The 281,484-nt window shown below is 48.1% G+C and overlaps 12 protein-coding genes, 1 long non-coding RNA gene and 2 other non-coding genes across 34 annotated transcripts in view; 12 read left to right on the forward strand and 3 right to left on the reverse strand.

Annotated features, from left to right (window-relative positions):
* The first annotated feature begins 1,218 nt into the window (after positions 1-1,218).
* LOC147198633 (tomoregulin-2-like) lies at positions 1,219-66,328 on the forward strand. Of its 3 annotated transcripts, XM_086123865.1 has the most exons (11): positions 1,219-1,464; positions 1,524-1,894; positions 10,636-10,745; positions 28,570-28,699; positions 32,168-32,194; positions 49,496-49,592; positions 58,445-58,593; positions 60,158-60,205; positions 60,417-60,525; positions 64,883-65,041; positions 65,880-66,328. In XM_086123865.1, exons 2-11 carry the CDS (start codon positions 1,705-1,707, stop codon positions 65,974-65,976), a joined length of 1,116 nt encoding a protein of 371 aa, XP_085979991.1. In that variant the 5' UTR covers positions 1,219-1,464; positions 1,524-1,704; the 3' UTR covers positions 65,977-66,328. The 3 variants fall into 3 exon arrangements, with proteins under 3 accessions (XP_085979991.1, XP_085979990.1, XP_085979992.1); XM_086123864.1 differs by having other exon boundaries at positions 1,219-1,894; XM_086123866.1 differs by having other exon boundaries at positions 1,219-1,894; positions 49,502-49,592.
* A 769-nt stretch (positions 66,329-67,097) lies between these two features.
* On the forward strand, positions 67,098-67,179 carry trnas-aga (transfer RNA serine (anticodon AGA)). Its single transcript has one exon. It is a non-coding gene; the product is annotated as a tRNA-Ser (tRNA).
* A 3,032-nt stretch (positions 67,180-70,211) lies between these two features.
* LOC147198635 (caveolae-associated protein 2-like) lies at positions 70,212-83,977 on the forward strand. The gene is made up of 2 exons (XM_086123457.1): positions 70,212-70,907; positions 80,476-83,977. The coding sequence occupies exons 1-2, from the start codon at positions 70,332-70,334 to the stop codon at positions 81,301-81,303; spliced, it is 1,404 nt and encodes a 467-aa protein (XP_085979583.1). The 5' UTR covers positions 70,212-70,331; the 3' UTR covers positions 81,304-83,977.
* Positions 83,978-86,387: 2,410 nt separating this feature from the next.
* Positions 86,388-86,469, forward strand: trnas-cga (transfer RNA serine (anticodon CGA)). The gene has a single exon. It is a non-coding gene; the product is annotated as a tRNA-Ser (tRNA).
* A 483-nt stretch (positions 86,470-86,952) lies between these two features.
* LOC147198637 (SOSS complex subunit B2-like) lies at positions 86,953-90,812 on the forward strand. The gene is made up of 6 exons (XM_086123216.1): positions 86,953-87,809; positions 88,723-88,861; positions 88,935-89,006; positions 89,498-89,582; positions 90,101-90,170; positions 90,233-90,812. Exons 1-6 carry the CDS (start codon positions 87,716-87,718, stop codon positions 90,430-90,432), a joined length of 660 nt encoding a protein of 219 aa, XP_085979342.1. The 5' UTR covers positions 86,953-87,715; the 3' UTR covers positions 90,433-90,812.
* Positions 90,813-92,307: 1,495 nt separating this feature from the next.
* On the forward strand, positions 92,308-95,031 carry cxcr1 (chemokine (C-X-C motif) receptor 1). The gene is made up of 2 exons (XM_086123215.1): positions 92,308-92,401; positions 93,677-95,031. Exons 1-2 carry the CDS (start codon positions 92,392-92,394, stop codon positions 94,744-94,746), a joined length of 1,080 nt encoding a protein of 359 aa, XP_085979341.1. The 5' UTR covers positions 92,308-92,391; the 3' UTR covers positions 94,747-95,031.
* A 1,559-nt stretch (positions 95,032-96,590) lies between these two features.
* Positions 96,591-125,389, forward strand: spegb (striated muscle enriched protein kinase b). 2 transcript variants are annotated; one of them, XM_086123213.1, is made up of 41 exons: positions 96,591-97,400; positions 104,067-104,153; positions 104,260-104,317; positions 104,410-105,875; positions 105,962-106,105; positions 106,667-106,849; positions 107,321-107,487; positions 107,673-107,761; positions 107,845-108,020; positions 108,513-108,773; positions 108,940-109,098; positions 109,444-109,636; positions 109,723-109,952; positions 110,032-110,151; positions 110,305-110,409; positions 110,515-110,721; positions 110,786-110,909; positions 111,363-111,535; positions 111,826-111,938; positions 112,032-112,200; positions 112,278-112,374; positions 113,427-113,627; positions 113,768-113,825; positions 113,906-113,983; positions 114,499-114,671; positions 114,751-114,777; positions 114,846-114,998; positions 115,090-115,132; positions 115,234-115,302; positions 115,380-118,029; positions 118,211-118,360; positions 118,449-118,565; positions 118,678-118,845; positions 118,968-119,090; positions 119,548-119,712; positions 120,306-121,185; positions 121,377-121,616; positions 121,766-121,989; positions 122,232-122,307; positions 122,917-123,066; positions 123,523-125,389. In XM_086123213.1, the coding sequence occupies exons 1-41, from the start codon at positions 96,989-96,991 to the stop codon at positions 123,767-123,769; spliced, it is 10,725 nt and encodes a 3,574-aa protein (XP_085979339.1). In that variant the 5' UTR covers positions 96,591-96,988; the 3' UTR covers positions 123,770-125,389. The 2 variants fall into 2 exon arrangements, with proteins under 2 accessions (XP_085979339.1, XP_085979338.1); XM_086123212.1 differs by lacking the exons at positions 96,591-97,400; positions 104,067-104,153; positions 104,260-104,317 and having other exon boundaries at positions 104,424-105,875; positions 109,447-109,636.
* Positions 125,390-128,707: 3,318 nt separating this feature from the next.
* Positions 128,708-151,292, reverse strand: obsl1b (obscurin like cytoskeletal adaptor 1b). The gene is made up of 35 exons (XM_086123293.1): positions 150,278-151,292; positions 148,941-149,210; positions 148,484-148,744; positions 148,085-148,396; positions 147,737-148,003; positions 147,352-147,627; positions 146,975-147,250; positions 146,492-146,767; positions 145,979-146,254; positions 145,428-145,709; positions 144,885-145,304; positions 144,706-144,780; positions 142,306-142,593; positions 141,211-141,492; positions 140,274-140,552; positions 139,876-140,151; positions 139,463-139,738; positions 138,808-139,068; positions 138,173-138,448; positions 137,824-138,096; positions 137,277-137,552; positions 136,920-137,195; positions 136,570-136,845; positions 136,230-136,505; positions 135,866-136,135; positions 135,516-135,782; positions 135,175-135,444; positions 134,489-134,755; positions 132,661-132,927; positions 132,187-132,299; positions 131,639-131,792; positions 130,165-130,326; positions 129,901-130,005; positions 129,558-129,824; positions 128,708-128,985 (listed from the first exon to the last, which is right to left on the reverse strand). Exons 1-35 carry the CDS (start codon positions 151,290-151,292, stop codon positions 128,708-128,710), a joined length of 9,741 nt encoding a protein of 3,246 aa, XP_085979419.1.
* On the forward strand, positions 143,007-151,347 carry LOC147198641 (uncharacterized). 8 transcript variants are annotated; one of them, XR_015102207.1, is made up of 6 exons: positions 143,007-143,204; positions 145,588-146,188; positions 146,545-146,773; positions 147,022-150,732; positions 150,862-150,958; positions 151,215-151,337. It is a non-coding gene; the product is annotated as an uncharacterized LOC147198641 (long non-coding RNA). The 8 variants fall into 8 exon arrangements; XR_015102205.1 differs by having other exon boundaries at positions 147,022-150,940; positions 151,215-151,347; XR_015102204.1 differs by having other exon boundaries at positions 147,022-150,958.
* Positions 151,348-156,963: 5,616 nt separating this feature from the next.
* col18a1a (collagen type XVIII alpha 1 chain a) lies at positions 156,964-198,728 on the forward strand. 3 transcript variants are annotated; one of them, XM_086123899.1, is made up of 42 exons: positions 156,964-157,102; positions 157,201-157,274; positions 180,394-180,935; positions 182,393-182,485; positions 184,033-184,104; positions 186,010-186,088; positions 186,542-186,669; positions 187,079-187,105; positions 187,217-187,423; positions 187,841-187,867; positions 187,963-188,025; positions 188,120-188,197; positions 188,282-188,332; positions 189,081-189,203; positions 189,287-189,349; positions 189,508-189,552; positions 189,647-189,778; positions 190,268-190,339; positions 190,584-190,610; positions 190,714-190,812; positions 191,123-191,158; positions 191,310-191,399; positions 191,491-191,523; positions 191,659-191,694; positions 192,008-192,067; positions 192,133-192,210; positions 192,295-192,330; positions 192,463-192,516; positions 192,598-192,663; positions 192,877-192,942; positions 193,028-193,058; positions 193,910-193,954; positions 194,049-194,083; positions 194,220-194,348; positions 194,426-194,585; positions 194,989-195,053; positions 195,145-195,273; positions 195,989-196,021; positions 196,102-196,413; positions 196,507-196,704; positions 197,353-197,468; positions 197,552-198,728. In XM_086123899.1, the coding sequence occupies exons 1-42, from the start codon at positions 157,098-157,100 to the stop codon at positions 197,763-197,765; spliced, it is 4,029 nt and encodes a 1,342-aa protein (XP_085980025.1). In that variant the 5' UTR covers positions 156,964-157,097; the 3' UTR covers positions 197,766-198,728. The 3 variants fall into 3 exon arrangements, with proteins under 3 accessions (XP_085980025.1, XP_085980026.1, XP_085980024.1); XM_086123900.1 differs by lacking the exons at positions 156,964-157,102; positions 157,201-157,274 and adding an exon at positions 171,947-172,053; XM_086123898.1 differs by lacking the exons at positions 156,964-157,102; positions 157,201-157,274 and adding an exon at positions 175,975-176,451.
* Positions 198,729-202,928: 4,200 nt separating this feature from the next.
* pcbp3 (poly(rC) binding protein 3) lies at positions 202,929-223,342 on the forward strand. 5 transcript variants are annotated; one of them, XM_086123727.1, is made up of 14 exons: positions 202,945-203,342; positions 213,071-213,215; positions 213,506-213,673; positions 215,315-215,338; positions 215,414-215,446; positions 216,593-216,709; positions 216,789-216,920; positions 217,178-217,306; positions 217,716-217,790; positions 218,460-218,501; positions 219,673-219,748; positions 220,918-220,970; positions 221,432-221,601; positions 222,229-223,342. In XM_086123727.1, the coding sequence occupies exons 3-14, from the start codon at positions 213,599-213,601 to the stop codon at positions 222,263-222,265; spliced, it is 963 nt and encodes a 320-aa protein (XP_085979853.1). In that variant the 5' UTR covers positions 202,945-203,342; positions 213,071-213,215; positions 213,506-213,598; the 3' UTR covers positions 222,266-223,342. The 5 variants fall into 5 exon arrangements, 4 of the variants coding, with proteins under 4 accessions (XP_085979851.1, XP_085979850.1, XP_085979853.1 ...); XM_086123726.1 differs by having other exon boundaries at positions 202,947-203,342; positions 219,670-219,748; XM_086123725.1 differs by having other exon boundaries at positions 202,941-203,342; positions 215,315-215,446.
* Positions 223,343-228,361: 5,019 nt separating this feature from the next.
* lrrc3 (leucine rich repeat containing 3) lies at positions 228,362-230,761 on the forward strand. The gene has a single exon (XM_086123828.1). It carries the CDS (start codon positions 228,729-228,731, stop codon positions 229,533-229,535), a length of 807 nt encoding a protein of 268 aa, XP_085979954.1. The 5' UTR covers positions 228,362-228,728; the 3' UTR covers positions 229,536-230,761.
* Positions 230,762-232,309: 1,548 nt separating this feature from the next.
* On the forward strand, positions 232,310-238,561 carry LOC147198645 (protein FAM171B-like). Of its 2 annotated transcripts, XM_086124384.1 has the most exons (8): positions 232,310-232,836; positions 234,991-235,224; positions 235,288-235,380; positions 235,460-235,618; positions 235,767-235,937; positions 236,143-236,259; positions 236,352-236,475; positions 236,805-238,561. In XM_086124384.1, exons 1-8 carry the CDS (start codon positions 232,668-232,670, stop codon positions 237,625-237,627), a joined length of 1,890 nt encoding a protein of 629 aa, XP_085980510.1. In that variant the 5' UTR covers positions 232,310-232,667; the 3' UTR covers positions 237,628-238,561. The 2 variants fall into 2 exon arrangements, with proteins under 2 accessions (XP_085980510.1, XP_085980509.1); XM_086124383.1 differs by having other exon boundaries at positions 234,991-235,380.
* Positions 238,562-252,332: 13,771 nt separating this feature from the next.
* LOC147198646 (calcitonin gene-related peptide type 1 receptor) lies at positions 252,333-268,347 on the reverse strand. 2 transcript variants are annotated; one of them, XM_086123479.1, is made up of 13 exons: positions 268,151-268,347; positions 261,401-261,500; positions 260,368-260,524; positions 260,148-260,258; positions 259,933-260,045; positions 259,281-259,372; positions 259,058-259,184; positions 257,874-258,027; positions 257,724-257,784; positions 257,012-257,078; positions 256,578-256,796; positions 255,592-255,633; positions 252,333-255,284 (listed from the first exon to the last, which is right to left on the reverse strand). In XM_086123479.1, exons 2-13 carry the CDS (start codon positions 261,473-261,475, stop codon positions 255,063-255,065), a joined length of 1,440 nt encoding a protein of 479 aa, XP_085979605.1. In that variant the 5' UTR covers positions 261,476-261,500; positions 268,151-268,347; the 3' UTR covers positions 252,333-255,062. The 2 variants fall into 2 exon arrangements, with proteins under 2 accessions (XP_085979605.1, XP_085979604.1); XM_086123478.1 differs by lacking the exon at positions 268,151-268,347 and adding an exon at positions 263,242-265,099.
* Positions 268,348-269,488: 1,141 nt separating this feature from the next.
* tfpia (tissue factor pathway inhibitor a) overlaps positions 269,489-281,484 on the reverse strand; it is a 12,471-nt gene continuing 475 nt past the window's right edge. Inside the window, exons 2-7 of one of the 2 annotated variants that reach the window (XM_086122936.1) lie at positions 275,059-275,262; positions 272,635-272,811; positions 272,270-272,332; positions 271,943-272,005; positions 271,043-271,222; positions 269,489-269,802 (exon numbers count right to left, since the gene is read on the reverse strand). In XM_086122936.1, the coding sequence (XP_085979062.1) occupies positions 269,735-269,802; positions 271,043-271,222; positions 271,943-272,005; positions 272,270-272,332; positions 272,635-272,811; positions 275,059-275,262 (755 nt within the window). In that variant the 3' untranslated portion in view covers positions 269,489-269,734. Of the gene's footprint in view, positions 269,803-271,033; positions 271,223-271,942; positions 272,006-272,269; positions 272,333-272,634; positions 272,812-275,058; positions 275,263-281,484 lie in introns of both variants that reach the window. The other variant, XM_086122935.1, reaches the window with a different exon arrangement.

Raw genomic sequence — 281,484 nt, forward strand, 5'->3', positions numbered from 1 at the left:
TGGAAAATGGATAGGAAACGCAGTGAAATTTGGACTCATTTCAATTGAATTGATAGTTCAAAGGCAGCGTGGAGACTGTGGAAGGTTAAAATATCCCATCCCATTTTACGCATAATATTACGTTATTTTTGGTAGTAAATTAATTTAAGCAACAAAAAAACTGAGGAGCCATTTGGGAGCCGAAAGAGCCGGCTCTTTTCAGGGAGCCGAGCCAAAGGAGCCGGCTCTCTAAAAGGAGCCGGAATTCCCATCACTAGTGACCGCGCTCGTATTGCTAACGTTCGCGAGCCATCGTGCTAATCGCTATCGCAAATGCTAACAGTAAACGACTGCAACATGCCTCAAATGCAAATTCACGGCGAACACACCCCACGAATTAATCATGCATAAATGTACAAAATGCAGACGTACGGGCCGTGTTTGGCTCAGAACACGAAGCTGTAGTCCATCTTTCGGAGCTACCCCGTACAACGCAAAACATCACGTAAGCCTTTCACAATAATAAATTGACTTTACAAAATAAAGTTGCTCTGTAACTATAGAAACATACAACTAATGTTACATGGATCTTCAGGAGCCAGAATATGACCTATAAAACAACTTGCAAACACGTGGAATGAAGAATTTTCATCGGATGTGTGCAGTCCACTTGCACAGTTAAAACACAAAACTTCCTATGTGGAGCTTGCATGTTGTCACCGTCCGTGCCTGCGTGGCTTTTCTCCGGGTACACTGGTTTTCTCCCACACTCCAAAAAAAAAACCCATGCATGGCAAGTGAATGGAACACTCGAAATTGTGAGTGCGGATGGTCGTTCGTCGATGCGTTCCCTGCGATTGGCTGTCAACCAGTTCAGGGCGTACCCCGCCTACTGCATGAAGATGCCTGGGATGGGCTCCGGAACACCCGCGACCCTCCTGAGGGGAAGCGGTTGAGAAAACGGATGAATGGATGGTCCATCCAACATGAAAACCACAAAGCCACGGAAGCTTTTTTTTCCAACTCAAACGGATGCTTTTCTCAAACCTCGCTGCTCCATCCTAATAATAAATCTGTTATATCATTTTCAGTGGCGAAATTGCTGTTGTTATCACACACTCGATCCACGTGATCATCAGAGCGAGAGAGAGCGAGAGCGAGAGCGAGAGAGAGAGAGAGAGAGAGAGAGAGAGAGAGAGAGAGAGAGAGAGAGAGAGAGAGAGAGAGAGATTGAGCCGCCAAACTCAGAGCACAGTCACCAATCTCGCAGGACAGCAGCGTGCGCATCTTGCACCCGTGGATTTCCTTCTTCTTGTTGATATTGCCGTGCTGGGATTCTTTCCACAACCGCATCACTCGTACAATTGTCGCCTCTGTTTTGTGGGATCACACTCTCGCCCATCCGTCTCCTCCCTGCCCTCCTTCCCCGCGAGCATCACCCTTCCTCGGATAACTTTTCCACCCCGAGCCGAGCCCCGTTCGCAGGTGGTTGATCTCTGGGAAGGCAAAAAAAAAAAAAAAAAAAACATTTTTTTTTTTTAAAGGGTCTCTTTGATGGGGCGCGCCGTGCGGTTTGGAAAATGCTCCGCAGTCGGCGTGTGAGCGCCCCGCGGAAGCAGCCGGGATCGGAGTCGCTGTCGTCGGCGCGCGTCTCCCGCTGCTGCCGCCGCCGGAGCGGCAGCGGCAGCGGCAGCCAGTGAGCGGCCACAGCGAGCGCAGGCGGCGATGGCCCGTCCCGCGGCGGCGACGGCGACGGCGGTCGAGCTCGGGCGGCCGCGTCGCTGGAGCGGCGCCAGTGGTGGCTGGCTGCGCATCACGCTGCTCTCCTTCCTCGCCACTTTGCCCGTGGAGCAACTGCGCGCCTTCCCGTCTTCCCTCAGCGACTGCCAGACGCCCACCGGCTGGAACTGCTCGGGTGAGGAATCGCTGCGCGCACGAACCGAGGAGTTGAATCGGAAGGGCGACGGCGATGCGCGCGTCGCTCGGCGCGGGCTTCGGGCTGCCGCCGATCGGCGCTTGGCGAGGGGAAGGCGCGATGGGAGCCGCCGCCGCGCGCTAGACGTCACGTCGCTCGCCATCCGTCGACATGTCGGGCAGTATGCCGCATCCAACTCCGCTGTGTTTTTCTTGCGGGTCAAATTGACCCGGAAAATATATTGGGGAGTTGGTGACTCCGGAGATCTTCTGAGGCAGAATCAATGAGCGTTTCTGGTGTGGTGGGGGGGAAAAAAAACACAACAAAGAAATAAAAGTGGGTCACCGTGACCCGTGAGCATGTGTGGAGTAGCCTATCCAAGAAGCAAACTTTTGTGGGCGCATGTGTGTGGAAGACGCAAATTAACAGTGGGTCAAATTGACCCATGAGCATTTTTTGGGGGGGGATGAAAGTAACCAATTCGTCACTTGGACCCATGAATATTTTTGGTCGTGCAAAACAAACAAATGAACTGGGTCACATCCACCCATGAGCGTTTTAGTGTCGCTATTAATGTAACAAATTAGCAAGCAGGCCGCATTGACCCAAGAGCCTTTTTTTTTTCTTTCTGCACAAAAGATACAAATTAACAGCGGGTCACATTGGCCCATGAGCATTGTTGGCGTCCGAGTATTCCACCGTGCTCGGACAGTCCTATTTTGCAGCTCGCATATTTCCCCAGTTGCCCGTCGGAAGCCTTAAAATAGCCCCGGGCCCATTACACGCCACGCCACTATTGATATCGCGGCTCATAAGTGGCGCACGTCAATATGAGCGGATGACTTGCAGCCTGAATCCGAGCGTTTGCTTCTCTCCCTCCCCCGCGGACTGATTGTTATCCCGGTGCACGCGGGCCTGCACAAGCAAGTGCAAAAAAAAAAAAAAAAAGCTCGTAATTGGATCTGGAAAATGTGCGGATGCTGTGAGACCAAATGGCTGACGTGTCCATTTGGGAAACTGACGGGCAGTTCATATTCGTCATGTCTCAAGTTTTCTCTCTCACGCCTTTTGTCCTCATCGCCGCACTGATTCATCTTGGTCGTGTTTTGTTTGTTTGTTTGTTAGTTTTTCCGATTGCGATGAGTGGTAACGATCGCGGTGCACATCCTGGCACGAATGCACACTCGCCGCTCTCCTCGCTTCCTTTCACACTCTGGTGTGCATTTAGACAAAAGCTTTTATCCGACACGCCTTGCGGAGGCTTAAGTGCAGACGAGGAGGAACAAAGCGTGCGTACGTCCCTTCCATCCAGTGGAATTAAAATAATTCTCTCTCTCTCTCTCTCCCCCCGCAACCCCCCCCTCCAAAAAAAAATCGCATGGATTGAGCTGCATGTTGAATGGTGCTGTGGATTTGAATTCCAATTATGGCAAAATTCAGCAAATATTGATGCCCCCCCCCCCCCTCCCCCGTCCGTTTGTTTGAGATAGCTGCTTCTTATCGGGGCTCATTTGGGCAATTTCCTGAGCTGGACTTCTGAGTTCTGAAACGAGGCCAAAATGGCCACTTCCAATCAAGATGGCTGACTTTCTGTTCCATTTTCGACATGGCTCCTTGAGACTTTTTCGTCATGGTACACATATTTGCCCAAAGTCGTCTCATTTGCCGGTATCGGGGGCTGTTTTTTTTTTTTTTTTTTGAGGGCCTTTATGACGTTTTCATTTCACGGCAAATCACTATATCGTTGTCATCAGTGAAGGAATATGTCACGGAGGCACAATTCATCACTTCACAGTCACAAGTGTGCTGCATTTTTCAGTTTCGGTTTGGCGGAGATAAAGCTTTTATTTGGACTGGGAAAAATAAATTCAAGTTGGTGACAATTTGAGGAAGTTCTCTGCCGTGCGAAGAAAAAATGAGATGTTTCGGTGGAAGTATACAAATGGACACAGTTGTAGTCGCCGGCTCCCTCTACTGCGGGGCCGACGCCGACCACAGCTGTCGTCGTGGAAACGCAGCTGCGAGCGTCGAATGAGACTCCCGCGAGGAATGAGATGATGGAGGTCGAAATGTGATTGGAGTTACATTTCCACGCAGTTTGCTTCGCACTGTTCGAGTGCTCCGGTGGAAAGCTTCATTCAAGCAAAGGCTTTGTTTACACTTGACACATTTTCTTCTCCGGAGAGATCAAGTGCCGGCTTTGCGTCGTGATTTCGTAGAAATGCAAACCTGCGATACCGGCGGGGGCACTTTGCGATCGTGTTTGCATTGTGACGGCCTTCAAGACGACATCTTATGTGGTTTGCACTTTTTAATGGCCTGTGCCCAAAGAGTTGAGTCCCCGCGAGTGTCTGCCCACCCGTCAAGTGTGAAATGACACAATCACCTGTCGTCGTTTTTTTTTTCCTACCCTCAAAAAAAATGTGTCTTTTCGTGCTCTTTCCGTAATGCGCCAATTCGTCAAAAGATGCCACAAAAGAGTGCTGAGTGGGCAAGTCCTGCGAGCAGGTATGGGTAAGGTGCCGAGTCACTCCTTATCGCTAGCAAATAGCTACGATTCCCTGCAACTATTCTAATTGTGGCTTCATTGTTGTTTATTTCATTGTGTTCAATCATGAAACTTAAATTGGTTAACAAACAGACTTTGGGGGGGGGGGGGATTCTTTTTTTTTTGCCATAAGGCAAAATGCATTTTCATCCCGTTACTCTGCTAAGTGACGGAATAATCGATAAAATGATGGATTTCGAACATATTTGATGGTGTCAGCGCTCGTTTCCAGAATGGGATAACGGGTTCCACTTGGTAGCGGAAACGAGCCCCAACATGGCTTTTTACAGTCAATTCTGTTGCTCTGATAAGTTTTCTGACCAAATCCCGCTCGAGGCAAGGGCAAAATGGCCGAGGAGTGCTTTTCGAAGGGTAGGCATTCCAACTCTAATTTGGCTTGATTCTGCTCTACCTTGGAATCAACTCCGGAGATGTTGTCGCACTCTTGCAGCGAAATGTGTCCACAAGCTGGTCATTAAGTGGAGACCGCTGCACGGCGCTGGTCATTTAGCGCGTGGATTCATTAGAGCCGTCTCGCAAAACAGCTGCCTTCTGCTGCTACTATCGCCGCTAATGAGTGTGGCGAGCACGGAGTGGAAAATGTGAAAAGCTGTCGGTTGTTTGAATGAGACGTGGGGCATGCATGTCGCCAAGATGGTCACAGATGCGAAGGCTGAGCATTATTTTCAATGGTCTTAAAGATACACGCGCAGAATATTCACAATACGTAATGACATTGATGTGAGGATACCGATTATGTTTATGATTTCTCACAGTAATGGAATGAAGGAAGGCGCTCGCTCTTGTGGTGCCCACTTCACAGCAGGATAACTTGACATCATCTCGGCTCCTTATAAACGTACTTTGACCTTCTGCACAGACTCCAGTGAGTCTTTTTCTGCTTGTGAATTGTCTTAGAGGGAATGAGGGGAGCCGGGAAGCTAGTCGGCTGTGTTCACGCCCACAACGGCGCAATCAACTATGTCTGTATCTGTACCCGTCTGCAAAAAGAAAAAGAAAACTCCACTCTCCATCCAGCCATTCTTAACTGCTCATCTGGGGTGGGGAGACGTTGCCTCTCATGGTGGGACATGCCCGGAACACCTCACCGGGGAGGCGTCTGGAAGACATTGTAATCAGATGCCCGAGCCACCTCATCTGGCTCCTCTCGACGTGGAGGAGAAGCGGCTTGACTCTGAGCCCCTCCCGGAGGATTGATAACATAAATCCTGAGAAATCTGTTGCTGCATTATTATTATTATACGGGCAAAAAAAAAAAAAAAACCAAAAACAAAAAAGGGGCGATGCAGCCGAGAGGTCAAAAACGGAATGACGCCTCGCCTCGTTGCTCGTCGGGCTTTCATGATTAATTGACTTTGCTGAATAATTCATCGGTGCAATGCCAGAAACGGTCCTTGCGAAATTCCAGGTAGGTCGGAGTAAGACGCACTTGGCTGACAGGCGCTCTCTTTTTAGACAAGTAAGTGCTTCTCTCGCCATCTTAATCGTTGCCATCTAAACATGGGCCGTTTGAATATTTGATGTTGCTCGGCTTGTTTTCTTTCATTATTCAGCTTACGGGAACGTCCTCCTGCTGCGGCGGGGCGGGAGGAGCCCGAGTGTCAATCTGCCCGCCTCATAACACAGCAACCGCGAGCTCATTCCTACACCCTCGTTGTTGTTCTTTTTTTTTGGGGGGGGGGGGCAGAAAAAAAACAACAACAACAATCATTTGGCTCTTGTTTAAGTGCTGCTTAAAAGGGACACCTGCTGTCGCACAAGCACGCCACCTACTCACCAACAATAGTCGCGTTTGTGTCACCGCTGGAGTTGCTTGTACCTGACAAATGGAAGCATAAAACTTGACAACTTTGCCAATTGGAAATGCATTTTTAAGCCGCGCGCGCAGAAGGCACTAAGTAAGCAACAAACTCGTTTGAAATGAGGGCATTTTTCACCACGGGAATTCGGGCACGATGACTTTTTGGCGAACGGAAGAGAATAAAAAATATAGAGTGACTAAAGTATTGTCGAGTAGAAGTCCCATTTTTTTCATCCACGCAGTGTGAACGGTACAACTCCAATTGAATTTCTCTGGTATGCAGATATATCTCGATATGTTATGTGAAGCGTCTGCGGTATGAACGCTCACCCGTCGACATCCGACCTCCACGTTAGCAAAAGTCCAGCACGAGCTCGGCGCAAGCGATGGGGATGCAACCGATGGTTGTTGTTTTGAGCGAACATTTGTTGTCTTTACGTTTGACTTGAACTGAATCCCAATTGAATACGAAGCATAACGTTTGTGGTGATTGTCGTCATTCCAGCATGCAGACGTTTCATTTATTCCGCGCGGCAACGGCGTGACATCATCTTTGGTGGGCGTCTCTCATGGAATAAATTTTCGGTGCATCACCACCGCCGCCACCAAATTGTGTGACGTTTGGTGAAACTGCTTTTGGGTCTTGAAGCTAACGCTAACGCGGGCCCCTCCAAGACTTCCGTACGTACGCCACGTAAAATGTAGCACACGCCGAGGATCTCAAAACGGTCGTCAATTTGTCGGAAAAGTAAGCACAGGGATTCCGAAGGACGCAGGAAGCGGTTGGTGCTCCCGTAAGGTCATCGTCGGTTCCACGCTCCGCCAGTGTAGCTCATATGTCTTTGTCTTCACATTCCTCTGTGTCCTCCCGTATTCCGCGGAAACACGAGCCGCGCCACCTGACTCCTCTTCTGTTTGTTTATCCGCCCGTTACAAATTGCTCTCAGCTTTTTGTACTGCCAAGGAAATGATGAAACGCGTCCACGTGAAACTCACATGCGAGATAAGAAAAACCTCCGGAGGGATACTTGAGCCTCGGCGGCGGTGGGTGGGCTCGCGTGTTTTCGGAAAATTCATTTGTACAAATATTTTACCCGGATTTAAAAAAAAAAGAAAAAAAAATCCAATCACTGTTCAGCCTAATTTGAAGTCAAGAAAGGATGCGGCTTTACGGGGAAGCTGCAACGAAGATGATGCTTGCAAAGATTTTGTCATCATCATTGACTCCTCACAATATTTCCTAGCCCCAGTAAGATTGATAATTATTAGTATTTTTTTTATTATTATTATTTTTTTTTTACACATCGCAGGGAAATCAGCGCGATTGCCGGAGCGCGTTGTGCGATCTTGACATTTGCGCTCTTGCGAGGCAATCGTGGCTCCCTTACTGCGTTGATGAATCACATTTGATTATGAAGTGGATGCGCTTGCCAGGCGATGTATAATCATGTAAGGGAAGGCCTGCTGCCGCGCTGTGCACAACATCAACCCCTTTGACAGGTACAAGAACTAAACGCTCCACCGCAGCATTTTGTAAGATTGATGCTTGCTTATAGCGCAACACAGCACCATAGATTTTGGAGGCCCTTCTGCAAATACACATATATACAGAGAGAGAGAGAGAGAGGTCAGTGTTGCGTAATCTTGATTTGGCCAAAGTACGTTTTACATCGGAAAAATTCTCACGGCACGCCACCAAACGAAACGACCGCAGTCTTTTTTAACTGCTCTACAAATAAAGCTCAGTTGAGTATTTGGATAAAATGTATTTCTGCTCAACAGTTATTGTTTTATGAAAGTGAGCAAGGCATCAAGTTGCGTCGTCTGGGTCTCGAAATATCGGCGTCGATCTCAGGGGCCCGCGGGACGGAGTGACGTCAGAAGCACGGTGGCGCTTTCGTCTGCTAAAAGAGAACAGATGAGTGCGGCGGGTTGGTTCAAAACGGATCGGTCGAAAGAGCGCTCATCAGGCTGTCGGCATCAAAGTGCGCAAAGGGCTGTTGCGGGCAGGCGCTGCTAGCAGGGAGCTGCTAACGCGTGCAACGTGTGCGTGCACGTCAAAATCATTTTTTTAAAGCAAGCAAGCGAGTATGAGTCTTTCTCGCCACTTTTGCCAAATATTTGGTTTTGTTTTGGGTATGACGCCGAGAGCTGGACCGTGTAACAGATGAGTGGCATTTCCAAGCAGCCGACGGCCCTTGATAGTGGACTTTTTCAGATTTCCTCCTTTGGTCCTCGATGAGCGGAGAGCTTTGTCTCATCCCAGACACTCCAAGCGCCTCTTAAGTCTGCGCTCTTGACTCAGCGACTGTATATTTGCTCAGAGAGCTCGCGCTTTATGGTCATTTACGGCCCTGGCAAATTGCAAGTTGATTTCACCGTCGGTCTACCCTGCTGCGCGTTTATGACTGCTTGGTTGTCATGAGTAGGAGTTTTTTTGTTTGTTGTTTTTTTGGAGGGGTGGTGGTGGTGTGAGCCCTGTGTGTAGTCCAAAGAGGCACAAAGGACTCTTAATATCTATTGTCCAAAGAAATCTATAAAAAGAAAACGGCAGATCACCACATTACTTACATTATGAATGTTCCCGTGAGCGGGGACCGGTCTCAAGCAGCTACAATTATCTAGCTTAGATTACCCGGTTGTATATCTTGCTCAATAATTTTCAAACTTAAAACTCAAACAATGAGTAAAAGCATCATCACGCCGTTATGAGTAACCATTAATTTGGATGATGTATTTTTTTTTCCCATTTCCATGCCGCAACCATGAGGCGTTCTAACGCGGTCACACCAAGCCGAGGCCCAGGTTCACACGCTGGCTGTCAAATTGGACTTGGAAAAAAAAAATCAATCAATCAATCATTCTCCCCTCATCGCTCTCTCGCCAACATTGAGGCACTCTAAAGATGCATTTACTTGTTGCGTAGCTAGCTAGACAACGTAGCTAGCTACACAACTGCAAGCTGCAATGATCGGGATATCCAATGAGGCAAGCGAAGGCGCTCAAGTTCTTAGTTTCGAGTGAGGAAGGGCCAACTCGTGCCGGTCCTCGAAATGCGACCCTGAGCACCGTTTCAGCTATTGTGGTCCCACTAAATAGTCATATCTATTTGCCTCGTTTGCAAATCCACATTCCGATGCAAGCGGAACGCCAGACGATAGAGACTCCGCTTTCTCAACACACTTTGTAACGCGACGTTGTCTTCGTCCAATTGAAACACGCAGACATCGCGCAGCGAGTGCAAAAAGTATTTTGACGAAAAGCACGGCACAAACAAGCGCGTCTACAGAGGCCGATGCGACATCTCAGGAGGATAGCCGCAATCCCTTTGAGGTTCTCATCAAGCGGCTATTCATCAAACAAACTCGGAGAATAAAGATAATGGCTTTGGGTTTGGAGCATAAAAGGAAAAATAATGACAACGGGGCTTTTTGGAGGAAGCCTTTTCTAACGAGATTCTGTCCAACGGGCACGATGGCCCGTCTGTCTTGTAACCGTGATTTTGTGCCGCTAACACTTGCGCTTGCTTACACAGGGAGGCTCGCCGCGTGCCATCAGTTGAGCTCGGCTAATAGCCTCCAGCGCAGGCTGCACAATTCTGACTCATGTTGCTCTTTCATTTCATTCGGGAGCCTTTGATGGAGTCTTTGGAGATTCCCCGCAAGCGCACTATTCCCATCACACCTGCCCGCGAGGGTACATTGCCGGATACGAAGAAAGCATTCAACAAGTATTCATCTGAAAACTACATTCCAGAAATTTGGCATACTCGCATTTAGATTCAAATTAGTTTTCATGTGCATTTAAATTCTGTTGCCGACCTCATTCACATTCAAAATTTGAGTAGAGCGTCCAGTTCCGATTTCAAGCCGCTTTGTTTGCTGGGTAAACGAGCCACGTGCGCACAGAGTCAAATCGCGCATCAATGATAAGGCCACCAAAATCTCAAAAGATCCACCAATTATCTTGGACGGACCGAAATGCCGACGGCTTCTCCAAAATGACCGTAACGATTCAAACAGCGTCACCGGCCCTAAAAACGTGGTCGAAATAAGTGGAACAAATGGAAGATTATCGGGTGAGAGGAGCAGCGTGAGCAGCTGAGATTTTAATTTGTTGGACGGTTTCAGGGGCGCGCAAGTTCACATTTTATTGCAGCACATTTGACGCCAAAGTTGGAAGAGGCCATGTGTTTCTTTTGTTTGTGTTTTTTTTATTCTGACGTTGTCGTGATGCATGTCCCAGATGTCACACAAAATTGACACAGTGTCATTATTTGAAACTCGCGTCGCACAGACCGCCCGAATCAGGTCTGCAGCTGAAATTGGTCGTGGCCTTACATTTGTTTCTGGTTGAATGTGATCCTCGCAGGTTTTGATGAGCGAGACACGGACCTGTTTTTGTGCGACACCAACACGTGCAAGTTTGACGCCGAGTGCCTACGAATTGGGAACATGGTGACTTGCATTTGTGACTTCAAGGTAAGATCCTGAACCGGCCCGCTTTTCTTTTCCTTTTTTTGGGTGGGTGGTTATCAGCATGTTTTGTGACTTTGTCTTTTTTTGGGGGGGGGGGGTGTTTGCATTGGATGCAACTTCAAAGGAAGTTTACTTTGACCACTGTCACATGCCTCAATGGTGAATCTAAAATTGTTTTTTTTTCCCTGCGTGGATTCGCACAACAGCTCGGCTAAAATTCTTTGTACGCAATTCTCACTCACTTGTGTCTCATGAGAGAAAAGGGGAAGCAACGCTTTGTCTCTGTGCGGCCCCGGACACAAATGAGCCGAGGCCCTGTATCGGGCCGCGGACCGGTGGTTGGAGACCCCTGCCCAAGTCGCTCAAAGTGCTGCATTTAAATGGAACCCAGTGTGATTGAAACAATCCTCTCGATGAAAACCGAAAACCCCCCCCATCCAAATAAAATCTATTTCAGTTGACCTCCGTCACTCCGTCCGCAAATCAGTCGGATCGAAAGCCATCGCCCCGGGTGGAGATAATCACCCCTCGGAAAGCCAAGCGACGGTATGAAATGAAGCCGGTTTATGGCTTCTTGTGAAGCCCCCACGTCGCCGCCACGGAGCGCCGTACTCCGCCGCAGTCGTAAACAACCTTGACACTGATGAGACCGAAGACTGAAAGGAGCTCGTTAATAACATAAATCCTAGGAACTCCGCTATTCTTGATAATGGCTCGTACTTAACTTTATGACCAGATCTATCATGGGGGGGGGGGGGGGGGGGGAGCATGGAGCTAGTCTGCCGACTACTGATTGGCACAACGCTTTCGTGTTGAGATAGGCAATGAATGCGCTCAGATAAATGAAGATCTGTGGATGCGATCCGTACGACGGATACAGTACCACGGTGGCGCGCCGACACCCGGTTGCGGTCACCTGCCTTTTATCTCACTTTTGTACTTCACTAAGATCGACATGAAGAGAGAGCTGTAGATAAAAGACGTTACGTCGCCATTCGTCTTCGGGAGCTCGTATGCCGATAACGCTATCGGGCGGACTCGGGCAATCAGGAGACCGCATGAGAACGTCATAGTTGAGAGCACGGGTTCACGTCGGTTGCTTGGGGAAGACTCAAGCCGACGACTTTGTTCTTCTATTCGAATCACGTGGGACCTTTTTTTTTTTTTTTTTTTTCTCCGAGCTTGCGTTGAAAATAATCAGCATGGCATAAAATCGTTCCAGACCTTTTTTTTTTCCCCAAGTCAACGGTTCGTTCAGAACTGTCAGATAAGATATTCAGCTACTGTCGAGATGAAACGACAACGAATATGATTGCCGTGACCAAAACGATCACGTTATCGCCGTTAGTGACAGCGGAATCATTTGGACAAGATTGAATCAAAGTTCTGCAAGGTGGACTTTTTGCAGACTTGTCAACGGCGACGACTGAAAATGAATTTCCCTGCATGGCAGGTGACAAGTATCGTCACGGGACGTCATAACAGGAACAACTTTTGCTGGACGGACTCGCAACTGGCATCCAATCGAATCCAATCCAGCTTTTGAAACAACAGTCGAGCAAACTAAAATGCTCCAGTGGAACGTGGTGACAACGCACCTCGAGGGACATCACCAATCTGAACCATGAATTGGAAAATTGAGCGGGCCGCAACACGGCGACACCCAGAATACAAAGAGGAGCCGTTGACAGAACCGTTTAGTGTGCGAGACGCTAAAGACACGATGAAGGCCCATGAAACATTATAAACCTGCCATACGAAGTGTTTAATATTTTACCCGAGAGCCGTTTCATCCCTTATATCCGCTATTAGTTTGTTTCCTATTCTGGATTCGTTCACGGATGAGAGCGCTGCGTTTCTTTCACGTGAACAAATTCAGAAGAAGAGACATCTGAGGCACCGGCTGAAGAGAAAGTGAGTTTGACGTGGCGGAATCAATGGAGGTCATTCATTGCAAAGATGAATTAGATTCACGTCACACTGAGCCCCGCCACACTTTCTACCCCGCTCGGGTCCACCGCGTAGCAGGAGCCGCCATCTTGCCCACTTTCAACTGTCCGGCTCCAGCCAAACCTTCCGCGAGTGAAATGTTTCCATGTACCCCGAATGATGCCAACATCAGTCAAATATGAATCCCATGTGTGAAGAGTTCAAACCCAAATTTAGGGGAATTTGGTCGAGCGTTTTTTTTTTTTGTTAATTTCCAGTTTAACGCTAATCCTTTTTTATTCGGGTTATTCTAAGTTATATCGAGGGCGGCACGGTGGGTGACTGCTTCACACGTCCGCCTCGCAGTGCAGAAAGTGTAGGGTTCGATTCTAGCTCGGGCCTCCCTGCGGGAGGTTGCGGGTTCTACCCGTGCCTGCGTGGCCTTTTTCTGGGTACGCCGGCAATTTCCTCCGACGTTCAAAAAAAAAAACATGCACGGCTGGTGAACGCAGCACCCGAAATTGCGATTGTGAGCGCGAATGGTCGTTCGTCGACGTATGCCCTGCGATTGGCTGGTAACCAGTTGAGTGTGTACCCCGCCTACTGCTCGAAGACAGCTGGAATAGGCGCCCCTCCTAAGGATAAACCGGATCAAGCTATGGATGGAAACTATACCGATGAAGCAATTGCAAGGCTACTCTAATGTCATTCCATCAGCAGGTGAATGAAGAAATTGTGTTTCAGGTCACAGCCAAAGGCTGAGAACAAAACAGTGGCCCAGGGTCAACTGAAATGTGTTTGTTTTGGGTACGTGAGGTCGCAATCAAGTCCATTTCAAGTGCTCGAATACTTGACAAAGGCGACGACTGTTTCGGTACGCTTCCCCAAACCGTCAGCGCATTGCCCACATTTGAATAGCAGACATCCAATGCGGAGCGGTGGCCCGTGGGCGGATTAGCGAATCCTAATTTATGTAAACCCTCTCGACTTTGCAGTCAGGGGAAGTTGAATGGGAGCTCCCTTGAACATGGCTCCGCGTGACACCCGAATACACGTTCAGCATGTTAATCCGCACGCGCTCAGCCAGTCTTCCGTCGGCACAGATCGAGAATCAGAGATGAAGCAAGATTTTGGGGCGGGCGCATGTGGTGGCCCCGTGTGTTGTTTAGCTGTGGCCGCCGTCCCCCACCCCTCTGAAGTCTCATTTTCTGAAAGCTTTGTCATATCCGGGTTGCGATGTCTGGAGGACCGAAGCTCTCTGCGCTTCAAAGAGCTCGTGTTGCTTCATGTGATGTTGATGGCCGGGAGTGGAAGGCCAGTGTGTCCTTCATCTCTCATTGAACAAAGGCTCGGGGAGGGGGGGAAACATCACTACATATAATGCTGAAAAGATCATCATAATCATAAAAAAAAGGCAATCTACGCAAAGCCCGTGGGTTTATAACACCTCATTTGAAACAATAAAACACCTCCTATTAAACAGTTTCACACGGGCCTCACTGACGGGGGTAGCAGCCTCTGATGCAGACCTCATTCCATATATTTGCATTCATTTATCAGCTGTTTTTTCTTTTTTTTTTTTTATCTGGACTGAGTGTTTGTGCAGCGGGGAATTTATTACCTGGGCCAGGCCCATAAAAATGTCTCATGATGGGACGGCGAGGAGCATGGCAAGCACTCACCTCAGATGACATTGTGCTGCGACTTGCCTCTGACGCGAGAGAGCTTTACTGTCGGCGGATCTTAGCTGCCAAGTCAAGGGCGGAGAGACCACGTGTGTGTGTGTGGGGGGGAGGGCAGTTGCTTTGTAAATTTGCCTCATTGTGACATCGCAATCAGTCGAAATTCAGACGCACTGTGAGAAAGAGGCAGGAAGCGAAAGTCTTCCTAATTTATGACAAGCCATCAAAAAAGCCGATTTGCGACAAAAATACAGCCTTGAGACACACGTCTCATTCATAATTAAAATGAGTTGCATCTCAAAATCATGCTTCCCCACTGAAATGAATGGAAATACAATTTCCAACCCCTCCTGCGCCACCCCCCAAAAATTATGTAATTTGTTCTTAAATAGTTGAAATGAATCAAAATATCCCACACTGACAAGTATAAAGAATGTAAAGAATTTTATTTTGGGGTTTTTTTTGGGGGGGGGGCACACTTTTTGCCTCAATTCAATCGGTCTACATGTGATGCTCCAGCATTTGCTTTCGAAGATCCAAGGGTCGAATCCATAGGATTTGTTCGCATGGCATTTTGCATTGATTGTTAGCCTCAGGCTAAATGGACTTCAGAACAACAGAGCGTTTGCGGTTGTTTCCAATACGTGTATGTATCATTTGTACAGACAGGGTGAAGCCTCTTTTTTTGGGGGGTGGGGGGTAGATTGCTCACTGACTGCCAAACCGCTGCCTGATTTGAGTCCACGGATTACCCCGTGGGGCTCGTCTCTCAAAATTTAGCTTCCAAGTCCAAGCCCAACTCCTCGTATCTCAAGGCACCACTGAAATCCAAATCGACAACAAAGTTAAGCTCCAAGAGCTAATCAGCAGTTTCATCCTGTTCAGTTAGAAGACGTTTCCACAAGCACTCACATAATACGTCCCTCCAACTTCATCTTTGCAACTGCAAAACTCAAAGTCAAGAATTAGGACTGTAAAACCCATTTGTGTCATCTTTGAGATCCCTGATCATTTTGGAAACACCTCCAGAAACTAATCAACTGTTGTTTTATTGGATTGAGTGGACGGCGCAGGACATGAACAAAGCAAGCGAATGCATTTGAGAGGCGTTGAGTTGACTCATAAATCATCGTGTTGTGTTTGTCTCGGTGAGATGAGCGGTCAGCACAGCACAGAACAGCACAGCCCGTCGTCTCTCATCAGTGGAGCCCTTCTGGCGGTTCGCCGTTTTCTCGATGCTTCCTCCCGCTGTTGATTGTGCAATTATCATTACTTGGGTCTTTGATTAAAGCCTTTCTCCCGTGATTAATTAATTCGAGAAATTACGCTGTGAAAATTCCACTCCGGAGCCAAACAGGCAAGTCAGAATCTCGAATCAGCAAACACATCAGTTCTACCTCCAAAGAACAAGTCGCGGTGCCGTTGTGACGGAAGATCACATGGCCCAAAGTTTTTCAGCCGTCATTGGGATGATTGAGAAAATGGAGATACGAGCGCTCGATGGGGGCGGTGGACTTCACACAAGCAGCACGTCTGTTCGCTTTCTATCGCCGCTTGCAGACGTTTTCCGGGAGCAAACTCAATCGAAGATGAAGACAATCACACGTTGCCTCCAGAAACAAAGCAGACAACGCGGCCTTTGTAGAGTCTGCTCGCTGAATGCTACCACGCAATGCAAAATTATTGTCAATTTAAGGAAACAAGTCAATCAGTCTTCGTATATGTCTATGCAAAAATGTTAATTCTTGACATTCTTTTTTAATGATGTTGTTAATGTATGTTTGGATAGAGTACAATGTTATATTTAAAAAAAACAAGTGTACCAGCAGAAAAGTGGGGTTTTCATGGACGCTTGAACGGATAAAGGGTGTTTCCATTCATTTCAATAGGGAACAGTGATTTGAGATCCAAGCAAATGAAACTTGAAACTCAAGGCACTGTATTGTACGGATGGATCCTGAACACGACCAAGAAAACTCACTCACCCCTGGAAATTTTTGGTCCCCCGAGGCCTGTGATACGGAGCATGGTGAAATTTCGTGGACATGTTGATTATGAGTCGGCCATTTTTGTTTGAAGCGGACTTTTCAGGGCGTGCACTTATTCTTTGAAGCCTCACGAGGTAATTCACCCAAATGAGTGCCCATCCGAAGCAGGCGTCCTCAACATTTGGGCAAGGTGAGATGGGCCCTCCAATGCGGGCGGAGAGTGGCGTCAAATTGGGTTGGTCATGAAAACAGGTGCGGAGGGGCCCCGTTCCTCACTGCTTGCCTTGCGGCTTTCAGTCTAATTATTCTCCAGTGATGGAGAGAGGCGACGACAAAGACGGAGAAGGTGGAGAAAATTGCGGCGAGCGTTTTTCCTGAAAAGGTACGGCAAGTGTGTCAGCTCCTCCGTGACTCCGAGCTGGCCTGTCAGACACCATTACAGAAAAGCTCGTCTCCCGTGACTCGGCCGGGGAGATTCCGCGGGGACCGGCGGCTCGGGTCCTAATCACAAGAAGACTGCCAAAGCCATCAAACGGCAGAGGCGCGTGCCAGACAACCTGCGACCGTCTGTCTCCCCCCGTTACTCCCAACCTGCGACCGTCTTTTCCTCCGCCTCGCTCGAACAAACGGCTCGTCCTCACCGCTCTCTGCCGCTCGCTTCGCCTGCTGTGACTTTGTCTTTGCCTCCATTGTGATCAGTGTTTGGAAACAAGACGCCGTCGAGTAAGAGTTTGTCACTTCGCCGGACAGCACGTGCAATTCCTCTGTCGAGGGAAAAGGGCTTGGCGCGGGCTCCACAACGGGATCCACGGAGGCAGTCTTTGTCTTTTTTGCTTGATGTTCTCAAAGTCAGAAAGAATTGGAAGAGTGAGATGAATATTGTTGCTGACCATTATATCAGAAAGAATTCCCTTTGTGGGAGGCAATTTGTTTCCCACTGGGAAGAAGGGAGAAGGCCAAGCCTCAGAAATACGACGACTACAACTTTTTTTGGTTTTGTTTTGGGGTTATTTTTGAGCGGTGGTTACAGCAACATTTTCCATTGTAGATTTCTTGCCAACAAAAAAGGAGAAGCACTGAAAGAGAGCAAATACAGGCCAAGGCAGTCTCGCGTTGCCCATAGAACCCGTAATATCCATAATCCTGTTGACAGGGAGGAACAGCTAACCATGTTCAATTGATTCTGCCCATTTTAATGGTCTATTTGTAGGCCAGTATTTCCGTGCATTCATCCATGTCCTTATTAGGGTCAGGAGTGATCTGGAGTTTATCCCAGGTGACTTTGGGGGGGTGGGGGGGTGGGGGGGGCAGGATAATCCCTGGAATCATATTTGATACTCACATTCACATCTATGGCCGAGACTATTCAATTCATGAGAAGCAACAAAGAACCAGAGCTGGTGCAGACTACGGTCTAGGACAAGTCTTTGACCAGACTAGTACCCTACTAATAGCGGACTAGAACTAGACTACATCCAGACTAATTCTATACTCAGAGGAAACTCGGACCAGAATACAATCAGACCACTACCAGGCTAGAACCAGACGAGCAACAAACTATAACCATAATGGAAGTAGATTAGTACAAAACTATAAGCGAAATAGGACCCAGCTAGGACCGGATTTGAGCCGGGCAGGACCAGACTAAGACCAGTCAAGTATTAGACCAGAACCATACGAATCCATCCATGAAAACTGTTTTTGCCTCGTACCAGACTAAAACTAGATTGGTACGAGAGTAGAACCAAAATAGTTTCAAACTAGATTCCAGAATACAATCAGGCTAGCACGAGGTACATACGCAGAAAACAAGACCTTAGCAGCAATGGTACCAGAGTAGGATAACTGGATTTGGTGATTTCACTTGACATGGAAGTCACTGAATTGTGCCTCAGCATGTTTTGGAATCTGGCATTGAGAAAGAGACACGCATGCCTACTGCCCGTTTGTGCCGTGTTGTCTTACTGAGATCGTGAGGTTTTGAAATATTGAAAGGAACTCTCCAAACGTTTCCGCCACAGGCGAGATGGTGGAGCCCCTCTGGTACTCCTTCCTTCAAGGTGATTTTCATTGTCAAGTTGACGACTGTCTGACCTTTCTCATGTGAAATGTCATCCATATTCGGATCGAAATGAAGACACTGTGTTCAACACGGAGCATATTTTTTGCGGTTGTGGTCAAAATGAATCCTGCGAGGTTGCGGTGTCCTCGCTCACAGGATAGGCCAGATGAGTAGTTTCATGAAACCCTTTCACAAATCGGCAGAGAAAAGAGTCGAGAGAAGCGCTTTGAATAAGGGTGATGGTTTGTTTTGGAAACAATATATTTTCAGCCAAATAGAAAAACAAAAGAAAAGGCAAATAAACATTTAGTAGTTTCCAGCGCACATCACACACAGATCCTCGAGCTGCTGCCTCGTAACCTCCCGCAGGCCTTTTTGATTATTTTTTATTTTTTTAAACGAATGCAGTTGCATTACAAAGTTTGTGTCCTTGAACTTTAATCGGTTTAAATGGACATTATTTAGAGGTTAATGGAGGACCTCGAAGGCTTTTACAAGGCTGAGACAGATGGGTGTTCAGTCTTAAAAAAAAAACACCTCACGCTACATCTGTGGCCACACTGGAGGTGTGCGGAAATGCGAGCATTACGATCCTCGTGAATGGAGGATTTATTGCTTGCTTCATTCGTTCTACTTCACAGAGTTACCTAATATGCGGGGGACTGAGTTAAAATTAATGACGGTAGAAAGGTGGGGGTCATCTCAACTGGGATGGAATGTCATTGGGTATTTCTTTGACGTGGCCAAAGCAGAGGAAACAATCAGTCTGGATGCAGATTCTGTTCAATAGTTGACGTGGCAGCTTCGAGGTGAAGGGGGACACACACATTGACGACAAATCTGACATGCGTTCGCGAATTTGAACTTTTGCTGGTTGGTTATTTCATGTGCTACGCTAATGTAAACACAACGGTATCACTTGGAATGGACAAGAAAGTGAACAGGATTGGACTGAAATGGAACCGGACACTCGGCGGGACCTCTAGTGTGAATTCAGCCTTTGTGGGGACCAAGGACCGCCATTGATCATTCAAAGAGAACAAAGGGTTAAATCCCAGCTCCCAAAAGCCTCCCGAGCGCCATCCTCCAATCGGAGGCCTCTCGGACACGAGGGTGTTTAAGCTTTATGCCGAGGCGGTGTCCGCGCAACTCGAGAGCACTCGTGGCGTGGAAAAGATGATTTTTTTAAATGCGTTGTTCAGAGCGAGCACACCGAGAGGCTCATCAGAAGTAAGAACGTGCCGGGGCGCTTCCGCCTGCAATCCGCCGAGGCTAGCCCCAGTTTTATGGAGAGATATTTATTATTGATAGAGGTGGATGATAGCCATGGGAGGAATTGCATAATCCGGAGCCGCCTCTAATGGCTCCAGGAAATGGATCAGGCTGTCAGTCAGGCTGCTGTGTGCAGAAGGAACATGTGTGTGTCCGCGCAAGAGTGTGTTTGGCTGAAGCGAGCGAAATGATACCGTTTTGGCAGTAACAGATGGAGCCGCTCGCTCACAGTGCTTGATATGCCACCCGGCTCCTTATTTGGTGTCAAAATATGAATGTGTTCGCGTTTGTGAAGAACGAGACGCACATTAACGGCCGCGGATGGGGAAAGAAAACTCTTCCAAAAAGGATTCGTCTTCATTCCGCTCGCTCTTTTGGCCGCCACCCCAAATGAAGTTGTGATCTGTTTTATTTTGCGTCTTTGCACGTCTAGAAAAGCTCAGTGGTCCGGTATATGGAACCAATTTATTAAGAGTGGTGGTCGTAGCCATCGACCAAAGATTAGGATGATGAGGGCGTCTTTGGGGAAACATTTTTTTTTCCCCCGTTCGGGCTGCCTGGACCCAAAAGGTTCTCGGGTGTGCAGCGGTTCCGCGTGAGTATCTAACCAACGTCCGCTGCAATTAATTTCCAAAGGAAAAATGGAGCGCACACTGAACCGAAACAAAAACTGGCATCTCTTCTTTGTCAGCTTCATTAAAAGTTGGTCTCGTCCTTGCGTGTGTTCTTCCCCATCTCCGAGATCCACTTCCAGGAAGTTCATCAAGGCGGCTCGGGGGTTGTTTGTGTCGCGCTTCGGGATCGGTGCGTTCCCATCCTTTCCAAAGAGTTTTTCTGCAACGTGGGGGGAAATGCCAAAGTTGTTGCTGAAATTCTTTCTCGATATGCCACACATGCTGATGCAGCGATAGCAGTGCAGCGAAGCATTTCATTCCCCCCCCCGTTTTATGTCAGGGTAAAGCCTGGGAAGCTGGAGCGGGAAGGTTCCCAAGAGTGTCCTTCAGCTGAATAAAATCTCTTTTCAGCAGTTCTGAGCCACTGGCTCTCGGTGTGTAGGAGGATCGCGAGCGGGCCCACATGCGCAATGAGCCTCCGGTAAAATTGCAATTTGTTTAGTTGCTCTTCGGTCCACTCGATACCTCGGATTCTCTTTTGGCATCTTTGCATCTTTTGCTCGTGTCAGGTTGGACGTTCAAGTTCATCTTAGTTCAGATGTGAGTTCCCATGGCGTGCAAACGTTGCTCAACGCCATCAGAAAGGAAATCTGGGTGGAAATGAACCAAATATATATTTTCAACGTATCGCAAATCTGTACGTTGTAAGGGTACTTTGCTGTAACCATTTCCAATAAGATGGCCGCCGACGGCCATGTATAATGCAGTACGAACATTTATTGGTGTGAAACCCTCAACATGTAAAACAGTATAAACATGTCAATTCCAAATACGTGTCGACAGCATGAAGAAAACATTCCGTCAGCAAATGAAAAGTGTCGCCCCCCCAAAGACGTTTATGATCTTTGAATCTGTTGGCCTCGAACTCGGCCACGGTACTGTTGCCATTACGGACGATCGTTGAAATTGTTGACTTTGCCAGTTTGTAATATCGGCTGCGCTTCATCCGGGAGACTCCAAATTCCAAAGTGAGAGACAATTTCAACCTTTGCAGACAGCCAGATTCGCTTCCCTTCACCAGACGTGTTTTCAGACGTGCTCAGGACTGTGCCGCGCCTCCAGAAGTGCAACAATGTACGAGCTAATCTGTAACGTTGCTCAGTGACAAGAGGGGTTTGTTCATAAGCGAGGTCGCGGCGGCAGTTAGCTTCCCACAGTTCGTTGTCACAAAGGCATTTTCAACATTTTGTGGGAAAAATGTGGTCGTTTTGATCAAGTAGTAGTATCAAGGTGTTCGTTGGAAGCTAAACCGGCAAATGGAAAATAAATGGTGTGAAATGTCAACATGATAGCGGTGACAACGTTGAAAAGAAGTTCGATTGTATTCACCTTGACAGTGAAGTTAATCGCAGACTTGCACAACCTTCCATCAAAATCCGAACGACGGAAATAACATTCGTTCAAATATGGCAACGGAAGTTCTCTCGCTGGCGTAATTATTTTTTTTGCAGAAACACGACAAAAGTCCTCCGTTGTGGCGACATGGACTGCGCCTTTTTTGTTTCATATCTTGTCATCTAAAAATTCCCGCAGTTTGAAGAAAAACGCTCGGTTCCGCGGCCAAGCGTGCCTAAATGTGCCGCTCGCTGTCGGCGAGCCTGAGGATGCATCGCCCCACTGTTGCCGGGATTCATAATTATGGATGTGGACTAATGAGCTCGGAGTCTCCAGCAGCTTCTTGTTTGAGGCGCATACCCGCAGATTAGCAAAGCATCGGAGTCATGTGAGCGTCTTGCGGGCGTGCGGCTGCTTGTTTATGAGAAGGAGTCGAAGCTGTTGTGATTTTCCTAATTTGATTGATATTTGTGCGCGGCTGTTGCAACGTTTTGCTTGTCAACGTTTCTCTTCTGCATCGGTTGGAAAAGTGCTCGGCGATCAAAATCGTTTGAATTTGGTTCGCAGTTGGCGGGCGACCAGTCCGGGGTGTAACCTGCCTCTTGCACAAAAGTCAGCTGGGAGGGACTCCAACTCATTCGCCACACTCAGGAGGATAAGCACGATACAAAAAGGGATCGATGGATAGACGGAATTTGACTCAGATTGTGAAGAACAAAAAAAAATGGTTTCTGTGCGAGCTAAATGGTGAAAAAGTATGAGATACACAAGGCCAAAATTCTCCATTTAAAATAAAAAGTACCAGTTTTTTGCAAATGCAAGCAAACGGAAGTCACTCACTAGCACCCCCTTTTTTTCCATCTGTTTTACTAAACATAGCAGGAGCACATGAAAATGGTCTCAAGGACCTTTGCTTGAAACCAAATAGGAAGGCAGCCATTTTGGTTTGAGACAACCATTTTGGGTTCATCCCATCATTTTAATGAGACAGGCAGGAATAAAATTCATTCAATTAAATTGCTCCGGAGACCAGTTGACTGATTAACATGAAATTGTGTGAATGCGTCGATCATAAACCAAAGGATCCATGTCCGAGAGCCAACAGCGGGCGAGCAGCCCACTGACGGCTGCTCGCAGTTGCTCATACCTACATGTCAGGTTTCATGTTTTGCGCCGTGAGGAGGATTTGCAACATGACCGAATTGTCTTAACGCTCGCTGATGCTTTCCGCTCGGAATCTGGCGTCCATGCGAGCGCATTGTGTGAAGAGAAACAACAGGTCCTCGGTTACGGTCTTGTCTCTAAATATAGCCCGTGTAAACGTGGGAAGGGACCGACCGGTAGAACCACAGCAGCCCCTGCAGGAGACTTGACGAAGAAATTCAACCTCATCATTTGTGCAAAAGGATATGACTGAGAAGAGTGCGCCTCAAGGATCGAACAAAGCGTGACAGCGCGGCCACACCAGGGATGGCAAAACCGTGGACGGACGTGCGCGCGTGCGCCTTTTGCAGTTTCCTAAGCCAGCAGGCGCATAAGGCCGCGCCATATGGCCCTGGCCAATAACCCCCCGCTTCCCTGTCTGGAGAGAATTATGGAAGATCAAATTCTCCTGCCCTCTGTTGATCCCAGCCCCCCCCCCCCCCCCATCCCGCATGCAAAACCGCATAAGTTTGACAAAGTTCAAAAGCAATGTGGTGTTGCGTAACTCCGCATTATGAGCGTCCTCAGCCTCTGGAGTGCGCCGTGATAGGCAGGCCTTCGTAATTGTAGCAGTAGTCATAAACATTCACGTATTTTGCGTCGTGATTATCAAGAGCAACATCTTCGCAATTATCAGTTGTCGGCGAGGCAGTTTTATTGATGAGGCACTTTTTCATGCGCAAGGTTAACGCAATGTGCTTCACGGAATTCAAAGCCAAGGTGGCGACAATTCGTCAATTCATCAACAACGAATTGAGGATTATGTTTGAATCCTTTCCGTATCTTTTATTTATTTTTTTAAACATTTAAAACTGTCCAAATGCTCAAAATTGCAGCTTCTCATACGATCTGTCTCGTCCGCCATGAAAGTGGACTGATTATCTTTGTGTTGTATCAAAATCAAACTTGTGTTTCATTGTTTGCATATTTTCTGACATGGACCAAACCAGTGACTAAATCCCAGTTTTTGTTTGGGTGTTTTCTGCAAAGTCAATTAATTGGAAATGTCATGTTTTTGATTAAAGGGATGGGAAGCAAAACACGATTTTTTTTTTTAAACATCCTAACCATTGACATAATAATGGATGGATGAATCGATGTTTGACAAAGTCCGTAGATACACATTTCGAAGCATTTAAAGCAAAAGGGTTGAAGACTTTTTTTCTTTGTTTAGATTTGCTTTGATCTGCGAGTACTGACATGAGAGCCGAGCGTCGTATGGTGGCAGTGAACTCAATTTGAATCGCTGTTATAAATGAGGGTTCAAAAATAACTCGGTTAGGCTACAAGAATGCTATGGCTGAAATCGGGTTAAGTAAAGAGCAGGACGGCTGATCTGATTGCCGTACGCTCTCATCAGTCAAAAAGAGGCGAGCCATTAAATATGCCGCCGTCGTTCTCTGTCAAGCCAAAACGGTCTCGATGGAAACGAGCGAGGTAAAAAAGGGGGCTGACGTTTTCAAAAGCGCGCTCCGCCGATTGAACATCCGCGTCGTCTGTCGCATCCGTTCAGCGGCCATCGGATCGGCCGCCAGCCCCGAGTCGACTCCAAAGCGCTTACTCGACAAGCGCTTTCTTTCTTGAAAGCATTTGGGAGAATGGCGCGTAGGCACCCTCGCCATCACAAAACTTTTACCATAAAGCCAATCAGATGACAGCGCTGAAAGAAAATCAATGTTCTGCAGCCATCAAGAAAAATGCGGCGATCAAAGACTGCGCCGCTTCTGACACAGACTATTACACCGACACCTTTGTTTCTATTTTGGCACGGTGTGCGGCTCCTACCGTGGCGCTCGTACGCAGACGAGGAGAACAAAGACCGGGACGGGAACAAAGGGCGGCCTCATGAATACCGCGATAACAAGGTCAACGGCATTTGCGAGGAATGGCAGCCAACGAAGCGAGGGCGCGCGTGCGAGGCACACTTGTCGACGGCGGAAGACAGTGAGAGATGGGCAAGCCGGCCAAGAGCCGCTCGGAAATTTGCATCGAAGTACAACAATACGAGGCCGGGTCGTGCTGGCGGCATTCGGGGGCCGCGAACGCGACTGAATCCAAAAACAAACAAAACGACCCTGGAGGATGGAAAATTCACATCCTGACCGAAATGGAGCACATTGATCTGGATTGGCACTAGAGGATATTAAAAATATATTGTCCGTTTCTCAAGATGAAGCGAGTAAATACGGTCTTCCTCAGAACGTACGTGAGAAAAAGGGGAGCCTCTGTAAATTGCAACGGCTGTGTACTCATGTCGTTCGCATTTCAAAGTCCCAATTACACCTCATTCGTGATCCGTTTGCCGATTTTGCTGACAACAAGCACCTCGATCGCGTAAACGTCATTATCACGACCCGATTTTTCCCACAAAATAGCAAAAAGGCCTTTGCGATGACGAACTGCCGCCGCGACCCTCGATTATGAATAAAATACACAGCGCGGGATTCCGCTCCGTTGCTTAGCAACGCGACCGCTCGACTCGGTACGTTGTGGTACTTCCTGCCGTCACTCACGGAGGCACGGGCGGGCTCTGAAAACAACGGGAGCGAATGTGGCTGTCTGAGAAGGCGGAAACTCTCTGTCTCCCGGACAAAGTTCAGTCGAGACGACGGGAACCGACGACAGGTGGCTTCGTCGGCGGCACCGAGTCACATTTGCCGACGGAATGTTTTCAGAGATCAAGTTGGAACGTTCCAGATGTTTGTTTTATGTCTTATAAAAACATTTGGACTTCATGTACACGTCATTTGTCATTGACATGTTTTTACATCTCCGGATGTTCATACGGTATTATACTGTACATCGTCGGTGGCGGCCATTTTATTGGAAATGGTTCCCACGAACTGCCCTTGCAACGTACGGATCGGCCATGTCCCTCGGGGTAACGCTGTAACGAGGTTCGACTCTATTTCGCAGACCGAGACCGTCTTAAAAGTCTCACGCGGGGTTGCGTTGGGCAGCTTGCCCTGGCGTTGCATCACGCCTGGCATAAGCGGCCGGCTCCGGGTTAAGAGCGGCGCGAGCCAGATGGGCGAGCGCGTGAGCCGGCGAGCCCCGCAGGAAGCTTTCCCAGCGTCTTTGTGGGCTTGCCATGTCTTTCCGTCTTATCCGCCGCGTCTCTCTTGTGCTTTTCTTCTTTTCGCTCTCTTTCTGGTTTTGTTCCCCTGCAAACTTCGGGCGTCATTCTTTTTTTTAATCGTTCATTGAGCCATCTTCTCTCTCTCACTGTCTCTCCTTTTCTTTCAGGCCTCCTGCAGCACACATTTGATCTTCTCTTTTACTTTCGTTAGCCTTCATTCTTCCGTCTGCCTTGCCTCCGACTTTGCTCCCCTTCAGCCCAATTTTGCTGGGCGTTATTTTCGCTGTACTCGTCTTCCCTACAGCCCGGCGCCTTCCTGCATCCAGTCGCTTTGATCAGAAGCAAGTGTGCTGTTTCGCTTTCCCTCCTTCCACTCCTCCCACTGCTTTGAGAGTGTTTTGTTGTGCAGTTCATCTCGTCTTTTCCTGCCACCGCGCTGCTTGAAAACAGTGTTTGCAATTGATCGTTATGATGCTCCGGGGGTTCCCAATCAATGCTTAGGTTTGCCTTTTCCCTTTGTGTCCTTTCGCTCGCGTGCGTGCAAGCGTGGTCATGCGTGTGGCGGCTAACATTAGCATAGCATTCACGCCACTCAAACCGCGAATTATTTCATTCATGAAGACGTGCGGATTCTTACCATGAGCCGTATGACTCGTTTAAGTTGCAACGATCGTATTAAGTGTCTCAGAGAGAGAACGGCTTAGCATTCTGCGTAAATTGGAGGAAGTCACAAGCAAGCCCCAAGTTACTGTGTGGGGGGTTACGTCTCCAGTGAATTTCGAGCTCGTCGTTATTTAAGTTAGGCAGGTCATAAGTCAAATCATACAATCTTACTTAGTCACAGGAGACAGCCGGGGTGCTTTTCAACAGTTTTCTGTACAAATTAGGTCAGTAAGTTATGAAATGTCAGAGCGTTTAGCACTGAGATAAGAGATTTCAGATCAGTTCCTTGGAGGTTTAACGGACCCAAAAGTGAAGAAAAGGACAATCGGGGGCCTCTTTCCTGTGGGAACGAACGCTGCAATAAGCCTTGGTGTTCCAGCCGCCTCACAGCCGGAGAGTTTGACGGACCGCGTTATTCCTCAGTGCGTTACGTTTAATCACGCCATGGCCGCTGACCGTGAAGTTGCATTTTTCTCCTAAACCGCTGATAACAATTCTAATCCGGGGAAACAGCCTGGAATATTTTTCTGCTGAATGCTCTCATTTGTTAGTCGTGCAGCGTTGCGGCATCAGATCAATATCAAATCATATTAATATCTTGCCTGTGAGAAATTTTCCAGCCACATATAAACTAGAACAACAAAACAGAGATGTAGAATAGTGCCATCGATCATATGAAAAATCTGACGTCTCCACCGAGGCAACGGCCCGTGTGGGGAATTGAAAGGAACGTTTTCGTGTACAGCGAGTCACTTAACCTGAAACCGCTCCAGTGGAGCAATGGTAGCTGAATGAGATTCTGACATAACTGCGCGGCACTGCAAGGCTTGGGTCCTGTCCACTTCCGTCCTGTCCGGTTTGCTACTCGGCGCATCCCTTCCTTAACGGTTGCAGCACTACCGGGATCACGACTCCCGTCCTGTGGCTTGCCAGACCGGTCCTGCCTCATCGTATTTAGTACGAGTTGTGTCACTTCCTTGCAAGATTTGGCACCGTCTGCCTCAACACCTCAGTCCCGTCCTCTTCCACTCTGTCCTGTCCTGTGTTTGCTGCTCCCAAAATTAGACAGGTCGAGCCCAAAGAGATCCGGAAACCCTTTGAGGCCTGGTGGAAAACGGCGTGGCAAAGAAAAGCAGACACACGAAACATGTTTTGTTTGTCGAAAAGAATAAGAACAGACTAGCTGCCAAGTGCAAGCCTGCAAAGCAACCAACGTTCTCTGTTCTGATGTGACCCTCAAGTCATGTTTTATCTTGTCTATCTATTGTATCGAAAAGCTGTCATTCAAAAAGATGACAGCGTTCAGTTTCGACACAGTTCAAAAGGGATTCGTTTTCATGTTTTGAAAAAAAAATGTTCATCTTTGTGGTTCTACTTGGCAGTGGTGGAGAATTTTAGGAACCACAGAAACATTTTTCATTGTCCTGAATCCCATATTTAAAGTTGCGTCGCAAGGTCTCCGTCGCCGACTCTTCTTTTGATGCAACATGTTTACACTTAGCGCAATGGCATTAGCGGTGATTGATTTGCAGTTGAGCATGCTAGCGTTGTGGTTTCACCTCGCAAACGAGGATAATGTCATCAGCTTGAGCAATTGAAACGTGCTTGGCCTGCTAGATTAGCCGGTTAATGACGACAATTATCCACAAAGGCCAGTTTGGTGCTGCTTTATTCGCGCACCACGCGCACAAGACACAAAAGAAATCAACCGATTCAGGCAACATCTTGGGGTCCCGCGTGCATGAACATTCATTTTGTTTGCAGTTGTTGTCCGATTGTAACGTGCGAACCGTACACAGGGTCATAGAATGGAGATCTTTGCATTCAAAATGTGTCCGTGTGGTCCTTTCTTTTCTACTCGGTGTACCTCTTGAAGTTGTTGAATTTAGATGACCTTAATATGACCCGGTATCCCGTTCCTCCCGCCCCTCTCTCTCCAGTGCAACAATGACTATGCTCCAGTTTGCGGCTCCAACAATCAAAACTACCAGAATGAGTGTTATCTGCGAAGAGACGCCTGCAAGCAGCAGTCTGAAGTACTCATTCTGTCGGAGGGCGCTTGCCCCGTGGGTGAGTACGGTCCTTTATGGCTCTTTCGATCCATGCGAGCAAGAAGTCTCTAACGCCGAGACCATCTTGAAGTGTGCCGAGACAAAATCTAAGCTAATTCAAATGGATTAGTTCTCCGTTTGAAATTGAAAGCGTCCCAAAAAGAAGAAATACGTTGTAATGACAAGAAAATGACATTTTACTGAGCAAAGTAAAAACATACAGTCGACCGATGTAGAAATAATGAAGCCGTGAGAACTCGGTGAGCGATATATCGCAGTATTATTTTAGTTTTACCTAGTCCTTAAAACAAACAAAAAAAAAAAGCGAATGACATGATGACCAAAAGGTGCGACGCTGGTGGAGAAGCCGTCCAATGCCACCTGTTGGTCCCAAATGGAACAGAACCATGACAGTAAACTAGGAAACAAAACCAAAACAGAATCATGGCAGCGAGGTCTATGGTTGCTTGCTGCTCACAAAAAAAAAAATTAAAATAAAAAAGTTGATGGTTCTGTCCGCCTTGTCTTTTGTGACTGGACCCCTGCGAATTTTAATTGAAGAACCCTGAGCCGCTGAGCTCCGGCCCACATGGAATGTAAGAGGTATAGAAAATAGATGGATGTTATTGGCAAGCCATTAATGCTCGCATCTCTCCATTTTATGTTCCAACGGTTGGCAAAGGCTCACCTTGGACAAAGTAGAAAAAAAATGAATCTGATGAAATCACCGGAAAGCATTATCCAATTAAGGCGCTTCAGGATTTTTGGATGGAGGTTTGGCCCGGGGACAAGGCTCGGGTTTCCCATTAGTGATGCAGGGCGTCCATTGTTGCCGTTTGAAAAGGCGCAAATCATCATCGGCAGGGTCGGCCGCTTTGAAAGCAATCCAACAAGTATGCGGTCTCGCCTCTTGAATAGGGCCAGCAATTTGCTGTCAATGAGTCACTCTGCTAACAAAGTCGGGAGCTGCTTGGAAGCTTCCGCCGTCGACGCGGGCGGCGGGGAGGCAGGTTCGCAGGTCTGGAGGAAACGACCATGGAAGGGGGAGGGGCAAATTGAGCTCTTAATGCAGTGTTGAACAATCGTGTTTCGATGGCTCAGCCGCCGAATAAACAGCTTTTGACTGCGGCTTGCACGCGCGCCCTCACGTCTCGGGTTACCCGTACGGACGCGCGTGGCGTTTAAATAAGGATGGCGGGGAGGAATGACCCGGCTCCAAGAAGGTTATTTCAAGTCTGATCAAAGCAGTTCCGAAAAAGTGAGCGTGAAACGGAAATGTATGACGCGATACTAACGCCCCTGATCGGATTACTCAGTGGAGTCCGACGACATCCAAGACCAACCCCGTGAGACCACAAGCTCTGACTTTTCTGCTTCCAAACAAAAACAATTCTTTGAAAAATGAACTTTGGCGACTTTTTCCGACGCGACCTTATTTCTCAGAGCTCCTCCACAGCTGTCCCGTGCCTCGGGCGTGAGTCTTTTCCTCAATTTTATTCTTTGGCTTTGAGTCGGCATGAGACTTGATTTTTAGTTTGACTGTTTTTGTGCTTTCTACTGTCTCTGGGGGTTTTTTTTGTTTGTTTGTTGTTCTATGAGTTCTTTTCGCTCCATGTACATTGCGCTTTGTATACGGCAGTGGCTGTCTTAAAGTACTCTAGAAATACAGTTGAGTTGAGTTCTGGGTCATTGGAAGATCATTTGACTGCAGACTTCATTTCCCCACATCGGTTAACAGCCCACTTTTCTTTGCATTTGAAGAAAGTGTCAAGATGCTTGAAATGTGATCGCTTGAAGACATCCGCAAGGACCCCGCACAGTTTTATCTTGTTTGCTTGCAATTATAAAACGTGCGTCACAAGCTCCTTACGTAACCCAAAGTTCAACGCAGCTCGCTCATGCGGAAAAGCCCGGCAGACGTCTTCCCTCCCCTCACGTCTTGGCCATCGAGTCGCTCGGGCCAGCTTAACGAAACGCCGAGTATGTTCAACTCACTCCGGCGGCAGCGCATTACGCCGGCTAACCGTGCGGCTTATCCGCTTCTTTTCTCGCACCTGTGCCGCGAAGGAGCCCTCCGCGTTTGCTGCGTTTCTTCTCTTCTGCCTCAATTCTGCCCGGCCTCCTTTCCCCGCTCCCTTCATCAAAAATCCCATTAGTGGCAACCGTGTCGAATGAAATGGATGTTTGTCAGCTCGACAGTGCCAATACTTGTTTACAGGCCCGACTGGGAAATATCATGAAAGCCATATCCCCGGGCGCACGCACGGCCGACATACCCGAATATACAACGTGTATGTTGAGATGCGGTCTTTGTGATTTTTGTTTGTTTTGTTTTTTGCATATGTCCAAGTAAGCCTCCGTCGTCCCTCAGTGGCTGTTCTACAGATTGGCAGTTAAATTGCAAAGAGGAGCCCGGTAGATAAAACTGCGTTTCAGGATTCGCAAGACCAATGACAGACATGCACAACCACAGCGCTCGATTGGAAGACCACACCCAGTCAATGCAGAGATTCTCTATTTGCCAGTTCAACAACATACACGCATCCTGAAAAACAGCGACCAATTATCATCACACACAACCCCTGCCCCACCCTACCAATTTGTCGGCAAAGGTGCAATTATCTGTATCGTATCTGTGATCTGATCTTAGCCTCACGAGGGTCGTCGCCAGCCAATCGCAGGGATCGCATTGATGAACAACCGTCTGCGCTCACGATTACACCCGGGGACAATTTCGAGTGTTCCATTCCCCTGCCACGCATGTTTTTGGAATGCTAAAGGAAAGCGGGGTCCTCCATACATACATCATAGAATACATGCAAGCTGCGGCACCCCCCTAAGGTGAATGAAGGGGAGAACCGAATGCATCGCAAATCAAGATGGCCGCGACAGCATCAAAACATCACCACGTACGTCACGTAGTGCAACACGGCCTTCGCATAGTTAGAGTCAAAACTATTCATATGTATTCCCGCTGCCCGTGTGATATCGCTCTGGAGCCCATTTGAAAAATCATTTCTTGCAATGCATATTTTTTACTAACTGCGGGCGGGAAGTGAAACATGCATGGAATTGATGCCGATTCCCTATTGCAACGCATATATGAAAACATGAGGGAGCAAAGCCGCTTTTTTGGGGGGGGGGGGGGCTGGGGGGGGGGCTTCTTGGTTTTTAGTAAATCCGTTTTACCAGGTCATATGTCAAATTGAATACGAGGCCGCCGTGTACGATGGAAGCAGGCGGCAGTTCCATCAGTACCGGACTACAGGCGCTTTTCACACCGAGCCAGCTGAGATGGGCTCCGGGATTAGTGCGACAGAAAATGGAGGAATGCAGAAATAATGTGTGTCTATCCTGAGAACAAATCGTGAACAACTCACTGCTCTTCTCAAGATGGTGCCACGAGCTCTAGCCTGTTTTAAACGAACGTGTTGTGATATTTTCCCTGGGTCTGTTGAGTAACTTGTGCTCTTGTCTTCACCTGCAGATGCCGGTTCGGGATCAGGAGATGACGGTAAGATTGCTCATGCATTCCTTTGTTCTTGCACTGGTGGGAATCGCGCGCGCGCATGCGCTTTGCGTTCCTCTGCACTCACTGTTCACAGAAGCTGTAGTTCATATAGGCCGGTAGCACTCATGGCCGCCAGCATTTAAAACGTTTGAATCACCTTTCTGCCTCTCCCTTCCTCCCTAAACGTGTATGGTGGAGGGTTTGGGACCCACTCCTTGGGGTCCACCAAATAATTTGCAATCAATGATTATGGCATTTTGTTTTCTCGTTTTAAGAAAATAGCCCATAGGTGCATTTTTCGAAGCATATTGTCCGATTTTGGGGGGAGGGTTGGGGGTTCATACAGGTGTCTTTCCCAGAGTAAAGGTTGTGTTCACGAAGCTTTCGTATTTGGAGTGGGACCTTGGCTAAAAAAAAAGAAATCCGCCGTGTAAGTGGTCCCTAGACTGGGTGCAATAAGCATTGGCAGGTTTTCACCTGACACTTGTTTGTATTAATTGATGTCACCTTTAGTGACCGAGGAAAGGTCATTGAGAACAAATGCTCATTTGCAACGCCGACCTGGCAGCAAAGGCAAAAAAAAACCCCGCAAGTACATGGACAACAAGCCATACAGTGCGATATGGCGGCATAACACATTGCGGGACATTTCATTTGTCACGCGGTGACTAAAATGTTCGAAACAGGCTAACCGCAGGCACAAATGACCATGTAGTGCATTCCTCAAAAACTTTCAAAAGTGGGGCAAGAAATTAAAGAGGAGATGAGGCAAAAGTGCAAACTTTCACAACAAATTGGAATGCGGGTTGTGGTACGCACGGCGAGCACAGAGCGACGGTCGAGCTTCTCCTTTCCCAATGCAAAACCTTGATTGAACTTTTGAAGCTATTGCGGTTCACTATCGAACGTCTGCTGGGTTGCTTGGATTCAAAATTCCTCATTTGTTATTGGCCACAACCGCAACAAAAAGGAAAACAGTCCAAAGGATGCCTTTGGGGGAAACGGCGAGACATTCGTCGACGGTGTCAAACAATTTGTTGATGATTAAGACCGATGAAGTCTTGGTCATTTTGGAAGGCTTCACTAATCACCTGAAAAGCCTCGCTTATTACCAACGTGTCATTCGACTAAGCCCTCCATTTGCTGGCTAATCGACTCCGAAAGAAATGAAAAAGCCGCTCCCGACGCTCAAGTTGCCCGCGCGCTCTCAATAATGGAGCCCATCTGTCTGCGCGTTTGCACACGCGCATATATTTGCGCCTGTCCATCTCTTGCTGCCCCTTGCGCGTGTTTACCATTCCTTCATTAGGTCTGCTTCCATCGGCGCCTCGTAGAGTACATATGAGGCGGAGATTGGAAAGGAGATTATTACACCCCCCCCCCCACACCCCTCCTCAGCACGCCCCAAAAAAAGATGGCGGATGAAAGAGTGGAAATGAGAGAGAGAGAGAGAGAGAGAGAGAGAGAGCGAGAGAATGTGTTGACAAGAAAGAGCGCAGGGTGAGATGTCGCGGACAAAAGAAAATGGCCTGGGGAAAATGGCAAAAATAGATAACAGAAGTGAGGAAACGGGGGGCGGCAGATGAGCGAGAGAAGCAGGAGACGGCGATAAGGAACCCAAAGTGAGGCAAGAGCAGATAACGGAAGACAAGACAACGCGGCCCGTGAACACAAATGCGTACATTTGTTATTCGGTACGGTGCTTGTTCGAGACGCGTGCGGCCCAGATGCGTGACGTTCGGCGTGCGGCGAATGAAAAGAATTCTCTCTTTTGGTCAGCGCTACCTGAGAAATGCAGTTCCTTGGGATGTAAAAAAAAATAATCCTGTAAAATGAATTCAGAGCATGTCAACGACATTATTCGGCGCTTGAAGACAACTTGCGCAGCGACTGTGCTAAAATCAAGGCCAATGACCCACTCGGGCCTTGGATTGAGTCACCCGTCATATAAGAAGACGAGCGCCTTGGTTGCATCAGCTGCCGCTATTGTGAATGACGTCAGTTAGCAAGCGACACCGACACATGAAAATTGCACGTTCCCTTCAGATAGTCCGCAGGCGTGGCCGGTTTGGAACGCCTCGTTGTCGACCGCCAAGGTGGGAAAGGGAGTGGCCGGATTAAAAAAAATGAAATTAAATCCGATTTGACAGCCAATGCGTGGACCAGAGTTCATTCCAATGAGGTTTTATTTCATTTCAACAGTTTTTTTCCGGTTTTTAGTTCGCATTTGTTATTCATTTGAAAAGGAAGTCCGTTTTAGCATCAAGTGCAAGATTTAAAAAAAAAAAAAAAAAGGCCACAGAGTCTTGTGCAAAGTCAAGTACAATACTGTGGCTCAAATGTTTGACCTTCCTTGTTGTGTGCCAACATACAAGGCCGAAATGAATGCACATACAAAAGAACACCGAAAGCATAAAATGCAAAGCGAGAGCTACTTACACCACATTTGTGGTACATCTTAAAAAGATGGAACCCGATCAACAAACTCTGACTCGGAATAAACCCGTTTAGCAATAAACTGTGACAATTTTTTTTTTCTTTTTTAGCATATTTGTTTTACAGCATCAAGTTGTGAATCCGTTTTTACTGTTGCGGGCACAAAAATAGATAATAAATGATGAGTGACAAGTGTAGGACACGTACGCTGAGTTCATCGAGTTTGCCAGTGAAATAGAACGAGAGAGAGTATTCGACACGGCCGAGCGCGAGGATGCGGGGGATGCGGTCAGATGGCAAAGGTGGAAGGGAGGAGATCAGAGCTGCTGTTGTTTTATGCGGCGGGGCGAGAAGGTGGAGAAGGTTAAAGAAAGCGCTCGTAAAAAAAAAAAAAAGAAAAAAATGCCGGCAAACACGAAAGGGCCGTCCAAGGATAAAATCAAACGCGTTTTAACGAGCAATGATAAATCTGCACACATAAAGCTTCGCTCAGCTGGGGAGCTGCCATCTTTATTGGCCGGATGCGTTATGCGCGAGGTCCAACGTGTAAGCGAAAAACACACGCGCACACACACACACGCACACGCACACACACACACACACACACATGTGCATTCATGCTTGCGCTTGTTTGTTTTTTAATCAGACATGAACAGAAGTCAGCTGTGCAGGGAAATGCCCTCAACTCATGTGTCCTGTTACACGGTCCCTTCAGTCAGCATCTGACATTTGTCCAAATTCAAATTGTACCATCGGGAGGGGGGGGGGGGGGGGGGGGAACTCACACGGGCATAGAAAGACAATTCGTTCATCCCATCCAATGAAGTTCCCTTCATGGCCTCGCAGACAGTTGGAACTTGTAAAAGTTCAACAGCAGTTCACGGAACGCAACATTGCGGCTCACTACAGAGAAGCCAAATGAGTTGTGGATAAGACAGAAAAACTCCTCCGGCGTATTGGAATCCTAATTGGCGGGCTTCGGTCCAAATGTCTGCGAAAAGCTCACGTTGTTCCGAGTCACGGCGTGGGCCAGCGCGTACCGTAACTTCCGAATGGCCCGACGGTATCGAAAGCAGCGGCGGCAATTTGCTGGTGCTCATGGGCTCGTTTGACTCGTTTTCCATCCGGAATGAAATCAACCGTGGACAAAATGAAGTCAGCCTTGGAGATGCATTTGTGGATTGACAGATGGCTGTGACTAACAACCCTTGACGGTCATGGACTAGCTGCTAAAGGGAAGGGGGTTCAAGGCCTGCCACCCGCCAACCCCCCCCCTTCTCCCGTCCACCACACAAAGTCAACACCACCCCAGTAATTCTTTGTTTCTTTCCATCCATCCATCCATCCACGCACCGCTGATTCATTCTTGGCAAGTTCCGCCTACTTGCTCACCTTTGTAACTTGTGCAAGTGAATGTTCAGCAACTCTTGGCTTCAGTCGCTCTGCTTGCTCGCTTTCACACATTTGGGATAGTTTGTTGTGTCCGCCGGAAACGTCCATCAATTGAACCGATAGGAAGAGCCGTCCAGACTTTTAAGGTGGACGCTGATCAATACTTCATGCGAAAAAAACATAACGGAGGTGGTCAAGAAAAGATCCTGGTGGCCAAAGATCCACATACAAGTCAATATCGATCGTTAACGGTGCGCCACCGTGATGTCTCTGGGCTTGACGCGATCCAGCTGTAGAATTTGACGCAACGCTCCATCCTCGGCGGACAATTTTTTTTTTTCAGCTGAGAGGTAAAACCAGAAATGTCCAAAGTCATTTTGACAGCGGGAATCCGGCCTACCCGCGTGAATTGCGTCCCTGAAACCAAGACTTGTGAAATCTCTCCGTTGAGAAAATCCTTTGGCTTGCGGCAGCGGCTTCCAAGGGACTTTGGATCCCGCCCGCCGCTCCTCGTAGGGGCCGCCGGCATTCAAGTCACCTCGTCCACGACACTTTCCAAGGCTAACTCTTATCGAAATGAAGCCATTTGTCAAGGTCAAAAGGCCGTCGTTCCGTAACTTATCATGGCCATTTTCTGCCCCGAAAGGGACTTTCATGATTCTGTTCGGAACAGGACGAGAGCAGCGTAATTGCGCTTGCTTATGACGTCTGAATGTCTGTCCCTCTTCTGTGAGTCGCATTCGCAACTAATCTCGACTAGGACAAGAAAGACGATCACAACGTCCATCGTGTGGGCCGAGTCAGCATCGTCTGCCTGTTTTTCTTAAAAGGTTGACTGGTAAAAAGATCAACAGTGGCCCTAATTGAAATACAATAGCACGATTGGGGTAATTAATCTAATGATCAGAGCCTCCGACATTATGGATCTGCAAGCACTTCATTTATTTGAATTAATTAACTGCACTCGTCAATCCAATTGAAATTGATCTAGCTTGGTCGGGGTGCACGGCGGTGCGGCCAAATGATCCGCCTGTATGTTGGCACACTTGCGCCTCATACACCGGCTCAAGATCAGCAAAAGGGTTTTTTTTGGACAACCTTTTCAATTTTCTTTTAATTGCATTTGCCCAAGTGTTGATATTATTTGACGGAGAGCCCAGATTGCCGAGGCCAGATTGTGATGCATTGTGCCAATCCAAACATTTTCATTGGGGGCTGCAGCACTTCATCCGCGACACGTGGACACGTCAACGTCAACCACTCTAAGTTGTGCAATTTCACACATGACGAGTGGGGCAGTCACTCCGGAGAGCAAACTATGAACATGTGACGTTTCCGTAAGATGTCCCCTTTTCACAATTACTGATAGTGGCGAAGAGTTCGGGACTAGACGGCGGCCTCATTTATCTCGTCTGACTTTGAAACTATTGGACCAAGAATAGATGAGGAAAGAAATATCTGGATGACCTACGGTTCCTCTGATGGTTTCATCCCTTGACGACCCCCCCGCCCCCGGCACTCTCCCTCCCCCCCCTCCACACACACTTTCCCCACGCAACGCCATTCCTGCTCCAATGGCTTCTACAATGACGAGTTGCTGCCCCAGTCGGCCTGCTATTGCCATGGCAACCGAGTTGGAGGTTTATAGAAGTGAGTAATCTAATCTTCCCACTTTGCGGCTTCACGATAAGGTTCACCACCGCCAGCCCGCCCACGTGTCTGTGTGTATTTATGCGTGTGTGTCCTATTTGGTCATTGGATGCCACGCGCACAGAACCTATCTGGGCAATACGTTCCACCCTAATAGGCAGGTGGAAAGCGAAGGGCGCATCGGCTGCCGGCCTCATTTGGAAGCCCGAGCCCGACTGAAGTTGACGTTCGGCGCCCATATCCGCAAGTTTGAAGAAGGACCTCCGCTGTACTGATGGCAGCCGTTTTGGGATGCCACGGGGAAAAGTTGCAATTTCTTTTCATTATTTCCACTGCGGGTTAGTTTGCCGGGAAGAAAGTGAGCGGTTTTCCGTTCCTCCTTTTCTGGTCGAGCCCCAGGGAACTGCGGAAGGACGTTTCCGCTGAAATCGTTAGCCATTTTATGTTTTTGGAACGAGTGGGTGTACGTTCATCCGACTGCATTTTGTAGTGTTGATATTGCGGCAACAGAGAGGAGCCGCATGCAGGATTTAACTGCGATGTTTTCACACCACGACACAGCCGCAAAACATCCATTTATCCAAAATATTGTTTTCGCTCTTCTAAGAAAACAAAATATACAACTTGTGTGATCGTATGGTATCTTTGGCTTGAGCATTCTGGTAGAAATGATTAGATTCCGAGCAATCTATGTTTGCAACTATACACAGTAAAAGAAACAACACAATCGCTCTTGTTTACCAAGTGCCTTTGAACACACCACAGTCACCAGAGTCCTAATTCAAACCTGAACGGCAGCCCCGGTAAACTGCGGGGGTCGAGCTAATAATACAGACGAATAAATAAAAAATAATGACACGAGCGACAATATAGAGCAAAATTGACGAGATATACACATTACCTGCAACACAGTTTGGCGGGAGAAATCGCAAACAATGGTGAAGCCGTATTAATTAAGTTCCGGGTAACTATTACACTGCATTCCTCGCAGCTCTGCCTGACTAACAAAATAATGTTTCTACTCTTAAAAGAAAACAAAACAACGTGTGTGATCGTACGGATCGTTAAAAAGAGCAATTTGGTAGAAGTGATCAGATTTGTAGTAATTGATTTTTGCAACGATACACAGTAAAAGAACACATTCGCTCTCGTTTACGAAGTGCCATTGAACACACCACGCGCTGCAAAGACGTTCCGCGTCGTACAAACTGCGACATTGACGAGAAATAAACTTGACCTGCAGCGCAGACGTGACGTCACTTTAACGAGAGCACGGAGAATAATGTGGGCGAAGAATAATTAAGGACAACTACTCGAGGACGCCACACAGCACCATTACAAAAACGAAATGAAATAGTAATACGGAACTATTAATTGATCCGGACTATCGACGAGATGCGACTCACCCGTCTGCGTTCCTCGTCGCTTTTGACTGCCGTCACTACGGGAAGCAGGCATCACGCTGCGTGCTGATACGTCACTTCCGCCCCATTTAAATAGTTTATGCCTCACCCCCGTTAACTCATTCAGTAGCAGCCAATTCTGGACCAAATCGGAAAAGACGTTTAAAAACGTCTTTGGGAGTGAATGAGTTAAACTTGTACACCCCCCCCCCCTGTTTTTCAGTGTGGTTTGTGCGCTTATTTTAAAAACACTATTGGAGCCTTGAAAATATGTCAGCAAGGGGAAATGAAAAGGGCTAGAAATGCCTTTCATAATTCCAATGTCATGCAATCGTTTACTTAGGCGGCCCTCCAGCGCAGAAGTGTGATCAGGTTTAACGTGAACTCCGTAGATTCCAGAGAGTTCGCATGAAACCTGATCTCTTTCGCAGAACACGCGTTTGGCAGATAAGCCTTTATTTCGGGCCGGGGATAATGTTGTAATCTCGAACCGAGAGGGAAGGGATCCGAGAGGGAGAAAGAAGCGAAGTGGGCAGATCCCTTCATCCGTACGCGGTGGCTTCCTCTCACCCATCCGCCTCGCGCTTCTCCCCGCCGCATCTCGGCGGGGACGCTTCCAATCACACAGCTCTGAAATTATTATTAACATTTCCATTGCCCTGTTGGAGCGGGCGCTCAGCGGGGGGCTTCGGGGGGGGGGGGGGGGTGAGGCTGATGAGAACGGCGGGGTCACCTTTGGGCCAGGCCTCCATCTCAGCGGCGTTAGGGATTGTTATCGCCTTATATATTTTGTCATCTTGGAAATAATGCAGCGGAAGTGGAGGCGGGAAAGATTGCTTCGCCCCACGGGAAGGACGGCCGACGAATATCGCCGGCGAGAGTTGGGACGATGTGACCTTTTGCCGTCATGGTAGGATTTGACTGGGATTTCGAGGGGGACGGAGCAACGGGAAACGCTTGGTCACTTTGGACTTTTAGACGTGCTTTCGGTGTGTGTTTTTTCTTCCCTATTCTTTTATTTTGGAAAAATATGCCTTCATTCCTTGAAAGAGATTGTTTAGGGAAAAAAACGTTTTTTGTTTTTTTTTAAATGTCACACATGACAAATTCTTCCTAGACCGCTGCAAAACGACGTCGACGCAACAAGCGGTCGTTTCGGCTTTTTTGTTGTTGTGTTCTTTCCATGACCTCGCTGCTCTCGACTCGCTCGGAATCAAGCTTGAAAACGGGCGCGTGTTTTTCCTCACTTGGAGTGCGAATGAGCTTTTCTCTCTTTGGAGACGATCCTCTTAAGGGACGTTCAACAGCCCCACGCTCCATGTGTGCTCAAACATCTGAAGGCTGTATATTTATGGTTTTCAATACTCATCGGAGTGGCTTGAATTTTTAATGTTGCCGGAGAATATGCGCGGTTGGAAAATGACAGCGTCGAGCTCTCGGTTCTCGGTGGGATTTGTAGTAGGAAGGCAGTTGAATGGAACGTAAGGTTAGCGAGTCGACAGAAGTGCGATAGTCACACTGTATGAGTAATATTTTTGCCCCCCCCCCCCACCCCCGGTGCCAATGGGAGTTTTTGCCATTTTGCTACGCATTCTGAAAACTGCAAAGTCTCCCTTTATCATCACTCACTTGCTCCTTCTCAACGACCTAACCAGGCTCCGCCCTAAAGAACGACATGCAGCTCTGTTGAAAAGCCAGCAAATCATTTGCGGCATCTGACAACCAACGTTTTAGTGCGACGCCGCTCAAGTGAAAACCGTCGTCTTGGATCGGCCCCCCGCGAGTAGAGAAAATGAATGGACCGATTTTGCCCACAGGTATTAAAAAAAAAAAAACAAAAATGAGTCTGTATGTGGCCTTGGAGTGACTGTCCAAAAGTCTTTTGGGAAATGATTGTTCACCCGAGTCGTTATTTGGTCTCTCTTTTTGTGTGCAAGTGCGATCGAGATGATGTCTTGTTTCTGCTCAGACTGCATTGAGAGCTTTCTCTGCCAGCGGGAGAGAAAAACAAAAAGCACCAACAAACGGGAGGAAAGCTGCTAATGACCCCCCCCCCCTCCGTTTCTGAGCACCGACTTTAAAAAACACAAGTTTGGTGGGTTTTACTTTGGACCAACAGACTCCATCAGCTGCTTCAAGTATCACAAGAGCGGCAGGAAATGGGAACTCGTTATTGGCTTTCCCTTTTGGCTCCGTGCTTCATTTCTCTGTTGGAAAATTGCCATTGCTCATTTTTCGCGTCCACAGCCTTGAGGAACAGAAAGATTTGTTCCAAGGAGAGTCTCCCTCTAATGAAGTGGCAGAAAGCAGTCAGAGGTTTTTATTCAGGGCCTGGTGTGGAACCTCTGAAGTTGCTCTTCTCCCCAAAACGCAAACGTGTCACGTTGAAATCTGCAACGGCCGCTAACCTCCAAGAACCGGCGTTTGCTTGGACCGCCGTGAGATTACTCCTGTGTTGTTGTTGTTTAAATGAAGCACATTAAAGAAAGAATGCAATTTATCGGATTCAAAAATGACATTCATATGAGTGCAGAAAGACGATTATTTTTAATTCACAAAATGAATTAAAAATAAATCTCAGGCAATTGCATTTGGTTGTTGTGTGTTTTGAAGACAGCTCTTTGTTAGTTTCTTGAATTATTGTTGAAGTGAGTGTAAATAGGGCGACGATTTCATTTATTACACATGACAATTTGACAGCTCGGTCCAGATTTTAGCAAGTATCATGCAAGTCGATACACATGATTTGCTTTTGGGGCCACATAAAATGATGCGGCAGGCCGGATCTGGCCCCCGAGCCTCGAGTCTGACACCTGTGCTTTAGCGTGTACGAAGCGCATGGAGTTAAAAAAGAAGAAGAAGAAAACATGTTTATCTTGCCCCCTGCAGATTTTTGCCACTGCACTGTGCCGGTTTATGTGCCAGCAGCTCCCAGCTCTGGTCCCCCCCACCCCCCGCCTTGCTTGAGCTGAAATCCCGGCGCCATTCATCCGGCATGGGGGGGGGGGGGGGCGCCTCTCCAGCTCTCAGTGGCGCGAGATTGGCCCCTCGGGCTGCTGGCGAGATGAAGTGTGGCGTGGAAAGGCTTAAAGCCGGCACCCAGCTGACAGCGGCGAAGTCGGTGGCGCGCGGCTGCGAGGACGAGGTGGGCATTTGACGCGTGGCGGCGCGAGCAGGTGACGGGCACAGAAGGTGTGAGCGCTTGCCAAATTGTGGCTTTGTCCAAGGACGCCGAGCTCATCGTGGAGGGCGCGAAGGAAAATCCGCTCCAAGACGCTGACGGAGTTTTGGTGCGGGTGACGACATTTTTGGTTGCCCGTCCGTGATTACGTGCACATGAAGAGCTCTCACGTGTGGCAGGGGCCGTCTTCAATTTTTTAAATGAGTTAAGTTGTTTTATGTGTGCGCCGGGCTTTTGGTACGGTGGGATTTGGGCGATCTGGGTGCATACTTTCCAAATCCGTTCAACATCAAAAGCGAACTCGTGTTTTGCGACCATCAAAATTGTCTGCTTGGTCTCAACAATACCCAGAGTGAAAAGTATTCTTTATTTATTTTTATTTTTTTAAGGAAATCAAAGAATGTCTGAAAAGAAAAATCAATTCCAATCACCTTTTTTTGTCAAAATGTCCTTCAAATTTGCGCTTGCCTGTGAAAATACAGTCGATTACACAATCGGTATTCAACCGGCAGGAACCTCAACGTTGGATCCTCCCGTGTTGACAAGAAATGATGTCAATCACTTGCAACATTGTGATCACCGCTGCTAACAGACAGTCAACCCTCGTGACGCCGTACGTCGAGGGACATAACGAATGTGTACGCTACGACGCTAGCTCGCCGTAACCGCTTCCAAGAAAATGGCCGCCAACTACGATGCATAACACACAATGAACATTTCTAGATGTAAAAACATGAACATGTCAATGACGCCAACACTCATCACGAGATAAAGATGCAGACTGCGATTTGTGTTTTATAAGGATGAGGCTTACAAGCCATTTTTGCTAAAGATCGGGAAGAGAAGCAGAGAGGATGTTTGCGACTCTGCGCACATCTCAGCATATGCTTCGCATCGCGATGGGGATTTCTCAGGAAATAGACCAAGACGAGCGAGTGCCAGCTCAGAGGGAGAATTAATTGGATTTCAAATACCCCCGTGGAAGATAAGAAATCCAAACACTAAAAAAAAAAAGCCTCCGATGCCGGAAGGTCTCTCAACCAGGCATCTATTTCAATCCCTCAGACGATTTGTCCGTAACCACTCGTGCTGCCTCTACTAGTCCTTTTTCCAGATTCAATGTCAACACCCAAATGGAGCCGCAGAATCAATGACATCCCGCATCCACCAAAGCTACAACCACGGGGGACATTACCCAGTCCTTAAAAATCCGGCGCCGCCATTACTCGGGGCCCCCACTTTGAAGGTGTAATCATGAAACTTTTCTTCTTTTTCTTTTTTCAACGCGTGCCTTTTCCAGCCTTCTGGCTGACTGTAGATAGGTGGCTGAATTGAAGGGCAGACGCTGAGCCATTCAGGCGAAAAAGAGAAACATAATGCGGGGACTAATCCTGGCAAAGCTGGGAAAAAGCTTTTTTTTTTTTTTTTTAGAAAGCCCTAATTCCTTGCTTTTAATCCATTCAAAAAGGCTTTGACCCAGCTCGAAGAGCGCCTTGATGGGCCGGTTAGCGGCTCCACCTGGCAGCGGCCGGGCACGGGCTACGTTACCGGAGAGACGGGCCGGAGACTTTGGGTCATCGTTGACGGGGGCTACGGGTGGGACGCGAAAAAGAAAAAGAGGTCTGTCCGTCTTCTTCTCTTTCCATTTTTCTTGACACTGAAGAGCGACTTGTTTTTTTTTCCGGTTTGAATGCCAGGCCTGCCCGCGAAATCGTCCGCAGGCTGATTCTTTTTTTTCCATTTCGATGATCGCACTTAGTTTGATCTGTAGCACGCAGCAAGTCACCGATGATATCATAATTGATGTCAGTCATTATTCTTTAGTGCCTAATTCATTTCGCCATTTGCCTCATGGGAACAACTGCCCTTGGCTCACTTTTTGGACGAGGCCGCCTTCTCCTCGTTTCGCCCGGCGGCTGACAAATGACTTTGTGAGCGGCGATGTGGTCTCACGCACGAACAAAAAGGAATAGAAACTGAATCCTGGCCTCCAGCGGCAGTCCCATCCGTCATCTTTTTCAATATCGATATCTATTAAAGTGATTGATTTTTTTTTTTTCTTCCTCTTCCCCCACTTGGGTCGTGTTCAGTTCTCTCGCCTTGTGGGGTCTGCCGCAACGGGGGCACTGACCCGTTGATGGCGTGGCTTTGATCGATGGGCTTCATTGTTTAATTGTCAGAGCGGTCCTCGCGCCCACGTGACCGAAAGATTACATCTCGGCCGAGTTTCGCAAAAGGCGTACGGGGGTGCGCCGCGATGCAAATGCGACGCCACCGTCGGCCATTGATCCCGCATCGTCAAGCGAGGCCATTATCAGCCCGTGGGCTGGTGTTTATTTCTTGCCGGATCATCTTTCACGGATCGCGTGTCAGTTTACGGGAAGATAACATCCCCGGGTCACGTTTAGCTCTTATAGACAAAAGTTCGCCTCGGTGGCTCGTGGGAGGTTCTGAGGGACGCTGATTGTGTGAGAAGTTATTCATGTGGCTTCCGCTTGAACGGCTACAATGCAAAAAATAAAATAAATAAATAAAAAACCCCAAATGAAGAAGAAATGAGATTTTCATGAATCGGACTTGGCTAAGCGGACCTCAGAAATGACAATGAGTCAATGTGCTTTGTAGGCAAATTGGAGAAATGGTCCCGTGAAATTTAATAACACCACAAAATTGCAAACTTGAAAAATATGCGTTGAACCTTCGTCTTTTCAGGCTCTGCTATTTGCAAATTCACTTAGTGGATCCGACCGCAACCGTCCAAAGTTTCGCATCATTTCACACTCAAAGCAGAGCATTACAAAGTGCAAGGTGTCACGCAAAATGCAACCGCGTCCGCTGAAACAAGGTCACATAAAAACTGAAGAGCTGATTCCAGGTAGCCTCCCACTGCTAGTTACGGTGCATTGTAATGCACTTTTAATTGTTTTATTTCACCAACTCAAGTCAAGTGTACTTGGAAACAGCCCTCGCTGCGGTACAACGTGCCGGATATAGAGCAAGAATAATTCATTCAACAAACCAACTATAAAACAGTCATAACAAAGTCAGTAGAAAGCACAAAAACAGTCGAACTACAGATCAAAACTCATGCGGTGTCAAAAGCCCCGAAAAAAAGAAAACAAAAGTTGGAAGACGAGTATGAAAGATGGCCCTCTCATTCCAAAGAGCGAGAGCGCCAACTGAAACGGCTCGGTGCTCTCGGAGCCTCCGCTTAGTACCTCCGAGGAGGAGCTCAGAGAGGTCAGGTGGGCAAGGCCATTTTGAAATGAATAAAAAAATAAGAATAATCATAGGAACTTCAAAAGAACTCTCAAGTGTTCCAGTCAAGGGATGCCAGAGTAGGAGTGATGTGCTCCCTCTTATGTGTGGCAGTCAAGAGGCGAGCGGCAGCATTCCGGACCGACTGGAGTCACCTGATGGAGGATCGATTGCCCGACTCCAAAGTCAAGCGTGCGACAATAATCTTGCCGAGATGTGACAAAGGCATGATAACGGTTAGCCGGCGAGCAGCCAACTGCTATGCTGAGCTCACAACAGCCACACTCTCATTTGGCTCCCACGTCACTCACCGGACCAGCCCTCGCCTTTTTGAAGCCCTTCACATTCATTGTCACTGACAAAGCTGGTTACTTTCGGGGCATATATGCACGGTTAAAACATTTATTTTCTGTATGTGTGCCATCATCTATTTTTTTAATGGATTTTTAAATCACAACTGTTATATATATTGAAAAAAAAAAAAAGGGGTTCTCGGATTTGGCTGGGAGTGCAATGTAATGCATTCAGCGTGAAAACAGTTGAAACTGTCAAAGAGAGTACAGTGGGGAGCACAAAATGTTCTGCTAAAAGCCAATTTTTTTTTTTTTTTTTTTCTTTCACACAAGCTGTCTCCAAGCTTTTTAATGGCTGGCACAACCGAGAGAGGCTTGACGTGGAGCCGGTAATTTGCCGGCTCGGGACGCGGCGTCGGATGCGCTTCTTTGCGTCCGAAGCGATTGTCATTTGTTGCCTTCATTCGCCGTCGTCGGGGAAAAGCTGCGACCGCCGTGCGCAGGCACCTTTTGTCTGAACGGCGCGTGATCTACGGCGAGCGCTTTTGACGCCGCCGATGGCCCAGTCGACCCGAACGTACCGCCGTGCGACCGTCGCAGCGACCGTTCGCGATTCATCACTCATCTCGCCGGCGCGTTTCCAACCAAGGTCGTCGGCGTCTTTTTTTTTGTCTGTTTCCCGGGGCTCTCGCGGCTTTCATTCATCATTTGTGCGAGAGCCCCGTGCGGCCGTCGTGCTCCATTTCTTCGCACTATGCTGTCTTTAGGCCTTGGTATGTGCTCGTTTTTATGGGTCTGGGAAATTCGAGAAAATTGCTTTGGATGTTTCAGTCAGAAAGAACGTGAATTTGGACGAGCGCGACGACCCAAGCGTTGTCTGATGTACTGAGTGAACATGTCGGATTTGGAGGCCAGTCATCCAGAAGTGTATTTGCAAGGTCACAAACACGCACAGAAGATTTTCTGATGCCTAAAATCGTCCGTTTGTTTTGTTCTAGCCACCATCGTATTTGTTGGAGTGGATTTTTCCCGAATGGTTGAAGTAAGAATCTGAAATTTGACACCTGCAGCGCCGAGAACAAGTGTAGGCTTTTACCGCCGTGACACATTTGAGTGTTTCGGCAAACAATTGCGCCGGTGTTGGCCCCTCAACGGTTTGTGCAAAACCTCCGTGTGTCCTGGGACTCGTTCCTCTACATCTGCGATCGTCACGATAAACCTGAGGTAGTTGGTGCCAGAGTCTGGCCCGACAAATCATTCAGCCCCGGTTTCAAGTACGAGAGCTCGAGCCAATTTGGCCGAATGGAAAAAGAACCGAGTGGTATTAACCTGGGCAACGGCCCGGAGCGAGCACGAGCACGAGCGCGGTGGGTGGAAAAGGGCCATGCGAGGCAGACGTGCTAACCACTCGACCACCGTGTCCAATCCGGCTTCCTTAAGGTCCACTTCATATCGTTTTTGCGAAGGCTCTCGCGCAATCAAGTCATCGCTCGTCGAACGTTTCCTCACCCCGAGTGTCTTCAGATGCGGACTTTCGTGCGGCCGGCACGACCGAACCCCGACGGCAGTCGGAGGATTAGAGACGCTCTTGAAGCACCGCAGGTCCCCCCCCCCCCCCCCCACCCTCACAACCTCTGCGTCCGATTACCATTGGCTGCTCGGCTGCCCTTTGAATGTTTATCCACCTCATCTCTTCTAATCTGGTGTCATGTCGCCCTAATCTCCTCCTCTGTTTTCTCAAGAAACCTGATCACAACTGAGGTGTCGGGAGGGGGGGGGGGGGGGGGGGGGGGGGGGTTGGTGTCGTCTTGTCCTTGCTTGTTGTTTTGAGAGGAAAACAAGGGATGGAAGGCGGGGCACGTCCAGGCGTGGATCGATACGACACGATGTAGCGCTTGTGTGCGCGCATTTTATTGCGAGGGCGCTATCAGGGCTCATCATGTCGGTCATTAGCCAGCGCGTCTGTTGATTCGGCGGATTTAGCGGATGTAAGGAACGAGGAGGACGACGCCCCATCGGGGATTTGAGCGCTCGGAAACAATGTCCGCCTCCGTCACGGGGGATAATTGTTCGGGTAGTACGGAGATGTGAGGAAGAGAGAGTGGCGGACGGCTTTGCGGGAGAACCTCGTGTTTGCACTCCCAGCGTAAGCCTCTTTGACTTTTCGTCAAACGCGATCGTATACACGGAACAAAGATATTTCAATGACGCGCATTTGTGTTTGCGCTTCCCGAAGCGCTCCGGGCTGAACTCAAGGATATTTTCAAGGCAATGGAAAAAAGTTTGTCAAAATCTATGCTGGGGGGTGGGGGGGGGGGGGCGGTACTCCTCGGCCGAGATAAAGAGGTGTGGGTTATCCAAGATGCTGATCGGACCGCGTGGTTATTGCACAAGTGTTCGTGAGGCCCGGAGATAAGCGGGCGCTTTTCATTCGGATTTTGCCCCCCGTCCCGACCAAGGACGCCGAACGCCAAACTGCCGTTATGTCTCATGTGATTAAAGACTCACCGGGTCTGGCCGAGATTTCAACACGCTCTTTATCGTGCAGCTGGCATGGAGGGGAAAAAAATAAAATAAAAACCAAAAAATGAAAGTGAACTGACTTTGACCTTTTGAATTTCAAGTCAAAGCCAACTTAATCCGATGGCGGGAAATGGGGCCGCGCGCCCACCACTCGTTCCCACCAGAAGTCTTTGTCCTTCATCCCGGCTGCGTCACAGGGGATCGCACCAAATAACGCACGTTTCCAAAGGGGAAAATGAAAGAGGCGACACGAGGGGGCGATGCGCGACAGGCGGCGGCGGCGTGGGCGTCCGCGTGTCAGGGAGATTAAATACAACGCACGAAAAAATGATGCCAAGTTCCACCTCTTCGCCGTTATTTCCGTAGCCCAGCCCCTCGTCCCGCCGCCCCCCCCCCCCAGTGCAAGTTTAAAAATAGAACGCGTCTGAGGAGGAGGAGGAGGTCTGCAAGGAATGCGCGCAGGGACCGGCGAGAGCCGCGTGCGCGTGGAGAATGCAATTTGAGATCATACAAATTGCCTTTTCTTTCAGCTCTCCACCCCCCCCACCCCCCCCCCCCCCTCCCCGGCTTCACCCACCACCCACCTCAGCCACTCGCGACTCCTCATACGCGCCGGCGGCGTCCCTGAGCCAGTGTGAGCCCGACGCCGGTAACCACGCTGTGAGAAAATCAGCAGGACGGAATAAAAGAGGCCGTCCAAAAAGATCAGCGGGGTTTAGAGAGTGATAGATGAGGAGAGGAGAGGAGAGGAGAGCGCGCCGCAAAGCCGGCTCGGAGGGAACCAAGATCTCTTTTCCGATGGCAACCCACCGGATCTGTCACGGGGGGGAGCGCGTTGTCGTTGCTTGCCGCTGATGGGCACCGCCAGAGATTTGCCGCATTGGAAGCATTTTCCACTCGTGTTTCTCAATCGCTGATTTTTTTTTTTCCATTTCATTTTCATATCAAATCAATTTTCAGAGACGCTTGATCCCGTAGAGGGTCGCGAGCGTGCCGGGCGGGGCCAGTCGGCGGGGGGGACGCCCTGAACCGCTTGCCGGCCCCATCGCGGGGCTCACCTCGATAAACAACCGTTGGCGCTCACACTCACACCTTGGGGGAGCATTTGGTGAGGCGGGCAACAGTTAAGTTTTCTTGTTTTTTTTTTTTTTTTTTGTGTCCCTTTCAGGAGCAGAGGGCTCAGCCGAAGCGGGTCAGAAGGAAACATCCACCTGTGACATTTGCCAGTTTGGGGCCGAGTGCGACGTGGACGCCGAGGATGTTTGGTAAGTTGCCAAATGGCTCCTCTTGATATTTGCTGACGCCCTGTCGGGTCAGCAAGCACGTCAGCAGATGACCGCAGGAAGCTGCGGTGATGCCAAAAAACTCTTTGCTCCCTTCCCGATTTCACACGTTCATGTTTCGGATGAGCAAACCGATTTTGACGGCTGACGAAGACAACCCGAGGAAATACAAATGCAAAAAGAGGTTGCAAAATTGTTTTCATGAAGGAGTGATTAAAATTTTTTATTTTTTTTTTTAAGGAATTGTCCCCCTTTGTTAAATCTCAACTGTCACTGTTTGAAATGCGGAGCTCAACGGTAATTAAAAAAAAAACCCAAAAAAAAATGACGCATGTTACACAATCTAAAGAAATTCAAGAATGAAAGCGAAAGTAAAATATTTGATTCTGGAAAAGGACACAAAGCCCCCCCCCCCCAAAAAAAAAAACATACAGCAATTTTATCCTCAAATGTAGACGAACTCGGACAAATGGTGAACCAAAAAAAAAAAAAAAAACGCAGGACTCATCCATGATGTCAACAAAAGAACTCGGAAGCGCATCCAAAGAACTGCAGACCTTGCTGACCTGAGCTAAGGTCTCCCCCATAGGAAAGAGGTCAAGATGGCCTCCAAGAGAGGGTTCCAAAGCTCACAAATACAATCAGTTTGAAATGTGAATGTGAAAAACGCGACTAGCAGTTGGGAAATGAAGGGATGAAATATGCAAAAAAAAAATTCAAAATTCATCATTTTGAAGCAGGTACAAATACTTTTTCAAGCCACCGTCGTTTTGGTTTTTGTTTGAGCCTCCCAGCGCGGTTCACGAGTTCATCTTTCCTTCGTATATATTTAAGAATACATTTTTTGACGACGCTTTCTATTTAGCTCCGCAAATTTGGACATCATTGGGAGTTTTGAGGTCCTCTTTGTCTTTTGCTCTCGCCGGGTGGCGATGACTCGTGCTTAGCGCGCTAGCGTGACAGTGCCTTTGAGATTGTAGATTATCCGGTTCATCATTCGAGTGAGCGACAATTGTCCGTTTTGTTTTGTTTTGCGCTTCTTTCATCTCTTCTTCCATCGTTTTGCTCACTGCGAATCCCGATGTTTACTTTTCCAAAAGAGCCGTCTCCACGCGTGGCTTATTTGAAGCAGTTTATGATATGGAATAGCCTTCATCTGCCCGTATCCCCCCCCCCCCCCCAGCCCTTGCGACTGTAATTTGAACGTCTTTGAAGGGTAAGCGGGGAGATGAGAAATGCTCATTTTTCAGCACACTCTCGCCACTGAACATCCGTTGAGGGTTGGTGCGCGCCTGACCATTTCATTTAACCTCAATTACTATTGCGGGGCGCGCAGAGAAAGCCGACTTTGCCTCATTCTGGAAATCCAATTACCATCCTTACAGGACTCGCCAATGTCAGGGCAAAATGAATTTGGCGAACACAAAGAAATGTAGTTCAATGGGGACGCGCGCGTCCATACGTTGGGACTTCTTTGTTTTTGGCACAAAGCGCCTCGGGGTGCAAAAGCCGCAACACTCCACCGGCTGAATGTTCGGCTTCAAGGCTTGCCGGAAACAGACGGTACGACGACTCCGCGTCGGCGTCCGAAGTGGGGTACGGGCAGCGATTAAAATGCAACGGGTCGAATGCGGAAGAAAATCCGCACGTGCGGGGCCGACTGCGCGTGGCGCGGCAGGCAGAAGTGCAATGAAGACTTCAAACCTTCATCACAAATACACGGATGGGGAAAAAAAAAAACGACGACGAAAGCGCGCGATCAATTGTACGGCCCGCGCTGCTCTTCTCACGACTCGCGTTATATTTTAAGGCAAGGGAGACTTGGAGAAGCTCCGAAAAGTGCTTTGCTGGGTATCTTGAATTGAAAGGTGCCCGTCAAGTTGCCACAAACGGCGGCGGCCGAGGATCCCGTTGAATGGGAGACAAGGCGCTCCCATTCCTCCGAATGCGGGACGCCGGGAAAACGTGCCCAAAACATCACCCGAAAGGAAATCTACTTGAAAGTCAACCAAAACGCAATCCGAGAAGGGCTTCCCTACGTAGCGGAGGAGATAAACTGTATGTCGCGTTGAAACAGTTGCCACCGTCACATCTCGTCTTTGGAGTCAGTCGATCCTCCGTTCAGCGTCTCCAGTTGGTCCAAAATGCCGCCGCTCGCTTCTTGACTGGCACTCGTCTAAAGAGGGAGCTCGTCACTCCTTCTTCACTGGCTCAGTTTTTTTGAAGACCCCTGGCCCCACCGGAGGGGTCAAAGCTCCTCCGGCCCCGCCCAGTGCCTCAGGTCTGCGGACCGGACACAATGAGAGGTGCCGAGAACTTAGCGGAGGGTCGGAGGGGACGGAGCCTTTTTCCGTGCCCCTCCCTCTCTTTGGGATGAACGTTCGGGGCCAGCCTCCCTCGCCGCCCGTTTTTCAAACTCGTCATTTTGATTCTTTGGCTTTGGACCCGGCATGAGACTCGATTTGTCGTTTTGACGTCCTTCTCCTGTCTTTTCCTGTGGATTCATTCAGTCTCATTGTTTGTTGTCGTGTGGATTCTTTTCGCTCCACGTCCCGTCTTCAAGTGCTTGAGAAATACTCTTGAGTTGAGTTGAGATTTTCATTCCAATCCAAATCCGCTCGGGGCGATTCGACCCGCCGCGGCGCTTCTACTCGAGTTTGGAGGTATTTTTGGACCACTTCTTCCGTCTCAAAAAGGCCACGAGAGCGTGACTCCCGATCAAATGGCCCGATGCGACGGAAAGACAATGCGCCGCGGTAAAAATAACTGGAATGCTCGGGCTCAAATGCGTCACGAGTCCGGTCGCATATACCGAGCGGACTCTCGCCAACGCAACCCGCTAAATGCGCCGTTGGTTGAGAATTCACGAGGGTCCGCCGTCAAAACAAACAACGGCGTATGGCGCGCTCGCTTAGGTGCGAAGACGACCCAAACCGATCACGCATCGCTTTCAAACACGCTGCGGACGCAAACACAAATGTGTAACTTTTTGTAATGCGGGAACGAGTACCCTTGATTTTCTCCGACGCGCCCCAAACCCATCAGCCCGATCGATGCATTGCGCCGAGAATATTTGCGCTGGATATTCAGACGGATCTTTTCGAGATTTTCATCAGGAGGCGTCCATCCGCCGTGCAAAACAACCTCATCTTGATTAAAATGACAGGTTCTTCCAATCAAGACAGCAGCTGATTCCAATCATAGCAGCTGCCAGTTAATCAATCCGGTGGAGAGCAATTGCCGCCGTGCCAAACGGTTTCATGCGACATTCCTGTTTTTCAATGGAAAGATTTGCGTACGTGCGTGCGTGTTTGCGATCACGAGCGGGCGGGGCGTTCTGGGAAAAAGTGTCCCGTTTGTCGTGACGCGCCGACCCGGCCGGAGCCCATCCGGGTCTGCTTTCTGTTTTCTAAGAGCGACTTGACTCGAATTGCGCGAGGGCTCAACATCAGAGCGAGAACGTGCGCTTTCAGACCGTGGAGGCATCGCGTCACTTCTCAAGCCTGTGATGGAAACGCAAGCCCGGTCCGGTTTTCAAAACGGCGTGCAACGGCAGAAAGTTCAGCTCGGCTCTCCGCAGCCTCTCCGATTGGGTGATGGTTACCCGCCCCCCACAAAATCGAAACTAGTGAAACTTGTGTCAAATCATCTTCAGAAGGTTTACCAGAGATCAATCTTTGCCGCGCTTGATGGCTTGTCATGACTGCAGTGAGCAGCCTGCAGGTGACCCATTTTTCTTTTTTGCCGGTGCGCCCGCAGACATTGGGGATGATTGGATTGCCTTCCCTCAGCAAAAAGACGGCTGGCACCGCGACCCGATGCCAGATAAGCAGCCGTAAATGGATGGATGGATAGCCCGGGGGCGGCGTTTCTGACAACTTCTTTGCCCTACTTCTACGGCGGCTATATTTAGCGCCGTTGGTTTTTCATCCCACTTGTGAAATGAAGCCAAATTCGGGCCCGTTTTGACGAGACAAAAGACACTGACGAATGCGACGTTGACGGTCCTCCGGTCAATTCCGATCGAGCGCAAAATCTCCAGCCCGATCAAAGGAATCCGATGACATGATGATTATTATTAGAACGTGGCAATTAAAGCCAATGCGTGTTTGTCTATTTGCGCCTTGTGATTGATTGACCGACGACCGATCCGGTGTAGGAAGGGGCCGCCGTCGCGTTCCGACGCCGTTGCGGGCGTTGTCCCATTTCCGGCTTTCGAGTTTGATAGAAATTCGGAATAGAACTCTCTTTGCAGGGTACAGTATTTTATTTTTCAACAATAGATGGAATAAGTAGCGCAGTTGTCAAAAGAAAAGATGTCCGAGCGGAAAGTAAAGTGAAGATATGAAATCCACACCAACGTAAAAGACGCTTTTTGTCGGGTTCTTTTGGCCACACTGAAAGATTTTGTCTCACCGCCTGGAAGTCGGTTTGCCCGCGACCCGGCCTCGGCACGAGCCCGCCATCCTTCCCGCCGCCGTCAGTAGATCACTCCGCCGGACGGGGGCGAGCCAAATGAGCAATTTATCCTCGAGGATCAATAGCGTATCCTCCAAAAGCCGTTTTGTGGCGCGAAACTGTAATTACGCCCAAAGGCTTTTTCCGGGAGGTGGATGTACGGTGACGCTCTGGGACGCTTGCTCTGGCGAGTTCGCGCATCCTGAAAATAGCACCGGCGGTTGTCAAAAGACGCCCTTTTGGATGTTTCAGCATACGGGGCATTCGCAAATAGAAATCCCAGGCATCTTTCAAAAAAATTGCTCGATTAAAAAAAAAAAAAAACATATATAGCGATGCTTGCGCGACGTCACAACTCGGTGGTTGCTGTTACCGTGCCAACCGGCGGCGGAGCCGAGGGGACGGCATCGTTTTTGTTTTTGTCGCCGGCGACGAGCGACATAGTGACATTTGGTGATGATTTCCGGGGACTGGTGGAGACGTTCGCCTCTTTGCGTCGGGGCGGCAACAACGGGACCGCTGTGTGTCGCCTTCCCAAATTGAGGTCTCGTGTCGGTCTTCGTTGCAATTTTAAAATGACAATGAGGTGCTTTCCGCTGTTAGTCGGGTGTCTTGATCTTATTTAGACGGATCACTCATTCCTTGGGCGGCTGGCGGGACTCTGCTCGCTATGCGCGCGAGGCGTAACAAAAGCCGCAACGATCTCGTTTTCTTTGACTTGCGCTGATCCATCATCACGAGGCGATGCCGCCATACTTTGCCAAAGCCCGCCATTTCAATCAACATCGACATGAGCCGTATCATCGAGGCCGACGCCCGAGGATATTTGTCTGCGCGTGTGCGTGTCGGACGGCCGAATGCCTTTTGCGAGAGCCGGGAGAAAATCAAAAGGCTGCGAGAACAATGACAGATTTATAATTACAGTGTCTACCATCTGCCTGGCGGAGGCCATCAGCAAAGTTAGTCCTAATAAAAGCTGACACGCAGCGGAGGCCCGCGCCGCGGGCGCTTCTCTTATTACGGAAAGGTACACAGGAAACGGCCGTTCGTTGGACAGACTTCAGACTCGCGCTGTCGATTAGAACCTTTGCGTCGGGTTCTCAAATTGGCACGGCTGTCCAATTTCTTTCATTTCTGTCCTCGCTGAGGTCGCAGCTGAGCTGCGGCCAATCCTTGCCGAGTTTTGCAAGAAGCGGGCAGGATAATGCCTCATAAGGCCGCCTGCAGAATTTATTTTGTGAATACACAACAAAGGAATAAATAAACACTTCTGAGACAGTCCAGTCTCCTACATTTTAATGACATCTGATCGTTCTGTTGGAGCTCGAGGAAATGTCAAGTGGGGCTATAGAATTTATTTTGTCATTTCCTCGTTTGATTTTTTTTTTTTGTTTTGATGCATTATTTTCAATTTTCGTAGTTTCATTGAAGTAATCGTTAATTTACATTTTTCGGAGGCGGTGAATGAATGCCTCTTGAGTCGAATGGAAGGAGCGTAGCTCCATCTAGTGGATGCATTGTAGATTGCGCCTTATAATCCAGTGCGTCCAGTATATGAAAAAAAATTAAAAATAGCCCATTCATTGAAGGTGCGCCTCATAATGCAGTGCACCCTTTAGTGCGGAAAATACGCTACTCTGAGTCAAGTCATTATTTGGAGGATGACTTTTTCCTTTTACTCGGGTGATGTTATTCTGAAGTCTTCCTGGAGTACGATTTTTGGCCACTTTCACAAGCCCTGCCCAAGACGGAAAAACTTTCAGCATATTTTCGTTCCGGGTGAAAATATTCACCGAAGCATATGATTTGAAATGCTTAGTAGATGGATAGCATTACCGGGGAGATGGCAACAATGGATTCCGAAGCACCCTGGGTCAAATTGACCCAGGAACGCGATCGTTATTATTACATTTGAGGATTCGGAGCTGTAAAGAGGCCCTGGCTGACATTTTCAATCATCAATTTGGTCACACGGGGAAGACCTTGAAGCAATTGTCTGCCATTTAGTGAGAAAGGGAAGCTTCACGTGTGGCCTCCAAGTCTCATGGAGAGAAGCGGAAGGCACGTGACACCACCCGCCCCCATCCCCTCCCTCCCTCCGCCAGAGGCTCCGAAGGGGACATTTGTATGTTTGTTGAAGAGCATTTAGCTGCATAAACGGCATTTTAATATGCCATTGCCTATGAGGGCAAAATGAATAAATGACAAGTTTAATCAGTCTGTCTCACGGGAATTTAGGACAGCTTGGAACATTACAGCCCGATAATTAAAAACATTGTAGGATGTTCTTTAACTCAGAGAAGGAAAGAAAAAAAAAAAGCTAATTATGACAAAACTGATATTTATTTTATTTTTGCTACGCACTCCTTTTATCTTATGGGTCAAAAACTAAAAATAACTTGGAGGCAATAGTAAAACGCAGTTTTTGAGAGAATGTAACTTCGTTGTTTTGTCAAGCACATACAAAGAAGATGGTTTATGCCTTTGGGGTCATTTTTTGGAGCCTGAGCTCTTTTTACCTGTCCAAAACAAGAAATATTTTGAGAGATTATTTAGATAGACAAAAAAAAAAAAGGAACTTCCTAATAGCGTGTATAAAATCTCGCTTTTGGTTTGATTTACTGTACTGAGTCAAAAGCAGTGGCGGGCCGTGCATTTCAACCTTAGGCCTTCAGTGACGTCGCATACATGAACACAATATCGGCTCGTCAGGCAGCACTTCATTTCAGGAGCATTTAAAACCATCAAGTATGCATTCACAAGTAAGAGCAGGAAACTAAATTGACAGATATTGTCAAAAATAAAAAGATTTTAAAAAATACTAAATAAAATGTCACCCAAATGACGCTGTGTGATCATAAACAAGTCTGTCCAATACATTGCGCAATGTCGCAGTTTCATATAAGACACCAAACACACAATAACAAAACATACTTTTCTTTGAAAATAAAATCAACAGATCATTTGCATTTTGAGAATCGGCTGTACAACAGCAAATAACTGAAAATGTTGAGCAGCTGAGATTGAAGGAATTTTAGTGCACGAAGCTGACTACAATGCACCATTATAAATGGCAGGTGAGCTGATTTATTTGATACATTTTTGCATCTTTGTCATTTTATTTAATTAATACTAACGAAATGAAATAACAAGAAGAAATGTAAAATAAAATTCATTTACTCACCAATGTAGTGCCTGTTCACTGAGCTGCAGATCTACGCGAGTGTCCCCAAACGTTTTTAAACGCACCGTAGCTTGTAAGTGCCCAGCCGTGCTCCGATGTTTCCTTGCTGCCTTGGTAAAACAACTTCAATCGGTAAATCCGGTGGAAGGTCCGTCTTGAAAATTGTGTGGAAAGTAGTCCTGCAAGCAGATCAACGTCTTCTCCTTCGGCCATTTTGGGTCAAAATGCAGCAAAAGCTCCCCCTAGCAGGTGCTAATCCAATCACCGAACGCGCACGTCCAGTGACGACGTAAGGCCGGGGCAGACTCGTGATCTGATTGGCTATTGCAAGTTGACTGTGCCCGTTCATTTACAGCGCACAGGGGCCTGCTCTGGTTAATCTGAAGGCTCCGAGCAAGTTTAGTTTACCTGGCAACACAAGCTATCTGAAATATGATTGGTTAAAAACTCTACCATAATAAATAAGTTATTTATCGAGTGTTATTTGAAATAACATTGAAAGCACTCGACTATGTGGAAATAATATGACGTAAAGAATACAAAGAATCCTTTTGTTGACATATTTATGAAAATAAAATAAATTAAATTTGTTATTCTCAGAAAAGTAAATGTATTAAATTTGCGGCTGTTGCCGCAGGTGGACGATGGACGGCGACGTCGTCCCCACTCGAAACTCAGCCGGCCGTCGTGGCGTGCGCACGATACACTTTCAGCCTCATCAAGATAGCGTCACGGTGTAGAGGGAAGTAAACAAACTTTTTGGCATCATGGCATGCTAATGCTGGGATATTATCGGCACCCCCAAGTTCGTACTTTCCATTCAGAGCTGTTTTCAAGAAGCAGCGAAATGCGCGCTTTTCTTATCTCTTTGTTTCCATTGTGCGCTCTTTTATCGGGCCAGCCTTCTGTGCGGCCTGTTTTTTTTTTCTTTGTACAAAGTTTCATCTATTTCGCTATTGTGCCACACTGAATATATCAAAACATCATTTGAACGGGATTACAATGGACGCCCCGATGTCCCGACCGAGTAAAAGCTTGACTGTGTGGTTTCCCTCGAGTGTAAGAAGGTGTACTTTTTGGAGGGGGGGGGGGACATTTTTAATCAACATCTGGCGATGAAACAGCCACGGCACGGGTGTTCGACATCCTGTACAATGGAGTGACACAAACAATGGTTGTGTAACTGCGGCAGGTGCGTGTGCAACATCGACTGTTCCCACATCAGCTTCAATCCAGTGTGTGCCTCGGATGGCCGTTCCTATGACAACCCCTGCCAGGTGAAGGAGGCCTCCTGTCAGAAGCAGGAACGCATCGAGGTCAAGCACCTGGGCCACTGCCAAGGTCAGACTCAAGATTCCATCAACATGGCAAAATGTCACAAATTAATTGAGCCTTTCCTTGTTCTTCGGGAGTTTGGAATTGATGGGCCCGCTGCTTTGCGGACTTTTTCATTGGATTCTGTCCTTTTTTCTTGTCAATTCTGTTGTGCAACCAGGTCGAAGCGATATGTCAGCCCATCCGCCCATATTGTTTTGTTTCGGTCATGTCAATGTTTACATGAGGTCAATTCAGGTTTTGAGTCAAAATTCCCCTTCGGGAAACATCCGGAATAACAACAGAGCAAATGTTGACTGACCAAGAGAATTGATTAGTGAAAAAATATTGAGCTGCTATTGCATATTTTTGTCATAATTAATGGTTCATATGAAATCTTTTCTGCCAAATAACAGCAAATTGATACCAAATAATTTTTGGGGTGTGCATCGTGACCACGTTATATCTGCCCGCCCCCATTTGCAGGAGCTGCCTTTACCGCCCGCTTGGCAGCTCCTGCACCTCCATCCACTCGACAACACGTTTGCGCTAATCACAGTACGGAAACGTCTGCAACGATAATCTGCCACCCCCGACATACGCTTAGCTGGCGTCGCGTGACAGCATTACCGGCCATTAATTACCTTTTAGTCTAACGTCTTCCATTTGGATTCCGTGTTTGTTTTGTTAACGTTCCAGGCATTGACACGTTTTATTAATCAGCGTGGTTAAAACCCATGAAGTGATGCTTCCCCCCCCCCCCTCCTGCTATTCCATGTGGTTGAATCTGAAAATGTGCCGATTTTTTGTTGTTTTTGCGGGGGCGGCGGGAACGATCCTGCTGGATTTTAAATTTGTCGACACTTGGGGTCACTCTGACGGTTGAAATCGGCGCTAGGCGCTGCCACGTGTGCTTTCCGGAACAATTGGGCAAGCGTCGGCGTCGCCTCCGCGGGGGACAATTGATTAGGGACGGCAGACGAGAGCTTTAAGAAGTCATTGGGGGCCGCGCGATCAGCCCCTTAAGGTGCTTTGGGACCTGAGTTAGACGGCTGCATTGCCACGCGCATAACACGCTTTGGGGCGGAATAACTCGCCGGATGACGACGCACTTGATGCGGTCTGTCGCAATCAAGGGGAAGCGAGAGGAAACGGCATCGGCCGTTGCTGTGAAAATGCAGAAAATGCTTTGCTCGTAGTGACGGTGGGAATACAAAGTCTTGGCCTTTGAAAAGAAAACAGCCGCAATATACTGAAAATGAGTGGAAAGTGGCTGCTTTGCGGTTTATTTTCCAAGGAGCAGCAGCAGCAATAAAGCTCTTATCTTCCGTCCCCTTCAGACGCTTCTCCTTTCGAACCTTTTGTAGGGCGTTTAAAAAAAAAAAAGAGAAACTTTGAGCCTCAAAGGCAGTGTCCGCATTGATATGCATTAAGTGGCAGGTGCGCTTGCTCCGTGCGCCCTTTTGCTGAGGTGAAATCACACCGAATTCCCGGGCTTCCCACTGTGGCATTTGTTCAAACGCGTATCTGCTAATGGCTCGGGCCAGAGGTTCCGGCCTGGGATCAACGGCTTGCTCTGGCCTCTTTCCAGATGGGAACAAAGGCGGAGACGGACATTTCGCGCCCACCGACATCACCGGTAAGTGTGCGCGTTTGTCGCGGGTGCCAACCAGCGCACGGTGATCTTCATTATGCAGTATGTAGATCTCCGTCATCCCTCCACGATGGATGATGGAGATCTACTCGCGCTACTCGTGGCTTCAAACGTGCACACGCGTACGCGGTGGGTTTGTGTGTTGCTTGCACGCATTATGACGAAGGCTCCACTTTCTCACTTTTTCACTTGTCAGGAAACGGACAGGCAGATGGCCTGTACACGCCGTGTCCGGATCTCTACAAGAACTATTGCGTACACGGGGAGTGTCAATTCCCCAGTATACCCGCCCAGCCCTCATGCAGGTACGCGCACGCGCGCGCGCGCACCCGCGTACTGCCGCCGTGCATTCCATTCACACGTGGTCTGTCGAGAAGAGAAAAAAAAAATTACCTTCACAATGACACTCCGCATTATGGCCTTAACGTTCCACATTCACACGTCTGAAGAGAGTACAAATGCAGAATTGTGCGTATTTACAGCATTATTTTGAATTGCTGTCATTCGTTTAAAATCGCTGCATTGTGTTTTTTTTTTTTTAATTTCTGTCGAACACACCGTCCCAAAATTTGTATCGCTCATGTTATGTTTACACGAGCTACGATGGTAAATATTGTGATGTGGCGCCGACTCGTCATCAAGAAGAAGGAGCCATTTTTTGGCAGCTGCGTCGTTGGCGCGGCTGAGCCAAAGAGAATTTAGAATCCACTCGTTCAACAGTCTTGGGTTAGCGGCCAAGTACGTTTTCACGGCTTTGTTTATATTTGTCCGGTGCTACGGCTCTGGCAGTCTCACCCGTTGCCCAAAAAAAATGAAAATAATAATAAATCAATACAATACAATACAATACACAACAGCTGTAACAAAGCGCTTAACAAAACATCAAGTAAAATAATAATCACAACACATAACCCGAGCCACTTTTCCCTCATACGCTTTGTTGTATGAAAGCGGTTTGAGAAAGAAGATGAAAGAAGAAGGGGAAAAAAAATGGAAAATGGGTGGTAAGACTCTTTGGGATGCTGCCGTCGGGGGTTTGGTCCTCCCCTGGGACTTTGCAGTGTTTGACCTCCTCTCCTGCCCTTGAAGACCCCATTTCAAAAGCCTTTTCTTTGATGCGCCTCTTTGGCGGCACTTAATTCACATCAGAAAAAAAAAACAACAACAACAACAAACAAATAAACAAACAAGAAAGAAACAGAGTTCCGATTTAGAATGGCAAAGAAGACTCGGCTCCAGCTCTCTGAATGTATTTGAGCGCAGCACTGGAAATCCTCGGATGCCTTCTTTTCTTTCTTGGGGACATCCATTTGCGGCGCGTGCACGTTCAACGCACTCGCGCATAATGCGAGTGCCGGCGGACACGCTTTAACTCGGATGATTCAGCTTGGATGGCTATTTTTTGCAATTGGCTTTTGTTTTCGCGAGCGAGCAAGTTTGCCTTACCTGGGAGGCTTTGTTTCTTGCCCGAGGAGACGCTAATGTGATGCCGCTGCATTCCTAGATCCACGTTTTGTTTGGGCGCCAAACAACAACAAAAGCCCAAATATTCTCTGAGAAATATTATGGATTTTTTTATTTTGTTTTATTTTATTTTTTTTACAATTTCAAACACTTCCGAGGCATCTTAAAAGTTTGAGCGGCCCATTTCTTCTTTTGCTGTTTTGAGGGGGCGGTCCTGTCTCCTTTAATTGAGTGACCGTACACCTGCCCTGAACACTGCTGGGCCAATAGAGAGTCGAGCTTTTGTTACCATGATGCCTGTGGGCGGAGCTATGGTGTCGAACAAGACAAGCGGCTTCAGCCGAGAACGATAAAATAGCAGTGTTCAGCCCGTTTTGGGTTTTTTTTTTTTTTGCTTTGACATGCCAACAAAAATTGGAGTTACGAATACTGTATGGTGGCAGTGAACTCAACTCACTTGCCAGCAAACAGCAGTTGGGCATCATGAACAAATCTTCCAAACAGGCTTCAAGATGTTTCCTGACATTTCCAAATGAAATTTACCTAATTTTGAAAGGTTTGATAACTTTGTGTTTTTGGAACAGATTAATGGCATTTGCATTCATTTCAATGGGGAAAGATGTCTTGAGATTAGTATAAATTACGATTGTGGTCACAGACTGAGTTTGACTGATTGCTCACGGCACCACCGTATGCACCCATCAGAAGCAAGCGCTATCTGAGCATCCAAGAAAACTCCCTGCAGCTCCGCTTACCTTTTGGCTTTGCGGTGACCGCTCCAGACGGTGTCGACTGGCCGCGGCTTGAAAATGGCAGGCCTTTACCCAGGCGAGCTGCCAAGTCATGGGCGGAGAAACTCACCGTAGGGGGCGGGGTTACGCAAATCAAACAAAGTGTGACATCATATCCAGCCGAATTCAGAATTGCTCAGCCACATTTTCGGACGGAGAATTAGAATCTCTGGTCGGCGGGTAAAACACAATTGTCTTTGTTCTCTAATGTCACACTTGATGGGTGGCTAGTCACTCCGGTGACCAAACCCTCCCCGCAAGCAGTTACAATGTAAAATTCCGATATTCCGTCGCCTTTAAGTACATTTGAGTTTTAATATAATGACCAGTCTTCAAAGGTCATGTATTTAGCGCAGTTTCTAGTGCTTGGTCCTCATTAGTGATGAAGCCCAAACTCAGCACCAACTCCAACATTTTTTGGCAGCAGCAGTGACACAGGCGCTAATGAGCCTGCGTGTGCAACTGCACATTATTCTCTCCGCGACACAAAAATAACACTTGAGCGCAGACACCGGAGACTTGCCGTCTGCATAAAAGCACAATGAGAAACGAACACGGAAGCGCAACAACAAGCACGCAGAGGGAATGTGTAATTGTACGGCTAACACTTCCATCATTTACAGCCTGATAGTGGAGCAGCCAGAGGGTCTGGGCGTCTCTCTCAACTACTATCTCCCCCCTCTTCTGCTTTCCTCCCCTGCTTGTCGAGACTGACTTTTGTGCTGTTGTTGCAAGAGCTGCGCGCTCAAAGATCTTTGCTGCCCCCTGCTGGCCGCGGGAATCAACATTTTGTATCCCAATGTGAACCCCCCCCACCCCCCCAAAGAAAATACGGCAAGGTTGAAACGTTCGCCTCACTCTGCGAGATGGAGGGTGAACTGTGACAACTGTGACTGTGTGCGTTTTGTACCAAACAAGGACCCACTGTTGTTTGCCGGGTAACAATCCCCCCCTGAGACCGCCGCAGCCAGAAGGCGGCTAAGTGGAAGACGAGATGGCGAGGCAGACAGGCAGGACGATAAAAGGTGGAGCATTTAGCTCCTCATCCGGATTGGGCTCTGTCTGTCGCGGCATATATCTCACGACCGCATTGAACGTCGTTGCAGAAAGCAAAAAAATGGCCGCCTTCGTCAGGGCTGCACACCGACCTCAGACCAGAGAAGCGTCACCACGGTTCTTGTCTGGTTACTGTTGGCTTTTTTTTGCGTCGTTTGATGTATTCACTATGTTCGCGAGAGCAGCCCCCCCCCCCCAAAAAGGGGTGGGGGGGTGCCCAGTCAGTTGATTCAATCGTGTCCAATTTATCATCGTCAATACTTTGGTTTATGACGAGGATCCAGCGACATCATACAAATGTCTCCGTAAATCGGAACACACGTAGTCACTCCTACGGCAAAATATTGTATGAGAAACACTCCCGGGCCACATCTGCCTCATAAAACAAACAATCAAAAACACAAATAACAAGCAAATTATTTCACAGATCTTGTTTTTTTTTTCTACCACAAAAAAATGTTGACTTCAGAGGAATTACGTTATTTGATCGAATGTTACAATGTACGAATCGTGCTCGCGTTAGAATCATTCACATCTGCGTCCCAATGCATCGTGCGTGTCAAACGCTTTCCCCCACCCGCAATACGCAATTGCAAGGCCAGATTTCCGCAGCGCGCTGCTATTCCCCACCGTTGCGACCTTCAACCCATGTTTTGATCTATAGTTCAATGGCGGTTGTCGCTTTCACTGATAACAAGACAAGCTCAAACTGTGAAGCGGCTCGTTTGCGCACTCTCATCGCCATGTTTTGCATTGATTATATTCCACCTAACTAGAAATTAGGATGAGTAAAGGGACAAAACCTGGGGAAAAATCCGATTTTTTTTTTAGTTTCTTTGTATAATGTGCTTGCTCGTCCTTGTCTTTGCCACGGATTGCCTTGCCCCCGTTTCCTCCAGAGAGTCCATCAAATAGAAACAAGGCCGACTCTCAGCTATTCAAATAAATGTGACTTGCTAAACTATAGAAGCGTATTGCTGACACAGCAGAAAAACAAATTCAAAATGGCGTGATAACATCATGGGGCCCTATTTTCGTGCCCAGTGCGTGTCAAGTGCAAAATGCGATGTTAACTGTGCGCGAGAAATTGGGGGTCGTACCTTTGTGGGAGTAAACACAGCCGACTTGGTTCCAGGCCGTTCAAAGCGGTTCCCGTCATTCCCTGTCGAAGGAACTGCAAGATCTCCCCTTTGCGGATGACGTACAGTTGGCCGCTACAAATCCATCCACCCCCAATCGCGTGTCTGTACTCGAAATCTATCACGTTCTAAAACGACATCCAACTTTTTTTTTGGTCTGGCAGCCATGCGCTTCTTCCGCACTAAACATTTGTTGTCGGCCTGCGTCGCAGTTGCCACTCAGGTTTCAGCGGACCCCAGTGCGACACCAAAGAGTACAACGTGCTCTACGTGGTCCCGGGCTCCGGCAAACTGCACTACGTTCTCATCGCCTCCATCATCGGAGCCCTGCAGGTGGTCATCATCTGTGTGGTGGTGCTCTGCATTACAAGGTGAGTCACGCGCTCATACCCGAAGCGCTGAGCCTGACTAACGAGCGCAGGCGGGGCACCCCGGTCTCACAAAGGGACTTTGACCCGAAAGGTCATCTTGTTTGTGTGCTTTCCTATGCAAACGCGGATGCAAGCGCGTCTGATCCCAAACGCTTCTATGAGAGTCATCTGTGTGACTGACAATTTATTGCACCTGAAGTGAGCCTAATAAGATGAGCACTTGTGAAATGTCAGCGGGACAGGGTGAAAGCAGTAAAGAGGGGAAATACATCCCACCCCCCTCAAAAAAATTAATAACACTGACTACTGCTAGGATATGATCATAACGAGCCTTGTTGCCTAGTGACTCTCAGTACGCTGCAAAGTAGAGCCACTTGTCTTTTTTCAAGTGCGCCGAACTTGTTTAAGTGAATGAATTTGCACCCTGCTTTAGCGGTAGTAGCATCCATCGCTTCCACATCCTGACTCGTCCGCCCACCGTACGCACGCCGTGACAAGTATGCACAACCTCAATTAAAGCGATCGGTCAAAACATTCGATCCTCATTCTTCTCTCCTCCCGCCACGTTCGTTTTGGCTGAGAAACATCCGTAAAAATTGTCCGTAGGTGTGATGGTGAGCGCGGATGGTTGTTTGTCCACGTGTGCCCTGCGATTGGCTGGCGACCAGTTGAGGGCGTAACCCCCCCCCCCCCCCCCCCCGCTGTACGAAGGCGCCTGGGATAGGCTGCAGCACGCCCGTGCCCCTGCCGAGGATAAAAGGGATAAAAGTTATGGATGGGTGGCGATTCCTTACTGATAAGGTTTGTTTGTTTTTTTTCTCTGTGGTTCCCCACGCAGGAAGTGCCCTCGCTCCAACAGGATCAACCGGCAGAAGCAAAACAATGTCCACTTCAGCTCCGAGAACACCATGCGCGCCTCCACTCGACTTATCTGAGCCTGCCGGACGGAATTTGGCCGTCTGCTTTACGGGAGGCTCGTCTTATTAAATGTGCCCCCCCCCCCGACCGCCCACACACACTTTTTAGAGCAACCCCCCCCCCCCCCCCCCCCCCCACACCCTCAAAATGTAGGATCTGCTTCCCCTTAGTGGCTGGGCCCTCTCTCTCACTCTCTCGGCCGGTACGTCCTCCCACAAATACCCGTTGGAGGACGAGGAGCTCCGAGAAAAGACAGAGCTGGCGCAGCGGCAGACTCACATACACGGAGAATGTGGAGGACAGCGTCACTTTAAAGGTTGTGCCAGAGAGCACCATCAGAACTTGGACGGGAAACAGCATGGAGGGGGAGGGGGCGGGGGCGGGGGGGGGGGGCGCTGAGAATACTGAATGTGCGTATGTATGTGTGAGTGTAAATTAGAAGTGTGAGTTTTGGTAGATGCGGGTTAGCCAATGTCTGTCATTTGTAGGCGAGGGGGCAAAGCAGTAAATTGGGAGTAGTGCAAAGCAGGGTAAGGGGACTTTATTTGAGGATTTTTTTTTTCCCCATTTGGGGGGGGGGGGGGTGGGGGGGATGCTACACGTGATGCCTTGCACCTTGTGTTATAGGAGACCGCGGAGGTCACAATGTTATTCTAGAGCTCTTCTCCTTCTTCTTTGGTTGTGACAATGACTTCAGCTGCAGTATCTTGGGTTCCATGAGTTATTACTACGTTGTCTTGATGGAGTCATTTTTTGTTTTTTTCTTCTGTAAATGTAAATAAATAATTTATATCATGAACCGAAGCGCCGTGGCTCTTTACTTTCATGTTGCGTCAATACAAGCTGTGCATATATTTTGATATGGACCCAAGTGACTGCATCGGGCATCTGTTGGAAGAGGGAAAACCTTCCATTTCAAACATGGCCGCCACAAGACAGCACACAGCACCAGAAACTGGCAAAGTTCAAAGTCGGGCGCCCCGATGCTAATTAAGACGAGGCTCCGGAAGTCATGCTGTCGAATCACCCCCCCCCCCCATGTCAAGCAAATTTAGCACGGTGGTCACATTTGGACTGTATTATTTTCGGGCACTCTGTTCTTAAGGCCAGAAGAGGGTGCCGTTACAACACAGCAGCAGTTGTCGTGGCCGAGTGGTTAAGGCGATGGACTAGAAATCCATTGGGGTCTCCCCGCGCAGGTTCGAATCCTGCCGACAACGTAGAAATGTTTTACTAATTTCCACTCGTCTACTTTTGTGCTCAAGAGACAATACTATGGGTGAGGTGCTGAACCCCGTTCCGCGTGATCAAGCACCGAGTAGCCGGACAATATTGAACAGGCCTTACAAGAAGTCTCAATGCATGAATGAGTGTCATCTGGCTCTTCTTTTTTTCTCTTTGTATCGGTCGCCAGCCAATAACGGCACACACCGGCAAACATTCCATTTCCCGTTCTGTCTCCCTCTGTTGGTCATTGTTTTGCTTGTGTTCCTCTGGACGGATTGTAACTGCGAAAGTAAATTCCTTTTATGTTTTCCATACTTGGCCAAAATAAATCTGATTCGGACTTACAACCACGCTGCATATGCAAAAGCTTTCATAAATAAATGAAGTGTATTATTATTATATTTTTTTTAAACATATCTCACATGGAGGAACGACACGTGTAGACAGATAATATAACAGTACTCACTCAAATGAAAACATTATATATATACTGTAGATCATGTACTAATACAGTAGAATGAAGGGTATTTTTTTTTAGACCGACAAGTGTTGTTTTGAAAATGCGTTGCAGTTTCCCTCCAAGTGGAAGGGGGGCGCTGCGGCGGACACCACAGGCTGGAATTTCCTCTGCATTTTCTGGCCTATTCCGCTCGCCGCACAACCGACAAAGCGAAAACCACCACAATGGACATGGTGACTGCTCCAACAAAAGGACCTCGATGACGAGATGTTGCATGTTTTTTTTTTTTGGGGGGGGGGGGCAGGTGGGGGGTGGGGGGCGCTCCATACTTTGAAAACTATGGTGAAGAACGATTGGCCAGTAGAGGCCACATATTGATTTTGCCATCAACAAATTGTAAGCCATCCACTTGGGGGAAAAGATTGCCCCCCTTTTACTTTGAGAATGGATGTTTTGGCACTTTGAGAGAGCGTATCGTCGCAACGCATCAAATAACAGCAATAAACAAGACGGCAAAGCGTCCCTCATTGTACTCTATTGGCTTTTATGATTGATACGACCGGAAACACGCACACACACACGCACGCACACACACACACACACACACACAGACGCGCGTGCGAGCTTGCCAAGGCCACATTTAAGTGAACATTTGTCCCGACGCATGCTGTGTTGTGAAAAGAGGTCATTTGGAGATCGCCCGCCACCCGGCGGTCCATCTTCCACCCCTGCAGGAGCTTTTTTGATATAGCGATGAAAAGATGCCGATGCCTCCTCCCGAGTGCGCACTCGACCGACGCCCCGCTCGAGCCGTTCAACAATTCAAAGCGTTCTGAGCAGAAAAAAAAAAAAAAAGATGACACCAATAAAGCGTGATCGTTCAGCATCACATCTTATGTGAAAAGGTCTTGGTTTGCTTTTCCACATGAAAAAGTGGATGATCACCTTGGAAAAGACAAAAAAAAAAAAAAGAGTCCAAAACATGACAAAAGTACTTGCTCTCTGTACTTAAGTGCGGGTGTTTGTGTCAATAAAATAAAAAAGACTGACTGAAAAGAAAGTTGACTGATTTAACTCAAAAGAAAGTTTTTCAAAAAAGTGTTTCAGATTCTGAAATCCAGCCTATTTTGACAGCGAGGCCCTGCACTTTCATGCCTTCACCTCTAGAGAGCGCACAACATAGATTGGCCTTTCCAGCGCATGACCCGTCAGCGTCTCGCCCCAGGAAGAGCAATCGTCAAGTAACCTTTGGTTAAATGGGAAGTATTCTTTCATGAAATGCGCAAGGCGTCCGTCTCTGCACTGGGAAAACATTTTGAAGGTTTGGGAAAAACCAGGACCCAATGCATGGAAACATGTCAGACAATCTGGGAGCAAAGCCTGCACGCGGTTGTTTGAAGCGCCGCGTACTCGATTGCTCAACGGAGCGGCGCGAGCGGATATTTGTGTCGGGCCAAAATTTGGGCCGCGTGTGCCGAATGGCACCGATCCACACGCCGAGACCTGAATGTACTCACCGAAGTGCCCTCCAGGGGGGGAATTTCCACAAGGACATTTGAAATACTGTGCGTCGCCCGAAAGAATAGTTCAGGTTGTTTTCAATCACCGCAGTCGCATTTCACTTTTTATTGCAACTCGGTGAAACCTTTGCAAGGGGTGGTGACAAAAAAAAAAAAAAAAAAAAGCCCAGGATAGCCTGTGTGGGCACAAATGAGCTCATTGTTGTGACAGGGATTTGCACTTTTCCATGTCAGAGTGGCCCGTGACACGCAGCTCTCAAACGAGAAGAGAGCGGAAAGCGGGGGCCACGGGAGACACACTTTGGAAACGTCAACGCGCGCACAAAGGCAGCGACGTGCAGGAAGGAAAATCATCCTGCGTTGATCCAGCATGTTGGGGGGATGAAACAGCAGCGATTCTACTTGTATGTAGTTTGTAACAGTCGGGGACATGCACGCTTCGCTCATTTTTTTTAAATCATTGTAGATGATGACGAAGCCGGCCGCCGCTGGGAGATCGCATGCTAGCTGGGCACGGCTGCCATCGCTCTTCCGGTGGCGCCAGAGCTTCAGCACCAGTTTCAACCGGAGCTCGTGCCAATTTCACTGGTGGAGGAAGAAAGAACCGGTGCTAACCTGGGCACTGGCACGAGCACGAGCGCGGTGGCAAAGGGCCTACAAACACCAGCGGACGTCACTTTCCCCGTCTGGGCAAAGCCTCCGAAATGAACGACAGTATTTGGAGACATCGTTGAGGTTACGGGAAAGACAAAGAGGACTCCTCCTCTTCAAAGGAAGCAATTTGGGACCCCGATTAGCTTCCAAACGTCGACGAGCGCGGGCTGAACTGGAGCGGTCGGTCTTGAAACACGAACAACACGACGAGCAAGCACACAAGGACGACGCTCCTCTGTCAGTAGGGCAAGGCCTGCGGGTTGCCATGGGGAGCGAGCCCCTCCCTTTGGCTGGCGGGGGAGGTGTTTTGAAAGTTCACAGCATGTTTGTGCTTGTGTTTGCGCAGAGAGAGAGAGAGAGAGAGAGGGAGGGAGGGAGGGAGAGACCGAGACCGAGACCGAGACCGAGACCGAGTGGGGCGTGGGTGCTGAGCTAAGTCACTGGCAAAGTTGACTCCCCTCACGACAGGAGCTCGTCGCGTCGCTCCACCGACCACACCACCTGCGCAACCATGGAAGAAGAGCCCCCCCGCGCCGAGGCGTCCCACCCCGAGACCAGCAGCGTGACGGGCAGCGCCCACACCGCGCCAGAGCCCGAAGCCGAAGCCGGGCCCGAGAACGCCGAACTGCTCATCCCGAGCGTCGGCGCGTCGTCCGCCCGGTCCTCCCCCACCCAGACGGGCACCCTGGCCCGGCTGGGTTTGAAGGTTGCCGCCGGCCCCTCGGCCGCCGCCCCCGGCAGCCCGGTGGACCGCGGCCAGGTGAGCGCCATCACCGTGGTGGCCCTGCTGGACAAGCTGGTCAACATGATGGAGGCGGTGCAGGACAACCAGCGGCGCATGGAGCAGAAGCAGGCCGACCTGGAGGGCGCCGTGCGGCTGGTGCAGGGCGACGTCAGCCGCCTGTCCAAGACGCACGTGGGAACCTCCAACGGCGTCTGCAAGCTGCTGGAGCGCTCGCGCAAAGTCAGCGGCCATCTGAAGGAGGTGCGCGAGCGCTTGGACAAGCAGGCGGTGCAGGTCAAGAAGCTGGAGGCCAACCACGGCCACCTGCTCAAGAGGAACCACTTCAAAGTCCTCATCTTCCAGGTGAGCGTCGACAAACTGAAAATGGACTTTCCGGACCACCGCCGAGCATTTGCCATTCCCGAATCCTTCTTCGCCGGAAACGTCTCCCGGCCCGTTGCACTCTTTCATATCTTTGGAGCGAGACTTATGATGTCTTTCCTTCTTTCCGTCTCATACCTTCGAAGCGATCTAGTTGCATCGTGGTGCTGAGGAACTGCGGTGGAGGAAGGGGAGGAGCTTCTGTTCGATAGGCCGAAGCCTTCCCCGATTTAAAAGTCGTGCCGCTTCAAGGTACCGAGTGCGCGCGGTTAGATATTTGTGGCGCAGGTGTCGGCAATCACCGGACTGAAAGGCTTCTCGGGCCTTCGCCGCCTGTCCCGTCCCGTGATTGGGCCACTTTGCATTGAAATTTGCCTGCGGCGGCAGACGCTTTTGTGTATTTGTATATTCAGAGTCTCGCTCGGCGCTGGCGCGAAACCAATTGCATGCGAGCTCCATTTAACGTTCCTCAGAGCTGTTCAAAACTTGTCGAGCAGGAACCTGCAGAACTGAACTGACTAATGACTGTGACAATCGTCCCCACCGCGCCAATGACTAAAACAACATTCGCAGCGTTTGGTTGTTGTACGCCTTAGCGGTTAAGGCCTCGCTATTTGTAGGGGTGGGGGGGGGGGGGGTGGATTTCAACTCGGTGGCCCTGCCACAAGCAGTTTCTTTGTCTTTCAAGCTCATCTTGAAACATTCCCTCAAAAATCACTCGTGCGAGACTCTCCGTAACTTCCACGAACCACCCGGGCAAAACCCCAACATGAACTTTGAATTTAGAACCACTGTCCGGTGGATTAGCGTGAACAGAAGCTCTCTGTAAAGGTACCCAGGTCTCAACGGAAGGTAGAAAAGAAAAAAGAAAACGGGTGTGTCTGGGAATGGAGCATTGCGGGATAATAGAAGAGGGCTCTCGGGCTCCGACAGGATCTGCTTTCACCCCCCGCAGCTATTCGGACGGACAGACAGACGGCTCTGCCGTTGGGGGTAACTCGAGACCGCTGCTGAACGTGACATACGCTCTCCACCTTTTACCGTCCCTAAAACTGAGCAACGGGGAAGGACAAAAATCAAGAAACGTCCGTTGCAGAACGCGCTGCACTTCGCCAAGCCAAGATTTCCGATAAAGGGGAAAATCTCAAGAGGGGGAGGAGCTCCTCAATTCGAGCAAATTTGAACTGTATACGAATAGGCGGATCCCGTGTGCTTGCCCACCCGTCAGGTGTGAAAATAACCCGAGTGCTGTACTGAAATTCCCGGACTTGATATCATACACACCCCCCCCCCCCCCCTCCCCAAACCAAAATTCAACCCCCACGACTCGGTCGCCGAGCCGCCGCGCAAAAGCTGTTGTCATGACGGTGTTCCCAGCTCCTGACTCTCAACATCTACTTGAATGAGCCACCAAGTCGTCAATGTGAAGGCCAGGGCGGTATTTGCGTTTGTCCATGTGACTGCTGCATGCGCCACATACGCAGATCCACGAATAGATCAAGTGTAAATGGGTGCTATGGGTCAATTTTGAGCGAGTGCTGTTCAACTGCAGTCCGGACGTCGAGTGGCGAGCATCTCCTGCTCTCAGGAAGTCTCCAAGAACGACGTTAAAAAAAAGTCTATTTTGTTGCCCGTCACTTTTGGTTTGAATTTTTTTTTTTTTTAAATTGGGAAATGAGGAGACGGAAGACGCGGTGGTTGTACCCTCTGTTGTCATGGTAACATACCCGGCATTTCCATGAGACTGACCGATTTCAACCAGAGCGTGACAAGGGGATATTAAACGCATGTGTTGTGTTCGTCATCGTTGTACTGATTGTGATGATCGTGCCGGGGAACCTTTTTTTTTACGAATACCCCCCTGGGAACTTTGCGAAATTAAAAACGGTGCCTTCCTTCTGGCGGATGAACTTACACTCACCCAAACATATCGTGCGCATTTAGAAATACCCGAATGAGTTCCCATGAAGAAATGCAAGTGCACACAAGCGTGTGGCCAGGAAGGGAAGTGTGGGGGGGCGGGGGTGGGGGGGGGGGGGGGGATATTGTTGACACAGCCGCAGCCACCAAGTGCTCTTAACCATCTTGGTTATCTGGTTTCCCAGGTACCGAGGCTCTGTTGTTCACGTGCAGCAGGTGCCAAGAGCGCGGCAACTCCACCGTGTTTTGCTCGCCGGCGGTCAAGGATCAATTTTATTGAATTCGGAAGGGAGCGACTCTTGCTTTTGAGTGACTCATGTTTGTCGACTTTCAATTTATGACTGAATTCCGCGGGATAGCTGGGACAAACTCAAGGTCTCATTCGACTTTGAAAACGGGCACGGACACGGGGGGGGGGGGGGGGGGTGTGTGTGCACGGTGTTGCAGAGGTCACATCAAACCGTGAAAAAAAAAAAAAGTCAATTCGCCTTGCAAAAAGACTCAATGGATGCTTTGGAAACCTCCACTTTGTCTTGTCAATTAGCGCCATGCTGCTAATAGACACTTATGGGCTGACAGTACGCTTATTAAAAGGATGTGTGTGTGTGTGTGTGTGTGTGTGTGTGTGTGTGTGTGTGTGTGTGTGTGTGTGTGTGTGTGTGTGTGTGTGGTGGCGTGTGTGAGCATGCAGTCGTGCAGGTTACCCAATCGCTATTATCATGATGCTTTGGGTCAGGCTTATGCAGTTACAGAGCTGTAAATGAGACTTGGCAAGCCTGAGGGCGAAACTTTAAGTGAACAGGGGGCGGGGTTAGGTAGGAGGGGGGTTGGGGTTGGTCTCGTTTGTTCGTCCCCTTTTTTTCGCCCCTCCCGTCTGCTGCCCAGCTTTTATCACCGATGGTTTTAGTTGGCATTTCCCCCCCCCCCCCCCCAGGTCTGATTGTTGCGTCACATGCCCCGATGGCACACCTGGTTTTGATAACGCCCGGGTATCAAATATGCGGGCCGCGGCCCAAAACCTGGCCCGACAGAGGGTGGGGTGGGCGGTTCCAAATCATATTTCTGTCAGGTTTCCGGAAAAGTTCCCGACAGAATCGTTTGTTCACTTGCCCTGAAGCGACACGCTCGCGGCGCGTCGAAAACGCCAAAGGATGGACTCCCCTCTCCGCATTGATGCCCGAGGGGGGGGGGGGGGGGGGCTCCCTCTGCCGCTCTGCAAAATGGATCCAGAACACTCGTCAGCCTGTACGCGGCTGCTGAAGTGGAAACACTGAGGGCCCCAGTGTATGTGGAAACCACCACCGGTGTGCTGTTGACTGCGCTCGGTCAAACAAAAAAAAATTATTTGACAATGCCCTCTGCTGCTTTACTGCATTCTCTTACATAATGAGGACTAATGAGGGCCTTAATTAGTGCCGCTCTTCCTTCTTTGTTTGCTTTTTATTTTTTTGCTTGTTAGTGTTGGAGGGTTGCACGCACAATACAGTGCAGTTGATACCAAAAGTCGATGCACGGCGGATCAAATGCCACAATACACAATAAGCATTTTATAGCTTTTTTTTTTCACAATGAATGTGACCTATAACCTTATATAACAAGCGGAATAAGTTTGAGAGTGGGAACGGCGATTGAAACCACCTTTTTTTTTCTTTTTTTCTTCTCCAATCAGCCAAACGTGAGAATCGGCTCGCTGCGCACGCAGGTGGTTCACAAGTCAAACATGACGAGCACATACGAGAATCAAAAACACTATCAAACTTATCCGCTTAACCGCTAACCCGGGCTGTGTCCAACCTAGGGCACAGGGGCCAATTGCGGTCCGCCATCCGTTTTCAGCAGCGCGCGACGTAATAAAAATAAAATCAAATTGAATAAGAATATTTGTCAGGGGCCGTAAGGGTAGTTCAGAAAAGGTGAAGGTGGGCAGAATGGGAAGTGGGGAGTCAGAAAAATAGGTCACATTACAACTAATAAATTTGCTTATATACTGTAGAACTTTTCTTTATATTTGAAGATAGAAATAAACCATCCATCCATTATCCCCTTCTCCTCACGAGGGTCGCGGGCGTGCCAGAGCCTATCCCAGCCGTATTCGGGCAGTAGGCGGGGGCCACCCTCAACCGGTTGCCAGCCAATCGCAGGGCACACGGAGACGAACAAACAATAACACCCGGGGAAAATTTTCTGGAGTGTTACATACACCCGCTTTGCATGTTTTTGGAATATGGGAGGAAACCGGAGTACCTGGAGAAAACCCACACAGGCATGGGGAGAACATGCAAACTTTTGCCCCGCTTTTCTTTTTTTGGTCTTAGAAAATAGATCTCTTGAAATTCAAATTCATTCCTAACCTGTGTCCTGAAAACAGGAAACCACTCAAACTCTCAGTGGTGCAGTTTTGCCGACTACTGATTCCAACTTCAGTGATGGCACCGCGCCCATTTTTGAAACGCTTCTCTCTGGGCGGCTTCGACAAGCTCGGACTCGACGGGGTGAACGAGTTGCAACTGAGTCACTGATTAATCTGCAGCGAAAAGACTTTCTTGAATTTGACACCGATGAACGCTTCGAGGCGACACGGGTTTTTGAAAGGAATCGGTTCTCGGTGGCCAGTTCTGTCTCTAGCGAGGGTCAACAAACTTGCCCGTCTCGAGGACATCCAAGTTGTAAGAACCTGAATCCCTTTGTTGGTCATTGTGTTTCGCTGAGGTGTTGTCATGTCTGGTCCATTTCGTTGCACCTGGCGGTCCAGTGACAAGAAAGCTCTTCTTATTGGGATGACAGTGGGAGCTCAGGCTAAGTGGAATTAATGCTGCAGCTTCGCAAACATGAGAATAGCGGGTATTCATCCACCCTTGCTGCCGAAGAAAGTGGAGGGAAGGGTCGGTTATTTATTAGCGGCGGTGTCATGTTACAATTCAGTCGGGGCTTGCTCACAGATAAGCAGCTCACATCGATTGACTGCTTGTTTAATGGCACAAATATATGTTTGCCATTCCATCAGTCATTGACACTGGCGTGCAAACAGGTGTGTGTTCAGCAGCCTCACCCTGGACCTCTTTTGCAGTTGGATGAGTCAACGCAAAGATGTGCCGTCAGAAAGTCCAACAATGCATGCAAAGTCTCAAATATGTCATCTTTACGACAGTCACAGTCAACACTATTCCAAGCAAATAATGAGTCAGATACTTTTGATAGACCCAAGAGCACTTTGAAACTGTCATTAATGCCTTTGCCACATCTCGGCCGGATTACTGTCATGCAATTTATTTTGGAGTCAGCCAATCCTCCATGAAGCGTCTCCAGTTGGTCCAAAATGCTGCCACTGGCTCACTTGAGAGTTCTTTGGAAGATCCTCTTATTTGTTTCCAAAATCTTGACATGGCCTCGCCCCATCTTACCCCTCGGAGCTCCTCTGCCCCTACCCGGTGCCTCGGGTCTGCGGACCAGACACCGTGAGAGGTAGCGAGAACTAAGCGGAGGCTCAGAGGGGATGGAGCCTTCTCCGTTGCCACTCCCTCACTTTGGAATGACCTCCCACGAAACATTCGGCAAGCCCCCTCGCTGCCCATCTTTCACACGTGTCATTTTTTTATTCCTTAGCTTTTGACTTGATTTTTAGTTCTACTGTCTTGATATGAAATCATTGTTTTATTGTTTGTTTTTGCATGGATTATTTTTGTTGTATACAGCGGGGCTTGCTTTCAAGTGCTCAAGAAATACACTTGGGATTGGATCCTTTCCCAGGTCACTTTGACCCAAGTCTGTACGGAATGGGGAAAAAAATGTTTCTGTCATTTTTGACACCTTTACTAAAGATTTCAATGACGATTTTGTGCATTATGATTCAGTGGCTCGTTGATGCTAAGTCATCCGAAATAAGCTTGTTAATGTCTTATGTAACTCACCTACTGACAATTATATTGTAAATCTGTGAAATAAAGCAACTACGAGAAACTACTTTTTCAGTCCATAATTCTTGCCTGACTTTAACCCGCAACAGCACAGGGGGGCTGAATCCACAAATCAGGTACGTGCTCGAAAAGCCAGAGACGTCCTGGGTAGGCTGCAAATAATGAATATAATGCACTATTTAGAAACAACACCGCAGTTATCAAAACACAGCGACATACTGCAGAGGTTGAACTGGCGAAGATGGCACTCTGAAAATGTGCCACATTAGACCAAGTTGCATATACAAAGATAAGGCAGGCTTACCTCTGAAAACAAGTATTTATCCTCCGGTCTCTGGAACTGCCGAGGCGACATACTGTGCATATTTTGCATGTTAAGCCTGTCAACACGAAAACGACGCCAGGCTCGAATGTGCCACTCACACGGTTGACATTTTTGCAGTTTTCATGAATTCTGAGTAGCGCCCCCTTGGCACTTTGAAAAAAAAAATGTAATTCCGGCACTCGTTTCACAGGTTTCCACAAAACTGGGTGGAGGCGCCAATCAAAACCGAACACGGAAAATAGTCTCAAGGACCCGTGCGCGAAAATCGTCCATTTTGCTTTGGGCGAATCAAAAGCCTCCTTGCTTGACTTTGAACAAGGGAACTCGTCCGAGTCAGAAACTCACGTGTGAACCGAGCAATGAACAAGAACCCATTCTGCACCTTTTTTTTTTTTTTCCAAAGCCGGCTGCTGATGAACATTTTGTACTTTGGGCTTTGTGAGAAGCTCCGCATGACACATCTCTGCGCCTAACCGGGCCATGACATCCAATACAGGACAAAAGGAAACATTCAAGTTCTCATTTTCATTCAGAGGGCAAAAAGAAAAAAAGAAAAGCCCGCCCAAATCAAACATGTCAGATAACTAGATGACTTCCCGGGTTTATCTTTGGACGCTGTTACGCAACAGCCACTTCACGCTGTAAACATGACGACAATTTGTGGCGCGGCCTTATCAAAAAATGTTCTCCCAACAAACAATGGTGGCATTTATATTTGCTGATTTGAACGGTACTGGCGCTATCGCTTGAGGCGGATTGAAAGAAAACAGCTCTAAGCGATTGTCCGAAACACAATAATAGGAAATGTCGGGGAATGTCTTGATTATTCTTGATTTAGTTTTTATTTTTGCATCCATCGTACAGAACATTTGCATCGCTCGGACCGTTGACGTGATGAACGCTCTCGAGGACACGCGGTATCAGATGATTCCATTTCCTTTCCCTCTCTTCCCATTTCCTTGCAACTCTCCACTGACGAGCATGTTGGGATGACCTTGAAAAGGACTTCCTGAGACTGCGAACAGGATCCACGTCCGTGACATACCGTATACGCTGATAAGGCAGATTTTCTCAATCACTTGAGCTCAGTTCCGCTTCCACAAAGGACAATGAATCGAAATGGTGAGTTAGGGAGTCACGACGAAGTGAGGGCTGCCGTCATTTGGCAAGTCCGCCCCCCCCCCCGATTCGGTGTCAAAAACGGAGCTGGTTCTTAACCTGAAAATCTGGCTTCTTTGTTACGTTTTTTTCCCCCTGTTGTGTATAGTGTGACATCAACAGGTGTGTCCCTTTTTTTCTTTTGTGGTTGCATTGTGCAATAGTCTGTCATGACTTCCTCATGCCCAACTGCCCATTTGTGCTGCATCATTCCGCCCAGATTGCACTGTTATATTTGGTCAATAAGCAACAAGCAATCATCTGAGTTCATTCATCCCTTCGACTCCGTCCTATCCTGTCCTGTCCCACCCTGATCGGTTCAATTTGAACAATACAAGAAATGAAAACTCTTACATAAGCATTTTCTCACTCGGCTTAACTTGCTATTCATGCAAACGACGCCTCCGCATCGGAAAATCTGGATCGGAAAGCTTGCCACGTATGATGTAACGAGCGCGGCCGGGGAACAACAAAGTTGTTGTCACATGAAATTATCTTTGTTGTTTGGCTTCTTTCCAAATTGATGTACATTTCTCTTCAATCGGAGTGTTTCTAAAAATGTCTGACATCGAACACGTCTGGTCATGAATGCGGAGACAAAAAGGGGCGCGCATTGACGTGTCACATCGCATCTCATTCTGAGTGGCTGATAACTATTTGTTTTGAGGCTCATTTCAAATGCTGCGCTTCCGGTGCCAGACTACCCGGCCTAACTGCACCTTACCAACCTGTGAGCAACAACAAGATCTGTTAAGGTAGCAGGGACAAGGTTAAAATAATGAGGAAGTACCTGATTACTTGTCGTTATATTCCTTCATTTTATAAAAGTAGTAGGGCGGATAGACAGTTGGGAGAAATGTTGCATTCATTGGCATGTCAGCTGTCTGTTATGGTTCTGTTCCATTTGTGACCAACAGATGGCATTGGACGGCTTCTTCTCCAGAGTCGCACCTGTTGATTATCATGTTATAATTAAATGATTTATTTGTATTTTTTCTGTTGAAAGGACTGCCACTCCGACCACTCGGCGTCAATTGTTGTTCTACTGTCATGGGTTTTTGTTTGTTTGTTTGTCTGTTACTTTGAGTTCTTTGGGTTTCCAGGACTTTGTATGATGGATGTGGTTTTTCCAGTGCGCCACTGTAAATGTTTCCGTTCATATACTTTGTTCAGGACTCCCCGGTTCTCCTGCCTCCTTGCCGTTTTTTGGGTACTCAACCATCGCCCAACCTGACACGATATTTCCACAGTGCGATGTCAGTGTAGCTAGTTGGCGGTAGTTTTGTAACATTCTGCCCATCCTTTCCTTCCGTATTTGTCCTGTTTGGCTGAGGAGTCGTCCATTATGGTCACCTTGAGGGGTTTCGAGGTTGTCTTTTTGCACCTCTGATTTTGTTTCGTTCGTCGCTGTAGTATATAGATTATGTATGGGCCAAAAGACTTCCAGAGCATCTGGTCCGGCCGGTCTTGGAGTAGGGGTTAATAACACCCCGTGGAAGGCGCGTTGCACAGTTCCTTAAGAACCTTTGGCATCCCGTCCCTTGAAGCACTCCGAGAATGTCTCGCGAGCGGCCCTGCATTCTTGGAGAGGCAGCCATTCCTACACGCGCCAACGATTATTTCTTTACGTTTTGATAACCGTCAGAAGGTTACTCGTCTCACTTTGTGGCAATTGAGATTTTGCATGCCTGATTACATTGATGGACTGACTGACAGATGGGAGAAATTGATCCAAAGCGATGACTCTCTGGGCACGACGTATTCTTCAACTGGCACGCCCTTGGTTCGTGACTCCACAGTGATTTTGATCTTGGTTTACGTCCAGATCAACTGACGCGAGACATTAAAACAGACATCCAATTGCAATGGCCTTTCTCATGTAAAGAGAGCCACTGGATACTCATGAACCACTGGGGCAAAGCTTGTTACGGATTAGCATTTGCAGAACAACAGAGTGTGAACCATGAAAGCAATGCAAACAATTTTCACCTGTCGGGGCAGCATTTCAGACACGACACTTCATACATGTCATTCGTGTGCGGATTTGCGCATGTCAGATGCCAACGCTGTTGGGTTTTTATTGTATCCGTGCATTCGCATCAACTCAATCCAACAATGATTGTCTTTGACGTGGTCGTTTTTCTGTCTGACTCTATTCAGTTATTTCATTTTTTTTTTAAAAGACTCCTGAGCGGTTTGTAATCCTCTTTGCGTTTCATTCCTTTCTGAACAGGAAGACAATGAGATACCTTCCAGTGTGTTGGTCAAAGATTCCCTCAAGACTCCACAACCAAGCCAGTATGACGCAGAGTCCACTCAGCCCGACATGTCCGTCGCCAGCTCCGTTGACGGTCTCCAGACCATCAGCCTTTCCTCAGATGAGGATGTCTCCGTTGACAGAGCGGAAGGAGAAGAGCTGGAGTGCGGGGCCGCAGGGGGGAGCTCCTATATGTTTGAGCGAAGGTCTGACAAGTTCAAGCGCTCCAGTCTGAAGAAGGTCGACAGCATCAAGAAGGCCTTCTCGCGCCAGAGCATCGAGAAGAAAATGGCACAGATCACCACCAAGATCGTGCCGCCGGAAAAGCGCGAAAAGATCATCAGGACCCTCAGTCCGACCCACCCCAAGAGCCCTTCCGCTAAAAGCTCCACATTCAAGGTGTCGCCCATGACTTTCAACGTCAAGAAAGTGAGAGATGGCGAGGCTCCTTCGCAAGACCTGGCCTCCGGGGAAGAGGCCCACGCGGAGATGGAGCCACTGGAATGCTTGGCCGGAGATATGGCATCGGACGAGAACGCCGCACGGAAGAGTCAATCGATGGCGAGCCAGTCCGCCGCGGGAGGCGTGAAAGCGGAGCTGACGATCAACGGAGACCCGCCTAGCATCCAGTGCGAAACAAACGGCAATCGTTCCGCCGGTCTCGCCGTCTCCGAGCGCGACGACGACGTCGGCGAGAATAAAGATGACGAGAAAGATGAAGAAGCAGGGGAGGCCCGCAATCATGAAGAGAAGCAGCCCCTGACAGCGGCGACAGAAACGGCTGCTGTCAAGCAAATGTCCTAATCACTGCTCCGGGTTTTCCTACGGTCACCGAGTAGGAGTCAAAAGTTTCTCGCTAGTATACAGGAGTAGAGTTGGTCCAAACATACTTCGATTGTCCAACTGCACTGTCCTCGGTAGACAGGGCTGGGTCGCCATTTTGGAAGTTTCCCAAAGAGCGCAAAACAGAGTTGATGTTAAAAAGGAAACAGTGAATTTGTGAATAGCGAAATGAAAATAGGCGGGGATTTGATTTCATAGGAGAAATAGAAGAAACTAGGATATCCGTTTGTCTCGTAACTACTGTACGTCACGATTGCAAAATCTTGTCATTTCTGTTGCGGTGAAAGTGGCTCAGTCTAGGCGTCCACCAGTAGCCCAAGTTTCCGGTCGCGTCCCACTTGGACATCACGCTCACGGAGTTCGGCGATTGGCCGTTGACTACACACGCAGATTTACAGATCAGAAATATTGAACAGGTTGAATGTTTACGATGGCCCCACCTCAGAAAAAGTTAGCCGGATAATCCTTAGACGTCCGATTATTGGACCTTTGCTGACTTTGATCAAACTTGAGCTGGGAATCTGCCCGGTTTATCGGGAAGGTAACGTTCCAAACGTCGCGCTAATCGAGGCTTCTTGAAAATGGTCCCATCAGCTGCTGCGCACAACTTGGACAGCAGCACATCGCCGAGGCAGTGGTCCAGGTATGCCCCTCTCGCTGGGCTCATCTGTCTCTCTACTGAAAAACAGCCTTTGTTCTGGCCTCTTTTGTTCCCCATCTGAAAACGAGTAAATCTTTGGCAACAAAACTGTGGAGGTAGTATGTTGCCAGGTTATGCAAGAGCAGGAACGGGGAGCCGGGGGCTTACGTTTGGAGACTCTCTATTCTCTTTTCGAGGAAATAGGTGCCCAATTTTACACTACTGGTCGAGAGAGCTAACTGGTCAGGTATCTCAGCAGTAACTTCACATCATCCCCAAAGTTGTATCACCGCTAAATATTGGTTGCGCATTTGCAACACAGACGAATGTTGTAATCACACTTCAGAAAATAGAATGTTGAAAAAAAAAAAAAACTAAAGTCCTGCAGATATGTATTGAATGATGACTTGCTCCTGGGCGGATTCAAACCTCGAGTCGCTCTTTTTTTTATATATATATTTTTAGCTTATCTTTTAAGTGACTGCCTCTCCTGCGGTGACATGCAACAGCATAGTCCTGCAAGCGTCTGCAACGTGCACAAGCTGGTATGAGTAATTGCACTCCTGAAGGAGTGGATTCCTGTGATTTGAAGAGATAAGACCAATGGTAAAACATGCCCCCCCCCTACCCCCGCTCTCTTCTTCTCTTCTGCGGGGTTCTTTGACGAAGACCGTCTTGCAAACATTTTGCATTGTCGAGGTTAAACACAAAGGCGCTCCTTTTAAATCTACTTTGCTCCCGTGAAAATTTCAAAATAAACAGATTACGGAAATTTGACTGGGTGTACAAATAGCTGCGAAATGACCCAAGTAAATATTTAGTTCGCGACCTCCTGTATTTCTGAAGATGTGTCTGTTTTTACATAGCATCTGGCTAAATTGTTGACGTGCAGGCGGGTGGGTGTGGGGGTGGAGGTCGCATTTGGCCAAACGTCTGAGGCATGACAAAGTGTGTTTCCATCAAGTGCTGCTTCTACAAGAGAAAGTACAATCAAATCTTTATGGCTGCTTGCTTTCTGGAGTTTGTGGGCTATGTTTAAATTAGCCAGCGGTGGCTTTGCGCGATGCATTTGCAGTCTGGACAGGGAGAGGTGAGCTTTCTGCTACGGGCGGGGGGGGGGGGGGGGGCGGCCTCTAAAAGAAGTGAAATTTGTTATCGGTCACTTTTTTTTTTATTTTTTAAATTTGTCTCAAGGCATTTGAAAAGTGGCTTAGGTGGCAACATTGAGCAGCCCTCCCTTTGCGGCAATGCCAGACCTTCGCCCCCGGTTGTCATGGTAATGAAATCATGAAGCAGAAGCACCCACCCAGGACAAAGCAATTTCAACCAGACTGCGTTCAGGGATGTTCAATGTGCTGTAATGATATATTTTGACCTTCAAATGTCAGAACTTTTCATTAGGACACCTAGGAACTGTTTTATTTTGTGAAAAAAAAAAGTACAGCATGTCTCCTTACACCTGTATTTCTCCGTTTGCTCATCTGGTATCGAATGGGATCAAATAAAGTTAGACTTGCAGCCACACACTGTATTATTCTCTTTTTCTATTGAATATAATCCAAGTTCAGCATGATATCTCTTCTTTTCTTCAACTAATATGTAACACTTTTCTCTGTACAATTGGTGCGGTCCAGTGGTTTGGATCTTACATAAAAGTAGGATATTCTCTGCTTCTCATCCTTGATTTAACTTTGCTGTCATTGTTTTCGTTTGAAGAAAAAAAAAAAGTGTCTGTTTTTATATATGTCGCCCTACTGTTGGTCTGAAAACCAGACTTTGTAATCTTTGTTCTTAACATATTCAGTTCTAAATAAATGTATTAAAAAAAAATTTAAAAAAAAGAAATACGGCCATGGTGTTGCTTTTCTACCTTCACTGGATAGAAGTTAAGCGAGTGGGAAACCAGCAGCGCCTTCGCTCCCGTTGCATACATCTTGTGAACGTTTTCTTTCAAACATTAGCCTTGTCTGCCACAATAAAGGAATAAAACGCAAAGGTTTTCTTTGTCATCTTTGCACACTTTTCAAGTCAAATGAAGGGCGTTGCTTTTCACGCTGCAAATACCATCAGGGATCAAACTGGCTTAAATCATCAATGCAGCACTCCTTAGCACTACAACGGGCGCTAACATGTTTGACAGAGTAGCGAACAAAACTCCTTAATATCCCTTGAAGTTGGTTATGACTCACGTCTTGACTAAATTCAGCGATTTGTATGTGAATCCTTGTGAAGGCGTCTGCATTTTCATAACGCAACCCAATGCCACCGTATAAACTCGGTGAGTAACAGCCCCAGGAAAGTTTGGGAAAATGTGCTAAAAACATTCCTGTCAGTTTCACAGCCAACAGGAAGTTGTGTGGACGTGTCTATCATAACAGGAAGCTTCGAAAGGTTTCATGAATCAATGACTGAAATTGAACAGGAAGTCGGCCATGTTGTTTGGAAGCAGCCATTCGGGTAAATCCGGGGCTTGTTTGTTTGTTTATTGAGCATATATAGTACACGCAATAACAGGTTGACAAAAGTCAAACAAAAAATTATGAAAGGAAAATTAGAAAGTAGATAAAAGAAGAAAACACACATCATCACAGTTGTATGCTCAAAGGAGTAGGAAGAAGTAAGTAACTTATCTAGTCCTACCCCTTATTTTGTAGCAATTTGAATTGATCATTTTTCAAAACAAAGAAGAAAAGAAAAATCTACATATCATCAAATACTTTTACCCTTATGTATACTATACTATTCTATTTATACACCGTTTGGTTTGTATATATATAGTTGTTGTTCTTAAATGATGAACTTCTTCTAGGGAATTCGGCCGAATCGGTCTAAATCTGAAGGCAGTGGCGGGCCGTGCATTTCAACCTTAGGCCTTCAGTGACGTCGCATACATGAACACAATATCGGCTCGTCAGGCAGCACTTCATTTCAGGAGCATTTAAAACCATCAAGTATGCATTCACAATTAAGAGCAGGAAACTAAATTGACAGATATTGTCCAAAATAAAAAGATTTTAAAAAATACTAAATAAAATGCCACCCAAATGACGCTGTGTGATCATAAACAAGTCTGTCCAATACATTGCGCAATGTCGCAGTTTCATATAAGACACCAAACACACAATAACAAAACAAACTTTTCTTTGAAAATAAAATCAACAGATCATTTGCATTTTGAGAATAGGCTGTACAACAGCAAATAACTGAAAATGTTGAGCAGCTGAGATTGAACGAATTTTAGTGCAGGAAGCTGACTACAATGCGCCATTATAAGTTGCAGGTGAGCTGATTTATGTGATACATTTTTGTATCTTTGTCATTTTATTTGGTGACCATTAATACTAACGAAATAAAATAACGAGAAGAAATGTAAAATAAAATTCATTTACTCACCAATGTAGTGCCTGTTCACTGAGCTGCAGATCTACGCGAGTGTCCCCAAACGTTTTTAAACGCACCGTTGCTTGTAAGTGCACAGCCGTGCTCTGATGTTTCCTTGCTGCCTTGGTAAAACAACTTCAATTGGTAAATCCAGTTGAAGGTCAGTCTTGAAAATTGTGTGGAAAGTAGTCCTGCAAGCAGATCAACGTCTTCTCCTTCGGCCATTTTGGGTCAAAATGCAGCAACAGCTCCCTCTACAGGTGCGAATCCAATCACCGAACGCGCACTGCCAGTGTCGACGTAAACCCTTCCAGCTGGCCCTGGTACGCAGACTCGTGATCTGATTGGCTATTGCAAAGACATTTGGGTGAGGCTAAATTATGAAAGATTTGTGCTCAGTCATCAAACGTGAGCATTATAAAAATGGCTGAGTTGAATCCGTCATGAAAAAGAGTGAGAAGGCTCCCTTCGTCGCGGTTTATCTGGTTGAGTTAAGCCATAGGTGTCAAAGTCAGGTCCTGGAGGGCCGCTGCCCTGCATGTTTTCCAAGTCTCCCTGTTGCAACACATCTGATTCAAATGAAGAGGTTCAATGTCAGGCTTCTGCAGAGCTTGCTGATGATCTGATCATTTGAATGAGGTGTGTTGCAACAGGGAGACTTGGCAAACATGGAGGGCAGCGGCCCTCCAGGACCTGAGTTTGACACCGACTTGAGCTTTGTATAAAAGGCATAGGAGGACGATTAAAACGGTGTGCGAGACATTTAGAGTTGAGGCGAGTGGATTTATTTTGCGGTGCTTGTCTCCCTCCTGCGTTCACATCACAGCAGCGCCTCTCGCACATGTTGAACAATTCACCGAAATCATCGTCTTACTCCACGGAATATTGTGTGATTATTCGTGTATATTTGCACGTTTTGTATGTGTGTGTACACGCTCAAACCCCCGAGCTGTGCTCGACTTGGTATGGGTTTCCAGGGACGCTGGCTGTTATAAAATCAGCATATGCCGCGCTTCTACATGCCGTCACGGTGGCCGAGAGGTTAAGGCGTTGGACTCGAAATCCAATGGGGTTTCCCCGCACAGGTTCGAATCCTGTTCGTGACGTGAAGTATTTTATGTTGCTTTGTGTATTCTATTTTCATGTTACGTGCGTGACTTGCTTAAGAGACAAGGTTCACATTTTCTCGTTTAACGCAAGCAAACGACTAATTTAACGACGTTTAACTTGTGCTGAAATCGTGTACTGTGATATGGTTGGTTGAAGCATTCAGTCAATGTGTCAGAAGCAACTCCATCCACTGTTTATCTTTGTGTGCGTGTGTGTGTGCGTGTATATATATATATATATATATATATGGTTTTTTTTCATGTTACTTTCCAAAGACAAATTGGTGCTTCAGATTTGTGATGGAGTGTTTGCGCTATTAAACATTTTGTAACTATGTAACCAAAGTAACAATGGATCTGTCGACTGGACACGAGTAGAAAATGCATTTAGAAACTAACACCCCCTCTGAATGAGGACAATGGAACATGCCAACCTGTATAAATATCCGACAGCGCTGTGTGACGTACGACCTCCCAAAGCATAGTGGAAGCATGGCTGTCTGTGGCCACGAAAAAACTTGCTTATCTGTCCAGCTGCGTATTTAGGACACATTTGTCGAGAAATGAAAACTTAGCGCGGCAATTTACTCGATTTACTGCCAACTTTAGCTGGCTGCTTATTTATAGAGAGACACACATCGGTTTGGAACACAACCGCTCGTTTGCTTAGACCCAGAAAAGGCAACACAAAGGAAATGCGGTCGGTTAGTATTATCATGTAAATTATACATTCCCTTTTTTTTCAGAGCGAGACTTCAAAACTCATTTAAGCTCTTAAAGGGCAAAATATTTGACTCGGGTTTTGGGATTTTCCAGCCCGGTAGTTACATTTTCAATATAGTATGGCCGTCGCATTGCTAAAAATAGTAACTAACTCTTGATTTTTACATTTATATAACTAAACCCAGCTGCCAATGACGTTTACCATGAAAAGAAACCCGACTCGAAAAATGAAAGAAAGTAGCTAACAACGAGCTAACTGTCGTTGCAGCCAAGAGGGGCTAGTTAGCATTAGCAGCAGACCTATCGCCGTTAAGTTCGAAGTTGGTTTTCTTTTCATTTCGCTCTTGTGACCAACGTCTGTGATTTAACATCGAGTCGGTAATTGTGTACATAAACGAGCGCTGTGAGTGCTTCGGCGTTTCCCATGCTAATATGCTAGCTGGGCTCCTGGTAAAGTAGCCGGTCCCGCCTGTGGCGCTTGCTCGCTCGCTTGCTTGCTTGGGTGGCATCGACACGGACAATGGCAGCGCCCTCGGCCGAGGCGGTGTTCTTGATTAAAGACGTCAAGCCCGGCTCAAAAAACCTCAATATTGTATTCATCGTTTTGGAAATAGGTAAGTGTGAAAAGTGTTGGCCCGCACGTTGGATCTTCCATGTCCTTTGCTCGGATTGCTTGTGTTCTTAAAGGGACAGGCGCGTTTTAGTCATGTCAAGTGTCGAATATTACGTCGAGGGGGTCCCGAGTCCTTATTTTACGTTTAGTTCACACGGCCGTCACGTAACTCGGATTTGTTGGGAAGGTAAGCTTACCTAAGTAGTGAAGTCAGGATTGCAGTAAATATTTGTATGAAAAACTATTCCTGGCCGTCACTGTGAAAAATCTGAAAGGGCCTTTTTTAATGCCGTGCCATAATTTTACATTAACTTCGTGTTTAAAAATATCTCAAATAAGCGAAAAATGTTAAACAATAAAACCACCTCATAAATACGCGAGTAACCAAGGATGCCTTCTTGTGCCATCGTGCACCTTTCACACCCTTGGAACTTAATTTTGGTAAACAAATATTTGTTTGAAAAAACACTTTGCGGTGATAATTACAGCAGTCAAATGAAAAACAAGAGTGGTAACTCGATGACCAAATATTCTTGCACCACTGCGCAAACTAGATAACTGCGTGATATTTGCAACATAGAAAGGGCTAAAAATTACAGTACATATCGGTATGGAAAATACTCCCATAAACAAATTGGAAAACGGTATATGTGGTAGTAACCGGGTGTGCTTTATTGTCATGAAGTGCCATTATGCTCCTGAGCAGGCTAGTTAATTGTGTTGCTTGTCACCCCGAAATTAATTTAGAGTATTTGAAAGATGAGCACTTAGAAGGTCATTAAGTAGACCGCAATGTGGAAAAACTCAAGCATGGCGTTAACTTGATCATTGTATTCTTATTCCACTGTGCCGTTCATGAATAACACCAGGAAAACCCCTCCCTCCACCCCCTCTGAATTATTTTGTTGAAACAGGACGAGTGACCAAGACCAAAGATGGTCATGAAGTGCGATCTTGCAAGGTGGCGGACAAGAGCGGCAGCATCGCCATCTCCGTTTGGGACGAGCTGGGCAGTCTCATCCAGCCTGGTGACATTATCAAACTCACCAGAGGGTAATAAGCCAGCAAGCGGCGGCTCGCCAATTTGTTCTTCGGTGGAATGTCAACGCGCGGCTTCTGTCTTTAGATATGCGTCCATATGGAAAGGCTGCCTGACACTTTACACTGGAAGAGGTGGCGATCTGCAGAAGATCGGCGAGTGAGTAACGGCAGTCATCTACAGAGTCATGTGAGGGACGCACGGAAAAGCAAAACGATCACTTTGCTTTGTGAGGAGTCGTTTTTTTTGTGCCTCGGGTAACGCCCGGAAAAAAAATGTTTTCGACATTAGTCGTATTGTAAGAAAAAAAAGAATTAAGTATTGCAAGACTCGCCATCTGTGCGTATGCACGTGCACCCGTGTGAGCATATGCGCATGCGTCCGTACGTACGTGCAGTATATCGGAGATTAGTACTAAGGTTACAAGAAAGTTGGATAATTGTGAGAACTAGTTTGGCATTGAATATGAGAATAAAGTTGTGTACTTTAAGGATACATTTTGTGCGGTAAAAATAGTAACTACGACGAGATGCGAAATTCTACGTCTTGTCTGGACTGCCGCTTGGAAATATATTCTTTGCAGCCAGTCTTTTCCAGCTTTTCTGGCTTTTGAAGGCGACGTTTCAAGAGCGTTTTCTTGTTCCTTCCAGGTTTTGCATGGTCTACTCGGAAGTGCCCAATTTCAGCGAGGCAAATCCGGAGCTGCTCGCTCAAACAAACCAGCAAAACAAGTCGGTGAGTGACGGCGAGTGACCGCAGCGGAGTTGACCTTGAATTTGCCTCGGAGCGATTACAAATGGAGTACCAGCAAATGGTGCAATTAGAAATATAAATTGAGGGGGATTATGGGGAACAAGACTCCAGTCCACAAGTGCATCCTCCGATTACCGGTGTCAAACTTGCTTTGGAGTCGCGGCGTTGCTCGGATGCCCGTTAGGGCAGTGAATCCACAAAAGTATCGGATCGTCTCATCTCATTATGACTTGTACGCAACAATTTGAGGGATTACTAGTTTTGAAATCAATCGAGTCTAAACTAACTAAAAGAGCTTGTTCAAGTGAGTGTAAAGCGGGGCGCAAAGGGGTTGCAAAATCTCAACGTTGTTGTCACCCATGACAAGTTGACATTTCGGGAGAGATTTCAGCAAGGATCATGCAAGCTGCCACGCCTAATTTTTTCTGTAATGCTTTGAATGTTTTACGCACTTTGAACTTCCGCTCTACAAATAAACTTGCCTCGCTTTTGGCCAACAGGGGAAACCTGACCAAAATCAGAGGGGAAACTCTCCTCCCAATCAGAATTCAGGGACACCATCTGCACCAGGTAAACGGAAATGAAGTACCCCGACAAAAAGAGAATGTAATGATGCCCGTCTCACCGCACAGGTAATGGCGCCATGCCACCGTTTTCCAACAACGGCGGCGGCGCGACGGGCGGCGCCCGCGACTCCGCGTTCGGGAGGCCGAACGGCCGGTCGCCCGGGAACGGGGCGGCTCAGTCTTCTGCGGCCGGACCCCCGTCTGCCACGGCCAAGTCATCGGTTAGCATTAGCAACGGCAGGGACCCGCGACGTGCCAAAAGATGAACTGGGGCAGGGACTCTTGACATGGTCCCGCCTTTTCACCTTCACTTCAACTCAATATTGACTGCTGCCACGGCCACGTGTAGAGTAGCTGCATCGCTCTTTAGCGCGGATGAGATTGTGCCCCTAATTGCTTGCGAGTCTGCGGTTGAGCTGTTTGGAACTCCTTCAGTTGACTTGAGCCCCCCCCCCCCCCTCCCCGCGAGGAACCCACTAAATATTAACAAACACCCCATCCCTGTCCAATTCGGGCAAATCATGCACCCGACTTTTTTCCACTTACAAGTTTAGACCGCTTGCCACAATAGGAGCAATATTAAAGTGGGACCACTCCAAGCTTGACGGAGAAAGTTCACCAAATAAAATTTGCAACTGTTGTCAAACATCGTTTATTTTTTTTATGTACACTTCCGACAGGGGCATTTGCTTCCCGTTGAAGGCCCACACCTCACTGTGCACTGTTTGAAGCAGTTCACTTTGAAGCAACGTATGACCTCAATGTTGCAACGTACTCATTTGTTGCACCAAGCACCTCGCATATTCGCTCTTGGCCTCGCTCCATTTCCTCTCCCACACTGTGACTCACTTTGCATTTCAATGGCAGTTTTATGCGCCCCACAGTGCGCCAAAACTGGATTTACACTGCGGCTCCAACTGCCCAATTCATATTGTGTCTGACGTCGGAAGCACATGAGTATCGAGTAAGGAAATGGGATGTCCGGCACGTGTCGACACAAATGTGACCGTCATGAGCCTCAGGCTTGCCGGTGAGCCCGGAATCATGTGCTGCCGGAACAAGAACAGTATTTCAGTTTCACTGTGTGTTGACACTGCGGGGCCCCGCATGTCAACATGATATTCCGAAATGATCATCTGAACACTTAGTTCCCCCAAATGTACCCACCCCACCCTCCAAAAATATTGTTTAGCAATCCACACGGGGGGAATTCAGGTGTTTCGGCAGGGTTTCAAATGTTTTTTTTATGAAGCCAACGCTCTTTCAAAACAAAACCGGCCGGTGAAATGGAAACATTCCAGGAACGCCTCCCGCCTGAAAGTTTCGACCAAACAGACCTTGTGTTGTGCGCCTCACCTGCATTTCCACCTGCGGCCTGTTGGTGGTCAAGATTCCCCACAGAACAGAGAGGACGATAAAAAAAACGACTCCACGCTCCGTTGCCACGCAGGACTTTTGTTGAACGCGTTTATTTTCTCTTGTTGAAGTGTGCGCGTTGTGTGAAACGTGTGAGCCAACTGAAATACTCCCAATAGGTGATTTTCTTCTTTGGAAAATTACAAAGTACGCATTACGCCATAGGTGTCAAAGTCAGGTCGTGGAGGGCCGCTGCCCTGCATGTTTTCCAAGTCTCCCTGTTGCAACACACCTGATTCGAATGAACAGGTTCAATGTCAGGCTTGCACACCTGATTCGAATGAGGGAGACTTGGCAAACATGCAGGGCAGCGGCCCTCCACGACCTGACTTTGACACTTACGCGTTACGCAGAAAATCAGTCATTTGGGGATGAAATCAGGCCAGGGAGTTGCTCCAATTGAGCCGCAGTCGTACGTCGATCACCTAAAAAGATGGGCAACGCTGCATGGTGATGTTTTGTGTCGTTTTGTTTTTTGTAGGTGATGTAAGTAAGAAGATGTAAAAAAAAAAAAAAAGGTATTGCAATCCCTTTGATTTAAATTTGTTGTAATTTGCTCAGTCAGTCTTTTTATAAATCATCAAATGTTCTGTAAAGTCCCCGTTTCTCTTTTATGTCCACAAACAGCGTGACGGCGTACATCTTATGACAAAACATTTGGCCCGCATGTCAAAAGGGGAAGTGTTTTTGGGGGCCTTTTTGTTCCTTCTTCTTCTTGGGTTGAAGAAAAGCCCAACCACCTGATTCAGTGAAATCGCAAAACGATTCAGCAAAGCACAAAGAAGCCAAGCTGAGGACCAGCCACAAGCATGAGCATGAGTAAGTAACACTTTCTTCAAACTTGAGACACATTGTTACTCGAATTACAAAATGACACGACGGTCCTTTGATTAGCGCGTGAAGTCTGAATTGATTTACGCAAATGGGTAAAAAAAAAAAAACGGTGATGGGAGGAGTGTCCAGAAAGGCCAATTTCTTGTGACACACTTGAGCGCATCGGCTGCCGCACAGGAGCCACCAGAATGACCGGCAAGTACTCAAAACCTTCAAAATGCTTTTGCGGTCCGTTACTGCCTTTGGTTGAAAATGGAAAGCAATTGAGCCACAATTCAATTGAAGGACATTTAATTCCATTGTATGCAGGGGTAGCACGGTGGCGTAGTGGATCGCGCGTTGCGGGTGTTTTATCACTGATAAGCAGAACTGGCAAACAGTCCGTAAAGTAGCCGAATACTCTCGCCTGAAATCTTGCTTTGCCAAAAGTCTGCTGAGATTAATTCAATAAAAACTGTTCGCTATCCAAACTACGGCCCGGGGGCCTTTGGGAGGTTTTTTTTTTCTCCAAATGGTCAGCTAACTTTGCTTTTGTTTCGGTTCAAAATGTGCTCACTGCTCAGTGCGGGGGTTTTGGATCTCATCTGGTGGCCACCCAGAAATCTTGACAATCCAAAACGATTGTCCTTTTCAGTCTTTCAAAAATAAATAGAAAATCGACACATTGGGCACTCTTGCTCTCGGATGAAAAAAAGTGATTGGTTATTGAGTGGCAAGCAGTCCAGGCTTGAGGTCCCTGCTTTTGCTGAAAACCAAGCCTCGAAATGGTCCCAAGTTCTCAACGTTAGCTTATTTGTCCCTACATGCAACGTGACCGATAGGAACCGAAGTCTGACTCGTGCGCAGGCCGTAAGGCACAGGCGTCAAACTCAAGGCCCGGGGGCCACATGTGGCCCGCCAGGTCATTTTATGTGGCCCGCCAAAGCAAATCATGTGTGTCAACTTGCTAAAATCTGTACCGAAAAGTCAAATTGTCACGTGTAATAAATCACGTTGAGATTGTTGCAATAATTTTGTTATCCTGTTTACACTCACTTAAGCAATAATTGAACAAACTATTAGAATTGACTTGACTGTTTTCAAAACTAGTAATCTATGAATTTGTTGTGTACAAGTAATAATTTTGTAGTTTCACTGTCCTAACGGCCCTCCGAGGGAAGCTGGAACTGCAAATTGGCCCGCGACGAAAATGAGTTTGACACCCCTGCCGTAAGGCCGCACGGATGTTTATTGAGATGGACTTCTTGTCCACCCCTCCAGATCTAAGCTCGGCGTCCTACACCATCGACTTTGGCTCGGCGTACGACGAACTCAACTTCACTTACAATGACACCGACTTCGTCCTCAACCCCGAGACGCAACCCTGCAGCCCGTTCACCATCCCGGAGGCCGCCGCCGTCTTTATCAGCGTCTTTTACGTGGTCGTCTTCCTTTTGGCCATTCCTGGGAATCTGGTGGTGGGCCTCGTGATCGGTCTGAGCAAGCAGGCGCTCCCGCCTTCGGACCTCTACCTCCTGCACCTGGCCGTGGCCGACGTGCTGCTGGCTGTCACGCTCCCGTTCTGGGCCACGTCCGTCACCAAGGGTTGGGTGTTTGGAGACCAACTGTGCAAAGTGGTCACCGTCGTCCAAGAGCTCAGCTTCTACTCCAGCATCCTCTTCCTGACGTGCATCAGCATGGACCGCTACATGGTCATCGTCCGAGCCATGGAGGCCCGCCGGTCCGACCGGCGGCTGGTCAGCTGGGGAATCTGCGCCGCGGTGTGGACCGTGGGAGCCCTCCTGTCCTTGCCGGGACTCCTGTACTCGTCGTTCTCGTCCTCCGGTCACTTGGTGTGCGCCGAGTACTACGACCCGCGCAGCGCCGACGAGTGGCGCCTGGCCACCAGGGTCCTCCGCCACTCTCTCGGTTTCATCGTCCCGCTGGCCGTCATGCTGCCCTGCTACGGCGTCACGATCCAGCGCCTCCTTCGCATCCGCGGCGGGTTCCAGAGGCAGCGGGCCATGCGGGTGATCGCGTTCGTGGTGGTGGCCTTCCTGCTGTGCTGGACGCCGTACCACTTGGCCGTGATGACGGACACCTTCTTCCGCGCCAAGATCGTGCAGTACGACTGCCCCGCCCGCTTGGCGGTGGATCGGGCCATGCTGGCCACGCACAGCCTGGGCCTGCTGCACAGCTGCGTCAACCCGGTGCTCTACGCTTTTGTGGGAGAGAAGTTCAGGAGGAGGTTGCAGCAGCTGATGAGGAAGGCGGGCGTCCTGGAGAAAGCGTCGGTGTCCAGGACCAGCAGGTCTTCGCTCTCGTCCGAGATCACGTCCGCGTTCATGTAAAGAACTCGGAAGGGACACTTGCGGAAATCAACAAACTTGTAAATATTCTACCATTGCAATTTCTGTCATCTCCTTTTTTTATTTTATTTTATTTTTTTACATTCTTTCTTGGGTTTTGAATTTTGAAGTGCTTGGATACAAATTGTTGCTTGTGCGAAAATTGAACACGTCAAGTCATTCTGATCATGACCATGAAACCAAAATATTTCTGGGTGTTCATATCATGCTGGGGTGGGAGAGACATGATTAAATTATCCATTGGTGCCTTCGCGCACGTGACATTCACTTGCAGTCTGGACGCAGAGACGTGAACACCTTCTCCAGAAAGACTCCCCCAGGAGTCCCCCCAAAACACAAGATTTGTTGCAAGTCACGTTTGCTTGGAAAAGCTCTCCCAGGTCGTCATGGTAACCAAAGCTCAACTCAACTGTATTTCTAGAGCGCTTTAAAATCACCACCGCTGTACACAAAGTGCTGTACGTGGAGCAAAAATCATTCATAGGACAAACAATAAAACAACACATTGATAACAAAGACGGCAGAAAGCCCAAAACCAGTCAAATGCATTGTACGCCGCCTATACGACCAGTCCAGTGACATCCAATTACATTTCTACACAATTTAACTTCTCTAGTGGAGCTAAGAATTCGGTTATCAAAGGTGGTGTCATGGTAAAAGAAAGACCTCGTTAAACGGCGGCTCAGTTGGAACAAATGCACGGGATGATGCAAACGTAGAAAGAGTACAACGTGCCAACCGACCTTCCGATTACGAGTTGGGAGAGAAACGTGAGAAAATGTGTTTCTCAAGTTTTGCAACACGCGAACGCATGTCAACATGATGACAAAACAGGATGTTTTGTACCACCTCAAGACAAAATGAGCTTTTTTTTTTGTTTTAAATAAGATATCCTTTATTTGTCCCACACTGGGGAAATTTACAGTCTGCAGCAGCAAATTTGGGGGGGTAGAAAGAAGAAAACCACAAAAAGAAATATAGATAAAGAGAGCTGTACACAGTTCAATATAAGTGCAATATAAATACAGATATAGATATATATATAAGCATACATGCAACTTGGTACCTTTGCATTTTAAGTTTTCATGCACTGGTCATCGATGGGGACGATTAACATCCAAGGCATTTTATTGCCCCCTAATGTTCAACTGCTTGTATTGAATCACGAGTGACGAGCCGATCCTTTATTTACAAGACAATACAAGACAACTTTATTGATATGGCGCTTTCACAACAGCAGCGGCTGTCACAAAACGCTTTACGGAACAGTTAACAGATAGGTGTCAAAGTCAGGTCCTGCAGGGCCGCTGCCCTGCATGTTTTCCAAGTCTCCCCGTTGCAACGCACCTGATTCGAATGATCAGATCATCAGCAAGCTCTGCGCAAGCCTGACATTGAACCTGTTCATTTGAATCAGGTGTGTTGCATATATGTTTGAAAGTGCTCGATAAATACAGTTAACTTGACTTATAATTACAATGAGCCTACAATAGTCATACTTTGCCATTTCATAACCTCTTAAACGCGATAGCTGTCCTGTACCAATGCACCACCCTGCGTTCTGCCAAGTTTGGCTTGTCGCACCACCTCCCATGATCGACTGACCCGGGGCTGGCTAAAAACGACAAAGGGGGTGGGACCCTTCGCCGGTGGCAGCTGCCATTGTCAGGCTTGCTGGGCCCACGTTAGTGATTTCCCCCTCCAAACAGGCGGCAGCGGAGGTGGTGGCGGCGGCAGTGGTGGCGGGGTGGGGGGGAAGGTACGCATGGGGTGCATTAGCTCATGGGAAAAGGAAGGCGGGGGGCACTGTCCAAGCCACGGGACGGTGGCTTGACGCTGAGCAGCAGAAACCAAGCGGGACTTGCAGCCTATCAAAGGAAAACGCAGAGAAGAGTCACACTCGCTGGGAATGGTGACCGAGAGCTCGAGAGCAGGGCAAGAAGAAAAAAAAGGCCACGGTCGTCACTTTCAAGAGACACGAGTCAAAGGCGTTGTTATTGCAACGTGATCCAAGGGGTCTCGCACTAAATATACCCCTGTGTCAGAGACTGGCACCCAGCTCCTTCTCCTGAATCAGCAGGTAACCTTTTGGGCTTTACTTCAGCAGCACCGAGGGCATCTGAGAGACTTGAAGGATCTGGAAATTCCAAAATGTGACATCAGGTGTCTCCAAAATTCGACAATTAAATTCGTGCCCCAGCCATAACGATCACTCGGTAACAGAATGAAAAAATATGAAGGGGACGCGTCCCCAAAGAAGGAGGTGGGTGAAGCGCCCCCGAGTGCCGTCGTGCCGCCCAAGCGCTCCAAAGTCAGCCCGGAGCGAACGCTCGCCGAGCCCCGAGGACCTTCCTTTCCCAGCCCGACTCCGCCGGTTTTCACGCGCAAGATGCGGAATGCCGCCGTCGGGACGGGCTGTGACATCCGGCTCAAGGTGACCGTTTGCGGAGACCCCCAGCCTTCGCTGTACTGGTACCACAATGACGAGCTCCTCAACATGGAAAACCAGGAGTACGGAGGCCTCTGGATTCGGGATTGCAAGCCCGGCGATGCCGGCCTCTACACCTGCATTGCGAATAACCACCTGGGAGAGGCCCGCAGCAGTGCCGTGCTGGCCGTCTTGGATCTCGGTGAAGGTGAGCCGCACGTGTCGCATTAGTTCTGACGGTCTCGCCGCGGGAAGTAATAATAATAATAATAATACATTTTATTTATAAGCGCCTTTCAAGACACCCAAGGACACTTTACAATAACAAAAAACACAAAACAATGCGGGTTGAGCAGCGGCAGCCAAAACGCGCCAGCGTTCACTCAACCCGAATGTCAGAAAAGAAACCACAGGGGAGGGAGAGAGGGAGAAAAAAACCCACGCTCGAACTACCCTCATTTTGAGGATAATTTGAGTGAGGCAAAAAAACTCCTGCACAAGCATATGACAGTTACAACAGGTCACAAGACATAAACAATGAAGATGGTGAATCAAGAGAATGTATGAGGGAGGGGGTGATGGTGGGGGACTAGCTTCCGTGCATATTTTCATCAGGGGAAGGTCGAGATAGCAGATGTTGTTTTGGTAGCAGGCTGCCCAAGAATTTAAGACAGCCTTCAGTCCGTGGCTTATGTCTCTTTAGTGGCGTCGATCAGCCAAATCCATGATTTCAGTCAAAATTTCACTGTGTGGCCGAAGCGATTAAACATGGTGGCCACCTTCGGTACTCTGGGGGATGGCCAAACGACAATGGCTGGCCACCTGGTCCATTGTGGTCATGGCTTCTCGAGACATTTGCGCGTCATGACGGACGGACCCGTCCCCGATTCCATGTTCCTCGGCAAAACTGTTGACGGCAGTTCAGATTTCCCGAGAATCCTCGGAAAGGTCAATCTTTCACACAGGCTTGAATTTTTCACAACCGACATCCACCGTCACTCGTTTTTTTTTCAAGACCCAATCTTAGCTGATTGAAGTGTTCGTCAGCGTCGAGTCTGGCCAAGGCGTTTATCATCGACCCTCTCAGCAGAGAAAAGCACGACTCATTTGAAAAGTGAATCTCTTTTACAAAGTCATGCTGAGCGCTGCAGAACATCAACAAAGTGCTGGAGCTGATACGCGCCGGGCATTTTTGTCCAGGCCAAGTCATTTGTCAAAGCAGCAGCTCTGACGCTGTCGCAAAAACGGAATTTAGTGCGACACTTCCCAAGATATTTTGCTGATCGGGCTCAGCTTGGCAGTGACATCATGACAAAAGCCAAAAGAGCAACGTTGACCGTGAAATCTTTCGTTTTTCTGTGAAGCAGCGAGAAACAGATTTCTAACATCCAAACGGATTTTGCCTTTGACAATCCCGAATGATTCAAAAACACAATTTTTCCGAATGCAAAAAAAATGATCTAATACTGCTAGCAGTGATAAATAAAACCAGGAGTGACGATTGCCTTGGATGCTGTAGAAAAAATCCAGCATATGTGAAGTTTATGCTCTTTGCAGTTGATCCAAGGCTATTGGAAAGAAAAAAAGAATATTGTTGCAAAGCAACCCAAATGTCAAATGATCATTCATAATTCACATCTCTCACAGAGTTCTTGCAATATGATCTAATTTTTTCGGCCACAACGGGATGCAGGTTTCTCGTGAAGGGAAGCCATTTTCAATTAAAAAGCAAAACTTTTCCAGCCCAATTTTGCAACACACAGATGAGGGAACAGGAATTTGGGGTGTGAGTCCGAGCTCTCCTGTTCTTGGACTGGTCATCACTCCGTTGCAGGACGCGTACATAAAAACTACCGTCATTCACACTTAGCGTGCATTGACATCTATAGACAATTTTATAAGTTTGTTTTGTAGAGTGAGAAGCGGAGTTCACTCCGGTCCGATCACCAGTCAATTGCAAGTCACATCTCAACAAACGACACCTCACGCTTACATTCACACCAACGCAGCGATTTCATCCCATTATAAGCCGGCAAGGCAAAGATCGCACGCTGCAAATGCGCGGCTCAGTCTCAGTGGTCAAGGCTCTCAACATCGTGCCATTCGTTTTCTTTTTACTCGTGAGTGATGAAACAACAATTTGAGCGAAGTCCTCGGCGAGCCCCCACCTTGGAAATAAGGTCGGACAATCGGTCTCAAAAGTTTCCTCCACTTTAACCCCCGAGTTTGAGCGAGTAGCCGGCTGATTTGCCGTGTTGGTGCTCGACAGCTGTCCCATCACTCAACCACGCTGCCTCAACATTTCTCTCTCGCTCTCTCGCACTTCCAAAACGTCTCTACCGGCTGCCCCCGCGTCCACCGACTCTCTCGTTATTTATATCGCGGAATGTGCCAGGCCTTAGATTTTCTGGATGTTCGCAGGCCGGCGTCTCTCCTGTTACACGGGAAGACATCAGCGCTAATTTTATCACCGCCCGGTCCGACTGCTTCTCCCTTCTGCCTCTCACTATATTCCGTACAGTGTTAAATTCTTCGATTTGCTGAAATTTATTCCCCACCCGATGCGATAATGTCGCCGACCCGCGCCAGTCCAACGTCAAATCGGCAAGACTTTCCTTCTATTTACGAGATCGTAAATATCATTTGTGCAGACTATTTTTCAACGCTTGAGTGGAATTCGAGGAGTCGGAAGCGTGAGGTCAGACGAATCATCGGTATACATCGCAACTGGAGCACCTTCTGATCCGAATTATAGGATATATGCAAAGACTGACTTTCACCAAGAACCCTTAAAAGACAGACATTTTCACCAGGAATGTTTCCGGCAATCAAAAAGTGACCGGGAACGGGTTAAGGTTTTTGCGCAGGCAAAAGTTGAACCCAATGCAGAGAAGGACGAGAGACGAGGCAGTGGAACAGGAGTAATCTTGGGGAAAAAAAAATAATCGACCAGGAAAAAGGGGAAAACTCAAAGTACTGGAAGAAGACGGAACAATCATCAATGAGCAGTCCAAAAGTCAAGATACAAAGAAACAGCGGATGGACTTTAGCGTTTCGTGACGCGACGACGGAAACACGACGTACAACAAAAATGACGCAACGAAACCGGGGAACTAAATCGAACCAAATTGATGAGACGGTGAGGCACACCTGGACGGGATGTTGAAGAGAGAGCGAATTAGTCGACACAAGGAACAGGGCTGATGAGACCGGGTGGAAACAAAGCCCCCGTGAGCAGACAAGACACAAACTTTTACCCATTCACGCCCGCGGACAATTTAGAGCCCTCACTTTGCGCAACAAGTGTGTTTTGCGGATGTGTGAGGGAAAAGAGTACCTGGAGACATCCCGCACTTAGCTGTCCCAACCAAGACTCGAACCCAAATTTCATGGTGTTGAGAAATTCTTGCTTGACCGAAAAATCCCTGGACGCTGGCATATATTGTGACAACTGCTCTCATTGTACTCTGAATTTTTTCTAGTGGCGGGTGGTCGGGCTCTGGTATGAAAATGTTAGCGTTGCTCTGGGCCGCGATGGCTCCTCTCCAGCGTGGTTGGACGCCAGCCTCAACACGGCCTATTCCTCTGGGGTCGTAAGTCGGACTCAACAGGTGGGGCTCCTTTTACACCGTGGAAATCACCCTGCACTGGATTGATCCACCCGTCTGTTAAATGGTCGCGCTTAGCGGTGGTGGTGGTGGTGGTGCGCAAAAGACACCTTTGGGAAGCAGTGAGCCAGTTGCTTTGGAAACAGGGAAATTCTTGATTTGGAGCAGGGCGGGATTATGTGGGATGGGAAATAATCTTCATTTCGGGATGTTTTGGTTTTTTTCACCACTATATACAGTATATTTTTTGTTTGCTATCATATTCTTCACAATTGTAAAAGAAGTTACAGATGATGTGGCCAATTGTAAAAGTTGCTCGTTCGAAGAGAGGCGGTCAAAAGTTGTGTGTCAGTATGAACATTTATATTTACAGTATATAGATCCATTGTGAGACCAAGAAAGGTTTTCTTATTCTTATTCATAGAGATGTGAAAAAACATCAACATGTAATAGTGTCCAAATCGTCGACTTGGCCAATTCGTAGTCTCGCCTGAGCTTCGTCCGGGAGACTCCAAAAGTGAGAGACGAGCTCAGCCTTCACCCACAGCGAGATTTCCTTCTGCTTCCGTTTACCGGACGTATTTTCAGGCCATGTGCGCCGTGCTTGGGGAAGTGCGCCAATCTACCAGTTGATCTGGAAGCGTTGCTAAGCAACGGAAGGGAATCCCGCGCTGTACAATTTGTTCAGAAGCGCGGTCGCGGCGGCAGTTCGCTTCCCACCGTTCGTCGTAACCAAGGCCTTTGCACTATTTTGTGGCAAGTCGTTGTCGACAATCTCGGCAAATGGAAAATGAATTACGTGGAATGTAATGGGAGTGAAAACGTAAACGGGGTACGTTGACAAGAGGTTCACCTGTGTGTGTGTGTGTGTGTGTGTGTGAGATATATAGATATGTTTATAAGTTTACACTTGTCTAGGCAACCAAGTTATCAATGCTCCATCTTATCAGTGTTCCATCAAGGCAGAGAAGCGTGGAGCAGTGTGTAGGTTTTTGCCCATGATTTGCCGCCTCTCTCTCTCTCTATCTCTATCCCTTTGATAACGCATCTTCGCCGCATCACACTAGATGAGGAAAAAGCCGCAGATGCCCGGCCAGCAAGGGGTGGGGGGACAAAAAAAAATTTAAAATCATGAGAAATATCAACCAATGCTGTCGATGGCTGGCTCCCTCCCACTGTTCTCCTGCCCGCCTGTGGATGTTTGATGCCTGGAGGTTGGAAGGCAGCGGGGGAGGATGCTCACACCGTCGCTGGCCGCTGTGCGGACAGGGGGCGACCGCGCCGGAAAATTTGCATCCAAGCAACATTCCCGCACACCGGCGGAGGCTTTTAAAGAAGGCTTTTCACCAACGGATTCTCCCAGAAGAAGGAATGCCGAGTGTCTTGGGTGGAATTTATGACATAACGAATCAAGTGCCTTCTCGCCAGCTGAGCATTTTGTCTTCAAGTTGATTTCCGCGAAGGTTGCGGGGAATTCCTTGTAGTAGTAGTAGAGGCGATGCCGGGAGTTTCCCTGAAAAAAATCCTTCAAAGTAGTGATCAGGCAAGTGATTTGGAATTCTGTTTGATTTTGTCGCCTTCATTTTCGATGTGGTACTTCTGTGCCGCTTTGACCGTGAGCATTTGTAGCTGTTGAACAGTTGAGTTCATTCCAACTCACAGTTCTGAAGTTGCAGGTTCGACTTTCCTCTCCGGCTTCCCCGTGGGGCGTTCATACGTACTCCGTGTGCTTGTGTTGATTTCCACGAGGTGCTCCGGCTTCTCTGCCGTGCTCCGAAAGCACAAACTCATCTCTTTTCGTTGCCGTTGGCGTTTGTAAATGCGTTGCCCAAAGTGGGTTGCCCGCACGATCCGTGCCAGGCGTAGTTAACAGGTCACCATGACAGTTCGAGTCTGTGGCCAGCGATAAAGTCGAGCCACTCTTGTTTGTCCAGCTTCCCATTTTGGCTGACTGGGCAGATTTCTGTTGAAACTCACTCGCCGATGCTGTTCTGATCGTTGGATTGAAGCACTTTCAGATAGGACTGGGTTCGAGTTACCGCCGTGCCTCATAGACAGTTCAGCACAACGCATCCCTGCGCATTCCTCCTCAAAATGCTCCCATTCTCACTTTGGACTTTTAACGCTCACTAATTTTCTTCAATGCCGAGAACAGATTTGAGCTCACAGTTGGAACTTAATGGCTACAATTCAATCCCAAAGTATTGGAACGGTGAGGCCGCTTCCTTCACTTTTGTCATCGCCTGTAGACAGTTGGTTTTCAAAAACTGAGCGCGAGACACCAGATCAGCATTTTCAGCTATCTTTACGTTTGGAATTGACGCACAACTCCGCAGATGGCAACAAACACAGTTTTCATTTCGAAGACCAGGTTGGATGAATAAAACATGTCGACGCTCACTTTCAGTTTTGGGTGACAGTTCGACAACTTGAAAAGCAGAGTGTGGTGATGTCAGTGACAATCTGCAGAAGACAGGAAAGACGCTATCGCCATCTCCCCGTTTTCAGCAATTGAACTAAACAAACAAAGGAGTTGATCTTGGCCAAGAAATGGAAGGTTATGGACGTGCCAGGTCCATTTCCAGACTTAAACCCAGTCAAGCATGCATTTTTTTTTGCAGGGATGAGGGAGACCAAAGAGGAGACTGAGGGAAGTAAAATTTCTTCCAATGCTTTTGCTCACATCAAGATGTGGTCTTTAATTCGATGCAAAAAGGATTAGAAGATAAATTGTATCCCAAAAGCAGATCCAAATCCATGAATGAAAGATGAAAAGATGACGTTGAGTTTGGCGTTATTGCAAAAAGGTTTCACCTTTGAAATATGAGCCCTCAGTTCAGCATCTTTGAAGGGATCGTATGAAGGATTTCCCTCAAATCTAAATAGTAAAAGGATGCGCGGCTTATCATTATGAAGCATTCGGGTTGTGTCCTGCAGACTGCGGCTTCTGGATCGTCGTATGCCAAACACCATAAACTAATTTTATTGTGCTGTTCTGAGTTGGAGAGTGTCAACGTTGGTTCTTTACCCTAGCATGCACATTGAAGCAACGTGTGTGCTGTTTTCACTGCTGGTGAAAAAGAAATACCTCCGTTTATGTAATCCCGCCTACTATGAAGCGAGACGCCGCGAGAGCAGCCAATGACTCAGCGCTTCTTTCTATTTTAAGGCCCGATTGTGTCTAAATTCCCTCTCCTCATGAGCAAATCAGAACTAAATGTGGTTTTCATGCTACTATTTCTCTGTTCATACTTATTGTATTTTAGAATCAGACAGCAGTGAGGACGAAGGGGAAGACCAATTTGAGACCAATGAAAATCGTGTGGAAAGTGAGGACCGTGCAGTGCACCCAGGTATCCATCCGCCTTGTCTTCATTTATACGTTCTCTGAAAACTTGCATGACACACAGATGAGAGGCTCCTCATATCCAATCAACGTTTGCATTTTTTGAAACGCAGTGATGGACAAGTGTGCAGATGATGAAACCAGAGCATGCGAAGATTTCACGAAAGCAAGGCAAGACTTCTCTTTGTACTTGAAGTTCATTTTTCAGAGATTTTAAATGATTTGAACGGTGATCCAAAATCCGCTGGACTCTTGTCTTTTAGGAGCCAGTCAAATGATTGTCCAAGAGGTTCTCCACGAGAAGTTCTCCCGCCCCCGTCCCCAAGACTCGTCAAACGTGCCTCCACCTCTCCAATGCCAAGTCGCTCCGGTTCGACAACACCTCTCAGCTTGCGGAAAAAAGTTGCTGCACCAGCTGAATACCAAGACACGGTGCCTGCTGAATTTGAAGAAAAGGTTAAAATGCCCAAATCCCCAAATAACACCCAAGATTCACGCCCGCAAACTCCAGTGAGCGAGTACTCCCGGAAAGACTTGACTCTGAGACCATCACCGAAGCTTACCAGAGCAAGTTCCAAAGTTTTTGAGAAGGTCCGTGACTTGGAAGAGAGAAGGCGAAGCCTGGACGAAGGTTCCGTATCAGGGAGATCCTGGGCAGGGTTCAATCGAGCGGGCTCCGTCGACTCGGATGACGGTGGTAGCCGTCTGGGTATTTCACGAGAAAGTTCCAGGGAAGATCTGAGAGAGGCTCTCAAAGAAGACGCGGCCGAGCGCAGATCAATGTTCAAACAGAGGGCTGCCTCGCTCGAGGAGAAACCTCGCTATTCTCAAAAGGTACAGGACATAGAGAACAAGTTCACGCAGGAGCTGCAACGTATCAAAAAGCTTGTCGGTAAACCCCATTTGAAGAAATCCTTTTCAACAGAACAGCTCACCTTGAAGGCGAGGCAGCGCCAGCCTTTCAGGAAAATCGAACCTATTCCCCCGCAGGTCCTTGAAAGACTTCAAGAGAGGGAACGATGTCAGTGGGCAAAAGAGCAAAAAGGACTCCATCCGGGACAGCAAACGCCAGAGCAGCGGCATTCCCTAGTTCAAAACAGCACAAGTACCGGTATCACAAGAGTAAAAGAGGCCACTGAGTCAATGCAGTTATCGGACTTGGCGGGAGTACGATCACTTTGGGACCTGAGTCGAGTCAGCCCAGTTACTGAAATAATTCAGAGGTCATCATCGCCGGCCTTATTCCAGCAACAAACGGGAGACTCACAGAGTTTGACGAATCTGGAAACGACTGCACAAAAACTTGAAATGAGGCCCCCAAGTCCGATGGTACAAAGGATTTCAAGGAGCCAAGAATCTCCGCGTAGCCCTGAACTTCCAACGCCAACGCAAGGTCACGATACGGCAGGGAGAACGAAGGCGACAGAAGTAACGTTGAGAAAAGTTGAAAACAGGCCTGATAGTCCACTCGTAAAAAAATGTGCTGTCCCTGCTCAAGATACAAGTCATCAAACAGCCCCAACACCCACGGGCAGGGTACGAGCCGATCCACCAAAGGAAAAAACCGAGGTGGCTCTCCCAAAAGAAGCTCCAACTAGAAGCATCCCTAAAATTGTTGTGGAAGGTGAAGATGTTCCCAAGGAGACAAATGAACCCCGACAAGCCAAAGGACAACAGCCGAAGACCAAAGTCAAACATCGTCGTCAACGAGCAGCGTTTCCTGAAATGGGTTGGACATATTTTCATCATTTTGCAGTCTGCATGTTGCCATAGAAGTCACACTTGAACCTTTGTTTACCTTTCGTGATACTGCAGATTCCTCAGATGATTCCTACGTGTCTGCCGAAGAGGACCCAATGGAAGCACCCGTCTTTGACTTTCCTCTTCGAGATACGATCGCCAAATGTGGCTCGGATGTGCTACTCAAATGTAACATCTCCGGCACGCCTATTCCTGAAGGTATCAGATGAAAAGCTGTCCTTGAAGAAGACATTAATTCAGTTCCCAGTTCGCAGACATTCTTTGGTCATTCAGGTCCTCCGAAGGCCACGTTTTCGGCCGCACAACGTCACTTCCGGCGCGACCTCGACCGCATGTGGTGTCCAAATTCACGTTAAGCCCGTCCAGATTAATCAAGGTTTATGCGGTCGACGGGGGTTATATGAGGAGGACTCTTTTCAGCCATTGAAGGAACCAACCTTCGTTCCAGACTTTGGAAAATACCCCCGTCGTGCCGGAAGTGACGTCGTGTGGTCAAAGGACGCAGCCTGTGAATTTGGACACAGTTAAATGACCGTGGCAGTTACTATATACGTTAACTGTTGAGAAAAATTCAGAAGGGCTCACTTAGAGACGCATTTTCAGGATAACAAAAGATTTGTTTTGTTTTCATGCTAGATTTGGTGAGCAGGCACTGATTACATACAAATAAAAAGACTATTTCCATAGTTTGTCCTCTTTGAGGAATGCACACGAAGCAATCTAACATGCTGAATAATGCCTGATGCAATTGTGTTGAAGTCACCTGGACAAAAGACAGCGTGGAGGTCACCGGCCTTTCAAATTACGCCGTCAAAGTGGAAGGCGAACGACACAGTCTACTCATAAAATCGGCGCAGATGTGCGACGCTGGAAACTACGGCGTCACGGCTGTGAACCAGGAGGGCAAAGTGACCAGCAATGCTACACTCACAATCAAAGCAGGTGTGTGCTATTTAAACCTTGAGCGCCGTCAGCTGTCGTCAGTTCTTGTGGGCCATCAAAGCCTCTTTAATCAGACATCATTTTTGGAGAATGACTGCGCATTAAGAAATGCTCTCCTCAACGAGATAACGAGACAGTGGTGATGTGCAAATACGTTTCGTCTGCCTTCCTCTGCCACTCCCGCTCTCTTCCTTCCTTCAGCCAGTTGTATGTGCAATATATTCCAGCTCAACAACCGTACTTATAGTTACCATAGCAACAAAGAGCAAAACTGAACCTATAAATTGCTCACTGGGGCTCAGTCGCTTGTCTCTGTGGATATCTGTTATTGTTTGGATTTGACGTTTCACAATCGCGTTCATGTCAAGGGGTTCTGAAAACAATCAGAATGTGTTCGTTATTATCCATCCACAAGAAAATACATCAAAGGTTTTACCCCTCATCAGATTTCACCAATGTGCAATTTGGCAGAACCCATTCAGGAACCGAAGAGTGTCTTGGGTCTTCCGATGGACATCAGCAGCCCCATCACGTCGGACGAGGAGTACCTCAGTCCCTTGGAGGAAGCCATGGATTTTAGTTCGCAACAGCCAAGAGGGACGCTCGAGACCAAGTTCAAGAAAGCTCCTGCATTTCTGGTGAGAGCGGACAGCCGACCTCAGCGGTTTAACATTTTGGAGTTGATCACATGCGGCAATTTTGTTTCACATGAGGCACGGGAATTTGCCCAGTGTGTCTGTTGCCATGCATTGCGATTCCAGAGTGACATTTGGTTGCAAATCTCAACTGCATTCCGAATTGTGTTTTGGTCCGTGTTAAACAGGAAACAATGACTGATCAATCCGTTGTTGAAGGACAGGAAGTCACCATGTTTGTCCGCATAAGTGGTCAACCAAAACCTTTGCTGTATTGGTACGTGTCGCCAATCATTGACACGGTAGTTGCAGAGTTGAAGTTGATGATTGATTTATGTCATTTCTATTTTATTCCTGCAGGTTGAGAGACAGAGTTACGGTCAAAAGTGGCCCACGCCATACTGTCCGGGAGACAGAGAATGGCACTTTTCAAATGACCATCCATTCGGCCCTGAGGTCAGACTCGGGGATTTACACCTGCAAGATTATCAATGAGTTTGGAACCAAACAGTGTGAAGGGACCCTAGACGTCAAAGGTAATAATACAAAAAACATACATCAGAGCCGCTCACCGCTCCGATCCTCTTCTGTCCTGTCCTCCTGTATTTGCTCCTTGTAACGTTGCTTTCTCACACAGTGTAGAACTGTCTTTCCAGATTGGTAAATGCAGTTCAGCGTTGCTTCTGTCCTGTCCTGTGTCCATCCTATTTGCTTTTGTGTGAAATCCTGATTTTCTCAGTGGCACTGCATAGCCACTCGTATACACTCGTGGCTCACTGCTCTTGTCCTGTCCCTAATTGCTACTCACCGCATCTTGAGCCCACAAGGTTGCAGATTGTTTCAAAACTACTGTCTGGCACACGTTTCCTCTCCTGTCCTGACCTGTCCTATTTGACCAAGGGTGGAGCACTGCCTTCCGAGTAGAAGACACTTTTTTGTTGTTGTTGTTGCTTTGTTCAATGTTGTCTTGTTCTTTCTTGAAAAGATTTAAAGAATCTGCTTTTATTTTAAATCCTATCTCTGCTTAGTACTACCCGTCGAGCCGGGCTTGGCTGTCATCCGCCCAGTGAAAGACATCACAGCCAACGCGGGCGAAACGGTGCTGTTTGAGTGCCACGTCATCGGGCCGCAAGACACAGACGTGGACTGGCTGGCCAATGGGAAACTGATCCAACCTGCATTGCTCAACTGCAAAATGCACTACGATGGAAGGAAATGTCGCCTGCTGCTTAATTCAGTGCACGAGGATGATAGCGGGACGTACACTTGCAAGCTGAGCACAGCTAAAGGTATATGTATGAAAGGAGACACTCCGGTTTCCTTCCACATTCCAATTGCCCATTGATTGGGCACTCCAAATTGTCCCTACGCGGGATTGTGAGCGCAAATGTTGTTTGTGGATGTGTGCCCTGCGATGGGTTGGCAACCAGTTGCTCTTTTATTTATATATTTCAGAGGAAATTACTTCATGTGGGAAACTAAGAGTGATTCCCTCAATTGAGCCACTCTTTACTCGCCAACTGGATGTTCTGGAAGTCATCGAGGGCCGCAATGCTCGATTTGACTGCAAAATCAGCGGGACCCCGCCCCCAAAAGTCATCTGGACTCACTTTGGTAAGTTTCCCCCAAAATGTCTTTCAACATTCCATGGGTCTTGCTGTCTGTTCTTCGAATTTCAGATTGAAGAAGGCTGATGTATAGTTGACAGTGTTTCCCAACCGAGGCACATATTTGACAGGCTATTCGAAAAATCGTTCATCACCGATGGCGCTAAAAGTATTTTTGTATCTATTCAGAGAGAATGATTTTCTCAGTTTGCTCACAAATCGACTTTGTGATTGTTAAATCTGGACCATCCATCACTGGCATACTGTGGCTAGAGCCCTGAAGATTGGTCACGGCACAGCAATGTGGTACAGAGTTTGGCAATCAGTGGTAGAACAAAACGCCCTTTCTCAGCAGATCACCCGCTCGCTGAGAGCGAGGATGTGCGTATTCTTCGGGAGAACGGCCGTCACTCCCTCATCATCTCTCACGTGACCAATGACGATGAGGGCTTCTACACTGTGACGGCCACGAACAGTCACGGCGAGGCCGAATGTTCTGCTGAGCTCTACATTCAAGAGCCACGGCCGGCAATCTCCTCGCAGATGTACGATCACGCGTCAAAACATTTCTTGGATGTTGTGGCGTCAACTTCCATTCGGGACTTGGGTATGACATTTCGCCTTCACGCAGGGCGAAACTGGAGAAGATGCCATCCATACCGGAGGAGCCCGAGGTCCCTGAGAATGAAGTTGAGCGTTTCACAATGCCCGACTTCATCAAGCCCCTTTATGATCTGGATGTCATTGAGGGGAAGGAGGCTGTTCTCAAATGTAAAGTGGCCGGATTGCCGTATCCCGCGATCGCCTGGTTCCACAATGGCAAAAGAATCGAAAGCACGGAGGACAGGAAGATGACACAGTGTAAGCGTTTCGCCCCAAAAACCCGAGACGTCAGTGTCATACCCTCTCATCTTCGCTTTGCCTTGTCAATTCCTTTCAGTTCGTGATGTCCACAGTCTGGTCATCCGCTCAGTGTGCCACGCACACGGTGGGGTCTACAAGAGTGTCATCTCCAACAAAATAGGAAAGGCCACTTGCTACGCTCATCTCTATGTCACGGGTAATCTCCTTTTGAAACATTTTTACAAATATGCCTTCAATCAGAGTCACTTTTTCAAGATTAGATATAGCTTTTTTATTATTTTATTTATTATTATTTATTTTTTTTTTACCAGATATAGCTTTATGGATCCCACTTTTGAATGCTTTTCAGATATCCTCCCTGATCCTCCTGACGGGACTCCAGTGATCGAATCGATCACTGGTAAAGTGATCACGCTTAGCTGGAAGAAGCCAAGGAGATTGGACCCTTCCATTGGTACCACAAAAACATTTTGTCACGTAGAAAGGACATCACACTCCCGCTGAGATGTCTTTTTGCTGCCGTTATCGTCCACATTAGATTTTTTTTCTTTGCACGCAGAGTCAAAGTCCTTGATGTACGCCATCCAGCAACAAGCGCTCGGCTCCATTCAGTGGACAATTATTGCATCTGGCCTGAAGGAGACCACTTATGCCATCAGCACACTGTCCAAAGGTGTGCGCTATTCTTTCAGGGTTTTGAGCATCACCTCCAAGGCATTCAGCAAGCCCTCAGCCGCCACAGACCCCGTGCAACTGTTGGACCGAGGTACAGCTTTCCTCACTTGTTGTGACTGTTGCTTTGACTCAGTACCCTGTGCTTTGGGTTCAAGGTCCCTATCTTCAAGAAGCTCCCGTGATTATTGATAAACCGGAAATTGTACATGTGATGGAAAACCAGTCAGTAACCATCACCATCACCATCAATCATGTCAATGCTGCCACCATCTGGAAAAGGTATCGTCACTTGTTGTTTTTCCCAAGATGATATGTAAAATATTTTATTTTGCCCTAAATGAGATATCGATGTTGGTGGGGTTGAACGAAGCAAGAGACTTCTCTTTGCTGAAGCGGAACCCAGAGCATGGAAAAAAACCCAGCTTAAACAATGACAGCAGAACCGTTCTCATTGTTGGAGGCAGCACTTCATATACGATTAGCGTGCAGATGAGTGCATGTGCTGCATGATCAGGCTATGGGTAACTCCAGCTCTGTTCTACTTTCCAAAATACGCATCTTTGGTTTATTGAAGAGTCACATTTGTCCACCGGTGTGAATGTGCACTACCGAAAATGGATGCATATAGAGTTGCTCCCCTTATAATGTCTGTGTAGCTTTTCAGTTTCCAGTTTACTGTACCTAGGGTACAACACAGATTATGATCTTTAATGATGTAAACTATATCGACAGGAGGGGAGCAGTCTTGGACAACAAGCGGGGCGTGTACGAAATGGCAATGCCAGATGATGATCAGCACACTCTGATGCTAACGAAAGTGAAGCACGCCGAAGTTGGAGAATTCATGTTTGTGGCATCCAACAAGCATGGAAGTGATAGCTGCACATTCAGCGTGGAGATGGCAGGTGGGCCGCACCTTCCTCACCTCTCTTGTTCATGTAGACCTCCTGGTAGTCTTGATTAGATTTCACATCAAGCAAGTAGTAGCTCATTCCTGTTTGTACCGGAAATTTGGGTTTGGTGAGTTTCGGCTTATTTCATAAGTCCCCTGCCCCTCTCCCAAGGTCCTCTAGGATAGTTCGCAGCTCCCCCAAGACCCGAAAGTAGAAACGCGCCCACGATTTTTCCAACTTGCTGAAAGTCTACACTGTACCAAGCGCCTCATAGTATTTTCCTAATGTCACTCTGTCCACAGCTCCCCCAACATTTGAGACGATAATGGAGGATATTGACGTTTGCTCTGGGGAGTCCCCTCGCCTTGCTGTGGTTGTGGAAGGCCGTCCCATTCCGGACATCCTCTGGTTCAAGGTTTGTAGCGTTCAGTCTTCAGTCCGAGATGAAGACCAGCTGACCTGAAACAGAAGTGGTCAAAGTCATGTCATTTTGCTGCGCTTGTTTCAGAGCGATATTTTGCTGTCGGAGGGGAGCCATTTCACATTTGTGTACGACGACAACGAATGTTCACTGGTGGTCCTCAACGCTTGCCCTGAGGATTCAGGAGTGTACACCTGCACCGCCAGAAACTTGGCAGGCTCAGTGTCCTGTAAAGCCGAACTCACCGTTCATGAAGGTGACCTACTTGTGCTCACATTTATTTGGCCAATCCCTGCAATGATCCACACTCATTGAGCCAATAATCTCACGTAGCTTTAAGTAAAGAGGAGCCGATGGAAGACGAGGCGAGCATTTTGAGGAAAATGCGGCAACTGACTGACCATTATGACATCCACAAGGAAATTAAAAGGTAAGGCATCATCGAAAAGCATACGTCACATATCGGCAATTGGCTGGCAACCAGTTCCGGGTGTGCCCCGCCGACTGCCCGATGACAGCTGGGATAGGCTCCAGCACGCCCGCTACCCTCGTGAGGTGAAGTTTATCAGACAACGCATGGATAAATCACATATGGGCAAGTCATAAATCGGTCTTAAATTTGGCACTGTCGTCCTTTGGCGCCGAAAAGGCCTTTAATCTGAAAGTTTCAAGTTACTGTGGCCAAAATCCAGCAGGTCCAGTCATTATGTTGGTTCAGCAAGTCATAAATTTAGGCGTACGACAGTCTTGCTTCGTCACAACACGTACTTGGGCTTCGGCCACTTTGCAGATACTGTACGAGTTAGTTGTACTTCTTCACAATGACCTTATTTAATGGTCCACAATCTGTCACTGCACTGTCTCTTCTGTTTCTTCTCGATTGAACGCGTAGCTGACATGAAGCTTGTTTTTGAACTCCAAACGTTGCATGTTTACAACTCACTTCTCATTTCCCCTATTTGATCAAAAATGTAATCTGCCAATCGAAACTTCGTAATGTCGTCAAGTCGACGCTCTCATAAGTTTTATCCAAGAAAGTCCCAAGTCCTAACATTGGCGACTTAAGTTTATACTCAAGTCAGGTCCTGTGACTTGAGTCCTCCACCACTGATAGAATCTCAGCCCGGTGGAGCCAAATTGGAACCAGCCAATTAAGGTATCGTGATTTACATTTTGGCATCTTCATAGGTGTCAAACTCAGGTCCTGGAGGGCCGCTGCCCTGCATGTTTTCCAAGTCTCCCTGTTGCAACACACCTGATTCAAATGATCAGATCATCAGCAAGCTCTGCAGAAGCCTGACATTGAACCTGTTCATTTGAATCAGGTGTGTTGCAACAGGGAGACTTGGAAAACATGCAGGGCAGCGGCCCTCCAGGACCTGAGTTTGACACCTATGCATCTTCATGCTTCCGCTGACTTTACTTCACAATAGAAGTCAATGCTGAAACATTGTTGTACTCCACCCCCGCCGCATTCCCCAGAGGTGCATTTTCCTATGTGAAGCACGTGACCCAGAAAGTAGACAAAATGGAATACGCCGCCAAGTTCATCTCCACACGAGCCAAGAGGAAGACCTCTGCTCTGCGAGAGATGAGTCTCCTCTCCAAGTTGGACCACGAGCGAATTGTCTTCTTGCACGATGCCTTTGAGAAAAAGAACGCAGTCGTCATCATCACTGAACTGTATCCATATCATGCTCCCTTTTATGTCCTTCAACGGTTGAGGGCATGCTGCCAGATGAAACGCTGATGTTCGCGTTTTGACATTGCTGTTGCCAAATGCATCTAAACTGCCAGATTATTGACCTAAATCCCATGTAAAGATGCCACGAGGAGATTCTTGACAGATTCACACGGAAATCGACGCTCACTGAATCTGATGTAAGCTTCCTGTAATGTTTCGTGACCATACAGTGAGTAACATTGAAGAAATTACAGCTGGCATCCTCGTTGTACCTTAGGTACGTTCGTGTGTTAGACAGTTGCTCGATGGAATGGATTATCTTCATCATCTTAACATCATGCACCTGGATATCAAGGTAAGCATTTATGCAAGTCCTGCCAGATTTGAATCATATTCTTTTGGCTGTTGTTTGTATTTTAAGCCTATCCGGTGTCACATGCTCACTTGTAAAATGACGGAAATGATTTGCTGAATGTGGCACGGTGGTTGACTGGTTAGCACGTCCACCTCATAGTGCAAGAGGCGCAGGCTTCGATTCCGGGTGTCCCCCGCCTACTGCCCGATGACAGCTGGGATGGGCTCCGGCACGCCCGTGACCCTCGTGAGGAGAGGCCGATTATCAAATGAATGGATGGATGGATGATTTGCTGAAGACAAAAGTGTTTTTTATACTTATCTAAGATCTTAAAATATCCTGAGGACTACTGAAATGATCACCGTTAGGTTTGCAATGGCCGTTTGTGTATTCAGGGACAGCGCAGTAAATAGTGGTGACAAGTTGAATAACAATATGATTTACTCTCCAGCAAGAGAAAGACAAAAAAGTTTCTGTTTTTAAAAGACTATTTTTTTTCCTTTCTTTTTTTTGAGCCTGACAACATCCTCATGGCAGACGCACACAGTGATCAACTGCGAATCTGTGACTTCGGCAATGCGGTGGAGGTCACCCCGGATGAGGCTCAGTATTGCAAATACGGCACACCAGAATTTGTTGCGCCAGAAATTGTCAACCAGACCCCGGTGTCAAAGGCAACTGATATCTGGTATCTTCATTCGCTATCTGAAGTGTGTTTCAATTGTCCGCAAACACTTCAGGCTGACACTTGTCTTACCTTTCCCTAGGTCAGTTGGAGTTATTGCATACCTGTGGTGAGTTATGTGACTTATAAGATTTGAAGAACGACCCCGTTCCGAAATCTAAATGTGACTGTTATCAGTCTGACAGGAGTGTCTCCATTTGCTGGTGAAAATGACCGCAGTTCCGTGCTGAACATCAGGAACTACAACGTGGCCTTCGAGGAAAGCATGTTTGCCAATCTTTCTCGAGAAGCTAAAGGTTTCATCATTAAACTGCTCGTAGCAGAGAGACTGTGAGGAACCACATTTTCAAATCCTTATGTATCATCGTCTTCGCAAAGTCGCCTGCGTTAAAATGTATATGCGATGTACTTTTGCTTTTAGGCGACCAGATACTCAAGAATGTCTCCGAAATCCCTGGTTCAAGGTACACACAAATGTCTTTAAACCTTTATTAGTCGAGTGTAACCTTATTCAGCTTTGATTATCTTTGAAATGGCCTTAAGAAAATTGAACTTTTTTGTACAGACTCTCAGTAAGGGGTCAGTTATCAATACAGACTCACTGAAGAAATTCCTATCTCGCAGAAAATGGCAGGTAATGAAGCATTCCATTTCATGTCCAAGTCCGGCATATATGAAGAAACTGTAACATTTTGTTTGTTTGTTCTGTAGCGTTCAATAATCAGCTACAAATCTAAAATGGTCATGAGGTCCATTCCCGAGTTGCTGGATGATTCCTCAAGTCATATCTCCATCGCAGTTCCCAGGCACCTTCAGGACGCTTCGCCTTTGCCTTCCTCATCCTCCGATTCAGATGAAGACGTCGATGAACTTCCTTTTATTCCAATGCCGCTCAACATGGAAGTCTCTGGTTCAAGGGTGTCACTGAATGACATCCAGACTAGTGAGAAAGACTCAGTCAAACAGAATGGAACGTGTAAACAGTTTACATCTGCTCTCCAAGAGACAGCGGAACACGATGCAGTTGAAATGAACAAAGAAAAGCTTCAATTGACGAGTAAAAGCCGGCAACACGAAAGAACAATGAAAGATGATGACATGGGTTCCTCAGATGAAGAATTACCTGCTGGGCTGCCAGAGAAAATTCTAAAGCGAAAACCTCTGCAAAGGGGGTCCAGCGTGGAGTCCGACAAACCTGAGACCATGAGACGAAAAGGGGAGCTGAGACGTGGAGGATCAGCTGACAGTGCTTTGCTACTTCGGATCAGGCCAGAAGAAGTACTCTCAGAAGGAAATCAAGAGGGCGGAAGAAAAGTTCTCAAGAAAGCCGCCTCGATGGAACTACCAAGGCGGAGCACCAGTCCTGGGACTGCAACGATGAGCCAAGAAGATTACGCTCTGAAGCTAGAGCTGATGAGGCAACGGTTGCTTCGCGGAGGATCCCTGGACAAAAAGTTGAGTGGACTGCGAGGGCCTCTATTAGAAACATTAGGAATGGGTGATGACAAAGGTGCAATCTCCTCAGATCGCCATTCTCGCACTAACCGACTGGCACCCCCTTCGCTGACGAGAGCGGCGTCGAGTGACTCACCCAGGGATGACATTTCCAAACCCAAGGTCCTGAGCAAAAGTGCTTCCTTCAGTCAAGGAGATTCCGAACCAATAGCCTCACACAGAAGGTCAGGAGCCCCCCTTGAAATTCCTTTGGCACAGGTGGAAGAGCGACGACTCAAGGAAGCTATATCCATGTCAGCTCTCACTGAGCAAACCAAGCTCGACTCCTGCCCAGCGACTCCTCGAGAGCCTTCACCAAAACTGCCGACACCAGATATTGTCCAATGGGACAGTTCCATTAAAACGCAAAGCCAGGAATCATCAAAGGAGAAAGAGACAACGTCGAATGAAACTACCAGTGGAAAGAAAGAAGCGGTGGTTACAAACAATCATTTTGATGAGAAGTCAAGCACGAGCGGCTTCACTGAGAAGGACTTGAGCATATCACAGGAAGTACTGAATCAATCAGAGGTTGTGGACCACATTACTTCTTCACCAGCTGCCGCAGTCCAAAGCTCTGAAATTGAGAGTAATTTGGAGAAAGATGTAGGGACAAAAGAACAAAAAGAAAAAGAACCGATAGGGAAAGAAGATGAGGAAGGAAAGGAAGCTGTGAATGAAGAAAATGCATCTGAAGAAACGTTACAAGAGAAAGAAATAACACCTGGTAAATCATCCGAAATCATGACTTTAAACTCAGTTACCACAAGACAGGTTCCGTCTTATTCAACATCGTCTGCCCCTGCACAGGTTCTTCTTCCTGATGGAAGGACTTCAGCATATGCTAGTATTATGCAGACAATCATGGTCCCTTCCCTTCAACCTTTCAATGGCACACCGCTCGGCCCGTCTACCCCTGTCGATGTCCTCGATTCCGCATCAGCCCCTGCAGCATCTGATGAATTTGTAACTGCGTCATCACCTTCAACTCCACGCATCGTGTCAACTACCGAGCATCCGGCCGTGTACTCTCGAGTGGCCTCACCCGAAACCATAGCAAAGGAGCCTAGTCCGTCAAAGACGACCACACATTCCTCTCCTCCATTTGTAGGAGTGGACCTAGAAGACATTTCCTCTGAAGAGGTGTTTGAGGCCCGCTTCAAAAAACGTGACTCTTCCCTCACAAGAACTTTGAAATTTTTATCCCGATCAAAGAATGGGGATAAATCACCTGTAACGTTTTCAGATTCAACTGAGTCAGGTGAGGTGGTGTACAGGCCCGGTCCGATGGGTGCCCCACTGGAATTGGCACAGAGAAAACTTGAGAAGTCCAAATCAGTCCAGGATCTTCGTGAAGCTCAAAAGGACCAAGGTTTTATGAGGAGGCTTTCCCTTCGGTTGAAAAGAAGTCCTTCAACGGAACGCAAAGAGGAAGTGACCAAAGAAGAAGATTCAGGGTCATTAAGACGTAGGTTGTCTTGGAAACTCGGAAGAAGAGGATCACAAGATTTGAAGGAAGTGGAGATGATGCGCATGGATGGTGGAGCTGATGTCACCTTTCAAAAAGAGGAGAAGGAGCCTAAAATGTGCAATGAATCTCCAGTCTTGACGATGCGGAGGAAGATCGAATCAACAGTGGCCGGTCTGTCGACCAGAATTCGCAGTTACTCTGAAGAAAGAAAAGCGGCGGAAGAGAAGGAGCCAAAGAAGACGCCAATCCTGTCCATGCTTCGTCGCGCAACATCAGAAAACCGTGGAATAAAAGTTACCAATGTTCCTCAGAACCAGCTGGTATCTCAGGCCAGTAATGGAGCCTCATCTGAGTCACTGGACTCAATGTCCAGTTCAAAGTCTGACACGTCAAAGGGTATGATGCAATGTCATCTTCATTATGAATATGTCATCTTCATTATGAAGCAAAGGGGGTTCTCGGTTGATGACAGTCCTGAATTTTGACGCTTCAACACCGTCATGCTGTTGTGACCGAGAACGTCTTGTGTCAATTCTTGTTCGTGGGCGGTAACATAAACTTTATGGTTCTTGGATAGTTATCGAAGGCGAGCGAAGATCTCGTTGGGATCGATGGGGTCTGTCCCGAGGGAGACGATCCAAGGCCGGATCACAACCAGATCTACCCACGGCCATCGCCAGAGAGACGGGTTCCCACCCACCGCACCAGTACTCCAGACTGGTATCCGGTAGGTCCAGAATGACATTATGCTTTACTTTTACCACACATATGTGCTTATCCATTTGGACTGTATATGTTCAATCCATGTCCCGCAGATTTTCCTCCGGTGTTCCATATTAAGCTAAGAGATCATGTCCTGCTTGAAGGGGATCCAGTGACACTCAGCTGCCTGCCTGCAGGAAGCCCTCAGCCTCACATCACCTGGATGAAAGGTGTGACCCAACTATGAATGCTCTCTTGTCACAAGATGGGACGGAATAGAAACCATAAATGTACAATATGCAGTTTCTGTCTGCAATGACTTTTATACGTCTTTTTCTTCAGATAAGAAACCCTTGGACATAGACGCGAGGATGAACATGATAGCCTGCCCTGACGGCAGGCAGCTTCTGATGATTATGCAGACCACCAAAAAGGATGCAGGGGTTTATGAATGTGTCGCGACAAGCCCCCTGGCTTCTGCTTCCAGTTCTTGCACAATTTCCCTTGCCCGTAAGAATATTTGTGTGCGTTGTAGCAAGTTGTTAGGACTACAAAATGAAAAGTTGAAAGTTTCGTGCATAGTTTGGTTCAGGTTTGGAGGGGAGTTGGATTCACATTGTTTATGTGAAAAGGTCTGCCCAATCGCCCCGGAACACCCGAGATCCCTCAGAAGTACAACAACACCGCTTTGGTGCTGTGGAGACCGTCCGACACTACCGCACCTTGCACATATTCTCTGGAGAGGAAAACTGAAGGTTAGTATGAAAGAGGTTCTCGTGAGCTTGTCTCAGCTTCTGTTTCTCAACAGTCCTTTTAAAAGAACCATAAATGAATAAGCTACATTGGGTAGCTTTCGCTAAGTAATGAAGATCATGACTTCTAAATCGGTGAGACGTGTCCGTGCGTACGGTAAATGTGAACATGTGAAACAGGAAGTAAAACCAAGAAAGACATTGTTCAAAGATTATCACGCAAAAAACGGCCTGACATTGACAGCTCCAAGGTGCAAGGCATCTATGTGATATGAATCAAAAGTAGTATGACCAACGGCCAAAAAGTAGTGAGAAATGACAAAGTATGTATACTGTATTCAAATAATTTGCATAAAACCCAATCACAGTGTTAGTAATTTAGCGTACAGCGCTGAATATTTCAGTCGTCACTTTTACCGCGAGGGCGTAATATAAAATGCATCTTTCTTTTGTCCCTCAGGAGAGAGCAACTGGTTGATTGTGGCCACAGGAGTGGCCGACTGTTACTACAACGTGGTTGATTTACCAGCGGGAGGCTCTTTCAGATTTAGGGTGGCTTGTGTCAACAAGGCCGGCCAAGGCCCATACAGCAACCTCTCGGAAGTTGTGCGACTGGGGCCTGCAGGTACATGCAAAATATCTTCATTTGAATCGAGTTCAACTAGTCGTCTCTGAGACATTGTGGTTAAAATGACGGAATTGGAGGAAAATATTGCCGTTGTGCGGTCTGCAATGAAACACATTGAAAAAAGTACTTATATTGTAGCACACAGTGAAGCCTCATCTCGTCGCCATCTGGATGTCGGGAAGGAGCAAATTTTTGCCAGGGCTGTTCGTGGAAGTAAAGGAGAGTTATTGCCGCATGTGTGCTTCTGGTGCATTTTTTTCCCCCCAAAATAAATTCATCTTTGTGCCATTTTTGTTAAGGATTTCGTTGTAATTTCATTTAAGTGCTTTGGGATCAGAGTTAATGGACAGCCATATTTGCTCAATTATTGATAAGGCAATTATAAAACTTTAAGGGTTGACATTCACTGACTGTATTTGTGGTTTTATGTTCCAGCAAATACTCCTCCAGTTGTTTCCCATTAATGTCACAAATCCAGTTATGGCTTTCATGACCCTGTTGACCCATTGTCGGAGTTAGGCCTTTGCGACGAAGCGAGCGTTGACTTGTTTTTTAATACCCCCGTTTTTTACATCTCTCCTACTTCTTAGAACCAGTTGACTCCAGTGCCCCAGTGGTGGTCAAGACCAGCCCGGCGCCAGGTCCATCAACCCCTGTGCTGATGATGTCATCCATGAAATTCCCACCGATGAAACTGGCTCCAAGTAAAGCCCCAATGCAGACACGGGCCCCGACGCAGACGCCCACCCCGACACAGACGCCCACCTTGGTCCAAACGCCCACCCCGACACAGACGCCCACCTTGACCCAAACGCCCACCACACCTGCATCTCTAAATTGTCCTGCACAGTCGGCAAAATCCCCATCCCCAAAAACCATCCGGCCGACGGCGCAAGTTGAAGTGAAGCGGACGCCACCCGTGAATACGGCCCCTTCTGGACCAGCGCCGGCTCAGACCAACACAACGGTACAATCTACAGTGGGCAAAGCAAAGTCCACGCTCAGCATCAGTGTGGGCAAACCACAAGCCAAGACGACAGCTCCGCCTGTCGTCCCACCCAAACCCCAGACCCCCATCAAGGCGATTAAGACCAAGGCTCCCTCTCCTGTAGCTCCACCCGCCCCTGTCATCGGGAAGCCCATTTGCTCGGTGCCGATGTATGCACCGTCTGCCAGTGCTCGGGTTACACCATCATCTCAATCCGCCATCACACCAACAGTCACCACGTCCTCCGTCTCTGCCGTTCAAGTCTCCGCGCCGGCGGTGATGATACAAAGTTTGACGCCAGTGCTGCAGGGTGGGGACAGTCGCGGTACCCCGTCGGGGCGGATCACTCCATCAGGACGGATCACTCCGTCGGGACGGGCGACACCTTCTGGAAGACGTACACCTCTCGGCAAAGCTGGAGAGGGATATCTGCGCCAGGGAGTTCCTCAAAAACCTTATACCTTTATGGATGAGAAAGCCAGGTACAAACAAGTTCTAGCCATCTATTTTCCACAATGTTTTAACGGTTAAGGGTCGCGGGGGAGCTGGAGCCTAGCTTTGGATGTGAGGCAGGGTACCACCATGCTGCCTATAAACAAGATAAGACTTATCTTTAAAGAAGATTGGTGGAAAATGACAACTCATTGCCCTGCGGCCATTCTTTGTGACACAGGGGTCGCTTCGGCGTGATCCGAGAGTGCCGGGAAAATGCCACGGGGAACCTGTTCATGGCCAAGATCGTCCCGTACGAAGCCGACACTAAGCAGGCGGTGCTGCAGGAGTACGACATCCTCAAGTCGCTTCATCACGGCCGCATCATGGCGCTGCACGAGGCTTACGTCACGCCTCGCTACCTGGTGCTTATCTCAGAGTACTGCAGCGGGAAAGAGATGCTCCAAAGCCTCGTAGACAGGTGACAACTGTAGAACTGTGCTCGACTCCGCAACAGACTGGTAATGATGGAGGACTTGTGATTATTAGGATTTGCCAGGATAAGCGGCTGCGAGCCCTGCTGGTCGTTTTAATTCCTTTTAATAACTGTCATATGTGTTACCTCTTGAGGTTCCGTTACTCAGAGGAGGACGTGGTGAGCTACATCGTGCAGATCCTCCAGGGCTTGGAATACCTCCACACCAGAAGGATTCTCCACCTGGACATTAAGCCCGAGAATGTCATGGTCACACATATGAACGTCATCAAGATCATTGACTTTGGCAGTGCTCAGAACTTCAACCCGCTTTTCCTCAGGCAGTTTAGCCCACCTGTTGGAACGCTGGAGTGCATGTGTAAGACCGCGTCCGGCAGAGTATTCATCCGATTGAACCTAAGATGCTGATTCATTTTCAGATCAATCATGTGAAATTTGTTGTTACTCGGACTTTGTTCCAACTTTATTCAGTTAGCGTTGCTAGAGAAACACTTCCCAAGTATGATAAACTACATCGTCTCAAGTGAACTACACATGAGAATTAATTTTTACGTTAATGACCAAATCCTATTACCCCCTTGCCCCCCCTTGTCCCTGCAGCTCCAGAGATGTTGAAAGGGGATGTGGTGGGCCCCCCAGCTGACATCTGGAGCGTGGGTGTGATCACTTTCATAATGTAAGTGTTGCATTCACACAGCTTCCAGCCAACACATTCTTTGAATATTGTCGCCTGCCTCTGTGTTCCATAAAGTCTGCTTAACCCTGTGAAACAAGCGCCTGCTGTGATGCTCCTTTCATTAGGCTTAGCAGAATCTGAATCATTTTAAGTGACCAGGAGCAGTAATTGTAGTACAACATTGGGTGTGCAACTATGCAGAAAGTCTTTGAGCACTTTAATGTGTCTGGTGCTGTGGAATATTGACAATTGTTCAAGTACGCCGTCGGATTTTGTCCGGACTTTTTTCAGGATGGAGTTCATGTTGGCCTCCCACTCCATTTCCTGAGAGACTGTGATTGCCAGGAACTTGAAGGGTTATTAGCTAAACCCGTGATCAAGCATGTCTGACAATGACATCAATGATCTCAGCACAATGGGAGAAACACCGTACTGTATGCAAGATCTAATGTGTATTTACCGCGGATCCTAAACGCATAACAATGTCGAACACAGTGCAGCACAGTCACGACCGTATCGGCCACATGAAGTCATCTTTGATGGATTTGTTGAAATCAATAAGGTTCTTTGACATTGCGAAATCAAAAGATCTGTCGGCATTTGTGACAGGTTGAGCGGCAGGTCGCCTTTCATGGAAAATGATCCTGAGCAGACCGAGATGAAGATCCACTCTGCAAAGTTTGATCTCGCCAAACTCTACCAAAACGTGTCCCAAAGTGCCTCGCTCTTCCTCAAAAAGATCATCTGTAGCTATCCTTGGTAAGTTGAATTTCAAGCAGCACTTGGCCTTGGACCGGTCATGGGCTGCACAAAGAGACGGAACAAAGCCTACATTACTAACCAGAAGAGTCTGAAAGATGTTTTCAGGTGCGCCCGTCTGTACCTCCAGATCAGCGAGTGGGGGAAGGACAAACATGGCCAACATGCAATTCAACAAAATGCACGAGTATACAATGAGTCAAAAAAGTTGGGTTGGAAACATTTCAACTGAGGTAGCTGCTCTCATTTGCGCGGCTCGGGCATTCCAGAGCACTGGAGCCCGAGCAGAAAACGCTCGAGAACCTGCAGACTTTTTTTTGGGCTCTCGGAATCACTAAAATACCACAAAGTGTTTGGGGGGGAACATCCGGTGCCAAAGTATTGCTTGACGTGCTAACTCCAAACCGGTTGGCGACTGCCGCGATCCAATTTTGCCCCATTTGGCTTCCTCAACAGGGCCCGTCCCTCGATCAAGGACTGCTACAGTCATTCTTGGCTTCAAGACGCCTACCTGATGCGTCTTCGTCGGCAGACTCTTACCTTTACAACCACCCGTCTCAAAGAATATTTGAGCGAGCAGCAGCACAGACGAGAGGCGGTGGCAACCCGGCATCAGGTTCTCCTTCGCTCCTACCAGAGCTCTCCGCAAAGCCCCACCAGTCCGGTCGCACCGGCTCTGCCCGCTTCCCCCGTCCCCCTCTAAAAGTAGGCCTCTGAACACGAGACGTGGACGACGCTGAGGAAGAACACGAGGGGCATCCACGGCGTCGGACGTTGAGCCTTCAAGGCCTGAGTTGCTGAACTCAGTTGGCAAAGGGACATGAAATGCCAAGCAACGCGTCGCCTGGAATCCGACTGAATTTTGTTAGGGACCTTCATCTATCGCAGGACGTTACCTCAGTGTTTGGAACTTGGCTGAAATGGTCTTGTACCTGAAATTGAGCAACACGTGAATTACACGCCATAAACATTGCTTCCTTTTCACGCGATAGCAAATCCTTCATCCCTTTATTAAAAGCCTCACGTTTGTGCTACCTACGAACAGCGATTCGAAGCTTCGGCACAGTTTTAAAGACTCGGTCTGTTTTTTTGAGCAAAGAGATGCATTTGTTGGCGTGCCACAAGGGCTACTTCGATCAATACTTGGACTAAGATTCTCAATGGGAAGGCAAGGAAAGAGTAGTTGAATCTCAGGAGATGCATTGATTTTGAAACTATCGAAAATAGAGGACAATTTGCTCCAGGAGAGGTGCCTCCTTGTGGGAGTAGAACAAAAAAAACCTCAGTGGCTACCAGCTCACATATTTGCTTGTTTTTCCTGATTATAGACCAGACTGGGTTCTCACCGCTCAAAGTTGAACAAGCCATCGCTTTGTTCCCAGACTCCGTGATTCAAGATCGAGTGACATGGAGGAAGAAAAAAAAAGTTGCTCATGAAACTTTCTCATCTGAATGAGAAACGTTCTCGTCCCGACGAAGAAACTTTCTCATTCCGAGGAGGATGCTTTCTCCTCCTGACGAGAAACAAATATCTTCTTTTAGCTGGTAAACTTCACAGTGCAGAGGTCTTGGGTTCGATCCCGGCTCCGGCCTCCGTGTGGAGTTTGCACATTCTCCCCAGGCCTGCGTGGGTTTTCTCCGGGTAATCCGGCTGGCAACCGGTTCAGGGTGTCCCCCGCCTACTGCACGAAGACGGCTGGGATAGGCTCCAGCACCCCCCGCGACCCTTGTGAGGATAAAGCGGATCAGAAAACGGATGGATGGATGGATGATGAAAATGGTTGTTAACAACGGTGAGTAACTTGTTCGCAAATCTGTGTAAGACTGCCGAGCTTTTGGGTTTGAATGTCAAGCTTCGGCGTCATTTCGCAAGATTGTCGGAGTTTCTTTTATTGGGTCTACAATAAGACCCAATAAGGCGCCAATTCAGCAAGCGAATATACTTTTCAGTTCCTCTCTTTCCGCCTTTGCAATGTCATGATTGAAGTATTTACTGTAAAACCAGACAGCAGGGTTTTCTGAAATATGATGATACCTATTTTGTATGAAATGCTCTTCTGTATTTTGTGAACAGTGCATTGCGGTGCCTCGTGATGAATGTTAGACTCCGGAAAAAACCAACAAAAAAGAGTTCCTTCCACGAATGGAATGTTTGCTACGATGACTATTCTGAGTGTGGCGGCGACTTCTCTGCGTGCGTGGTTCACATTTGTTTATTTATTGAGTGACTGTTTGTTTCAGCCTCCGCTTTTTCTTTTTTGTGACTTGCTTTGGCATGGAAAATGGCATGATAGGTGGCTATGCAAATAAAGAAATTGTGACAAATAAGATTACAATTTGATCGTAACGTGAAAAGTGACTGCGGGATAGCCCTCGGATGAGACAACCAACAAATTCAACCAGGTTTCCTCAAAACATGCTTTTGTCCACTATCCCAAGGATCAACTTTGCACAGCCAATTTCTTCAAGGGGTGGCCCAGGGACCAAGTTAAAAAAGTGAGGGCGAAATTCAAAGCGCACGAGAGGCCCCACAAGTCACCACGGATTGTATTTTCCCTGGTGGAGGCTACCGTTGCTTATAATTAGAAACAGCGCAGCGCAAAGGCATGCCTTGGCGGGAGGCCTCCCGCAGAAGAGCCACTTTCAACGTAGCAGGCTAAAATCATGCCGACGTGGCGCGAGGTCGTCGCTGCCCCTCCGGAGCGCTGTCGTCTCATTATCGATGCGACGGCCTCTTGGATCGACACCAAGATCCCAGCCGCTGCGCACGAGGTTCCCCGTGAACAATTCTGGGAAAGATTTATCACGTGACACCCAGTTCACTGCACATTTTGCTCGCCATTGCCCTTTGACTGAAAGGCATTTTGCAGTCTTGGTCCGTGTAAGTCCGACCCGACATGCAACGCGACATCAGCGGATGTGGCTTGGAAAGGACAGAATTGCTTCATGGGGCGGGTTCTCGCTTTAAAATGCTATCGACATCCACCGCTCGGGAGTTCCAAACGGTTTGTGCAGTGGGAGGCGTAAGAATGTCGTCAGTTTACTGTGTTGTTTTGTTTGTTTGTTTTTTGTCACGATCTGTGTTTTTTTGTTTTGATGATGTTGACTTTTACTTCATGTTTTCATGTGTCCCTTTTTCATGTCTTGACTCCTCGTTCGGTTTTCTTCCCCACCTGTTCCTCGTATTGACCAATCAGCGCTCTCCAGCCATTCATGTCTCGTCCAGGTGCGCTTCGTTGTCTCATCCATTTTTGTTTTCTATTTAGTGCCCTGCCCCACATAGTCTTCAGTGTTGTTTGTTTTGGTTTTGGCCTTCGTTACTTGCCGTAGTTGTTTTACTTGTTGGTTTGATTTCCAAATACTTCCTATAATTAGGACTTTCAAACTGCGGCAGCATAGCATCAGGGTAGACTACGTTGTGTTCCTAGTCCAAATTTGGGTGATGTTGAATTGATAGCAACCCGTTTTGTCATCAACCGAGCACCTTTTTGATATTGTGTTGTGTTTTTTTGACAACCCAGCACACACAGACAACGCTTGAAAAAAGCATCACGTGGTGACACGCAAGTTCGACACAATGCAGGATTTCAGCATTCCACCAGAGTTGGAGTGTTTGACATCTTCATTTTCTCTATTTGATAAATGCAAATGAAAAAGCAACTGAGTGGTTTCTTGAATGTTGGCCGGTCCCCTCCCACCTCCGTTTGCCGACCAGGGCGAGGGCCGAGAGCGGCTCGAGAGAGCGTGTGTCTCATCGTTTACCACTCGGCGGCTCGTACGGGCTATTTTGAACACACTGATGTGTGAAACCTTAGACCAGGGGTCCCTAACGGCCGGTCCGCGGACCAGTACCGGTCCGCAGGGCATTTGGTACCGGGCCGCACAGAAAGAACTTGCCTTAATTCCGTTTGATTTCGGAATACGAAAGATGTTTTATTTTGAAAAATTACCGGATTCTCCGTTACATCCGTCTCTGTCACGCTTGACACGCGTCAAACCACGCTTCTGCGTCAGTGAGCGATTAGATGATGATGACGATTAGATGGCCGAGATCGCCGCAATAGCACTGTTGCTATTTCCGACATGCTACCTGTGTGAGGCGGGGCTTCTCTGCAGCAACGGCGACTAAAACAAAATTACGAAGTAGACTGGACATAAAACACACACTTGAGGTGTCTTTGTCTCCTATTACCCCGAGATGGGACCGTCGAGTTGCAGAAAATAAAGCTCGGGGCTGTGGTGAGTCGTCATTTTCATGCACTTTGAATTTGCGTTGTATCGTATTTTGAAGGCATTAAACATTACCATCGCAATCAGAGTGTTGCGGCCAGATTAGACGCTCCTTGTGTTTATTGTTATTATATTTCGAAAACGCCACCGTTTTCATGCAGCTCATAGCATATTATTTTGTTGTATTATTTCCGCTACACCTTAAATGCCGGTCCCTGAAAATATTGTCTGACATAAACCGGTCCGTGGGGCAAAAAAGGTTGGGGACCAAGGTTTGTTCTGCAGGCGGTTGGCTTTTTCTTGTACTTTAGTTGCGAACTATTTTCGTTTGTGTTTTTTTTTCTTAAACCATGAGCATGAAAAATTATGCTTCAACTCAATCAGACCGATGTATATCATTTGTTCATTTATTGAAATCGGGACATCGAGACATGTTCACGCACACATTATTTACATGACTTTCCCCAGTGCTTTTTCAGTTCCTTAAGTTCCGAAGAAGACGAAATGACACACGAAATGCAACACAGTTTACGCAAACAGAATTGTTTGTTCTAAATCGACTTCAAAATAAAAACACCATTTGAACAAATGACGTTGTATCACTGAACAGCCGGCAGACAAGATGAAAGCAAGTCTGAAGGTCGACGGCGCCCACATCACTCACGGACCACCTGTCAAGTAGCGGCACACCAAGTTTAAGACCTCAAAATGAAACGCAATCTTTTGACTCAACAATTGAATTCATTTTAATGCCGCTAAATGCTTCGATTGAAAAAAACAAACCAACAGGTTTTTCTTTTGGTTTGTTTTGCCAATGCGGCTTGACAAGCTCTTTGCACGTTTCCAAAGCTCAGGGTCGCGTGAGCTCTTCGGCGCCTGACCTACATTGTCCACAAATCGAGCACAGCTTTTTATCAGCCGTTACAATCCGCAAAATGTGCCACTCGCTCAGCCAAAACGGTCGCCCTATTTAGAAGCCCCGCAATCGCACTTTGACCATTTCCTCGCAGGCGTCTTTTCACTGAGCGTGCACGTGACATTTCTGTGGCGTGAGCAATTAGTCTTTCTAAAACAAAACGCGTTCGGTAAATTGTTTTATTTTGAGTTGCTTGTACAATCTGAGTTACATGCGGTGAATAGGAAATAAGCCCGGCGGCCTATTGCAGAAATAAAAACAAAAACATTGAGCGCCGACCCCTCAATCATTTCATAAGTGTTCTACATTACATATAAATCAAATAATGATCATCAGTATTCTCCAAAACGGAGCTTTTCTCCTCATGACTTGGCAACTAAAGCTGGGTTCAGTAAATTGGGCAGTCGTTCTTTGGGATACCACTGCAGTGGGTCGTGTTTTATCTGCTTTGCTCTGGTATTTAAAAACAAACAACAACGAATCAGAGAAACCGTGTCACTCACTCAAGACTGTGAGCCGAGCTGAGCTTTTGGCTTGTCCGCAAGCAAAGTCGACGACTCCGCTCATGGCCGTGGACGTTTGCCGCAGGGTCAGCCTGTGGACGCTGCCCAGCTTCTCCAGGCGCACTTGAGGCCCGGGCGATACGGGTTCCCCGTTCAGGCTCCAGGTGGGCGGCTTGTGGACGGGGGCGGACACCTCGCATTCGAAGCGGGCTTCCCCGGGGGCCACCACTTCCGCGTCTCGCAGCTCTCTCACCATGGCAACAGGCTGAGCTGCGTTGGGAACACCAGTGAGGGGGCGGGGTTTTTTTCTCTCATTTCAATAGAGTTGGCACTGACATCTAGTGGTGAAAAACGGAACTGTTTCGCATCCATCCCTGAACAACTGCAGAAGCAGATACTGAATCTAAATGGTCATCAATCAATCAAAACCTTTTTTTTAACCAGAAAATATCAACCAATAGATCGTGAGGTACATTTGAAATACATCAATACGCAAGCCTCAGAAATATTCTTCTGGGCCTTTCGTGGCCGTATAGGCAGCCGAATATCCGACGAGATTTTTAGCAAAGCCACCGACGGGCATTTTAAGCAAGGGAGAACGGCGACATTACTTTCTACTTTTTATTTTTGAAATGTTCTTTCTTTTGACATGTTGGGATCATGAAACTAATCCGTCCGGGAGGAAATGCCCTGTCAGCCCAGCCCCCGCACCAAATGTTCAACTTTGCGCCTCTGCCCTAAAATGACCGTTGCCTGGTTACGATGCAATTGATGATGTTACATCCATGCTGTTAGTCAAACAGAGTCGTCGATGCGACATACCGGCGACAAACGCCTCTTACCCTCCACCGTCAGTTTTGCCGAGCACGTGTACTCCCCGACCTGCATGCTGTAGGTGCCTTCGTCGTCCAGCGCCACGTGCTGGATGATCAGTTTGCGATAGCAGCCCTCGCTGCTGATCTCGAAGCGCTCGGAGGGCAGGATGACGTTGCTGCCTTTGTACCAGCGGATGCTGCAGCGCGGGTTGGACACGGTGCAGTCCAACATCACGCGGCTCTTCTCCAGCGCCGTTTTATCCTGCAGAGGCTTCACGATGCTCAGGGGAATCTCTGGAAGATCACTTTTTTGGCTTTACTTTGGCTCTTTTGATATTGGAAAAAGAAAAAAAAATGGGAGCAATTTTACCTTTCACCTGCAACTTGGCAACTGAGTCCACGTGTCTGGCAACAAATCTGATCTCCCCGGAGTCCTCGGGTCGCACGTTGCACATGAGTAGAAAGTGTTTGGTCCCTGAAACGTCAAGAAGCTTGATTTTAAACCTGAACGCTTGTTTGAAACCAACTTGTTGGTTGGGGCTGACATTGCCATAATTCCAGATAAGTATTATTTGTTTATGTTCCGAATCCCCCCCAATGTAGCATGCGCTCCATCATCAGCAGTTCCACTGACCTTCCTGTCGGGTCTTGATGGTACTGGTGGGATGAATCATCTCTCCGTTTTTGTACCATTCTCCCGGCACATCTTCCACTGAGATCTCGCAAACGAAAACGGCGTTGTGATCTTCGTCGATGCTTAAATCCTCCAGGCCCTGGACAACCAGCAGCTCCCGTTCTGCAAACGGATATTTCCGTATCACGTCCCGTTATGCTCATGATGAACATATGATTCCTGTTTCGTCATCGACAGTCCACGTTGCATTTCGCGGACCGGAGCAGCGCACGGTGCAGCTCGCAGTAGCACCACCGCGATTTCTGTACCGTTTGTTACTGCGGAGCGGAAGTCCCAGCAGATGGCAGCGGTGAGATGGGCTGCAGTTTTGAATGCAGTTGAGCATGTTAGCTGGTCATTGGTGAGGTGTACTCAATGGAAAGCAAAGCAATTAGTAAATGGCGCAACTAGCTTTGTTTCATAAACGCGCGGCCCATGGGCCAATACCGGTTGACATGATGTCTATTTTTCCATTTAAAAATAAATAAATAATGCTACTCAAGATTTGACACGTGAATAGTGTTGCACTCGATGGGGCAAAAAGTTGGCGAGTTTCAGGAGTAGAGGAAGCGTCCTTGCTCTGCCCCTTTTGCACTTGTGTGTAAATGAATACCGGCTGCAGAAATAGTTCTGTGACTATTGAATGCGGGTCAACAGCTTGAGTTCTAAAGAGGATGCTTTGGTGGAACCCTTTTGGGATTTTTCTTTTTTTTTTTCACTCCCGCATACTGTTTGTATTTGGAAAACTGCAAACTTTCTGAAGAGTTTCCGCTTCAGTTCATGTGGTGCGATGAGTCGCTGAGGTTGTCGAGATTTTCAGATGGAATGAGACTTCAGTCTCTGTGGGTTTTATTTTCTGGTTGTAGAAAGGTTTTGATTGAGGTGGATTGATACTGCCTTACTATTTGTCCAGATGAGTTTTCCTCTTGGTTTTAAATTCTTCCCAGGCACGGCACCAGGATTTTAATTTAATTTTTTATTTTTTTGGTCAATAGGCAGTTGGGGGGAACCAAAGGGACGGGGGTAAATGAAAGAATGATAGACGGCACAAGAATGTTCAATAAAAGTACTTTGAACTGAATTTGGCCAAAGTACATTCCACAAAAACGCTTCAGCCCAATATAAAGGACCTCGGGTCATTGGCAAAATCTGTCACCAGAAGCACAAACGTCGAAGCAGGGATTGGATTGGCCTTGGGAATTTCTTCATGTTTTTAAACGGAATTAATTGAAAACAAATTGGGGCTAAACGGGGGCTACACCGATGTCCAACTCGCCCCGGTGTGGCACCGTGCCCGGTCCGGCCAATGTGACACTTTATTGAGGACCTTGAACACCAAAAGCAGCCAGCCAATGTCGTGTTTGGACGGACAGAGATTGTGCTCCCAACTTTAAACCACCAAATCCCCCACACTTGTCACCGTAGACCACCCTACCATAGACCTCCACGGTGCCGCTTGTCGCCACTTGTCCCGCATCGCAGGTGTACATGCCAGAATCACTGACGAGACATTTGCTGATCTGAAGAAATCGCTTGCTTCCGATGGCGTAAATCCGCACGTTTTTGCCCGGCTTGACCTCGCTGCCGTTCTGAGAAGGATGGACAAAACAACAACTTCAAAAGATTGGGGCAGGGGAAGGAGTTCTACTCCTATGGCAGGGATTCAACCAATCTTCCGGCTAATTGCATAAATTGGGACTCTTTCTGTAATACCGAATGACACCACAAGATGGCAAGAAAGCTATGGCAAATCGGAACTCCAGTCGCAATTTTATGAACTAGTGAGCCTCATGGTGTAAGAACGATGGCTCGCTTAAACACACGATGCGTATCATTTCATTGTTTGATATTTAAGGCCAAGGAGCTTTTTTTTCATGCAACTACTTGTCGGAATTGTGATTAGAGATGAGGTTACATCACTATTAACCTAGTTTGACAAATTTGGGTTCCTGTCAGTCAAAAGGACTTGAGAGCAATACTCGCCTTCATCCATTTCACGTCCACATTGTGCCTCGACAGTTCGCATTCGATGGAGATGACTGAGCCCTCGGGCATTCTCTGGTCCTCTAATTTTCGGAAAATTGTCACTGGAGGTTCTGGGGAGAGACAGCAAAATCATCTGATGAAATATATGTTTGGGTTTGGGTTTCGGTATATGTTTGTCCGTACATATACCGAGTGGCTGACATAGCGAGGATGTGCACCGTTTAAAGTGGGTTAATTCATCTCCGCAACTGATCAATTGCGAAAATAGTTGATAACGGTTGATTGTTGCACCTGCTAATGTGATGAAACATTGATCTGGTTTGACAGTCATAACAGGCCTCTGAGGGAAAGCCGAACTGCGAGGTGGCCTGTGACAGGAAGGAGTTTGACACCCCCGCTGCACTAAAATGGCCTCTTAGGCCAGCAGTGTAAATCCAGGCTAAAAGGGTTCCTAATCTTCAAATGGCCTACCCCTGACAACAAGCCGCGCCGATGTTTTCAGCTTCTCGGCACAGAACATGAAGGCGGCCGTGTCGTCCCCCGAGAGGTTGCAAATAGTCAAGCTGTGGACGTGTCCCTTGGCGCTCATGCGGAAGTGGCTCGTCGGCTTGAGCTGCTTTCCATTTCGCCACCAGGTGCCGGCCACATTGGGATGGGACAGTTCCACCTCCAAAGAGGCCGTTTCTCTCTCCATGGTTGTCAGGTCGCTCAGGCCCTTCTTGATGGTGACTTTTCGAGCTGGAAAGATAACACTCATTGAGACAGAGCGCTATGATTGTCATCTTGTCTACTTATATTAGGTTGAAAGTTTCTTTTTTTCAGACAATGGTCTTTTTTTTTGTTGTTGTTTTCTCATTCACTCCCAAAGACGTTTATAAACGTCTTTTCAGACTTGGTCCAGAATTGGCTGGTACTGAATGAGTTTGAAGAGATTCCATGTCAAGTATTCTGAAAAACTGGGGCCTCCAAATGCCTGAAAACTCAATTTTTTTGCAAGAATGGATCCTGGAGATGGCTGAAAATGAGGTGGATTCAACATTATACATTGAAAGTGCTCTATAAATATAGTTGAGTTGAGTTGATTAAAGGCAGAGGGGACACACAGAACTTATTATTACAAAGAACACTGACTGCAAGGAACCGCGTCCACTGTCCTTATTGCTGGCTCGGATTCTGATCTGCCTGCAGCGGTCTTGATGAGAATTCGACTGATATTTTGGTCATCCGAGTACAGGGCTTTACGCAAAAGCCGACTTCGAATCTGCCAACATTTTTCATCGATTCTAACATAGAGGACCATTCCCGCGTGGAAAAAAACGAGTGTTTATTTTGGAGACCCGATGACAACAACCTTCGTTTTGAAGGCCAGGGTGTAAATTTAGAAGCAACGAGGGGAGATCCAAATTCAGTGGCAATGCCAGCCGCCTGAGGGCCTGACTTTCCCCCTCCCGAGTGATGATAGAAAAGATCTCAAGTCAGTCAACGGGCAGACGTTCAGAGGAGAATCTTTTTTTTTTTTAAATCACCTTTACAGGGCACATGCGCTCCTGGTCATCGGCGAAACCATCGTCGGCTCGACTTTTGATATGCTCATCACGTCTTATAACCGGTGCTTGGATGTATCAAAGTACAAATACTTACCCTACATTGAGTATTTACAGTTTTCTGCTGCTTTTTAGAGCAAATGCGCTTTCCCTGGTTTTGATGAGCTTCAAACAAAAAAAAAAAGGATTGACATTGTCTCTTGCTTCTTTTTTGAAGCTGTTTCCAGGACGTCTGTTGCATTCAAATTATCGTTCTTTTTTGAGATATTTTTCAATATTTACTGGTCAGATATGTTGATTAGCGTTGTGCATTGTTTGTAACACTGAAAAAAAAAATCAACTCAGCCATGGACTCTCATTAGCATTTGCTTCATATATAATTGCGCAATTGCAGCTTACAGTCCAGTGTAGTCAATAAACAAGGTGAACAAAATCTTTTTCTTCTTTCAATTAATGAACGTGCGGTCAAAAGTGCGTAAAGTATGCCAGCGGTGGCACAGGCTTCCCGAAAAACTGTCGGTTTATCCAGCGGCCGTACTCTCCAAGCAGACTCATTCAAGGTGGCAGTCAGCTGTCAGTTGCAATACCAGCACCCCCTCCCCAACCCCTCGACGGTCCTCGCTGACTCAAATTACTCTCACTCAGTGACTGCTTCCACGACATGTGTGGACGGAGCGTGCGCAAGACCCGGCGCGGTCGACAACAGAGGTAAATAAACAACCGCGGCGGCATGGTGACAACATGCGCACACTCACGTTCCACCGTGAGCTGGCCTTGCGTGCAGTCGTGAAGGGTCTCGCAGCTGTAGCTGCCCCAGTCGGACGCGGTCACTTTGTGGATGGTCAGGCTGTGCTTGGGGCCCTGCTGGTTCAGGGTGTATTTGGCCCCGGGGTGGATCAACACCCCTTGCCTCATCCACTGAACTTCGCTGGAATCCAGGCTCACCTCCACCTCCAAGGTCGCCTCGCCGTATTCCTCAGCCGTAACCGGCGCCATCTTCTTGGTGAACCGCACCTGCTGTTCTGAAAAAATAAAAAGACCAAAAAAAGAATGCATGACTTCGCCGAACACGATCAACTCAACTCAAGTGTATTTCTAGAGCACAATTAAATACAACCACCCCTGTACACGGAGCAAAAGGAATTCATATAACATTCAAGAGCTCATTTACCTGCCAGTTGAGTAGAAACACCTTTGGATTAGTACAAACCATGGCAGGGTATACTCTCTGGACCTGGATTTGACACCTCTGACAGATTGGAGGATTTGCATTTTGGTGGTCGATATATTTCAAACAAGTGCTTGTATTTAGCGCGAGAACGCTTTGATCTTGATCAATTTCCACCGTTCACAATAGCAGTGCGTGCATGTATCAAGTGGCGTGAACAGGAGATCTGCGAATGTGGTTTTAGCTCAATTTGTTGAGGCATGGGACACTCACCTTGAACGTGGAGCTCCGCCTTCGATAGCAATCCCTCGGCATCGGCCGTCACTGTGCCGCGATCGGAAAGAGTGCAGTTGCGGAGACAGAGGATGTGGCAGAGTCCATTGCTCGAAACAACGGCGCGCTCATTCGGGGCTACCGGTTTGCCGTTCAGGAGCCACACCAAATGAGCGTCCGCTGGTGAAACCACACACCGAAATACCGCGTCTTCCCGTTCGCAAACCGTGATGTTACGGAGTTCCGCTATGAACTCCACAACACGGGGGGCTGGAAGCAGAGAAAACGGTTTTCAGATGGCATTTTTCAAAAACGGTTGAATGATTTTTACGCCGACTTACTGGTTACAGTGACCGTCGCTGAGGTTCTGTCATCTGCACTTTCGCAGGCATAATTGCCGGCGTCGTCTTCAAGAACCTCAAAGATCGTAAAACTTCGCTCTCGACCTTGCGCTCGTATCCGGTGACGTGGACTTGGTGAGATCTCGAGGCCGTCTTTCAACCACTGGACGTCTCCTTTTGACTTATTGATCTCACATCGTAACATCAGGCTGCTGCCCTTCAGGGACGCGACGTTCTCCAGCGGTCGGATGAATTTCACCTTCATTTCTGACGGGGAAGGAACGTGGTGACGGAAATATTTCAGGTGGACGCGGGGAGCTCCTTTGGATGAGGGGGTGTCAAATTCTTACCTTTGACAAAAAGACTGAAATGCATCTCATCTGTGTTTGCATCACAGACATAGTCTCCGGAATCTGACAGCTGCAGGGGATTAATGGTGAGCTTGTGGGTATTCCCCTCGCCGGAGATGTGAATGTTGTCCTTGTTCAGGAGTTGGCCATCTTTCAACCAGCGCACATTAGCTTTGTCTCGGCTCACGACAGCACACAGCGTGACGCTCTCGTTTTCATAGGCCAACATTTTATGAGTTGCCTTTTTATTCACAAACTGGACTGGGATCTCTGCGGTGGGAACAAGGAGAACTTTGGATTCATCTCAACGCCATACGTGCTCTTCCCATTTTCACGTTTTAAAACACGCAGATTCTCATCTTACCCTGCACCTCCACAACGGTCGTCAGCTTGTCATCTGCGGCATCACAAACATATTTTCCAGAGTCCGACGGCTGAAGTCGAGAGAGAACAAGCTTCCTCGTGACGTCGTGGCAGTAAATTTTAACGCGGGTGTCCGGTTCCAGGATCTCGTCATTCCAGAGCCACCGAACGGTGGCGCTTGGCCGAGACACCTCACACTCTAAAATTAGGTCTTCTCCCGCCAGTAGTATGTGATGCTCCGGGTGACCAGAATTTCCAACGATCTTGACCGGGGGCTCTAAATGAAAAGCAATCGATGCGCTCAATGTCTTTCCGGGTAAATAATGTGATCATGGAATTACCTGCGACTGTGATATGGAAGACCATCTTATCGTCCGCTGCATCGCAAGTGTACTCTCCTGAATCCGCCGGCGAAGCGTTTAGGACCACCAATGATCGGAAAACGCCCTGCTCCTCGCAGCAGTAGCGCCCGCTATCGTCAATTGGTCGATTGTTTTTGTACCAGCTGACAGAAGCGTTTGGTCTGGACAGTTCACACACTAGAATGATGTCATCAGAAACCAGGAATTGCTGTTCGGTTTTCGCAGCGGGTTTCCCAATAATTTGCACGGGCAGCTCTGAAAAGCAAACGTGAAGAGACGTTGAACAGCCAAACTTAATAACTTGATGATGACTTGAAAATAAGACCTACCTTTGACTTTAACGTGAAAATCCATCACGTCATCTTTTGCATCGCAGACATATATGCCGGCATCTTCGGAAGTCAGCGAATGAACAGTGAATTGACGCATGACACCGTCTTCCGCGACAGTGACATTTTGGGAGTCTTCCACCTCTTCTCCGTTCCTCTTCCAGAGAACCACAGCGTTCGGTCTGGACACCTCACAGTCCAGGACCAAGGATTCGCCGACTTTTTTTTCGAGTCTGTTCACGATCTTTCGGGGACGGATAAAGCGGACAGGAGGCTCTGTGGACGTATGCGATGTGGTGAGACGCAGTTGAAGGCCTGTTTAACTTTACATCTTTGTCGAGTCCGGACTTTCCTCACCGGCTATATTTACAAAGAACGTCATTGAGTCATCGGTTGTGTCGCAGACGTATTCAGCGGAATCTTTGACAGTCGTCTCAGGTATAACGAGGCGTCTGTATATGCCGTCTACCTCCAGTATAAGGTTGTGACTCTCCTCTACCTCAAGTCCATCTCTGTACCAACGGACCACCGCATTTGGCCGTGAGATCTCACAGCTCAGTACCATCCTCTCTGACACTTGCTGGCACAGTTCCATTTGGGACTGACTCGGAGATATAATCTGCACCGGAGGTTCTGTATGTTGATACAAGGAAACGCTTTGGTAAAACCATGCAAAGGAGAACAAATCATGGCATGCTGAACATTAACTTGAACCCTCTCTGACGTTCTCATTTCAAAGTCCAGATTTCACGTCATTCATTTTCCATTTGCCGATTTTGCTTACAACGAACACCTTGATTATGTCGATTTCATCATCCTACTTTGTCGCGTTGGCATTTGAGTGAAATGTCAAACGAGCCAAGCAAACAATCTAATGCACAACATGCACGTTCATGGATTGTACCTGTAATGCTGAGGTTGAAGAATATGGAATCGTCGGCTGTATCACAAACATATTCTCCGGAATCCTCGACTCTGCTCATCAGAATCTTCAGTCGCCGATAAGGGCCTTGGACATCCAGTTTGATATTCTCGCTCATTTGGAGCTTTTGGCCATCTTTGTACCAGCTCACCACTCCATTTGAACGGGAGAGCTCACAGCTGAGAATAATTTCCTCGGGTACGTGACGCTCAAGGCAGACGTCTTCTTTTGGGTATACGATCATCACCGGGGGTTCTTGGAAGAAATGATCAGAAATTTGCCGCTCTTATTTTTTAGACTGCATTCAGGCAAACTCAGACATTTTTCTCACCTCGAATGGTAACCTTGAACATGACAGCGTTGTCTCCTGCGCGGCAAGTGTACACGCCCGAGTCAGACAGCTGGGCTGACTGGATTGCAAGATGTCTCTTTGTGGCTTCGGCTCGCATTGTCATGTTGCTATTGGGCCGGATTTCAGCGCCGTCCTTGTACCAATGGACGACAGCGTCCGCCCTCGACACCTGGCACGAGAGGCCCAGCTCCGACTTCTCCACCACGCTCTTGAAAAGTTCCTCCTCCGGGACGTTGGCAAATGTGACCGGTGGGGCTAAAGGCACAAAAAGGATGTTGACATAGATTTGACGCTACTCTCGGCCTCCTATCATAACTCTCGTTCACAGCAGCCGCATGGCAGTTAAGACATGCGGAGATCAATCTTTTTTGCCGTCCACACTTTGTTTTGTTTTAAATGACCACTTCACATAAACGTTAGAAATGGAAGTTAATTACATTTGAAGCAATGTGGCAATGGCGGCATGTGAAGCGCTTCATCTTAGTTGCGGCGTGCGATGAAAAGGAATTAGAAGCGTTGTGACGGATGATTTTACTTTTGCGGGTGATTAGAGGTTGTGGCATAGAATGGAACTCCACAATCACATCTTGACGAGAAAAAGCTATGCGTATCACCTTTCACCTCTGCAAAGCAATCATTGGACTCGGGCTCATCGTCACTTTTATAACTGTACTCCCCAGAGACCGAAGACACTGCCGAGTCCAGATCAGATGTCCTCGTGAGCTCTTCCGAATCGATCTTGGCAGCGGATTTGGGAAAGCGTTTGATTCCATCCTCATACAAGACAGGGCGGCCTGTGGCGTCTGAGCCCTTGCGCTGCGTTTTGTCAATATCGCCTGCTTCAAGCGCCTGTCTGGCTTTAACTTCTGGAACAGCTGAGAATAAAATCAGGGCTACAAGAGTTGCGGCGCTTTTGCCACACTCACTTTTGTCACATACATCGGATGACAGTTAAAGCGCTGTCACCTGTAATCTGGTGAGTGAGCACGCTTGTGGTTTTGGCGAGCATGCAGTCCATTGATCTGAGATTTTGTATTGGAACCAGGGTTGATGACACTGGTTAGACCAGACCAGACCAAACCAAACAACAGATCACAAAAGTGAGAGAAAAATTGAAGGACACTGCAGGTTTTTCACTCCTGGGCATGAAGCATCTTTCAACCTACCGTTATGTATACAGTCTTACAAATAGTCTCAGTCCAAATTGTTTTAGTTGCACAAAGAAAAAAACCCCCAAAAGGTTAAAGATTTGAAAGAGACGTAAATCACCTTCAACTTCCACCTTGAATTCTACGTGGTCATCTGCAGAATCACAGCTGTACACCCCACAGTGTCTGACTTGTGCAGCTTTAATGACCAAGGCTCTCAATGTGGCTTCAGATTGGATTTCAAAATCACTTTTTGGAAGCAGCTGCCCACCATCCTTGTGCCACTGGACTCGGGCACTTGGCTCTGAGACTTCGCACTGCATCTTAACTGGGCTGCCTGCCTCTACCAGTTTGTTCTTTTCTCTGTCTGGAATTGCTGCGAATCTTACAGGAGCAGCTGGTAAGTGGAAAACATTGGGAGATTGGAAAAAAAAATTAGATGAGATGAGAAAAAAAAGACAATTAGGGGTCAATGAATTGGACACTTTTGACCTCATTATATGCTCCTCAAACTCAAACACAAGGAAATCCCACCTTGGACATCCACATGGAACGTGACAACATCTTCCGCCAGTTTACAGCCGTAGAGGCCCGAGTCCGACACTTTAGCAGAGTGAATGAGTAATTTTCTGAGGTTGCCATCTCTTTTCATGTCGAGGCCAGTTTTGCAAAAGAGGTCGGCCTCATCTTTAAACCAGGAAACCTGAACAACCGGATCCGATACCTCGCACTGGAGAATGATTGGAGAACCCGCCGCAATCGTCCGGTGTTTCTCCGATTGCGCAACAGGCATAATATGTGGCAATCGGCCTAAGAGTAAAGAACAGTGTCGGTTTTGAATACGCAAACGTTGATGTACATAAAAATACTGATGAAAATCATTTTAATACGGGTGGCAAATCAAAAGAAGATGACGAGAATAAATCGATCACCTTTTACATCCACTTTGAATGTGACGGCGTCGTCGTCTGTTGCACATTCATACGTGCCGCTGTGTGCGGTTTGGGCCAAAGGGATGACAAGAGTTCTTCTTCGACCTTCCGTTTGAATCTCCAAATTGCTCTGTTGGTGTACTTTGAGCCCATCCTTGTACCAGTCAACGGGCGAATCTTGAGACAGTTCACAGCTGAGGACAATGGCAGAGCCCTCTTGGACGATCTTGTTCCTGTCTGCCTCTTGAAGCTCTGAGAACTTCGTGGGGAATGCTACATCTTTAAGATATTACAAAAAAAAAAGTCTTAATACGGTGATACATGTGTTCAGTACCCCATCAACTTTAGTTGACTGATGAGGACAAATGATTGAAAGAATGATTGCAAGAAAGACGGCTCATAACCTCACTTCACATGATTTTAAAAAGAGTCAAGGTCAGAGTGTAGCCAAACACTGTACTTTCTTAACAAGCTATTTCATCGCAACAGTATTTTTATAGCAACACTGCCACCTAATGTATAGTCAGAGAACATAAAGTGCCTACAGACACCCATTTCACTAACGATCAATCCATGGCAGCCATAAACTCTTTGGAAATCTAAAACAAATGTAAATATTTTTTCCTTTTTCTTTTCGATTCTGTAGTAGACAATTGTCGAACCGGCTCGGAGCCGAAAACATCACAGCAAAGGAAAACTGAGAAAAGGTAGTCGTATTTGTAGGCGGAGGGGTTTTCGAAGATGTTGTTCCATGTATCTGTACATCTTGTTGGTGAAATTATACAGACTGCTTTAGAGAGGGTATATTCGAAGAGTAGCACACCAAATAAGGTAGGGAATGGATGAACAGCTTTTTGTAAGTTGGTTGGAAATATGAACAGCCGCTGTTCCAGTTAGTTGGCAGTGCAGAACGAGCTAAGACTCGTGTAGGCATCACCTTTTACTTCCGCAGTGAACTGGACGTGGACGTCGTCATCCTTTGACTCACAATGGTTTACGCCTGAATGAGCCACCTGGGTACACGGACTGACTCGACTTTGCAAATGACCCTTTGACCGGATGTCAATTCCAGTTTCCGGTCTGAACCTTGTTCCATCTTTGTACCACATGACTTGTCCATTGCCGTCCGACAACTCACAATGGAGAGCAATCGGAATGCCTTCCGTGACTGACTGTTTCTGTTCAGCCTCTCTTATAGCTGACAATGCCTGAAGTGGAACTAGAGGACGGAATGCAAAATGCAATTAGTTTTAAAAACCTAGGAGTGAAATATCTGAAAGTACAATAGTAAAAAGAAAACAAAATCCTAGTCCCGGCATCTGCATTTGCCGTCAGGAAAGTGAAACAAAAATATAACGACCATAACCATGCTCGTTCTGAAAGACTGTTTGCAATGACCTCTTCCGAGGTCCAAATTATCAGTAAAGGTACCGTGTTTGGGTTGACGTATTTGTTGTTTGGATGATTGGTTAGTTATGAAGCCGTGTTATACAAAATCTTGAAACTAATTCAATTGTAGCAATGGTTTTGAGTTGTCCATGGCGATATATGAAAGAGCTCAGAGAGTAAGTCCTGTTTTCGGGCTTTTCACCGGCACACAATTCATGTCGTATAAGCAAAGACAAAAAGACTTTATGCACTGTATCCGATTCAATTGTGTGAACGCAAGACATTAGTAAAAATTTTCGTACGTGTTGAAAAGGATATCATGAAAGATGTTTGTTAGTTGGCATGCTCATTCAAGACGGGGAGCAAGCCGATATGCTTCTTGCGACTTCGGGGCAGTCCATCCGGCAGAAGGGGACTACCTTTCGTTTTTGGTTCTCATAGGTAAGAATGTCATACGGTTTTAGGGTATGGTTTGGTGTTAAAAACGGAAGGGAAAACAAAGGCAGAAGGGCAAGGTCTCAGGGTGCAGAGGAAGGACCAGAAAAAGTCATTCAAGCACTTTGTCAGTTATTCCGCCCGTAAGTGATAATCAAGACAAATCATTGCATTTGTACAGTCTATCCTGACTGAAACTGCGTGTCACCTTGAACATCCGCTTGAAATGGCACGGCATCACCTGTTGCCTCACAGCTGCGAACCCCCGCATCGGACGGCACCGCAGAACTCACAGCCGCTTCTCTTAGGGAACCATCCACCATCGGGTCATGGCCGGCCTCTTTGTGTTGTTTTACTCCGTCATCGTGCTGAGAGATGACCTCATTTGCAGTTGATGGCTCACACGGTGGCGCTACAGGGAGCGCTATGGGTTCATCCACTTCGGCAGACTCGATCCTCTCAGTCTGACACGGTGTTGAAATTGCTGAAGGTGGAGCTGAGGGTGTTTTGAGGTACATTGAGGGGGAAAAAAAAAGGCATCACTATCAGTGATTCAAGAAAACAGTGGAGCAAATCAACACCATCTTGAATTTTTTTTTTAAAAGGCCTTTACACGGTGTACTTATGTTTGAGCTTTCGGCAAATGGCAGTCCAAATTTACATTGCCCGAATGTAGTATTACTTAAATGCAAATACCAAAATGCCAGTAATCCCTAAAAAGCATCTGATTGCGCTCATGCCAACCATTTGAATCACCTTCAACAGCCACCTTATTTGCAGTGACATTGCTGTGAGTGCCACATGTCCTTGACGAATAGCTCTCTTCTGATTGGACACTTGTCTGCTTGAAACAGGCGGAACCTGAAAACTGCAATGACGATCTTTGTCCAGAGTTCAGCGTGTCGTGCGCCAGGTCCTTTGGAGCCTCCACATTGTGGGGATGAGCGGTCAGGACAGTTGTTTCCAGCATGGACTGATATTGTTGGGTAGTCGCGACCGATTCTGTTTGACAGGCACCATTTGGTCCAACAAATAGAGCGTGGGCAGGTGAATTCTCCTTTGGCCGGACCGTTTGTTGAGAGTCATGCAGCCCCATCGATAAACAAGGTATAGTTTGAGCAGTGTCAGTCTTTGCCGAGGAGACAGTCAACATCTCCTCTGATTGGGAGATATCAGGCTGTATGGAATTACTGTGCTTGTCTGAAATGAGTAGTTTAGTCTGGATGCAATTAAGAAGATTATTGGTCAGGAAGTCTGAAATCTCTGCGTAATTGCGGGGATCCTCTACCCGAAATCTTGTGGACTGCATCGCCCTAAAAGGCTTCTCTGTGTGGGGGCCGCTTACAGAGTCAGAGCATCTGTCTAATTGGACCGACACAGTCTCTATTTGTTTCGTAAAGCACCTTGACTGGGGGGCAGAAGTCTTTTGGTGGTTATCGAGGTCTGACGGCGCAGCAGTGGGCGCCGGGCCATATCGCTCTTCGAATTCAACAGATACATCCCTCAGATTAGATTCCTCTGATTCAAGATTTGAACTCGGACGGGAATTACAAACCTCTAATGGGACAGCTGTCTGCAAGGAAGTCATAAATTGTTCAGAAACCTCAGGATCTTCTGTCTTCCGTATATGGAAAATCGATTCCTCACCTTGGGATTCTGTAAAATGTCTAGTTTGAGAGCATGGCTTAAGCTTTATGATTGACGGCTTGATTGCGTTGCAGTCGGGCAGAGATTTGACAGTCCGTTTTTTTTCCTGACCGTTTTTCTCGTTTTTGTCTTTTGTAAAAATCCCTGCAGTTACGTATTCATGAGTCGACCGGTGAGTGCTCTTGTGCGTAGAATGTGCTCCGCGTGTCAGAGAATCTTTCCTCTCGCCACTGGAGCTGCCAGACTTGTGCTTTGAGGGAATGCCATCGGCATCTGTCGAGTTGATCTTCTCTGGTTCGGAGGCAAATCTTGGGAGTTCGGCTACAAGCAGAAACGTTTTCAGTGGTAGTCTGTCTCAACGGTTCCTCTCAAAACAGAATTTCATCAACATCATTGTGGGTTAGGATGGAGTTACGTGGTCATCCATTGCAAAGACAAACAAGATGGTCGACCGACCAGGTTTGGTCTGAAATTGAGCTCTTAAAGTTGCCCTACAAAACAACCAGACACTAAATTACAAGAAATACCTTTGTCTTCTTTTTTTTTTAAGATGCACATTGCATCGCTTTCATAAGAGTTCCTTGTCATTGCAACGGGGCTAAACTTTGGAGGATCTGGTGATGTTTGATGAAACACATGGAATGAGCTGAAAGAGCCGCAAGCGGTAGGTGAAGCGCAAAGATCTCTGTTACTGTGGAAAATGGAGTGACAAACAGCACATAGGTTAGTTTTGAGCCAGGGCTCAAGTCAACTCAACACCCGCACATTGTTTTCAAGAACACCAATTCCAGAAAACAATGCACTAGAGAGGACAAGATGGCAAAAAAAAAGCAATTCTGAAGGGCAAAAAAATGGGCGGGTGCCTCAGATGATCGAGCTAAGAGTAAAACACCACCACTGTTAGTGGCATGTATCGGCTGGGTTAAAAACGGATGAGTGATGTTGAAATGTATGAAATCACCTTGGACATTCGCAGTGATTTGGGCAGATGCATCAGAAACCTCAGCAATCTCACCACTGCGGTGACACTGCCGTGCTGTTTTGACAAAGCCAAAGAGAAAACAATGAGCGTGGTCATATCTCTCGACATGAAACAAAATACAGTAGTTGAATTATAATGGGGGTGGGGGGGGGGGACACCTTTTACGTCCACATTTAACTGCGTGTCGTCAGATGTTTGGCAGTGAAAACTCGCAACAGCAGGCGTGTCAAGCGTGACTGGAAGTGGACAGACTTGTTTGTCGCTCTCAGGTTCAACAAGAGTTTCTGTTTTTGGAAGTAGACATGCTTGGATGCTGCTTTCAGGTTCAACAAGAGTTTCCATTTTTGGAAGTGAACAGGCTTGGCTGCTGCTTTCAGGTTTAACAAGAGTTTCTGTTTGAATACAGTTGAGTTGAGTTGAGTTGAGTTGAGTTTCCATTTTTGGGTAGAATGGAGTTCCGTCTTTGTACCAACAAGCTTTGGCAACGGGGTCTGAAATTTCAAATTGTTGCACAATCGGGCAGCATTCTTCAGCAGATTTGGCCCTCGCAACATCTGGACCACGTGTTTCAGCCGGCACTACGGACAGTCATTGAGGATTGAAGTATTAGAACAAGCGTTTTGAGTAAAAGACGTCGTATATTGGTTTTTGCACACAAACCAGAAACATCAGTCGAAAACACAGATTACAGATGCAATCACCTTGAGTTTTGACAACTAATGGAGCAACATCATCCGCTGTTGCACAGTAGTATGCTCCAGAGTTTGATGGATGACTTGGTCCAATGACAAGTGTCTTCTTGATGGCTTCCATGACAAACTCTTGTTCTGAAGTTGATACGGTGGCTTTCGCCTTCTGCAGTGACGCCTCGGCCTGGCGTGGGCCATGAATCCCGGTGTCTGAAATTTGATGTGGCTGTTCCAAGGAGCAGGCGTCCTCAAGTGATTGATTCTCTGCGAACTTCGGCGAGGCTGACAACGGCGCTAAAGGTCATGACTCAAATCATAATTGTGGAAAAACTGTGCATTTCCATACTCTGATTGAGAGAAGGGGTTAGAATGTTCACCTTTCCCTAAACGGTCATACGTTTGATCAAGGAGAAAGTCAAATAGACGAGCATTTGTAATGTTTGCGAACAGAGATTATTTTGATAACGATTCAAGAAACTGTTGTAAGACCATCAAAACACCATTTGACTCGAGTGACAAATAGAATGTCAGTTAGTTGCTTGAGTCAATCAATGCATAATCACCTCTCATACCCACAGTGAAGTGGACTGTCCCATCTGATGTTTGGCAGTGGTACTGGCCCTCGTGCACAGGCTCAGCAGAAGGGACAACGAGTCGCCTCAAAGTGCCGTTGCTCTGTATGTCCTGCTCTTTGTGCGGAAAGAGCTTCACGCCATCTTTATACCACTGTGCAGGCAACACGGAGTCTGCCACCTCACATTCCAGCACCAAAGGTTCGCCCATTTCAAAGGACTTGGCTCTCTTAACGTCAAGGTGATCGATAGGCTTCACCGGCTTAGCTAGCATTGGAAATTCAGAAAGGTGAATGAATACCTTCAAAAATTATCACTTGGAATTTTCAATTGCTTTGGAAACATTGGTTTCATTGCGGACCACGGTTACAGTAAAATGAAAGTCTGAAGTTATCATCCAAACTACATCAAGTTGAATCGCAGGTTATTAATAGCATCTTCAAGAGATGCAAAGTCAATTTTTGGGGGGGGGAGGGGGGTGGCGCAGAACACAAAAGAAGTCACCTTTTATCTCAACTTGAAAGTCCATCGTGTCATCCTTTGTTCTACATTGATAGACACCAGAGTGGTGCATCTCTGCATACCGAACAACCAAAGTCCTTGTGGTTCCATCCAATTGCATTTCCAGCTCTGAGGTCGAAACGAGCTGGGTTCCATCCTTGTACCAGCAAACAGGGGCCTCAGGATCAGAAACCACACACCGGAGTACAACGGGGCCCCCCACTTCAATCAATTGTGTCCTCATTTCTTCAGGGAGCGGACAGAACGTCACCGGTGGAGCTACAGGTACAGTTTAACAGCTAATGTCAAAATTAAGACAACTCTGAAGGTCTGTTATCCATAAGTTGAGTCTGACAACTGACAGGGCAGCCACTTACATCATCTAATCGAGTCAAAGAAATGGTCAGAGTGGAGAAACAGCTCACGCGTAATAGTTGCGTTGCTTTGCATACAAGTACATTTCCATGTTGCAAAATCATAAATCACCTTTGATGTTCACATTGAACGTGACGGTGTCCCCCTTTGTCTTGCAGCAGTACAACCCTGAGTGGTAAAAGTCGGCCGAAGGGATAATCAACTTCCTCACCAGTCCATCTGCTTGAATATTTACTCCATTGTGAGGAAAGAGCTTTGAGCCGTCTTTGTACCAGTGCACCTGGGCATTGTGCTCTGACAGCTCGCAGCGTAAAAGAATTTGGGAGCCTGCGTGGATGGTTTTGTTCCTCGCTGCTTCGGGAATCGCTGAAAATCTCACAGATGGGGCTACGGACATTTGAATATACGCCATTCATAAAATGTAGAAAAAGAGGTCATCCAGCAAAGGTTTTGCAAGACGACCGCTTGATAAAGAAGAACTCACTCACCCTCGACTTCCACATTGAACCTGATGACATCGTCAATGGCGTCGCAGCAATACACTCCTGAATGTGAGAACTCTGCTGATTGGATGACGATCCTCCTCATTGTACCCTCTGACTGGATGTGAAGACCATCTGTTGTCTGTAATTCCACCCCGTTCTTGTACCAGTGTACCGGAGCGGCGGGGTCTGAGAGCTCACAATACAGCACGATGGGGTTCCCAATTTCGACAAATTTGTTTCGATCCATTTCTGACAGCAATGAAAACTTGGCCAGAGGCGCTGTTGATTGGAAGGAAAAATCCATGCCCGTTCGTTATGAAAATGGTCTGCGTTTTTGTCCAGTCCATCCGAGATGGAGGACATTTTGAGCCGCTAGAGACACACTCACCTTGAATGTACAAAGCAGCTGAATCCCGAATGCCGTATGCAATAAAAGTTATTTCGGCTCCATTTTCGGTGTCTCGAACCCCTTGGATCCGAAGAGACTGGTGTGTCCTCGAGCGGCGCATGGAAAAACGCTCATCGTCCTGAAGCTGCGTGCCATTTAAGAACCACGAGCCGATGACCGATGCGGATAGTTCAATAGTGAAGATTGCATCTTGTCCTTCTGGAACCAGTGCATCCTGTAAGGGGGTTTGTATCCTGGCTACCGGAACTGGAGGGGTACAATAAACAGGCGTGAATGACATCAGAAATGATCAACCGTGACATGAATCCATTGATGAACTCAACTCACCCAAATGCACTGCTCGAGGGAACTCCACATTGTTGCTTTTTCCATATTTGTTGACACTACAAATACGGAACCGATAATCGGCCTCACAAGGCACGCTATCGCCTAGGATCTCCACCGAGGTAGCCGAGTCGGTGGTCAGGCACTGTAACCACTCTTGTGAACCCGTACCCACTTCCTGTCGTTCCAGTACATAACCGGATGGAGGGTTCTTGCGCGAGTCCTGCGCTGGAGTCCATGAAAGAAGTGCCGCATTTGCCCGCTCTGTGTTGATCTGCACTCCCACTGGGACACTCGGAGGACAATGTCTGGCCGCTGAAAGCAGATTTATGACAGAAATGATGATAACGTTTTGACAATCCTTTCTTTTGTGTCGTGACACTGTCATTGACCGGACCCTACCCTTGACTCTGAGCTGAGAGGAAGTCTTGGATCGCCCCACAAAGAAAGTCACAAAGCCAGAGTCTTGAGGCATCGTGTTGACAAAAACTAGAATATGAGTCCGACCAAAAGACTTCAAGATGGTCTGATGCGTTTCACGCAACTCCACGCCATCTTTATACCAGTGTATGTCCATCTCTTCTTTCTCCACTTCAACGCAAAAGGCAGCATTTTCACCTTCCAAAACATCCACTTTCCTTGGAAGCTTTCGCATAATTGGACCTAAAGAGACACAGTGTGGTGAAAACGCACGTCAGATTGAATGACAACACGACAATCAAACAAACAAACATTCCTACGGTGAGGAGGAAATGCAAGACCCAGAGACCAAATTGAAGCCGAACCAGAACGGATTGCAAGCAACAATGATTACCTGCCGTTAGGTTTTGCTTCTCCATGCCAACTGATTGCGGCTTACCTTTCACTGCCACCTCAGCGATGCTTCGTCCCCCATCTGGCATTTCGCACAGGTAAATCCCGTCATCATCAACACCGATGTCACGGATTGTAAGCCTGCGCTTTGTTCCCCACTCCTCCATTCCATATTTGGCTCCTGGTTGTAGTCGTCGATCCTCCAGGTACCATGTGATTGGGACAGAGTCCTCTGGGACTTCACACTCAAGAACAGCTAAGTCCCTCTCCCATACCTCCAGATCGATGAGCGGCTGCTTGAACCGCACAGGTGGCTCTGGCACCAGAAAAAAAAAAGTGGGTACGGCGTTGTGCGAGCACAAAAAGAGCAACATTATCAGACTCATTTTGATGAGGAAACTGGAAGGTCATCGACACATTGTGCTGGACGGGAAATAAACCAAACAATGTGGACAGCAGGTTCTTTTAAAGCGGTTCGGAATTAAGCTGAATGCTACCAGTAACCACTCGTGTCATGGAGAAGATTCTTTAAAATACCGTACATTGCAGTGTGTGCTTTTCAACTGTTTTGAACTCCACATGAGAAACATGATCCCCCGTCGCATGGTGATCACACGCTTCCTCCCTTGGTGCCTCCTCACAAGCTTCGGAAGTGACTTTGCAGACATGATACCACTGTTAGAATTTACCTCCTGATCTCAGTGTACCTTCTTGGACCTATGTCCCTGACATCGCTCGAGCATCAAATGGCGGGAAATCCTATCCAAGGACACACGACACCACCCCTTCCCCCAAGCGCCACCCCAAACACACATGCACTCACGCACTCCTCCACTACTGAAATTGTCACAGACTGACAGTCGGTAGACTCGAGTTGTATGGCTTGACTTTCTGTCCAGCGCTGTGCAAACGTGCATCCCGTCTTTATACTACGATACGGACTGTGAAAGCCACTTCAAGAACCGAAAGGAGAAGGGTAATATGCCAGGTTTGCAACTCAAAGATGAGAGACATAAGTACTACACCGAATCTACTCTCAGGCCACCTGTCACTTGACAATCAACTAAAACATGTGAGCTGCGTCCACTGGACGGTTGAGCTAACCAGGAGCTCGTCAAACTAAGCGTCATGTCAGTTATGTGTTTTGCTGAGAAGACAAAGTAACACGGAAAGGGTTTTGAAAAATGAAACCAAAGACTAGATGACCGTCAATGCTGTGAGCGATCAAGACGGTACGACTTCAAGTATGACTTGGTTAGGCCAGGTCATGAAATGACTTGACTCGCTTGAGTTCTGCCATAGTCACTTGGAACTCGCGTGAAAGGTTGAGACTGACCCGTGACTCTCACATAAGCGAGAGACTCCTCATTCCGACGAACTTACCCTTGACTGAGAGGTGGACAGCACTGAGGGTTTGGCCCGCCGTATTTGATGCGGCGCACACGTAGACACCGTTATCCTTCTGCTTGCAGTACAAAACCTTGAGTGTAAAGTATCCTTCTCGATCCTCGTACAGCAAATATCGCCTTCCAGACAGTATCAGTCTTCCGTCTTTTCTCCAAATGATTTCCGGTTTGGGTTTTCCTGTCACAAAGCATCGGAATTTTGCATGCTTCCCCTCCGTCACCGCAAACATTTTCACTCTCGTCGACTTGGTCGTCATCTGGTCTTTGTGCTGATTGGGCATCTGCCTGCTGATCCTCTGTTTGCCTTGGTGACTTTTTCTGTTCCCGTTGTTGTAGCCGTTGCGGTTTGCGTCATCCTCGTGTCCGGGGCCCGCGTCGACGAGCAACACGGCTCCCGCCAGCGCTTCCCCAAACTCGTTCCTCGCCTTACAGGTGTACACGCCACCGTCCGGTGCGCGAGTCTTAAAAATCTTCAGCTGGAACCATCCGCCGTCCTGGTAACTCACGCTGAAGTGAGTGCTTTCGAATATTTCGCTGAGCTTTTTGCCATCCTTTTCCCAGGTCACCTCTGGTCGTGGACTTCCCCAGAGCTTACAGGAGAAGACAGCGTCATCTCCGCGACCGGCTCGGGTGGATAGAGGTTTGATCAGGAATCGCGGTTTGTTCTCCTCTCTTAACTCGAGCTCTTGCGCCTCGCCTTCGACCTTCAGTGTGGCCGCTGCATACGTTTCGCCGATGCTGTTCTTTGCTTTGCACATATACTGACCGCTGTCCTCCATGGTCACAGCGGTTATGATCAGATTGTAAACATTGCCATCCTCAAAGACGCGGTATCGTCCCTGTGGGTCAATTTTCTCATTGTTCCTCTCCCATATGACTGCCGGTCTTGGATCTCCGCCGATCTGACACTTCAGCACTGCGTCGGTCCCGCTCTGTACACCGACAGGCCTGGGATAGGCCAGGAAGCGCGGCGCGCCACCAAATACGTCCATCTTTGCCCCGTCAGCCGAGCTTCGCCTCCAGCAGTTGGAAAAGGCCAAACTTGACAGTTATTCACACGGGCCTGTGCAGTCCTAATTTTTCAAAGGTAATTTCTTGAAAGGAAAAAAAAAATAGATATCAAATGGGACAATTTATGAGGAAAACAATGCTCCCTGATTTCTTAAAATGGATAACATTTCAAAGAGACACATGGAAAAATGAATTTGAAATGGCCTCTGTTCAAATAGTTGCATCTTTGGAGCGCTACCTGCCCATTCAGCGTGATATGAAACAACCAGATATATCTGCCTATTTCTGCAATGTGCTGTCCTAAATACATGCAATACTCTTTCATGACATTTGGGGGTTGGGGGGGGGGGGGGGGGGTTCTGTGTGCTTTTTCCTAAATCCGAAATGGAAAAAATGTGAAATTGGTTGGGGAAGTCACTGGTATCTATGGAATGCTTGAACGTATGGTTAAAATTAGTTTTACAAGACAACAACTTCTAATGATCCGCTGTGAAATGCATGCTTGAGCACAAGCGGATGGCATGACCATTAGGGTTAATTGAATTAGAGCTGTCTGCATGACAGAAAAAACACGAGCCGGCAGCGTGATTGGCGGGTTGCTGGGGGTGGGCAGCCTGGTCCAACTGCAAAGGCAGCCACAACACGCAGCGAGTACAGCTGGTGCTGTATTTCACTGGGAAAGTGCTTAATATAGTTCAACCTAATATAGCTCAACCTAAGTAAAGAGCTGCAAGAGAGAGAGAGAAAGTGTGTCCGTGTGTGTGTGTGTGTGTGTGTGTGTGTGTGTGTGAGTGTGAGTGTGTGTGTGTGTGTGTGCGTGTGTGTGTGTTTGTCAGATATCGCAAAGAAGCTTCTGAAACACGCAGGCTCACACAAACACGTGGAGCCTTTTGCAGTGTGCCCACCCAAGAGACCTCATAATCAAAATATGCCAGGCCTCCGTCAGAGCCTTCATTGTCGACATGGTTAGGAAATTCCACGGGTACATCGTTTGAATTGCTGTTATGATCATTCGGGTCAGAGCAGCAGGCACACTTTTTTACAAGTGCGTGTCTCATGGTTGAAGATTTGCATATTTTAGGGGTCCTCAACAGGTGGTTTGCCAACCTCACTCAGTAGCGGGGGAAAAAATTATTCCCCTACAGTCAGACAGATCAACAAAAATTTGGGTGGACAAATCTATCATGACAGAACAGGCGAAAAAGTCTCTTGGAGGTACCTGAAATTCGGTGGGCAACCATGAAAGGATCATCATAAAAGTCGGAAGGGCTCATGACTGAATTGCGCACCGTGTTGTCCCACTAGGTTAGCGTAGCTTGCGTGTGAATTTTGGGTACATTACCACCACAGCTACGGAACCCAGGATCCCCTGAATAGAACTAAAAACATGTACAGGTCGAGGAAATGTAATCTATTTCGATTTAGTTGATCCCACGGTGTAGTAGTTTTGGAGTTGACATTATGGTTAGTTTTTATTTTGTTTTGACATTTGTTTTTAAATTTAGTGATTTAATTCTAATTTGTTTCGAGAGAGTTTTTATGAGATTCAAATTTTTAGTTTGGTTTTATCTGTTTTGGCATGAGTTTTAGGTTTTTTTTTCATATAAAAGGAGTATGTGTCCAATGCAAGATAAAAAAATTGGTAGATATAATAACGGTAATGAAGTACAGTACAGAATGCCATTGCTTGCCCCCCCCCCCCCCTCTCCCACACACACACACACAGAATTGCCTTCAAAGCAGTTACTATGCCGGCCTATATTTTCAATGCCTTGACTAATGTAGACTTGAAGTTAAACTTAAAAGTTAGCTTTGGAGACTAGATCTCCGGAACACAATGCCACAGTTTGCACTTTGCATGGGAAGTGTCATGAATATTCCCACCGGTGTTTGAAAGTGAGCAGATTAACCCCTGTGTTTACATATCTGATTTAATTGAAATGACCCCCGGCCCCGGTGACTCTGTGCCGTGCACCCCTCAGACGACCTACCTCGCTTCAGTCGCCAGTGATGACCGTCAACATACATTCCACAGTCGCGACCAGTCTTTGAGTCTAGAAGCAGTAGCGCGGGTCTCGTGAAGGCAACGTCCCGAGTCCGCTTCAAATTCATGTTTTCCTCAAAACTCGGGCCGTACTATTCCGGTACATGTTCGAAGCTTTCCTTTTGGTTCAACCCCACTTCAGGCTCCTCGGTGGTCTCGGATTCAAAACGGTCTCCCCCACCCCTGGCCCCGATCTCTGCGGCGTTCAGCCCTTAGACACCCCAAGTGCCATTGTTCGCGGAATACCGTTAAATGCTTTTGCAGCTGCTGCTGTCCCCTAAAAGTACTGGCAGCCTCGATGACAGCAAGGGGAGATAAGTACGGCACTTCCATTCACTTGCCAGCAGGGGCTAAAGATAGCGCGAGTGATCAGTACATGGAAGACTACTTAGCTTACGTGAGGCTTTGCATTAAAAATACATAAGAGGAACCTTCCGGTAGTTTACTTCAATCTGTACTACAGTTTCAAGTTGCCAATTTGTTAGCATACAAGTAAGTGCCAGTATAACCGGACGCTAACCAGTATGTATTAATCAGTCTGAAAAGGAAAACATCAGCAGTAAATGACGTAAAATTTGTGAGAGCCGTGCAAATAAACCTCTAGAGGAAAGGAGGGAAAGTATCCAAATTTGACTGAATGAACCGAAAGTAAAGAAGCTTCAACCAGAAAATGCAAACAACTCTCTGAGCAACTGTGATTTTTTTTCATTAAATCTTGTGTCATATTCATCTGTTGATGTCTATGCAAAATGTTTTCAGGCAAAAATAAAGGAATTTGTTCTCGCTTAGGGGCAGGGGCAGGAAGGGGGTGGGGTGTCACTGTACACTCCTTGCGGAATGGGGACTTGTTATTTTCTTAAGCTGAAATCAAACACAAGGTGAGAAGCTCGGTCATCCGGGAGGACCTCACAGTAGAGCCGCTTCTCCTCCACATCGAGAGGGGCCAGATGAGGTGGCTCGGGCATCTAATTAGGATGCCTCCTGGACACCTCCCTGGTGAGGTGTTCCGGGCATGTCCCACTGGCAGGAGACCCCGAGGACGACCCAGGACACGCTGGAGAGACTATGTCACCCAGCTGGCATGGGAACGCCTCGGGATCCGCCAGGAAGAGCTCGAAGAAGTGGCTGGGGAGAGGGAAGTCTGGGCTTCCCTCCTAAAGCTGCTGCCCCCGCGACCCGACCCCGGATAAGCGGTGGAAAATGGATGGATGAAATCAAACACAAATGTGTTTTAAGTCGTCCACCCGCAAAACCCCAATCAGTGCTGCGTATTACATGATGTTGGCGTTCCAAATTGCCTCGCCCGCTGGCCCACTCATGGGAGCGAGGCTGTTTTGTGGCTGTTGTTGGCCGACGGGTCCCTTCAGCTGTTTCGTGGCTCCACACAACCTCCTGCCTGATTTCAGCTGTTGGAAGTAATCTGAGATAACTCAGAGACATGCAGCCGGTTATGAAATCCTTTGCGCTAGAGGAGAAATACCAAGGTTCGTTAAACATGAATGCGCTACGATATTTTCTTGTCCTAACTGAGGGGTCAGTTTTGAATGTGTTTTTTATGCTACCCTCTGAATTCCAATGAAAGGCTTTGGTTGACCGCGACTAAATAGTTTTCGGAAAGTTTGTCTTACTTTGTTGGGATTCAGGTGTTTTTCTCATGTTGTATGTGGACAAATAACTTCTGAGTGTCCATGGAAGCATGGAGAACACGCATATTCCACAGATTCAAACCACCAACCTCAAAGATGAGCATAATTCACATATGAACCTGCTAAATGTCGCAGTTTGCAAAAGTTCGACTTCTCCAGCCCCTCTAGAGACTTTTTTTCATTACAATACTATATAAGAAAAGAAGTTGACGGAGCAAGAAATGCTGCGCGCGTGCTGGAATTTCAGCCGTCCATCACAGTCGAAATGGACTGCGAATAATTTTGCCAACCCCTAAGCAAGAGTTCATAGACCTCCAAGGGCTGCGGGGACCTCAGTTTGAGAAGCTCCACGACTCTCTGTCGTGTGCCGCTTTGCCTTTTCCAGACATTTTTACCTTTGCCTCCCCGTGACACTGGAATGTGAGCCAAGAAGTCAATCGCAGGGACCCAGACATGTCCAGACCTGGCAGACAACCGCAACGTTGAAGCGATCGTGTTGCAGGATAGAATCCGTACAGGCAAATGAATCCCAAGCAAGCTGTATGGACGTGTCTCTTGATGAATTTTAAAAAGCCTCTCTAAATGTGCATCCCCCCCCCCCCCCATCTTTGTGTTGCTTATGTGCACCCTCCTCCCCCATCTTTGTGTTGCTTCTGTCAATTGATGCTGAGGAGGTCTTTTCATCATCTGTTCTTTTGTTTTCAGTACACAGTCATTTGTTCTATTTTGGTTGAAACGTGTTATTTCCGGGTCTCCGTCGATTCCATATGGAAAAGCAAATTAGGCACCACAAAGTTCGCCCCCTGCCCTCTCCCCACCTTCCCTCAACTGATCTGATATTGAAAATAATAGCAACACTATCCTCTGGTGGCCATTTAGTGTAAGTGCAGCATGAAAAAAACATGACAATCTGAGAATTAACTTTGTGTGTTTTGTTGTACCTTCCTTGTTCAAGGAGACTTGTACAGTTTGTTTTATGTGTATCATGTTATAGATTTATACTGTATTGCCGTACAATTTCCAAATAAGCATAAAAGTGAGATGTAAAGGCCTTCGTGGAGTCACCAATTTTGTTGTTGTTGTTGTTATTCTTTTGATAAACATAAACTCAATAATTGTTGCAAGGTTTTGTATCCTGTTGACATTGTATGCCGTTGAAGGGTTCCCAACGCTCACCCAAAACAAACAAACGTACTCAACAGTGCCCCTGGAAAGATAACAAGGTATACTCTGACACCCATTTTTATCTAAAGACGTCGAAGTGGATGAAGCCGACATGTAACGGGAGCCATGAGAAAGTCTGAAGGACCCAAGTTCCCGAAGATGAACAGGAAGTCGGCCATTTTTGGCAAATTCCGGGCCTTGTGTTAAATGCCGACTTTATGCCGACCAATGAGCAACAGCTGTGAGAAACCCCAACTGCAAATCTTTTTTTGATGCATAGGTGTCAAAGTCAGGTCCTGGAGGGCCGCTGCCCTGCATGTTTTCCAAGTCTCCCTGTTGCAACAAATCTGATTCAAATGATCAGATCATCAGCAAGCCCTGCGCAAGCCTGACATTGAACCTGTTCATTCGAATCAGGTGTGTTGCAACAGGGAGACTTGGAAAACATGCAGGGCAGCGGCCCTCCAGGACCTGACTTTGACACCTATGGATTAGGGCATCGAGCTGATGATTATCTCAAGGGTTTGTCATGAAAAGGTTCTTTTTTGTTTTTCTTTCTTTTTAAACAAAGGCGTTGAATCAGTTGACTTTGCTTCCGCTTCAACCAAATTTTTTTAAACACGAGTATCTGCACTTCTGCTCTCATCCATCGATTGTGCTTCTGCCACACTTGTGGAGTCGGGATGCGGGACACAGCTCGGAGCCCACGCGCTTGGAAAACGCAGGAAGCCGATTCTCTCTAGGACCTGGCGGAAGTCCCGGGTGGGCGCTGCGAGCCGGTCGGGGGTCGGCCCCACACACGCCGCTCACTTCTCGCTCGTCGCGCATCAGCTGGAGGAGCGGCGCCGGCCGGGAGCGAGAGGACGTTCGGGCACCGTCAAAAACTCCATGTGGCGTCTTCTTGGCTCGGCTGCAGCGCAAGACACACGACCATGAGGTACACGGCACAACTTTTGCAGCTTTGCTGGATGAAAGCTAAGCGTTATTCTCGACGTATACGCCATACGGTATGTAAAGCTTGCTGCCTTCTTGCAGGTGTTTCTCGGGGCTGGAGCGCTTTTGGTGCTGCCTCCTGGTTTTTGCAAGCCGCGTCGCAGCGCAATGGCCCGGTAAGAAAAGCGTGCAAATACAATTGAGCATTGGCGCAAGTAGCTAAATGCCCCCCCCCCCCACCACCACACACACACACACACACACACACACACACACACACGAACGCACACACACTACTTGCATGCTGTGGCTTGCGTCAAACTGGTTGTGATTTTTGGAATATTAGTGAGCACTTCTCGCAAGTTGACGGATGAATGGATGGATGGATGGATGCTTCATCGGTAAATCAACAAAAGCTCACTTCAATTATGAGTTGGCCTGCTCGGCCCCTTTGCTGTTGACTGAAGCAGGATTTCCACTGTGCCCAATTCCACTTGAAAGCCACCCAAGATTTTTTTAAAAATCAGTTTCAGTCCATTCCCACGTTGATTTCATCAAGTGACACATTTGCCACCAGGCTCTGTTTGCACTGACGTCACACATGAATCGGCTCGCGTGCGCAGACATTCAAATTGCATTCAAACAAAGACGCGAATGTCCACAACAGCACTCGGTCACCGCGGTTACGTGTTTATTTGGCTTGTTTGTGCAGACTTCGTGTTGTGTTTATTTCTGGCATTGACGGGCGTGTATCTGATTTGTGCACCCCAACGGCAGGGATCCAGACACAAGTTTTTCTTTGGAATTGTCCATTTTTTTTCCCCACAAATATGATACTGCCGCATGCTCCAAAGTCCAGTTTGCACTCCTTGTCTTGACTGAATATGACCACAAATTGCTGCTTGTCGGGTTTTTATGCAAGCTGCAGCCCGTCTAAGCCTTGCGTTGAAACGTCCCAGGACGCAGAAAGTAAATTAAAGAATGAAAAGACCCTCTGCTGCCCTTGAATAATTGATTTGCGGTCCGTGTGTTTGATCTGGCCGATGTTTTGTTGCATTGTCAGTCGATAGGCAGAAGACATTGAGAGGATCTTGATTAATATTTGATTGATAAGTGATGGGGGGGGGGGGATGTTCCTCAGATTTCTATCTCATGATCCGTCAATTGTATTTCGTCGGGGAGGCTTGTGGATGTCGGCGGTCAGAATGTTGCCTATCGACATCCGGAAGGGTTCCATCTCTGATGCGAGGACCGATGGATCCCTGTCAAACTGTTTTCGAAATCGTATTCGCGCTTCCGCGAGCACTTGGTGACAAAAATTCTTCCTTAAGATTAAAAGACGCTCAAAAGGTGAGTAAAGATTCTTTGGGAGACCCCGTCATGGATGCAAACGCGAGTTGAGTTGCCTCGGGTCAAGTGAGCCGACGCTTGCCTTGGGCCACTCGTCTGTCGTGTGATGCGTCTTATACCAAAGATCCTTCACGCAAAGTTCTTGCATTCCGCCCCAGGCCGCATTGGTGTTGAGTGCGTGCGACATGCTGGAATTCGGGTCCAATTCATTCCCAGTCCCCGGCTGGGTCAGGAATCCCTATTGTCATGTGATCTTTGACATGTACCCAGCGGTGGTTTTGCCTGAAGGGGAGCAAGATGAGGAAGGGGGGAAGGGGCCAGCGCTTGTAAGGGGACACCCCGCTGGGCCATTTCATGGCTGAATTAGATGCCGCATTAAAAATCACAGTTTGGCTTGGGAGAGGGGTCGGGATCTGGGGCGGGGGTCTCCGCCATTTGAAACATGGTCAAGGATTGCGGATGCAGATCAAAGTTTACGCCTCCAAAAGCCAATGGCAGAGTCACAAGAAAGCGTTACAAGCGGCATTTCCCGCAAAAAGACAATCTCAAAATGTTCCTTTGCTGACGACTTGGTTCGGCTTCTCAGAAAATGTCGCCAACAAAACCACATCGAACTTTCTCGATACAGTCGAACCTAATCTGTACGCTACAACGCTCGTTCGTCGTAATCATGTCCGATAAAATGGCTGCCGATTCTGTTGACCGGCTCAACCTTGTGATGTCTAATCCCGGGATTTGCTGCTCAGTCGAGGCACTTATTCACCATCGACCACCTGATGAGGTGCCACACGCCGAGGCGCCATCTCCGGCGCGTGTATTCGAAAAGCCTCTCCTGTCTCGGAGGTCGCCTTGTACCGAGCAGCGTCGGGGTTAGCCAGGTCTGGACTTGTTGCTTGGACTGGAGGTGGGTGGGGCGGGAGGTCATTCAAAGTGTCAAGTGGTCTGCACCTCCCTTATTGGCTCAGTTCTCGCCACATTTGCACAACCTTGACGCGAGGGATTAACGCTCCCTGTTTCCATGCGCTCAATCCAATCCAAGACCCGTTTTGTGCGCGTGTGTGTGTGACTCACCAAGACCGAGGTCGGTTAACTCCTGACGGTTGGGAACGTTGCTCATTCTTCTTCATTTATAGGCTTGCGATTGTTTTCGAAAGACTGCCTGCCTGCCTCTCGTAAAAAGACGCGACCACACATCCGTTTACCTTCAGGTGGATGCGATTTTATCAACACATTCTGCTTTGGATACTTGGATTGACCCATCTGGAGTTTGTTCCAAATCTCTCCATCGGTTCAGGACAAACAAGGCCTCGTTTCAACCCCCCCCCCCCCCAACCCCACCCACACACACTGTTTAAATTAGAGTCCACCTACTTGGAAGAAACATTTAGAGAAAGGCTTGAGTTGTTAGTCGGCGAGTTTTCTTTTTCCCCATAAGTGCCGCCATTTTATACATGTCGCAAAAAAAATCCTTCACGGGGGACAATGGAAAAAAAGCAAAGGCGCAATATGTCTTGTATCGACGGCTGTTCTTGTATTTTGATGTGCCGTCGTCTTGTTGTGGCTCATGTCGAAATGGCCGTTCGGCCGTGTGAAAATACGGAGCTCCAGCAGAATTGCGCCTCTTGTCGCGAAGGGAGCCGGTCTGCACGGCCACTTTGCGCGGGCCCCCCGAATGTCTCCGGCCCTAATGGCTCACCGAGCGCTCGGCCAGCTCTCGGCGCCTCTTTCCTGTTTGGGGCAAAAGCATGACTTATCGGCTTGTCTTTTCCCAGCCACGCTCGGCGGAGGCGGGACACCTGCATTTTATGCACGTTGCGCAAGAACAGAAAGAAAATAAGGACACAACCGGAGGCAAAGATGACTTTGTCGTAACTGTCATTCATTTTCGTATCGTTTGTCGTTAACGGCGACAGGAGACCACCCCTCTACTATTTGACGCGGTCTTGAAAAATCAATGTCACCGGATTTTCCTTCTTGGGACCGAATCGGCGAGACTTGAGTGATATCCCGTAAGCTTTTCTGCAGATTTACACATGAGTGGAAGCGTATTCCAAGTGGCGGATGTGAACGAGGGTCAATAGAAGCAGCAGCGACCGCACTCGATGCATTTTTGAAACGGAGGGTCCGGATCGTTTGGCGAGGCCCCACCTTGGAATGCCTTTGTCCGCCTCCAACTTCACTCTCTGTTCTGTATCCCTCCTTTTGCTCTGCGCGTCGTCTTATCTTCTTATTGACTCTCGCGTTTGGCGGGGCGCCTTTCAAAGCGGCCGCGGATTCCGCTCTTTCACCCGTCCCTCAAGAGTCGCCGCGTTTGTAAGGCGCTTCTTTTTATTTTCCGCCCCTCTCGCAAATCTCACGCCATGGGGGTGTGAATTGAGGAGAATCCCACGGGCCGGCCAGATTACCATCAAGTCTGGAGCTCTTGTGACAAAAGGGGGATTTGCCCAGTTCTCCTCCTTGGGGAGAAGTAAGACTTGGATCATGGCTAGAATGCTTGCGATGATTCTCAAACTCGGGTGCCCGGTCCTACGACAAGCGCAACAAGAGTAGCTTCAGGTTATTCATGGACAAAGAGTAATAAAAATAATAATAATGATGGGAGGGTCCTTCGTAGGTCGTGAGAGTCAAGTGGAGGATGGAGCTCAGGAGTTTGTTGGAGGAAAGCATTCAAGTGTGGCGTAGCCTGATGATCCATTTATGAAGCGGTGGGAGAGGACAACAGTTGGAGCTGGAGAAGTCGCGAGAGCAGGAGTGCCCCAGTCCGGCCCCGGAGAGCCCCGATCCAACCTTGCTCCGGCACACCCGATTCAAATGATCGGGATCGTGATCAGGCTTCTGCAAAGCTTGCTGATGAGCTGATTCAAAACGTTTTGACTTTCCTTCTTTGCTCTCAGAAGTAGTCCACTTTTGTATTCCTGGGGGGGGGGGGGGGGTGCACGTAGTCATGTTTGGGTGACGGCAGGATGGCGGGGGGGGGGGGGCTGCCTTTCAAAGAGTGCCTGCACTCCAAATGTCGAGAAGGCCTTTGTGGCGTCGAGTCTCTTTTTGTGGTTTCGCATGTTGAACGAGAACCGATACAGTAAATGGCTGTGGGGCGGCGTGCTGAGTCTACATCAACCCCCCCCCCCCCGTCAAATGAATGCCTCAGTTGCTCATAACTTGTAATTGTTGTGTGAATCCTGAGTTTGCAGACAATAAAGGGCGCCCTCTATTCCCTCCGCGCCTGCTTTGGGCTAGGTGGCACGGTGCCATCCATTGAGAGGCTCAGATAGAGGGAGGGAGAGAGGGAGCCGGGGGTCAGCCATGAGGCCGTATTTCAAGGTCCAGCCGGAGATTTGCGGGGGCCATTCATCGGCCGGTGCAAAGTCCTTCATTCTGAGGTGAAGTGACTTCTCCCCTTTCGCTGAGCGTGTTGAAGGGAACCCCGTGGTTTCAAAGCCCCAGTTGACCGTGCCATGTGGATCGATCGCAAATCGTTTCCTGTCCCGAATGTGGAAAACAGAACAACAGTGCGACTCTGTTTTCAAACTGTAAAATCCCATCTGTTGCGTTCAAACGCTGCGCTTGTGTGCGTTGGACTGCTTCGTGCCTTTTTGCAATCCACGATTCTGTTGATCGCGGTCATCGGGTCAAAGGTTACTTGCGTGAAAGTTGAAGGCGAGATCATTTTTGCCTTTCCGAAGTAAATTGTCAACTGGCGTCCCCCCGCCTCTGCTAGAATGTCAGCACACGTTCAGGACACATGTTGGATCACGTCACTTCACCTCCCCCTCCTCCCTTCTGGTGAAAAAAAATGACGCCACCCTCAGTTGTCGCCGAGACTCGAGCAACAGCCGCTGGCTGCCACATTGGCCTTTTTCGAGAATCAATAGCTCGCAGTTGTCTCCGTGCAAATAAATAAAGACTTCTTGAAACCTTCCAGATTTCTGCTTTCATTCGTATTCCTGCCGACTTCCAAAGCTCAGCAAGAACCCTTAGCCCCCGGCTGCCTTATCATTCTTCCATCCGTGGAATTCCGAAAGTACAATGAGGTCTCGAGTCCACGAACGCCCGAGGGCAGGAATACCGACAGAAGTTTACCTGGGCGGAGCCCTTCCACTTCCGCGTCTCAAGAAGCGGCGGTGCCGCTTTGAGCTGGCTTACTTTGGACCCGTGACGCAATATTGACACAGCGCGGCGTCGGGCTGTTACTTTTTAAGCCGCGGCATTGCGTAGTGTCGCTGCGACTGCACGTCTTGAAACGGCCGGCCTCGGCGTCCCCCGCGTGGGGCCGGCGGGTTTCCCGGCCGGTTCACCGAGTTCAGTTGAAATCGGGTTGCTGCGCTCGCTCTCTAAAGCCCCTTCACGTGGATTGGAGCAAGAGCGTGATTCGATGCGGCTTTTTTGGGTGCCCAAAAGGGCGGGGGGGGGGGGGGGGCACAATGAATTCAGGCACCCTGGACTCTAATCTTCCCCGTACTAATTGACGGCCCTGATATTGTCTCGTGGATGAAAGGCCTCTTTGTCACTCTGGCTTCTCTTCATCTTCCGGGGGTGGGGGTGGGGTGGGCTTCTGATATCCCCGACGGCATCACGTCACCCTCTCGCATTGCTCCGATTCATTTAAAGGAGATTAAAGTGTCAACGGAAGGTGAAGCGAGTTCACCGGTGCGCTGTCGCCGTTCACGTCTTCAAGGAGCCTCATACATTGGGGGTTTTTTTCTCTCTCATTCAAGCGCTTCCCAGGGGTCTCAACTTATTCACAGCCGGCAATGTTTCTCTTTGTTGCACCCCCTGCGGATTTACAACAGGTCCACTTCGAACTTGCCTCGGCAACAATCGCCGCGGCCGTCCGAAATACCGTCCAAGTGGCCGCATGCGTGGAACGTACGGCCCAGTCCCGAGTGGATGCGGATATGCCTTTGAAGGTTTTCCGGCTTGGAGGCTGCGGAGGCGGGCCAAATGTCCGCATTCATCCACGGCTGCGTCACAGCGTAAATTCGGGAGAGAGATCTTGAGCTCAAATGGTGACAAAACGGCCTTCTCGTCTTCCTCTCGAAAGCCGTATTTGCACCTCTTGCCTTCCAATCGAAGATTTGGCGCGCGTTGCAAACGCCGCTGTGAACTCAAGTACGAAAAGGGGCGAATCAAGACCGATGGACCAAATTACCGATGGTCGCTTGACGCGGACGTAAATGCTTAATTTGGAGGCAAAGAGTGGCTTTGTGAAAGTGTCACCTTTGTCTTTTTTTTCCCAAATGGTCAGTCAATAAATTGTCCCGCATGAGTGGCAGCAGAATCTCAAGAATGCCGCTGGCCTGGGAAGTTTGTCAGTGGACAGCGTGCACGGCGAAGCGGCGGGCCTCCGTTTCATTCGATATGAGCACGTCTTGGAATGTGACCAAGACGTGCCTTTTGATTTATGAAGCCACCGAGCCGCAGCACGTCCGGGGCTCCTGGTTCCCCTTTTTGCAACCCGTGACGCGCGATGGGCTTGACCCGAAAGGTTAAGTCTTTACTTTCCTCCTCCTTTGAGGAAAAAGGTCCCAGTTCGCAAAAGTCAGAAGGCCTTGCTCCCAGATACACTTTTGGCAACAGACGGCCAAAGCGGCGACTTGGTTGTTGAAGACGCGCCAATTCCAAAGTCAGTTTTCCATCCTACGGCCGCTTTAACCGAAAGGACGTCGCCAGCACTGACTGAAGCCGTCGGGAAGTCGGTCAGTGTCGATGATTGACGATTGACTATTGTTTTTACTTTGACTCTGCTCATCTCATTTGTGTTTTTGTTGCATGCTTTTTTTTTTCTGAATTGTCTTTGACAAATTCAGATCTGTTTGGAAAAGAAAATATCAGTGCTCTGCGTATCAGCCGCTGATTTATGACTGGCACCTTTATGCCGGTTATAAAATTCCCACCTCGGCATGTCAAATTGTCATCAGTGAACTTTTTACCTCTGAATTGAACGTTTTCCCCGGCGTTGTTGGCTCGTTCGGCTTTCAGATGAAAGAGACGGCGCACTGAATATCACCAGACATAACCTGGAACCCTCCGGGCCAAAACTCAAGTTGATGGCTAATTATTTCCTCATCCGCTGCCGTGGACGAATATACTCGTCAAGTGGACTCGAACAGTCTACTGACCAATATGTTCCTCGGTCACGGGTGCCCGAGTCCGGACCTCGAGAACCCCTCCCCAACTCCATGTTTCCCTGCTCCAACACAACCGATTCAAATGATCAGCAAAAAGCCCGCTAGCGATCCCGCAACAACATTTGGCGGGTCTTGAAAGGTCAGTCCAAGGGCTGTGAAACTCCAGACGGGGATAGGAAACTCTGCTTTGATGGCAGTGAATGAGAAAGGAGAGAACCCCTACGACTGCCCCCCCTGCCCCCCAGGTGATGTTGGATTGACCCAGATCAGACCCTCCCGACGAGCACGGTCGTGTGCGGTGTCAGTCTTGAGGCGGTCATCCCTCTTGTTGTCATTTTACGGGCTCGGGCTTGTTCCCGGCTTGAGAAAACCCAATAAAAGTCTCGCGCACGCTCAAGTGCCTTTGAAAGGCTCGCCGGCTGCCGCAAGTTCTGTGCGAGCTCATCGAGTTTACCGTCTTCGTCATGGATGTTTTCTTGCTGCTAATTGCAGTCATTGCATTTTTTTTTAATAAGAAGGCGTAAAGGACAAATGAAGTTGACGTGGGGCCAGAAAGAGAGCGCCCAGCAGCGAATGTTTTTTGAATATAGAGACTTCAATGGGAAGTGCTCTTTTGTAAGATGATGGATTGAGCTTTCACCCCGCACGCTGCAGCGGCATGCTAAGCCCGAGGGGGGGGGGGGAGACAAAGCTCTCACTTCCCCGCCCTCAAAAGTCCAGGTTTCGGCCCCAAGGTCTGTCTGCATCTGAAGCCAAAAAAAAAAAAGTACAAATTTCCAAATGCATGTGCGCAGGGCGGCCACAAGATCTTACGGGATTGAAAGTTCTCCTTCGGCTCTCAAGTAAACTTGCAGCAAAATGCTCTTTGATCACTTTTGCCATCAAAACACAGAATTGTTCCATATGGGGTGCGTGGTAGCTGCTTTTGATACGGTGTTTGTACTGCGAGTTACCTTTTGAGCCAGCGCATTCCCGACGTGCATTCCAAGGCTGAGCAGCAAGCGCCAGCTTTCTGTACTCTTACCGAATCAGATCTGCAAAGTATCGCTTGATATTCAAGATGGATTTGTCTTGTTTTTTTCGTTCTCTTGCAAGGGAAAGCAGCGGCCGACCACCCTTTGCTCCGCGTTTGCTTCCATCTCTTCGCGGAACACCTCGGAAATGCTCGTTTGCAAACCAAGAACATCACCTGCCCTTGAAGCAAATTTCTCCCCAGCTTTGCGGGGTCTTTAAAGATTGGAGCGACAATCTGCCATCATCTATTGTTCAGGGGAACCCCACCCAAAAGCACGTCACGTCAGGCGTCACCCTCAAGTACGAGAAAACAAAATACGTCAGTAATATGATTCATTTGCCTGAAATCTGCCCCAACACCAACTTTTGACTTCATCCCTACGCTCTCCCCCTCATCGAAATGGCTGAAATTGAAATGAGGGAGGGGGGGGGGGGGGTCACTCACTCACACACACACACGCTCACGGTCGCTCGCTCACACGGAGACAGTGACGTCGCCTTGGTGAATGGTCACGGCTTGTGGAGAATGCTCCTGTGCGGACAATGGCCGTCTATCCCTTCTTACCTAGCAGTCAAATCAAGCGCAGATCAACTCGAGCTCGTCTTTGTTTCGCCATCTTGTCAAAGGGCCACAGGCAGACTCTTTTTTTTTTTTTTTTTTTGGCCACGTTGTTTGCCATTCACTGCACGAAATGCGTTCTCGCGATCGCAACGCACACTTTCTACCAACGACCACCGCACGTGTGCTTCGTGTCGCATATATGAGGCATCTGAACTCGTCCAGCATCCCATGCGTCGGCATTTCTTTTTCTCACAACGAGCGTGATGAGCACTGATTCTCAAGCGATGTAATGCCACCATCTACAAGGATGTGCTTGTCATGACCGTTTTTTTTTTTAACAATGGAGATTGGATGAGAGACTTTTTCAGGCCTAACCAATGAAAAATATTTTTGCTGAAGATATTCGTCATTGGTAGTGAATGGTTAGATTCCATCGGACAAATATAAACGTCAATGATGCGGGGAAAAATATCTAAAAAGGTTTTTTGTTTTTGTTTTCTCCCGGTATCAAAATCTGGCGGTGCAAAAGAAGAGTTTTGAGGTCCGCATGAATTACCAATAAAAGGCGGCAGCATAACAGGATGCGGAAAAAGTGAAGGGCGGCAAATATTTTCCCGGATGTTTTCCTGTGGATGGCAGGTTGCAGGTAGCAATTTCCTCGCCGCTGGTGCGGCTGCTCCATCATTGACGCCGGCGCTTGTGGCTCTTATGTTTGATGTGAAGGCATGAAAGGATGTTGCCGCGTGTATGTTTAAGTGTCCCTCCACAGCCTCCTCAAACCTCGCATTTTCTCCCCAGACCCGAAAGACAAATAATGAGTACGAGTAGCGCCAGCGATTATTCAGGTGTCCAGGCGTGGACGCCGCACCCACACTTGAAAGGCTGGCATTGCGACGACATGACACCGTCCTTCGGGTGACTTCCTGTTGTTTTTCATCACCTTGTCAGGGTTGTCCCAGTCTGGCCCCCCTTTGAACAGCTTGAGTGACTGCATCGGGTCTATTGGAAAAAAAACAAAACTTGTCCTCATTTCTCAGATGGTGTTTTGCTTGCCGTAAAAGTCGGCACGCAGCAAGAGAAGATGCAGGAAATCTGCGGAAGAAATTACGGGCTCGCAGATGACGCACGCTATCACAATCTCGCTCGCCTCCTACACTTTCTGCACTTTTCGGAGTGCGTCATGAACGTTGACACATGCGAAGTCCATCACGCCCCCTTGAAAAACGCCTTTTCTCCTTTTTGTTCCAAACCCACAGGAATCATTTGATTTGATTCTTTGTTTTTTCCTGAACGCTCCTTTCTGTTGAGTCGTCGACCAGAAAGTCCCCGGCTGCGTTTTATTTCAATGACATTCTAATGATCCCGACTTTGTCGTTGGTGGGATCCTTGCATTCAATGGAGGAAACTCAAAGACCAGGACTAGCTGGATCTTCCAATGGCTTCTGCATCATTTCCTCTCCGCAATCGACGTTCTTCCTCCAAAACCTGCTGAGTTCCAATTCCCTTTCAAGTTTCCTTTTTGGAAATGCCATTCTATTTTTTTCCCCCGTTCCCCTCGAGGCTGCGAATCGAACATCTTGCCGTCACATGTTTTTTTCTGGGGTAGTAAGTCATGTCGGGGAAATGTCAAGCAACGTCTGCGGCGAAGCCTCAAAACAATCGGCTCGCTTGAATCGGTTGCGCTTCCTTCGCGTGGCTTTCAGGGGGGCAACGTGTCACGCAATCCCATCCCCCTCCCGAGATGAAAACCAGACTTAGGACAGGAAGCAAAAGTGGAAATGTATGCAAATCCCCTCGGAGTCAGCGGCCGTTCTCCGGCATGAGTGGGCCGCAGGCAACATCTGGATTTGCCCCTGCGTCTGTTTGCAAGTCGAGAGAGCTTTCCGATTGCTGATTCACGCTATTAAACTGCAGAGCAACACGTTACTCATCTCGGCGTGCGTTCCAGAACTCTGTCGGAGAGTTCGGGACATCAATCGGGCCTGCGAGCGCAGCCGTCAAAGCTTTGTGCGGATCTCGCTCGGCTGTGTGGGCGTGGCGCTTTGGGGCGAGAAAGATCAATTCCTCGATAGGCGTTCGGTCGCGTTGCGACAAAGAGATTCTGGTTTGTACGGCGGCCAACGTTCCCGAGCCCCGTCTGCAGCGGCCGCTTCAGTAAGCGGGCCAAAGTCCCTTCGTGTGCGTGACAGGAAATTCCCAATCATGTGGCGAGCGAGCACAAGCGCCCCCGTTTGCGGAGAAAGAAGTCCCATCCCACATGAGAGAAGCCGACCCCGACCTTTTGGGATGCGTTATCGTGATAACTGCCCCGCAAGTTGCCAGCCAAGACCGCAAAGATGTCTCGGTACTCCGAGAAGGCTCCGGTCTTGAGGCATGAAAGTGGGATTTTCATAAACGTCATCTCCGACGTGCCTGAAAAGAATCTGGCACGAAGCGTATTTCTCACGCTGCTTGCCCCCCCTCTGGGAGTGGGGAACGAGAATTTAAAAATAAATACGTTGGTGACTCTGGAGACAGTCAATGCCATGACGCAGTTCCCAGGAACACGTTGAATGGAAGATGCATCGATAGCCTCCCTTGTGCTGTATGAAGCCCCCCCCCCCCCCCCCACCCCCTTATGGGCAGCTGTGTTGCATTTTCGGCCACCTGGGAACTGTTGCCGCTTCTCTTATTCACACCAATCATTTTGGGGCCTTCTCCGCTTCATCCTCGAAAGCAGGGGTTGGTCACACCTTTTCGTTTGAGGGCCGCCGAGCGAAAAATGGAAGCGTGAAAGAGTCGCTTTAAAACAGGCTCGACTTTTGGAAGCGCCCTGAAGTCAGTGAAGAAAGCAAAGCGGTGACTTGACGATCGTTCATGCCATGTCGTCGTCAACCGGCCATCTTGCACCAAGTGGCAGAAAAAACGATTTTTGCCTCCAAAATGGACTTGGTTTGATTCACTGTGGTGTTGAAAGATCCATTGGGTTATTCTTGTAATCATCGAATTTAGGGAGAAGTTCGACAGTCCACCTTCCCTTCTGACCACTTTTTTTTTTTTTGACTAACCAAGTCAAATGTCATTTTTAGTGTGTGCGTGTGTGTTTTTATTTGGGGTCATGTTGTGGGCCGCTGAAAAAGTCAAGAGCTTTTAAAGCCAAACTTCCAATGGCCACGCTTCATTTTCAGGAAGGGAGAACAGACAGACAGCAATGTCATCAGCAGCTGTCCAAACACAAAGCGGAAGGTCTCCAGCACCTGCCGTCAGTCACCAAGTTCCAACAGAATTGTCTGGAAAAAAAACGAACACGAATGAGTACGTTTACGGGCATGTGGAAATGTTGACTTTCTTTCTTTCGGCGCATGTAAACATGCCGACTTCCGTCATTCAGTCGCCGGCTGCGGCAGAAAAGCATTTTGTTGCGCTTATTATTGCTGTTGACAAATTTATGGGCCGATAAAATACAGGTCTTGGCGCGAGGCCCTCAAACGGGAGCCGGTGTCGTCTTTCATGCGTGTCGGAGGAAAAGAGGTTTCGACCTGTCTGTCGGGGGCTCTCGGGAAACCGCGGCTGCCTTTGCAGAGTTACGACTCAGCTAAGCTCACTTTAACTCGGCGGTCGTTGAAATCCCCAAACGAAGAGACAAAATAGGCGTCGTCTTTCACTCTTTTGCCGCTGACCCGGCGCTAACTCCAATGGGTCGATTGCACGCCAAGTGCTCCCATAAGTCGACCGTGTCTGGATTCCAAGTGTGGGAGAGTCCCGCTCCGTGAAATGCAAAAGCAGGTAAATGATTTGTCAAAGCAGCATAAGCCTTGGCTGGAAGAGTTCAAACACTCTGAACGTCAGACTGATTTGAAAAGAATTCCGTGCAGGCGTGATAAAAGTCAAGCTATTGAAGGAACATATTAACCCGTTTCGTGAAAGAAATAAATTAAAAATTGGGTTTGCGGAACCACCTGAAACGTCACCAAAGGACGCGGGAAAAAGTGACATTGGACTGAAAGGCTGTCAGAAGAAAAGGCAGATTGATTGAAGATTTTTTTGATTTTTCGCACTCTCTTCCGGTATCATTTCTCATGAGACTTGGGGAGGAGGGGGCGGGGCGATGCTAACATGCTACAGTGTTACAGGATTGCAACCTCGCTAGTTGATGTTGTGATTTTGTGGATGGTCTTCGAGATGGGTCTAGTTAGCAGCTCGGTAAGCTTCAGGAGTCATTTTCACGAATGCGCAGTGGAAAACGCTTGACAAGTCTGCCAATTGAAGCTGCGTTCTCCGAAAGCGCCACTAGGAGGCGACTCTTTGCCACTTCATCTTCTTCAGTACCTCAAGGCTTTGGGAGTCAAGAGGTGGGCGGCGGGTGGGGGGTTCAGGGGACTGTTTTCTTCCATTTTGGGGGGGGGGGGATTTTTATCATCTATTTTATCATTTACAATTCTTTAGGGTTTAATCTATCATTATTACTTCCACCCACAACCCCCATGTGTGTGTGTTTGTGTGTGTGTGCGCGTGTACACACTTTGTACATCTCTATAATTAGGTACGTCATTGTTTTCCAAAATACAAGCATATTTTATTTTGATTCAGTCAGTCTGCTACATTGATGGAGGATGCCAGAAATGGGATCAACAATTACTGTGGAGAAGCTGAAATTCCGAGCACTGTTATACATGAGAATTTCGGATTGGACTGAGACTTTTGATGTTGGGAAGAGGCGCTATTATAACGACGCCATTTCACTTGTTTGTCAATGCGATCGATATTAGGGACTGTTTCGGACCCATCATACGGCATCATTGAAGAAACCGAAAACCTTTCGGCGACACGTGTTTGTGGTTTCCTTTGAGCTGTGAGATCACGACGCAGGTGCAAGCTGACAGCCTTGCCGACGGCGAGGCCGCCATATTGAGAGCACTGACCGTATCATCCGTTTATCGAGACGACAATCACTAACGGAGGGATTTTGCTCCATTCCTCTCGTCTGAACACAACCGAAGACATCCGAGCACATTCGCATGATATCGTTTTGTATCTTATCACGATTTTGACCGAGCGCTTTATCGGCCGTGAGCTGCTGCTCGGCGTTGACGGGCCTTTTTGGGAAACGTCCCGTTTGATTTTCACCAGCTGTGTTTTTGTTTGGCGACCGCCACCTGTATAAATTTGTCTTTGACGTGCAGCCAACGGCGAAGATGAATGTGAGATAGCATCAGGCAGCGTAGCGCGTGCTATTGCCGCCGTAGCAAGTTGCCACATCATCCGTGCCACACGCAAAGCGGTCTACTTACGCCTTCAACTGTGGTCGGTTAAAAAACAAACTATAAAAAACATTCTTTAATTCACTGACTCACACTATTTATTACTTTTGAAAATATGTTTGTGCTGATTGAAGTACATAGTGAATGAAGTAAATTGAAGTGTTGCGTCTTGATCTGTGAGACAAAAACAAGTCAGTGTGTATGGAAGGGTTGTTCAGAAACCGTGTCTGTTTTGTGCAATGTTATATGGTGAGTTTGAAATGATTATAAAATGTCTTGGGATTTAAGTTTGTCATGTCCAGTATAATCTGATGTATGCGGCAAGGATGACAATTTTTTAGGAGGGTTTCAATTGCGGCAGAATAGCGGAGCCTTGCTGCATCGATCATTTTTAACAAGGTCAAGCGGGCATTTCCGGTGGTGTACTTGAGAAGGGCTGGTTGTGAACAGCAGAGGGCGCCATTTCCCCACAGCACCGCACGCATCAACTTGCCTTTGTGCTTCAACTGTCACCCCGAGACGAGAGGTTCCTTTCTTTTTCCTGAGCCAAGGCAGCCGTTTTTACATTCGAAAAAGCTCAAGCCGCAGCACCGAACTCAACAGCTATTTCAACTGGACCCAAATAAGAATGATCGCGTCTCATTGTAGTCCCACATTGACGGTATGTGATACACTTGAGGGGTCGCTAGTTTGTCAGTTGGTACGGATGCTTTAAAACCGACGGTTTCAAACAAACCAATGGAAAAAAAAACCTTGATATTTGAGACTGGACGATATGAAACAATATATGGGTGATCATTCTTTTTTCCCCATTTGGCCCAATGCTAGTTTGGACATGCTGTGGCAAATGACAGTGTTGCACGCTGTTTGGTCCCTGCGGGGCCGCCGTGTGGGAAAGTGGAATATTTCTTTCATTTCCAACATGACTAAAAAACAGCTGTTAACACTGCGAGGGCTCACCCGAATACAACGCTTGTCCGTCAATCGTCTCAAAGCCAGCGGGCGCCGCTTCGACAAACATCCTCTTGTCACGTCACGTACTTCAGTCAATCAGCTTTTTGTCTTTGACCGCCGTTGACGGGCTCGGACGGAAATAATGACATGGTTGGATATTGTTTGTGAAGCCTTTTCAAACACGGGCCGCCGTCTTGTTGTATGTGGAATGAATCTCTTGAGTCTGTGGCCGCCATCTTTGTGGGATTTTCTCATCATTTGGCTGAACTGACATACTGCCGCAGACGGTGGCAGATCTTCACCTTGCCTAGCTGCCAAGTCCGAGGCAGAGAAAGAGTGAGAAGATTATTTTGTCACAGTTTTGATGAACGAGGAATGTTTTTCATCGTCCAGAAAACGCACGCCATTAGCCCTTCCTCTTTGCTGCGCCGTCCACGCGGTTTGGGCACCGCAGGCCGCGCATCCCCCTGTTGTTCGGGAATGTGTCTTATTCACACAGACAGCCAAGCTGTCGCTGCTTGTCTGAGCGGGACCGTGGGGGAACCCTGCGGCGCTCCGTCTCTTCCCAACAGGATGGGCCCGAAGGACTCAGTCTGGTGGTTTCCAAGGGCAATGCCCCAGGAAAGCAAGCGGCTAATGAGAAAAAGGGCTCATGAGTAATGCGTCATTTGTCTGCAACGAGTTGTTGAAGGTTCGTTTTCATTCACCAATGACTCACGATGTTACTCCTTCTTGTGATCAAATATTTGAACCCTGCTGTTGTGTCCGACGCTTTGGAACGGCAGTGATGTTCCTGGGTTACTTTGGAGATTTTTCATTTCATTTAAAATTGTTATTTTGTCCGTGAAACAAACTTTGAATGAGAATAATAGAAAAAAAAAAAGGTATGTGGCAACAGCTCTGATCGCAAGCTGAGATTGCAGCCTGCTAGCCGCTAACAACTTGTGGTGGTGCAGATTCTGCGCCACCGTAGGGTAAAGGTGACCTGCTTTTTTCGTTTCTTTTATTTTGGAAATAGTTTTTGGGGTGAAACTGAAACTGATGGGATGCTTCGGGTGCAGCGTGCACTAACACAAAAATAGATCATATTAATAACGCACGCAGACACACGGATCTTTTTTTTCTTCTTTCATTTCCCCCGACACCACTACTACACAATTGACTTGGGACCAAGACAACATTTCCGAACCGAGGACTCGGGACTTTCCAAACGGACGCGTGAATCTTTTCCAACAGAGTCTTTATTTGATGACACCGATGACGTCTTTACAAAAGTTGACAATTTTGGACCAAGTTCCGCGTCTGGAGTCCAGGCAGGCGTGTGACGCTTTGTGTTGCAACTTGCAAGCATATGGTCCAAAAACGCTGCCGTGAGTCAGTGTGGACTCTGCGCCGCAGCTGCGATGTGCTGTTGGGCTTTTGTTTGTGCGCCTCTCCGTGCGGACACGCGCGCGCGTATATCGGCCGCTCGCACGAGTGGCTGCTCGCGTGCGTCATTTCAAAGCGCGAGCCTCGGAGCTCGTAAAAGGAGGTGATTTGGCGCAAGAGGTCGATGACCTTGGCTTGCTGAAATAACAGCGCTGATGTTGCAGGAGGTCCGGGGATGGCCCTAAAGCTTTGTGGATCAAGTGCCCCAGGGATTTGGGGGATTTGCAATCTTCGTAACCTCTGTCTAGGTTCATACGTCTGTTTCGGTTTGCACAGCGGTTCCTCTTGTTGAGTGCAGGACACTTACTGAAGAGGGTGCAGATGACAATTTCGAGTGCTCCATTAACCTGCCGTGTATCTTTTTGGAATGTGGGAGGGAACCGGAGTACCCGGAGAAAACCCGCGCAGGCACGGGTAGAACATGCAAACTCCACACACATACTGTATATACATGCAGTACATACATACATGCAGTGCATTGTGTGTGTGTGTGTGTATGTACAGTATACACATATATATATATATATATATATATATATAATGATAGATTTTTTTTTTTTTTTTTAACCCTCACGGGCCAGATTGGACCCCCGGAGCAACAATTTTTCTACAGTACAAGCAAGTGAAGGTAATATGTCCCCTCGATGAAAGATGTAGTGCAGTTGAGCTCTTTCAATATGAACTCACCATCTGAAACATCATCCCCAAATGACACTTGGGAATCGAGTGTCAAGATGAGCTGGCGTTCTGGACCTCTGCTGGATGATCTTGGCGAGCTTCTGTTGCTTGTTGTAATTAGCCAGTCATTGACCGCATCCAGGTTCTTAAGTTTCCGGAGTTTTAGGCCAATCATTACCAACCGAGCAGTGTACTGCATTTAGTACCGAAAGGTTTATTAACTGGTCCCACTCTTCGGCGACTTTGTTGATTTAGGTTAAATCACTGACAAATGATGCTGCGGATCATTGAGTGTGCCCACGGGCAAGTTGTGCTGACTGGTGTCTGTTTTCCCTCACTCTTGCCCAATTGGAAGTCAGCCGCCAGCGTTAAAAAAAAAAAAAATTCAAGTCATCCATTTTCAAAATCAACATCTAAAGAAATAGCTCAAACACCAAGAACCATGTATGTGATGATGTTAGTGGATTATGTTATATGTTTCCAGATATCCTTGTTAAGTCAGGATTTCATGAGTCCATTTTTGACGGTTGTGGAATCGTTATTGCTCAGTAGAATGTTGTCTCATGATTCCTTTCAAGTATCCGAATCTAATGAACAAAAAAAGGCCTGATCGTGCAATTAAAACCAAGCTAAGATAGTTTCTTTGACATTTGCAGCATTGCGACATCTCACTTGCTTACGTGCCCTCATTTTATTCAGCTCTGCAACAATCTTCAAGTCATTCCGATCATGATCGACCCCAGACTGAGATCTGGAGGACAACCTGGCATTAAAGTCCAGAGGCTGGATTATTCCAGCGGGTCCTGGATGTCCAATTGAGTTCAGTTCCTATCGTGGCCAATTTGCGCAGAAGTCAATGTTTCAATGAAAAATGTCCCTCGCCAGCCAGGACTGGCAGAATCCGAGGGGCCCCTTGTACATGATCATGCGTGTCAGCATTTGCGTCTGAAAGCTCACAATTCCGATTCATGTGATGGAAACATTTGCTGAAAGGAGCTTCAGATGGCTGGAATGGCCGATGTTGAGGGTCTCTGTCAACTCCTCCCAACGGCCGCATGAGAAACCGGTCCGGACAAGAACGTGGGGCCCGCGTTACATGTGATGTCAGAGCACTTCAGACTTGAATGGCTCGATTGGACTGTGTTGCCTTTACACCTCCAACAGCAGGAAAACACGAAAGACATTCCACAATGAGCGTCCGTTGCAGTTGGAGTTTTGTCTTGCTTCTTAGTTGACATTTTTTACCACGTAGCTTTCAAGAGAGGGATTCAGGGGGAACAGATGCCCCCTTTGCTTTCAGAAATGAGAGCATCAGTAGTGCTGCCATAATTGGAAGGTCGAAGAGCTCACTTTTCATCGCTTGGACAAAAGGAGGAGGAGTCGCGAGAGGAAATACGGTGTGGGCAGCCAATGAGGAGCACAACTCCTCCTGCTCTCTCCCCCCTTGACTATTTTGAACGGGGTGCCCTCTTCACTGGTCTTCTCTGCCGAGTCGTGCGTGAAGAGACGCTGGCGGGTGTGTGCTCGTGTGTGCGGTTTGCGCGCGTGGAGCCGAGAGGCTGCCGGAACATGTCACGGTTGACTCAGGGAGTCTGAGGATCACAACAGGTGGAGGTGCTCAACAGTGTACCCGAGATGAGGACCCATTGTAACATGTTGGTTTTGTTGACCCTGTGTGTGGTCAACTCTGATGCTTGGTTTTGGTCCTGGACCGGGACCACCACTCCGGCCCCGCTAGCGGATCGCGAGGGCTCGGGCACTCCCACGGGTAGTGGGGAAATACCAGCTGAGAGTCTTGCAAGTACTGGGCCGGAGATCATGGAAGACCGACGTGGACGTGGTCAGCAAAGTGTCGAGAGGACTTGGCAGGAGACGACCGAAGCTCTTCAACTGCTTACGGTTGCACCCACAGCGGAGCTTGAGCGTACATCAGCCGATGGCACGACAGAGATCTCACCCAGGACAAGTAAACCTGGCCATGAAATGTCTTCGCTAACAGGTACGCCTCTTGGGGGATCGAATCATGAAGGTCTTACAGGAAATGTCGAGCCCGCGTTTGGACTTTCGAAATCCGCTCTTTTGTCTGAATCCGAATTTGCAAAAACAGAGGGAATTTGTGAGGCGTCTGCATTGGAAAAGCCAGGCTCTTTTGTGGGAAAGCCCAAAAAGTCGTTCATTTGTGGATTTGACAGTAGCGACAGTGCACTTTCGCCAAAAGTGTTCGTACTTGAACCGAAGAAGGCAATCATCTCGCTGGAGGTAGCTTGAGTCCCACCGTGTTGAATCGTCAACCACATACAAATGACACGAAGTCAAACGCAAGACTTTTCGTCCTTACCAGCCAAGGCCGGCTCAATACTCGGGCATTAACGACGAGCCAGTCTGTCAGACCTCGCCATGCCGCGACACAAACTTCGAAACGCAGTCCAACTTTTGAAGCTAACCATGCTGAGGGTTGGACGCCAGCAAAATGTTTTGCAAAACCATAGATGATTGCTCAAAGCCCACGTTGCTTAATGGTGGATCCTGCTCTTCCGTTCTGCTCCTCCGTGGCTGGCGAAAGCTTCGTTGTGCCTAATCATCTCAACCAGACCGGCTCGGACCAAATCCAAGACCTCCTGAAGGACTGGGCTTGGCTGTTGAGGTCAAATTGAGTTCTTCTGCCTTCTGTTGCTGCCCAAGTGCGGCTCTCCGATGACTGTACTGCCTTGCCGAGGCTTTTGTGAAAGTTTAAGGGACAGTTGCTGGATGCTCCTGGATGGGGGACGCCTCCCTTTGAAGTGCCAGTGACTTGCAGGAGAGGACGACGTTGGCTATCAGTGCTTGTCGGTTTTTAATCGCAAAGGTAACGGCTGGCTTGAATGAATACCGATTTGGGCATTGATTTCAACCAGGTTTCAAAACCTCAACCTCCCCAGTTTGTCTGCGATGATAACCCAATATTCACACGCTTCCCACAAGATGCATGATGGAAACATTTTGTTGGAAGTCATTTTTGTTCTGCAGGTTCTGAGTGCAGCCGCGGGTGTCTCTGGCCGTTTGGAAGTGAGCCCACTTCATTAACGTTTGAAATATTAGCTCAGGATGAGGCGTCTGGGTTGATCTGTGGCAACTTTTCGTCATCACTCTGTTCTTTGTGGCGTAGTGCATGAATTCCATTTCTAGGGTTAAGTCGATTGAAGACCCTCATCGTCACCAAATGGAAGGCATCTGCTGGTTGGGGGTCATGAGTGCCGCTCATTACATTTTAGAGCGGCACCATGATTCAGACCATTGATGCCAGTTGACTGATGTTGGGTTTCTTTTATTTGGAGGGGAGGGGGGGCACATATACATTCTACTTGAGTAGAGTCTGTTTCTGTGATGAAGATGTGCCTCCTCTACGAGCAGTCACACAGCCCCGCCCTCCTCCTTCACTTCATATCAGTGAGTGTTCACGAGGGGCTTTTTACAGCGTCGGTATCATTGTGACGCCTCGCCGTGCTGACAGACCGAGCGGTCAGTCCGTTCCTCATACAAGACGCTCAAGTTTGGCAATACCTGTTGGTGTTGTCCGAAAGGTCTGTCAACGTCATTGATGACTGAGATGGAAACGTCCGAATTCAAGTTTTGATTTTGATAGCAGGCATTGTTTCACTCTCAACAGCTGTGTAGATGTGAGGAGTACGTTGTCGGCTCTCGGGCCTTAATAAGCACCTAACGCGACATCATTTAATTATAACCCATCATGGAAGAATGTGACCCGATAGGCGTACCTTTTTTGGGGGTCGACAACTATATCGTGGGGCCACCGAGAACAAACCTTTTTTAACAGTCAGTCTGCAGATGTGGGAGCGTTATGATCACAACAATATTCAGCCATATGTTTAGATGGCAGTCGTAAGGAATCTGCGAATGTGATCCGTTTCCTCTTGGGGGGGACTGTAAAACAGGATGTTTAAGTAACCTGAGCTTTTAACACGATTTTTTATGTGGTGTCTCGTGTGTTTGAAAGATGGGGAGTTCCTCAGATCTTGCTCTCAAGGTACACGTTCACCTTTCTGAAGCGGAAAACTTTTATCTTGCTGAACTCAGTCGCCCGTTGTCATTTTTAGAAGGTGCTTCCTATCCGTGTATATATTTTGTAGCCAGGACACACTGGACATTGTCCCACCAAAACCCCGGGGTGAGGGCGCACGCACGGTGCAGCCTGAACTTTTTGCTGCCAGAAACGCATCTGACCCCAGGGCTCATGTCGCAGTCATATGACAAGTGATCTTGCTGATGAGAGTTGCCTTTATTTTACTGATAAATCAACTGGGTAACATCCACCTCATGTTTCCTTTTGTCTCACAATTATCGGGCAGCAAGGAATCACCAATTTTTGGTATTATCCGTGAAAGAATTATTGCCTTTATCAGCAGGTGGTCACCATATTTTCCACCATATATAGATTCATAATTCTGAATCTGTAAAAGCGCAACTTTGCCGCTGCTGCGAGCTTTTCCCATGTATTCGGCGTCGTTCCAACGCCGCTACGTATGCACTCTCGCGCCACAGGCATCTTTTCTTCACTTGGTGGAGCCCCATCTTGGAATGTTGTCAGAATAGGAAGAGGCTTTATCGCCAAGATAAACGAGCGCCATAAACCTGGCACGACCCCATTCAATGACCTTGGGCCTGTCATTGGTTAACAAAGGGTCTTGAGAATGCAAGAATGTGGTGAAAACGCTTCTCCTCACAAGGTCGTGCCGCCCTGGAAGACATAGATTGGGCTGAAATGTGTTTTGACTTTAGCATCTGCGTCTTAGCTGGTGCTGCGGATCCATCAATGATATATTTTCTTTCCCGCTGTGTTTATAAAAAGAACAAATTGTCGGACAGTGGGGGCAACGGTATCGCTTGATAACAGCAGAAAGGGATTTTTGCTCTCCTGTTCAAGCTTGACTTGATCCAAAAATTTGGTTTTGGAGCAGCACGCGAATATATTGCGACTCGTGTCGAGGGCAATTGAGCACAAAGCGGGACCCCCGGGCCGGGCCGAACGCCTCGTGTGTTTAGGCTCTCAAAGCAAGCCTACCGCCGGCTCGGCTGATCTTCCGCCCTCACAGCGGCGGGGAGGCTTTGAACCCGCCGACGGAGCTTGAAGACCAGTCAACGGGCGGTAAACCAAAGCTTGTCTTCAAAGAAGGAGACAGCCTTCAAGTGCAGCATGTTTTGGGAAAACACGGGGAGGCATCACTCCTTGTAACGAGTAATACCCGTTTGTTTGAAGTCTCGATGTCAGACACGTCCACGCTATGCTCGCTAAATATTTTGTTAGCTTAAGCCCACTTCATTTCTGATGCCTGAAGTCACCAGTCACCCAGGGAGATGAAGGAATGAGGTCACGCGCGCAAGGGGCCTCCGCTGATGCACTCTGAACAATGGTGTCGTGTCGTTCAGTCGATGTTGCGCCAAATCTGGGGACTCATTTACTTAAGTCTCGAGGCAACGGTGTATTTTCTTCGGAGCAAGTCAGCCGGCAGTCTCCTGCGTCTGTTTGCATGACTTGAAAAGTTCCAAGAACAAAAGTCGTTTGACGTTGCGTTTCTGCGCCCCGCAACGCCGGACCGATCCAAATGTAAAACCTTCGGCCTGACTGCAGCTACCCTCATCTCGCTCGCTCTCTCACTGAAACCAGTCCTGATTTTGACGTGAGCCTGAACATCCTCAAACATGTCTGCAGTCTTGTTAAAATGGTTCCGGTCGTGCTTGTTCCTCCATAAATATGCGCTTTGGTTGAGTTTGCAAAACCACAGACGACCTTTCGTCCTGACACAATTCCACCACAATACCAAAACACCTGATCAAAGCTCGATCCTAACATTTTGCCCTGCCATGCTGCCCTCCCCTTTTAAGAAGGCTTTCGCGCAAATTGTGGTCTCACTTCGGTATTTTTAATTGCATTTTTTTTTTGTAGAAGACAGCGGCGTCTCCCTGCTGCAGCTGATCGGGGACCCTCCTCCAAATGAGATCACGCGAGTTTACGGGCCCGAGGGCAGTCCCGGCTACATGTTTGGCCCCGACGCCAGCACGGGCCAGTTGGCCCGCGCCCACCTGCCGAGCCCATTCTACCGGGACTTTTCGCTCATCTTCAACTTGAAACCCACGTCGGAACGGGGTGGCGTGATCTTCTCTGTCACAGACGCCACGCAGCATATCATGTATGTGGGCGTCAAACTGTCAGCCGTGCAGGGCGGCAACCAGAACGTGATCCTGTACTACACCGAGCCTGACTCAGAGACGTCATACGAGGCCGCCAGGTTCCTCGTACCCTCTCTGAGGGACACCTGGACCCGTTTTGCTATCGCGGTAAAGGATGACATGGTCAAGTTCTACCTGAACTGTGCCATCGATCCTCAAGTGAAGCGCATCGAAAGGTCCCCCGATGAGATGGCGCTGGAAGCCGGCGCCGGTGTCTTTGTTGGGCAGGCTGGAGGCTCGGATCCCAGCAAGTTCCTGGTATGTATGAAAGATCTTATGTCAGAATCCGGGATTCTAAATGTGAAGGACAGTCATGGCCGCTTTGCGCCGGGAGTAAAATGAGCTTGTCGACAATTGAGATGTACCACTGTAACATACAGTCGAACCTCGTCACAACATACCTCGAAGGGTCATCACGAATCTGTATCTCATAACGGGAGTTCGTCATCAAAAAGAAAAAAACTGGAAGGTGACCCTTTTCTAGTGGCTTGAGGAGCATTCATGTGATATCTTCATAAATCAGCTATCGAGCAAAAATGATTTTGCCTCTAAAATTGAATTATCTTTATTCACGACTGTGTTTTGGAGATAAGTTATTTGAATCATAAATGGTTTATTTATTTCCATGTTGAATAATGGGGTTTTTTTCGGGGGGGGGGGGTTGTCATGTCACGGACCGCTGAAAAATGGCAGACGGGCCAAAATGGCCCCAGGCCCTAAGTTTGGACATCTCTGGTTTAGCAGATAGCGGATAGTGGATTTTTTTTTCTTCAAGCTTTTTCATTGGTACTCGCAGTTGAAGTGTAGCATCAAGCTAAACTTGAGAAGTTCACAACCTGTATCTAAATTTGTTTTTCAAAAGCTTGCTTCACTAACACACAATGCACGACGTCATAGTCAGGCTAGCGAAGGGCAATCAGTGAGGCGGTACAGTATATAACTAAGGGCAAGTGTCTCATCACATGCCTAAAACGTTTCTCTCATTGTCTTGAACCAGAAGCAACTTTTGGTGTCGCCGCAAGCGCCGGCGCTGGTTTACGCCAATTTTCAAGCGCGCGAGACTTTGCAGCTGAATAGCTCATTTGATTTCATTGCTCAAATTGGCCCGATCCAAAGCATCAGACCACTGTTCTAAATCACCCCAGCAGCCCCCGCTGCCCCCCTCCCCCGAACATTGTCTGCAAGAAGTAATTGGATGTCCTCGGCGCGGGCATATAATGGACGTCTTTCATTTGTCTGGAGCAAATCACCTCATTTGACCCGGCCATGTGCATGAACTCAGTTGTTGGGCAGTTACTCTTCCGTTGCGCACCCAAAGGTGGACTTTCAGCGAGTTCAGTTCAAGTTTATTTCTCTGAAAAGTGAATGGCTGAAAGAGAGTCAGGTTCTATTCAGATTCCCAATATCCTCAGTAGAAAGTCAGTGTTACAAAGTTGCTTTTTATTTGTATTTTTTTACTCTGTTGATTATTTCTCATGGGGTACATTGTGCACATCAGCCCCGGAGCTTTGCCATTGGTCATATGACGTGTGTGCCTGCGTCTGTCAGCGATCGAGTCTGCTGATCACATGACATGTACAGTTTTTTTGTAGCCATGCGTGACGGAGTGTGCCATGGATTTCCTTTTTCGGTCCTCGTTTTCGTCATCTGTGATATTCTGCTGTGACTCAATCATCATCGAGCGTCAAGGCCTTGTGCGTCTGTCTTCTTCCCAGGGTGTGATCAGCGAGCTGAGGGTGGTGGGAGACCCCCGTGCCGCTGAAAGGCACTGCGAAGACGACGACGACGACGACGACGACTCAGACATGGTGAGCGTTAACGCCAGCCGACTATTTCATGTGCCATTCTATATAACATTTCATGCAAAAGCAAAGCTACAACTGAGGGCAAATCCTCGTCAAAGCGGTTTGCCGCATGTCTTTGGACAAGTAAGCCATGGAAGTGAAAATAATAACGAGGCCAGAGTGTAGCCAAACATTGGACTTTCTTAACAGGCTATTTCGTCTTAACAGTATTTTGATAGCAACACTGCCACCTCGTGTACAGTCAGAGAACATAACAAAGTGCCTACTGACACCCATTTCGCTCACGATTAATCCAGCCGGTTAAGAAAGCCAGCTACGTTTCTCACTACCCGCCCACCATGCTGATGGCTAGGATTTCGAAAGGTTTTTATGATAATTATCTTAGTAACTATTTTTGTGTTGTGCAATACGAATGTTAATTGCTTATCACTAAGACGTTAAAAATATAAAGAAACAGTGATGTCTTATCTGCAATTTCTCAGCCATTTGCAGCAACTTTTGCAGCATTCTAGTCGGCGTTGACCACCCAGACTCAAACACAGATGCCTCACTGCAGGCTGCCAATGAGCTTGTTTGATCAAACTGATACACACACACACACACAAACACACACGCCCCACAGCCATTTGGAGCACTAAACGCAGCACTTGAAGGTCTAAGGAAGGGCATGTCGAGCGAGCTTCACATGTTGTTTGTATTAGATCGCGTGGGGGTGGGTGGGGGGAATCACATTCCGAGCGGAAATGACAGGCTTGGGATTTACAGGATGTTTCTTTCATTGACTCCCAGCTGTTTTCCAGGAGAAGCAACGTGTTCCACATCGTGACTTTCAAAACTCTCTCCTGTCTGGCAGGAGTGTCTTATCGCAGCAGTCTGCTTGCGCATCATTTTAGAATCAGTTGGGAGTGACAGTGGCAGCTTCCATTTTAGCATTATGAAGAAAAACTGCTCGCTATCACCATGGGGAAAAATGCATAAGCATCGAACCTACCAAAATAAGTAATTCTTCTTTCATCAAGGAAATAAAAGCACAATTCTACGTTTTACCATTCTTGAGTAAACAGCAGTTGAGCATTGGTAAACTCGTTTCCAAGGAAAAGTCTGAGAAGAGCTTTTTGTGAAAGGATCCATTTCGGGCAGAACTTTCACTTTGATGCTATTTTTTTGCATTTGTGATACCTCAAAGATCTAAATAACGCTTTCCTACTAAATAACAACATAAACAGATCACAGTTTTTTTCAAGAAAAACACTGCACTGATGCATGAACTACGCATGAACTTTTCATGGACGTTGGACGTTATCCATTTTCTCACCACCACACTGCTTTCGCACGCCACCTGGCCGCGTGGGATCGGGCACTGGATAACACACACACACACACACACACACACACACACACACACACACACACCATGTGTGGACCAAGATCCGATCAAAGCCGGGTCTGCCATCTAGTGGTGATTTATCATACTGACATCATTCCCACAGCCTCGATGTGTGAAGCCCTTTTTTTTTTTTTTTTTTTAAATGTACGCTTGTTTTTCTCAGACTTCAGGAGAGGGAAGTGGTGATGCGGAAAGCAGACCTTCTAAACCAACTGTAGAAAAACACACATGGACGGTAAGGGCCCATTTTCATTTGGTATGGAGACGAGATGAATTGGATAACCGTGGTCATCCTGCCTGCGAATTTTTCGCAAGCACTTTGGTATTTTATATTGACATTGTCACAGTGAGTTCAAAAAGGCTTTGCAAATTAGACAGCTTGAAACCCATTGCAGCAGACATGGTGGGCGGGGTTTGCTGTGCCGCCAGAAATCTTCCAGTCTGGACATTAATGACTGGGAATTGATGTTCTGTCACTTTTACAGGTGGGGTTTCCCTCCGTCCAACATGTGTTTATTCGCGTCATAATCAGCACAGGTTGTGTTCAAGGCAACAGCTGGTACCAAATACCTGCCCAGCAATTTTTCCACACGTCTGTTCACAGGCATTAGAACCGATCCAGTCTGTACAACTCAGACGTGTCGGGGCAAAATGCAAAGTCGAGAGGGCAGTCAAGTGAAACTTTCCATTTTGGCATGCAGGTATTTGTTGGGAGGATCGCTCGCTTGTGACATCTTTGACAATGTTGTTGAAGTGTCCACCGCAAGAGGAAGCCCCCCCCCACCCCCCGCCCCCATTTTTTTAAGGGCCACAGGGGGTGAATGAAATGAGACACATTATGGAGAGAAAAACCACACTGAATGTGAGCATGGTTTCATGCCTAATGAGGACCACCACATATTCATGATTTGCCTTGAGATTCACAAACCTTCACCAAGGCCAAACCGGGATTTCTGTCACCAAGGAAACTGGATGTGTGCTTTTAAACTTTGGAGGTCATATGGTTCAGCTCTGCCAGTTGGCACATCGAAGGGCCCCCTCTGACCGCATGAAGAATGCATGGATGAGTCGCTTATCGTGTTAGTAATTGTGTGTCAAGCTTTGTCATTAATTGTTATGTGGAATTCTTAGTGTAGCCGTTGCTACGCGACACAGTGGGGGGGGGGGCAGCCTCTGAGAAGACAACTGGTTAATTATCAACTTGGTGTTGCCGCCTTGGGCTGCATGCACATTCTTTGCAGGTGACACTCAACTGTGTCATCGGTCAAGAATGAGCTGTCTGTCTGTGTTTGGGAGGCGGGGGCCAGGGGCCGTGGGGCTCCATAATTTCCACAAAGGAGCCAAAATGAGTCATCGGTTGCTTCTGTTGCTGGCAGGCTTGTTTACATGAGGCTGATTTAAATTTCTACAAAAAGGTTTTTTTGGTTTCATTTTGTGTGTTTTTGTGGTTGCTGCAGCAAAGTGTACATGTACGAAATTGTCACTGGAGTGACTGTATTGCATTGCAGTGATGAGAAAAAGAAACTTCATGAAGCACTTGTGATATTTTTTGACTCGTCGAGATGGTGCTCTTGTTTTATACATAAAGGTTAGTGTGAATATTCCGCCGCATCTTTACACCAAGAGTGCCATCTAGAAGACTCAAAAACTATCACAAGTACTTCATGACGCTTCAGTTGGCCAGCACTATTGGTTTAGTGTACCCTGACTGTATGTGAGTTGTATGAGGCATTAGGACAAACTGTGCACAGGACGTCGTCAGGTGAACGGTGATGCGTTTGTTTGATTGCAGCAAGGCTTCGTAATATTTATAGTTAAGGCTTAGCTTTAGCAACAGGTGGATTTTTTTTTTCCTGAAACATCCTAAGCTATGAATGACAACGCATCTGCATTGTGAAAGCTTTCACAGGTCAAACTTAAAGACAAAAAAAAAAAAAAAGAGAATATCTAAAAATCCGGCTGTGCTAGAAAAAAGTCGAGCCGCTTTCACAATCTAGCTTTAGGGACACATGAAGCCATGTCTGATTCAAATGACGTCATTTATTCAAATCAAGGGAGCTGAGGAACTGAGAAGACGCTCCTCAGAATGAATTGTTATTGCTTGATCGAAGGCCTGATCCCGTTTATCTGTTGTCACTAGACGGCTCCGCCTCCTTTGAGGCCCATTCAGCAACCACCGGTCGCCAGGCAAGAGGAGACGTCGACTGTGAGACACACAGGTGAAGCGCGTCCTCGCACGACCACGCCCAAACCTTCACAAGAAGGCAGAACGCGACTCTTCACATCGACCCTCGCGGCGCACGCTAGTGGCAAATCTCTCCATCTAGTGGGCAAGACGATTCTTGCATGTAACCCTGAGCAGATTTTTCAAACACTAGGCCAAAATATTTGCCAGGATCGGGCCGAGCCCCGCTACAATAAGTGAGTCAACCCTTAAAATGTTTCGAATGGCATAATTTCATAGTTTACACCACAAACTGTGATTCCAAAGCACTTGAATCTGACTCTGCACCCGTCTTGCAACATTACCGCTGAAAATAAAACGCTCACAGACTACTTTGAAAGAAACACTTTTCCATCTTGTTTTCTGCTGGATAATAGCAACATCTTTTTTTCCCCTCAATATCTTGTGCAGCCCAAGTTGACGGTGTGCGATGTGATTGTCCCATTAGCATCCGTCGGGGCCAAAGGAGAGAAAGGAGAGCGAGGAGAGAAAGGGGACCGCGGCGTGGCGGGCCCAAAAGGAGAGACCGGTTACAGCACGGCAGTGAGCTCGCAGGGCGGTGCTCGAGGGGGGAAGGTGGGAACATGCCATCATTCGTGCATTCTTTGATATATATATATATGTGTGTGTGGGGGGGGGGGGGGGGCTGCAATTTGATGACTTCAAACATGAACATTGAAAAACGAAGGAAGCCCTCAAAGTCCAAGCTTGTGTGTGATGAAGAGACTCAACAGCGCCCCCCCAGTCACATTTAGAAGATTTACAGTAGTTGATCGTTATTGTCATCGTGATGATTTTCTACACGTGCTTCAAACCAACGACAGTGTTTTGAATGTGAATGCTTTGTAAAAGTGTTGGATGGAATTGAGAATGAAACATTTTCAAGCGTGATGCAGTACATATTGCAAAGAATCGATCCAAAGCAACTACTATTCCGTATATTTGCATCAATGTCAATGCTGTTTTATTCTTCTTTTTTTTTCAGGGGGAACCTGGAGAAAAGGGAGCGAAGGTGAGTCGAATCTCCGCTCCACACCACCTTTCTTCTCATGTGACCGGCACTAAATGTGTCTCAGGTTCTTTGTCTCCTCACCACAACAAGTATTTGTCATTTGCTCTGTAGGGCAACGCTGGTTTTGGCTACCAAGGAAAGAAGGGAGAACCGGGCCCCCCCGGACCACCGGGGCCCCCCGGGTCTGCAGGACTGCCGTCAGACGTCTCTGTGTGCCAAGAGGGCTCCGATGCTTCCTGCGTTCCGGGTGCTCGAGGACCACCCGGACCGCCGGGTGTCCCTGGTGCCCAGGGACCGCCGGGAGAGGACGGAGAACCAGTTAGTGCGCCGTCTCCTGAATATTTCTCAAGAGAATCGATTTGGGGGGACACGAGGGGAAATCCTCTGCTTTGCAGTCCAACAATGTACCAAAAAGCAGTTGAACACAGATAAATAGGAGTTGTGAAACGGAAGGATAAAATTGCTCCAAGTGGACACTGGAAAGCTGCTCCGTCAATGCTACCTGTTAAACAGAAGTGGGCGAGTCCAGTCCTGGAGGGCCGCCGCCGTCCTGCATGTTTTCCATCTCTCCCTGTTGCAACACACCTAATTCAAATGAGAACAAACCATTTGCAGACACGCAATGAAAGACTCATTTTTGTCATCAGCTCTCCACTTTCATGTTCTTTGTATCGGGCCAAATGATGCGCGGCGCGGAAAATGATCTGGACCGCTATGTTTTGTGTCATTGCACAGGGCGATCCTGGTGAAGATGGCAAACGAGTGAGTTGCTTTGTCCAAGGCGTGCGGCATATTTCGCCCCTCGCTTTGCATGGATTGACCCCCCCCCCCCTTTGAATCCCCTTTTCGCCACGCAGGGTGTTGATGGACCCCCGGGCTTCCCAGGAACCCCTGGAGATCCCGGACCGAAAGGAGTGAAGGTGAGAAGAGCGGCGATCGAGTGGACCTGGCGTCCGCGCCGTCGGTAATAAAGTTGAGTGGAAACTGGACAGCTAATGGGAGCGATGCACGCAGGGAGAGCGCGGCGATGGTCAGCCCGGTGCCAGAGGGCCACCGGGTCCTCCTGGACCGCCGGGACCAGGAAGCAGATCTGTGAGTCAAGTTCCAGTTTTATGCTGAGGAAGTGACAATTGGTTGGAACGGAACTGTGTGCCATGGATGTTTTACTTTTTTCAGACTTATGTGGACATGGAGGGCTCAGGATTCCCTGATCTGGAATCAGTTCGGGTAAGTGCTAACTGATTAGCTTGATTGACTAGCGGCTGTTTTCCGAGTTCTCCAGCCCGTCATTGGAGAGCGTTTTGACGGATCTTTCCAGACACACACAATATCGTGTTCTGTGACGCTATAAGACAGTGTGGACTGCCGTCTGTCACTTCTTTTTCTGTTCTTGAGTCATTAACAGTAGAACGTGGCTTGGTTTAACCAAAAACTGTCGTTTCTGACCAAAAAGTACAGAAAATGAGCTTTTTTTGAAAGGTGACTCTGAGAGTAATGCATTTTTTCTTTTTCACTTTTGTGACGGCTCAAACTATAAAACAAGAAAGAGTAAGGGCTTTTGATGGTTAAAAAAAAACCCCATTGATGTATACACATACGACGACATGTGCTCCGTTGTGGTGTGAGGTGCCTAAACTTGTCTGACTTTGAAAGCGTTTGCGTTTCTCTCCCTCATAATGGAGGTGATGAGCAGAAAACTCACTGCCCAATCTTCTTCATCTACTCAAAAGCTGTGCAGGTCTTAAATCCAAAGCGATGCAACGCCAGCATCTATGGGGATCGGTTAGTCATGACAGTGGTTGACAAAGCTGAATTTCACCGACAAGCTGGGCGAGACACGACTCCACGTACTTGACAAACAAAATATTTGTCGAAAGCAGTCAACAATTGGGTTCATGTTCAACAATGGACGACGATGGGTTGTTGTTTTTCCTGACATGCTTCACTTGTCGTTTGGTGTTTGTTTTTGTTTTAGGGCCTGCCAGGGCCACCGGGCCCACCAGGTCCACCTGGGGTTCCCGGTCCTGCTCCACCAAACACAGCTTCGAGCTCGGGAGCAGTCGGACCACCGGGACAAGATGGGGCGCCTGGTCAACCTGTAAGTGACAACGTGACGCTTTCATAATTGGTTTCCACGTTGGTTATGATGATCCACGCGTGACCTGAGCTTCTGGCCCGCAGGGCTTGCCCGGTCTACCGGGTGTCGATGGCCAACCGGGAGCGCCTGGCCCGAGGGGAGAAAAGGTCATTTCCTACACGTTTACATTGATGCCTCCATTTTTAGCATATTCGAGCTCATGGTAGCAAGTCGCCACTGCATTCAACCCACTTTTTTTTTTAATTCAACATCTCATACAAAGTGATCACTTGAACATGATTTGTTATATTTTGTCTTATTCTAGGGTGACTCCGGTGTGCTTGGTCACCCAGGACCAGTTGGACAGAAGGTGATAATTTTGCCTTTTTATGCATGAGTAATTGCATGTTTCCTTTTTTTTTTTTTTTTTTTTCATTTCCCATTTCCTTTTGTCCACCGCAAAGGGCACTCAAGGAGATTCCGGCTTACCCGGACCGACGGGAGAGCCCGGATTGGCTGGTTTGCCCGGACCAATGGGACCGGCTGGGCCACCCGGACCTCCCGGGCCTCCTGGACCAAGATACCGTGTTGGATTTGTAAGTTGTCGCCAAACAATACTTGGTGCTTGTATTACTGCAGCTCATTGATTCTGATCAAAATGTGATTTTGAATTCACTCCATATCCCAGCGGCTGCCACATGACACGACGTGCCCCTTCACTTGTTGCTGGTTTTCGTTGCACTATGGATCGTTCAATATTTTGCAAGGATTGCCTTTTCCACGCTCCCGTGGACTTTAGTAGCAATAAGCATAAGTCAGGAGGAAAGCGAGCGCAAAAGACACAATGTCCGATGGCTGGGCTCGACCTGCCGACCGCCTCGACTGACCTGTTTGAGAACGGTGACGCCAAGTGGCCCAACAATAATAGTTGTACTGCACATCCAAATACTGATTTGATGGGAAATTTTGCTTTTCGCAAAGCTTTAGAAAACACAGAAATCATCCAATCAATACCTGATCGTGACTTCTTGGATTACGCTCGATGTGCAAGAAGGAACGCTTGAAGGTTTTATCGCGGTTTGCAGGATGACATGGAGGGATCTGGTGAGATTTTCTCCAATGGGCTCCCTGGCATCCGAGGACCTGAAGGAAGGCAGGTTAGTCGCTTGATGCATTTCAAAAAGGCATAAAAAGTCTACGAATTGAGCGGCGCACCATCGGCCCAGTGTGCCCACTCCCAGTCGGGCTGATTTGGGTGAATCAAACTCCAAGTTTACAACCCCGGGAATCGGCTCATAGTGACTGCGTCAATCAACTTATTCACTGCACGAAAATAGATAGCCTAGATGCAAGGTGGAATGTTTTCCGGTCTCTCTAACTCAATTAAATGTGTGCTCTTAGGGTCCACCTGGCCTGCCTGGACTTCCAGTAAGTAACCGAGCACCTGATGCAGTCATGACATAATTGGGATGGACAGCATGCCGTCCTAAAGTGTTCTAAATTCTAAATTGAAGGCATAAATCCCCCGCAGGGTAAACCAGGCTTGCCCGGCCTCGCCGGTCAGAAGGGCAGCGAGGGTCCTGAAGGAAGAGACGGGCAACCGGGATTGGACGGATTCCCCGGAGTTCAGGTCTGGAACCCTTTTGATTGCTCTCGTGCTAGCTAGCACCTGCGTGGACATGCTACGAAATGTATCGTTTGTTCCAAATTGCCTCCAATTTAGACCGTGACAAGCTTATACAAACAGTCGCTCCCATGAATCTTCTCATTTTGAGAACCACATTGCTCAACGCGCCGTGCTTCCAAGTGGTAACGACGAGGAGATCAGAAGCCAACAATCAGCAAATCCAAACAGTGCTAACGATGCAGCTCTGCTTACCTTTTGGGTTTGAACTAGAATTGCTTTTTGACGTCTGCTGTCTGATTCTTGGATGTTACAGGGACCAAAGGGGGAAAGAGGGGACAGAGGAGAGAGGGTGAATATCATTTTCACATGCTATTCGTATCTTGATTTTGTTCACTGCCAAATAGATCCCGCATGTTGTTTAGATTCTTCAGTGAGTTGACTAGTCATGATATTTTGGATCGAACGCATTCTAATCATTTCACACGTATGCTTTGTTTAAGGGTGAACCAGGCCGCGATGGAACCGGAGTCCCCGGACCGCCGGGCCCGCCTGGACCACCAGGACAAATCGTCTACCAACCATCAAACAACGTATTGTAGATTCCCCAAATGTTGCTGGCAAATATGCAGGAAATTTGCATCCTTATCTTACCTTTATTCATTTTTTTTTCTGCTGCTACAGTTTGATGGTGTTGTTGGCAGTGTTGGACATCAGGTGTGTATTCAAAGTAAAATGTTCACAAGAGTGACTGGAAGTAGGAGGTGGTCAAGATGTGCCCTAACATTGGTTGATAATCAGTCCAGGGTGTACCTCATCTAATCAAATGTTTATTATTTTTTTTCTGGAAAGGGAGGACCTGGTGTTCCGGGTAGAGCTGGATTCCCTGTAAGTCCCTTCAGTCACGACTAATTGGCTTCTTCCCAGCACCCCTCCCTTCCTCTATTATGGCGCACCTGCAGAAGGGATGTGGTGGCGCCCTGTTGGCTGTTAATGCATGCCTGTTTGCTGAAGGGGGGGGGGGGGGGGGTTCTGTCAAATCCAAACTGCGCTCCCATTCCAGGAGCCCAGTCTGGGCATGAATGACTGTTTCAACGTGCTCTTGAGGAAGGAGAGATTTGACTTTAGCCAGCGAATAAAGCGACAGTGATTCTCATTCTGATGTCAACACACTCTAATTGTATTTCTGTGGTCCTGTTAGGGTCCTATGGGTCCAAAGGGCGACACGGGGCATCCCGGACCTCCAGGTTTTGGCATCAAGGTGCGGTCAAAGCTTAATGCTGCGCTTAGCCTTGGATGTGGAGCTAATGGCGGTTTTCTCCGCAGGGCGAGAAAGGCGAGCCTGGTCTGGTCATCGGCCCCGATGGGGGGCCCCTCTTTTCGGCGGGGCTAACCGCTTTCAAAGTAAGCATCGGTGCATTTGACAGTCTGCATTTGTCTCGAGTGAGTTTTTGCTTTGCTTTTCTGACATTTCTACTGTGCCATTAGGGAGATCGAGGCCCTCCTGGACCTGTGGGACCCCCTGTAAGTATTTGCGCAATTTTCGAATATCAACAACAATCCTTTCCAAAATGTCAAAAGTTTGTTCTACAAGCCAGCAATAAGTCACGTCTCTATATATATATGATATATATATACGATATGTTTTCCACGTAGGGACAATATGGACCTCACGGAATCAAGGGTGAAATTGGAATGCCTGGGAGACCTGTAAGTAAAGTCCGGTGGTTTTGGTTTTTGTTTTGAATGCCATCTGGACACAGCCATTCAAAGAAATGTCACTTCCGTTAGGGTCGGCCTGGTGTAAACGGTTACAAGGGGGAGAAAGGAGAGCCAGGCTCTGGCTTTGGCTACCCAGTAAGTCACTTTTCAAGCCATCTCATGAAGATTTCTCCGGTTGAGATAGACAGTCTGACTCTTTTCAGCGTTCTCAATTCCAATCCATTCAGCACATATAATGACCAACCAACACTTTTGGTTGGTCTGTGATTTGGCTGGTCTGTGATTTGAACCGTTAGCTCAGTTGGGAGACTTGTTACATACAATGTATGAGTCTCCTTCTTCCATCAGGGGGTTCCTGGCCCACCGGGACCACCAGGGCCACCCGGACCGGCCGGACCCTACGATCGCTTCAGCGTGAGTTGACCAAACCCGTTGAAGCTACAACCGGCTCACTAACTCGGCTGTCTAAGGTCAATCTTGTGCTGTGTGTCGTTCACAGCACTACGATGGAACCTCCAGGAACTATCCAGGTACTGGATGAGACCTTTGCCAGACACGCATATCAACGGACTGGCTGCATTTCAGCCATTTCGCTCAAACTGTGATGTCACGTTTTGTTTTCAAGCAGTTTGCTTACACAACCTTTCAGGAACAGGCAGCTAAAGATGAACTTGGTTATTTGGTTTAGCAATGGTGGGTGGGCAGGCGCGCCGGGGGGACCCAACTATTTGCATACAAGACATTAAAACATCAATTTCTCACAAGAATGTACATCAGGGGTGTCCAACGGTTTTTGGTTTCAGGGGCACCTACAGAAAAATGGAGGGATGAAAGGGACATTTTTAAATTCTTCCACTTTTTGAGAAATGCTAAAGTCAGTTAAAAAGCAATTATTGATTGTTTGTATCGTCTAGTTAATGTCATCAGCTTTCTGCTCAAGCCGTTAAGGCAAATCATTCGGGATTTTATTTTTTTGTGGGGGGGCAACAGCCCTCTGTCTCACAGAAGAGATCTTTTGCGGCAGTCCTCGTGAGGGATATTATATGACGGAAGTTCAAAATGAGCAGGTTCTCTCATTAGGCAGGCGTAAATGCTCCTGTCAAAGAAGTAAGATTTAAGAAAGCTTTAAAGTTTCTGGAGACAAAAACGTTCCTCATTTCAGCTTCTTTCAGGTAGCTTCGCCTGAGGAGAGGGAGGAGGTAGGGGGGGGGGGGGGGGGAGTCACCATTGTCGCAAGATTAATCCGTCGAGTCTTACTAGATTTGAGAAAGGAGCTGATAAAACACAAAGTACGTGACGCTGGGAAATGGCAATGCCAAAGTCAGTTCACCCGGTGGACGGTTCTCTCATGCTGCAGTGTTTGTGTCTTGTTTTACGACAGCAATCAAAGGAGAAAAGGGTGAACGCGGCCTTCCGGGCGTCCCCGGTAAATCCTTGATTTTATATGCAGATTAGAACATTCTTGATGACCGCCTCTTGAGCTCGTTGGTGTGTTCACCAAAATGCATTCTTGTTCTCAGGAACGGGCTCCAATTTTGACATTCACACACTCAGGGTAAGCGCATGAACTCAAGGTTTGGGATCTGAGCCATCGACCTCATTTCAGCTCTATTGTAGAGCGATCAACAGGTCGGCATTTAAGGCAACGCTGTGAGAATGCCAAACTCGTTTATTTTTATTTTTTTTAACAGAATGACCTAAAGGGAGAGCATGGCGACCCGGGAGTGAAGGGAGAAAAGGGGGAACCCGGTGGCTATTATGACCCTCGATTTGGAGGACCTCTAGGCCCACAAGGGCCTCCTGGCAAACCGGGTTTACCAGTGAGTTAGAGAATAGGACGTGAACGTCCCCCATATCACGCTCGAGACAGGTTGCTCAGGTGCTTTCTTTGCATTAGGGTCCAAAAGGAGATTCTGTCAAAGGTCCACCTGGACCTCAGGGTCCAGCTGGTCCAGCAGGGATCGGTTATGATGGCCGGCCAGGTCCTCCGGGACCGCCCGGACCACCCGGACCGGCGACATCCCCCTCGCTGCCCGGCGCCTTTTGGCCCAGTCAAAGTGAGTCGCTTTGGTTCTGCGCCTCAGTGTATCAAAATGAAGCAGAGGTGTGAAAGTGATACAGTCGAACCTCTTTTCAACGTATGCGGTTTACGTTTCCGCCTCCAGATGAAATAGGAACACTACAACACTATGTCTTCTAAAAAAAATTTTTGTCTTCATATACACAAATTTGCAATTGACATGTTTATACTGGATTACATGTTCATGTTTTTTTACATCGATAAATGTCTATACTCTATTATGATACATCGTAGTTGGTGGCCAATTTATAGGCCATGGTGAAACGAACTACCGTTATAACGTACGGATTCGTTATGTCCCTCGAGGTAGGTTGTCACGAGGTTCGACTGTAGCAAAGCTGTCATGAAATCGTTTCCTAAATCAGATCTTTCAATTGAAGCTGCCAATGTACCGGGACCTCCTGGTCCTCCTGGCCCACCCGGAAGTCCTGGACACTCATCTGGAGTAAGTCTTTTATCTTTTTTTTTTCTTTTGCCTGCGTGAAGCAGCTCATTTGGTAGCATACCAAAGCTACTGCTTGGTTCGCCTTGCACAGGTCACAGTTCTCAGGTCCTACGACACGATGCTCGCGACTGCCAGACGGCAGGCAGAAGGCAGCCTCATCTACGTCATCGACAAAGCCGACCTGTATTTAAGAGTCCGCGACGGACTGCGGCAAGTCATGGTAAAGTTCTTTTGCTGTCTCTCCAATCCTGTTCAAAAAGCGTTTCTCGAAAGGTCAACTGTGAACTAATTTTAGAAAATCCCAAACGAAATATTTTTACCTCACAAGTCAAGTAAAAATGTTGCCCGATCGGCCGGACATGGAGTAGAGACGAGACCCATCGGGATTGGAAGAACTGTAAACTCCATAGGCTGCGGTTATTAGCCTAGCGTTATTGTTTGCAATCGGATGCCGTCCCGTGCTGTAAATGCGCACGATGGGAGGAGCTACTTGGTGCACGTATTGCCGCTAGCACTGAGAGCGCACATCGTAGTGGGTTGGCGTCCTACATCGTCATTGCTAAGGTAGTTCTGTTGCATCGTTGGCCACCGCGCACATTATATCGGGAGCATTCTTAGTTGCAAACCACGAAAGTTGGATTGCTTCCATGCACTCGTATAGTTTGGATTCTGAGAGTGACGTCCCTCGCCGGAGATTGCCCAACAAAAGCATTTTCGTTGTTGAGCGTGTTGGTCTCACTATGAACCCGGTTGGCTTGTTGAAATGATTTTAGCTCGATTACTCAAAAATGGTTGGCAAAGTTTACTTCAGCCTTGACCTTTCAACGACCGCCGCATTCAGTTGTTTTGACGAACTGCCACAAAAAGGTCAAATGTGAAGTACCGGCGAAATCCAAATCGTTCTTTTTTTTTTTTTTTTTGTCCTTTCGCCACAGCTCGGAGATTACACCCCCTTCTTCCGAGATTTGGTGAGTCAGATGACCCAGAATGGACCGAGCTTAACCGCTCTCTTGAAACTCAGTCGATCGTTGTTTACGTTTCTTTCAAGGAAAACGAGGTGGCAGAGGTTCAGCCTCCGCCTGTCATCTTGTACCCGCAGTCCCACGACAACAACGGAGCCGGCCACTACTCCCAGAGCGTTTCCGACGTGCGGCCCATCGAGCCGCCTTCACGCCCGCCCGCGGAGCCCCCGTACCCTTCGCGTTATGATCCCAGGTTCCCGGACCGGAGGCAGTCGGGTCAGACGGACGGCAGACGGGCGACGGGACAGGCTGAGAACAGATACCCCGTCACTCCCCAACGACGACCCAGCCCACCTTTAGCGCAACCTGCGGTCCACGCCGACAAGTCGGGGTCGGGGGTAAACGCTGCCGAGCAACCGGAGGGCAATCGTTTGTTTCTTTTCAAGGTCTTTGACCAACACGCGGATGGTTCTCTCTTTCGGCCGTTGTAGCTCCATCTCATCGCCCTGAACGCCCCTCAAAGTGGGAACATGCGAGGAATTCGTGGGGCCGACTTCTTGTGCTTCCAGCAGGCCCGTAGCGTGGGCCTGAAGGGGACCTTCAGAGCCTTCCTATCCTCCAAGCTCCAAGACCTTTACACCATTGTCCGCAGGTCGGACAGGGACACCATGCCCATTGTCAACCTTAAGGTGAGACACTTGAAGGCAGCCCGTGTCCAAACTTTTGGCCACTCCAAAGACCCGGGGGAAAGAAATCATCTCACCGACAGTATTTGCCTTGCCACCTTGAACAGAAAGATGAGGAAATTAAGCAGACAACACAAATAATCTAGAATTGCTTTCTTGTCCGACTTTAGCATGTTTCAAAAAGTGGACGAATTTTAAGGTGGCCCTTTCGTCCTTGCATTTTCTTTGTAGGCGGCCCTCAAACGAAAAAGTTTTACGGTCATATCAAACCCGTCTTACGGCATTATCCTTACCCACTCGTGGCTTACAGTCAATTTGTTTTGGATTAAAAAAAACGCATCAGCTGTCAAATACAAATGCATTTTTTGGTGCGGGGGGGGGGGGGGGGCGCTAATTCCAAATCTGCCTTCATTTTTTTCTCTCACAGATCAGATTTTGAAAGTATTTTTACGTCAATATTTTCCATTTTTAGTCATATAAAAATAGGTTCCCAACAGGCACTTGGTTGTTTTTTTGCCTCTTCCAGTAAAACCACAAAACAGCTAAAACTGCTTGTAAGTGAATCCTACCACATCCGTGCTCATGTAAAAGGCAATCTAATCGGTACAATTCAGCACTCCCGACATTTTTGTTTCTTTCTCTCCCATGCAGGATCAAGTGCTATTTGACAGTTGGGAATCCATCTTTGATGGCAACGCCAGGGAAATGAGGAGCGGCGTACCAATTTACTCATTCGATGGTAGGGACGTTCTCAGGGACAGCACGTGGTGAGTGTTCCGACGTCGACGGACGGCGAATGTCCCGCACGTCCTCACGCGCGTCTCGCGATCTACCCCGTGCGCTTCACCAGGCCCCACAAAATGCTGTGGCACGGCTCCAGCGACAAAGGTCACAGGCAAACGGACCACTACTGCGAAACGTGGCGGGCGGGCGAGCAGGCCGTGACGGGGCTGGCGTCGGACCTGCAGAGCGGCCGCCTCCTGCAGCGCCACTCCCGCAGCTGCTCCAACGCCCACGTCGTCCTGTGCATCGAGAACGCCTCCATGTCGCACTCCCAAAAATAAGGACCATTCTCCAGGTTGTCGTTTTGGGTTTTTTTTGTATCATTTTAATTCTCACCTAATATTCTTTGGCGTCCAATGAACTTGCCCAGCAGCTTTTTTTGGCCATGCTTCTTCCCTCCATGAAGGCCAAAGAGATTGGGTTGGACGGAGGGTTCCTTTTGTCTCGAGGGCACATTTTATTTTCTTCTAAGGGTTGAACGAGTGTTTAAAAAAAAAAAAAAAAACAAGTCAATATGTTCACAATTTGTATCCCTTTTTTGTTTCACTCGCCATTCTCATTTCTGCTGTGAGTGATTTACTTTAATGTATTGATCATTTCCACTTTTGTTCCAATTTTTTTTAGGGTTTTTTTTGGTTGGGGGGTACTTTTGGGTACAGCAAAGACTATTTGAAATCTAAAGAAAATATTTATTTTTAGATGAAGTTATATAAGGACAAACAAAGAGTTGAGTGAAAATACAGCTTGCCCAAATACTCCCAATTTATTGAGAATGTTTTTTTTTTAAATTCCAAAGGGGCTTTCCACTCCCGTGCCTTAGAATAAAAGCAGGCTGCTTTCCACGTAATAAGCGCGCATGACGCAACGGACCGCTTCCCTCTTGATATCGATTTCTATTGTAGCCACGTGCTGTGCTGCTCCAAGTGCTTTCCCAGGCGGCGTTCGCCTTCATTGTCCACCGCGCGCGGACAAAAACGAGACCGAGGACCGTATTTCTTCAGTGAGATTTAACCACCAAAATCATTTACTTAACTGAGAGTGTACGGCAAGTGATTGACTCTAATCTGTGTTGAGATTTTGTATAAAGAAGTTTTAAAAAGTTTTAAAAAAAACAAGCAATATTTTGTTTATAAGCCGACTTTAGTGCAACGGATGCGTGACTGAACCTGCGGTTTTCCTTCTTCATTTTCATCTTGAGCTGTACTGATCTTCAAGGCACTGAATAAAAATCTTTTTAAACGCCACTGTAACAATTTGATCTCACTCGATGTAACTAAGCACAGATATTTTTGGGGGGGGGGGGGGGGGGGTCATGTCGCGGGCCGCTGAAAAATGGATGGCGAGCCGCAAATGGCCTGCGGGCTCTAATTTAGACACATTGCTACTTAGCTTAACTTGTGGTGAAACAACTTTGCGTGCTGATTTCATGGCAAGCAAATTCCTCCCGAAGACGGCAACAGCAGCAGCAACGCGCTCGTCAATTTGTCTGTAAATCTCTCCAGTGATCTTCGCGGAAAGGCCGCCCGTCTTCAAAATGAAGTGGATTTTCAAAGAGAACTGAATTAGGTCACTAGTCATTGGCGAACGCCGACGAAATCCCCTTAAATCTCCACTTAAAAGTTGGTAGGCCTTCCGTGATCATATTTGATTAAGAAGATTAATTTGAATTATTCAGAGGTGGCCTCATTTGCCGGAAAACTTGAAGACGACGTCGGCCGTCACGCCGACGCATTCACGTGATTACCGGACTTCTCGGTGGCTTTGGGTTTGACGCCAGACCCATCCAAACGATTTCTGGAGACGAATGCTCGCTGACGTTGACCATCTCGCGAAGAACAAAGGAACTGAACAAAATACTGAGTCGGGTGGCGTTGATGAAGACGTGACACTCCATCTCAAGGAGCCCACGGGCAGCAGCAAACAACAAAGTCGGGAATATCGAACAGTTTTTCCAGCTTTGCCATCCGATGTGGGGTGAAAATTGAGACCCGGCTGATCATTTTGAGGCTGCGCCGTGAAGAAGAAGGCGCGGGCGGTTCCTCCTCTCGAGCTGCGCTAGCTCAGCTGAGGCTCCGGTTTCAAGCTCCCTGTCATGGGATGGTCCGGCGTGCGCTCAAATAAATCGGTCAATAGGCGTACGCGTCTTTCCATTTCATTCGACGTGCCGATCAAACATCTCCAGCCGGCGGGAAACCCGATCAAGACGGCGTGGCTTATATTAATTGAGTCGGGGTCTCAGTGTCACAGCAGCATCACAGCTTCTGAAGCATTTCTTGAGCGTCTTTGCTTACTTCAATCTTGAGGAGATGCAGCACTCGCCGAATGGCGTCTTTTAGCTTTTGACATGGTCTCAACCGGCTGGGGTGAGAGAGCGGCCCCCGTAGGCTGCCGTGTAATCGCCCACATCTGGCTTTAGAGGGAAGCGTGATCATGCCGACGGCCTGGGGGAAAGCTATATTTAGCGGCCGCTAAGTAATGACTAAGTAGAGAGAGAGAGAGAAAAAAAAAGGCCACCAGAGCACAAGGTGACAAGCAGATACTGGGGGAGTTAATTACAGTAACGGAGGAAGCCAAAAGACGAGCTTGTCAGCGCTGCGCTTTGTGATTTACTGTCACCCCCAAATAGAAAAGGCAAAAACATTACTCCTGAAGCCATTTTGTAGAGGTGTGTGTTTAGGGGGGCCAGGGGGGGTACAGAGTGGAAAATTCACTTTTTGTGGGCGTGATTATAAATACAGCAGTGCCCTAAGATAGGCTTTAATTGATTCCATGAACATCTCAACTCAAAATATTGAAAGAGTGCCCCAACCCCCACGCCGTTCATCTTCCATGGATACAGTAATCTGCAGTAATAGTAGTTGGGGGGGGGGGGGGGTCGCAGGAAATAAAAATATATTTTCCGGTGGGTATTATGTTACCTGTCTACATGTGTTGATGCACCGTTTGTGTCCGTATAGCTCTTGCTTAAAACTACTGATGGGAAACGGAAGCACTTGTGAAATGTTTTTTTAATCCTCGAGATGGCGGTCTTGGTTTAAAGATCAAGGCGTTTAAAGATAACCTACTCAATTTCCACTGCTCCTTTAATCATCAAGATGAGGCAAAAAGGATCACAAGTGCTTCGCGAAGCTTCATTTGGCCAACGTTGTCACAACACCGCAAAGAAATGGGAAAACGGGCTCCTTTTGGCAATCATCATTCTTGAGCCTTGAAGTATTTTGGAAATGGTTTGATTCGTGGAAAAAAAAGGGCCGGAATTGATCTCCTTTCAACCAGGATTTGTGTTAATTACGTGTAGAATCCTGACCGTACGATGAATAAAAATAACGTTTAGCAAATGGCCTTCTCAGTGACTTCCAAATGGCCCGATGTGTGTTTGGACAGCGCGTGGATTGTTTGGGATCTGTGAGACGCGCACATTTCACTGACATTTCGATAGATAACGAGTAACACTCGCCCACTCGTTAAATCCGCACGTGATCTTCTGGCATTTAAGACCCTTTTCTCTCTCTCTCTCTCTCTCTCTCCTACCTTTAAATATTTGATGAGCGGAGTGTGACGGAGAGGAGATATTTCCGGCAATGTGAAGAGAGGCTATGAGGTGAGAAGAATGTGAAAATAAATCAATGGACCGATTTGATAGAAAAGCAGCGGATCCTCTTAAGTGGACGTTATATCACTGAAGGATTTTCTAATTCCCTGAAGATCAATCTTAAGCTTTTATCTGGGAATGAAGAAATTTGTGGCTTGCACTTTTTGAAAATTATTCCGCCCATTTGTTTTTTAACTTTGCAGGACAATTGCATACGATTCTGGTCATTTGATAGCAAAATCTCGAGCTTTGTCATTTGTAATGAAAACATTTGCTGGTAATGACGTTTTCTTTTTTTTTACATGTGGAAAATCATAATAATAAGCTTGCTTTGTTTTTTTTTTTTTTAGAGGGGTGGTCACTTGTCTTAGCTGTTATTCGAGACTCGTGAAACAGTGTCGCTCAGTCTTTGTAAAGGAAGGAAAATAGATCGGGTCCCCGCGACGCCTAATCCGGAAGCGTCTCCTTAACCTTCCACGGCTCACTAGCCGCGCTCATCAGTGCGGCCGGCAACATATTGGATGTGACGTCTGCCTCTATCTTGCCATGAATTTTTTATGACTCTGGCTGTGGCACTCGCACGCGAATGGGGCGCGTATCAGCCTCGCGCTGTAAAAACCGCGCCGCCGGAAATGACAGGGAAGCTCTCTGACCCTTCCGCCGCCGCGTTACGACGTTCGGTTGTTAAACGTCACGCTTGTGCCTCCGCGACGTCTCTTGGCAGCACTTTGCTAAACGAGAGGCCGGCGGGGGGGGGGGGGGGCTAGCTCTGCCATGCGCGCTTTGCTTTTTCACGCTTTGCGTACAAGTATCGGGGCCAATTAGTGGGAACCCCCCCCCCCCCCCCCAGAGCTTTCGACACAGAAGAAGATATTGAAGCCAAACTGCACGAAAGGCTTCCGCAGTCCCCTGCTGAGAATATTGACCGTTTGCGTTGCTCTTAATAGCAAGCTATCATTGACCGCTCGTGAGTTTGGAAGCTTTCCGGCGGCGCGGGTACCCGCAGCGGCTCCGCTCTCTCTCCTGTGGAAAGAAATGTCATCTTTGCTTTATGTTGCACGTACAGCATATTTGACAATCAAGCTGACTTGACTTTCCAGGTTTCTTTGTTCTCCAAAGTGCTGTACGCGCAGCAAAAAGAACCTGAGGCAAACTTCTTTCTATTTACTATTCAACCTTAAAATAAAAGCTCTCTGACATTTTTTTTTGGTCAGTCAAAATGCACAAAGCAGACTGTATGGCACAAACGGTATGTGTCGCAGTAGCTAGTGGAACGATTCATCCAAACAAACAAATAAATAGATACAACCAGAGATAAATAAATAACTCGTTCTCTCTGCTTTTTTTTGTTTTTGGTGAAACCAATTCATGTTCTAACCAATGATGATCTCGGTAAGAATGAAAAAAACCTCGACATGCGTTCCATCCAGGTTTGCGCAAGAGAAGGACTTGCTTTCACTCGCATTGTGCTGGAGTGACAAAAGTCATTTGAACACCAAACGGGACCGCGTTTGATGAAACGATGCCTTTAGCTCATAAAAAAGTGAAGATCCCTAACTTGGCTTTTTCAGAATTCGGATTTATTCGATGATCCGTCGCAATCGAATCGGAGCTTTTCATGGGCACAAAGCCAAATGAAGGCGCAGTTAGTATTTTGGTTTGCATTTCTGAAAACAAAAGAATCCTAATCGAATACAATAGTAATTGTATTGCAAAGCACTTTGTGGACCCACGGACCACCGAGGACCCCACTTTGAGAACCGTTGTTCAAAATGATTACGCTCGGTGATCGATGCTTGAAGGGGAACCGCGCGTGACCCCGTCCATCATGCCGACGGCTTCCCGTCTGGATGCGAGCGAGCTATCGCCCGCTCTCATTGGCTACGTGAGGGACAACTCTGCGCCCGCTCCCATTGGCTGCCCTGGAGGTGAGAGGGAGGCGGAGCTCGCCCCATCCTCCCTCCCCGTGGCCGCGTGCGTAAATGTAAAGAATCTTTTCGGCGCCCGTGATGTGAGCGACTCTGAGCGCGGAGATCAAGCGCAAGAGGGAGAGAAAGAGAGAAGAGGAAAGAGAAGCGACCGCCGCGTCTTCTCCCCCCTCCGTCTACCCCATCCTTCTTCCCCTAGCGCGGAGCCGCTTCGAGGCCAGACCGGCGACCCCCCCCCCCCCCCCCGCGTCCCCCTCCCACCCCTCCTATCGCCTGGACCGCCCCAGGACCCTTTGACTCTCCTCACTTCTTTCCCACAAAGTGACACTTTGGGCAAGGTAAGATCCTGCTTTTTATTCCAACAACTCTTTTTCAATCTTTCCGTCCCCAAAGCGGTTGAATGAAGTTTCACCGAGTTGCCTTTGCCGTCTGGCCTCAACTCGGTGCCTCCATTTCGAATTGTGCCTCTAGTACCGGTGTTGCTTTCCAAAACCGAGAGCGGGTTGCGGGCGATTTTTTTCTTTCGCCACTTCTTTCTCTACTTTGCAATCCGTTTGTCTGATCTGGTCGCTTCCGGGCAAAGCAGTCCGTCTTTGATTCTTATCCGGGAACGCAGGTGAACAAAGACGGCGTGTTCTTTCCGCAAGAAAATGGATTTGTTATGCTTCAGAGGTAGTTGGTGAAGGCTATTTATAGATGCTGACAGGCCAGCCCCCGCCGCCCCCCCCTCCTCCCCATGCATGCTTTACCCCCCCCCCCCCCCCCCCCCGACCCAGCGGTCACTTCCTCCCCAAATGCCGGGCTCAGGACAGAAGCACATCCACTGAGTGGAGAAAGCATGACATTGCAGCAAGTGCGATGACTTAACAAGACATTGACGAGCTTGATTGAATCACGGGAAAGGGAAGTCGGCACGGCCCATCAAGCATTCCTGGCAATCGCAGAGGGGAAAACTGCTTAGTCCTCCATCCGCACATCCTGTACTTTACCAGGAAATGTGTGTGTGTGTGTGTGTGTGTGTGTTAGCGAGATAGATTCTGCTAAAGTGGTTGAGACATCAATACCGCCTTGCCGGCACAGAGCTTGAACGCCATTCTGTCAAACATTTGGAGCTCACCACATGTCAACAACTCGGCAAAAGGATTTTTTTTTTAGTACGAAAGTAGACATGCTGTATCACCCCCCCCCCCCCTCCTCTACCAAATTTGAAACAAAAACCCCATCTGTGGAAATATCCTTTGGGAATATAAGCAGCATCCAGTCTCGTTGGTGAGTTCCAAACCCAGCACTCCCTGACACGTTTCGAAAGTAAGCAGGGTCGACCGTATGGTAAACTGCCGGCATCTTCTTTTACCGAACGTCATTTCAGGTGAACCGAGGGCTCTAAATTATCCAAAGGTCTTTTTTTTTTTACATAGCGGCTCTGATTTTCGAACCATAATCAGCAGCTGCTATTTGACAGATTCTCGAATGCACTTGCGTAACACAACTAAGCTTTGAAGAATGTACCCAAAATCTCCACCAAAAGGAGATGTTGAGTTGACACATTTGCACTCTGGTGCTTGTGCATTTTGGTGCACTCGAAATCCACCATTACATTTATACGTGTGTGTGTGTGTGTAAGCGCAGGCAACGAGTGTGGTTTGCCACATTGAGACAGTTTTGCACTGTCTTTTCAATTTGTGCCACGCGCGCACTGCACAACGAGAGCAGATGCGATGTGATTTGATGTTGGAAGGAACTGACCGGAACAAAATGAATGAAAACAGATCACATATGCACACGTGTGTTGTCAGCGTGTGAAATGAAAGTCGACCTCGGCCTGCACCCCCACTTCCCCGCAAACAATAGTGACAATTATTTTGCGCTTCTTTACACAAATGCAGTGTATTTACATGGATTCTATGACTATGTTCGGTGAAAATTTTGCACAAAGACTAGCGTAGTTGTCTCCCAAACCAGAGGTTGGTGGATCAATCCCCGGCCATTGCGACTGTGTTGAAGTGTCCTACGAAGGTGCACATGTTGGCCAAAGAGGAGAAAGAAGTGGTTGAAACTGGACAAGGTTGAATCTCCCCCCCCCCCCACCCCACCCCCCCTATTGCTTCCCTGGGCTGGTTAAGTGTGCTCATAAATAGGGCAGCCGGTTGACCCCTGTGCGAGTGCTATTTTTATACGCGCTAATACACGCTGGCGCGTGGAAAAGACTCCAGCGGTAAAGTGACAAGTCAATGTTATTGTTGCTTCCAAGACGAGATCAAAGAGCTGCACAAGTGTGTTCCGCGGCAGAATCACTGACGCATATTACGGCCTCCAGTCCAACGCCGCACTCCACAAATTGAGTGTGCACGTTTACTATTTTTATTCCGCCAACGGCCAAACTGACCAGTGTTAAGGCTCCAACACGGTTACCTTCGTTGAAATTAATCCAAGGTAATTATGCTCGTTTACTGTATATTTAGTTGAAAACGAATCGCTAATTTTAAAGTAGCATCATATTGTCGTTCCAACATTTCTCCTCGAAACAGATTCAGGTAAAGACGCAGTGTTAAGTGTGGGTCTTGAGTGTTCAACGACACTTTCAAATAGCTGTTCTAACTTTCTGTATGAATTTCAAGGTATGCTGAGGGAAAACATCGACTGTGTTGATGATGAGTTGCGTTGACTGAAATTGGACTAACACTAAAATACAATCAGGCGACTGATTTATGACTAAAACTTTAATTAATTGTGGTCTAAACACTATAGCGAAAGAAAATGTGTAATTTATTGTCAAAATCAACACCGGTTGGGACTTGCTTGAAACGTGAGATTTAAGACTTGCTTTTAAATTGATGAGCAGGCAGGAGTAACCCCCCCCCCCCCCCGCAACAGCAGGCATATTGTTAATCATACAAATTGTTCATCTGAGTCGTCCCCAAAAAATCCAGGAGCCAAAAGCGATGATTCGCTCGTAACAAAACTGGGAATGACGCGCGTGCGTGTGTCTGTTAGCTGCTGACAGTGAAATCATGTCTGATGATGTCAGAAAAAAAAAAAATAGATATTGAAAATGTCGGCTCTTGGCACCCGCCGCTGCCTCTCTGCATTTTCACTTGATTAAAAAGCGTCCGGGAGTTTGTAAGCGCGCGGTGGGTGAGCGCGCGTACACCCTGCCAGCTTAACATACTGATTCTTCAAGCCTCTTAGGCTAAGCCACGGCGCTCGAGTGATGAGCGCCATCTCCGTTTCCTCGCCGTTCCTCTCGCTTTCTCGTTCATTCCGTCTTTCAAAGAGCGGCGGGCCCGGTGACAGCTCGCACAAGGCAAACCTGTTGTCTGGCGAAGCAGAGACGGGGATCAGTGACACAGTGATTCAGACGGTGCCGTCCGAGGCTTAATTTCGACGTAATCCGCCCAGCCTTGCGTTCGACTTCTTTGATGGACTTTCAGAACAGTAGCCAGAGTGCCGTTGTCCGAAACCACCGTCATGTTCTGTTTGTTTTGTTTCTGAGTTGCAGCTCGGTGAGCGTTCCCTCCAGAGGCGCACCTGTCTTGCATCATGATCGGCTCACTACTTAAGGACCGACAAACCGGCAACCCGGTGACGGATAATTCGCCTTGCTCACGACAACTTTGTTCCCAAGTGCAATTCTCGAGAGGCTCCATGTTTTTTGCTCCGTAGCTTTCTTGTCACGTTTTGTAGTGGGGTTTTCTCCCCCCTCATGTGAGTGGTGTTTTAGTTTCTATTATTATCCTCGATTCCGTGTTTTGGGTCCTCTTGTCCTTTTGAGACGAGCTATTTCCATTGATCTATTTCTTGCCTCTCGCAAGCGTTTTTGGTTCCTCCAGTTTTATCCTGGTCTATTGGAAACCCGCGTCATGAGTTGTACTTTTCGATGGCCTTGCGGCATTTTTTTTTTTTTTTTGTGTAACTCGATATTTTTGTCAAAACCTTGATTTGTAAAGTCCGTTCCTGTTCGGGTCTCTCCAGATATCCTGACAACCACAAGGCGTACGACGCCTTAAGTCGCACTCGTGTGATAGAAACGTGTCCTCTCGAATGCGGCAAACGAAACCCGGTCGTGTCGAAAAGTCCCCCGCGTGTTTAGTTCTGGTTCCGGGCAAAGACGGGCAGCCCCAGCAAAACCCCAAAACACAGTTTAATGAGGCCCTCTGCCATCTCGTGGAAGCGCACCCGACACGTCAGCCACTCACCAAACAGTCGAAACGTTCGTTGTGGTAAATGCTCATCATTTGCGGTTGATTTTCAAGCCGCCCCCCTTCCTTTGTCCATGTGTTTGGGAGTCCTCACAGCACGCCGGCCAGGCTATGGAGGCGAGCGGCGCCCGAACAACAGATTGGCCCCAGCAGGTCCCCGAGAATGCGAGCCACAAAGCCGGCCGTTCTGGCCGCTCGCACGGTGCAGCGGCGCACGCGACGGCCGCTTTCTTTGTCCAGGCAGGAACGAGGCTGGCTCTCGTGCAACAGTGACGTCGCTCCACCTTTTCACGTATCTCTGCGACGTCCCGGTTTAGAATTTAGTCAAACCGTATGCGTCGCCGAACGCTTGATGGCGTCACTGCTCTCTTCAGTTTGCATGGCTCGGTTCCTTTTTCACCGCGACGGACCTACACAAAGTCCGCATCACAGCATTATTTTAGCGCTGCTATTTTGTTGTCATGGACTGGCAAGATACACACGTTTCTATATTTTTCCTGATCGTCGTCGCATCTCACCGGCCAAAGACACGTCATGAATCGCTGAACCGAAAGAAAAAAAAAATCGCCCTCTTATTTTTAGCCGCCAAGTCAGCAAGAGTGCAGCCGCGTGTGCTTAAGCAGACGTCATAAAAAGCCGCATGTGTACTTGGGGAGGCTCGAGAAAAACGCTCGCGCTCGGAGCCCCCTCTGCTGTGTAGTCAGCGAAGGGGAGCTTAAAATCCCATTAGCCCCCCCCCCCCCCCCCCCGTGTGCGTCGTCTAATTCATCAATCACTAAAAAATTTCAGAGACGTGGCTCTGGGGTGCGTTTAAGAAATCTTGTGCGATTAGGAGCGCTGTTTGAATGACGGGATTGGCCGAAAATCATGCAGACTTCTCGTCGTACCGTTTTCTTGTTTTCTTGCATGGTTTTTCTCCACCTGCTTGCTGTGATCTCTTCTGTTGTACTTGGCAAAATAGAAGCTTTTTTTTTTTTTTTTTTTTTAGCCACCAGCCGTTGCACATGATTAATTGAAGAGGCAGAAAGTGTGTCAGAGCTGCCAGCGAGGTATTGCACGGGACCTTGCCGTGCAACGCTGCAGCTTTGCGCCCGACCCTGGAATTTTGCTTTTCTACACGGTGCCATTGTCCACTTTATCAAATGTGTCGTGAGTTAAGGCAGAACCGTGCGGGGATCGAAGGCCAGGGGTGGCCGATCAATTTTGGACAGTGGCCGCGCGAGAAACGAGAACTCTTGCCGAGGGCGAAGCCAACATGCTAATGTCAACGTTGTTTTTCATGCATTGAGACAAAAAGCAGATGGAAACATAACCAAAATATAACTTGACAAAATAAAATGGAGTAAATTTCCATCACTTGCTTTCCTACCTCGGGTACTCAACGCGCTTCAGCACTGTTAGGTCATTCGCCTACCGATGACGCCCTTGCTCGCGGCCACTTCGATCTGGTGAAACGACCACTCTACCACTGAGCCATGCCGCCCCAAAAGTCGCAAAGGGCTATAACACGGGTGTCCAAACTTTTGTTTGAGGGCCGCCGACAGAAATCTTTTGGGGGGTTTTTTGGTTGGGTTGCAGAAAAATGGATGGCCGGCCACAAATGGTCCACGGGCCGTGGTTTGGACAGCCACGTCTATAACCTGAGTCCATCCTGTCAAAATAAAACATTTGCATGTTGGAGGTTGCTCATGTCTCCCCCCCCCCCCCCCCCCGTCTTTGGGATTAAGGGGTTTTAAGACTGAGACTTCAAAGCCGAGTCGTCTCTTTACTGAAGGTGTGAGGATGTCAAATGCTGCTTAGTCGAAAGGGGATATTAGGTTTCCCCTGACACACGCACGCACATGCACACTGAAACCCATCATGACTTTGTGCCATTTTCTTTTTTTCCCAACACATTTGCGGTACATTAACGCTCAAAGGGAGAAATGTTATCAATTGGAAACAGTCCGCAGGTTATCTTACAAACGTCTCTGTTCATGCTTTCGTCACATTAGCACAAAGATCAAAATTCTGAGTCAACTTCATACGCTTGCCAGAACCGTTGGTGGCGGCGCGGGGGGGGTGGGGGGTGGGGGGGGGGTCTCCTTAAAATAAGCAACTGTTCATCCCGCAGCGGAGTACAGTACGTCACCCAGGCAACCGGGCTGAAAAATGTAAGCAGCTTTTCCGGGCGCAAGGAGATACGGCGGTCGAAACAAAAAATCCAAGTAACCATAGAAGGCAAGGAGAGCATTTTCACTTGCGGTTGCAGCACTTCATGCAAGTGTCGGTTGCTGTGCGGATCTTTGCACGCGTCATGTCTGTGAAAATAGCCAACTTTTGATTTTCTTGATATTATGAGGATTTTTTTTTCAACAACCCCTACCTTGCGTATCTTTAAAACCCTTATGCCCTTCGAAAAAAACTAAACCGAACCTACGCGTTTTACAATTTTTGAAAATTGTGTATATTGCATTATTCCAGCATGTGTTTTTTTTTATTTTCAATCACTCAAAATGTTCAGCGGCATCTGTGCTATCCATACATATATAGTTTATATTAATTCCTTGGGATTTTTTGCCCTTTATGGACAATAAAAGCAGTTCTGTGCTATGACACTTCAAAGAAATATTGCAATTCTTTGTAAACGGTCGACCATGAGGGATAATTATTTAGGCGATAGTTTGCAGTTAGAGGTCATCATGTGGTGCAGGAGCATGATCTTTGCACCGCACTTAAGACCCAACCGCCTCCGCCCCCCCCCCCCCCCAAAAAAGAGCTTATGGGCTCACCTCTATCATGATGTCATTGGCAGAAGACGCCGTAAAATAGCTCATTGCTCGCATTAACCCCGGCTTCGGGTAACTCGGTGACCGTGATACCTCCTTTGACTTGCTCCATGCGAGCCAACAGAACGTCGGATGTGAACATATTACGAGCAATTTGGGAAACATTCTGCAAGCTTCTCACCTAAGGACGTATCTGGTCGAAAAAGGACGTGTCCAAATGAGCGAAACAATCCCCGGCTACCGTGTACGACGATTTCTCAGCAGGCGCGCGCGCAGCCGAAGCGCAATCCCGGACGCCCGCTCGCTCTTGAGCGTTAGCCGCTAGCTGCGATGAGCCGGCACAACGAGGCAGCCTCTCCCGGGCATAAATGTGTCCGGCATCAAGATATATAACTGGCAATTCCATCCACGGTTGAAGCCTGGCCAATTGCTTTGTCGCAGCTACGCTGACGCGAAAGACACACGAGCGCAGGCGCAGCCCCGACCGGCGTAGATGCATGGCGCTAATCAAAGGGTCACAGAAAGGAGAATCAGTGTTAAAAACGGAGGACATACAGAGACTTTGGTCTCATGGCCAAGCAGTACCAACGAGTACTTCTTCTTAGAGAGAACTTTGGCGCCATCTAGGAGAATCTTGGTCTGCGACAGAGTATGTGGCGAGCTGCAATATACATTGAGGGTAGGTTCCATAGATTAAAAAAAAAAAAAATCCGCTGCAGGTTGAACGTTGTCTAGGTCAGGCCTTTATCGTCGTTTATTGAATTTCGAGTTGACTTGGGAGGCGGTTGTGACTTGGAAAGCAAAAAAAAAAAAAAAAGTCCTTCAAAGCCAGCAATGTGGAAAGCTGATGCATATTAAATCCAGCATGACTAATGCCTCATCATCAGCGACAAGGCCCAGTCATCTTGTGCGCAATCAATCTCTTCACTCCCACTGACTTCAAAGCAGACAGACTCTTAGGCCACGAGCCCGACTTGAGCGATGCCCTCCGTGCTGCGCCCAGGGTTAGAATTCGAGCGGGCGCCATTCGCTCGGCTTGATGACTCCGGCTAAGCTCCCGCGAGTGGCCTTTGTGAGCGGAAAATGGCCGTGAACTGCTGCGTGGCTTCTTTGGGATGCGGTTGGTAGACGACAAGCACCTTTTTTGCCCGTTTGCTTGCCCGCTCTCAGCTTTTGCTTGGTGTGAATGTACTGCTGTGTGCGCACATATTTGCCTGTCTCGCGTGGCAGGCATTCTTCTGCGCGGCGTGAATCCATTTTTTGCTAAATACAGCAATCCCTCTTTCATCGTGGGGGTTGCGTTCAAGATGCCCGATGCAATCCGCGAAATCAGCCATTGATCAAATGATCACAAATTTGTGACATTCTATTTACTTTACACTCTTTTCAAACAATGCGCGCAATATAAGTACGATGCACTTAACCCGTAAAATGAAGTGTGATAGAGCGATGGTCCATGTCGTGATAGGACAAAAAAATAATTCAATTTGGGGTCAATCCATTTCAAAAAAAATTCATGTGAGAACCCCACAGATGATGACAAAGGAATCGTCACACACCGGGTTTTCTTGTACTGTGTGTCACAGTACCGAGACTGACCTTTGAGAGGCAGTGAAGAAGCAGGCTAATTATCAGCTAACTGGGATCCGGTAACGACCTTGCATTGCAAGTTTTGCGCTTTTCACGAGAATGTGTGTATTTGGATTGGGGGGGGTGTGAGTGAAGGGCGCAAGAGCTTCAAGGAGACGAAATCTGAGGTGAAGATACTGTCAGGAGATTTAATGAGAGCATAAGAGCCACGCTAAGGAGAAGGAGCATTAGCCTTTTTCATCATTAAATATTCAAACTGTGATGGCACCGCAGCGGGGGCCCTTTCCATTGACTTTCCCGCTGCGTGATAAGAGACTTTTTTGGCCCAGAGGGACCTCCGCATGCAAACCACTCCTCTGCTGCAGCGCTAAAGCTGAGGGCAAATCAGATTGCTGCTTCTGAGGATTATTTAAAGGGGGGGGGCAGGGGGGCAAAGATTATTCTCGCCTACTGTCTTCTGGTTTTGGAGGAAAAAGGTCACAGTGGACCAGGAGAAAGGCACTTCAATGCTTATTTCTGACTTGACACCGGGATTATGTTGCGGGTCAAATTGACCCATTTGATTTAAAAAAAATCTAACATTTTTTCCCTCTGTAGACAATGAACATAATAGCAATACATGAACAATATTTTGGGAATCTTTTCCTGTTTATTCCACATTTGGATTATCAAATAAGCCCCGAGGTCAAAAATACTTTTTATTGCTCTTTCAGAGGAAAGAACATCACGTGAAAATTAACATACAATACAATACATCAAAGGTGTCAAAGTCAGGTCCTGGAGGGCCGCTGCCCTGCATGTTTTCCAAGTCAAGTTATCCTATAGATGGTCTTTGGGGTCATTTATATTGTTCATTTTTTTTTTCTCGGTAAAAGGGGCTAGAATACACAGTATGACATGATTACGTCACGATGAGGGAAAAAAAAAGTCAAAGTTGCGTTTTTGTTAAAAGGCCAAAAGAGGGCAGCAAGCTGCCGCCGCAAAATGCAAAAGGCTTCCTTCCGTGTTGAGAGGATGCCGCAGCAGCCGTGCAATGTGGAGATTCGACACTACCGTACGTGTAGCTTCAAAGTGGGCGGCAGATGGCGCTGAGACGAAGGCATAAATTGCAAAGTGCTCTTGAGAAAAAGGAAGGCCTTGCCTTTTGCCAGCTGCCTAAAATGAAAGAAGGCGGATCGGACAAGGGCACCAATTGTAGGAGGGAGAGCAGCTGAAGGTTCCCTTTTCTTCATGTGGTCAAGGAAAAAAAGGCCCGAGAGCGCTGGGTGTATTGATCTGCGGAGTTCATATGGGGGGTGATGTTCTGAAAGGCCTAATCTGCAGAATCCTAAAATCCACATGGGTCATCCATTAAATCTGCCCAAGAACAGGAGCAATTGCTCGCAAATTCATTTCAATGCCGCAGATAGCGAGGGAAAAACAATGAAAGTCGAGCAAAGCAAAACGTTTGGAATTGGACGCGGCGGGCTGCGAGCGCACTCGTCTACGAGGATCGCTGTGTGTTTTCAGGTGACGGGCGTCAACATGGGCTGCTCGTCGACTTGAGAAGAAGAAGACCGCCGGCGGATGGACCAGTCGTTGTCAGAGTGACATCCGGTCGCCTCTCCTCTGCTGCCCTTTATGACCTCGGAAAACACCACCTTCAGAACATCCGGTGAGTAGCGGCGTTGCTTTGAGATCTTTTGTGCAGCAAAGCGACCACGCGCAACACGGCGCACGCGGCCGTCCTGTTGAGTTTGAGCTTTTCGGTCCAAGGCCTATAAATAAAGGAAGAGAAAATACGTACGAATAAATGAAAATCTGTCGCGAGAATACAAAAGGGAAGTCATTATCTGTGAAGGATTTCCACTGGCCCCGTCCATCAAAACTTTCAATTGTCGGAGAGGATGCGAAAGTGAGCTAATTTGCTTCCTAAACATTTGTCCCCCGTGTGATGTTTGGCAGGTGGCTAGCCGGCGTATTCCATTTCCTTTTGAGGAGCCTCCCCCCTCCTCTCCTGCCCTCGCCCCGATTCCAGCATCGTCATCCGGTCTCGCCATGGAGTCCAACCAAGTCCAGTCGGAGGGCGGCCTCAACGTCACGCTCACCATCCGCCTCCTCATGCACGGAAAAGTAAGCAAACACCCTGAATAGGACTTTCGTCGGCGCCCGCCACATTGCAGATCTTCTCGCTATTTGATGGGTGGATGAAGCGCTGCTACTACAAGTGAAAACGCTTTCATCGGCCGTGGCCGGCCTCTTGTTTGTGTCGTCAATTTTGCATTTGAGGGTTTACCGTGGAGTTTCTTGTCTTTACCGTGAGGTCAGACCGTTCAGCTTCCTTCATGCAAACGAGGTGCTCGATATGCATACCACACGCTGACGCTGACGGGTGGGCAACAGAGGAAAGAAAGAAGCGGCAGGCGGCCGCGCACGGAGGTCAAAGGTGACGGTCGGGGGTAAAATGCCTCCGCCTTGGCGTCTTGTTCTTGAGCAGACAGACTAGAGTCACTTCTCGTGTATTCGACTAAAAGCAGGATTTGCCCTTCATTATTAGCCCCCCCCCCCCCAAAAAAACACGCTAATCACTTTCCATTCCAGATTAAAGATAGAAGATGGAAATTAAGAGCCCCCCCCCACCCCAAAAGGACATTTTTTTGGGCTGTATAAATGCCATCTTTGGGATTTATGTTAAAAATAATTTATAGTCTATTTTACGCAAACATGTACTTGGAAATTGCCAGATTGAGAGAAGCGTTTCGGGGGATTTTTTTTAATGATGTTTTTGCCAGTGCGTATCAGTGTGAGGTCCTCGCGGATGAAAAACTCTTTATTTTTTTTTATTTTTATTTTTTTTCAACCGTCCCGTTAATGAACTGACCCAGTGGCCCAGAGTAAATTCCGCTAATGCTCGTCCGGCTGAAGCTGATGGATGAGCAAAAATATTGGTCCTTCCGCCCCTGCTGCGCCGTCGAGTCCAGCGGATCACGTTGAGGATGTTACTCGATCATCTTCCGACAAATTGTCATTGGACTAAGCTCAGTCTTTCAGCGAGCGCGGCTGTCTCTTTCGCCTTCCAAAGTGATAACAGTTCAAATAGAAGAGTCAATCTGAGTGGAATTGCTCGTTTGTCAAACGCGCCGGGTCGGAAGCGTGCTCTGCATTCCGCTGCGGGTTTTGGCCAAGAGCTGAGGTCGGTTGTGCTGACATCCCTCCGTTGAGCCGTCAAGCCATCTTTCTATCTCTCCATTTCTCGCTCCTCCCGTGCAAGGTCACGAGGAGCTCGTGACCGTAGCAGCAGGTCGAGCCCCTGCCAATCACATCCAGGCAGACAAACATGAACTCTCACATTCTATGCGTCAACTGAACCTTACACTGAAACCAACTTTGGCAATCCTCAATCGTTTTGAAAAAAAAAAGGAAACTCAAGGACTTGTAGTTTGGCAACTTTAAAAGGAGCCTGATGGCTAATTTATGAATATTAATATTGACTCGGGGAGCGTGGTGGCCTGCGGCTTTCAAGTGAGACTGGAAATCCACTTCGCAAGGCGTTGGTTGGTATGTTGACACGCAGCCAGAGACGCTTCTCCGCTTCTCCGCCTTTCCCCACCGCGGCACCCAGAGCTCATGGAGAGTAATTGCGTGCAAATGGCCGGTGGACCTCAGCGTCCCCCGTGCGACCACTGCGGCAAAGCTTCAAAATCCATTTGTACTGACACGTTTGTAGTGAAACACTTTTTAACAGTTTTGTGTGTTTTTTTTATTTTATTTTAGGAAGTAGGAAGCATAATTGGAAAGGTACGTTCCTTCACGCCCTCCATACATCCTGGACCTTTGATGCAGATCATGACTTTGTTGCTTTATTTCAACCAGAAAGGAGAAACGGTGAAAAAAATGCGCGAAGAGGTGAGTTTGGGGAGTTTGGTGTCACATTTCCATTTCTCGCCATTTAGTCATGGACAAAATGTATTCACTAATTGTTCTCCTCATGCAGTCGTGCGCAAATGTTTTAGGGGCCATTGTACCAAATGACTGTCATCTGCACCTCTGGGATATAAAATGTATAAATGCCCACTAAGATTAACTGTAAAATATGTTTTTTTTAATTCAGCAAAGCGTCCTGCACACCGATCAGAGTGCAAATTTAATGGATTCAATTTAAAAAATGCAATTAAAGTACCATGAAAATGGGGAAAAATAACATCAGGCGCCTTGCCCCCGCTGACTAAAATGACATTTTGCCATTACATTTGAATGAATCCCATTTTTGGATTTTTATTTATTTACTTTTAACTTTTTTGTGTTACTCCAATGACTTCAGAAAGCAAAGTTTTCCACGCGGATATGTTTCCAACTCTTGAAAAACAAGCGACATGAATGCAGTCCAATGACGATTTTCTTCTTCTGGTCTTTTCACGAATGTGTGTGTTTGCGTTCCATTGATCTGCATGTGTGCACGACACTGCCCCATAGAGGCCAAGCCCAGCACAGCGAGAACAGCACAGTCCACTGTTTATTGCACATGCAGCACAAACCGGAGCGGTATAAAGCCCATTAGAATGTTGTGCGTTAATTGTGTGTGTAAAAAAATAATAATAAAGTGTTTTAGTTTAGCTTAATGTGAACAAGGTATTAGCATAATCACTAGGTGGCTGTATTTCATGGTGCCGTTGTTAAATCCAGCCCCTTTCAACTCAGGCAGCTGGCTCAAGTCAAGCCTCTCCTCTCTCAAGAGCAATTTGAAACAGTCCTTCATGCCTTCATCACATCCCATGCAATTGACTTTGGAGTCAACCAATCCTCCATCAAGCTTGTCCAGTTGGTCCACAACGCCGTCGCTCACATCAATCCTACTCTGGCATCCCTTCACCGGCTCATTTTAGAGTTCTTTTGAAGATGCTTTGATTTCTTTTCAAATCTTGAAATGACCCCGCCCCACCTGACGTCTCAGAGCTCCTCATTCATTTTTGGGATGATACGTCTGACCGTTTTATCAGTGCCGCTGCGCTTGATGGATGGAAGCGGCATGATGCAACGCGCTGTTTTTTCCAGAGTGGCGCGCGAATCAACATCTCCGAAGGCAACTGCCCGGAGAGGATCGTCACCATCTCCGGACCAACGGACACGATCTTCAAGGCTTTTGCCATGATTGCCTACAAATTTGAGGAGGTAAGTGTGTCGTGGCTCAAACAAGACGCTTGACACCCGCTGTCGATCAGGTGTGAAAATGTCGATTGTTGTTTTCCAGGATATCATCAATTCCATGAGCAACAGCCCGGCCACCAGCAAGCCTCCGGTCACCTTACGGCTCGTCGTGCCAGCCAGCCAGTGCGGCTCCCTCATCGGAAAAGGAGGTTCCAAAATCAAAGAAATGAGAGAGGTGGGAGAATCTTTCTGTGCAATATGACACTTATTAGGAAGTAGCAGAAATCCGAACCCCCCCCCCCCCCCCACTCTCAAAGCAGAACAGCATGAGCAAGATTTGATCAAAATGACTTGGGAGCACTTTGCCGTCGGTCAGCTAGCGACAATAAATCGCCACGGCGCATTTCTTTTTCCTTGCCGTGAGATGGAGTTCGGCAACGGACCTTTTGTGTGGTGTTTGTCAACATTAAAAAGGCCCTCTGGCATCTCTAGTCCACAGGGGCTCAAGTTCAGGTGGCGGGGGACATGCTCCCCAACTCCACAGAGCGCGCCGTGACAATCTCCGGGACCCCGGAAGCCATCATCCAGTGTGTCAAACAGATATGTGTCGTCATGCTGGAGGTAAGAGAAGAGAAGAGAAGAAAAGAAAACCTTTAAAGTCTCACAATGGAGAAATTTGCAATGTCCAGTAATGGCCGTTACTTTTGCGACACCTTCTAAGATGGAAATTTTGGATTGGCCGCTCATTAAAAGGGGTCGCACTTCACTCGCATCTTGGCCGCGTCACTTAGTAAGCCCGCAGTCGGGATGCGGCCGAACCCGACCGTCCTCTTGCGCAGGGCGCCGCGTTCGGCCACTGCAGTAGCGTGATGTCGTTCCCAGGGGTGATTGAGAGTCGGACGCTCGTTTTGCGGCCGTTCAAACCCGGGAAAGATTTTAGGGATGCTTTGATGTGATACGCGCACGTAAAACTTTCCTCTCACTTGGAGATTTGGTCAAACCTCTCACTGTGGTTCTCGCTCTCCTCTAGTCGCCGCCCAAAGGTGCCACGATTCCTTATCGCCCGAAGCCTGCTTCCACCCCTGTCATTTTTTCAGGGGGCCAGGTAAGCTCGTTGAAATGGATTGTTTCATCCCGAGACCATAAAACTATTTTAGTTTTACGTGCCGGCACCGAACGAAAACACACAGCAAAAACGATTGCAGCTGCAAGGAGCAATAAACGGGACCCTTCGACCTCATTTGGAAGGGTCAGTCCTCAAACTGATCAGGACGTTCTCGGCCATTTGTTGGCAAAGGCGACCAAAACAAAACAAAGTGTCGGTTTGGATCCGTGTTTCAGATCGGGGAGGATTTGGACCAATTGCCTCTGCCCTGCAATTTGCCCCAAATTGCTGCTGCAAACCAAAAATGGCTGACGTCCTGTTAAAGTTTCTGCACGGTTGGCTCCTTGAGACTTTATTCGGGTGTCCTGTTGTGACGGGCCTGTCGGCCGAATTTCATCTCGGTTGTTGAAAATGTTGCTGGTTTCCTTTGGGACCCCTTCAAGTACGGGCAACATTTTGAATAATATCAATAAACGCAAAGGTTCCAAGAGCCCGTAGTCCAGTTCAGTGGTTCTTAGACTGGGATGTAATACATACGTATGCAAAATACAAACACACGAAAAAAGAAATCAGTCGTTGCTAACGTTACAATGCATTTCCGATTCACTTGCATGTCTTCTTTTTCCCACGGCCTCAATTAACGACATCTCTTTTCACTCTTCCCCACAGGCCTACACCATTCAGGGACAGTATGCCATTCCACACCCAGATGTGAGTTTTGATTCTCTTCCTAGAATAAAATCGTGAAATAATCCGAAAGATTGAGGATGTGGGATCAAAAAAAAGAAAAAAGTGACACCTCACCTCTGACATTCTTGAAAGTCAGTTGAAGACCTCATTCGATCCTCTCAGATAACAAATGTGCGAGTGCAAGCCCTTCCTTTCCATCGTATCATATCGCGGCCCGGTCCTAATCCGCCATCATCTTATCCTTGTCGCCAGTCCATCTCAAGAGCTCGCAAGCGAGCGTTAGGTTGACTGATCCTGAGTTCGGCGCTGATAGATGCGCTTGAAGGTTCAATCGCTCAAGAGCAGACTTGACATCGTCTTTGCCCCTTAAAAGTCTGTCAGGAGGGAGAATCTGAATTGAAAGCACACCGTGCTGTCCTCACGACACGTAGATTATCTGCGGCGAGCGAACCAGGAAAGACAACTCCGCACACGCCGCTTACTTTTCTTGCCTTTATGAAGTTCTCTCGTCCTCGCAGGCAACAAAATGCAACAAAAAAAAAAGGATACCCGGATGTGTGTGTTTTGGTAAAAAGACAAAAGTCTTCCAAGGCTCAAGTGTTCGGAGTCCACTCACTGCAACTCAAATTTATTTTACAGATGAGAAATACGCCAAAGATCTACTATCAAATGAGATGCTCTTACATTACTAAGAAGTCAAACGATCAACAAATACAAGAGGTCTTATTCAGACTTTTTTTTTCTCCATCCACTATGAAATAGTCAATCCTAAACCAACTTAATTCTGATCAAATATGATCTTATTTACATCTTTTCTCTTCCCGCCAAGACGTGACACGCATGCCCTCCCACTGCCGCACCAGAACGATAACCCGAACCCGTGCGTGGAGCTCTTATTCCAATAATGAACGACCGTTCCTGTTTTTTTTTTTGTCATGGATTAACATGTATACACTGAGTGCAGTTATCACGCAAATCAGAAATCAATGGGTTGTTGCGAGCTCCGTAGCCAAAAGCAGCCTCCTCTTCTCTCTGTCCTCCTCATGTTTATTTCCTCCCCCCCCCCCCCGCCCCCCACCATCTTGGTTGTGTTCCCACCTATCCTCACCATCTCTTCTTCTTGAGTTGACTACATTCTCTTGGTGTAAAGAGTAACCTGTTAGTTGTACTTTCCCTCCTAACCCTTCAGCAGCTGACCAAGCTCCACCAGCTGGCTATGCAGCAAACCCCCTTTACCCCTCTCGGACAGACCACCCCCGCTTTCCCCGGTACGTACCCACGAGACCCTCGTCCACGTGGCCGGCTCTGGCCTCATCCTTCCCCTTCTCTCACCTCCCACCTTTTCTCCTTCCCTTTTCATTTCAGCGCGACTTGCTCTCTGCACTTTCTTTTTTTTTTTGGTTTCCAGAGAACAAAGCTATTTGGCCTGCGAAACGCAACGCGGACGCTTCATATCGCCGCGTCGTCGGCAAAGGCGACGCGTCCGTCCGTCCTTGAAAACACTTGAGCGTCTTTCGTTTGCCATATAGGATGAGGGTTTAATCGCATACTGGAATCACTTAGGGTTCAAAAGTGAGGCATAATGCATACAAAATGACACGTGCCTAAACGGCCGGTGCTTTGTGATGAATAGCTAAACAGCGTGCAACGGCGGTCTTGTAGCGCTTGCTGGAGCTGCTGCTGTGTTCAGACCCATTTGATCACGTACAAATGTTTTCTGATTGCCCTGATGGTTGAATTTTCCGTCAAACGTTGACCGTCGCGACATTGAGCAAATTTGTCGACGGCACCCTAACACGCTGCCGCACACATGGCGCCAAAAAAAATTGTTTTTCATCCGCGAGGACCTCACACTGATACGCACTGGCGAAAAGACGCCTTTTGACCCGAGGTATGTGCATCCAAGATGTTGCAGAGGTGGCCACACAAGAGCGTGAGAGCGACAAATACTTGCCCATGTGCCGGGATGGCAGTTTGATGTGCTCAATCATGATTGGGCGTCACTTTGAAACGTTGGCTCACAGTCGCATTTTAGGAAGTAGAAAACGAAAAGGGGCTTGTTTCATTTCACACCGAATGCTTGCAGGCACTCCAGAGAACCAAATAGTTTGAGATGAAAAAGTTTTCATCTCGCGTTTGCGTAATTTGCTTAATTTGCCATCATACGGTCATATGATGGCAAATTAAGCAAACGCCGCCAGCCTCCATTCAGGCTTTCAGCAAGTGAAGCGAGAACGTCGACATCATCAAGCAAGCAAGTTGCAGGCCAGGAGCAACTTCCTTCCCGGGTTTGCGGCCTGAGCAACGTGACCTTCGTTATTCGTCAGGCTACAAGCATGTTATCCAAATGTTCAGTAATGCCTGGAAATCCAAACGGGAAGTTGACATTTTCAAGCATTTCTTGTATTTTTGTTGTTGTTGTGTTTGATCGCTTCAGGTTTGGATGCCAGTCCAGCAGCCAGCACCCATGAGCTCACCATTCCTAATGATGTGAGCAAGCTTCAAATGTATTCGCTAATCCACGGGTGTTCCTTTTGCACTTACGGCAGGGGTGTGCAAACTTTTTAGTTTGAGAGCCTCCTACAGAAAAACGGAAGGATGAAAGGAACACTTTTAGAAACACGCTAACGTCCGTCTCGAGAGCATTTCTAAATTGTTTGTATTGTCCAGTTAATTTCATCAGCTTTCTGTTCAAGGCGTTAAGGCAAATCGTTGAGGATTTTTTTGGGAGTTTTTGGGGTGGCCACCGGCCCTCTATCTCACGGCATAGATCCGGCTCTGCACTTAGCATCCCGTCTCATTCAGGCCCCAAAATGAGAACAAATTAGACTAAAGTGAGCATTTTTCATACCGTCACTTGAGTCTCGTTCCTGTGATGTCTTCAGAAATCAGCCACGGAGCCTAAAATGGAAGAAAGTATTTTCAATTTCTCCCGCCCGCTGTCGTTCCAGCTCATAGGCTGCATCATCGGGCGTCAAGGAACCAAAATCAACGAGATCCGACAGATGTCAGGGGCTCAGATCAAAATCGCAAATGCCACGGAAGGCTCGTCCGAGCGCCAGATCACCATCAGCGGGACGCCGGCAAACATCAGCCTGGCCCAGTATCTCATCAACGCCAGGTAACTGCGACACTCGCTCAGGCCCGTTTGAACAAACCCCAAAGACACCGAGTGATTCTTTTTGGAACCTAATCAAGCAAAATAAAAACGTCTCACGCGATGACGTCATTTGATTTGTCACACAATGACAATGTTTCAAGGGATCGCATATTTCAGTTCAAAGATATCAGGGGAGGGGGGGGGGGGGGGGTTGTCAACGCTGACATCCGAGAGGCTGCGATTTTCTTTTTTCTTGGCGTGACCAATAAAATGTTAAAATAACCCGAAAGACAGTTGAGCAAACAATGAACTGGCTTCTGTTTTCAAAACTTGTCGTGCAAAAGTGATCAGATCGCAGATCAGGCGATCGCAAGTGGAAACGGGTTCCAAGTCACGACGGCCCTCCGAGGGAAACCGCGACAAAAATGCGCCTTGACGCCTTTGGATAATCCAAATGACTCCGGGTCAATTTGACCCAGTGACATGATTGCTCTCTTGAGAAATGAATACGACAGGGGTGGGGGGGGCGGCGAAGGAAGCACCGGACGAGCTGCTGTGTCATTATTTTCTCCTCCAATGCACACCTTTTTTCTTCCGTCACACTTGTTTTCTGTTTTCTTTTCTTCAATTTCTCTTGTACTCTTCTAGGTTGACATCGGAAGTCACCGGAATGGCCGCACTCTAATTTCGACCCATCTTGCCATCCCGTGACTCACCTTGAGATGCACTTGTCGATCGGCTCCTCTGTATTAGCTCGTCTTGATATTTCCAGTGAGTGATGTCAACGTTTGCCGTCGATGCCACTCGACTCGACTCATCTTTTCTTTCTATCGCGACTTGAGGATGAGAAGATTCACGGCCATGATCCCTTTTGCCTTGGACTTCACCTTTTTTCTTCTTTCCGTTCACTTGACGTGCACAAAGAGCCATTTGCAGTTTGAGAGCTTTTATTGGGTCTTTTCCTTTCTGGATTTGCATTCAAAAATGATTTGATAGTGTGTAGCTGCAGATTTTTTTTTTTTTATATTGAATGGTTATTGTGTTCTAGCTGTGCACTTTTTGAAGAGGTCGCTTTGCCTCGCGACACAACGGGAGGGTTTCGCGACACCGACAAAATGCCGCAGCGCAGACAGAAATCGCAGCGCACGTCAACAGGAGCCATTTTGTTCAGCCAAGAACACAAAACAACACCGAGTCGTGTTGCTGATGTGACAGAAAAAACAAAAAAAACAAAACAGGGCCGTGTACGTTCCAACATTGAAAGAATTCCATCCGCTGTCAAGAGATGGAAAGACGTTTTTTGTACATTTTCAGGTGTTCGTATTTGACAAGCCATTCGCCGATTTTCAACCGCAGGTGACGCCAGACTTCTATGCAAGACTGTAGCAAGCGTTTCGATTGGCCTTTTTTTTGTTTTTTGCACCCCAGTGGATGCCCCTTGATTGCTTTTTCGAAATCCCCGAGGCTGGATTGACACGGCGGGTCCAAGTGCCCGATTGCCATCGAACATCTGACAGACGAGGATGTGGCGAAATGTTACGCAGGAGGTCTTGGTATTGGAATCCATATCGGAGATCTCCGTTGCCTTTGCCCGCGCGTTGACGTATATGCAACACCCGCCCTGCTTTTGTCACGTTAGCCGGGACGCGTTCGGTCAAAGCGAGCACGACCCAAGCGACCGTGTTTGAGTCAACGTGAAGGTCTTTGTATTGAGGTTGACGGTGGATTGTTTCGTAAAAAGAAAATAAAGTTTCAGATCCTTTGCTGTTCCTCTTATGTCCTTGTGATGTTTGCGCAACACGGAAGTGATTCAAGGGGCGCCTTTCAGATGTACACCCACAAAAAAAGTAAAAAAAAAACAGGACAGATATTGTACGGCTGACATCTTTGTCAAAGTAATTCCACATCACAGGGACGTCCAAACGTGACAGAAAAAGCTTCCGTATGCACCCGAGGCCAATCGTCCTCAATGGCACCGAACGCTGAAATAAATGAAGAAATAAATAACCGTCCTTCTGCGAAAAAAAAAAAAAAAGGAAAGCTATTTATCTCCTGTTTGCCTCACCTCTTCCGGGCTCAAATTTTCAATCATCCGGCACTTTTTGAAAATGCTTCAAGCGGCGACTCTGGAAGCCTTAGCGGGCGTTGCAAAATGAACATCGCGCGGGTCACCTTGCCCGGCGCTCTCGTTGAATTGCACGCAGCCGCGCGCGTACTGCCGGGCTCCCTGATTGCATTTAGTCACAAAGCGCCGCATGACGGAAGAGGACGCGCAATCGAATCAAGTTTGGATGTCAGAGCCGCAGTTGAAGCGCACAACCAAAAGGACGCTCCGCAGCCATTTTGCATGTCAGGATAACTTGTGCGAAACCTACAGAAGAGGACCTCCCACCCGACGCCAAACGACGGCTTTTTCGTGGAGAAATTCCGCATTTTGGTGACGCGGGGCAAATCTGGCAAAGGAAAAGGTTCCGCTTGCCTCAATTTGACCTGCTTTGAATGAGAACCAAACCCGAGCATGAAGAAAATCGCCATTTTCAGCAAGAACGCTCAGAACGCTCAGTTGAAATAAGACTTGTGGTTAACAATACATACGCGCGTTCCAAATAGATGATTATTTCTGAAAATAAATTTCTGAATTTATGGGCGAGCAAATGTGTGAGCAAGTCTTTCTTTCCCGGCTAACGATGTCACTTTTTGTGGGCAGCTTTTGCTTTCCTCGATGCGTCACTTTTACGGCCACATAATCACCTCTGTGTTACCTGTAAGTGGGTTTTAATCATTACTTGTTGCACGCTACATTTCTGTCGACAAAACAGCCTTTTGTCACCATATATAGTTGAATCGCTCTGTTTTCAGCCCCCCCCCCCAAAAAAAAAAATTGGAATTGTTAAATGTTGCCTTTTGTGAGCAAAACGCGTGAAGTATTACCGGTAATTAATGGACGTTAGCACTCGGCTAGATAACCGCTGCATTTTGGTGGAAAAAGTATGAACCTTACTTGTGTCTCAACAAAGCAAATCGTGTCCGAATGGCTCAATTATTCATGTTTGCGGGGGAAGCAATGTTCCTCCATGAACAGCATTTTGCTCCTTGTCGGTTTCTGTCTACACATGAGTATATTTTTTTTAGGCGGACATTTTTAGGCTTTATTAGGGCGGCCTAATTTGATTTTTGCGCCTCATTACAGAGATGAATCACTGGCATCGTTTTCAGGTCAAGGAGAACCGGGAAGTATGACGCCGCCTTTGATGTGTGGATCGCTTCTGTGACATGCCAAATACAAACATCCGGGAAATAAGATCCAGAGCTGTCCATCGATTGGAACGAATGAAATCATTTTTTTTTCACTTTTGCTCTGGACGCTTCTCCCGAGTTGTCAAGTTGACGATCGCGAGCTTATGCGATTCAAATCGTGTGGCCGTCCGCGATTGGCCGCACGGTGACCAATCCCCGGGTGACCTCCCGTCCATCCCAAGTCAGCTGACTTGGGCTCCAGCTGCCCAGCGCTACGGGAAAAAAAAAAAAAGTGATGGATGCGGATTGAGTGCCATCTACGGTGGTCGACGGCTTGCGGCTATCGGGACATCGGCGGCTATTTGTAGTTGCGCGCGGCGCAGCTGTGCATCGATACACAGGAGGGAACGCGTCCATTCTTTCTTTGGATCCGCGCCGGGAAACAGCTGGCCCCTTTCGGCTGCCGGGGAGCATTTCGTACGAATGTTTTCAAAAAATGCCGCGACAAATGTTTGCGTCGCTTGGGGAGATTGCATGCATTCATTTTCCTCTCTTATTTATTTGAGGTACCAGAATGACTGAAGCAGTCGAAGGAGTAGAACAAAAAGCAAAGAGAGAAATAGAAATAGGCAAGGTGCGGTCGGCTCATGTGAAGTCCAGCTACACTGTGAAAAAGTCCCGCTATGCCAGAGGGGGACTCGGGACTGCTGCGTACTCTTCCACTTAATGCGCTGATAATCCCCCAATGTCAATCAAGCCTCGAGAGAGCGCAGAGAGAAAACAATCGACTCCCGAGAAGCGATGCCAAGCCAAGCCGGCATTCTCATACCTGTCAACTCATACGGTTTAGCCATAGTTCATACGGATTTTGTGGTGAACCTTACGTATATGGCCGTATCGCACAAATCATACGGATTCTGAAAATTTCCGGGGGGTTTTTTTGGTTTTTTTTCCCTTAACAGGTAGTTCCGTTTGCTTTTGCCCAGAATGGTGCTAGTCTACTCGAATGCTTTCATTTCCGGTAACTTTCCAGTAAATCACGTGTATTATGGAGATCTACAATAAATATCATTAAAAATTTAATGGTTTTTTTTTTCTGCCGTTATTTTGACATATAAAATGCTTTGGTATGTTATAAGGATTTTTTGCTCTTTATAAGGATTTTTTTTGGTAGTTTTTACAGGTTGGCGCTCCGAAAAGTTGACAGGTATGCATTCTCAAGAGCTGCGGAGTCCGCACGCTAACCCTCCCCGTTCACGGTGCCGCCCCCTTCGGTGGACATCGACGCGCCAACATGTTGATGCAGTCGGCCGGTCATTCATCAGTGGCTGAGCACCCCCCGCCCCCCCTGACTCCCCACTCTTGAGTTGGATGAATGTGTTTATCAGTTTGGTGCCGTTGTTCGTCGTCCCTGTGGGGACCAGTCGAGTGTGTTCTCAAACGGAGCATTAATCGAAACAAATTGGGGGCGTTCAGGCGCTCGGCGAGGAAGTTAATTACGTGACACGCGCGGAATGACGCCAGCTCATTTCAAAGTACGAGCCGCAGAAAGGCGACGGTCGTGGAGGAGGCGCGAGTATAAAAGAATCCCTCCGCACCGCTCCGGTCCAACAAGCCACTGAATGAATGTCAATAAATGAAGGCGGCCACGCGCTCGCTGCTGACCGGCATCCAAGATGCAACCTTGGGCCCTTTTGTTCGTTGCCTTGAAACGGACTGAAGAGAGTTTGGCCCACGCCGCTGACGCCCGAGGTCGCACGATGTCGTTGGCAGCAAACGTGAAGTATTTCGTATAACGTTCCTGCAACAGATGCGCGCCACTTGTCCGACCTTGGCTCTCTTCTATCTTTGCCCACCGCGCCTCGCCACGCGAAGCGCCGACTTCCCCCGCGCGTGTTCTGCCGTCAGATAAAACAATCTTGGCCATTTTTACCCTGAGAGAAAATTCATTTGGGATTTTTTTTTCTATTCGTGAGGCTTTGCGCGTTTGTAGACTGATATGAAACCCACGAATGAGTACCGTATTTTGCGTGCACCTTATCCACCCCCCGTGACGGCCACGTCACGTGTTCGCGAAGCGACGGACGGCAAACGTTAACGGCCGCCGAGTCGAAGTGGACGGAAAATGTAGTGATGAAATCCGAATGTGAAAGTGCGTCCAGGCGTTTTGGCGCGTACCTGCCGGGTATACATTATTGATCCTCAACATTGATCCGACAAGAAATGTGATTAGATGAATCAATAGTCTGCGTGCCGAGTTCGAGAGGGCGCCGTCTTGACTCGGTCAATCGATTTCAATGAGACGGAAGGATCAACTTGATGACATCTCAGGACAGCTCATTCTTGACATATTGCAGCGTGTTTTTATTTTTATTTTTTGAAGACCTCCCGGGTGTCCAAATAAGATAAGGATAAAGAATCGACCTCCAAGTATATGGCTTTTGTAACCATTTTGTGCCACATTTCGGCGACATGAGGGCTATTCGGTGTTGCCAATTTAGCATGAGTGTTTTTTTTTTTTCAAAAAGCGACTTGCAACCATCAAAGTATTGACAAACTCTGAGGAGCTGTTGGGCCCTCTGCGTCCAGACCACAAACGAATCGCGCTCACCGTACGGCGGCCCCATAAAAGGAGCGCGATTCATGACTCGATTGTATTTTCGCTCGTGGCGGCAGCACTTCGTCACCAGGCTGCCAAATGAGACTTTCTCAATTCGTCCAGCAGATCCGCGCATTCGGCGCATGCGGCGGACAACGTCGCAAAGCCAACTTGTGCCCCCCCCCGCCCCCCCCCAGCTCCTCGTCAACTGCTTCGCCTCTTCGGGGTCAACGCTGTTGAAAATGGACGGACGGATGGACACCGAAGCGAGCTCACGCGTCTGCATTCGCCTCAATCGGGGACAGATTGATTGTTTGTTGATTCCCGCGCAGGCGTCCATATGCGATCCGTTCATTGGGCGCCGAGCCCCCGAGGAGGGGCGCTGGCAGCGGGGGCCACGTGGGAGAGAGCACGTTGGGTGAGGGAGGGAGGGAGGACACGCTCCCTCCATCCAGATGCGGACGCGCGCCGGTGAGACGTTCGGCACCTCCTCCTCCTCCCCCCCCCCCGAGCGGCACGCTGCTCATCTTCACCAGACAGGAGGAACAACTTACGGTATATCACACACCGGCTTTTTACTTTCTATTTCTGAGTCAGCTGCACTTTTGCCAATCTCGTTTTGTTTCCCCATCCGAAGACGAGCTCCTCCCCGCCTCTTTCCGCGTGTGATCTGTCGAACTTCTTGGACAGCCTCGTTCGACGTGAGTAGACGCGAGTATCTCATTCATTCCTAAAGGGGAAAAAAAAAAAATGTCCAGATGCTAAGTGCCTTGATGAATCAATGGAAAAAGCCCATCGCGTTGCATCACAGCAATCATTTGGACACAATGCTGAATTCACCATCGTTTTCTTCTTTCGTTTGTTTCCCATCTATAGAGACGCAGATCTTTTTTTTTGGGGGGGGGGGGGGGGGGGGTGTTTCTAATGGGATTTTAATGACGTGGTCATGCCACAAGCTCCGGGCGACGTGTGAGTCCTGCTGAGCTGCCGAGAAAACAAACGCGCGGAGCTTATTTGTCATCACACGTCAGTGACCGTCGCGGTGGGCGACCTCACCCCGGCGAGTCCTACCAGCGTGTGTGTGTGAGATAGAGTCGCACAGATTTTGGGCTGCATGACCAGGTGGATTTGCGGGACCAATGAAGCCCACCAGAAGGTGAATAGACCCCAAGTGTTTGTCAGATCGGGGCTTGTCAGACCACTAAATCCAGACCTTTTGCTACTCGTAAAGCGAACGCGCCGTGTTTGGCGGCGATGAATTGTAAAATCAGTTGAAAGGAGGAGCGCTTTGAGCCGGAAGGACCTGCGAGCGATGAACCCCTTCGGGGACTCGTCGGGGCCCGGCGGGTCCGGCACATCTCCCAAAGGCTCGGCGGCGGCGGCGGCGGCGCGGGCTTTGCTCTTTGAAATACTTTTGGCAAGCGCCTCCAGCTGTCCCACCGGCTGCAACTGCACGGAAAAGAGCGGCACGACGGCGGTCCGGTGCACGTCCGGGAACTTGGAGGCCATCCCGTCGGACCTCCCGAGAGACACCGTGGCTCTCCTGTTGGCCTCCAACCACATCACCAAGATCCCGAACTACGCCTTCCGACGGCTCGGCCGCCTCCAGGAGCTGGACCTGTCCGACAACGACATCGAGGCGGTGGAGGCGGCGGCCTTCCACGGCCTGGCCGACAGCCTGCGGGCGCTGGACCTGGCCAACAATCGCATCCAAAGCGTCCCCAAGGAGGCCTTCGCTCACCTCCGAGCCAAAATCAACCTCTCCAACAACCCCTGGCACTGCGAGTGCGACCTGCAGGAGGTTCTGCGGGAGCTGCGGCTGGACCCGCGGTCGGTGAAGGACGTGGTGTGCCGCACGGCCGTGCAGGAGGAATACGCCGGCCGGTCGCTCATCCAAGTCCTGGACTCGGGGATCAACTTCTGCAACTTTCACCGCAAGACCACCGACGTGGCCATGTTCGTCACCATGTTCGGCTGGTTCGGCATGGTGATCGCCTACGTCGTCTACTACGCCAGGCACAACCGGGAGGACGCCAGGCGCCACCTGGAGTACCTCAAATCTTTGCCCGGCGGAGCTCGCGTGGCAAAGGATTTGGACACCGTCAGTACTGTTCTCTAGCAGGACGCTTGGTCATCGTGACAGAAACATTTCTTTCGAAGGCTTTTTATTATTAAATGGTCACCTGGTGTGGATTGTCTTCGCAAATTGGCCACTGACAGGAGGGTTCTCGGTTTCGGTCAGAGTTCCGTTCTTTGGGCCAAGGACACAGAAATCGGGAAGGGGGCACGCGCGACTTCACAGCACGCTACTTGGCAGAGATGTAAATAATCCACCCAGAATCCTCACAGCCACCATCGAGTGGACGGCGTAGGCCACGAACGTCGTTCGCGCAAAAATTGACCCTCGTCCGACATCTGCGTCCCATTGGGGCTCGTTTCGATCAACTCAATAAACGGCCCCACTTCCTGATCCACTTTGTGCATCTCGTTACGGTCGGCATGAAGACCAAATTTCATGTTTATTGGACAAAATGGTGATATCGAATTTGATTGTTTAAGTTTTAATGGGGTCATGTTCAGCATTAATCGATTATCGACACATTCAGCAAAGATTGCAGAGTGCAAAGACTCAATTATGCCAGTGTGTGTGTGTGTGTGTATGTGAGATCCACCTCGCCACATAAATCTTGAAAGCACACACGCGGCCACTTAAGTTGCTCGGCTGGCCGTGCGACTCCATTCCTCGCACGTTGGTTTTACGATGATGTGAATGCCGAGTAATTTGGTCAAGCGCCCCGTGCGGCTTTCGCTTTGATTAGGATGCATTGTGCGCACGGCCGCCTCGGCGATGTCCGCCGGGCTTTGGGCTGGCGGCCATTCCACGCGCGGCATCGCATTATAACATCCTGGAGACGAGCCAGCGAGCTCCCCGGCTTGAATTGGCTTGAATCGAGAGCAAGGGGGCCCCCAAAACATTGAAAGGTTTGTCTCAACGTTCACAAATTCTTGTTGACAAAAGAAAAGCATTTGATGGTTGTGCAGGGTGGATGATGGATTCCATTGAAAAAAAATCGAGAACTACTTACCGTATGCATTTTGTAGAATGGAGAATGCCTCCGCCATCGGTCTTTGTTGAAAAAAAAAAAAATCCCAAAAAGCAGCCATTTTGAAACCAGGAATCAAATGTTTGGGTGTCATTCAGACCACGCGAATGTCTTGGTATTACCCAGAGAAGAGTTGGTCTTTGTGCAATCCTGTGATATAACCGAAAGGGCTCAATTCGTTTTCTCCGCCTGATTTCAATTACAGAGGACATTGTGCTAGTGTTTATCAATAAAGCATACATTCCAGAACAAATCCAGACATTGTTTTTTAAGGGTGAAAAGGTCTCTTGTGACATCATTTTTAACCATCCCCGCTTCAGTCGTTCGGTTTACACGCCAAATCACCGGTGTCCGAGTCATTTTTGTGACGGGCCGCATCATCCACTTTCCTTGGGAGTGCCGTGATGACTATCGGCCCAAATTCCGGTCGAATCAACTCATGATGTGGAGGCTACGTGACAAATTGGTGAATAATGAGTTTTGAAATCAGTGGCCTATAATTTTATTATCATTATTTTTGAACATGATGACATTTATCTTAAAAAGGGGCGTGGCATCAAACATGCTTACGATATCTCAACGTTTTTTTAAGTGAAGACGATTTGGCATTTGGCAAGAAACGCAAAGACGAAGCAACCGCATCTGAGTGCAGTTTTGAAAATGAAAAAATGAGTTCCCGAAGAATGGACGATGATGAACCCACTTGTTTTTAATGTTTCAAATGTTGGTGCGCGCCGGCGGCGAATGAAACGGGGCCGTCTGTCTGGAAAGACTCGATTTGGTCTGACAGAGAAGAGTCGAGCGTTCCCAAAGCCGGCCCGGCTCGAGGCGAGCTGCTTTTATTTAGTCCGCTGACATTGCGCCGTGACACCTGTTGAAATGTTTCTCGCCGCCCCTGAAATGTTTCACGCCGAGGGCCATTTTCAGATCACGTCGGCTCTGACCGGCTGCTCGTCGCCGTCGCAGAAGCGGCTCCGGCTATCACCTTTATAACGGAGGCCTTTTATCGTGGCGGTTGCCACCGTCCTAACTGTCCGTGGCAGGCAGATTTTGACCAGACTGTGTTCAAGGAACACAGGACTGATTCGGTTTTCTCTCTTTCCACCAGATGGCAATGGAAACTTTGACTGACTTTGTCTTCCTCTAGTGGTGCAAATGAGGTGATGCGAGTCATTTACTTGAGTTTCGATTTTGTAATGTGGGTCTAAATTCGGCTTCCTATCTTGTTCAACCGCGTCCACCGGAGAGAGAATGCGCACATATTTTGTTCGTGTAACAATATGGCAGGAAGAAAAATGTCTCAAACCTCAAAATCAACACCTTGATACAAAATGTTCTCAATGGGAATGAAGAAAATAACGTAACACGACCAACATACTGTATTGTTGATGATGATGATGATAAAACGACTGCAGTACAGGAACTGAATGAAAATAGAATTCAAGTGAAATAGAAAACGTCCTCGCGAAGCCTCGAGGGGCTGAGTGCTAATGTAAGCTTATATTATATTATTAAATATCATTTTATGTTTGAGCATCATATTATTTCATGTTAAGCATACCTAAATTATATTCTGTTGTTTAATAATTGCTTAGACGTTTTTTTTTTATGTTGATAGGTTCTGATTGGCTGGTAAAGTAAGAGAAACAGGAAGTGATTTTAGTTAGACATTTTTTTTATGTTGATAGGTTCTGATTGGCTGGTAAAGTAAGAGAAGCAGGAAGTGATTTTAGTTAGACCTTTTTTTTAATGTTGATAGGTTCTGATTGGCTGGTAAAGTAAGAGAAGCAGGAAGTGATTTTAGTTACGGGGGGTTGTGTTCTCGGACATGCTGCGGTGCAGACGTTTTTTTCCCCTCATTTTATGAAACTGCATTGTAGGATTCCATCTCTCCATCTGTCATTCGTAAAGAAGAGCCATCCACTGAAAAACAACGAACCCCTCAATTTACACTAATGACGCCCCCGACACTCACACACACGCCCCCTCCTTCCCTTGGTGGCGTCCCAAGCGAAGCTGACAGCGAAGAAGATGAATGCCCCACGGAGAAGTTACTGAGGACGCTTGTGGGTTCGTTTTGTGGCTGAAAGCATTTGCTTTTCTCCGTCTTCTTGTTTTGTGTTTTTTTTCCCCTTTTTCTCCAAAACATGTTGGTGTCGTTTTTGCTCTCTGCTGTGATTTTATGCGAGAGCGAAGCTTCGGGCGAGTTCGCCCCCACCGGAGCCGGGGCGAGAGTGCCAACATCTCGCCTGCATGTCGATGAGGAGGAGGACGGCGGAAACTATTCCGCCCGGCGAGTCGTCGAGCCCTCCGCAGGTTCGTGTTGGAAACTGCTTTGAAGCTTTTTCATTTCATTTCCACAATTGTTCAATGACAGTGTATTTACTTCCATTGATTAATGTTTCTTCGTTCATCCCATTAAATCGTTCATTTATTCATTGTGAATCCACGATTTGACAAACCGACACATTTGCATGATTCTGATTGAAAACATTTAAAGAATAAATCATAGTCTCATGAACGAATGAGCTGCAATTAGTACAATCTTAAACAGAATTTTTTTTTAAAATGTTGTCAGCTAATTCCCCCCCCCCCCCCCCCCCACGCCTTCCATTGTCCTGTATGATGTCTCTCAATGGCGAAAAGTTACAGTGGCATTGATGTAGTGGTGCGACTTCTTTGGTTGTTCTCCTCGACATTCCCCCCCAAGTTTTGGCTTCAGCCAGTTTAATGTATGCGCAATGGGATTCGGGTCTGGTGATGGACTCGGCCATTACGTAACACTCCGCTTCTCTGCCTTGAAAAGCTCCCCGGTGGCTTGTTTGCCTCGGGTCGTTTTCTATCTGCAGCGCCAAGTGCCGTCCACCGAGTTCTGAGGCGTTTGGCCGAGTACAAGCAGAGAATCGGGCTGGCTCAAACACTTGAGAGGGAATCGAAAAGGAGCAAAGCGGACGAATCGGAGGACCGATATAAAATAGTTGTCGTCATTCCCAGTTACCGTTTACCATCAAATTCAACATGAAACAAAGACCTATTTAGAACAAGCACACACTGTTGCCTTTTGCTACCTTAATGCTAACATACAGTTTCATTGAACGCGCCAGTTACATGCTGACGACGTGTGTCGGTAGTTTAAACACAGACAATTCCACATGCATTTCAAACAAGCGCACAATTTTGCCTTTTGCTAGCTTAATGCTAACATACAATATAATTGAAGACGGCAGTTACATGCGAATAGTTGATGTCAGTAGTTTAAACACAGACAATTTCACGTCTTAACAACAAGCACATCATTTTGCCTCTTGCTAGTTTCATGCTAACAAAGTTTAATTGAACGCACCAGTTACATGCTCGCAGTTTGTGTCGGTAGTTTAAACACAGACACGTGTTTTAAAATTAGCTACTCAACTTTGCCTTCTGCTTGCTTCATGCTAACATGATGGAACATGCCATTCACATGCTAACAGTTACCATCCATTGTATCAAACACAGTTGGTGGAGCAATGGAAGTTGACCAACAGTTTAACCATACTCACAGGCATATTTTCTTTATCCTCTGCCAAAAAAAAGGCTATTACAGCAGTTTACTGAGTTATTATTTTTTAAAAAAGACATTCCAAATGACTGTTTCAAACAAAAATGGCAGACTGTTTGATTGACGTTACGGGTTTTTGAGACATTTTGGTGCCTTCTGTTATGGTAGACCCGCCCACTTAATTTAATACCCCTCGATCAAGGGTTTTTTTGTTTGGGTTTTTTTCTCATGGGTCCGACTGGTGTTCCCCATCCCATGCATGTCGCGAGGCCCCCCAAAAGGTTTCTAATTTGTCAAAGAAATAAAAGTAAACAGCAATAGCCTCCCAAATATTCAGCCTATTTCCTCATAATTACTTTGGCCAAACACGGTGAAGCCTCTGCAGCGATACGCTTAAAACTGATTTGGCTACGGCTTGCGTTTTTCCTCTTTCTGCGGAATGTATGACCTAATTCCGACACAAACAAGGCTGTCCATGTTTATATCAGCAGGAGAGGGCGAGGCTTTGGCGTGTGTGTGTGTGTTTCAAGAGCTAAGTCGCTTGAGGCCCATCTGTTAGGAGTGTCTGGTGGTCGCATAGAAGCACCCAATGGTGATTGTGTTCTGTTTAATAGTGTTTTTTGCTGGTTCTCGGTCCTACGTTTCGCTTTCAGACGATTTGGGCCCCCGCAAATGCACAAATGCGTGTGTCGAAGCTGGAACATGCAACACAACACGAGGATCCATTCCTGATCCACATCATTGGCCTCACATGTCCCGTTTCAATCCTCATCATAAACCGCTTTGGCCAAATGGGGGAGATTATCGTAATCTGGCACGGGACACCCCCCGTTTCACATTTATTCCCCCCCAACCCCCAAGAGCCTCCTTATGTTGATACACAGTGATGATGATGATGATGATGATCACAGCATGCATCATCTTCCCTGCAGGTTCAGAGTTCAACCTGAAAGTGCAGGTCGCCGACAGGCTGACTCGTCAGTACCTGAGCCAGGCAGAGGTGGCGCTTTACGTCAACTACACCAGAACCAAGACGGTCTTTACGGGGGAGGACGGCGGTGTTTTGCTGCGAGTCCCTTTTCAAAGCGGCTCACCGCTCACAGTCACGGCGTGCAGAGACGGCTACATTTGCGCAGTGCTTCCCTACGCAGCTATCAAAGCACCAAGTAAGATCACCGGTCAAATCGGGGCGAGCCGATCTCCGACGGCGACGTTTCGCTCTGTCTCAGTCTTTTCCTCAGTGACCGCGCCGCTCGTGCGTCTGACGCAAGGAAACATCTGGCTTTTTGAAGACTCTCTGCTGATGACGGACAAAACATCTGGTCAGGTCGCATCGTCGGCGCCATTTCACGATTGCGTCAGTCTCAATGTGACGAAAGCGTTTCGTTGACGGCGCTGCAGATGCGTCGGGAGAGCCCGCGGTCCGGTTCCCTCGCAGCCTGCTGAACATGACCGAGGGCAGTGACGTGGCTTCTTTGAAAGCCTACTTGACCATCCTGAAGCCGGCTTCAGACGAGAGAGGCTTTCCGAAGACGCTGGGCGTCACGAGGAGCGCGGCAGGTATTGAAGTGCGGCCGTTTTCGCAAGGCCTGGCGTTCAGCTGCGTCAACGGTTTCCCCCTGACAATGTGGATGCTTCCACCTGGCGCCAGCATCCGCGCGGCGCGACGGCAACACGATCGCCACTGTGTGTTTTTTGGCTTCCCGAGGACACACCGGCGTGGAGTTGAATCCAGCGGCGGCCGTGAGCGTGCGACTGTTCTCCGGAGACGCGGAGCTGCGTGTCCGCGGTCCCATCAAGATCAGCCTAACTCTCCCCGACAACTGTGGACTGCAGTCTTCAACCGCGCTGCCGGCGTGGTTATATAACCGCACCACCGGTGGGTAGAGCGAGCCGACGCGCGCTCCGCGAGATCGCTTCACGTCTCCTCGCATTCCACTCGGTCTCGGGAGATGCGCTTTGGATTTGATCTCAACAGATAACCCGGACTCGGAAGTCATCGTTCATCTGGAGCTTCGCCGCCTCACGGGGCCGAAAGGCCACTTCCGTCGTATGACTTCATCGAATGGGTTGTTGTCATTTAGGTGGCTGGATGAGACGGGGATTAGGGACGGTGGTGTCAGAAGGTGGAAAACTGAGTTGGACATTCACCGCTCCTCAACTCGGCGACTGGATCGCTGCGCCGGTGCCAACCGCCGGAGGTAAAGCGCTGACCGAAAGCCGCGCGGCTATGACACGTCACCGGAATGAGAAACTCCCGACCTCTCCATCTCTCACCTGTGTCAATCTTCAGGTGTCTTTGGAGCCGCCGAGCTCCGTGACTTCTTTGTCCGGAATTCATCTTTGCTGCTGGTCGTCTTCGGAGGAACGCTTTGTGTCGTTGCTTGCCTTCTCGCTGGATTCGTGTCTTGTCGCAGGTAAGAAAGGGCTCGTCATCGCCGAGTTTCCGATCTTTGAGCGCATCCTCGAGGAACGAAGCCGAATCGAAAGATTGCATTTAAAAGAATAAATGAAGACACGAAGAACTTCCTCCAATCCACTGAACGCACTTGCGCCTTTGCCGTTCCCTTGCCTCCGGCAATGCAACGGACACGTCGATCAACGCAAATGACGCACTCGTGCTCGCGATGCACGCAGTCATCGAGTTGTGTTTGCGCTGCTTATCATCCGACAAAATAACTGGCCGACAGGCACGTTTTGCGAAACGGGGGCCGTTTTAAAGTCTTGTCGCTCTCTTCTCTTGAAGGCGAACGAAGGCGACGCTACCGCTGACAAGAAAGGACCAATCCACCACCACCGGCAGCAATGAAGACATTGAAGGATCGTCTGCGTCTCAACACTTCTTGACCCAAAGGAGGCTCGACCAACACAACGTCACCGTTTCCATATTGAACGGCAACGGGGTTCTCGCCAATCCCAAGGCGCCGGCCGCCGGCGCTGAACCCGAGCACGTCGTTCCCCCGAGCAGCGTTCCCGCGTCTCCGACAGTCGCTCTGCTCTATTACGACCGGCCTGTTGCCATTCCGCACCCGTCGGCGTTTTTCCATGCGGACGACCGATCGCAGCGCTGGACTAGAGCCTCGTACGCCGGTGGCGCAGAGAAACCGAGGGAAGAAGGCTCCAGCCTAAAGGTGTCACGAGGCTCCTCAGCCACTGGGAACCGGGAAGGGAATACGGGAGGACACGCCGACAGCTCCGGAAATGCTCCGGTACCGGCAACCAGAGGCCAGTGTGGTCTCCTTGAATCCGCGTCGGTTCCGGAAACATTAAGCAAAATGGGGAGCGGTCGCCATTCGATGGACGCCGCGACCGAACTTTCAAAGGTGCCCTCATCGCAGCCCCCTCGGGCCTGGTTTGTGAGTCTCGAGGGTCAACCCGCGGCCGAGATCCGTTACGCCGTCGCGGAGCAACGACAAAGAAGAAGAGTGGCCGAAAGTCGAGAGACCAGCCTGGATTCGGGCGTGGATCTGGTCGAGATGAACCAGGTTGGCGGGAGGAGAGCCGTCGCTCTGGAACGCAGTGCCACTTTTGTGAAGAGCACATCAGGCGGCAAACCGACGCCGCGGTGAGATCCATCCGGGAGCCTTGAAGTCAAACATCGCGTCAGAAGTGATTCGTTGCAGGTCGTCTTAGTGGTTGAGTTCACGTCCGCATTCCATCCGCATCTGCAATTTCACACTCCCTGACTTGAATTGTCCACTTGGGATGTGCTCTTAAAACACATCTCGAGTGGACAGTGCACGTGATTCTGTCTGCCCAATCTTTTAGGAGCTGAGTTTGTCATTTGGAATCAGCGACTTGATGCCTCAAAAAGCCCCAAACTTCACCAATATTGGGAGGTGGTGGGAAAAAAAAACAGTCAGCAAAGGCATCTGGCCCGGGTTCGGCATGAAGCTGGCACAGCTGGCCTTGAGTCGGCACTGGCATAATGCATGTGGGCCGAACACGGCCCAGGAGTGGCAAAGGAGGCACTGGCTTGACTCTGGCAAACCAGATGAGGGCCAGTTGTGGAGTGTAGTATTTGGGCCAGAAATCAATTTACAACTCCGACCCGTATATGGCCAGCCAGTATTGAGCCACCCTTAAATGCAGTTTCAGATTTATTTTTTCAACACACAGCCTTATTTTACAATTGCACACCGATGCGGAATTCCATTCATCACACACACACACAAACACACACACAATCAATAGGACTCTCACATTTAAACAGTTAATAGCACTCTCCTTAGTTTGTAAGGTGTAGGCAGGGATTACATTTAGATTTTATATGCACGTGTAAATGGTTTAAAACTTCCTTTCTTTATAAATCTTGTTTAATCATAAAGTGCATTGCTATATTTTTCAATACCAATTACTTGTTAAAGTTTGGACAATCAATGGGGATCAGTTGCAATGCATATATGTGAATGTACTAAATTGCACATTTGTTGAAGGAAATGTAAGGTGCTTCATGAAATGTTTCGTGAAAGATACGTTCATTAAATTTCAACATTTTCCAAATGTTCTTGTGCTTCTTTATACCAAAACAAAGGAAAGACATATTGTTTTGGTTGTTTATAGCAAAGTATGTTATCATTTTAATGGTCCGGCCCACTTGACATATACCGAGGCCGTATGTGGCCCACCATGTGAAATGAGTTTGAAACCAGCGATGTATAGTAAAGCGTTTTTAGACGAAAAAAACAACCATGTACAGAAAGGCGTTTTTAGCCGAAAGAAAACGCCATGTGTAGTAAGGCGTTTTTAGCCGAAAAAAATGACCATGTATAGTAAGGCGTTTTGAGCCGAAAAAAACGACCCTGTATATTAAGGTGTTTTTTGACGAAAAAAACGACCATGTATAGTAAGGCGTTTTTAGCCGAAAACCCCCCACCATGTATAGTAAGGCGTTTTAGCCGGAAAAAATGACCATGTATAGTAAGGCGTTTTGAGCCGAAAAAAAATGACCATGTATAGTAAGGCGTTTTAGACGAAAAAAATGACCATGTATAAGGCGTTTTTAGCCGAAAAAAACGACATAGTATAGTAAGGCGTTTTTAGCCCGAAAAAAACGACATAGTATAGTAAGGCGTTTTTAGCCGAAAAAAACGACCATGTACAGTAAGGCGTTTTTAGACGAAAGAAAACGCCATGTATAGTAAGGCGTTTTGAGCCGAAAAAAACGACCCTGTATATTAAGGTGTTTTTTGACGAAAAAAACGACCATGTATAGTAAGGCGTTTTTAGCCGAAAACCCCCCACCATGTATAGTAAGGTGTTTTAGCCGAAAAAAATGACCATGTATAGTAAGGCGTTTTGAGCCGAAAAAAAATGACCATGTATAGTAAGGCGTTTTTAGCCAAAAATAAACGACCATGTATAATAAGGCGTTTTTAGCCCGAAAAAAACGACATAGTATAGTAAGGCGTTTTTAGCCCGAAAAAAACGACATAGTATAGTAAGGCGTTTTTAGCCCGAAAAAAACGACATAGTATAGTAAGGCGTTTTTAGCCCAAAAAAAAAGACCATGTAGTAAGGCGTTTTAGACGAAAAAAATGACCATGTATAAGGCGTTTTTAGCCGAAAAAAACGACATAGTATAGTAAGGCGTTTTTAGCCCGAAAAAAACGACATAGTATAGTAAGGCGTTTTTAGCCGAAAAAAACGACCATGTATAGTAAGCCGTTTTTAGCCACAAAAAAAAACGACCATGTACAGTAAGGCGTTTTTAGACGAAAAAAACAACATAGTATAGTAAGGCGTTTTTAGCCGAAAAAAAATGACCATGTATAATATAGTAAGGCGTTTTAGACGAAAAAAATGACCATGTATAGTAAGGCGTTTTTAGCCGAAAAAAAACGACATAGTATAGTAAGGCGTTTTTAGCCCGAAAAAAACGACATAGTATAGTAAGGCGTTTTTGAGCCGAAAAAAACGACCATGTATAGGCAGGCGTTTTTAGCCGAAAAAAACGACAGTTTAAAAAAACGACCATGTATAGTAAGCCGTTTTTAGCCACAAAAAAACCCCACCATGTATAGTAAGGCGTTTTTAGACGAAAAAAATGACCATGTATAGTAAGGTGTTTTTAGCCGAAAAAAACGACATAGTATAGTAAGGTGTTTTTAGCCGAAAAAAACGATCATCTATAGTAAGGCGTTTTTAGCCGAAAAAAATGACCATGTATAGTAAGGCGTTTTTAGCCCAAAAAAAACGACTATGTATAGTAAGGCGTTTTTAGCTCCAAAAAAACGACATAGTATAGTAAGGCGTTTTTCGCCCGAAAAAAACGACCATGTATTGTAAGGCCTTTTTAGCCCGAAAAAAACGACATAGTATAGTAAGGCGTTTTTTTGCCAGAAAAAAACATGTATAGTAAGGCATTTTTAGCCCGAAAAAAACAACATAGTATAGTAAGGCGTTTTTAGCCCGAAAAAAACGACCATGTATAGTAAGGCGTTTTTCGCCCGAAAAAAACGACTCAGTATAGTAAGGCATTTTTAGCCCGAAAAATACGACCATGGATAATAACGCATTTTTAGCCCGAAAAAAACGACAGTATAGTAAGGCGTTTTTATTTTGAAAAAAGGACATAGTATAGTAAGGTGTTTTTAGGCCGAAAAAAACGACAGAGTATAGTAAGGCATTTTTAGCCCGAAAAAAACGACAGAGTATAGTAAGGCATTTTTGGCCCGAAAAAAACGACAAAGTATAGTAAGGCGTTTGTAGCCCGAAAAAAACGTTTTTACATGGTCGTTTTTTTCGTCAAAAAACGCCTTACTATACATGGTCGGTTTTTTTCGGCTCAAAACGCCTTACTATACACGGTCGTTTTTTTCGGCTAAAAACGCCTTACTATACATGGTCGTTTTTTTCGGCTAGAAACCCCTTACTATACATGGTCGTTTTTTTTTCCGGCTAAAAACGCCTTACTATACATGGTCGTTTTTTTCGGCTAAAACCGCCTTACTATACATGGTCGTTTTTTTCGGCTAAAAACGCCTTACTATACATGGTCGTTTTTTTCGGCTAAAAACACCTTACTATTCATGGTCGGGGTTTTTTTCGGCTAAAAACACTTTTCTACTGATGGTCGTTTTTTTTCGGCGAAAAACGCCTTACTATACATGGTCGGGGTTTTTTTTCGTCAAAAAATGCCTTACTATACATGGTCGGGGGTTTTTTTCGTCAAAAAACGCCTTACTATACATGGTCGTTTTTTTCGGCTAAAAATGCCTTACTATACATGGTCGTTTTTTTCGACTAAAAACGCCTTACTATACATGGTCGTTTTTTTCGGCTAAAAACACCTTACTATTCATGGTCGTTTTTTTCGGCTAAAACACTTCTATTGATGGTCGTTTTTTTCGGCTCAAAATGCCTTACTATACATGGTCGTTTTTTTGGGCTAATAATGCCTTACTATACATGGTCGTTTTTTTCGTCAAAAAACGCCTTACTATTCATGGTCATTTTTTCCGTCTAAAAACGCCTTCCTATACATTGTCTTTTTTTTTTTGGTCTAAAAACGCCTTACTCCATACACATGGTCATTTTTTTCGTCTAAAAACGCCTGACTATACATGGTCCAGATATGGTTTTACAATGCGGCTCACATCTGGGCCGAATGCGGCCCACATCGTGGATGCCAGACGTGGGCCACTGCAGGACCGTCATTCATTGAGGTATGTGGGCCGAGTGTACGTGCCGTGTCTGCCCCAGAGCTGGGCCAGACCAATTTTGCTGATTGGTAAAGCTCCCCCTTCAAACTAAATTGAAATAAAATCAGACCAAAACAAAAGATCCTGGATAGCCGAATCCGTTTGATCTTAGACAGATGGCCAATGTTAAGTAACCAGTGAGGATAACTCACTTGTGCTGGCAGATGTTGGGAAAGGTGAAATGTTCAGCCTTGAACACTTGAGAGACAGGCCAAACACTTGGAGAAGAATGAAACAAACAATTTAAGAAACATGCCCATGCCAGGAGACAGTTCAAAAATCCAACACGACGTGTGGAAGACGTGGCTTCCGCTTCGGTGACGTCACAGCCTGGCAGCGATCGTCCGCCTCTGCCAACTGGCCCGCCCTCCAATGCGGACGCGAATAATGCAAAGACCCCGAAACACGAACACGCTGAGTTGGATCTGGATGCAAGTTTTGCTCTGTCGTCTCATGAATCGGATCATTTCTTCATGCAACATTTCCTTGTTCTCCGTTTTATTTCTTGCTTATCTTCGTTATTCTAATTTTTGTCATCTACTAAATTAAATGTGTGCAATTAAAGTGCTGCGCCTGGTTTCTCTTTTGACATTTTTTTTTTTTAACTTAAGACTGCTGCAAGATGGCATTTTCTTAGTCGGCTTGCGTCATCAAAGGGTTTGGATGTGCGCTGCGTGTTGGAAGAGAAACCACTAGAGGTCAGACTTGCACCAACTTTGTTTCTTGTGTCAGAAGTTGTTGATCGTCAGCACAACCACTTGGATGGAAACGCCCACGTGTGGTCTCTGGAGGAAAGGTATGACAAGATCAGAATTATATATTTATACATTTTTTATTTTATTTTAAAGTACGTGTTTAATTAAAGTTGAGGGATGGTGCAGGAACGGAGTCCTTCTTGAGTAATTAAATACTCACAGCTGCAGGAGCACCCTGACATTTATGATAGGATCATCCCCAGATGATTATGCAAATACTCACCAAGCACAGGATGAAGTTGAGTCCTACGAGGGAAGAAATGCCGCCAGGACACTCTTTCTGAATGTGCAACCGTCAATAGCAGTTGTGCACAAACTGTACAGACGAGCGCGCGCGTGCGCTCCCTGTTGAAAATAGAACGGCTCGGTGTGAATGGGTTCGGAAATAGCTTGCGCTTGAAAGGTGCTTGGCTGCCAGCCAATGGCTGGCGATGCCCAGGCCCGATTCTCTTCCTCCTCAAGTGACATCTCATTTGCCACATTTTGTTGATGTACCTTGTTACAGCGACGCGGGCCTGACGCCTCCTCGGTTTCTTGCAGCCAGCGGCTCCCGCTGCAGAGATTGCGTGTCGGATTTCAAGTTCACGTTCAAGTCAAATGTACTCCCAGTGCAATGCATTGTGGGTCTGCGGCAACAACATTAAGAGCCCGGAGGAGGATTGGGTACAGCTGAGAGGACGCGGAAAACATTTGCGACTCTCTACTTCCAGATTCGCGTTTATGCACGATTATAGCACAAAAGAGTATTTCTTGAATTACTGGATCACTGTAAGGCGCTTGACTTTGGAGTCAGCCAATCCTCCATGCAGCGTCTCCAGTTGGTCCAGAATGCTGCTGCTGATCTCTTGATCGGTACTCGTCAGACGGAGCACATGACTCGTACTTTCGGCATCTCTTCACTGGCTCCCGATACATTTTCAAGTTCTTTTGAAGATGCTCTGATTTGTTTTCCAATTTTGAAACGGCCTGGCCCCACCTTTCCTCTCTGAGCTCCTCCGCCACTACGCCTCAGGTCTGCAGACCAGATGCCGTTCGAGGCATCGGGAACTAAGCGGAGGCTCAGAGGGGATCGAGCCTTTTCCGTTGGAACGGGCACTTGGCCATTTCGGTTTGATGCGGACATTTCAGGTAAATTCTTGCGCTCAAAAGTTGAATTCAAGGAATTGGACTTCCTGATTGTTGAACGTTTTGTCCTGCATCCAAGACTTGATCATTTCCAAATTGGAGGTCCGAGCCTGAGGTCGGTCGCTTTGAGAAGCCTCTTATGTGCAATGAAAAAAACGTGACACAAACGCACAATGATGTCACAGCGCGCCCTGGTGTGTACGACGCAAGACAAATGTTGCTCATAAAGTTGGAATGTCTTTCGGTGCCTGCAAATGCGGAGCAGCTGTTACTCGCGCCGCTTCAACTTGAACGTATGTCACACTGAATGCAAGTGAAGGCGTCTGACTTTCAACTTTGCCGTTTGTGGGCTGCGCTAGATTCCGTTGTGTGATATTTGTTTAGGTTTTGGTGGATTTTGCTTGACGTGAACTTGGTTTTTGTGTCTTTGTTGGTTTTGGGAACTAAAGGAGATGCGTGTGTGTCTGTGTGTGTGTGTGTGTGTTGCAGTTGAAAGTGAGTTAGTGAGGGAATGCAACAGCAGCGCACGGCTGAAAGCACAGCAAGCAGAAGACCGGCGCGGTTCGTTTGACTGTGTTTTCCCATGCGGATCAGGCTGCGGAGGTCTCGTATGTCCCGGTGAGCCGAGTACACCGCCGCTGCCCTGGAGACGAGGTGACCCGGCTTGCCTCAGCTGCGCAAATAAAAGGAAGCGCTTTCCATGCCGCGTTCCCGTGTTGGAGTTGCCGTGTTTATGCTTCGCCACCTGTACGCCGAGAGATAAGGGTCAGGCTTTGACAACGTCGGTGGATGTCGGCTAACGTGTTTGCTTGAAAGGGGATGGAAACGGCAGGAAAAAAAATTGACTTCAAGAAAAAAAACAACAACAAAAAAAGCTGATTGGCAATTTAAAAATGGCGAAAAGGCTCCGGGAGTGAAGCGCTAATTGGGAGCTTCGGACGCACGCAGCCCCTTTTGGACATGGCACGGGAGACTGCGGCAAATGTTCAAATGTCATCTTAATCGAGGCAAATAATCTTTGTCGAGGTTGCGGCGAGGTCAGGAAGACGGGGGGGGGGGGGGGCTATCTTTAGCGCTCACTAATGGAATAGCGGTGAGGGACTTGGATGCAGTCGGAGCCTCGAGGAAGCGTTTGCTGGAAATTCAAAACGAGAATCGGGCTGTCGGTGCAGCGCAAGGGCATGCACGTGTTTGGAATCGGTTCTACGCGACGAGAGAAAGAAGACTCTGCTATTGACATCTACACCAGCAGTGATGTCACTTTCACTTAGTAAGTCAGAAACGAAGCTAATTCTCAGTCAAACGGCTGCAGGCAGCAAGTGATCGCGGGAGAGAACGAAAAGCAACCCAAAATGAACGTGCAATACTTTATTTGCACGACCCCCCCCCCCCCCCCCCCGCTCCCCTTCCTAACTTCAGCAAGCTTTGCTTCTGCAGGGACGAGGCCCCAACGTGGGTTCTTGGCCCGGGCGCACGTTTCCCTCTGCCGTCTTGTCTGTTTTCATCATCGCCACCTGGCGCACAAATGCGCCTCCTTATGTAACGCCGTTGGCCGCCGCGCCGCGCTCATCAAGCGTGTCAGCCTCTTGACCCGCCCACTCAGCCTTTGCATCCATGCGCGGTAATACAATCCAATGCAATACATCCTGATTTAAAGAGCGCTTTCACAACAGCTGCGGCTGGAACAAAGGAAAACAAAGGAAAAGAAATCAGGCCGCGGGCTGGTGCCGCTCGAGTCTTCCGTGCCGTTGGCCTGAAAAGCAAAAGAGGCCCGCTTCCGACTTTGAGCGCATCGTCCGCCGCCCTCCTCCAACAGTCTGAGGTCTACAAAAGGAAGAAGACAAGCATGCGGCGCCCAAGATGGCTTCCCGTTTTTTGCCAAAATTTTGAGCCGAAAAAAACGACCATGTACAGTAAGCTGTTTTTCGCTGAGAAAAACAACCATGTATAGTGAGGCGTTTTTGGCAGAAAAAAACAACCGTGTATAGTAAGGCGTTTTTGGCTGAAAAAAAAAAGACCATGTATAGTAAGCCGTTTTTAGACGAAAAAAACGACCATGTATAGTAAGGCGTTTTTTGCCGAAAATTTTAGCCCAAAAAAAACGACTATGTATAGCAAAGGCGTTTTTGGCCCAAAAACCCAACCATGTATAGTAAGGCGGTTTTGGCTGAAAAAAACAACAATGTATAGTAAGGCGTTTTTAGCCAAAATTTTGAGCCGAAAAAAAAACGACCATGTATAGTAAGGCGTTTTTGGCTGAAAAAAACAACAACCATGTATAGTCAGGCGTTTTTTGCCGAAATTTTTAGCCGAAAAAAACGACCATGTATAGCAAAGGCATTTTTGGCCCCAAAACACAACTATGTATAGTAAGCCGTTTTTTGCCAAAATTTTGAGCCGAAAAAAACGACCATGTATAGTAAGCTGTTTTTCGCTGAAAAAAAACGACCATGTATAGTAAGGCGTTTTTGGCTGAAAAAAATAATGACCATGTATAGTCGGGCGTTTTTAGCCAAAAGAAACGTCCATGTTTCGTTAGCCGTTTTTCGCTGAAAAAAAAAAACGACCAACGACCTTATAGTAAGGTGTTTTTAGCCTCATTGACAGGATTTTTCCTCAGTCATTTCCTTTCAGGGCCACCCACATCCTGCTTTGCATGTTGCCTTCAGAATACCTGCACATTGAAACGTGTTGCGTTATTCGTCTATGCAGGGAGATGCAAATGAACTGGAGGACAGGTGTGCTTGTGGAGTTATGGGGCACAGTCCAAGACAAAGCAAGGGACTGGTGTTGCGCGCACCCACACGCACACACTGCTTGAATGGCTGCGCCCGCGGGGCAGGAGTGGGGTTACTTTACATACTGCACTTACAGCTACCTTTACCACTGGGGTATAAAATGGAAAGCACGTCGGACAGAAATAGCCCCAAAGTGAGACTCCAAAGTGGAAGCAGAGGACGCATAGCAAACACCAGGAATGTCATGAGCGTGCGCAGACGCTGGACCCGAGCGTCGCTGGAAGTCATCCAACCGGGTGAACCGCGAGACGCAATGCCATTCCGTGCAGGAAATGGGATTTCCCCATCAAATGAGTGCCGAGTTCAAACGTCAGCACGATGATCAGAGCTCGCCCGTGAGAAGACCAGATGTCGCGACGAGTCCAGTTACACTCTATGAAGTGGAAATGCAGTCGGACGCATTGATGTACGCGGTACACGCAAAGTTTCAAGTCACATCGTGAATGCAAGCGCGTGCGCCGCATTCCTCGGTCGAGGGTGTCGTCGGCCAAAGACGTGGAGAAAATGACGGCAAAGCCGTCCTGAATGTGCGACATCTCTGTCATCGGTGACCCACTTGTAACCCTTCCCCAATTCCTACTGGCCAAATCATAACAACATGGCTTCCTTCCTGCGCCGAGCTTTTCCTCAGACCAGGTCGCAAGATAACACATGTTGCAGCTGCTGTTGTTGATGACTGGCTTCATTAAAAAAAAAAAAAAGAAAAAAGAAAAAAAGAAATGAAAGCAGTATTTTTGAGATCCTTCTTGGTTTGCATGCCAAAAGTTTTTTTTTGGTTCTAAATTCCCCCAGATGGATCACATAATTCCCCAGATTCCATACTGCTTGTTTGATATAAAGGTGTACCTCAGGGATCATTACGAAGCCTGAAGCCATTTCAGAAACTAGCGATGAAACATTCTTATTCCTAACTTGCAATATAGCAAATGGAAATCTTCCCATCGCTCGCTGTCTCAACCTTGGCCCCAAATGGATTTTGTGCACCGATCTTGTTTGTCGTGTATTTCAAATGAACTTTCAAACATTTGGAAATGGGAGGGGAAGCTTTGTTTTTGAAACTTGGGCTACTTCATTGTATTCATTTTGGGCTTGTGTGCAGCATCAACGCTGTCGCGACCTTCTCACATGGAGCATTGGAGCGTTTTCGGGTGTTGCGTGGGCCCATTTCCCAAAGCGTTGCTTCTCAACCGTCCTCCCCCTGGGTCACGTCTTTCCCTGTTGCTCGTCAGTCACAGAAGTGAAACCGAAGCATATGACGACTCGGGCTTACGGGTTTCACGTGGCTTTTGGCGCACTTGATGGCGAAACTGGGGATGAACATGACCCCGTGTAGAAAGACAAATGAGTCTCTTGGCACCGAGCTCTTCCGTTTCAGGAAATGAGGGCTGCAGACCCGAAGCTTTCCAGAACCCCCCAAACTTTCCAATTATTTCGTCACCATTGGAATCCTTTCTCAAAATGCAGATTTAGCGTGATGCTGGTTCAACTTGAAATAGAAGTCAGCCCGAAGAGATTTGCAGCCATTTGTGTTGTTGGCATTCCTTTTGTTTCCTCCACCGATTCATCCATCCGAGGTGGTATTGTTTTATCCAGATGCAAAAAATAGCTCGGAATGGTTCGAAGCATTCTGTGGCACGATATTAATACATCTGGTCGCTTAAACAAATCTTCAGGCTTCCCGGATCCGGTGCGGTGCCCTTTTGTTCTTCATATTGTGCGGCGCGTAACGTGTTCCTCGACCCTCCTCGACCCCGAACGCTTGACAGGAAGCGGCGTGACAAAAGGTTCAGCAAACAGATGCCAGGAGGTGCTCAGCTGTTCCGCAAGGCTCAAGTTCAGCAGCCGGCCGCGTGTGCCGTTTCATGCGGACGCTGCAGTTGCAATGGACTTAAACATTTTTTGGGGGTCCAGTCTGCGTAGGCGGCCGTGCTTCCATCTGGGATTCGTTTGTTTGGATTGCTCTTCGATCACAGGCCGGACATTTCCCCTTGCAGGAGTGGGTGACAAACTGGCTGGTGAAAATGTCCTCCCCAGTCAGGTTACACGCTGACATTGAGCGACTTGGAGGACAGCCAATAGCTACTTTCCTTACTGAGGAGTTGACAACACTGGGCGGCCCACAAAAACTGCAAAATGATCTAAGCACGGTGAACCAAACAACACATTTACAGGAAATTGGTTCAATCTGAGGGGCCAAACGGGGGCTCCTGCCCTTTTTCCTGGCATTCTACATTTCTGTCTCGTCCCCTCACTTGACGCCATTCAAGTCATTTTGTGACGGGGAAACATTGACCGGCGACAACTCTCATTTGAGGCTAATCGGGTTTGCTAATTGGATTATCGATGGCAGGGATCTCCGCTCGACTGGATGACTTGGGGAGCAGGCCAGGAAGACGGCCGCCACCGCGACTTCCTTCCTCTCTCCGTGGGCTCGGCCCTTTTTGACTGTGACTGTGATCGATGGGACTCGAGCGACTCGTCTTCAAAGTAAACAACCGGCTGAGCAGACGCCGACTGAGGGTCGTCGCTGGCATGCTGCAGCCAAACCTTTCCCGGCCACGCGCCAGTTTCATGGCGCTCCGATGCAAATGAAACAGAAATGAAAACATTGATGAACGTTCCATCCATCCATTTACTCATCCGCTTCTGACAAGGGTTGCGGGCGTGCTCCTAGCTTTTTTGGGACAACAGGCCCTGAATGCATACATGTGCATATAATATATACTGTATATGTATATACAGTACTATAGTGCAAGTGATGATGTCGCCGGGAGTGGAGAAGAGTCCCACCCCCCGCCCCCCCCGCAGCCTGTGTTGACTCGACACGTAGGTGGCTGCTGCTTTTTATATCATCGCTCCAAATGTTGTTTTGTGCGAGTTGACTGTCACTCGAAGTGGGCTCGGAGGTCATGTGACTCACTGTTGTGATGACTCATCCGTGCCGACCGCGTTGCGAGCGCACAGGACAAAAGAGCTCGGCCTCCGAGTTGACTCCTATTTTTAGAGCAGCGACCCTCCATCCTCGAGCGACCGCAACGCTCGCCCTTCAGCGCGCTGATTGGAAGATGGACGGCGGGCGTTTTGAGCCCTTTTTGTGGGGAGGCATTTTGTGCCGCCGTCCTCCCAAACAATTTTAAAGAGCTGTCTGTGACATGCCTGAAATACCCCGAATAAAGAACGCGACATTTCGCGTTCTTTATTCCATCTTGGGGCGGCCCGGTCTCTGCAAGGGTGGATTGCATTACCATAGCGACGAGATGGAGATAGCGACGTTGAGTGGTAAGACAGTATTTTCTGTCACGGAGGCGGCGCTTCATCCCCAAAACAATACTTGGCCAACATTCGGAGTTGAATGCCTCTGTGATTACCGCCTGCCAGTCTCCCTTCCTCTCAAAAAAAATTCTGCTCGTGCGGCATCTTTGCAAGAATTAGCCAAGCTGGTCCTTTTTGTCAAGAGGATTTCTGAAAGCTTTCAAAGAAGATGTCATGGAATTTCCCAGCGGGTCCTTCGAACGGCTCCCTGGACTGGGAAGCTTGGAGCTCTTGCTGCGGGGGGTGGGGGGTTCTCTTCCAATGGAATGTTTGAAAGCCAGGCGACCGTTGACTTTGCTCGCGTGTTTTTCTTCAAATGCACTCTGGATGACAGAGCGCTTTGAGTTACGTTTGGGCGGAGAAGCTCCAGCAAACGTTGAAAATCTCCAGGACAATTGCAGGAAGACGTCCGAGCGGCCGTCGGAGCCTCTTAGTCATTAGCCGAGCCGAGCCGGCCAGACGTTTCCTCCGATGATAGCGGCGGCTCGCCTTGACGTTTTGTTTTGGTCTCCTGATCAGACGCGCCGAACGCCGGGCTCCGTAAACAGGCCGCCTCTTCCCCGACGGGAAGCTTTCGAGGCGACGCCGGCTTGAGTGGCTCCCTGGTGCTGACGGAGAGAGAGGATTCGTCACACCTCGCCACGGTTTGAAGGACCGGCCGCAAGCCTCAACCGACTCCAGCTCAGGTGCGCATCTGGCAACTTTGGCAGAATGTTGAAGGAAAAGCAGGATTCTTCATCCGTTCGGCAAACATACACGTTTATGGATCCGAGTCGCTCAGGTGCCCGAGCAATCCAAACGGGGGGGATGCTGGTGTTGGGGTTTTGAGTTAGGCCTTGGATTTGAGATTACGGCATGCAATTACATTTGGAAACTCAAGGTTACAAAGCAGCGTTTCAAACAACGGTTTGGGGTTTCAAACTAAGGTCGGGGTTGAAACAACGGTTAGGCTCTCAAATGTGTGGCAGGCGGGTCACGATTCAAGTCTTTTCTCGGGTGTGCCGCTACACCACGCTTGTCGCAGACGTACTTTGAGCAGGGCTCGTCGACGGGCGCTGTTGCAATACATCAACCAAAATGGAGTCGCTTATGTTAGTTCGCACGTGGCGGGCGGGCTGCCTGCCTCCAAAGGGACAAGCATTTTGATACGAGCCACCAAAACGTCACCTTTCGCCAAACGCTGCTCCATAAGGGAAGACTTGAGGCCTCCGATTTGCTTGGAATAAATCACACGTTGTTGCTGTGTGTGTGTGGTCCGAGTCTCGGCACTTTGCGCTGTGCCAGAATTACGACACTTTTGTCATCAAAGCCCCCCCAGCAGCTCGCCGCCCGCAGGGAATTCGCCGCTCGGCTTGCCGGAACCTGGTCGAGCCGCACGTCGACTCTCGGGTGCGGCGCGGACTCGAGCGGACCCCGAAACCCAAACGCAAAGCTGCCGGTCGCTGACGCAGAGCATTTCTTTCCGGAGCCGAGGAAGACATTTGGAAATGAGAACACGTCCTTAAATAAAATTTATTATGTATTATTATTAAGCTGTTGAGTTTGATTGGCTTGTAAAAAGCACGTTCCTTGGGCAACCTCAAGCGCTTTTTCACGGAAACTCGCGATTGCTTTTTTTGCATACGGAACAAACGCCGGCGAGCAGTGTGAGTGATTGATGCGATTGGAGCCCCCTAAACTGTCACTGCAGCGCACTGAATGTACTTGTGGTTTCAGGCAACATTTTCCATGACTTATTTCACGGACGTGGGAGAGAAAAGCCGCACGGACATTTCTATTCCCAAAGAACAACAGGAAACATCTTCACTGACCCCTTCCACCAGCCCCCCCGCCCCCCCTGCCCCCACTACTCCTTGGGCCTCTTCCCTCCCAGCCGCATTGCTTAACAGCTAGATAAGGGTCAGAGGAAATTCTGCATGGGGACGAAGCGGAGGCGGGAGGCTCTGTTGGAGGTGCGTGAACAGCTGAACCCCTGAAAGCAGCTTCGACTATGACGACCTTTCGTTGCCTTGCACTTGGGAGCAGAGAGTTGGAAGCGGGCTCTGAAATACAGAGAGACAAAGTTCCCAACCGTTTTGCAACCACTGATAGTCATCCGTGGCGCCCCTTGGGATGGCCCAAGATGGCTCCCATGGAGTCAGGCAGTCATTGCTTCGGAGGGCCCTTATCGAGACACGTGGCCATTTTGCGGCGCGTTTGCGCTGGCGGCCGTGCCACTGCCCAGGTTGGCACCAGTTCTTTCTCTTTCCACCACCGAAATGGGCTCAAGGTGGAGTGCTATCAATCATTTATCGGGCTAGACTGGAGCACAACGACGTCAGGGTGGGCGTGGTTATCATGACGATCGCAGATGGAGAGGAATGAGTCCCTGGACAAGCGTTGACGGCAAATGCGCCCGTGATGTTTGGGCTCAATAAGCCTACAACAATGAGCAGAGCTCATGGCTGAAGATGAAACCATTTCATTCAACGTAAATCGCTTCGAAAAAGATGAAAAAAAGTCACGTGGAGCAAAGACTGTGTGCAAGAGTACCGAAATGTCCTCCAACAACACGGACAAGAACGACAACAAGAAACATCTCTTGGAGTTGACCTTTTATTCGGTCAGTGTAAGAAAGTGGTGCCGCGTGATATTCCTTCACAATAAAGTCAAGAAGCGAGACAAAATCTTCATTGCTAATTCTGCTCGGAACAACAAACACGTCATGTGCTATACAGTTCAGTGGAATCGGAATAAAAAAAACAGACTGTGTATGCAAATCGACATTTTTTTTTTGTCACGTCACAGAATTCGCCGCCAGTTACATTCAAACAGCAGAATGGCCTCTTCAATTCAAGTCCAATACAGTACAGTATCAAAAAAAAAAAAAAATGGACGACAGACCGGATGGTTCCAAATGCTTCCAAAGGTGGCAGTTTTTTTCTCGCCATCATATCAGAAGAGTCGCCGCGACATCGCAACCCCTTTGTCGCGTCATCTAAAACGAGTTTAACTGCGCAGAAAGACGCAAGCGCGATACGTAGCCCCAAATGAAAACATTGACTAGATAGCCTGTAAACATCTAGCGACCAATGAATTGCCATCCCTTGGGCGGCACAGATCAAAACTTGTTTTTATTTTTTCATTGAACACTTGAAGAGCAACTCTTTTGTTTTGGAATTGTGTCCAAAATAATAAATTAAAATCTCTCTCACAGTGGAAGGTTGGGATAAGTGACAGGAGTGAAACTCAAGGTCCGGGGAGGGGGTGTCAGATTATTTTTCAAGTGAGTCGTTTTGTACCGACTGGGGTACAAAACGAGTGCAAAACCTGAATGGTATTCATTGACATGACAATTTGAAATCTTGGTCAGTTTTTTTTCCAGCAAGATTCAAAACAATTTGACAGACATGATTTGCTTTTGCGGGCCACACTAAATGACGCTGCGGGCTTCGATCTGGCCCTCGGGCCTCCACTTTGACACCTGCGACTTCGAGGATGTTGCCCGAGAAAATGGCGGCCCACGGAGAAGCGGCGAGAGGCCCTTCATTCAACATGTGAAGGCCGCGGCAAAAGCACACGGCGGGTGCCCTCGTCCCATCGCGCTCGCCGCTGCCTGCAAGGCTTCACTCGGAAATATCGCAAGTGTAAACCACAAACGCACGAAAACACACACATATCCGCGCTTCCATAGAAGAAACGATATGAACGCTTGCCGTTTTTCTTTCTTGTACGATGTCAAATATAAAAGGACATTCTGCGATCCAAAAGTCACGTGTATGGCAAGCTATTTACAAGCGCCTCTTTCATCATACGGCGCATCAGTGCGGCCTTCGACAAAGAATCACAAACTTTTGCTCATTCCGACGTGGCGACTTCCTGCGAGCGTACATGACTGCGTGAATTCAGCGGCACATTTTTGTCCCTCTGCGGTCGTCAAACCGAGATGACGAGGCAAGCGTTGCTTTGCGCGCGAAGACTTTGGCGATGAGCATCGGTCCCTAGCCGACCTTCAAGATGACCATTTTGGCCAAAAATGGAGTACTTCGGCTTCTGAGCCAATACTCGTGACAAAATCTGGCCGCTTCGTAAGCGTCGATGCTAAGAAGGTAGGCCGTATACCGTCGCGAATGAGAAAGCTTATCGACTGCGCAAATAAATACAGTAATGCTATTTGTATCAACAAGAATAACCAGGGATAAATTAACATGAATATATTGATATATGATATCATACGAATATATTATGACATGGAATATCTGTTCTGTGCGGTGCGCGGGAAAGCAAAAGAAGAGCTAAATGGCGAATCCTTGAAATGACACCACAAAAGCAACGCGGGCCCAAAATGGCAGCGTCACACCAAAAGGACCGACTTTGTCTTCGGTTTCGTGGATGGGTCAATGAGCCTTTTCTCTGCCTCCTGTTCTGAGAGAAATTCCTCATGGGAAAATGAAGCTTGAGATTTGCTTCTTGAAGCAGTTGTTGTCATTTTTGACCACCCGAGATGGCACGCTCTGTTCACTTTCCATTTCTTCTTTACTTAAACCAACAGTGCCATGAAGAGGAGTCCAAAATAAAATAAAACACAACAGCCTGTTCATGAAGCAAAGTTGAAGCTTCACTTTCCCCTCTCCTAGAAATGCTCACACCATTGGTCCTATCTCGTCAGGGGATTTTTTTTATTTCTTTCTATTTTTTATTTTTGGGAGTTGTGTGCGATATGCTCCACTTTCTGTGGCAGTAAATGTCAAGTTGAGCTCGCACCGTGGAACATGCCTTGCAGGCAACAAATCTCGCTCAGCCCATCTGTCCAATTCGGGCGGGCTCATTGGAGCAAATTCCCTCGTAGGAGTTTGTCACAAGACGAGCCGAGAAATTTCTCTCATGCGCAGCAAAATGGCCAACTTCCTGTTCCATCTCCCGCATGGGCTCTGGAGTCTTTGACACGTGTCGTTGATGATGGACACGCCCAGCCAATTTCACGCCGATTGGTGAAACTGATGTCAGGGGTTTTTTTTGGTTTTGTTTTTTAACTCTTGCAACAACAAAACATGAGTGATTTGTCGGAAGAAGTCGATTCAACAGCGAGGACCTTCGCACTCGAGGCAGGCAAAGGTTTGGCACTATCCAGGTCAAAAGCATTCACGGCGATCGATGCAAGTCAGCCAAGGCTTTGTGGAAATGACATGACTGTAAATGGGCCCGAGAGTGGTGAGTAGTATGTCGGGGTTCCCCCCCCCCCCCCCTTCATCTCCGAACAAGGTCCCGTCTCAGCGGTCGCAGAAGAGGCGGCGCCAGAGCCGCCGGGGCGGAGCGGCAAGACGCGTGGGGGTCAGGCAAAGGTGTTTTCTGACCTGAGGACGGCGGCGTCGGCGTTGTGGCTTTCTTTGCCGTTCATGTAATCCGAGTGGCCGTCGATGCTGTAGCAGCCTTGCACCTCGGTGATGGACGAAGCCGTGTAGGAGGCCGAGCGCAGGGCGTCCGAGTGGTTTCCCACACTGCTGCTGAACTGCAGGTTGTACTGGTTCCAGTGCCGCCGTAGAACCGCTTGGACCTTGCCGGACAAATGCGGGAAGGAATCGGTTTGCGCTTCGTCACTCGGTATAGATGAGATATGATTGTGATTGAACCTGAAGTCCATGACTTCCAATAAGATATTGGGAAACTTTGGCGGCTCTTCCGTCATTCTATTTAGCTGTTAGCAAAACGACATAGTCCGTAGTCCTCTGGCAGAGCGCCGATCGGGAAACAACGCCCAATCGACGCCGTGTCGGAGGTCATCCGGATGGACGCGGTCTCGTGCGTGTCTTGTGTGCAATATTCTTTTGAAGTAGTATACAAGAAAAGGAGTCAACTCTTACTTCTCCGTTGAAAAAGCAGAAGATGGTGGCGACCAGCAGACCCTGAAACACAAACAAACGAAAAGGCCATGAGAAGACTGGTAGGATAAACACACCGTCGGGTGCGATAACAATCGAGATCTCCGGCAGCGACTTTGTTTAGGCCATTAAGCTTCTTGCATACGAGGCGCTTCCTGCACCGCCCCGACCGTCCTGGAAACGCTCGGGGTGATCAGATAACGAGTCGGCCCGGAGCCCGGCGACTTCAACGCTTCTCGGCTCGCATAATTTCAACCTTCCTTCCTGCTGCCCATGACAGAAACAAAGGACATGCTTGACGTGTACTTTGAGCCCAAAGTCCATCGGCAAATGCAAATGCAAAAATAAAGAAAGAAAGAAGCCTTCGTGAACGAGGTCAGGTCACGTGACCCCCGCCTATTTTCGGTTCCCTGTTCATAATCTTTCTGAAATGCTCTCAGATGCCGTATTGCGGCGCCGAATCCCCCGGCTCGTAAAAAACGTGTGTCAAGGTAACATGTTGAGCCCCACTTACTCTTTCCTTCTCTGACTGGTCTCGATGTAGACCTTGATTGGAATGCTAACCGCTGCATCCAGGAGTGAAAATACAATCGATTGCCGTGTGTGTGTATGTGGGGGGGGGGGGGGGGGGGGCATTTTGACAACAGCATGTCACAGAACCTGTGGGTCTTTTTATTTTGAAAAGTACGCGACCAGACAACATTCGCTGCTACAATCCACAGCTCGACTTTCAAAGACGAGGAAACATACAATACAGGAGACTCTACTGTGCTTTGCTCCAACCCAAGGCCCGCGGGCCACATCTGGCCCGCAGCGTTATATGATGCGGCCCACAAAAGCAAATTACAGCGTGTGCATCAAGTTCGTGTTTGGGGTGGTGGCAAGGGCGTCAAAATACACGGCATTCAAGCAAAAGACGTTTGAAGAAGCCAAGAGAGACGCAAAGCCTTTCTCTTGCAGGCTCTCACCTGGTAGTGCATCAGGATGTGCATGACGTAGTCGTAGATCTCCGAGGAGACCCGCCCGTCCGGCTTGTAGGGGAGCAGGACGTATTGGATGCCCAGAAGCGGCACCAGGATGAGGGTGGCCCTCACGGCCTTCATGTAGAGGCTGGACTCGGCTTGGTGGGTCACCTTGAGCTTGGTGATGAGCACTCTCACGATGTTCAGCAGAAAGAACAAATTGACCTGAGGGAGCAAAAGCCCGCTCCACGCGCGTTAGTCGCCGTCCGATTTGGACCGCTCGGCCCCATCGAATCAATAATACGCGTCCGTTTGGGCGCACCGTTGTTCAGGTATAACAGGGCCATTAAAAAAAAAACTGAGCGGACTGGATCACTCAACGGGAGGATGTTGTTCTCTGCGGTTTTGCGATTGAGACGATTAATCGACGAGGTCCTTACCAGGAGAGCGGCGCAGATGGGACCGTGGATGATATAGAGGAGTGATGTTTTGGAGCTGATCCAACAGCTAATGTGCACAAGACACACAACAAGGGAAGGGGAAGCATCATTCACAATTGGCGCGGCGTGTGGCGGATGAAGCCGCCGAGCACGTCGTCACCGTTCTCGACACTCGTCGGCTTTGAGGCAAATGCGATTTTGTGAGATTGTTCGAAGGAAAAACACTGAAGGAGGAGCATTTTTCATGGCTGTTAAAAAATAGGCAAGAGCCCCGAGGTTAAAAACCAGAAGAAAAAAAACCCTTCAGCTATCCGTCTGTTTTTTTTTGTTTTGTTTTTCAATGGCCAATTGGGATCCCGAAGACAAAAAAAACAACCTCCCAACCCAATGGGAAAATGTATTTTTGACACATCCGCCGCTATCTCAGGGCACCTTGGTGGACTGTTACAGCTCATCAGCTGTGCCAGGGGGAAACGCTCCAGTTTGAGCGAATGAATCCAAAAAGCAGCGCCATCTATCCACGTCGGCGCCGTATCGCGACAGGCAGAATAGCGGCGATGCTCTTCCACTACAATAACTGCGACCTGTTGCCTTTCATTTTCTTCAACTAAACAGTCGCAGATTTTCCCTCGCGTCGGCCGTTCGCGCCATCGATCTCACGCCAAGCACAAATTCTGCAGCTTACGAAAGAAACCAAAGCTTCCTCCCTTACTTGTCGTTGTAGTAGTAACTTCTGGCAATGGCGTGGATGGAAGTAGGAATAAGAGGGAAACCTGGGGGAGAGGGGGGGAACAAACAACGACAGTTGTTGCAGCAGTTTCAGCAGCGGGCGACGAGGCAAAAAGCGTGCGTGGCGACGTACCCCAGCCCAGCAGATAGTACCACATGAGGTGTTGCTTCTCGGCAAACACGGCCACCACGATGAGCGTGTGCAGATAAATGCCCTCGCACAGCATCCAGAAGTAATTGCAACCGAAGAGGTAGAGATGAATGAACAGGGACACTTTGCAGCTCGTCTGACGGGAGAAAAGCAAACGCGTCAAACGTGACGCAAGCCACGTCGTTCTCTTTGGGAGTCTTTGCGCAAAAAAGGCTCCGGCGTGAAGAACGCAGCGAGTACAGCTTGGATTGATCAGCAAGTGGGATTCCAAATAACGCTCGCTCTCTCGGCAGTGTCTTGGGAGGGAATCTGGGCCAAGTCCTTCTCAAGCGTCTGCCGGAATCCGCCCGCCTGTCTTCACGCAAACTTTACCGAGGCAGAAAGCGAGCAAAGCCGAGTTGTACACTGGAGTGGCTTGCTGCCGAAGTGCTTCCCCAGTGAGTGAAAATCCGGTGGCTTCCTGCTCATGAAGACGGTCTCCAAAAGGCACCGCAAAAAGTCACAAGATTTATTGCGAGTCACTTTTGGGCCAGCCGGGGAGACGTGGTCTCTCCGCCGCGTATGCCCGAAACACCTCACCGAGGAGGCAGATGCCCGAGCCACCTCATCTAGCGACGTGGCTGAGGAGCGGCTCCGCTCCGCACTGTATCACGCGTTCACGTTTTGACGCTTTGCAATATTCATGACTGTATTCGACATCATTTTATTGGAAACGGTGACGATGGTCGACCGTTGTAACGTATGCATTTGTCATGTCCCTCGAGGAACGTTGTAACCAGGTACGACTGTCCTGTAAGTTGCTTTGTCACAACACCCTTGCTCTGCCCCCCCCCCTCCCTCCCCCGTTGTCAAGGTAACAAAAGTTGACTTTCACATGAGATGAAACAGCCCCCACCCCCTGAGTGCTTTCAGCCAGAGTGCGACATGAGCATGCAGGCTGGACCGGAATTCATGAGCAGTTTTTTAGTTTTTTTTTGCAAAAGACACCCGGGATTTGTTTTCCATCGTGTAAACATTGCGTAATACGCCATCTTGAAATACGGCACCCACATAGAGCACAGCTGCGAGGGGCAGCCCTTTCGGTTATTGGCGGCCAGCGCTGAGGGGGAGCCAAAGTGACGCAAACGCCCGTTTGAAGACAACCGTGAGCGTCGCGTTTGACTCACCGGATTCCTCTGCACCAGTTCCTGGTTGTTCGCCACAGCCGTCAACCAAATGATGGTGATGACGGAGTTGAGGACAAAGGAGAAGAAGAGGTTTTTGTGAAGCGTGATCCTCTGGCAACTGAGACTCCTGCGTGGTAGTGCACAAAAAAAAAAAGGGGGATTCAGTTCACTAGATGCGCGCGCCGGCGTCGGCGTGAGTCCAACCGAAGAAACGATGACACACTTGAAGTGGAAGAAGATCCCGAGAGAGACAAAGAGGGAGGTCAGGGAGAGCCCGTGTCCGATGAGAGCCAAGTAGAAAAGATTCATCGCCGTCTGCGGGGGAAGGGAGGCAAAACGGTTACTTTCAACGCGACCCGCCGACATTCAAACGGATTCGGATTTTCGCCCGCGAAAAACAAAACAAAGCTTTTGTTTTCTTTTGAGACACCTTTCACAAAAAAACAAAAACCTGAAGAAAAGGCTTTTGCTCGCAAAGTAAATCATGACACGCATTGGGAATGTTACTCATTCACTGCATAGCTGGAGTGGGATATCAGTGGCTTTTTTTAACCCGGCGTCCGCCATTTACCGCATGAACTACGTCATCACCTTTCCTCACACCCGGGACGGTGTCTTTAGCTCGTCCGACTTGCAACATGTCGGAGAGACTCGCCCTAATCTTTCTCTTCCTCTCAAAAGCTGTGCCAAATTTATGTCCGGGGGATTTGCTTTGTCATGACGGTGCTGTCCACACCCGAATTTCACAAACAGGCTCTTACATGACTACTCGATGAAAAATGCCCCGAGGACAATTTACATGGGTGGTCCTGGACCCAAAAGATTGCGGACCTTTGCAATCGAGTGGATTTTTGATTTATTTCTTTCCTCCCTACCACTCTGCCTTCGCTGGTGTGTTCATTGCAGCGCGTGTAGTTGGTCCATGTGCGATTGCTCTCTGGGTGCAGGAACCACTGGCCGCTGTCGGTGCAAATCTTTGTCACCATCTCTGCAGACAAAAAGAGGAAAATACATCAGCATCCATCTATCCGCCCCTCCTCAGTGTCCATGGACTCCATGTAACAAGAAGAAAAAAACGCCGACGACTAACCGGAAGGATCAAAATCCTGGAAGTAGTCCGGGCAGTGCTGCTCTGAAATGACGCCAGCCTTGGTGTCATCCCAACACAGCCAGCCGTCCCAAGTGCGGTTGCAGGTGGGCTCTGAAAATCACAAGGGAAGACGAAAAAGCCGCGGTTGGGCTCTGTGCCGTCCCTTGGTTGGAAAACGTCGAGCTCGGCGGCCCTCGAAGCCAGCCGGCCGGCCGGCTACCTTGTTGGTCGGAAGGGTTGTCCTTCATGATCTTTTGATAGCACTCAAACTGGGCCGTGACGATCTTGTTCCTGGTGTGTCCCATGTCGTGATACACGTTGGTCGGCTGCTGCTGCTGCTGGCTTTCGTTGACCTCCAGACTTGCCGTCACGCGTACCTGCAAGGAGACGAAAGCGCAGCGCGCGTTCCGGTGCTGGATGAGGGACACGCACGACAATGACCGGGACGAATAATTCCATGTGCGTCCGCGTGAGGCCGGGCTGTCGTCGAGTCTGCTTTGATCCGGTCCGAGTCAAGCCCGAGTCCACTCGGTCCGAGCCGCGAGTAAATTTGCTTCACCGGATGTGGCGGAAATTAGCGCGGCGCTAGCCCATCGGAGTCCCGCTTGGAACGTCGCTTTGCCAGTTGAACGAAACAGAAGCCGCCGAGAGATGAAAGAAGGGGCCGCAAACACAAAGTAAGAGGAACCGGTTGAGCAAACGGGCAGCTCAACGCGCAGCAAAGATGAAGCTATTTGCCGGACGAGAGAAGTTCCTCCCCTGGCGACGTGGAAGACGAAGCTGTTGCGCATGCATTGTCGATTCCAGGAAGCCGTTCAATCGTTTGAAGACGTCGCACCCGAGTGATCAAATGGAAAGCATGAAAAATTGCCCAGCTTGCCCACGTAAACATGAGCACTTTTCTTGCTCATTGCTAGCCGGCCGCCACCGGAGGAAAGCGGCAATCGATCGTGTCTTGTATTCTGTATTTTCACGACCTTTTTGGAAAAACAAACAAACAAAACAAGTTGAACCATCTGAATCCCATTTTGAACCATTTCGGCCACGTGAATGAAAACGACATCAAAATCGCCACGCGTGGGGATTTCTATCCGATTTTGTCATTCCCAAGCTTCAAATGTATAAATGCTGCTATGTGACACTGCCGGCGATGTTTTCTTTGTGTTGGGCTAGCGACGTCAAACAAAAGTCGCGGGGTCACGTGGTCAAAGATCCCCGAGCGACGCGAAGGCGTGTTTTGCGGTCAACCCTACCGCCGTGAGAGAGCACAGGAGCACCAGGGCCGCCAGGCCCTTCTTCCCGACGCGCGCCTCCTTCCTGTCGGCCATATTGAACGATTTAACAGCCGCCGATCTGGAAGAGAAGATCGCAAATTCCAAAGTGAGGTCAAAAAAACTGGACAGACGATTTCAGAAGAGGCCAAGTTTAAAACAGGAGACTTCCGTCACATGTCGCATATTTCTTTTAGCCACACACAACCGTGGAAAGAAAAAAAACCAAAGAAAACAAAAAACATGTCGCTTGCCAGCTGTTGATCATTTCGTTGCATCGCTTTTGCAAGACGTTCGAATGAGAATATTTGGAAAGCAAATATCATTGCGCACCGCCGTTTCCAAACTGTGGCTCAGGGGCCATTTGTGGCCCATCATCTGTTTTCATCATCTGACATATACCAACGTTCAACTATGAAATGATTTCTCCCAAACTAGTCAACATTTTTCTCCATAGAACTGCGGTGAGGAAAGACAATTCATTTTTTACAAGCAAAATGCTTTCCTCCTTTTTCTCCGTGCCAGCCAAGGTCCAAATTGATCTCAAATCCACAGCGATGCAACACTGCCTCGGCTGGCACCCGTTTGTCATGACGGTGGTTTGCATTTGCTTTCAGCTTCACACTTGATTGTTGTTCTAACACACACACACACACACACACACACACACACGGGCTTGGCTGGTTTAATTTGATGTACCATCACACCTGCAACTCAACCCAAATCTTTTTCGAATCAGGAGAATAATCCACGTTCAAATGTCAAAGGCTTCACGCTGAGCTGTTGAGCTTTTTATCTGACGCTCCTCCCGCGGGGTCAGACCGAAATGTTTTCCACGCGCCGCAAAAAGAAAGGACTCGGCCTCATCGTTCCAAAACTTTTGAACGGGGAATTTTGCTCTCAGGCGCGGGATGTCGTCATTTCTGAAGGACGAAAATGGATTCTTCATGAACGCCGATTCCAGAATCGAACTCCGGCAAACCAGCCCCTCCCGATTGCAATTCACTTCAGTCAAGTCAAAGTCCACCAAAACATCACTCGAGAGACGATGTGAGCGCACAAAACCGCAAATAGAGCGGCGGGATTCAATCCAAACAAAAGATGAGTGTCCTCAATTTAAACAAAGGCAAATCCCACGCACGCCGAGCGAAGCCCCGAAAAGTCCGAGAGCCGCGCTCGTACCTGAACATTGATCTTTCGGGGTCAAGTAAAGCCAGGCGCGACGCGCCGGCAACCGTGGGCGCCTCGCACAAGTGCCGAGTCATGATGCAGAGCTGACGTCACGCGTCGGCGAGCGGCAAAACGCTGCGCCGTCAACGTCCTTTGGTTGCAAGGATGTCAAGGAAGCCATCGCAAGGTTTTGGGGTGGCCAACACCCCCCGTCTCCCAGAATAGATCCGGCTCTGCACTTTGAACAGCGGCCGAAGCTCCGCCTTCAGAACCCTAAAAAAGAACGAGCTGTCGACGCCTTGCGACGGCGAGTGCGTATTTCATGCGCGGGTGCTCCGACCGGCACGCGCTTGTCGCGGCGTGGAAACATCGGTCGGCAATGCCCCACCCCGACACCCCCCCTCCCTCGGTCGTGGTATGAAAAAGGGCCATTGGAAGGACCTTCGCACATCCCCGCCATCCCTCAGGCACTCCGCCGCAGGGGAGAATCTGAGGACGCCACCGTGGAAACGCACTGGAAATTTTTCCAGTTTCGGGCACAAAGAGATCAACGAGCAATTCGGACAAACTCACAACACGCGCCGGAAAAGCGAAGAGGAAGGATCGGCTTGGAAACACCCTCCCTCCGAGCGTTTCCTCCCCGCCAAACATACCAAATATAGCGAGCGGATAATTCCCCCCGGGGTCGGCCGCACATGTGCTCATCCCTCCCGCATGCCTGCGAAAAGACTAAAACATACAAAAAGTATATCGGCATCCGCCGCGCTCCAAACGCCACGAGAACACGTGAGAACGGAGCCGCCAGATGCCTCGGGGAAACAAAAAGCCTTCCCGCGCAGATGCGAGAGCCACGCCTCCTTCAACTGTCCGACGGGCCGTTGGCGGCCGTGCGCCCGTCGCAGAAGCTGATCAAAGACGGCGGCCATGCGATCGATCGTGGAGCGAACTAGCTCGGCCACGCGTTCTCAACGTGCACGCCACCGTGGAAACGCAAGAGCGGAAAAGACCGCACCGGTGGTCTGCGCCGCTGACGGGAAAATCAGGCGGCGGGATCAGGCGGCGGCTGGTGATAAATCTTCTTTCTGGATGCGAGGGATTTCCCCCAAGAAACCGTTTGATTCCTCCCCCAAAACGAGATGGAATTGCAATCACGTTTTTCACGTCAACCGTGAACAGTTAAACCACGTCAAAAAGTCAGCACAAAATTATCAGTGGGCGGCATTCCATCGCAGGCGATCGCTCGCCATGGACGATTTTTCAGTGGACGCCACTTTGCGCTTCAAGTTTTCACCTGAACATCGAGCGAGAGGACGACATCGGATTTGGACGGCGCAAAATTTTGGCGACCTGTCGAATCTTTGCCCGTTCGGTGGAAATGGCATCGGACACCAAATGGGCGTGGTCAGAAGGAAGTCCCGATCTACCGATCGCAATCATTTGTCGACATTTGCTGGATATCGCAAAGCCTTAACAGGTGCGCGAGTTCTAAATTGTTGCCAAAACTTCTCAGTGCCGTGGATGATTTCGCTCTTTGAACGAGACCGTCGCGGTCGTCGCGCCGTGTGATGTCACCGTGCCGAGCCGGTCGACGACGTTAACGGGCACGCCGCCGCTTGCGCGCGCACGTTTCCCAGGCCGTGGTTCCGTAGTCCGTATCGAGAGTTGACTTTGGAGGGCTTAAGAGTCCCGAGGTTTTTCTCATCGCGAAGGGATCCTGTTCCCGGGGCCTCTCGTCTGCGCAAGGGAAAAATTATACAAATGGCTTGGTATAAATACGCCGGTTAAAAATAAACCCGGCCCCATCGCGCGCTGCACCCGCAAAGCGGCTCGTCGCGCGAATAGAAAATGGCTTGAAGTGGTTTTAGGCCGTGTTGAAAACGGCTTTCGGTTTCACTCCTGCAAAAAAACAAGAAAAAAAAGGGTGTCACCTTGAACCAACGGTGTCGCATGCTCTGCATCAGCGGAAGTCGTAAGCGCTCAGCGGTCTGTTGCGCAGTGCTTCTAAACCTCCTTGGAGGTGTGCAACCCAACCACTTCAAATGCAGACTCATTCAACCCTTCAGGAGTGAAAACTAAAAACGAGATTTTTTTACTAATTCAAGACATAAAATTAAACGCATTCATTAAAACCTGAAAAAAGTCAATCACATTTCAAGACATAAGGAAACTTTTTTTTTTTTAATTCTGCACAAAACGAAGCGTGCATGACGTCCTGTCACGACAGTCGCACGTTGACTACGGAGCGAACTCAATTTCCCGCAGCATTAATTGGACAAGCGATGTCATGTGATCATCTGCCGCCGCCATCCAACTTTCTCTCTTATTTTTATTGTCATTCAAAGTTTGTTTTGTGTACAAAAATCTCCGATTTGGCAAAGAATGTCAATCTGGAGTGCCAGGAGAAGCATTTTCAATCAATGCTGATCTTGCACTGAAGATGCTGCAAAGGTGATGGGAACGGCTCGATCGCGGGAGGTTGTTTGCTTGAAGAGTAGGTCAAAACGGGGTTGGTTACCCCCCCCCCCCCCCCCTCTCTGTTTTAGGCCATGCACAACCCTCCCATTCCACATGGAACCTTTTCCACATTCATATGGAATTGAGTCAAAAAAAAGGGACAGCCCGGTTGCTATCTGTTGATTCCATCCACCCGGTTTGGGCTTCATTATCAGCCGTTTGTCTCCGGGCTCTGAACATTTCCTGGAAGCCAAAACAAACACCCTCATCCACTCCCCCTCGGAATGTTCCCGCTCAAAAGAAAAGATAAGTCCCCCCCTGAAAACCGTGCGAGGTAATACCGAGCCGTTATTGGGAACCCGTCATGGCGTCGCCCATGACAAGCTTGCTCCAGTCCGAAGGAATGCAAACGGAAGCCCGCGCGTCACGGAAGCGGACGCTACGCTTGACCTCCGACGCGGCTCTTCACTTCATTGCTAAACATCGCGCAGCAGGCCGCACGCTAATATCCTAAATAGTTTTATGGGGGGCGGAGAGGGGGGGCACCAAAAAAAAAAAATCATACAAAAGATCCCGATTTCTCTCAAGCCATCCAGTGTGATGGAATCCGTCCCAATATAGATGGGACTGTGGGGCTGTGGGGGGGGGGGGGGGGGTGCTGTTTGTTCAGCTTCAAACCAATTCAAAGCAGTCCCTGGAGCCAGGCATGTCTTGCCCATCGAGGCGTGAAAATCATATTTTTACACTGGGCTACCTTAGCTAATTGGGACCCCGACTGAGACTGCAGACAGGGTTTTTCGCCCCCCCCCCCCCGCCCTACATTCTAATGACCGTCAATTCTCCGCAAATGTTAGCGATTGCTGGCCTGGTCCAGTGCCAGTCTCCCAAAACTCTCAATTTCGACTTGCCAGCAGTCTGCTGCAGAAAATAAAGAAATACTTGGGCCGGCTATACTTGTTACATTTTGCGAATCGAAGGCAAAACTAGCTGGACGCCACCCAACCGCAAAGCAATATTTGCATCCATTTTGCCTGAGGTGCCGAGTGGCCAGCCGCGGGAAAATCGGTCCCGCATGAATTTGTCATGCAAAGTCAACGCCACCAAGCAGGACAGATGCATTGGGGGAAGGCGGGGGTGGAGGGGGGGGGGGGGTACTTTTTTTTCCTATGTGCTCTCTCTGCCAGGTGACCCCTCCCACACCGTAAATCAGGAAGCCCGTGTCAAGCCGGCTGCTTTGTTTAGCTCTCACAAACACAGAACACTCGGAGAGAGTTCACGGCCCCTTTCCACAAAGCCCCGCTTGCCCGTGAAGCACCTTGCGTGCCCGAATTAACCGGGATTGGAAAACACGGATGAGTGGAAATATTGACCTCAACGAGTTGGAGAAGCCCAATCTCTCTCTCTCTCTCTCTCTCTCTCACATTAAAGAGTGAGACTTGCGTGCTCGCTCTTACGAGTAGCAGTCAAGAAGGTGAGCAGCGGCATTCTGGACCAACTGGGGACCCTTCGTGGAGGATTGGCTGACTCCAAAGTCAAGTGCGTGACCATCATCCGAAAACACAAACGATTGTTAAAAAAGTGCTCACGGGGGAAAGGAGAGGCTTGCTTGATGTTAGGCTGCCTCGAATGAAAGACGCTTGGATTTGAAAACAGCACCATTTTGACGGTCCTGTTTAAGAGCCGACGTCAAGAGCGTTGGCTGAAGATAAAAGCCAGGGGGGCCCAAGTCGGCAGGATGGAATGTGCGAGGGCCACTGGCGGTAAACACCAACACATTGAAATTCAAGAAATTTGCCGCCATCCAGGTCGGGACATCGACCTGACAATCATCCGCATAGCAGCGGAAGGAAATGGCGCCTTCCCTTAAGATGCAACCCAAAGGGAGCAGATACAGCGGGAAGAGCAGAGGCCCCAGAGTCGTCGTCCTCGCGAGCTTTTCCGTCGGCACGCGTGTCGCAGGCCGCCAAAGTTGCAAATGTGCAGCTTATGTAACGGCGCAGCCGAGTTAGCAAAGCGTGACCCGCATCTTACACCAAAGCCCGCTGAGCTCCGTCACTCTCTGACATTCGGCTTCAAAGGCCCTCCGCGAAAAAACAGCCGAGGCATGCGTTTCCAAGCCGCACGGCATATTTTGTCTTATTGCGTGCACCTACGGAAAACAATGTTGCCATTCCCGCACATTGTTCTTTATATTCCAAGAAATTGTCATTTTTGATCTGGGGTAAAAACTACGCTGATGTAAGGTCCTGCCTGTAGCGATGCGATAAACAAAACATAGATATTCAACTACACCACTGCAGATAATAAAATAAAAAAAAACTGACATTCATGATCATTATTAATTTCACTATTTCCAACATACACTACAAAAACAAGTACGAAAAAAAATCGACAACGCCTACACCGAAATGCCACACACTGCTAAAAAAAAATACAATCAAATAAATAAAGACATAAACACAATCCAAATAATAATCGTTCACTTCCGTCAATTGACTTTTCCTCCCAACACTTGAGTCCATTCAATATCGGCAAATTGCTTCTGCAAAGCAAGCGGATCCTTTCAGACTTTGACCCAAGTAATAAGACTCCACAAGGTTCTTTTGTCTTCCCACGCTCGTTCTTTTCCTCGCGGATCAGCCAACGCGACGTGAGAGAAATGATGCGCTCCATCACAGTCCGAGCAGATCTCGGCCGGCCCGCTTTCATCTCGTTTAAAAACGCATCGCCCGAAACGAGAGAGTCTCGCGATATTGCCATCAAATCCCAGCCCCAAAGTATGCACGAAGCAAACATCGAGCGGCGGGCAAGCGCAATTCGGTGTTGGCCATTTGTGAGCCACCCAGTGCGCATGTCAAGACTCGGCATGAAAAGCGGAATGCCTGGCCGAGGGGGAAGCCCAGCTGCGCGTTCCCATGTTGTCATTAGACGTTAATGGATTGAGGGCCCGGCGCGGCGCGGCAGGCGTGCTGGCCGGCCGGTCGGCCGGCCGGTGCCGTCCGTGCATTACGCATCAACACGCACGGCTGAGCAAACGGCAACGACGCGCATTCATTCCGCTCTGCATCACTGCGATGCTCCTGCCGCCGCTGCTGCATAATCCCTTACCGGGAACGTTCCGTCCGAAGTGGGAAGAGAATCCCGTCGGAGGTCCAAGGCGTCCTGCTTTTGGGTGCAGTCCAAGGCAGAGAGAGGAGATGCGCGCCCACGCTGAGCGCCGCAGAGTAGAACAAGACCGCCTGCCTGCCTGTCCTCGCCGCCGCCGCCGCTGTCAGATTGGCGTCGGGACTCAACCCACCGCTTCCTGTGACGTCACAGCTACAGCTAGCCCGCAGCTGCCGCGTGCACGCGCGCCGCGTACTCACGGCGTGAACGCGCACTCGCCTGCTCATTCATAAATAACGCGCGCGCTTTGCCGTGCCCTTTTTTCGATGAAAGAATACGGCCAAACGTTTCAAAATATTGACGTAGAGAGAGGCAGATTGCTAGCTAGCTAGAGAGGGAGATAAAGCGATAGAGAGAAAGAGACAGAGTGTAATGGATAGATTGTAAGCTAAGGTTCAATTATTATTTTCATTTCATATTTGAGCATTATATTCTTTTGCCTTACAGTTCCCTAGGTTATAATAATTGCTTAAACAATTATTAAACGGGAATGGAATTATTAGATGGAATCAAAGGATTCCGTCTCTCCTTTTGCCCGTTCTTAAAGTAGAGCTATCCACTACAAATCTACCAACCCCTCAACTTACAAGATCATGCAATGAAGCGCTGCCTGGTGTTCATTCGCTCGAGTAATCACATTTTCGGGCTCCTCGGCGTGCCCGGAAACTGATTTCTTCTTTTTATTTTTTGCAAACGGGCGGACCCGGGTGGACATGTATGTAACCTACTTGACGATCATTTGGGCGATTTGATATGTTTGAACTGTTCAGCACTTTGAGTTGCATTTTGATGTATGCAAAGGGCTATATCAATAAAGTTTGATTGATTGATTTGCCATGAAAAAGTGGGCGCCAAAAGGTCATTGGTAAACACTTACCAGCCCCCCCCCCTGAGACCGAACCGGTGTCACGATGCCAACTTTGAGCAACACCGCCCTCTTCTGCGCTTTTTAAGAACTTCGCCAGACTGGTTCAGAAGCAAGCAGACGCGGAAGTTGTTTTTGAAAAATGGATTCCATGATATTTTGTGCCTTAAATGCCAAGTATTCCAGTTTACTGCTGAACCGTGACGCGCTATGTCAATCTCCTCTTAAATTGTGCGTCAAATTTAAATTGTAGGAATAAAAAAAAAAAAAAAAAATCGATATTTTTAATCAGTCTTTTCGGGTGGCCTATTTTTTTCCTTCATGATATAATCATTTTCATGGTCACCATTTTTGATGATTAAACAGAGCGGATGACATTGAGAATAATTTGGGCTAAGAAACTCATAGCAGAAGGGTAATAATAATGATTATTTAATCTGTCAAATGAAAAAAAAAAACTACAAAAGTCAAGGTGAATCCGTGAGATCTGTTCAATTAGATCATGCTGGCAAAAGGACTTAATGAAATTGCGTGCGGCGACTACGAAGCAAAAGCTGAACACTTCTTTGCCCAAATAGCCTACAGGGTGAAAGGCCTGCAACCACGATACAAGCAGATAAACGGTGGCGACTTTCCCCAAGTTGCAAATGTGGCCGACGTCTTCAGACTGAACCATGAAGAATGCTGGGGATATTTTTCTTCCGTATTCGAATCATCTTCACGCCACGATCTGCAGAACACACACACACAAAAGTATGTCCAATTCAAACAAACAAAATGTGTGCAATTCAGCTTTTGAGAGGAAGCACAAAACGTCACTTGAAGAAGAGCATTTCCGACAGTGAAATGTGACTTTTTGGATGCTCGGACGTCGTTGGCTTCCTGGAGTGTTTAAGCTCGCCCGTCAAATTGAACAATTTAACAAGCGCGTCCATCTTTTGCGCGCTGCTTATTTCGGAAACGTTGCGATGATTTGGATAAAAGTCGCGGCTTGGAGTTTGAAGCGGATTACGTGGGACGGGAGAAGTGAACTCGTCTCTTTTTCGTCAATGGACGCTACAGCTTCGTGTTTGCTTTCAAAACTTAGCTTGTAGCAGACGCGTGCACATTTTCAGCACGACGTCTCTGATCCACCGGTGAAAGGACGCTTTGATCCTCTCCTCTTTCATCCGGAACTGCTTCAGACAACAAAGTGTGTGCAGAAAATTGGTGGAGATTGCACGACTGTCTGTGTTGTGTTGTGTTGTGTTATTTTTGTTTTTTTTTTAATTTCAAAATGGCGCCGCGAGAGTGGCTGCCTTTCCAGCAGCTCCTATATTTTGTTGTTCTACTTCTTCCTTTCATCACTTTGCTGCTGTGAATCGGCAATTTCTCCATTGCGAGACTAATAAAGGTTTTCTTATCTTATCTTAAATTCACATCCGAACCACCCACACAAAAAGATTTTTTTTTTCCTGTGGAGCCAAAAGATGGCGCCAAAGCCCTGGCAAATAGTCAAGTCAACGGTATTTCTCCAGCACTTTCAAACAGCCATCGCTGCATACAAAGTGCTGTACGTGGAGCAATTGAACATGCACAATAAACAGTAAGACAAATCGGTAATAAAGACGGGAGAAAGCACCAAACAGTAAAACCAAGAACAAATCAAAGTCATGCTGAGTCGAATGCCAAAGAATACGAGTGAGTTTGGAGGAGGGTTTTGAAGATGGGCAGCGAGGAGGCTTGCCCAATGTTCAGTGGGAGCTCATTCCAGAGAGAGGGACCAGCAACCATCCCCTCTGAGCCTCAGTTTAGTTCTTGGTACTTGTAATAAAGTCTGGTCCACAGACCTGAGGCGCCGGGGCGGATGAGCTCAGAGAGGTAAGGCGGCGCGAGATTATTCAGAGATTTGAAAACAAATAAGAGGATCTTGAAAAGAACTCTAAAATGAAGGAACTTTGGAATTGAGAAAAAAAAAATACCCTTCTGACTTTTAATGCACTTCCTGATACACTGTCGCCGGTGCTTGAAGTTGTTGTTGTTCCCTCCGCAGCCGCTGTACAGGAACTCGTGACACCTCTTGGCCTCGGCGCGGTAGGCAAACCTGCGCACGCTGCCGTCGCACGTTCCTTTCTCCGCGGGAGCCGAGCACACATCCGGCAGCTTGGCATCTGGAAATCATCGCCACGCCTGCCGTCAAACTTCACCCCGAGATCAACCGCCGGGCCGAGTCGCCATCAAAAGAAAAGAGCGAGCGCGTGCTACTTTGATTCTGAAATTTAACACATCATAAAGGAGCATTGAGGAGGGATCGTTCATCGGAATGCGCACGTGCGTGCGAGCCTACGTGTTTGTAAGCGACATGCAATTGTCACGAACGTGTAAATGTGCCTATCGTGCAGTCGCATATTCTTCACTCTCGTTTGATCAAGGAGTGCAAATCGAAAAAAAAAAAAATTCCACGAATATGGCTCATGGCTTCAGTTTGCGCGTGTAGTTGTTGAAACCACCGCTAGAGGTCAGTGTTTGATGTCGGCTGATGATGAGGACAGGCTTGGCTGGCTCACGTGTTTTGGAGCCGCATGAGACCATTCGAAGCTCCGATATGATTGGGGCTTTTCATCACGTCAATTGGACATCCGTTTTTCTCACAAAAGGACCTATTCGGAACGGAATCAAGTGCTACACGTGCTGGCTGCGACTTAATTGGCATTGGGATTAGGAGGGGGAGGCAAAAAGAGCAATGAATAAAAAAAAAAATATATATATACAGTATATAATCCTCTCTTGTCAGCAGGAGTCGTGGACCCCAAAAGTTTGACACGCCCAACTTCAAAATTTGCATTTGCTCGTCAATGTTAGTTGGAAAAAAGAAAATCACATGCGTTTACCTTGGGAATGGTCCGGATCGGTGTCGTTTGTTTGCGCCGCGGCCATGTTGCCGGTTTGCCGGTCTAAGAAACACACACAGGGCACGTCAATATTGGAGAATTACGCCCTTCGCTTTTGGAACCAAGCCAACTAAGATATCGGTAGAAATACAGACATATTTCCCCCCCCCCCCCCCCCCCCTCCTGAAATGTTCATTCCAATATGAAGGTGTGATGAATTTGTGTTCATGCCCTTGTGAATCGCTCGTGCGCTGAAGGACCCTCATCGTCGACTCCCTCTTCACAATGTTCCCTTTCATGCGACGTGACGCCGGGTCGGAGTCTTACCGGTCAGGGCGGTCGATGGCACGTCAACGATTTCTCCGGAACCGGTCTGGACTTGGACGCTTTCTAAAACAGCCCAGAAAGCATGAAAAAGGGACACGACAAGAGAAGAAGCAAGCTGCAAAAGGAAGCACGCGTTGCAACGGCGCTGCGAACCAAAATCGGGAAAGCCCCCCCCCCCCCCGCCGAACGTTATTACATGCAGAGCGAGCAGAATTAGTCCCAGCCCACACATTTTTCAACGTTATTCCCCATTCTCGTTGACGAACGACTTCTTCGCCGCGCCTCGGTCCGGAGTCATCGAGGGCGCTTCGAAGTCGTTTCAACGCTAAATCGTTTCAACGCTAACCGGCGACGGCGCGACGCACCTGGCTGGCGACATTTGGCCTGGCACTCCGCCATGCTGCGGAAATTGTTGGCGTTGCCAAAGCAGCCGCCGTAATAGAAGCGCTTGCACTGCTGACTGCCGTTGTCGAAGAAGTAACGCGTCAGCAGGCCGCGGCAGGGACCTTCCGCTTCGGGTAAATGACAGGGGTTTTTATCCTCTGCAAAGACAAAATAAAAGACCAACGAGTAGAAACAGAGAGAGAGAGAGAGAAAGCGAGACGGTCACAACAGAGACACCTGGAAGGAACGACTGGATGTACGAGAAAAGTGACATCATTTAAAAAACATTTTTTTTTGGGTGCGCCCGAGTGTCATCATTTGAGCAACGGGTGGCGAGAACTAAGCGGAGGCTCCGAGGGGATGCAGGCTTTGCCGGAATGACCTCCCGCAGAACGTTGGGCGAGCCCCGCCCCCTCCGCTGCCCATCTTTCAAAGTCGTCATTTTGATTCTTTGGCTTTTGAGTCGGCACCAGACTTGATGTTTCCATCGAGCGTTTTGGATTGGTGATTCATGTACTATTCGATCGTTTGCCGTCGTACGAATTCTTCTTGCTGCGCGCGCAGCACTTTGGAGTCGAGGATACTCCCCGTCATCCGGCGTTGTTGCCGCTCCACTTTGTGGCCGGCGTCGTTGGCACGCGTTCCAGGCCCGCGCACAAATCAAATGAATAAGGGGGGAGGCGAAGGGTTCGCAGCCTGCACAAAATGAATCGCAGCCCCCCCCCGCTTGACCCACTTCACGGCCACCGACCGGCCCGGTCACGGCGAGGCCATTTCCCGTGGCCGCGGCGATAGCATCGCGTTTCCGCATCCGCGCCCCGCACATGGAAAAGCTCAACATTTCCAGCGGCTCGCTTTGCCTCTTCTGCGGCGCCGCGTTCGCTCGATGGCGCTTCCCAAAACTCCTTTCGACTCCAAGATGCATTTCTGCGCGACGACAAGCCGACGGCGTTTGCCGTGCGGGACCGACTCGAACGAGGCGACGGCGAGCGTCATTCTGCGCCGGGAACGTGATTTGAATGATTTGTTGGAGTTGCGGCGGTCTGAAAAACGAGAATTGCTTTCCTCTCCACCAAAATTGCAAATTTCTCTGTTGTGGGACAAATAAAGCTTTTCTTCTCTTAAACACAAGAAACGGGCCCGAAAGTCGCTGCACACTTGTTGAAAGAGGAACGCGAAATGGATATACATTTGAACTGAGCAATTTTACACCCAAGTTCAAGGTTCAAGGTCATCTTGAAAAAAAATCCCCCGTCTTTCCGGCACTCAGGTCGTCCGAATGAAATGTGTCCGTCCCGCTATTTATCATTTCGAGTTCTTTCATCGCAAATATCTTCTCAAGCTCTGACAGCACATCGAGAGCATTTGCACAACCTCTTCCCCGCCGGGTGCGTTTTTGCGCAGGTAAACTTTCTCGTCATCGTCGCCAAAACTGATTTGTATGTAAATTCTTCAGCGTGCCTCCGGTCTCTTTCCGATGGAAATCGACACAACGCGGCAGGCCGCAATCAGTCTGACGAGCGAGCGCTTTAGAAGAACGCACAATCTTGAAAAAAAAACCAAAACGGCGAAGAGCCGCACGTGCGCGACTGGCCGATTTATGCAGATCAAAGGCGCCCGAGTGCCGACGGGGGTGTCCCATTTGCATATTTCCCGCTGAACCGGGCAGAAAACAGCACATCCTGTTGGTAACCGTTTGGGGGACGAAGGGAAAAAAGGGGCCGCAGCGGAAGCCAAGAGCTCCGGCTTTTCAACCCGCGTTTCCCGCAGCGCGACGAGCGGCATCGCGTATTCCGTCGCGGCCGCTCTCGTCGCACAGAGGAAGCAAAGGCGCGGCCGCTCTGACGGTTGACCTTTATCGGTGTCGGGGGTGAGCAACGGCGACAACCTTCGGCGCTCGTCGTTGCCGTCGTGACCCGAAAGGCGCGCCGGCGTCGGGAGAACGCGAAAGCGTCGTCGCGCGGCGGCCGCTTCGAACGTGAATTATCGAGCGCTGACGAAACGAACTCCGCAACCTAAACGGCGGGTGTCAAAGTCAAGGCCCGCGGGCCAGATCTGGCCCGCCACCTCATTTTACGTGGCCCGCGAAAGCAAATCAAGCATGTCAAGTTGCGTGATGCTTGCTCAAGTCTGAAGCAAAATTTCTTAATCGTCGGATGACATCCACAACGGCAGTCATTCTTCTTGACTTCTGATTTGAAAACGAGTTATTCATCCATTTGTTGTGTGCTGTGTATGTCACATCTGGAGGGGATTCAACATGGAGATGGTTTTCCAAAACTCATAACGGCCCTCCCAGGCAAACCGGAACCACCGCGACAAAAATGAGTCCGACACCCTTGACCTAAACCCTCTCGAATTGCTCCGCCGCGTCGTCCCTTTATGAGCGGTCGGGCGGCGCTGACCTGAGACCAGGCACGTTTCTCTGCAGGCCTCCAGCGTTTCAAAGTTGTTGGCGTTTCCTCCGCAGCCGCCGTATTCAAACAGCTCGCACCGACCCGTGTCCACGTTGAAGAAGTACTTGTCCCGCAAGGCCCTGCAAGGCCCCGGATCCTCCTTCAGGGCGCACAGCTCATCGAAGATGAAAAGCTCCGGTTGAGCTCCTGCCTCTGAAAGCAGATACAAAAATAAATATATACATTATATGTACAGTATATATGACACAGCATCGTCATGGAAATCCTTCCCCTTCAAACCAAGAAATGTCACACCTTGAATCAAAAGTAAGAAAAGACGGCGCATCGGCAGAGAACGTGCGCCTCGGCAGTCGTGACGGGATGATGATGATGATCGCGCTTTCTATAATTGTCCTCATTGTGCAAAATCCGTTGCTGCGATTGGGCGGCGCTGAAGGGATTTGTGCGGCAACAGGCGCCTTTTTTCGTAACTGACCCCAAATTAGCCCCGGGCAATGACTCATTCGGCATATTTATGAAATGTGAATTCGCCACCGAGTAAAATTGCTTCACTTTCCTTTAACGGAGAAAATAAATGAGTCCATACTGTTCATGTCAACGAACGACACACTTCTCGATGGCTCGCGTCGGGGTTGTGAAAAACGTGTCGGCAATCTTTTCGAAAGGTATGAGCCGTACGTGCAAAAAGGAGCGGACCCTCGCTTTTCCCGATTAATCTGTCAATCCGACCCCAATCAGAATCAAACGATATCCAAAGTCAGCGGCATTTCAACCAGCCAGAAGTCACGCCTTCAACATAAAAGCGAGCGAATAAAAGAACAGTTACGCCACGTTTTCTTTGGGCCCCCGGTGGCCTATACTCCTCCGACTGTTTGGTGCGCGTCTCCTGCGCGCGACTGTGTCAACATCAAGTGGGCTGAAAATGTTTTTACTTTACTTCTTCTTTTATTTTGAAGGTCTGCTCTTTGACAGGATGTGTTCCGCAAATGTTGCTCAGCATACCGGGAGCGTTGATAAGAACGCGCGTTGCTGTCTGGTGAACCCAAATGTTCCCGATGAATGCGTATCTATTGCGAAATATGAACGGGAGAGTCACGTCATTTTTTTCCCTCCTGAAAAAAAAAACGAACAAAAACCCGGACACAATTAAGAGGATTAAAAAAAACCATCTAACTGAATGATACAAAAATTGAGGCTCCTCTGTATCATGAACGCTTTGAGGCGGTGCTGTAATCTTTTTTTTAAAAGCGCTTTTTACATTGCAAGTCTTTCTCCCCTGAAAATGTGATCGGCTTCCGTTTCAGCCGTTTATAATCCAAGTTCTTGCCCTCGGTGCTCCTTGTATTTCACTTGCCTCCGTTATTAGTTTTTTTGCTGAGACCGTGCTTTTTATCATGCAACCCTGGAGGAACATCTGGAAAAGTTTAGGAATGAAGTTTACCTTTCTGCAAGGTACACAGCTGAGACAGACAGACAAGAAGAGAGAGAGAGAGAGAGAGAGAGAGAGAGAGAGAGAGAGAGAGAGAGAGAGAGAGAGAGAGAGAGAGAGAGAGAGATGGTTCTGGACAACGAGCAAAGCGGTCACTGAGGGAATGAGGGCAGCATTCGTGCAACCTGTCCCAACTTCAATTTATGACCTTGGAGTCTTTAAATCCTCCCAGTGTCGCCCCCTTTTGCCTGCCTGATGGAATGAGTTGCATCCAGTTGGCCAGATGAGACCCTGCAGGGACTTTTGCTGATAATTGAATGATGGGGATTGGGCTTGTCTCGCACAGGAAAGCGAGCAAGGCAGACAATTTGGGGCCCGGCGCCGATCTCCGGTCTCTTTTTTTTTCACGTCAACAATTTCGCTCATGGCAACACTGCTAGAATTGTTTCGGGTCTCAAAAACAAGTTCTGAGGTCCCTCAGAAAGAGAGCGCAAATTACGGGCAAAATGTTTCAAAGCTGGAAATGATTGGAGGACTTCCACAGAAGATGAAACGTCATCGTGTATTCCTTTTGTGAGTTTTAAAAATGTAAGCGGTAGCGCGGTTCCCTTTTGTGATGAGAAAGGGTTACGGGTGAGACGGAGATCGTCCGAGGCACTGCCGCGGTTTAAAAATTGCAATTAAAAAGAAAAACTGAACCTGAAATTCACCTTCAGGAAAAAAAAAACCTGCACTGGTAAAAGCAAACGATATTTGAAAATAAAGAGTTTGAACTCCAGGGCGACGATAACCTTTGAGTAACTAATCTCATCTGCAAGCCAATGCGGCCCAAATTCATTTCCAGAAAGAAGGCGGCCCTGTTTGAAAAGTGTCGCGTGGTTTGGGAAAAAGGATGGCAGAGGAACGGACGGGCGGCTTGCTGCTCATCGGCGGCCTTTGAGCAGCTGCTCTCTTCACAGCCGATGCACCTGCCCGACACAAAGCTCGCCTAGCCACGCCTTGATAGGAACAAACCCCGCGCACAAAATGTCAAGCGTTCACCTTCCCCCGATTCCATCTCGGAGTTCCGTGGCTGCGCTTGGTATTCCGTGTAAGTGTGCTGACAAGACAAAGACGGCCGGCCGAGGGATTATTTGCACTCCTGGCTAAAGACACGGGCATCAAAGCGCTAAGAGGTAGAGCGCGTGGCTAACCCGTCAAACGAATCACAGCATCTTCAAAAAGAACTCGAAAATGAGCCACTGAAGGGATGCCAGAGTAGCGGTGACGTGCTCCCTCTTTTCTACGGGTAGCGGCCCGGAGGCGACTCGCGGCATTCCGGAGCAACTGGAGACGCTTCGTGGAGGATTGGCTGACTCCAAAGTCAATCTAATCGACAGAATGTTGACCACATCGCCACCCCATCGTCCCCTCTGACTTCAAGATCAAACTCGTCTTCCGTATGGACTTTGGTGGTGAAATCTGAAAGCCTGAAGGGAAATCGGCGATCCACCGCGAGGCCAGACGCAAAGTCGGGTCGGCTTCGGACGGTTTCACAGACGACGATACGTGCCGCTTTGCCAAGTATGATGTCGACGAGGGGGAGGGGAAAAAAATACACGCCCACCTCAGAACGGTCTCGGGAGCCGCAGGCAAATCTTGTTAATTAACTAAAAGGCATGCGCCGCGGATTCATTTTTAATCAGCGCCCGAATGTGGACGTGAGCGGTGAGCGAGCAAAGACGGCACAGAGCGGAGTCAATTGCGGCGGCTCCGATCCAGAGGCGACGTCCGGACATTCGTTCACGTCAAGTCAGATTTAACGCTTTGTTTTTACTCCCGCGAGCCACGGGAGAGTCTTATCTTGTTCTTATTGGAAAAGGTAAACAAGAGCCTCTCCCTTTGCGGCAGAGAAACGACAAAACGGCAAGAACAAGAACTTTGTGGGGTCTCACAGTGTGTTGCCCTGAAGCCAATAGGTCATCTTTTCTTCGATTGATCTCTTCTTTAACAGGGTTTCTCTCTGGTATGCAGTTTTTGACATAAAGCCACTGCTGTGGTGGCAAGAGTTCAAATTGAGCAAAATACGCAAGTGATGCCATTGTTCGTTTGCCCACTTCCAGAGAAAATGGGACGAACCGTTATCATTCACCCGCCGAGTATCCCGTGACGCTCAGCACTTCCTGAAAGGGCTTCCCTTCGGGCCAAAGTCGGACTCATGCCAGAAATGTTGACGTAGAACTAATAAGGGATTCTTATTTCGGTTAAGCAGGGGGAAAAGAAAAAAATAGCGAAAGAGAGAGAGAGAGACACACACACACACACACAGGTTTAGTAAAAACGCGGCTACTTTCACCAACAGATTTGAGTGGAATGAATGGTAAGGGCACACACACAGTCCATTGGTCAGTTTTGGCGGTGGGGTTTTGTGGAGAAAAGCGTCTCTCTGAAAAATGTTTGCCAAAGGCAGGGCAATTTCGGATAGCAGACTGAGACTTTGGCCTCTGTTCCCGTGAACGACATAAATCTCGTGCGGCGTATCCCCGGCGTCGGTCCTTTCGCAGGCAAGCGCGACGCCGGCGCATGCGAGAGAAAGGGGGGGGGCTGCGCTGCTGTGGCAGTGGTCACAACCGGTGACGGCCCACGCATCTATTTTGCATCCCCGTGAATATTTAGGCTCCGAAAGATTGGTCGACACCCCCAAAGCGTTTCCTTTCGCACGCTTGCCGTCCCTCTCTCTCTCTCTCTCGCTGCGACAAGCCTGAGCGGACGCGCGACCCCCCCCCCCCGCGGGGCTCTTATCCGCCGCGTCTTGCCATGCAGCCAGCCTTTGATCCAGAGCCCGAAGAACAAATTTCATGGCCATAACCAATTTCCCTGCAGCCGCTCTGCTGATACACCTGCGTGCTGAATGTGAGGAATAAATAATATAGTCTAGGAAAATGTGTTGTGTGGTATTTTGAATGGCTGTGCTTCCAAAACATGTTCTTTACTCATTCGTCACGCTAACTACTGAAAAATGTTTTCGTCACAAACGTTCCTCTGTTGCAGTCGATTCCAAAAATTGCCTCCTGACCAACCGTGTCACATGAGGTTCAATCATGCCCACCCCCCCCCAAAAAATGTTTCATTAGTTGCAAAGAAATGGTTCATGTTTTGCCGGCACCGTGTGCTAAATGATTTTGTCAGAATTTAGCTCCAGGATGATTTTCTGGTGTCATACTAAGAAAAGTTTTGGGCGTGGCGCCCGAGATATCTGATTGGAAGCCGAGTCGCCGCGCTCTCATTTCACCGACCGTGTTCAAACAGGCAGAATGAAAAGTCGAGCCAAGATATCCGCAAGGTTTGGCAAGCTCTTGATCCATACGCAGAACAAAACGGGAGGGAATAAATATAATAATAAAAAATAGTCGTGACAACTTCAGTGGCCTCCAACCTTTTGTGTGTCACGGACCAGTTGAGACAAGTACACGCCGTTTGCGGACCGGCAACATTTTTTTTCTCCCCTCCATTGCTTTTAAATTGACAGTTTTAAAGCACCGCCAAAGAACACTGTAGAGTCATTTAACATTTTATTGACATTTTTTTTCTCATTCCTTTCTAAACAGTTTAAGTCAACCGTACAAATTTGGGTTGGACTCCAGTGGTCAGCTTTTTGGGGAGCTTCCGGCAGGGCGCACGAGGTGGAGGGTGCAGGCCGAAAGCCCCCCCAACATGAGGCTGCGATGTCCTCAACGGAGTCATTTCCCAAACCCAGGACAGCACCCATCCATGACATAAAGAGCACGTTTCCGGGCTACGCTAATTAGCTTTCGACAGCATGGCGAGGATACACATTGTCATTCGGAATTTCTGGGTCGCTTCGAGTACACCTGGTGCATTTTATGAAGATTCGAACGCTCCACATCCCACGCGCGGTATCTGAATTTTGAGACGGGCAAAAGTCAACCAGCCGCGGCAAAGGAACAGCCCGCACGACGTTCAACCGGCCGCGGCAAAGGAACGCCCGCACGACGTCCGCCTCAACTGTGATTGCGCGTATGCGTGTGCCAAGCGTTTGCCTGATATCGCATGCCGTCGTTAATCATCCGGCTAACAATACGAGCGGTCACGCCCAACGGCAAGCGCGGAAAAGCTCCAACACGCATCGCTCCGAGCGCCATCGCCAGGATCCCATTTCATGAAAACGGCACTTTTTGCGTGGGCAAGCAAAACCCAAACATCGGCCGGGGGCACGCGAGCGTATTTACTCGATGATTGAATTATTCTTGCGTACTAGGAGCGGTAATGACAATTTGGCGTCAGCGGATAAAAACAAGAAGCAAAGGCAAAACAGCGACATTTATGTCGGATGATTTCATTTGACTGCTTCTCGCAAATAGCGAGTGAATATATGACAAGTGCGGCCCGAGACTTCCAATTGGATGTCCCGACGAAACGGGACGCAACACGCCACAGCGGGACGGCGAGCCGACTCCATCGAGGCTCCGCGTACGTCCCGCGAGAGCGCAGATTAGCATCTGAGGAGCAAACAGCAAGACGGTTGACGGCTGCCCATAAAAACAAGTTGGTGGGAAGCGAGGAGCACAAAGCAAAGCGCTTCGTCTTGAATTTTATGCCATGGGAGAAAAATAGATATAATAAACAATTTCGACATGGATTCATTCGTTTCACCGAATGATAAGCGATGGTTTGTCTTGTTTTGTTTTGTTTTTAATTATGCAAAACTGGGGCAGGTGAGGTGCGTCAACACGTCACGGATGATGAAATGAATCGACGAGTATTTTTCAGCCTCTCAACAGGAACAATTGCGCAATTTCGGTCGTCGTCCAACAAAGCCAACTGGTGATCAAAATAAGACCATCTGAAAAGAAAAACAGCCATCGACATTTCGGCCGATTCTCAGACGTGGTCCGGAGCAAACCACAAACCATTTGATGTCCAATATCTGAAATGATGTGTGGCTGTTGATTAAGTGTCGCCCTTCCATTTTTCTGTAGACGACC

This window comes from Hippocampus guttulatus, chromosome 11 (assembly GCF_054856545.1).
Source record: "Hippocampus guttulatus isolate MCC_2025c chromosome 11, RoL_Hgut_1.0, whole genome shotgun sequence".
Classification (NCBI taxonomy): domain Eukaryota; kingdom Metazoa; phylum Chordata; class Actinopteri; order Syngnathiformes; family Syngnathidae; genus Hippocampus; species Hippocampus guttulatus.

Coding starts and splice junctions, on each gene's coding strand:
- LOC147198633 (XM_086123864.1), top strand. CDS start 1,705: ATGGCCCGTCCCGCGGCGGCGACGGCGACGGCGGTCGAGCTCGGGCGG. Junction 1,895..10,635: donor CACCGGCTGGAACTGCTCGG/GTGAGGAATCGC, acceptor TGATCCTCGCAG/GTTTTGATGAGCGAGACACG. Junction 28,700..32,167: donor GGAGGGCGCTTGCCCCGTGG/GTGAGTACGGTC, acceptor CTTCACCTGCAG/ATGCCGGTTCGGGATCAGGA.
- LOC147198635 (XM_086123457.1), top strand. CDS start 70,332: ATGGAAGAAGAGCCCCCCCGCGCCGAGGCGTCCCACCCCGAGACCAGC. Junction 70,908..80,475: donor TCAAAGTCCTCATCTTCCAG/GTGAGCGTCGAC, acceptor CTTTCTGAACAG/GAAGACAATGAGATACCTTC.
- LOC147198637 (XM_086123216.1), top strand. CDS start 87,716: ATGGCAGCGCCCTCGGCCGAGGCGGTGTTCTTGATTAAAGACGTCAAG. Junction 88,862..88,934: donor ATTATCAAACTCACCAGAGG/GTAATAAGCCAG, acceptor TTCTGTCTTTAG/ATATGCGTCCATATGGAAAG. Junction 89,583..90,100: donor CAAACCAGCAAAACAAGTCG/GTGAGTGACGGC, acceptor TTTGGCCAACAG/GGGAAACCTGACCAAAATCA.
- spegb (XM_086123213.1), top strand. CDS start 96,989: ATGAAAAAATATGAAGGGGACGCGTCCCCAAAGAAGGAGGTGGGTGAA. Junction 106,850..107,320: donor TACACTCACAATCAAAGCAG/GTGTGTGCTATT, acceptor GCAATTTGGCAG/AACCCATTCAGGAACCGAAG. Junction 118,030..118,210: donor AAAGTCTGACACGTCAAAGG/GTATGATGCAAT, acceptor GTTCTTGGATAG/TTATCGAAGGCGAGCGAAGA.
- obsl1b (XM_086123293.1), bottom strand. CDS start 151,292: ATGGACGTATTTGGTGGCGCGCCGCGCTTCCTGGCCTATCCCAGGCCT. Junction 148,004..148,084: donor CCCTCGAGCAGTGCATTTGG/GTGAGTTGAGTT, acceptor GTACCCCTCCAG/TTCCGGTAGCCAGGATACAA. Junction 139,739..139,875: donor GTTCCATGTGGATGTCCAAG/GTGGGATTTCCT, acceptor TCCACTTACCAG/CTGCTCCTGTAAGATTCGCA.
- col18a1a (XM_086123898.1), top strand. CDS start 176,088: ATGAGGACCCATTGTAACATGTTGGTTTTGTTGACCCTGTGTGTGGTC. Junction 189,204..189,286: donor ATGGGGCGCCTGGTCAACCT/GTAAGTGACAAC, acceptor TCTGGCCCGCAG/GGCTTGCCCGGTCTACCGGG. Junction 190,813..191,122: donor ACGGATTCCCCGGAGTTCAG/GTCTGGAACCCT, acceptor TGGATGTTACAG/GGACCAAAGGGGGAAAGAGG.
- pcbp3 (XM_086123724.1), top strand. CDS start 213,599: ATGGAGTCCAACCAAGTCCAGTCGGAGGGCGGCCTCAACGTCACGCTC. Junction 218,502..219,669: donor ATGCCATTCCACACCCAGAT/GTGAGTTTTGAT, acceptor CTAACCCTTCAG/CAGCTGACCAAGCTCCACCA. Junction 221,602..222,228: donor CAGTATCTCATCAACGCCAG/GTAACTGCGACA, acceptor GTACTCTTCTAG/GTTGACATCGGAAGTCACCG.
- lrrc3 (XM_086123828.1), top strand. CDS start 228,729: ATGAACCCCTTCGGGGACTCGTCGGGGCCCGGCGGGTCCGGCACATCT.
- LOC147198645 (XM_086124383.1), top strand. CDS start 232,668: ATGTTGGTGTCGTTTTTGCTCTCTGCTGTGATTTTATGCGAGAGCGAA. Junction 232,837..234,990: donor AGTCGTCGAGCCCTCCGCAG/GTTCGTGTTGGA, acceptor TCTTCCCTGCAG/GTTCAGAGTTCAACCTGAAA. Junction 236,260..236,351: donor GCCGGTGCCAACCGCCGGAG/GTAAAGCGCTGA, acceptor GTCAATCTTCAG/GTGTCTTTGGAGCCGCCGAG.
- LOC147198646 (XM_086123479.1), bottom strand. CDS start 261,475: ATGGCCGACAGGAAGGAGGCGCGCGTCGGGAAGAAGGGCCTGGCGGCC. Junction 260,259..260,367: donor CAACCCTTCCGACCAACAAG/GTAGCCGGCCGG, acceptor TGTGATTTTCAG/AGCCCACCTGCAACCGCACT. Junction 256,797..257,011: donor CCATCTGCGCCGCTCTCCTG/GTAAGGACCTCG, acceptor TTGCTCCCTCAG/GTCAATTTGTTCTTTCTGCT.